We start from the raw sequence: 273,036 nt of genomic DNA, 5'->3' as shown, positions 1-273,036 counted from the left end.
GGGTGTAACTAGCCTTAGGCAATAACTGATCTAGGCCTGCCCTTAGGAATGTTAAGGGTATTACAAGGGTGGTCCCTCTTGCCTTGGGCAATGTGTAACCGCCTAATAGTTCTGGAGAGACTGACCTTTAGACCTAGTTTAGAGGGGAAACTTAAAGCCTGTCACGGCGTCTACCAGGTTCAGACTCGTGTTCTTACAATGTGAGATCATGATCTGAGCCGAAGTCGGACACTCAACCAACAGAGCCACCCAGGCGCCCCAAAATTGTTTTATCCTCTTTCTTTTTTACTTTTGTATTGTGGCCACTTGAAAAAAATTGCTCCTGGCTTTCATTTGTGGTTCATTATATTTCTATTGGATGGCGCTGCTCTAGACTCTGGCCAATTAGACTTCCTGCTGCCCCCTAATGTCACTGGCATTTCAATGGCCTCATGTCTCACCCCATGCTCATTTGTCAAAACCTACCTGTTACTGAAATCCATGTGAAAGAACTTTGCTTCAATTTATTATTTTCTGAAGTCTCTAACTATAAATGATATTCTGTCCTAAAGTTCTAGAGGAACTTATTTATCCTTATAATGTTTTTATCATAGCTCTCTATGTTTCTTTAAATTTATTTTACCAGAATATACATTCTTTGAAGACAACCAGATATATAACACATTTCTATGACCCACAGAGGGTAGTACAGTGCTTCTTAAGTTTTCTTTCTTCTGAATTTAAGGTAATTCAAGAACCCTATAATCTGTTATAGAGTCATGATGCTTGCGAATCCCAGAAATTCTGATATATAATGGGGAGACACTTATCCCTTTGCTTCTGCTTTTGTGATAGCTACTAATGTAGACTGTCAACAGCTTTGGACAGAGGGAAAAAGGATGGGAAAAAAAGAGGTCCTAAGAATAGGGAAGCTTAGACTCGGAACAGAGGCTATAAAAGAGAAGTTAATGAAACCTGTATCCATGTACAGGAAGACATGAGAGACAGAGACAAACAAAGGTTAAAAAATGCCAATTTGTTGTTCATTCTAAGGAATAGCACACAGTCCAATTGGTCATATTTCAGATGTATTACTCAAAGTAGGCCAATTCCTGTAACATGTAATCTTCAACTTTCAACGGCTTGATGAAATAAAAGCTTAACATGATTTATCCTATACAGTACAATCCAATGTAGAGAATAGGAAGTAGAACCAGGGATGCCTGGGTGATGCAGTAGGTTAAGTGCCTGATTTCAGATCAGGTCATGATCTCACGGTTCTTGAATTCAAGTCCTGCATCAGACTCTGTGCTGATAGCTCAGAGCTTGGAACCTGCTTTGAGTTCTGTGTCTCTCTTTCTCTGATCCTCCCCTGCTTGCACTCTGTCTTTCTCAAAAATAATAAACATTAAAAAAATTAAAAAAGTTGAAGGGATGTTCTGCTCTCCATAGTCATTCAAGATCCCAGACTCCCTTCATTTTGTGTTTTCTCCCTCTGTTAGGTCATAGGAGAGCTTTCCATCCAGCTAGTGCAAGAGGGAAAAGAGAGATTGGGAAGTTTATTAATGGGTCAGTTCTAGAAGTGTCATGTGTAACTGTCATTTACATCTTATTGAACCAAACCTAGGAATATGGCCACATCTGACTTTAAAGGAAGGTCGGAAACACAGCCTAGATGTGGGTTAAAGAAGAGGAGATCAAATATGTTTGGTCAACACTGGCATCTCTAGTACAATCCCTAGGCCATGTAGGATAAGGCCTTGATCAGATTCTTCAACCTTGACGCTCCTGGGCTGGACTATCCTTTGCTATACAGGGTTATTCTACGCCTTGGAGGAAGTTCACCACCATCTTGACCTTTACCTTAACATGCCAGTAGCACTGCCTCCCACCCCAGCCATGTCAATAAAAAATGTCTTCAAATTGTTTCCATTTGTCCTGGGGGTAGTGTTGGAGGGGATCACCCTTGGTTTGATGCCATATTCCTGTATTGAGTATTTTCTGGATATCATGAAATATCTCCTATTTGTTAGGGTGGTAGAATTATAAAATTCTTTATTTAATGACATCAAGAGGTTGGGCTACCCCCACCCCCACCCCCGATCCTTTATACACAGCAGTCTCTCAAGCATCACAGCAGGGAGAAACCAACAATTTTCAGCCCATTTATTTGCCTGCATGTAATATTTATCTCCACTTTCATCTCTCTGGTTCTCCTGTCTCATATTTAATGATTTGCCTCTAGATTATCTTTTATTTCTAAATCCCTTCAGTCATCTCATCCCAAAATATTGAGTTCACCTTCTCACAACTCTTAAATCTACATGCTTAGTCCAAGATAATCTTTCTCCTCTTTAACAGAGAATAGAACTAAAAACATCATACATACCCCCAGTATGTAAAAAAAGAAAAATGGCATTCATGTTGTCATTACTGCATCCTGCACCCTTGGTACTGCATTACTGCATCCTGCATCAGCCTTGATACTCTTTCCTCCTGAGCTTGGAGTCCATCTCCAAACCCAAGAAGTACTTGAAGCAGTCACTATTGATTGAACAGGGTTGTAACAGGAGATTAAAATGATTTGGTCTCCAAGTTCTGGTCCCACTCCTTCATTTCAGAGAAAAGGAAACTACAAACAAAATGACGAAATGGATTGTCCAGGCCACATAGAATTTTGGCTTTTTGGCCTTTTGTTCCTTCTCCTGTCCCTGTGGTATGAATGAACAACAAGGCTTGCCCAAGTTCTGTGGAAATGAAGCCTTGAAACAGGTTGCTAAAAGCAGGACAGTTGCTTAAGAGGATGTTAGGATGAACTTGAGCTCAACCAGATTCTTTTTTCTCTGCTTTTGTGAACAACAAAATACACTCTAGTATATTGAGCAGAGATTGGAGGGGTATAATTACCCCTGCCACGCTGGTTTTTTAAGAGATCAAAGAAAAAAGAAGATTCTGAATACTAACTAAATGCCTGAATTTAAATTCAAGAAAAATAAGAAGCAGTCACATGAAAATAGGGTTAACTGCAGTAGAATTTGCCAAGGGTGAATGTGGTATGTATATTTGAATGATAGGATTTGAGGATTTGAGATTCAATGTTAGGCAGAGCCTTTTTAGAAAAAAATAAATAAAAAAGCATCAGAGCCTGGTGGGAAATCAGAGGCTGTTTATGCTTTATCATTTGTATACAATAAAGTACATTGGGAAGAAAAATTGACCCTGGTTCATTTTCTCATCTGGGTTTTATTTCTCTACTCTCAGCTTTCCTGGCTGAGGCTCATACCATCCATGTTTATGTGAAATGGGCCAGTGCACCCATCTTGCCTTTCAATAATTATAGGTCTCCCCAGGAAAATGGCTTTACAGAAGGATTTTATACAGGTTTTAAAGATTTTATTATGAAGGATCTGGCTCTTCCACAATTATTAGTTTTAAAAGGTGCTTTGTAGCCACTGCTGGTAGAACAGATATTGATCCCTTTACAATGGGAAGCCTGACTCTCATACACCCACGTGAGCGCTGTACCTTGGCATCTTTAAAACTGATATAATAATGCAGTGAAGCAAAATGATCATTTTCCTTGTTGGAAGGCCTTGTATCCCCACTAATGGTGACAGAATAAACTTAGGCTTGTGGGCAATAGTAACCACAAATTTCACTTTGGTTTTAACAGTTACATCAAAGGCTATAATGAACTTCACCCAGTTGCATGGAGTTTGCTCAAGAGGCGATTGCTAAACTTGCTAAACAGACAACCTTCCAAGTATCTTTTCACTCAGTCATCTTCTCTCCTTCATCTCTGCCTTAGCCACCACCTCCTTTGGTGAATCAGCTTCCCAATGGTTATCTCTTTGGCTTGTTTGCTTCCCTGATGTAATTATTTAGTGCCAGTCTCTCTCTTGCTATAGGAGTGAATCCAGAATGTACCAGATGTATTCCAAGCCCCTGGCTCTCTGGTTCTATATACTTTGTCTCTTAACTTTCTGTCACTTGAATCTCATGAGCCAGCCTAACAAATTAACAAACATATCATATCCCATTTGGCAGAACAAAACAATTTACGCTGTGTATTTCAATGCAGTTCTATGGTCCAAAAAATGGCACGGAAGTTTTAGGGCCAGACAGATTATACCTATATCTATGTCTGTATGTATCTACATCTATATTTTTAATTTTTTTGTTTCTTCACTTAGTGAGTGAGCTTGAGAAAACCATTTAACTTATTAGATCATATGTCCTAAAATGAGCATAATGATGAGGAGAAACAGATGGAAGGGGCCAGACACAGTGGCTGGAGTATCACTGTTATGCCATTAAACTAAGGAACTATATATCCTGGACAGAGTTGAAGCCCAGGCAAAGGTAGGGGTGATGCCACAGGGCTGGAAGAGTATTGGCAGGAGGGAGGGGCTTAGTCTAGAGGTGATGGAGACCACTGAAGACTTTTGAACAGCAGAGCAACATGGTCCGATGACTGAATAAAAGGATAGGGGAGGCACAAGATGGAGATTTGAGGACCAGTTAGAGGCTGTTAATAATCCAGGTAAGAGTTAACAAGGGGACTGAGGTGTTTATCGTGGAAATAAAAAGAAAAGTCCAGATGTGAAAAAGACTGCAGCTCTTCTAAGGGAATGAACATTTAGTCAATTATTACTATGTGGGGAACACTGTACTTTTTGTTAATTATTGCTGTGCTCTGGCTTATAAGCCCAGTAATTATTTTGATGTTTAGACAAGAAAAGTTTCTCTCCTCCAAAGCAAATTTTGTTAGCAAATATGGTCAGGTGAATTTCCTATGGCCACACTACAGTATATATTGGAAACAAGATTAGAATGTAGATTGGTTCAAAAATAGAACTACCCTATGATCCAGCAATCAAATTACTTACTGAATAGTTACTCAAAACATACAAAAACACCAATTCAAAGGTATACATACACCCCTACATTTTTTGCAACATTATTTACAACAGCCAAACTATGGAAGCAGCCCAAGTGTCCATCAATCGATGAATGGATAAAGAATATGTCACACACACACACACAATGGAATATTACTCAGACATAAAAAAGAATGAAATATTACCATTTGCAATGATGCTATGGAAAGAGCTAGAAAGTATGCTGAGCAAAGTAAGTAAGAGAAAAACAAATACCATATGATTTCATTTATATATGGAATTTAAGAAACAAAACAAATGAGCAAAGGAAAAATAAAAGACAGAGAGAGAGAGAAAGAGAGAGAGAGAGACAAACCGAGAAACAGACTTTTAACTATAGAGAACAAACTGATGATCGCCAGAGGGGAGGTGGGTGTGGGGATGGGTGAAAATAGGGGATGAGGATTAAAGAGAACACTTGTCATGATAATAAAATAAAATACAATAAAATAAAATAAAATAAAAAATAATTGGAAAAATGTAGGTTGACCTGGATCCAAAGTTTATGTACTTTCCATGTGTGTGTTCTCTCACACTGCCTTCTGAAAAGGCATGTGCTAGGGTAGGTTGTTTTGCTAGGAAAGGTGTGATAAGAAAATAAAGTTCATGGAGGAAAGTGATGGGAGATGAAACCATACATATAAGACTAGGATTAGACCCCACGAAGCCTGGTATGCCAGATGGTGGAGTCAGACCCTGTGGGTAATGTGGAATGCTTAAAGAGTTTGTGAAGTTAAGAAAGAAGAACATAGGAAAGAATGAAGGCAGGAAGATAGGTTGGGGTTTTTTACAAAAATTCAGGCAAGAAAACTAAGAAAACTTGAACTCAGAGAAGGCAGTGGGGGTGGAAGTGTATTTATTGACAAAGAAGATACTGGCAATGTATTGCCAATGAGTAGAAACAAGTTTCTAAATAACGTGAATCCCACTTTGCATTCCAAAGATAAATAAATATGTCTGTATCTTTATATGGGTCTTGCTCTCTCTCTCCCCCTCTTTGTGTGTGTGTGTGTGTGTGTGTGTGTGTGTGTGTGTGTCTGTCTGTCTGTCTGTCTCTCTGTCTCTGTAATGTCTTCATAGATAATCCTGCAGTGAGTGGGTGACTGGCATTTTTTCCTGCTCTTTTTGGTTATAGCTAATACATGTTAAGTAACTCCTATATCAGGACTATGCTAAAAGCTTTATGGTCATTTGTTTATTTAATAACTATAATAGATGAGGTGGATATTAATATAATGATCACTGTTCCTATCAGTATTATTATTACTCTCCTCATCTTACTATGAAATGAAGTTTTATGGAAAGTAAGCAAGTTGCCTAGAACATAGCTGCTTTGTTGAATAAATGAATACAGATTGTGTGTATTTTAGAGGTAGGGGGAGAACCCCAAACAACACCAGCACACTTCTATGGATTAATCTTTTAACCACTATGTAATATTTTATAATTCATCTATTAGTTTCTTTGAACTACAGCTTGAACAACATGGGTCCACTTATATGTGAATTTTTTCCTAATAAATACGGTATAATACTCTAAATGCATTTTTTCTTCCTTGTGATTTTCTTAAAAACATTTTCTTTTCTGAGCTTACTCTATTGTTGTTTTTAAAGAATTTTCTTAAGGTTTGGAGCGTGTGAGTGGCTCAGTTGGTTAAGCATCCGACTTCAGCCCAGGTCATGATCCCACATTTTGTGAGTTTGAGCCCTGTGTCAGACTCTGTGCTGACAGCTCAGAGCCTGGAGCCTGCTTCGGATTCTATGTCTCTCTCTTGTCTCTGCCCCTCCCCTGCTTGCACTCTGTCTCTCTGTCTCCCAAAAATAAATAAACATTAAAAAATTTTTTAAAATGAATTTCCTTAAGGTTTATTTATTTATGAGAGAGAGACACACACACACAGAGCCCAAGTGGGAGAAGGGCAAAGAGACAGGGAGACACAGAATCTGAAGCAGGCTCCAGGCTCTGAACTGTCAGCACAGAGCCCAGTGTGGCACTTGAACTCACAGATGGTGAGATCATGACCTGAGCTGAAGCTGAACGCTTAACTGACTGAGCCACCCAGGCACCCCTTGATCTTACTCTATTGTAAGAGTGCAGTATATAATACAGATAACATGTGTGTTAATTGACTGTTGATGTTGTTAGTAAATCTTCTGGTCAACAGTCGTCTATTATAAAGTTTTGGGGGAGTCAAAATTATACGTGGATTTTCTATTGTGTAGGGTTTGAAGGTCCCACCCCAATATTGATCAGGAGTTAACTGTTCAATATATTGTACGTATATGAAAACTGATTCAGTAAGGTATAAAATATTTGTTACAAATAATATGGTTACCCAGCTCTCACTTGTTCATAGAAAAAATTACCCTTTTGTCTATTTTTAAACTTTTATTATAAAAGAAGTGTATGCATATGGTAAAAATATAAATCATTTAAATAATAAAATAATAAAAAAAGGGTCTCCCTGAAAAGTCAGCTTCACATTTACATACCAAAGAACTTCACTGTGGATTGCTTATATGTGTGTATGTGTGTATGAATCTTTCCATAAATGTTGAAAGCACAAGCAAACATATATCCTTTATTTAATTTGTTAAAAACAGATGAGGTCATACTATACACTGTTTTGAACATTGATCTTGTTTTTCTCTAAATGTGGATTAAAGATCCTTCTGTAATTGCACATAAGAAAATTCTCAATCTTTTCGTAGACTGTAAAAAACAAAACAAATTAATAAACAAAAAGCAGAAACAGACCTGTAAATACAGAGAACAAACTGATGGTTGCCAGAGGGATAGGGAGTGGAGGGGATGGGCAAAATAGGTAAGGAGGGGTTGGAGATACAGGCTTCCAGTTATGGAATGAATAAGTCAGTGAAGGTTTATTAGAGGATCTTGTCAATGGTATTGCAATAGTATCATATTGTGACTGATGGTAGCTACACTCGTGGTGATCTCAGCACAACCTGTAAACTTGTCCAATCGCTGTGTTCTACACCGGAAACTAATGCAACATTGTGTATCAACTGTTCTTCAATTAAAAAAAGAAAGTCTATTTTTTGAATGAAATAAAGAGTTGCATGAGTGTACCTTAATTAATTCGATTAGTCTCTTATGGTCATTAGAAAAATTCTTACATATACATGACCAACAGTATCTATAGGATAAATTATTAGAGATTAAATTGTTGGATAAAAGAATCTGTACCTATTTTAATTTAATTGAGGTGGCCAAATTGACTCTCTCTCTCTCCATTCCCACACACACACACACACACACACACACACACACACACACACACGGAGGTATATATATGCTGATATATATCAGCAAATATATACATCTATATCTGCAATTTCTATATATCAGCAATATATGGCTATATATAGAAATATATATATATATACTGATGATATAAGCATGTATATATCAGCAGTACATGATAATATCTTTTTCTCCTTATACTTACATGCTAACATTTTTTGGTCTTTGGCACAGTGATAAACAAAAGTGGTGTCTACTATTATTATTTTAATTTGTTTTCCTTTAATTATGAGAAATTTTGGCAATCTTTTATACATATTCACTATTTGTGTGTGTCTGTGCATGAATGAAATTTTCTATGAACTATCTTTTTATGCCCTTTCTAGTTTCTCATTGGGCAACAGTTATATTTTTTCCTACTGATTGGTAATAGTTCCTTAAATATTAAGGGGATAAACTATTTTCTCTGTGTTTCATATAAAATTCTCATAAATTACATTTTTATTTTGGCTATGGCTCTAAATGTTACACAAAATATTTATGTATGTATACTATAGTGCAGTAGTTTGTGGTTTTAGGCCAAGTAGAGGAAGGCCATCCCAACTCAAAACTTTCTTTGATATTTTTCTCGTTATGTTTTCCACTTCATTTTGGATCTTTGCTCCATCTAGAATTTATTTTGGTGTGAAAGAAAGATGGAGATTTAGTTTCTGCCGTGCTACTCACTCTAAATGGCTAGTCTGTTGTCCAAAAAAATCTAAGCAACAAACCATCTTTCCCTCACATTTGAAACTCTGTAATAATCCATTTGTTCAATGTGCATTTGGATCCATTTGGAATTTTTTTATGGTGTTGCATTAATTTGTTAATATTTTCATGCTACAGTGGCACATAGTTTTTACTACTATTTCCTAGTAATGCATTTTAATATCTGATGAGGCTTGGCCCCTCTCGTGTTCTCTTGTTCAAAATGGTTCTTGCCATTTCCTCGTGCTTATTTTCCAGATGGATTTTGGAATTACATGTTCAAGTTGTAAGGGGAAATAATTATGTTAATATATTTGTTGGTGTTACCATGAATATTTAGATTAATATAATTGACTTTCAGGCCATTTACACCTTCTTGTACAAGAATAAAGCATGTCTTTTTATTTATGATGGTATTTTTTTATGGTTATCAGTAGAGTTTCACAGTTTTGTTGTTTTATATATGCCTTATACATATCTTACATTTATTTATTTTTTTAAAATTTTTTAATGTTTTTTATTTATTTTTGAGAGACAGAGAGAGACAGTGTGAGCAGGGCAGGGTCAGAGAGAGAGGGAGACACAGAATCCAAAGACAGTCTCCAAGCTCTGAGCTAGCCGTCAGCACAGAGTCCGACGTGGGGCTCGAACCCATGAACCATGAGATCATGACCTGAGCCGAAGCCGGAAGCCGGACGCTTAACCGACTGAGCCACCCAAGCACCCCTCTTACGTTTATTTCTAGAAAATTAATCCTTATTATCATTTTATAAATGAGGTATGTTCACATGTTAAATGTATATTAATATAATATATAAGCATTATTGAATTTTTATTAACAATGATAACCAATTATCTTTAAAACATTAAAAACATTTTTTATGTTTATTTTAGAGATAGAGAGACACAGAGTGTGAGCAGGGGAGGGTCAGAGAGAGATGGAGACACAGAATCCAAAGCAGGCTCCAAGCTCTGAGCTGTCAGCACAGAGCCCGATGTGGGGCTTGAACCCAAGAACTGTGAGATCATGACCTGAGCTAACGTCGGCCACTTAACTGACTGAGCCACCCAGGCACCCCCCAATTATCTTATTATTATCTTAACTTCTAATAATTTGAGTCATTTCTCTGTTTTTAATGATATATAGTGATTATATGTGATGATTTTTTTTCTATTTTTCCTTTTATGTATCTTTTCTTCTTTTCTGAATACAATGGCTAATACATCCAGAGCAATATTAAATAATAGATGACATGGTATGTCCCTTTCTTGTTCTTTATTATGATGAAGATGCTTCCATTATTTCAAAATATCAACATTTTGTTTGACATAGGGGTAAGGAAGTATCTATTTCATACTTTGTTAACCAACAAAAATATCAAGTATACACAAGTCTGATCATTTTTCTCTTTTGGTGTTTATTGAGATAACCACATGCTGAGTGTTCCCCTTGATTTAGTAAAATATTGAATATTATTAATTCATACTTAATTATGAATAGTTCTTTCCTTCCTAGGTGAAAAAAAAAACTTACTTGGTGATATTGTATTAATGTGTTAATTCATGTGACGATAGACTCTAATTGCTAAGAATTTAGGGTTTTTAAATCAATATTCAGAGATGAGATATATCTGTCCTTTTCTGTTTTGTCCTAATGATCTGGTTTTGGAATCAATATTGTCTTTTTCCAGTCACTTCCCCCCTGCTCAACATGCACAAACACACATACACTCTTTAAAGTAGATAGTTAAAACGGGGGCACCTGGATGGCTCAGTCAGTTATGTGTCCGACTTTGGCTAAGGTCATGCTCTCATGGTCTGTGAGTTTGAGCCCTGAGTCAGGCTCTGTGCTGACAGTTCAGAGCCTGGAGCCTGCTTCAGATTCTGTGTCTTCCTCTCTCTCTCCGCCCTCTTCCACTTGTACCCTGTCTCTGTCTCTCTCTGTGTGTCTCTCAATAATAAATAAACATTAAAAAATTTTTAATAAAGTAGATAATGGATGCTCTAATTTTTTCTGCAAACAACTGACTTTCATTTTATTTACTTAACTGTGTTTATGTTTTCAAAGTCATTAATTTTGATTTTTACTTATTAATTCCCACCTTTCCCCTTCCTTTTATTTTACGTTGCATTTCCTAACCTTCTTAGTTGGATAATTAATTTGTTTATTTTCATGATTTTTAAATATAGCAATGTGTATACATCTATGAATAGTTCCCTGAGCATAATTGTAACTTTATTACATAAGGCCTTGTGTATGGTATTTTCATTATTGCTATTTTTCAGATATTCAGGACTTTCAGCGGTGCTTTTCTCTCTGTTCTAGGGGTCATTCAAGAGGAGAGTGGAATTGATGAGCTTTCTCATTTTGTCCCTTTCCTTACAAACCCATTATGATTTTATTGTGATCTGAAAATACGATCTTTTTAAATTGTTTAGATCTTCTTATACAAGAATAAGGGATGTCTTTTTTTTTTTTAACTATAGTCTTCTTTTATGGTTATGAGTAAAGTTTTACAGTTTTTGTTTTTTCATGTAGGCCTTGTATCTGTCTTCTTAAGTTTATTTCTAGGAAGTTAATCTTCCTCATTACTTTTATAGCACATATTTTCTTACATTAAATTTATATTAGTATAACAATTATAAGTAATATTGAATTTTACTAATGATTCAGACCAATTATACATTATCTTCTAATAATTTAAGCCATTTCTCTGAGGTTTTTTTTTTTCATTTCTCAGAGGTTTTAATGATAAAATGACTTTTCCAATTTCTACCTTTGATCAATCATTAAAGTTTTAATAGTAAAGAAATACAAGATTGAAATATATAAATGTTCAAAGGGCACTTGTAAACACTAGGTGTTTACAACACTAGATAAAGAATTAATATCTCCCTCAGCGGTGAAGTTATTTAGGTAATTCTTCATCTCTTTTCATCTACTTGAAGTGTCTTTCATAAGCTGAAAGTTCAGTTAAAAAGCTCTGTCAATGTTGTTTTATGTAATTTTGACATTTTCTACATTTCTTTCGTTAATATCAATGCTGTGGTATTAGAGACATAAAAAGTCATGATTTTGAGATCCTCTTTGACATATCATAAGAAATCCCCCTTCTTTGCCTTACTTTATTCTTTTTTCCCCCCTGGTTTTGATTTTATTTTATGTTCACAACTTAATCCCTGGTATGTTTTTGCTTGAATGATACGTCTTCATTCGGAACTGTGCTCTTTCAAAGCACTTGTCAAACTGCTTCTAACTTCATGTTGTTTTATGAATCAATACAGTGGTCTTCTTGAGTAATCCGGGGGTTTATCCCATTGTAATTAAATAGTATGTGTGGATTTTATTTCAGTTCTATCATTTTATCTGATATTAATTTCTTAGTTTTGCACCCATTAGATTTTCTACGTTTTGCTTTTGGACATGTGTTTTTTGATTCATCTTGTGTGTCTCGTTTCCTCTGAGAAGTTGGAAGATTCTTTGGAAATATTTTTTTAAACACCCTATTGGTTATATTTATAGTTAGTAATAATATGCCTAAATATGTTTTCCCCCACTTAACAAGTAGAAGTAATATTTTTAGAATAAGAAATAAGAAAAATTAGCTCCCGTGTACGCACACACAGACACACGTCTTTACACCTCCCATGTTCCCACTTCAATTTTTTGTGAGTTTCATGTTCATATATATTTTCATGGGTTAGAGCAGCTACATTTTGTACTGCAACCCAAATTCTCACAGTTCTTTAAACTTAGTTCTACATTAAAATAAAGTGAGTGCATAAGAACTCTGCTTCCGTAGTTCTCTCTTTCTATGCATTTTATTTTGCTTCATTTCTTGGTTGACTAGATTTTATAACCATGCCGTTTTTTCAGGAAAGGCTCATGGGTGACATTTCCTCTGAGTTCCACCATGTATAAAAATGGCTTCCGGGTGCGTTTAGGCTTGAACAGCAATTTGGCATGGGATAAAATTCTTGGGTCACATTTCCCTTCCTTTGGACCAGACTAGACATTGCTTGTATGCATTGCTTTGCTGTCTGCCAGCAGTGAATGCTGCCTAGACAGAAGACAGAAGCCGGGGTGTTCCTCATTCCCTTCTCTGTAGGGAATCCCGTCTGTGTGTTCAAGTGCCTTCAAGAGTCATTCTTTATCTTTGACATTTAACAACCTATATGGCCCTGCCTCAGATTTGACAACACTTTGCTTCTGTCTTTGTTAATCAACTTTCCCAAGACCAGTTGTACCCTTTCACTTGCTGTACACATAGGTGTTTCTTTAATTCAGTATGTTTTCTGTCACATTATAAGGATATTGGTGAGGTTTTTGGTCTAATTTGTTCTCTGTTTTGGGACGATTCATCATCCATATATTTTCTCTCCTCTAGAATGTGTAACTACGTATTTCTGGTCACTTTCATCTTTATTCTTTTTCATGTTATTTTATACTATTTTTCTAAACCTACACACTTTTGTGTTCAGTGAAGTCTTAACTCTCTCTTTTGTACTTCTCATGATAATTTAATTTCTACAATGAAGCTGTAATTATTTGTTTATTATTTTTATTTGTTATACCTAATTATTTCTTATATCCTCTTCCCTGGGGTCATTCCTCTCCTTAGGGATCAGTGTCTCTGTTTCTGCAAGAATAAGTCTCTTGTGTTTCCCTGGAATCCCTCAATGATGATGGTTCTCTAGGTGATGATTTGCATCTGTTTGTCTTTATGCAGCTAATTGTGCAACATGAAAGATTACAGAGATGATCTAGCAATCAACCTATGTTTCAAAGAGGTGGATGAGATGAGATGCAGGAGATGGGCTCAGACGAGACCTCTGCAAAGGCATGGTTACAGTGCCTTAGGAATGGAGTCTGGGCAGAGTTTTCCACCAGCTGATCTTTTAGGTTTCTAGTTGCTTCTTCTGAGCAACTGTGTAAATTGCTCATCCAGTCATCATGGGGAAAATCATCTCTCCCTACATCATCTCCTTACCAGCTACCACGGGCACCCCTGCCTAGAGCCAATACTGTGTGTTCCATGAGGATCTGCTGAACCATGGCAGGCTGAATAGTTGAAGCCATGGAAGGATGCCTACCCACTACACACCTTTTAGAATAACTGCTACAAAAAGTTGGCAATACCAGATGCTGGTAAGAATACACAGCAGCACGAACTTTCTTTTGTTGCTGCTAAGAATACCAATGGAAAAAGCCAATTTGGAAGACAGTTCTGCAGTTTCTGACAAACCAAATATAGTCTTACCATGCCATCAAACATTTGTACACCTAGGTTTTTTTCTCAAGTGGCTTGAAAACACATATTCATTTAAAATCTGCCTGTGAATGTTTACAGTAGTTGTATTATAATCACCAAAACATTTCAGATGTCCACAAATCAATACCTATTGTGACAGATCAATAGGGGAGTGCATAAACAAATTGTGGTATATCAATAAAATGGAGCACTTATCTTTAAAGTTTATTTATTTATTTTGAGAGAGAGAGAAAGAGAGAGTGAGTGGGGGAGGGACAGAGAGAGAGAGAGACAGACAGAGAGAGAGAGAGAGAGAGAGAGAGAGAGGATCCCAAGCAGGTTTCACACTACAAGTGTGGAGCCTGACATGAGGCTTGAATCCATAGACCATGAGATAATGACCTGAGCCCAAACCAAGAGCTGGATGCTTAACCAAGTGATCTACCCAGGCACCGCAACATGGAGCATTTAAAGGAAATAAGCTATATGGAAAGGGGGAGGATGGATGAAATAGGTGAAGAGGATTAAGAGGACACTGAATATGATGTGCACTGAGTCATGTATAGAATTGTCGAATCACTGTATTGTACACCTGGAACTAATAAAACACGGTATACTATTCTACAATTATTTTTCTGTTAAGAAACAAGCTGGGGCACCTGGGTGGCTCAGTCGGTTAAGCCTCCAGTTTCGGCTCAGGTCAGATCTCACGTTCGTGGGTTCGAGCCCCGCATCAGGCTCTGTGCTGACAGCTAGCTCGGAGCCTGGAGCCTGCTTCCGGTTCTGTGTCTCCTTCTCTCTCTGACCCTCCCCCTCTCATGCTCTGTCTCTCTCTGTATCAAAAATAAATAAAAAACATTAAAAAAATAAATAAAATAAAAAAGAAACAAGCTATTAAGCCATCAGAGAGACAGATTGCCCTTAAACAAATACTACTAAATGAAAAATCCAGTTTTGAAAGGTTACATACTATATGATTTCAAGTCTATGCCATTCTGGAAAAGGCAAAACTACAGAGTCAGCTAAGCAGAGACTAGAAGAGGGAGGGTTGAATCAGTAAAGCACTGGGGATTTTTAGAAAGTGGGTCGATTCTGTATTATATTGTAACGGTGGATACATGACATTTGCATTAGGAACACCCATGGAAATTTATAGCACAAAAAGCAAACTGTAATATTTGCAAATTAAAAAATAATTTAAGAGGTTGGGGGGGGTGTCCCTGCAAGGAACATACATTGTGGCAAGAGAATCTAACTATATGACAAATGTACGAAGCACCCTCAATGTTGGTGGTGGGGGAGAGGGAAATGCCGACCTAAGTCACTTTGAAATGAGTAGTGTCTGTAAGACAAAAGGCAAAGAAACTGCTCATAAACACTGTACTTTAGTTGATAAAGTTGGTTTCCATGGGTTAACAATTCTGATATTTCCATACAGTAAGGACAGATTCTGGGCATACTGAGGCCGCATTTCAGCTCTGCTACCAGAAAAGCCATAATATTTTCAGACTCCATTTCCTCTTCCTGGGCATACAATAAGACTTTCAGGAGGCTGACACCATGTGGCTCTTTCTGGGCAATGTAAGATGGGCTAAAGGGATACACAGCATAGCCAGGCTGGGCTCCTCAAATCTTTAGCCATATCCAGGTTCTCCCTTTCTTCTTCCACAGAGACCTGCAGAGGCCACATCTTTAGGATCCATACATTACAGGAAGAAAGGAGTCCAGATTTTCAAGTTACCACCTAGAGGGGAGTTTCCAAGAAGAACCACCCAATCCACATTGGAATATCATATGAGAGATAATTGGAATCATATTCTGTTATGATGCTGAGAATTTGGGATCATTATAGTTAGCATAATCTTCCTAAGTAGTTGTTCATCAAGGCATCATTCTATCAATATTAAATTCTGAGTCAGGTTTGGGCTTTGGAAAGTTAGGGCAGGAAAGAGAGAAAAAAAAATTACTAACACCTGCCTCTTTGGGGCCTGGAGTCAAGTAGGACTATGCCTTATTTAAAATGGCACCCTTCCAGAAAGGCCTACGGAATCCTGTATTAAATAAAAGCTCACGTGCACCACCTATCTGCATTGCATGCTTAGAACTGTGAGGATCACGGAAGGGAAGATGCTACTCATTAGAAATTATATTACTCAGCCATCAAAAAGAATGAAATGTTGCCATTTGCAATGACATGGATGGAGTTAGAATGCATTATGCTAAGTGAAATAAGTCAATCAGAGAAAGATGAGTACCATATGATTTCACTCATACATGGAATTTAAGAAACAAAATAGATGAGCATGTGGAAAGGGGGTGGAGAGAAGAGAGGGAAACAAACCACAAGAGACTCTCGAATACAGAGAACAAACAGAGGGTTGATGAAGGGAGTAGGTGAGGGGATGGGCTAAGTGGGTGATGGGTATTAAGAAAGGCACTTGTGAGGCACCTAAGTGGCTCAGTCAGTTAAGTATCTGACTTCAGCTCAGGTCACGATCTCTAGTTTGTGAGTTTGAGCCCCACATCAGACTCCGTGCTGACGGTTCAGAGCCTGGAACCTGCTTTAGATTCTCTGTCTCTCTCTCTCTCTGCCTCTCCCCGACTCATTCTCTCTCTCTCTCTCTCTCTCTCTCTCTCTCTCTCTCTCTTTTTCTCTCCTCTCAAAAATAAATAAACATTAAAAATTTTTTAAAGAAATTTTTTAAAAGGGCACTTGTGATGAGAACTGGGTGTCATTTGTAAGTGATGAATCACTGAATTCTTTTTTTTAATGTTTATTTATTTTTGAGAGAGAGACAGAGACAGAGTGAGTAGAGGAGGGCAGAGAGATATTTTTGAGGGAGAGAGACAGAGACAGAGACAGAGAGAGAGTGAGTAAGGGGAAGGCAGAGAAAGAGGGAAACACAGAATGCAAAGCAGGCTCCAGGCTGTGAGCTGTCAGCACAGAGCCTATATGAATCACTAAGTTCTATTCCTGAAACCAATATTGCACTGTATGGAAACTAACTAAAATTTAAGTTAAAAAATAATTTAAAAAGGAAATTATATTAATAAAAAGAAAAGTTTCTGAGATATTATAAAATGCTTTTTCTCATTTATTCTCCTCCTCAGCTATCCATGTTGATCATTTTACAGAAAACTGAGGTTTAGAAAGGTTAAGCACAAAGCCCAAGGTCATACATTTAATCAGTAGCAGAAGCTGGGCTCAAAATTCAAAATGTCTAACCACTAATCCAGTATTCATTCTATACAATGCACTTTCTCTGAGCCTGAAAATATGTCAGGCTCAAGGAGCATTATCTGGTCAATCCAAATCCGTGTTTATCTCAGGAATCAAAGATTGAACTTCAAGAATGACCAGCAAATGCTAAGGAACCCTTAGAGTCCCTCATCCCTGGGTAGACAGATATATGACACAGCCAGAACGCAGTCTGCCCACAGACTTGTGGCGGACAGTGCCACATGGGGCTCCAGGCAAGGGGCTTTGCACTGTCTATCTGGGTTTGAACATTACCTTCATCGTGTATCAGCTGTGGGGACCTGAGCACCTCTGATATCCCTGAGCATCCGTCTGTGATTATTTGTAGAAAAAAAAAAAGTAAATTCTACCTAGAAAATGCCTGGAACATTAATTACGACGCACAAACGAGATCTTCAGTACACCTGCAGTAACTTGTGCTGATACCCAGTAGCAGTTGATGGAGTGTTGTTGGAGACACTTAGGTTATGGCTTGTCCAGCATTGAGAAGTCACGTGGTCTACTGTGCTGCATATTAACTGCCTGTGTTTGACCCTGACACCTTTGAGCTCCTGGAGAACACACACAAAGGCAACCTTACCTTCTCCCCCTGCCACAATCCTGCCCACAGGATAATAGATGATTTTGATATAAAGCAAGAGGCAGACTTGGCTCACTTCATATTTTTAAACTGATTTCAGGACCAAGTCCCTTCTAACATGGGTGACATAAAGATAACTTTTGGCCTTATGTAAGCCAGCTTCTTGCTCTCCCCACCAAGTCTTTTTATTCAGGGATGCTGGATGTGATTTAGCTCTACTCCATATAAACTCTTTGGGGGGAAAGACCTGGTAAATACTAGAAAAGGTCGATTTACATTTTTTATGTTGATAAAAATAAGAGTTCATTACAGAAAATACTTCTGAATATGAAGTCGAAAATAAAAATCACCTTTAATCCTCCCAGCCATAAATATGCTCTTTCCTTTTAATATGCTTTCATTGTATTTTTATTGTGTACACACATATGTTTATGTGTAGGTACAATATGTTTGTAATATATTTAGCATTATGGGGGGATATTTGGTGAATATGTTAGAAAGATATATAAGCTTTAAATTTACAGATTAACAAACGAAAGAACATGTTCACCAAATAGGAAATTATTCTTTGAAGAAGAGTATTTAGCTTTAATGAGCAAACACAAAAGAAATGGTTTATTGTTGATGGCCCTTCTGGAATCCTTCAGAGGTATTTGGGAAGACTGCCTTTAAGCAGGTGAAACTTCTCACCCGGCAGTCTTATTTCCACTACTAATTTATTTAGAAAATCTTTTTACTTCTAGATAACACATTTATATTTTAGTCTGGCCTGAATTAGTGGAGTCTGAATTAATGCAATTTGCCCATATTTAATTCAGCTTCTTTAAGCATGTGTTCCTCCTGGTAAAATCACCTCGGGATGCAAGAACAAAATGGTAACAATTAAAATATGCAACAGCAGAACACCAGCTCTGAGCAGACCTTAAGAAATCGATGAGACACCATTAAGGTTTTAAATCTTGCCTCATAACCAGGAGGGGAGTGGATTGTGTTTCAGCATGGATAAGCAATTCCAGGGCACAGGCTTGCCATAGGAAGTGCCCCACAGGCTCTGGGTCTCTGGAGGTACAATTTGGGCTCTGTCAGCAAGAGCCTTGCAGCAAAAGATGCTAAGGCAGGCTGAACATGAATCAGAATGGCACTAGAATTTGGTACATATTGAGTCTCAGCCAGTGGTCAGTGGAACATCTGGTCCAAGATATCATTGTTGGTGAGGGATCAACAGTAGCCAAATCACAAGTGGGTGTTGGGAATAATTGGGGAGTGGAGCAAAAAGAGGCAAATGAAGGCCTGAGACAGGAAGAGGAGGCGACCGGAAGGCAGAAGAGCAAGTGTTTTTGCAGTGAATGTAGGAGGTGACTGAGCTGTTAATGGACCAGTTCCTCATCAGTGCCTTACTTTATCTTTGCTCTTGAGACACATATTTGCACTCTTTGTGAGTATGCCCCACTTCCTAAAACTGGCAGTAAATCCTCAGAGGCAAAGACTTAGTTGTTGTCATATCCTCAGAAAATAGAACAGCATCTAATACATAGCTAATGCCTAACAAATGTTCATTCCATGAACAGATGAAGGAATGAAACCACTTTATTAGTCCATCAAAAGAGGGAAAGGTAAATAAAACAGGCCCAAGAAGCAGAGACATAGCCAGGTCTGAATAACTGGCAGCATTCTGATATGATAGGAAGTAATTTGTACACAAAGGTTTATGCTTATCTTAAGTATCAGGTACAGGCCTTGGGGAACAGTCCTGGGTCTGAAGAGAGGGGAGTTGTTTTCCTTAAATAGATGATGTTAATTGAGTTCAATGAAGGTTACTTAAGACTTTTTGCATTTGAAATATCTTCAGAGCCTTACACTGTTGAGACCTTGAGAGTTGTAAGTCAACAATAAGAGGCACAGTGTTTGCCATGAAGTCAATGTAGAATGATGTCAGGGGATGTGTCCTGGGCTCTGTGACCACTGGGAATTCTCACCCTGAGAGCATCACTGACTTCTTGCAACATGCAAGTAGCAAGTAACTTTCTCCTGTCACGGATTCCAGGCACAAGGACCTCCATTAATTAGAGGCATGCTCCAGGCCCGTCTTTACCTCCTTACCTTTCCTTCACATGGAAGTAGAGAGTGTTGCAACAGTTGTTAGGAAGAGCAAGTGCCCTTACTTCTCTGAAATCTGTCTACTTGTAAAGGAGTTCACTGATCTTCTCCCCAATAGACCATATGCTTGGGATGGAAGCTTTATTTTCAAGGAGAGAGATTTCTGGTTTTCCAGTGCTCTCTGTGTTTGGGTGGGTATACTTGTAATTCTGGGGTGTGGTATCAGGGAGCGCCCTGTGGTGCACACCTGAGTCTCTCCTTCATCCATATGATGGTGATATTTAGATTTTTCAACTGCTTAACCACTCTGAATCTCTACTGGTTTAGAATGTAGATGACATTGGTCTCCCTAAAACATTGTCAAGGAAGGATCTTGTCCTTATGAAGCCTAGCATACCTCGATCATGCAATGGATATGCCAACACAGGTGTCCTCTGAAGTGTGATAAGGAATAAAGAAGATGATGGGTGGAGAAGTGGATGTTTGTTTCAGGGCTGCCCAAGACCACTCTGAGTCTCCATGATTCACTAGAAAAACACACAGGACTCAGAAATTGTTACACTCACTGTTAGAGCTTATTACAGGAAAAGGACACAGATTAAAATCAACAAAGGGCAAAAGTAAGTAGAATGAGGTCCAAGAGAAACCAAATGCAAGCTTCTAGTTGTCTGTTCCCTGCAGAGTTGCATGAATACATTTAATTCTCTCAGCAATGATGTGTGACAACACATGGGAAGTGTTGCCACCCAGGAAAGGTCACTCAAGCTTGGTGCCCAGGGTTTTGATTGGGGTCAGTTATGTGGTCATGCAGTGTCTGTGTGACTGACCTCAGCTACTCTGACTTTATGTCCTTAGAGCAAAAATGGGCATTCACAGTAAATCACATTTGTTAGCATTAACTATCTGGTTCAACTGGGACAACATGGCTCCAGGTCCCTAGCTCTATATAAACACTCTTACCAGGTAGAATTCCAAAATCTCAGAGCTCATCTCTTAGGAGTCTTAAAGAGAGCCTTTTTTTTTTAAAAGAATGTGAATGGTTTGATCAATTCAGGTCTCCTAAGTCAATCCTTGCTTACATAATGATCAATCCCACAGTACTGCACTCATGTATAAAGTTAGCTTTCTTAATATAATGGTAAAGTGCCCAAAAGAATGAGGTCTATCTTTCACATAGAAGACAGATACACTAAAGAATATTATGAGAGCTTTCTGACAGGGAGGATCCACCTTTTCCTTTTGAGGCAACAAGGCATTTAAGTACAGTACAAAGCACATAGTAGCAAGATTTGCTAGGCAAAAGAAGAAATGAATGATTTTAATAACATGAGCATGAGTATCAGACAGAATTGATGTGAATCCTGCTCTTCCAACTCCCCAAAGCCAAAGACATTTTCTGACACTCAGTTTCTTCTTCTGTAAAATGAAGATGACTATGCCTGATTTTCTTTCAAAGTCTTTTAGAGAATTAGAAATGTGACCTTCAGCTCAGTGCCAGGTATATAGGTCATAAAGTGGTCCTGCTTCATGAGGCACAGTCAGAAGTCAGTCGATTAAAGGGAGACCCACTGTTTACCTATGACTTTATCCCTCATGTGCTGAACTGGCATTAAAATGAACGAGGGATCAAGTGAGATTTACTCCAAGGATGTAAGGATGATTCAGTACCACAAATCAGCCATTGTAATATACTATAGTAACAAAATAAAGGATAAAAATAACATGATGATCTCAATAGATACAGAGAAGTCATTTAATAAAATTCAACATTTGTGTATGATAAAAGCTCTCAACAAAGTAGGTATAGAGAAAAAGTATTTCAACAAAATAAAGACCACTTATAACCACTTATAACAAGCCCACAGCTTGTTTTCAATAATGAAAAACTGAGAGCCTTTCCTCTAAGATCAGGAACAAGATGCATGCTTTTGCCACTTTTATTTAACATAGCACTGGAAGTCATAGCCAGAGTAGTTAGGCAAGAAAAAGAAATAAAAGCCATTCAAACTGTAAAAGAAGTAAAACTATGCCTATTTGTGAATAATAATATTATATAGAGAAAACCCTAAAGATCCCATCAAATTGCTATTGGAGTTAGTAAACAAATTGACTAGTTATAGGATGCAAAATTGATACGCAAAAAATCTGTTGTATTTCTATACACTAATATTAAACTATGAGAGAAATGAAGAAAATAGTTCTATTTACAATTGCATCAAAAATAATAAAATACCTAGGAATAGGGGCACCTGGATGGTTCAGTTGGTTAAGTGTCAGACTTTGGTTCAGGTCATGATCTCAGTTTGTGGGTTCAAGCTCCGCGTTGGGCTCTGTGCTGACAGTTAGCTCAGAGGCTGGAGCTTGTCTTCAGATTCTGTATCTCTGTCTCTCTCTGATCCTCCCCTGTTCACACTGTCTGTATATGTCTTTCAAAGATAAATAAAAAAAACATTAAAATATTTTTTAATACCTAGGAATAAATTTAACCAAGGAGGGAAAAGATCTGTATATAGAAAATTGTAAGACATGAATGAAAGAAATTAAAGAAGACACAAGTAAATAAATGTGCTCATGAATTAGAAGAATCAATATTTTTAAATTGTCCGTATTATCCAAAGCAAGCTACAGATTCAGTGTCATCCATATCATGGTATTTTTCAAAGAAATAGATCTTAAGTAATAATAATAATAAACAAATAATAAAAAATAATCTTAAAATTTGTATGGAAGCACAAATAAACCCTGAATAGTCAAAGCAATCCTGAGAAAGAACAAAGCTGGAGGTGTCACACTCCCTGACTTCAAACTATATTGCAAAGTTATAATAATTAAAATAATATGATATTGGCATAGTACCAAGCCCATAAATCGATGGAACAGAATAAAGAGCCCAGAAATGAATCCAGATTAATTTAGATTAAGTTTCAATAAAAGAGCCAAGAATATACAATGGGAAAAGAATACTCTCTTAAAAAATAGTGTTGGGAAAACTGGGTAATCACATGCAAAAGAATAAAGCCACCATCTTATACCACACACAAAAATTAACTCAAAATGGATTAAAGACTTGTAAGACCTGAAATCATCCGTAAAATTTCTAGAGAAAAACACAAGTAGTAAGCTCCTTGACATGGGTCTTAGAGAAGAATTTTTTAATGTGTCACTCACAGTTAAAGCAACAAAAATTTTTAAAAACTGGGAGTACATCATGTTAAAAAGCTTCCACACAGCAAAGGAAATAAATGATTGACAAAATGAAAGGGCAACCTCCTAAATCAGATAAAGTATCTGCAAAATAATATATCTGATAAAAGGCTTATATTCAACACATATAAAGAACTCAAAGAACTCAAAACCAAAAAGCAAATAATCTTGTTATAAAATGGATAGAAGATCCGAATAGGTATTTTTCCAAAGAAGCCATACAGATGGACATCAGGTTCATGAAAAGGTGTTCAACACCACTAATCATTAGGAAATGCAAACCAAAATCATAATGAAATAATCACTTCACACCTGTTAGAATGGCTAGTATCAAGAAGATAAGATTAATAGCAAGTGGTGGCAAGGCTGTGGAAAAAAGACTCTGTACACTGTCGGTGAGAATATAGATTGATTCAGCCACTACAGAAAACAGGACTGAAGTTCCTCAAAAAGTTAAAAATGGAACTATCATATGATTCATCGATTCCACTTCTGGGTATTTATCTAGAGAAAAAAACACTTACTCAAAAAGACATATGTACCCCATGTTTATTGAAGAATTATTCACCAAAGCCAAGATGTGGAAACAACCTAAGTGTCCATCAACAGATGAATAAATAAAGAAACTGTGACTCACACACACACACACACACACACACACACAGACGCACACAGACACACACACACACACACAGTGGGATATTTTTCAATCATAAAAATGAATGAAATCTTGCCATTTGTGACAATATGAATGGACCTTGAGAGCATTACACTAAGTGAAATAAGTCAGACAGAGAAAGACAGATAATGGACAATCTCCCTAATATGCAGAATCTTAAACAAACAACAACAACAACAACAACAGAAAAAAACCAGCAACCAAAAACCAAACTCAGACACAGAGAACAGATTGGTGGTTGCCAGAAGTAGGAAGTTGGTGATGGAAGAAATTTGTGACGTTTTTTATTGTTGTTGTCATCTTCCTAATTTCAACAAACTATTTCATTTTAAAAATAAAAAAGGAAAGAAACAAGGAAAGGTTTAAATGGGGGTATCATCAAGCCATGAGTAATGTGCCATGATTCAAGGATGAGAATCTTCTAATTCAACAGAATTCCTGCTTCCTACACTCAGCATGATGTTTCCATTCACTGTTTCTTATCAGATGTCTGAAAAGTGCACTTTAAGGCTTCAAAAATATTTTTAATCAGCTTATTAGAAACTTCTATGTACAATAAAGTCGTTTTATGGCAGCAAATCCTAGCTGCTGTGAAGGGTTCCTTGCAACATGACAGATTGAGGTCAGTGTCATTAACGAACATCCAAATTGATGTTGCCAGCTTGATGATCACAGAAGATGGCAAATTCCCTTCACAAGGGGACAGAGGGAAAGAGGATTTGTCACACTAGATCATTCTGCCCATCCATTGGCATGGCCCAGGCAGAATCCTGAACCAGATGCTTCTGGAGAAAGAATGTTAACTACGTAGGCTTTGAGCAGAACACTGGAATGGAAGTCGGATGTTTTTATTCTTTCCTTGTATTATGGACTGAATGTTTATGTGCTCCCCCCACTCCAATTCAGATCTTGAAATCCTGCATAATTCAATGTAGTGATGATATTTAAAGATGAGGCCTTTGAAAGGCATTAGGTTTACATGAGGTCATGAGGTGAAGTCTCCAAATGATTAGTGTCCTTACAAACACAGGAGGAGCCTAGACCTCTCACTTTCTTCCACATGAAGACACAACAAGACATCCTTTATAGGGGCACCTGGGTGGCTCAGTCTAACGTCTGACACTTGGTTTCAGCTTAGTTCATGATCTCATGGTTTGTGAGGATCCCTGAATAGAGCTGACAGCACGGAGCCTGCTTGGGATTCTCAATTTCTCCCTCTCTCTGACCTTCCTCCACTTGTGCACATGTGCATGCGTGCACACAAAATAAATAAATAAATAAATAAATAAATAAATAAATAAACATTAAAAAAAATAAAGCAAGAAAGCCTTCACCAGAGACTGAATGACATCTTGATCTTGGGCTTCTTGGCCTCTAGAACTATGAAAAATAAGTGCTATTTAAACCCCTGATTTTTTCTTTTTTTTTTTTAACGTTTTAATTTATTTTTGATACAGAGAGAGAAAGAGCATGAGAGGGGGAGGGTCAGAGAGAGAGGGAGACACAGAACTGGAAGCAGGCTCCAGGCTCTGAGCTAGCTGTCAGCACAGAGCCCGACGCGGGGCTGGAACCCATAAATGTGAGATCTGACCTGAGCCAAAGTCGGAGGCTTAACTGACTGAGCCACCTAGGCGCCCTGAAGCCCCTGATTTTAAGATTTGCTGGTTTAGAAGCCCAAACTGACTAAGACACCCTGTGTCCTCCAATGACGCACAATCATGTGTCCTCCAATGACGCACAATCAATATGTGATATTGGCTAGGTTGCTTTTACTGCTCTGTTTTTGTGCATCTCTGGAAGAAATTAAAGAGCACATGGGTAAAGTAAAAACACAGTGCTTTCATTCAATAAATACTTATGGAGCATATACCTGTGCCAGATGCTGTGCTAGTGCCAGGGATGTAAGAGAAATCAAGATAAAAATGCCCCTTATGCTAATACTGTGACTTCATAACTAATCTTCCTCCTCATATATATAATGGATATTAGTTTATTCCACAACACACAAATGCTAGAAATGTTTCTTTCTTCTTAAGTTACATATTTGAGCTGTTAGCATCCTGATTACCAGGATGACCACCACCACCCCCCTTAATGACATTCCCTCCAATCCTCTTTCAAATACTGCACTCATTCTGTAATTGTCCCAGGAAAATGAGGCAGAGGCCTGGTCTCTGGTTTCTACTGACCACGACCTTGAAGCTACCATTTGGAGATGCTCTGTGAGGAATTCTGTTTACTTGTTATACAGAGGGTCATACTGAGGTCACTCAGAAGAGTTCTGGGTCTTCACAAGGTGTCCTGGGTACTTCCTCAGGCCACACACTGTGTGTCCATTCTCCAGGTCATCTGTGTCAGCAATTGCATCAAAGATCCAGTGTCCCGTGGGGAAGCAAGGTGAAGCCTCATGGCTCAGGAAATCCAAGTTTACTGTGGTGTCTCTCATTGAACCGGTTCTGTCTTCTGATTCAAGTGCCTGTCTCTCTCTACCAGCCTCCACAGTCACATCAGCCTACTGATGGGCACTGCTTTAGCTTGCTAGGACTGCCACAGACAAGATAGCTTCAACAACAGAAATTCTCACAGTCTTGCACTCTAGAAGCTGAAGATCAAGGTGTTGGCAGATTTGGCTTCTTCTTAGGCCTCTTTCCTTGGTCTGCAGATGTCCAATTTCTTGCTGTGTCCTCACAAGGTCTTTCCTCTGTGTTGACATTTCACTGGTGTCTCTTTGGGTGTCCAAATGTCTTCTTACAAAGACACCAGTCAGAGTGGATTGGGGCCCACCCTACCTGTTTCATTTTAACTTACCTCTTTAAAGGTTCTGTTTCCAAATACAGACACATTCTGAGGTACCAGGGGCTTAGAAATTTGACATATGAATTTGGGGGGGACAGAACTCAGCACATTAGCACTTTCAACTACTGCACAAGATGTCATTCTTCTAGACTGAAATGAGAAGGGACCCGTGGAGTTAGGCAGTGCCACAATTCTGCTAACCTCCCTGGATGGAGTGGTTTGTAGGATGGCCTCTGAAGGCCAAAGAAAATGCTGGTGCTTCCCAAGGATTCAAAAAGCCCTTAAAGGACACATGCTGCCCCCTGAGGGTGGTATGTGTGAATACACAAAAAGGACAGTTAGGAGGTGGTTACTCCTTTTTCATTTATTATGAGCCTGTATTCCAGATAATAAGACACAGTTAATCTCTCATAGGTTATTCTGCTTCATTAATGATAATTAATAATAATAACTAATATTTATCTTGTGTTTATTATTTACCTGGTGCTTTATATGCATTATCTCTCTTAATCCTTCAATCTTAGGAAGTCATTGTAAGGATCAAAACCAGAAATGTAAGTAGATGATGCGCTTTCAGAGGAATAGTGAAGAAGAAGTATGAGGTGTTATTCTAGTTTAATTCTTCCTCTCCATGGTCTCTTTTAATCTTCATAAAAGCCCCATGAGGTGGGTGTGAATATCTCATGTAAGGGTGATGAAATCAGGCTCAAAGAAATGAACTAACTTGCCAAAGATCACATAGCTAAGTCTTGATATTGGCCAAGGGCAACCTGAAGGGAAATTGACTCCAGAGTGTGGGCCCTTAACTCCTATTTTAAAGAGGCTAGTGGCTTTGATGGATTTCTTGCATCATCACTAGATGACCAGAACTTGATATGAGACACTACTCTATGGAGTGGATCAGTTCCTGGAGGAATAGTTGGTTTGTTCAGACACAGTTGATGCAGGTTAATGGGAAGATGGCCACTTAGTGGATTTTACCTTGTGTTGGAAGAAGGAAGAAAACAATAGTCAGCGATAGAGAGATAGTCCAATCAACCAGCAGCTGAGCAATCATAATGGTATATGAGGAGGGGCAGGAGGGGCAAACCCTGTGACTGAGAGTCCTAAAATAGGCAAAATCAGAAGGAGAGGAGGCAAATAAGCTCAGGTTTAAGAGTAAGACTCCATACATTAGGGCAAGGGTGTCAATATGGACAAAAACATGCAGGATCTCTTCGTTTCAGAAAATTAAGCAGGAGATTACACCAGGAGTGCAAGAGACTAGACCAGGGACCCAAGCACTGTGATACAAGTATAGAATGGAGTAGCATGGAGTAGCAGAAGGGCCGACTATATGCCACTACATTTGATCACATGCTTGGAATTCTTCAATGGATGCCAGTTGCTCTTAGGATAAATTTCAGAATTGGCATGAGTTGTAAGATTCTTCATTATATAACTATGTAATACTCATATATTCTGCTCCTCCTCCTCCTCACCCCCAATTCATTCTCTCCTCTCTGTCTCTCTTGCTCTTTCTCTCTCTCACCATCCCCCCGTCTTTTTCCCTCACTCCCCCCATCTTTTCTCTCTGTCTCTCTCTCTCTCCTTTCCTCTCTCTCACTGGATCATTGCATGAACTGGTACTGCATATGGAAAACATTTCTCTTCCTCTTATTTTTCAACTCTGACTTATCATTTATGACTCTTATTAAATATCACATCGTCTGGTGCTTTTCCTGACCTTCACCCTTCTCTGTCCATTCTAGGTCAGGGGCCCATGCTGTATATTCCCACGGCATCTTATACTTTCCCTCCTTAACATGTATCATGCTTAAAAATTAATGCCTGTATTCCTCTCTAACCTTAGTGCTTCAAAAAATATCTGTTGAAGGAATGAATATAGAGTTGAACTCTAACACCTTCAATCTCTACTGAGTAAGGACAATATTTTCTCTGGATCTTACTTTGAGATTGAATTTGTAGGTGGTAATCAAGAGGCTGCAGCTGTTGGGAGAGGTGGCCTACATGAGCTAGGAACTGGGCATGTCCTGCTGGCCTCAATTGCCACATCAACATTCAGTGAAGCAGACTCACCAAGTCCTTGGCTTGGCAAATCTTTCTTAGCACATCGAATTTCTGCACCATTTGTAAGAAAGAAGAAAAGATCACTCTACATTTTCCCAGTAATTTAGACTGAGTATTTCCCCCTGTTTCTACCTTCTGCTCAACCTAACCTCTCAGAAAACTCTCTTCCCAAGTGCTTTCAATTTGCAGGTGTCGCTTGTGCTGTAGGTGGGGTTTGAAGTGAAAGTTTGGTCCTGTTCTGGGTGCAGTGCCAGCCCAGAGCTCACTCTACTGTTCCTGGTTGGGTTGCTAAGCAACATCCCTGCTTGCCTGGAAATGGGGTGAGGCTGTACCAGGCTTTGTCAGGGACAAGCTGGGAACAGTCAGTTGAAGCTTCTTGTCTTCATTACTTCGCTTACCAGTCCAGTCTTCTATTCTCCGTTTCCAAGCTTCCATTTTTATAATTTAGAAATGATTCTCCAACTGCATCCTGCCCCTATTTTGGGTTTTAAATATGTGTGTTTCTATAGTGCCTGTGAACTTTTGGAAGACAGGGATTCATCTCAGTCTTTCACTCACTCAGTTCCTGGGCAGTATACAATTCCAGAGGAGTGACATAAGCAACAGGGGGAAGTCAAAGGACATAAAGGGGCCCTAATTTCAAGCCCCAATCTTGAGCCATGCCTGGCCCAAAGGAATAGCAAAAGCTAACTTTTACTGAGTGCTTATGATGTACCAGGGAGTCCTGGGCAGTTCCGCACTAACTCAGGTAAGAGGTGGAAATTTGGCAGAAGAAAACATTCTCACAGCAACCTGATAAAATGGAAGTTAGTATTCTCCCCACATGACAGATGAAGGAATTGAGGCACATAGAGTTTAAAGTAACTTTCCAAGGTCATAGAGTCCGTAAAGGGAACCAATATCAACCTCTGCAGGCCTTAGATCTCATGCTGCTAACTACTCCATCTTACCACTTAGTCTGGTGCTAAAGGTGTAAACTGCAAAACTGAACTGAGTTCTGAGTTTCAGAACTGTGACTTTGGTGGTGCTCTATTTTCCTTACCTATATGATGTAAATAATAGCAACTGTCTCAGGGATGAGGAATGAATTAGATACATGGTAAATAGCTGGGACATCATAGAGGCTCAGTAAACATTATGTGCCTTCTTTTCCTTCTCACTAAATGTGTCCTGAATCCCATTTTCTCAGATCTGGCTGATCATACAAGATTAGAAGGTGAACTAGGCACGCATAGTCCCCTTTTCCATAAACTTGCTTGAGAAAATACTTGTAAAAGTGATTTTGTTTTTAAACATTTAAAATGCCTAATCACAGTATAGTTAATGTGGTTTATGCATTCTGCCTTTATGTCAATAAAGCCTTTGTGCCACTGCAAGAAAGTTGATTTGCATGTTATGGCCAAGGATGACAATACTGGGATGGGGAGATGCAAATATTTTGAGCAAGTAGCATGACCACCGGAAGCTCTACCCACTGTTTATAGAAGTCACCCTCATCCTCCCACTCATCCTGGAGCTCCCCTCCAGCTTTGTTGAGTCTACAGTGAATGGGCCTGGGATGGGTTTTCAGGAGCCTGGCATCTGACTGGTTCCATTTCCACCCGTTATGTTGGAATGTGGGAATTGGTCCAGTTGGAGATCAAAGGACCTCCTCTTCTTATGATAGCTGTGGGGAGCAGACTATGGTTTCCATCTCCTGCTCACCACCTCTTCATTTCAGTCCCTCACCACTGCACTTTTCCAGAGAAGAATAACACACAAATCAAAAGTGCTTTGCCCAAAGAGGTGGTGGCTATACCTGAAGTCAGTGAGCATCTCTAAGGCACCTAGGGCTCTGAGCCAGATCTTGCCCTTCCAGATAGAAGGTCTATCCTAGGCAGCCCATTCTCTTGGGAACCTGCTGAAGCTCTGTGATTCCAGGAGTCAGAACATTTAACACGACTGGGTGCATACCCTTGACTCTGGCTCACAAAGGAATTGAGTGTTTCTATATTAAAGGAGTGGCACCAGGTGTCTTTTAAGGTCTGGGTTTTTCTTTATTTTTCTTTTCAAGTTTTTATTTTTAATTTTTAGTTTTTTGATATTTATCTTTGAGAGAGAGACATAGCATGAACAGAGGAGGGGCAGAGAGAGAGAGGGAGACACAGAATCCAAAGCAGGCTCCAGGTTCTGAGCTGTCAACACAGAGCCTGATGTGGGGCTCAAACCCACAAATCATGAGATCATGACCTGAGCCAAAGTCAGATGTTCAACCGACTGAGCCTCCCAGCTGCTCCTCAAGTTTTTATTTGAAATTCTAGATAACATATATGGTATGGTAAAATTGGCTTAAGAAGTAGAATTCAGTGATTCATCATTTACATATGACACACAGTGCTCATCACAAGTGCCTTCCTTAATGTCCATCACCTATCTAGCCCATCCCCCCACCCATCTCCCTCCAGCAACCCTCAGTTTGTTCTCTATAGTTAAGAGCCATTAATGGGGGTGTCTAGGCAGACCAGTTGGTTGAGCATCTGACTTAGGCTTAGGCTTAGGTCATGATCTCATGGTTACTGAGTCCAAGCCCTGTGTTGAGCTCTCTGCTGTCAGCATGCAGCCGGCTTTGGATCCTCTATCTCCCTCTCTCACTTCCCCTCCCCTGTTTTCTCTCTCTCTTTCTCAAAAATAAATATATTTTTAAAAGTTTGTTTCCCTCTCTCTTTTTTCCCCCTTCTGCTATGTTCATCTGTTTTGTTTTTTAAATTCCACACTTAAGTGACATTATTTGGTATTTGTCTTTCTCTGACAGACTTATTTCACTTAGCATAATACTGTCTAGCTCCCACATTGTTGCAAATAGCAAGATTTCGTTCTTTTTGATGGCTGAGTAATATTCCATTATATATGTATATGTGTGTGAAATCTATACACCACATCTTCTTTATCCATTCATCAGTTGATGGACATTTGGGCTCTTTTCATGGTTTTCCTCTTGTTGATAATGCTGCTATAAACATTGGGGTGCACGTGTCCTTTCAAATCTGTATTTCTTCATCCTTTGGGTCAATATCTACCAGTACAATTGCTGTGTCATAGGGTATTTCTATTTTTAACTTTTTGAGGAACTTCCACACAAGGTCTGGGTATTTACAGATACTTTAGACCACTTATTTGCACTTATGGGACACACTAGGTGGAATAATTAGGAGGCCTATTTGTGGACACTGATAAATCATAATTCCATCACTAGCAGTGTGACCAGACACATTACCTCATCCATTGGAGACTCAGTTTCTTCATGTGTAAATTGAAGTGAAAACTAGATCTGCTTCACTGAGTTGCCATGAAGTTAAATGAGATGACTTGCATCAAATTTTACTACAGTGCTTGGCTGGTAAAATCAGCTCAATTGATTCTAGCTATTATAAAGATAATTCATTTGCATATATGTATATCTAAATTATATTTTTATTTATGTCACTTATTTAACAAATAGATGCCAATGATCCTGCTAGACTTTTTAAAGGTACTTAATTCTCAGTTCCTTATTAGAAAGGAACCCCATTTTTACAGAAGAAGTTGAAGCACAGACAGGTTAACTATCTGAGTCAGGTCACATAGGTAATAACTGGATGAATTCTAATCACTGCCTCCTTCCTCCTGTCTTCTAGGTCTGTATTCTCAGCCACAGCACCTGATGCCAGCGATTTTCTCAGGTCAGGAATAATGTTGAGTGTCATGGTTAATCAGTAGTCTGAGAATTGGGAAATTTGAGTTTTAATCTTCATTCTGTAGGTGCCTAATAGTTCAGGAAAACCCAGCTCCTAGGGTTTAAGCTCAACATCCTGTTGTACACTAATAAAAGATTAGGTGACATTATTATTAATTTATAATTATGTGTTGTACAATTAACACCATATAATTAACAATCCCTTGACAGTGTTTATAATCATCCTCTAATTTATAAGAACATTACAATTTCCTCACTTGCACAGGCCTGAGGCAAAGTCAGACCAATTGCTGCTGGTCTCTGGTTCAGGCTTGCAGGGGTCACTTGACAGAATACAACCATCTGAGTGACATCAACACTAAACTTTAGGCCTGCAGCTTGTGTGTCCATTCTTTCTCCTATCATCAGTTCTGAAGCTTTCATTACATTTCTTATCAAAGTCATTTCCTTTATGGAGTAAATGGCTCCATTTAGTTTTATCGACACTGTGAGACCTTGATAGTGGAGAGGCTCCTTGTTCATTCTTATGGAAATATTGGTTCCTGGGTGGAGCCAGTACAGTTTTGGGAACACCTACCAACCAAGGAAGTTCAAGAATGGAGGCCAGGGGTGCCTGAGTGGCTCAGTCGGTTAAGCGGCTGACTTCAGCTCAGGTCATGATCTCACAGTTTGTGGGTTCAAGCCCCGCATCGGGCTCTGTGCTGACAGCTCACTCAGAGCCTAGAGCCTGTTTTGGATTCTGTGTCTCCCTCTCTCTCACCCTCCCCTGCTCACGCTCACGTGCTCTCTCTCTCTCTCTCTCTCTCTGTCTCTCAAAAAAAAAATTTAAAAAAAGAATGGAGGTCAGATACTTAGAGAGCAACTCAACTATCAACTTGTGATTCATGAATCTCATTTATTTATTCAAGCTATTTAATGGAGGTTTTATTGTTGTTTTTTGCACCTTCCCCCCACCCTTTTACTGATTAAACTGTTACAGACTAAATTTTTGTGTCCCTGTCAAAAATTCCTATGTAAAATTCTGAGTTCCAAGGTGATGGTAATAGGAGGTAGGGAGGTGATAAGTCATGCGAGTGAAGGTCTCATAAATGAGACTAGTGCCCCTATAAAAGAGACTTCAGAGAGACCCTTGCCTCTTCTGTCATATTAAAGCACAGTGGGGTGACAGTCTTCTGTGTATCAGGAAGAAGATTCTCAGCAGACACCAAATCTATCAGTGCCTTTATCTTGGACTTCCAGATCTGTGGGAAGTGTTTGCTGTCTAAACCACCCAGCCTATGATATATTTTATTACAGCAGACAGAATTGACTAAGACAAGCACCCTCTCCTTCAAATTTCATATACAATTGTATTAGGTTCAGTGGACTAGATTCTCTATTCTCTGATGATGCAGTATGTATCAGAGCATCCCTGCACACCCTTTAACCATACTCATAAAAGAGTTTAGAGGCCTCTTTCTTTTATTTAGTATATAGTGAATATGCCTACTTAATACATTTGGGATTTAGTATATATTGGGTTTTATTAAAGTGACCATAACTGCCATTTTCATCAAGATGTTTATCTCTATGCCTTCCTGGAGGGCAGGATTCTGCTGTATGAGCTACATTAACTTGATTTGTGATCCAAACCAACATGCACTTGAAATAGTGAAAAAGGAACTAAAATCACACTAAAGTGTTCCAAACTTGTAGAATAACTTTAGCTATGACTACTCATCTCTGAAGGTTGAAGTTTACATTTTGTAAAATACAAACTTTAGCCTAAATCCAAGGTACTTACTGAAGGTTTGTAATCTTCCAGAAAGTCCAAAAAAGGTCATCAAAGGATCTATGAAACATTATTCAAAAGTGTATTTGATGGTACATTTTTATTGGGAAAGAGCCCAGAGCTTTCACATTTATCAGAGATCTTTAATTCCCCCTAAATTAACTATGTGACTTTTGAGGTGATTTTCTGTCCCTTAATTCAAATCTACACCATTCCACTTCTTGCACCCATCTTGAATTGTGAATTTGTTGAGTGGGAAGGAGGATTCTCAACTGCAGTAGACAGAAAATTTACCATATGCATTGACTCAGAATGCTTACAATTAGATCTGATATTGAAAAGCAGTAGAGGACCTTACATTTGTAACTGTAGGCTCTGATAATGTTTGGGAGAAAGAAGGGATATTGAGAAAGGAGAGCTCCTTCTAGGGTCTTAGGGTTGACAGGGATGGAGCCAATGATAATACTCTCTTTTCAGGAAGAGAATGATCTCTAATCAACCTGAGCCCATTACATAATCCAAGGATTTTAGTTGATCCTCACCTAGAAAAATGCTCATATATAAGATGGTAGTGACTTAAGAAAAATATATATTATTATAATGTAATATAATGCAATATAATATATAATACAGTATATATTACATGTGTGTGCATCTATCTATCAAGAGAGAACATAACTCTGAGTTTGTATATCATATTAGTTTAAATGTCACGGGCCTAATTCTTGATTCTTGTATTGGAAAGATTATGCTAGACAACCTTTCACTTAGTGATAGGAGAGAGGGAACTAAAATTATGGTCAGTATTGAAACACTTGTAAAATAACTTTAGGTATAATTCCTCATCTCTGAAGGTTGAAGTGTTACAGATCTTTAATGATCCCTTTAGTCATTTAGTGTTCAGAGTCTATGGTTCTATGAGTCCACTCGTCTCACTTTCTCTGCTAAATTTACCATCTTTAACATTAAGGATGTATTTTGCCTTAAAGTCTCAGCTTCCTTTTAGTTAATATGTGTCTAGTGTATCTTTATTCTTTTATTTTCAAACTTTCTTTCCCTTTATTATTTTAACATATAACATGTAGTCTGACCACCTCTGTCTTTTTACTTGTCAGTTTTGTCCAATTATATTTATTGTGATTATCTGTATAGTAAGTTTTGTTATTATGTCTATATGTATAACTATTTTAATGATTATTTTTTCTCATTTTCTGTCTTATTTTAAATTTTTTTAATTCATCCCTATTTATTTGAATATGATACAACCTATAGCTATTATTTTAGGGGTTAATCACTCCACACTTTTAACTTTATGGTCTCTTCCCCTGATCACTTATCACTATGTAGCAAATGTATGTTATTCTCACTTTCTTTCCACAGAACAGAGAACAGGAGAATATATTTGTCATTGAGAAAATTTTACCAGCATAGAAAACCCAGCAAGATACTTTACATTTAAAACTATATTCTTAGACTTGAATAATCCCAAAACCTCTTTTCTTTCATTGTGTCCATGTGTTTTACTTCCAGCCTCTCTTTCACTTTGTGATATGTAGTCTTTGTGCAAATATGATTTTAATCATTGAAGGGAGCCTTGCTGTTAGTATGACCTCTTCTTGCCCTCCTCTTTGAAGGGGGCAGATATGACAGGGTCCAGAATTTTCCAATGATTTTATTTGATAGCTAATTAATGGCTTTCTGTGGTTTCCATGGAAATGCCACGCTTTGCTGCCAGGCCTTATCCAAATGGGCATTCTATCCACTCTTTTGCCTTAGCATCAGCATATTAATCAGACGCCATAGGTCCTTGGTTGCTGCATCAAATTGGTAAGACACTAATTGAATTAAAATCTCACTTGAAGGCTTCAGGCTTCTCTTCCTCCCAGCTGGAGAGGCACCTTGTTAGCTCAAAGGGCCAAACCCATGCAGGAGACAGTGGGATATTCACAGAACTTTGTGTCCTTTTATAGCCAACTATTTTTCTTTTGTCTTTAAATAAATATTTTGATGTCTGCATCTTTCTCACTCCTTGAAAATTTCTCTATTTCCCTGATCTTTCCAATCATTGGATACTGCTGTATTCTCATTGTAATATGAAGTGATGCAGTTTGTGTTTTCAAGGTGAAGGAAAGAGGATTTTCTTGCACATACAAAGTGGTAAAGTCTGGTGAAGAGCTCAAGTGGAAAGCCCTAGCTGAATTGTGATAAGGATTTGGTAGCACAATGCCTATGAAGATTGCCTAGCAATCTGTAAAGTGGAAGTACAGGGGTTAGCATAGCATAAGGCTTTGAAGTACTTGGAAGGTAGAGATGAAAGGAAAAAGGAGGAGAGGCAACTGAGAGATGGTCAGTCTTAAATTCATTTTTCAGGTCATAAAGCTCATGGGTGATTATTCCAACTTCTCATACAGAGTTAAAACCCTCACTGCCTTTGTTAGGCTTACCATTTAAAATGACACCTTTCTAAAGCTGTTAACTGACCCTCAAATATACTATGCATATTTATACTATTTATACCTTTGCGGTTTTGCCTTCTCTGTTCCTTTGGCCCTTCTGCTCCTTGCTATTTGCCCAAGTCTGATTCACTTCAACACTCAGAATAAATATGCCTATATAAAGCCTTTGCCAACCCCATTAACAGAGAAAATAATTTCTTTAGGGCTTTTCTCTGTGTGTCTGGCCCCACAATAGCACTCACTCATCATGGTGTACTGTAATTATTGTTTATTTTTTAAATTTGGTTCATGTGTCTGTATTTTTCACTAATTTGTGAGTGACACAAAAGTATGGACCACATCTTTACAAATTTTTGTTTCTCTGACATGCCCCATTCATCTAATAGGCATTGGAGAGATATTTGACGATTTGCTGAACTTCTGCAAAATCTTGTGTTTGATGAATAGCTGCTATGGGATCTGTGGCATGAAAGAATTTCTAATCTAGATGAACCCTGAATCCTCAAAATCTAAGATCCAAAAAACCTCTTTTTATGTGAAGTGCATGTTAAAGTCAGTATCAGAATATATGCTAATTCATACGAAAAACTGGAACATTAAAGTTGGAGTTTGCCACTACAAAATAAAATAAAATAAAATAAAAAGACTTACTCCTCCTTTCTCCACCCCCACACCCCCAGTGCACACACATGTACACACACACACATACACACTAGGCAATTCTTCTTATGCACTAAAGCCCTCTTCTTCTTTCCTTTAAACTCTACTGGGGGTGATGTTCCCTTTGAGTCATATTATCACAGACTCTGGTGACCCCTGAGATAGGTTTTTCTATTTTATCTAGGATAGCATTTACTTGAGAGAAAAATGCACATTCCAGAACTAGAACCAGTGAATAGAAGGTATGTAAAAGCTGGCCAAGGGACAGAAGAACTATCTAATTATTAGATCTATTTCACAATACAAAATGGAATGAATACTAGTGTTCCCTTTCAGTAAAAGAGGAGTCCAATGAATGTGGAAGATAGAGCTCTAATTGGCGTCCTATCCTGGAAATGGTCCAGTCGGAACAGCAGTGATTTCCCTAAGATGGTAGAGAGGAGATTCACACTGTGCAAACGTTTACAAGAGAGGAATTCCATCTTCTCCTCTGACCCTGAAATTTGTGATCTTGTATCTCTGACAATACAGAAATGAAGATTCAGATGCTCAGAAGCCCCACTAGAAAGTGCTACCTCAGCAAAAAGATAAATGTAGAGATCCGGAAGACTAAGAAGTGTTATCTGTCCAAATCCTCTACAGGAGTGCTTTGAAATGAGTTTGCTTTCTTGAATTTCTCCTTTTGATTTCACTCCAAAGTCCTAAAATAAAGCTTCTCACCTTCATGAATGCCAGAGAACTGACCATGTTAGTTTGTGCATGTGTGTGTGTGTGTGTGTGTGTGTGTGTGTTTTCTGGGTGAATCAAAGACCATTTTTTAGAGACTTGGGGGAAGTGCTTGGCAGAGGACAGCAATGAGGAGTGCAATGTTAGAACCCATCCCATTGTAGTTTATTGTGGCTATTGATTTGTGTTTAAACAAAATTTTAATATGCAAAGCACTTCTAGGAAATCTGACACTAGGTCTTTTTTGGAGAAAGTAGGTGAAAGGGGTCTCTCCATTAAAAGAAAAAAAAAAAGCTATCCAAAAAACCTGAGTCTGAAAAACATTCCTTCCTGTGGCTGTAGCTGGAGGAGAAACCACAAAAGAGGCCAGAGTGATTTAAAAGAAGGAATGCTGCCAAGGGGCTCAGAAGGCAGAGTTCAAATCCTTCTCCAGGCAGTAACCGTGTGTAGCCATGGGCCTGTCATTTCTCCCCACGCCTAGTTCACAAAACAAATCAAGGGGCGTGCCAACTGATGTATAAGGTTCCTTATTGTTTCAACACCCTGTGATTAGGCTTATGGGTCTCCCCCTAAGCCCACCTGTTGTCCCACTTCAGTTAGCTTCGGTTCACTCCAAATGAAAGAAGCTCTATGCGTAAGATAGTACTGTGGCCCCTGTACAAGAAGGAGTCGAAAGAACCACAAGAAATTAGGCATAAAGAGGGAAGAAATCATAACCCAAGAAATATCTTTATGTATGTCCATTTCCTCCCACAAGGAAAAATGGCAGTGTCAGTTGTACATTACATATATCTCTCTTTCTTTTAAGTGTTTGATCTTAGCACCTGCACAGCAGAGATCTTTGCAATTCATTGCATATGCTCTCCCCCATCTCCCCCCACAATACAGCACCTGAGGCCTAAGAAGCAACCCCTCCAAGCTCCTCCAAAGGCTGAGACCCTTCTTCATGACAGAGTATAGAAATAACAAACATGCCCAACGGTTTTATACAGTTGCTAGAACGTTTTAGTTTCCAACGAATGAAGACTCTTCCTCCTTTTCTTTGAATTATTAATTACATTTTACAAATTTTTGTTTGTGTTGCTTTGCTTTGTTCTGTTATGTGTGTACAACAAAAGGGAAAGCCCATGGCAAGGAGTCCCCAGGTCAACAGAGTTTGGCCGTCATCTGGTCTGACTGTTTGAGGATCTCGGTGTTGTAGAGGTCCAAGGCGTGGTTCACCCTGATGATCTCGCTGTTGGTCAGTTTCAGGCGGTGCTTGAGCATACAGGAGAACAAGTCCAGCTGAGGTTTCCCCGGGGCCACGGGAGGGGCCAGGCGGTTAATTCGGTCCCGAATATCCAACAAGAGGAGCATCACGGACGAAGAAGAATAGAACTGGCCGCCTTGTGTGTAGGACTGGTTGACCTGCTGCACGGCACTGCGAAGGAGGTCAGCATTGAAGCGCAGGCTGTACCCGAACACCTGCACATCGGAGATCTTGATGTAGAACTGCCTCTTGGAGGGATCGGACAGGTCCACCGGGCCCTGGCCAGTCTCATTACGCAGTAGGGTAGGTAGCCGAGTCCGACTTCGTAGGTAGATGTGGACCGTCTCGAAAAACGTTTTCCACCGATTGCCCAGCAAGAGAGTCCAGTTGTAGCACTGGCTGTTTTGGAGACGAATCTTCTCCCAGCGTGGGTAGCCAAACTCCCCGAAGGGCATGTTCCAGCCCTCCGAGTGGCTCCCGCTGAAGGGGTTGACGTAGACAAAGAACATGGGGTCCAGGCTGCTGTTGCGCATCTGGCAGATGCGCATGGACATGCCGATCACCATGTGGATGAAGTCCATGCGGTTCTTGTTGCTCTTGAGCGTGAGGGACATGCGCTTGCGCCACCGGGGATCGAAGAAGGTGTCGAGGCGGATCTCGTTGCTGATGAAGGTGGTGTGCACGTAGAGGCGCGAGTCCATCTTCTGCAGCAAGTACTTCAGCTCCAGGTCCTGGAAATCCAGGTCGGTCTCGAAGCTGATGAACTGCTCGCTCCGCTCCGAGTCCACGTTCTGTGGCTCGCAGCGGCCCCGGTACAACTTGTAGCCCTTGTTGCAGGAGCCGCAGAGGGAGATGTTGGCCAGGCTGCACATGGCACAGCTGTTGTTCCCCCCTATGATGCAGGGGATGGGCCGCTGGCACAGTGTGGTGCTGCCGTGGCACACGCAGCTCCTCTGGCTCTCCAGGAAGGTGCCCCAAAACCCGTTCTCATTGCAGTAGAGGAGCGACTGGACCCTTGCAAGCCACTGCTGAATTGTCCTGGGGGGGACAAAAGGAAGATGGAGATCGTTAGTCACCAGGGGGCAGGCTGGTAATGGGGACCCAAGGGAGTATGCAAAGTGCAGGTCCGCCAAAGATGAAGGGACTGGGTAGACCAGTTATAATAAGAAGAGCACTGAATATACATCACAACGGGCTACATTATAGTCCCTTGTAATGCTACCGACCAGCTGAATGACACTGCACCCTTCTAATGTTCAGTGTTCTCATCTGTGAAGTGAAGGGGTTGGAGTCCGTGTTCTTTGGGGTCCTTCCAGCTCCAGGATTCCATTTACTACAGACCCAAAGAAGTCTGATCCAAGAAATTAGAATGTCTAAACTCCAATACCACTGCCAAAGGACTGCAGATTTTTAAAATGAGCAATAGGGAAGAACTTAGGGGTTAATACATTTCACCTGAATCTCATGTTTCAACCTTCTTTCCAGATTCCTCCCAGGAGGTTAGATAACAACTTCAAACAAAAACAAATTATATTTTATCTTGCTCTAGAGATCACCTGGTGTTTCCATGTAGGTGATCTTATATGATCCTCACATGTAAGGGAGATGTTATTCCCCATCCCCTTTTTTCCCCAAGCTCCCGAGCTCCAAATTCTCAATTCAGTGGGGCTCCCATTACTACATGTATCTCTAGGTCCCCCTCCGCATGGCCCCTCAACACTTTTAGAAATGCTATGGAAGCTTGCCCTTGGGGTTCCAGCCACTGAAACCCTCCGATGGAGACAGATACTAGATCAGATAAGAAGCAGCAGCAGAATAAGGAAAAATACGGAAGGCAGGCAGCTTAGTGGCCTCTCATGTTTCCTCATTTCTGTGCAAGTCATCTCTTGGCTGTCTTCCATGCTTCGAATAATCCCTTACATGTGTCTGGCACTTCTTACCCTGCACAGGGCACATTCACTCCCGTCTTCTCACTTGAGCCTCACAACAACACCCTGAGAATGGCCTGAGGTCAGTCAGAGATTGATTAAAATCCCAGATCCTCAACTTAGGAGCTGAGGCAATGCTGGGCAGTTTCCTCCTCCTTCCTAATTGTCACCACCACACAGGGCTGTGGTGAGGATTACCTGCATTTTTAGGTGAAGGCTTATCCACAAACCTGCTAGGTATTAAGGACTCGATAAAAGTTAGTTCTTATTGTTGCAAAGGGGCTCTCAGCTCCATTTTATAGACATGGCAAAGAGAAGCTTAGAGGTGGAAATGATGGACTCGGTGTCATACAGTGAATGAGTGGAGAAGTCTCCTGGCTCATAGCTCTTGATTTTTAAAATATCTGTCAAGCAAGAGTCAAGAAAGCCTTTCTTAAGGTTGCAGTGAGCTGGGGTCATGTTGATGGTGACAATGACGGTGGTGGCAGTGGCTCATGACCCCCATTTTAGGAAACCGGAAAGAGAAACCCTCTTGCATCAGATTGCCTGTGCAAGGAAATGTCAGCAATCCATCAACTGCCTCACTTCCACTGCAGAGCTGTGGTCACTGAGCCCAAGAATCGTGAGGGAGACAGTAGAACCTGATGCTGACAAAGCATGTGCGTTGGGCCCAGGAGGAACTGAGTTCCAAGCTCAGTTCTGTAACCAGGAACAAGTCATTTTGCAACTCAAGCCCCAGTATCTATATCTAAAATGAAAATAATAAAGCCCATCTTAGGCAACGGGTGAGAGGACTGAGTGAGATATTATAGTTAAAGCATTTGCATGGAGCCTGGCATAGATCAATTATTTAAACAGGTAATAACAGTAAGCATTCTTATCCCAGAGAATAAGCTATCCCTTTGAAGGTACTGAGACACTCTCAGGGATTTCACTATCTCTCTGGAGTCTGAGGGGAGCCATTTTGTTCTGTGGGACATTTGAAAATGGATAGTGTTGAAACAGCTTCCCAGAATGCTCTGCTTGAAGTGAGTTGCTTATCAGCTAAGAGAAAAAATGGAGGAAGAATTAGTGCATGCCTCAAAGCTGCTCTGCCTTTTACATCCACAGAACCACCCAGCCCTGGCAATAAGACCTCTCTTGTCACATTCCGAACACTGTATGGAGACTCCAGCTTTCCCTGACCCTGTCCCCTCCAAGCTGGAGGGCTGGAGAGGGGAGATCCGTCCTTCCCTGAGCACCTCACCCCCAGCTCGGCTCCCCAAATGTTTGCAGGATGAGTGACTGCTGAATGAATGAATGCACAGAATTAGTATGTTTCTCGTATTTTCCACTAAAAAGCAACAACAACAACAAAAAAAAGCAAAGCCCAACTTCTCTTCTCCCCTCTGGACTGCAGCACTAGCTTCCGATACCGTCCACCCACACAGCCCCAGGCCTCCCCAGTGTCTGCTTCACGAGACCAATCCTATTACAGCCTGGAGAACAGCAGCAGGCCCGGCCTTCAGGAAACGGCGCTGGAATCATAATGAGCTCTGCGGCTCCCACCTCCCAAACCAGAACATTGACTGAATATTGGCTATGAGTCATCTGATATTTTCGTGAGCTGCAGGGGCCCGCCACACGCCTCTGATTGCACGGTTCCGTCTGACGAGAGCGTCATTCCAAAATGCCTCTTTCACATGGCCCACACTTGCCCCTGTCACTCCCTCTCCAAGTGACAGGACAGTACCCCATTTAGAGCTCCTCTGTTCCCATCTGCGAGGCATTCTATAACCCCGCAGAGCGCCCCCTTTCTCGTGTCCCATCATTGGGACCCTTTGTCAGCCCCGCAGCCCTCACCCCTGGAATCAATGCCTCATTGTGGCCGAGCCCTCAGAATCCTCGGTGAGGGAAATAAAAAGATGAAAGTCCCCGGTGATGCTGCAAAGAGCGAAGGGGCTAGCGGCGAATTAGGATTCCAGGCCTGTCGAGCAGGAGGGACTGGGGACAGAGGCCCTCTCAGGCGCGTCAGTGAGCTGCCTGGCACCTGCGTCTCCTGACCTCAGAATAATCATGACGTTGTGGGCCGTATCAAAGAAGGCATTAATGATACAGCCAGAGGACTTAGAGCGGGGCTGCGTGCAGGGGGGAGGGGGGCAGGGAGCGCGAGGCCCAGGGCAGGAGGAAAGAGAACACGGAAGAGGGAGGTGGAACGCGGGGAAGGCTGGGTAAGAGAGGAGCCGGCCGTGTGGGGGAGACCAGGGAGCCTGACCTAGAGGAGAGCGGGTGGGACAATGCAGGGGACTGGAGAGGGGCACTGTGAGGCAATGACATCAGAGAGGGTGGGGCAGAAAGGAGGTCTCTCAGCCAGGCCTTCCCGGGTTGTAACCCAAAGGCTCGGGGAATGTGGACTCTGGGTGGGCCTTCCCAGGGCAGTTCGGCCCCATCTGAGAAGTGAAGGTTGGGAGTCGGAGCTGGGGAAGCAGCGCTACTGGTGAGAACCCTGATTCCCAAGCTCGCGGAACTTCTTTGCTTTCCAATACTTCCTTTCATGGAGAAGAGCAAATCCAGGAAAACAAGAGCTCATTCCAGTGTTTTGCGTGTTCGCTCTGGACCCAAGCAGCTTGGACACTGAGGACTCTACCTTGCTCGAGACCCATCTCCTGCACCTTCTCCACCTGCAGCTAGTGCTCTGGGCAGCGATCGCCCATATTCAGAAATTTGGCAATGCTCCACTGCGCCAGACACCCCAGACCAGCCACGCGGATGGGCGGCCTACAACTATTGAGCACTCACTGTGCTAGCGGCTCCCCGCACACCACCTGAGTGAGTCACAGATGGAGATACTGAGCCTTGAGGAGCGAGATGCCTCCTCCAAGATCTACAGTTAGGCTTCGCGGGCGCTCCACGCTCCCCAGCCCCAGAGTTGCCACACTCGGTGCTGCGGACTCTCTTGTAAAATTATGACGTGAGGCAGGAAGACGAAGGCAACAGGCCACGAGAAGAGAACCAGATTGAAATCATGGAAAAATAGGGAAAGTCTGAGTGTGTGAAGGGCCTATTATCACATTCCCTGCTTTCTCTGGACCTGCCAGGATGCCTCTCCACCCTTCACAGATAATTGGAGCTCACCGACAAGTGCTCGGGAGAGGCTGGGGACCGGGGTAGGAGGGACTGTGATCTATAAATACCATTTCCCAGGCTAGCTGGTGACAGCCTGCCTCAACCCTGGCAACAGAGGAGTGGCTTAATAGGCCAGTTCCAGAGGGGAGGGTCTCACAAAGGGCTGACACAGCCCCGCTGCAAGGCAGTCAGCGTGAGGCATTGAGGACCAAGTTTTAAAAGGTTTTTCTCTGTTCCTGGGGATCCAGAGTATCTTCCATTTGCAGCCAAAGATGACTCCCATATGTCCAAATCAGCATCTTTCTGTTGGATGGGATTTCAATTCATTCTGACCGGGAGAGGAGGGGTGCAGAGGGGAGGGAGGGAGGAGAGAAGGAAGGAGATGAGGGCAGAAGCCTGCATCTTTATATTTAAAGCTCAAAAGCCTTGGGGCCTGGTTGGTGGGCTCCCTCTGAGGGCCACATGCAGCAGCTTGGACCACAGAAGCAGAAGCCCAGCAAGAAGAAGCCTGGGAAGTATTCAGCTCATCCCGTCCCACTCACCTGTAGACCTGAATGCTGAGGCTCTGTGGCTCAGGGGAAGGGATCTGTGTTTTGTGAGTGCCTGTGATCCCTCTATCCTCACGTCAAACCCCCCAAGTTAGGACACCTCTGTCATTTTCCTTCTACTGAGAGGACCCTGAAGGCCAGAGAGGGACTGTGACTTTCCCATGGTCACACAGCATGGACGTAGCCGACCAGAGTTCAGGATTTCTGGAGCCAAACTCAGCATTCCCTCCAATCCCGGCTGTACTTTTCTTACCCTTGATAACCCAGAGCAGGAGGAGAAGCTAGGCTCCAGGCCCTGCTCCCCGGCAGGCCCCTGTCTTTGACTCAGCCAGAATTTTCTGGCGACCTGACAGGTGTCTCAGTGACACAGCTGGAGTTGCCCATCATGTGGAGGACAAGGGCTCTGCCACCCAGGGCTTCCCATCAGTGGCTTCAAAGACACACACCTCCCTTTCAGAACCACCCGGCTGGGGAGCCCAGGCTGGGTTTCCTAATTCAAGCAAACTCCCCGCTGATTTTAATTGGAGGTTTTGCCTAAGACAGGAATGCAGTGCCAGGCCAGTGGCATTTTAGGGAAGATCACACAAACTGAGTGCCAAGGAGAGAGGAGGGGAGAAACAGATCTGGGCTAAAATAGAAAACTATAATCCATAATTCCCATTTGCTTACCAGGAGTGTTTATTTAAAAGCAGAGAGGAAATGAAAAAAAATGAAATTGGAGCTCTGAATTATTGTTTTACTTATGCCCTGAGCTTCTTCCTTGGCATTTCTTTGACATTGTAATGGGTGTCTGAGTAATTCCATGATACGACACAAGATGTATACTCTGTGGACCATACACTAGACTGGGAAGACAAAACAGTTGTTTCTAGGCTTCTGACAATGCGCTGGTTTTGTTTCCTCGCCTTTATTTATTTATTTTTTGGTTGTGCCGCATATGACTGTGCATATGTGCACTTGCATGCGTGCGTGTGCCTGTTAAAGGCAATGTGCTGATAATGGTGAATATGTCAATGGTGTCAGAATGTTCAGGGCTCAAGTGAAGGGAGCCTTGGCTTCTGGATGTGCTAGTGTGAGTTATAGCTGGCCATGAGACCAACTCTGTGTTCCTCATTTTCCCCAGAAAAATATTTAGCTTTTAACCATTCATTCCCCCCTCTGACTATCATTGATTAATAACCTGCGTTTCCTGCTTGTCTCAGTGTTTGAAATGACGTCAGAGCCTCACTGAATGGCTCAGAGCAATAAGGAAGGAAAGACCAAAAGAAGAAACCTATAGCCCTTTGGGGCAGTGAAGATGCCTTCTAGTTCTGGCTTCGTGGAATAAGTAATCGGTTTTATGTGCAGAGGACAGAGGTGGAGGGAAGAAGGAGGAATGGGGAGCACAGCCATGTAGAAATCCAATGGAGTCTTTAAAATTAGGTTGTCAGGAGCTTAATTGGGGAGGATTATGAAACAATTTTTGCATATTACACAGATCTGTGTCTGGAAGGAGGTGACAGACAATATCATCTGCATATTCAAATTGGGCATTTTGCTATGGGGCATGGATGTGCTGGAGACAAGTGAAGGAAGGACCTGGAAGCCTCTCTGGGGGTGACAGAAAGGTTGAAGGCACAAGCGGTTCCCAGGGGGAGAGCTGCAAGAGTAGCTTGGGCAGAAGCCAGGCACAGGAATGAGTGACTAAGACCCAAGGGCTAGAAAGTACAACCTTTTGTCATAATTTGGTCTAATGGACTTCGGTACAGTGATGAAGCACAACACGGGTCGTCTACGTCCATGAGGGGTACAGTGAGATGGAATGATCACAGGTGAGGGAGCCAGTTGGTTAAAAAAAAAACCTGGACCCCGCTCCACCACTATTTGCCCTTGGATATTTAACCTTACTATGTGACCTTGGATAAGTCACCTTACCTCTTTGATTCTCCATTTCCTTATCTGTCAAATGGGGAAGGTGACAGGTACCATACACTTTGTTTTCAGAACTAGGATCAGATACACCAAGCTCCTGGGAGGTTTTCAGTGAAAGGAAGTGATGACTGACCATTCACCATTATTGTTACTCAGGGCAAAGAACAACCAACTGTGTTTGATAAATGCTCCAGGTAAAAATATCCCTCTCAGTTACTAGTTGGTTGTAGCTTAATACCCTAGCCTCTCTGTTTACTCACCCTCCACAGTCTTAATGAATGCTGTCACCATAATATTTGAAGAAAGGAGCAAGACATGGAGTCAGAAAAAGATTGGGTATTGAATCATAGTTCCGCTACTCATTATTTAACCTGCAGCTAATAGCTTGTTCTTCCCGAGCTTCCGTTTCCTCCGCTACAGAATGGAGTAATAATACAGTACGTCTGAGAATCAGGTAAGATACTATATATAAAATTTCCGACATATTGTAGGTGCTCACCATCTCTCATGAAAACAAACTATTGTGTTTTCTCTGGCTCACACAGAAAACGGTCCCTTTGAAATAAGTAATTATAGATTATAAATCCAGGGACAGAATTCAATAAATGTCACTGGGTCAGCTGAGAACTGATATAAAAACAGCAACAACAACAAAACATCTTCCTGACACTTAATCTCTTGTGTATCCACAAACATAAACAGATGAATTACAGATCTAAATGGGAAAAGTAAAATAATAATAACAATACTACCAACATCAACAGAATGGCTTTTAGAAGAGACGTAGGGGGGCATTATTATGATATTGGCGGAGACAGAGATTGCTCAAAACCGCTCACCATAAAGGGAAAGAATGATTAATAGGGCTATATTATGATAAAATATATCCATCAAAGATATCATTCGAAGAATAAAAAGACAACCCTTAGTTAGAGAGTACATTTGTAATACCTCTAGCCAATCAAAGATTGTATTTATAATATACAGATAACTCCTACACTGGCCAGATGCTGGGCTAGTCAAAGGCATTTTATACTGTCTAGGGTATGCCCTTCCTTCCTGGGTCTCTTTAAACCAGAGTAGATGCAATTATCACAATTTTTATTTTTCTGGACAATGTACTCACTAAACTGTATGATGAATGTGATTTGTCCCAGGACGAAAGAAAGACAGAAAGACAGAAAGAAAGAAGCAAAGAAGAAAGGAAGAAGAAAGGAAGGAAGGGGGAAAAAAAGAAACTACAAAGCAGTAAGAAGAAATCCGATAACCAAAAGGGAACATAGACAAGTGATAGGAAGAGGTATTTCATAATAAAGGATATTCGAAAGACCAATAAGTACATGAAATTCCATTTCATTAGTCATGAGGACAATGCCAATTAAAACTACAATGAGAGTGGCACTTGGGTGGCTCAAGGCGGTTAAGCGTCTGACTTGGGCTCAGGTCATGATCTCATGGTTTGTGAGTTGGAGCCCTACATTGGGCTCTCCACTCGAGGCACAGGGAAAAAAAAAGCTTCAATGAGATATATACTTCTGCAGCCGAATGGCTAAAATCATATAAAATCATATATAAAATAATATAAAATGCAAATAAGATGGGGGCCAAGAAGTATGAGTAAAAGGATGTGCAACAAGTAACATTCTCCTGTGCTAGTGGCAGGAGAGAAAATTGGTTCCGCAAATTTGAAGACCTGAAAGTACCTACAAAGGTAGATATTTGGTATGAAAAGGGGCAAAACGGAGCTGCAGTGAGTGCAACGATGAGAAGCAGCTCACCCAGAGAGCAGGCTGGCAGTGTCCAGAAGAGGATGCAGGTGGGTTCCACCATGTTGATGATGCCCTAATTTGTATCTGGTGCTGCTGGGTACATGTGTAAAATCATTTTGTGAAAACGCATCTTCTGTACACCTGTGATACCTTCACTTTCTCTGTGTCCATAATACTTCAATAACACATTTATTTTTTTAATTTCCTTTAAAACACCCATAATTATACTATTTTAAATTTTTTTATTTATTTTATCTTCTTATAATCTGCATCCAAGTTAGCTAGCATATAGTGCAACAACGCAGAATTATACCATCAAGGCAGTAGTGCTTTATATTTCACTTTTAAGCTTTCTTAAGCTATTCTGTTTGTAATTTCCTTTGAAGCTCATTTATTTATATTGAGAGAGAAAGAGAGAGAGCAGGTCTGGGGCAGAAAAAGCAGGAGAGAGAGAGAATCCTAATCAGGCTCCTCACTCAGGGCAGAGACACACATGGTCTTGATCTCACGAACCATGAGATCATGACCTGAGCTGAAATCAAGGTTCGGACACTTAACTGAATGAACCACCCAGCTCTTCTGTTTGGTTCTCTAATTTGATCTTCACAACGTTTCTGTGTTGTGGATTGGGTTAAGAGGATATCATGAATCTCATTTTAATAATATGAAAACCTAGGCTCTGGGAGGAGACGTGACTTATTTTGCACATCACCAGTGGGTTGTCACATTGCTGGGATTATAACTCACCCGTGGGTGAGCTTGCTGGCCAGCTTGGAGGGTGGAAGTGGAGAGGTGGATTGGAATTGGCCCTGGAGGATAAGAAAGAGCGATCCACGGATATCGTAAGAACTTCGTTCTATTTCTGATTCAGTCCTCTGAACCTCTAGATTCTATTCTGAACAGGAAGCCACTTCTGAGCCCCAGGGAAGAAAAAAAAAAAAACTAAACTAAAAACAACAGAAAGGGTCTGAAGATGCTGATTTGCTTGCCTTACGTCAGCTCAGTGAGTCAAACTGCCCTACTTGCTGCAAATTCAGAATGACAAACAGGGATGAGAATGGAGATACACCCAGCAGTGTTGGTTAGAAGGAACTCTGCACATCCTTCCCAGCGACACCCGGCTGCCGGGACGAATCTCCATGCCTCTCCCCCGGACGGAGCACCCTTGGGTTGCCACGGGGTTCTGCCTCACTGGCTGCCTGCTTTTTTACCCCCATAAATAGAAAAGCAATGCCAAAGATATTCTTAGTTAAAATTTTTGATGCCCCATAGTAGGAAGGGTACTTCGTAAGCTTCAATGACTGACCGTGAACTACCCTGAGCCAGCCTGGGGTTATTTGTGGGTTTGTACCTCTTCTTTAATAGGATAATTTAATACACTCAGAATAGGTCTTTGTCACCAAATTGCTACCCTCCCCTCCCCAAATACATAGACATACACACAAAAATGAGTAGGTCAGAGACTATCAACATAGCAATTTACTCCAGGGAGAGCTGTCTATGGGTTTGGAGTGACAGATTTTTCAGAATCCTGGAGCTGAATGATGTTCAGACAAATCCTGATCCACGGGAAGCAGAGCCCAGAGAGGTTATGTGACTTATTTGAAGTCACACGAGTAGTACCTAGAAGCTCAGAGCCAGAGTCATCCCCTCGAGGAAGAGCCCCAAACGCTGCCAGAAACATATCCTGTTCACCTTCCCAACCTCTCCCAAAGGCACCATTTTACCCGGGGTGGGGGTGGGGGGCTATGCATTGGGGAACAGGAAATATTTACACTTTTCAAGGATTACTGGACACTGGATCTGAACAGATACTAATTCCCAAAGACAAAAATCTCACTGTGGTCCACTAGTCAGAATAAGTGTTTATGGAGGTCGGGTAATCAATGGAGTTTTAGTGTGGTCTGTCTCACAGTGGGTCCAGTGGTGATTTCCTATAGTTCTTTCCCTGATTCTAGAACACATACTTGGAATTATTCTGTAACTGGGATACCCAGCACCTGGCAGAATCCTCTTCCCACCTCAAATATCCACACTACCTATTTACCCAGCAAATAATGAAATCATATTATAGAACATCCTCTCCCTTTAACCAGCCTCCACGAAAACACAAGAGAACAACAGCAAAATGTGCACCTAAGCTGAAACATGTAGCAAGGGGCGGAAACCTCAAGATAAACACACGAAACAACCATCTTGATTGACAAAGGTTCTAAAGGGCAATTCTGTATTACAAAATGTTTCTTCCCAAGGTCTCTGAGGAGTGCACTCTCTTCTATACTAAAATATATTATGCTGCAAGACTAAACAAAACCCACTATGGATGGCAGGTGGCTCACAGACCCACCTGTCTCAGAGACAAGAGATCTATGTTCCCTTCCCTTGATTCTAGACCAATTCTACCTCTCTTTTGACCAATACAAGAAGGTAGTTCACCTACTTTATGGACTCTAATCTCAAGAGACCTGCAGCTTTGGAAAACTCCCTCTTGGAGCTCTGAGCTCTGAGATCACCTACAATAGATCTGACCCCACACTGGAGTGGTCACATGGGGAAACCCTGGGCAGGGAGAGGTGTGCAGCTGAGCCCAGCCTCTGGCTGTCTCTTCCAGGCACCAGACACATGAGTGAAGCTTTTCTGGAACCTCCAGCCCACCCCAGCTTCCAGCTGAATTCCAATGAGTGATTTCAAGTCAACTCTACGTGGAAGAGAAGAATTGCTCTTCCAATTCCAGCACAAACACCTGACCCATAGATCCTGAGCCTAATATGATGGTTGGTGCTTTAAAGTTTGAGTCAACTTCTTTTTTTTTTTTTATTAAAATTTTTTTTAATGTTTTATTTTATTTTTGATACAGAGAGAGACAGAGCATGAGGAGGGGGGGCAGAGAGAGAAGGAGACACAGAACCGGAAGCAGGCTCCAGGCTCTGAGCTTGCTGTCAGCACAGAGCCTGATGCGGGACTAGAACCCACAAACGTGAGATCTAACCTGAGCCGAAGTCGGAGGCTTAACCGACTGAGCCACCCAGGCGCCCCGAGTCAACTTCTTATATAGCAATACATATTTAAACTCTCTATACTGTGAGCCCCAAAGAGAACTCAGGGTATCTCTTCCCCATTCCATTACTACCAGCCTATGTGACTGGACTAGGCAGAATCCTAAACATGTCCCCTCATCCCCCGAGATTTCAGTGCTAATCCCTAGGACCTGTGAAAATGATAAGATACCTCTCTTGTGATGGTGTTCTGTAACTTGGCACAGCTGACCTACAAATAGGCAGAATATCTAGGCGTGCCTAATCTAATCACACATGCCCCTTTACAAGCAGAACACTTGCTCTGGCTCTTGGTGGAAAGGCAGCCAAGCAGGATTCACTGCACCTTTGCTCCTTTGAAGATGGAGGCAGTTGACATACAGGGACTGGAGAGTGGACTCCAGGAGCTAAGAGCAAACCCTGGGCCAACAACCAATAAGGAAAAGGTGACCTCAGTCCTCCAATCACCATGATGTGAATTCAGCCAACAACCTGAATGAGCTTAGAAGTGGGTTCTGCCCCAGGAACTCCACGTCTCTATTTCTGCCTGTGAGGCACAGGCTGAAGAGACAGCTATCCCATGCCCAGACTCCAGATCCAGGGACACTGGGACACAATAAACATCTATTGCTTTAAGCCTCCAGGTTTGTAGTAATGTGCCACCCAACAGTACCAAACTAATACAGCTACTCTGGCCAAAACTTGGGTTTCATTTTACTCCTTTTTTTTTTAAACTTTTAATATTTATTTGTTATTGAGAGACAGAGAGGGATAGAGCATGAGCTGGAAAGGGGTAGAGAAGGGGGAGACACAGAATCCGAAGCAGGCTCCAGGCTTTGAGCTCAGGGCTCAAACTCACAAACCGCGAGATCATGACCTGAGCTGAAGTCAGACACTTAACCGACTGAGCCACCCAGGTGCCCCTCATTTTACTCTTTAATAAAATGACAGGAATAAATTAGCTGTTAGGTTCCCTGATGGCTATGCTATTTTATGATTTCATAATTATGTCATTCGACCTTCCTGAGCCTCCAATTTCTAAGGTAGAGCATGGGCGTGAGACTGGTTCTCTGCCAATTTTATTTTATGTGTTGGATTTCAAGCTTTCTGTGAGGTACCTCTTGTCTTGTCAACTGCTCCACTACTTCCCTTGGCATAGTTCCTGGCACTTAGTAGACACTCACTAAATGTTGAATGAAAGAACGAATGGATGAGTGCATGAAAATCCAGTGCAAATATTAATGTACATATTCTTCGGCAAGAATAAAGGACAATGCCTAAGTAGGACAGCAGCGGAAGGAGTACCATTTCATAATGCGGGGCCAGTCATTAATTTCTGTGAGCCTTAGTTTGTTTACCTGTAAGTGGGGAGACTAATCCTTGCTGTAGGGTCCCCGACAGGTTATTTATGGATAAGGATCAGATCAAATCATTGATGCGAGAGCCCTTTGCAAAGTACAATAACTTGCACAGAAGGTATTTGTCTTAGTTTACTTTTAAAGGTTAGGAATGTCCCTGAGCCTAATGGGATAAATTTATTCTCTAATTATACCAGAAGTTGAGTGTCTTCCTGCTGTTGCTTTGGCTGCTGCTGGTTAGAAGTCACACCACCTCTCAGCAGGACAGGCACCTGCTGGGATACAAAGCCATTAGCATCTGCTTAAGCAGAAGGTGTTTGAAACTCAACTCCAAGAAGAAGAGATGAAGGATAAAGATCTGTTGGAGGGGGAAATACCTGTGGCATCACACCAAATAATCTGGGTCCCTGCCTCTTAATCTGGTGTAAAGATTTTTTTCAAAGGCTGTGTACTAAGAGACCCAATCTCTTGAGAAAGTTCAAGAAAAAGGGGTTCGGTGGCCAAATAAGTTTGAAAAAATACACACATATGGCCCTATCTCTCTTTAGTTTTTTTTTTTTAATTGAACATTTTCTAAACTTTTTCAACTAAAGACATCACCTTCTTTCCCCTACATCACAATATCCTATAGGATTCTCTTAAGGGAATTCATTTTTGCTTAGTTTCTACCAAACGAGGTGATGTTATATTTACGGCAGTAAGAAGAGTATTCTAATCTAAGGTTAGTGCAGTCCCCAGACCAATAACATCAGTATCATCTGTGACCCAGAACCATCCAAAACCTGCTGAACCAGAAACCCTGGGGGGTGGGGCCCAGCAATCTGTGTTCAGAAAGCCCTCTAGGTGATCACTATGTCCACCCCAGTTTGAGAACCACCGTTGTGATCCAGAGATCAGCGGTAACAGGGAAGAAACACTGAATTTTTTTACACCCGGAAGAGAAATTCCATTGATTCTCTAGCTCATATTTTAAATGGCTAGCAGAGATTTAGTAAACCATAGCATTTCTCCCAATTTTTTCCTCTCTACTCATCACTTAAATGAGAATATACAAATTCCATAGTTAGGTATTCGATTTCTCCACAGTGTGATCTCAACATATGGGTTTAATCTTATTCTATAACAACTAAGACCAATACACGAGAGTTAATGTTAATTGATCACCTACTATATACTAAGAACACTGCATATATTATCTTGGGTACTCTTTACAATTTCTCGATAGGGAAAGAGCTGCTATTTCCCTCATTTTACAGATGATGGCACTTCAGGCAGAGCCACCAAACATAGCTCACCAGGATTTAACACCAGACTGTTGGGTTCAAAGCCTGTGCACTCATGTCGATTTCTACATTCTCTTTGTTTTCTGATTTCCCATTTCTGGCTGAAATTAATCTTACAACTAGCATGACATATGTTATTTTATATGTTGTTTTCCAGAACAGAAAACCATTCTCTACCCCGAGTATAAAGCATCATCATCCCGCCTTGCCCTGAAACTTCTATCTCAAAAGCTCCTTCCCTCACTTCAGTTCGGCAAGCGCAGACTACATCATTAGGTGCCAGGCACCTTTCCTGTCACTGTGAGGTGTAGGGATATACTGGTCACTACCCTCATGGAGTTTGTGGTCAAGAAGGGTGAGTCTGGGGTGAAACACACCAGTGCAAATGTGCCATGTGGGATGCAGTAAAGACCTCCTATAGGACAGTGCAAAGTCGTCTAGTGCATCAGGACATGCATTCCTAAGAAGCGTGGTTTTAATCTGACAAGTAAAGGATAACTAGAGTAATCCAGGCAGAGAGGTCAGGGGATTCTCCAGTCTTCTCCAATAGAAACGAATTTCTCTCCCTTCTTACCTCTACCACTACTCAACTTGTTTTCACAAAGGGAACCATGATAGACTCTATATTATAGGCTTGTTGTAAGGATTCAGTGAGTAAATATACATAAGGCACCTAAAACTGTGCCTGGTATATATGTTAACTATTATCATTTTTCCCCCCCTCACTATATGACCTTACACAAGTGGTCCCACGAACAGTGGCAAATTAGTCGGAATAAGAGCTTCTGTCTCAGGACAAACTCACGTAATTGACCTCTACGGGAGTGACTCACGTCACACTGACACTCTCCCTTTCCTCAGACAAATGTGTGATGCTCACGACACACTGAAAACTCACGACTGGTGGGTCTGTTCCCTCCAAGCCACACGCACACTTGTTCCCACATCTGCTTCTGCCAGTTGTATTTGCTATTATTATATCATGGAATTAAAAGTCAAATCAATTAAAATATGGGCTGTCTTTTTCTGTGGAAACTAATTTGAATTCGATGAACAAAATTCTAGAAAGACGTTTGCTGGCAAAAAAAAAATGTCATCGATTTAAATAAAGGGGAAGTACCTAAAAATGATTCAGAGGGGACATGAAAATCTACAAATGTTTAGATTGTCTCTTAAGAGTCTTCAAGCTATTCCTCCACTTTGAAGAAACCAGAATTGGAAATGTTATGCAATTATGGGTATGGTTTATGCAAGAAAGCCAGTAAAATGTCAAATCAAATATACCAACACCCTCAAAAAAGATTCTGGCCCTACTTCAAAAGGCTGGCCAAGGAATATGCATTTATATATTTTAAGTTAAAATAAAATGTGTTTATATATGTACAGCATGTATATACATTTTAGGATTCTCTATTTTTACTTAGCTGTTTCAATTAACTGACAAACTATTGGTCTCTAATTTTGTCTGAAAGGGAGCCTTGTGCTTTGACATCTTACTAAACGCAAAAAGTTACATACATGTTCTTTTCTTGATTTCCCAATATTAGGCATTTTATCTCCACCACACCCATTAGACAAATGAAGCTCAGAAACCTTACTACTGTGCCAAGTTTACATTTTTAGTAAGTGTACCTTCCTTTTGGCCTGTTAGACTCCAGAGTCTGAAGTCTTAAGTATCTTTTTTAAGCTTTTAAAAAATGTTTATTTATTTATTTTTGAGAGAGAAAGTGGCAGAGAGAGAGGGAGAGACTGAATCCAAAGCAGGCTCCACACTGTAGCGCAGAGCCCAACACGGGACTCGAACCCACAAACTGTGAAATCATGATCTGACCCGAAATCAAGATTCAAACGCTTAACCAACAGAACCACCAAGGCATCCCTGAAGTCTTAAGTATTTTAAAATCTCATTGCCTGTCTACTATATTGTTACATGTGGTTGGGCTTTGCTTTGTCCCTCCAATGGAAATATCCATTTCTTGGAGGCAGAAATAGTGTCTCCATCAAATATTTTGCCACCCCTGTGCTCTTGATTATATTAATACTGTATCTGTACCTTTTTTTGTAAGTTATTAAGATTTTTCACATATATTCTATAAATTGTCTGGGTCATCGACTCTATAGGGTAGCTATTCTTATCCTGACAGTACAGATGAGGAAACAGAGGGCTTGGGCAGGTTTAGAGATTTTTGGAGGTCACACATCTAACAAGTGGCAGAGCAGCGACTGTCAGTCTATTAAACTGAAACTGACTTCAGTTCAATAAAATATAAGAAGTCCTATCCCTGTGCCCCACTGCAGGATTCTACGGAGATTAAATCCAGAGGCAAGTATTTATAGGTTTCAGAGAAAAGAATCAAAACCAGCGTGGATACTGAGGGTCATCAGAGTAGGGATAACAATTATCTTAGTAGCCAGAATCTTTCCATAGACACCAATTAAACACTATGTGGAGCAAGAAATATGCTAAAAGCTGACATGGGGTCAGAGGCTATGGCCCCAGGATTGGAGTCTGAGGTGGACACCCCCAAGAGATTTTCATCTCAACAATGCATAATTACACTGTGCTTGGCGAAGACCCGGGCTGCTGGGTCAAGGCCGTGTGAATATGAGAAGTAAAAATAAACCAAAGACCAAGAGTCGTCGGAAAATTCCAATCATTTTACCGCCTGCCCTCGAGTTACGGTGCCATGGATCTGCTTTGCCTTACAACAGTCTAACCTCCACAGGTGACAGCATGTCGGAAAGAAACCCCAAATCACACTGACATGAAGGACCTTCTCAGTTCTACAGATTTTTCTTCATCTGGTTGAATTTCATAGACTCTGGGAAGTGCCTGTTTTTGTCCTCTTTGATTCTTTCTTCTGTTTTTCTTCAAGAGGGTATATTTCCCCTTTCCCAAAGTAACATATGTAACAAGAGATAATTCCAGGATTTGGATCCAAGTCAGTTGAAGACAATCTCCCATCTGCAGTTTCCATGTGACCATACTGTTTGGACTGAGGGCCTCAGTTCTAATCATGGTCTATTCAAAAATTCCCTGAGTGACCTCAGACAAGGCACTTAACCCCCTTCAGCCTCAGCTTTTTCCCTTAGGGCACAATTATAAAATACACATAGAAAAAACTTATTTGTCCATTCATCAGACACAGTTTTTTGAATAGCTGCTGTGTGCAGATCACCATGCTAGGAAGTTGTGATGTTTAAGTGGCCACGAACATGGGTACATGGCACAAAAACAGACACTCAGATCAGTGGAACAGAATAGAGAACCCAGAAATGGACCCACAAATGTATGACCAACTAATCTTTGACAAAGCAGAAAAGAATATCCAGTGGAATAAAGACAGTCTCTTCAGCAAGAGGTCCTGAAAAAACTGGACAGCAACATGCAGAAAAAATGAACCTGGAAAGCTTTCTTACACCATACATAAAAATAAACTCAAAATGGATCAAAGACCTAAACATAAGACAGGAAGCCTTCAAAATCCTCAAAGAGAAAGCAGGCAAAGCCTCTTTGACCTCAGCTGCAGCAACTTCTTACTCGACACCTCTCTGGAGGCAAGGGAAACAAAAGCAAAATTGAACTATTGGGACTTCATCAAAATAAAAAGCTTCTGCACAGCAAAGGAAACAATCAGCAAAACTGAAAGGCAACCAATGGAATGGGAGAAGATATTTGTAAATGACATATCACATAAAGGATTAGTATCCAAAATCTATAAAGAACTTATCAATCTCAATACCCAAAAAACAAACAGTCCAGTGAAGAAATGGGCAAAAGACATGAATAGACATTTCTCCAAAGAAGACATTCAGATGGCCAACTGACACATGAAAAAATGCTCAACATCACTCATCATCCACAATGAGATACCACCTGTCAGAATGGCTAAAATTAACTCAAGCAACAACAGATGTTGGTGAGAATGTAGAGAAAGAGGGTCTCTTTTGCACTGCTGGTGGGAAGGCAAACTGGTGCAGCTGCTGTGGCAAACAGTATAGAGGTTCCTCAAAAAACTAATAATAGAACTACCCTACGACCCAGAAATTGCACTACTAGGTATTTATCAAAGGGACACATTATGCTTTTCAAAGGGGCACATGCACCCCACTGTTTATAGCAGCACTATCAACAATAGCTAAAGTATGGAAAGAGCCCAAATGTCCATAGACATAAATGGATAAAGAAGATGTGGTACACACATGCGCGTGCACACACACACACACACACACACACACACACACACACACACTGGAGTACTACTCAGCAATCAAAAAGAATGAAATCTTGCCATTTGCAACGACATGGATGGAACTGGAGGGTATTATGCTAAGTGAAATTAGTCAGAGAAAGATACCATATGACTTCACTGACATGAGGACTTTAAGATACAAAACAGATGAACATAAGGGAAGGGAAGCAAAAATCATATAAAAACAGGGAAGGGGAAACTCTTAAATATGGAGAACAAACAGAGGGTTACTGGAGGGGTTATGGGAGGGGGATGGGCTAAAGGAATCAACTCCTGAAATCATTGTTGCACTATATGCTAACTAACTTGGATGTAAACTAAAAAAATAAGTTAAAAAAAAAAAGAACATGGGTACAGATGCATGCCTGGAACTGACAGTCTCACAAGACAGACAGACGTTAATGAATATATAAGCAACGGCATTATGGTACATTGAGGTTTGGAGTTTCATCTGGGCATTAAGGATGTTAGGAAAGCATAGCAAATGGGTCCCAACACCCTTTAAATGCCAGGAACACAGCTTTTGGGGCTGATTTCTGAAGGACACAGAGAAGCTACAGCAGGGGAGGAAAAAGGACATCACATTCCAGGTAGAAGGAACAGCCTGTGTGAAGCCCTGTGGAGGAGAAGGAAGCGCGTGCATCTAGTGAACTGAAACATTACTGGGGCTGTAGCTGCAAGAGCCAAGAAGAGGCATGAAACACAGACGTAGGATGTAGGCAGTGGCCAGATCATGGCAGAACTGTAGGTCAGCTTTAGATTTTGCTCTCCTAGGGCACCTTGTGTGGCTAAGTCAGTTGAGCCTTGGACTTTGATTCAGGTCATGATCTTATGGTTCCTGAGTTCGAGCCCCACATCGCACTCACTGCTGTCAGCACAGAGCCTGTTTGGGATTCTCTTTCCCTCTCCCCCTCCCCCACGTGAACTCTCTCTCAAAAATAAACATTTAAAATCAAATTAAGAGACACCGAAGTGGCTCCGTTGGTTAAGTGTCTGACTTCAGCTCAGGTCGGGAACTCAGGGTTTGTGAGTTTGAGCCCCACCTTGGGCTCACTGCTGTCAGTGCAGAGCCTGCTTTGGATATTCTGCAGCCCTCTTTCTGCCCCTCCCCTGCTTGCGCTCTTTCTCTCTCAAAAATAAACATTAAAAAATTAAAAAGACATTTTAAAAACAAATTACAAAAATGATTTTTTTCTTCCTCCTAAGAACAGTGATTTATCACCAAAGGCTTTAAGCAGGGATGCGACAAGCCCGAATTTGCTTAAGTAATAACTCTGACTGCCTCACGAAGCATAGATTGGAAAGTGGTTATGGTAGTCTGGGAGACATAGTTAAAAGGCCACTGTAATTTGGGGCAAAAGATCTTAGTCTGAAGTCCAGGCTACTCATTAAAATGGACTAAGATTCAATTACTGACCTTACACCAATATTTTGGAGTTGAACTATTATTCTCTCAATCTCTGTGAGTGATCTTTCTCCTACAGTCGGGCAAGACCTCAAGGTAACTGAGTCTGGCTGTTTTCAAATTGCTTAAGGAAGCAAAATCCCCTATTTTCCCAAGTGACCTTTAATTCAGAATTTAACTCAGAATTTCCACAAGGAACATAGCTGCTCTAGGGAAACGTGAGGTGCAGTTGTTCACTACACTTGCCCCTGTCCACGCAAGGCACGAGTTTAACATGCAGGGCTCTCTGGAACTTTCCATTATGGATCTAATCTGGCCCACACAGGGCAGAGCCATGAACTGAACTCAGGTCCTCTGGTTCAAACACTGTCCTTCTCAAAAGCATGCCCTGATGCTAAATAATGATGTTTTGAGGACAAAGGCCCTGTTGCTTACATATTTAAGTGCCTTTCAGGGTCTGGCATTGGGCTGGGGGGGGCGAGGTGGTCAGCCCACATTTATGGAATTGCATAGAAACCTGCTGAAATCAGTGCTGCCCAAGCTGATTTTCTGCTGCTTTCTTCCCTCCTCCCCTTTTCCTCCTTGCCTTCCTGTCTTCCTCTCCCCCACCCCTAGGCTCCCTCCCTTTATCCCTCCATCCTCCCTCCACTCCTTTGCAAGGAGCAGTGAGGTGATTTCCATCACCATGCAGTTTGTAGTCTAGGTAGGCTGATCTTAGCAGCCTGGACCGTCATGCCTTGGGGAGAGATGTAAGAGCCTACAGGTTCTAGGAAAGGACTGCCAGGGTTGGAATCCTGCCTCTTACCTGCAGTAAGTTAGTTAACATCTCTGTGCCTTAACTTCCCTCCTCATAAACTGGGATGAGTTAGTGCTACCAGATAAGGTCATCATGATGAATAAGGGGAGGTGAAAGTGTGTAGGACAGTGTCTGGTACGTGGTAAATAAGAAGTGTTAACTATTACAGGTGGGCTTGGACCTAAACTCGGCCTCATTCTCCTCCTGATGAATTTCATGTTTCAGGTTCACCTTGCTTGCAGAGTTGCTTTTTGCAGAACTCTCAGAATTTTCCAAAGTGCTTCCAAACACACCATTTCAGGTGAGCCAGACAGAGACCCTCTGAAGCAGGAGGAAGACACTGTCATACTTATTTTTCAAAGGAGAAAATCACAGTTCAGAAAGCATCAGTTTGTCTAATAACAGTAGTGACCCATCTCATTCCACCTCCCAGTCTTTGCCCCTTTTTAGCTGCACAACATGAGGATGTCCAGGGAGTAAAATCATCCTGAGCCCTTCCTTGTGGGTCTCTGCCTTCCCTTCACCTGTCCAAACTGCAGCTCTGTGGTGCCACTCCAGATCTAGCTCCATTCACCAGGTATCCCTGGGACCCCAAAAAGAACCTAACACAAGATGGGGACCCAAAAGATATGTGGTTGGGTATTGAATCCCTCATTGGCAAATGCAGTCTGGAGTTAGTTTCGCTGCCCACATCCCAACAAACAGAGCCTTGCGGTGAGTGGGTCTTACTCATGTTGGTGCTTTCTGAGCCCAGCACAGAGTAAGCTCTCAGGAAGTGCCTGCTGAGTTGAGCTATGCTGAACCTGACCTCCTCTCTCTATTCACAGGGGATGGGTCTGGTGTGTCTGCTTGGGCTTCTGTCTGGCCTCCAGAGGTGACAGTTCGGGGCTCCACAACTGGGGCCATTTCCTCGGCACACTATATTCCAGCCTATAAAATTCTAATCTCGATCCATCACCAACCCCATGACCTTGAAGAGCTAATCCTGCCTTTGGCATCATCATACACCCAAACCAGGGTGCCCGCAGCCAGGCACAGCTGCATCTCTTTGCTGCCGCACGCTGCTTAGAGCCTGCACATGGCTCTTGACCACGAAGCCCACTGATGGAGTCAGCAAGACAATTCCAATCCTGTCACGTATCTGCCCTGTGACCTTGGGCAAGTTAATTACATCTTGGCCTTATCAGTTCCCTCATCTATAAAACAAATCCAATGGCATCCACTCTGTAGAGATAGGATGAGAAGTACATGGATCATCATCATTAGCAACACTTAGACTTAGTGAGTATTACCCCGGGCTAAGTAACTTACATGCAAAGTATCAGTTCCAGGTAAAAATAACAATAAGAAAAATAGCTAACCTGTATTTCATGTTTTCTGTATGCCAGACACTGCTCTCGGCATTTGATGGGGTTAGAGCAGTTAATCCTCCAAGCAGGTTGGCACTATTATTAGCCCACGTTTTACGCAGCTTTGAGCCGTGCTGACTTCCCCAGGGTTACAGCATAAGCAGCCGACAAAGCTAGGATTTGAACCCAGGCAGTCTGACTGCAGAATCTTCATACTTAGCCAGCTCTCCTGCCTATTGTAACAGCTGCTCAGTAAGAGGTTGTTATGGTTTGGTAATTAATTTTATTGCCCTACATGTAAGATGGCCATGTCTAGCTCTATTTCTACCTAATCTGTCCTGTACTACCTATGTGCCAAAAAATGATTCCCTCTGCCTCCCAAGATGCACACCTCCCAATATTTACACCCTTGAGTCTGCGCTGGGCTTCAGCCAATAGAATGCGGTGGAAGCGACTCTGTCTGCCTTCCAGAGCTAAGATGTAAGAGATCCTACCGCCTCCTTCCTGTCTCAGGATGCTGTTGCGCTGCAAGAAGCCCAGGCCACCTGGAGAGGGCACGTGTAGGCAGTCTGCTTGGCAGCCTCGGCCGAGCTCCCAGCTGACAGCCAGCAGTGTGCCAGCCGTGGCCGTGAGTCATCCTAGACGCCTAGGCCAGTTAGCCCTCAGATGACCCCAGCCTCAGCCCACTTGATAGACCCCCCCGCCCCCCCCCCGCTGTGCCCAGTCCACCAGCAGAATCATAAGGGCTAATAAGAAAGTGTTCTGAGCTGCTAAGTCTTGGGGTGGGTGTGTTGGCAGAGCACTTGACAGCCAGAATGCCCATTTTGCCTTCTGGACGAGTGTTAAGTTTCCCGGATGTCTTAAAGCTAGCGCCAATTATGACTTACAACTTAATTTCATAGGCAAGCATCTCTTTGAGGTAACAATAAAATAATTAACATTTATGGACCTTGGGTATCTGACTAAACTCTCTGTGCCTCAATTCCTTTCCCTGTAAAGTAGACATAATAGGATAGTGAAAGTACCTAGCTCAGAGGGTTGCAGTGAAAAGGAAATGCACTAATTCCTATTGGTGCCTGGCCTTTAGATTATGCCTATAAAGTGATAGCATCCTCTTTCTTTCCATCTGCCTCCAATCTTTTTTTTTTATGTTTTTAATGTTTATTTATTTATTTTTGAGATAGAGACAGAACATGAGTGAGCAGGGGCAGAGAGAGAGAGAGAGAGAGAGAGAGAGAGAGAGAGAGAAACACAGAATCCGAAAGCAGGCTCCAGGCTCTGAGCTGTCAGTGCAGAGCCCAACATGGGGCTCGAAGCCATGAACCACGAGATCATGACCTGAGCCGAAGTCAGACACTTAACCAACTGAGCCACCCAGGCGCCCCAATCTGCCTCCAATCCTAACTGAGTTAGGCATTTGACCAGGTTTTTTTATATTTTAAAATCTTAGTTTTCATACTTAACCTGAAGGCAAGTGTGATTATCCCCTGTTGCCAGGGAGGTGCAGGGCCTTTCGGAGAGCCTCGTGGCTGGTATGCAATGCAGCCAGGATTTGGACCCAGTCCGAGCACAATTAAAGCCCCGCGCTTTCTCCTGCTCCCCACCTCCCTCGACATCACCTGCCCCCGACCCCCACTCACATCCCTCGGACACCTCCTGCGGGGAGAGCATCTGCCTGGTGGACGCCTCTTCCCTGGAGCCTGGCGCATGCAGACAAATGCAGCACAGCAAATGGCTCATTTGCAAACTCCAGCTCGCTCGGCTCAGGTGGCCCAGGGTCCCCTGTGTTAGCACCTTTGTCTGACACTGCTCCATGGCGGGGAGGTGCCCTGCCTGCTGGTGTGAGAAACACTCATTAAAAGCTCTGATTCGGATGTCAGGAAGCAGCTCCCAGCCAGAAAGGAGGTTCAGCTCTCCTGGGAAGGCTTCAGAGGAATCCACACAGCCGAGTTTCTGCGCCCTGCACCCCCCAGCACCCGCATTCAATCCTTGTTAAAGGAACATAATTGACTGACTTGCCGAGGTGGAATTCTAGACATCGTCTCCGGATGAGTTAGAGGAGGGATGTGATGATTAGGACAAGTTTTCTCCTCTCAGGAGGATAGAAGGCCACACTGGGAGCTGTTTTTTTGAAGGTCCTGGTGGAGGCAGGACATTTCTAGCCTGACAGTTTGCAAGGGGAGGGCAGCTCACGGACGGATGTGGGCATCTGCACTCCCCACAGGGAAGTGACTTACCAAAGGTCATGCAGCTTGCCAATGGTGGGGCAGGATCACAGTCCAGCCCCGTGATTCTGTTTGGTGTTCTTCCCGTCACCCATTTTTGTCCCTCCTTCCTTCCTTGTTTTGTTTTATTTTTGAGTGGGAGAGAGACAAAGCATGAGTGGGAGAGGGACAGAGAGAGAGGGAGACACAGAATCGGAAGCAGGCTCCGGGCTCCGAGCTGTAGGTACAGAGCCCAACGCGGGGCTCAAACTCATGAGCCGTGAGATCCTGATCTGAGCCGAAATCGGACGCTTAATCGACTGAGCCACCCAGGCAGCCCTTTTCTTCCCTCTTTGCCATGCCTGTCTGGCTACTCTCCTAGAGCCCTCCTGAGCCTTTCTAAGTCTGGCACGACTGATAGTGTCTGATCTGCACCCTGGAAATTCTTCTTGCCTTTAATAAACGTGTCCGTCCACATTGCTCATAGGGCCTTTGGACCCTCCGTTTCATTCCCTGAGAGGACACCCAGCAAAACTGGCGGATCGATCTGTTCAAAATCAGGTAATGGTTAAATGTTACCCTTCGCCACCAGATTTGCATCCAGTGTGGCGAACCCCGGGGGTGCAGGGTTTCTTCCTATGGATCAAAAGCCACTTTTTCTGGGCTCCTGGGTGAATTATATCTCCCCCACATCCCTATGTTCAAGTCCTCACCCTCAATACCTCAGAATGTGACTCTATTTGGAGAAAGGGGCTTCGGAGAGGTAATTAAGTTAAAATTAGATCATTGAGGTGGGGCCCTAACCCCAAAAGGACTAGTGTCCTTATAAGAAGATAGGAGGACACAGAGATGCACAGCGGAAACACCACTTGAGGATGCGGCGGGAGGCGGCCACGTATCACCGTGGAGAGAGGCCTGAAAGGGAACCCATCTTGCCGACGCCTTGATCTCAGATTCCCAGCCTCCAGAACCACGAGGAAATACATTTCTGTTGTCTGAACCACTCAGGCTGGGGCACTTTGCTATGGCACTGCTAGCAAGCTGATTTTATATATATATATATATATATATATATTATTATTTTATATTTATATAATTTTATTATAATATATATTATGTTATTTTATATATTATATATCATATAATATATATATAAAGTTTTTTGTAACTACTAACAGAACCCCTCCTCTGAAAAATATCATTCAGAGCACTGTGTTACTGTCCAATGCAGGTCATATGACCAAATCCTTATGGATCTAGATAGAATTCCTCGTGCTGGCAGTTTGGACACCTGCTGAGAATGACAAGGACACCATTTTGTGACTGGACCCCTTTCCTAGTTCCTGTAATCGCAGCACTGCAGCAAGGGAGCGACTGCCAGGGGAAATCCTATTCGGTCCACCACGTAATGACCATAAACTAGCTGCAAAGCAATGGGTTCAGAGGTGGAAGGAGTGTAAAAAACAGGGATCAGCACAGACAGAAATCAAAGGAGGAGATTTCATAGTGAGGGGAAGAAGGGAAGACGGGTGGAGGTTTTAGAATAATGTGGACTTAGAATAAAAAGCCTCTGTAGTGGCTGGTGCAATCAGGGGAGACTTCATGGAGGAGGGGGAGGCATTTGCTCTGACTCTGAAAAAAATGAGAGGAAAATGAGTAGGTACATGGCGGTAGTTGGCATGAGGTAAATGTTTAGGAGAGTGTCATGGATTTTTAATCGTTGATTGCCTGACCCACAGGGCGACGAAGAACACAGTACTGAGTGTCATAGCGCTGGGGGGTCCTGTCTCTTCCTCTTCTGTCAGGACTTCCAAACCTCGGCACCACTGACTTTTTGGAGAAGGATAACTCTTTGTTGTGGGGACTGTGCAATAGCACCCCCTACCCTATCCATTAGGATACTCAAAAATGTCTTCAGACATTTCTAAATGCTCCCTGGGAAGAAAATCACCTCCTTTTGGGAACCGCAGAAATTCATCTTAGTTCTGGACCAACTACTCGGCCTCTCTGAGCTGGTTCCTTGCTCTGTACAGTATGGGTAACACTCATTCCACCAATCTGTTAAGTGCATGTGACTTCACTCTTTTCAAGAGTGGATCTCTTTGAATAAAACTGAGTGAAAAACCCCCCAATATGAAACAAATAAAGGTGCAGCTGCCTTAGCTGAAGCAGGGTGCACAGGGATTTGAACCCTGGCTCCTTCCCTGTAAGTTCTAGACAGAGCAAAGAAACCCTAAGATCCATGAAGACCTTCTGTCTTACTCAGAAGGAGGCAAGTGAGGCATCCAGGTATTTAAGGTGGCTCTCACTCTCAGGTGAGAAGCCTGCACTCACAAGACCCACCCAGGGAGTGCCTCCTTAAATTTTTCCTGGCGTGTGCCTTGTTTGTGTCACTGACTCCAGGTCCTGATCAAAGGCCCTCAATATGTTGCTGACTGATCAGTTAGCCCAGTTTTTTCACCATTAAAATGGGGATGCTAAAATCTGCTTTGTTAAGTAATTTCTAGTTTTGTTTAATGTTTATTTTTTAGAGAAAGAGAAAGAGAGAGACAGAGTGTGAGCAGGGACGGGGCAGAGAGAGAGGGAGACACGGAATCCAAAGCAGCTCTAGGCTCTGAGCTGTCAGCACAGAGCCTGATGCTGTGCTTGAACTCACAAACCACAGCATCCTCCCTTGAGCCAAAGTAGGACACTGAACCGACTGAGCCACCCGGGGTGCCCCAATGTGTCAGCTAATTTTTAAATCAAATAGATACTACCTTTTAAGCAATAACGTCAGACAGAATAACATCACATAGCACTCAGGGCCATTGTGGGTTCCCCTCCGCAGACCGGCGGAACAGACAGAACACAGGCTGAAAGTTCAGGGCAGACTCAGGAAACAGTGAGAACATCCAGGACAGCCGGAACCAGCAGCAGAGAAGCCAGAGAGGATCCAGAAAACGGTTGGCCTGGACCACACAGGGCCCCATGGCCTGCCACCAGCAGGTGCATCGTCATCTGCATGGCATTTCTCTGGGCCACAAGGACGTGAAGCCAGCACCCGGTCTGGGCCTGCAGAGGCGGTGGGGGCGGGTGGGGGGCCGCACTTACCTCTCTCTAGGCAGCTGGTGGTTAGGATTGTGGCGACAGCGGACACTGAGGCCGAAGAGCTTGCGGGCGGTGCGCTGGATCTTCTGCCTCTGGGCCTCGGTGGCACTCTGCAGGAGCTTGTAGCGGTTCTGCAGGTCCCAGTCATTGCCCCAGTGCTGGTGGATGCTCCCGATGGTCAGGAAGTGGTTGCTGGGGAGACGCTTCATGAACGATTTAAACTCATCTAGCAAGAGACAGAGGCCAGGAGACAAGGGCTCAGCATGGCCGCCCCCGTGGGAGGCTGCCTCCAAGGCTCAGCTCACCTACCAATCGGGCAGGCTTGCAAATAAAACTAACCCCTTTGAGGCCCCAGGAGCACCTCGCCAGCCTCTGGGCTCTGAGGAGGCAGTGCAAGGGCCACTGTACCTTCGGTGAAGGTTATTTTACTTTGCTATCATAGGAGGGAATTTGCATCCGGCATCCTTATTAAAAACAAGGCTTGGGGGGGGAGCTGAGGAGGGGCGGGACTATGGGGGGTTGGGGGGGCACCTGGATGGCTCCACTGATTAAGCATCAGACTCTGTTAGAGAGGGAGGCACAGAATTTGAAGATAGGCTCCAGGCTCTGAGCTGTGAGCTAGCTATCAGCTAGCCAAAGCCAGAAGCTTAATCAACTGAGCCACCCAGGTGCCCCTAGCATCAGACTCTTGATTTTGGCTCAGATCATGATCAGACGGTTCATGGGTTCGAGCCCTGCATCAGGCTCCATGCTGGCAGTGTGCTTTGGATTCTCTCTTTGTGTCTCTGCCTCTCCCCACCTCATGCTCTTGCTCTCTCTCTCTCTCTCTCTCTCTCTCTCTTTCTCAAAATAAATAAACTTAAAAAAGAAAAAACAAGGCTTCCCAAACTTCCATCATCTGAATGCCAGCTTGATAACGATGCTCACATATCATTTGTACTTATATTTACTTACTATTTTCTTTGAATCAGTTCAATCAAATTTTTATCCAATGCTGCATTAGAATCTCCATCCCATACCTTCAGTAGAATGGGAGCTTTAAAAGTAAAGCTGTCAACGTAAACAATGATGAAAACAATGTTAACACATCCTGGGTAGAGGGTGTTGCTGGCTGAGTGATCAAATCCCGGGGCCTGCTCTCACCGCGAGGGACATAGGAAGGCATATCAGCACCAGCTGGAAAGTTCTCTTCGATGTGATCTGCAGGGTCGTAGGAGCAGTGAGATGGCGCAAGCTCCTTACTGGGAGTGCCTGGGTCATCTCCATCCCATTCTGGGGTGCTCCACCTTAAGAGAAGGGGGCAAATCCTGGGTCTCTGGGGCCCCAGTTTGTGGTTCTGTGTTACAGAGTTTCAGTGTTTTCCACATCTCGACACAGCCTTAGAGATAATCTAGGTCTGGTTTCTTTTTCTACACAGAGGGAAAATGAAGCCCAGAGTGGGTAAATGATTTTCTGAAGGTGGAACAACCCAGAAGTGACCAGAGGCAGGACTCAAATCTGAGCTATTCCTTTTTTAATATAATATTTACCCCTGTCATGCTTTCCTTTACCCCCCAACTATAGGGAAAATAAAAGCATTAAGAGTTGGTCATATTGCAGGGGGAAACCAAATGGCTGTGGATATATATATGTAACTATATATAACTATATATAACTATATATGTATATATAGTTGAAGCTTAGTACTTTCAGTTAGTGCTGTAAAAGCTATCAGGAAATTTCAGGTACATTAGGCATTCATTTTATTTTTAAAAATGCCTACATAGCTTTCAGTAAGCACCACACTCACTCTGAAACACCTCACCCATAAGTGATTTTGTAGCAAACCTATGAGGTGGGTACTTTAAGTGCCTTTTTTTATAGAAACTAGGACACAGAGAAGTTAGTTAACTTGCCAAGGTCACACAGCCAGTAAATGACAGAATTAGAACTCTAAACAGGCTCTGTCTGAATGTATGCTTTTACTCAGCATTAGACATTTACTCTCAACAAGGATAAAGAGGATCAGTATACTGGGGAAAGAAATTAACTAACTAACTAAATAAATAAAAGGTACTGAAAACAGGAATCTCTGACCCTTACAGAACTCGTAGTGCCTTGTTATTGCCAGTCAGACATTAACAGGAGATCAAATTGCATCTCCACCCCTTGGCAGCTGTATGATCATTATTCTTTCAACACCTCAGTTTTCCCATCTGTCAAATAGGTATCCTAGCATCTAACGCAAGTCGGGAAAGAGTGACACAGGACTGTACCTGCCTAAATAGTCCTCGATATACAGAAAGTACTCAGGGGATGGGTGGCTAGCAGAGGACTGTGCTGGCTGATTTATCCAGGGAGTTGGCTGGAGGCAGGGGGGTGGCTCTCATGACCCTGTGCTCTTTGGCGGCCCACACTGCCCCTATGGAGGATACGCTGCTCTCCTGTAGAAGACTCTGTTGACCTTGAAGGACTTAACAGTCATTTCAATGAACCTGAATCTGGGTCAGTTAGGAACATAGAATTTAAAAGTTGAAATGATTTAATTTTTTGGCCTGACAGCACAAGGGTTCCCTCTCAATAAAGGAGGTGTAGACCACCATTTATGTGTATTAACTAGGTTCTATTTGACCACCAGTGCTCCGATCAGGAATGGATCACTGGCTCTTCCCTTTTGGCTCGTCATGAATCTCTCCAAATCGCCTGGTGCTGAGTCATTAAGGCCATCACCTGAAATGAAGAAGCGGAAACTCCACACCACACACAAGCCACATAGACACGTGGGTCTGGGTGGATTTGTCTTAATGGGTAAGACCATTCCAGATGGGTAAGTACAGGATATCTAGAGTGAACATGTGCTCCAGTGGAGAGAAAGTGTGCCCCGTAAATCATTTCTGTGGCCTCTCCAGTGACTCAGCAGCATCTCAGTGTCTGTGTTTCCTTCCCTACCCACCTGCCCCCTGAAAGTGGTTTCTTCTTCCTCGGGGACAGGATTATGTGCTAAAGATCCCTCTGTCTCATGCACATAGCCTTCATGCCCTCTGTTTTTTAGCCATCTGCAGAATCTCCCTGCAGAAGCATTTTATCAAATGCTTCTTTTGTTTGAGGCTGAATAATTGTCCTAACACATTCCACCATGAACCTCTCTTCCATGAGTTCCTGGGATTTTGAATGGACTGGTGGGTCCAGGTCCGTAGGCCAGCCACAGCTCCATTTGAGCTGTGCAAGAGCAGAATCACACACGCCTCATGTACTCCCAAAGCTGGTGAAGGGGCTCAGAGTTCATGGAAACCAGTGGTTTCTCAAAAAGAGCTCAGTGGGGCTCAGCTTCTACCTGTGGTACACAGTGGCTCCGAGGTATGATTGTGTTGATCAAAGGGTTTCTTGGCTAAAGATTTAAATAAATTCAAATATTAAAACCACAAACATGTCTTCTCATTTATCAGATGAGGGAATTGAGGCCTGGGGGGTGGGCGGGGAAGGAGCATTAATACAGGACAGAAGCTGCCTCAAGCACTGGATTTGGAGTCAGAGATTCTGTTATGGACCCGTTGTTTACTAACTACATAACCCTGGGGGAGACACTGGGTGTCGGTGCCCTCCCCCGTCTCGGACACAGGAACATGACTACTCACTGTAATGCAGCTGCTGTCAGAAATTTAAGAAATATTAAGTTGTTTTAAAACACTGTGATGCTCTCTGCATAGGTCCATTTATTTAACAGATATCCGAGCATGCAGCAGATGCCAACTATCTACTTGACGTCTCTTCTTGAAAGTCTCAGGGATGCCCAAGCTTGTCCTGTCCGACACTGAGTTCACAGTCTCTTTTACCGAACCACCCAGGGTGTTCTAGCTCAGTGAATGGCACCAGCATCCATCAAATTGTCTAACAAACATCCCCCAAAAAGCTCTTGAATCTCAACACACTTCTCTTCAACATTGCATAGCCAGTGTAACATGAAGCCATGTGCCCTTCCTAACATCTCGGCATCTCCGCACCTTACCCACTTTTACCACCTGCACCACCATGCTAAGCACTTCACCATGCGCTCCCTCCAAGGCACCCTGTGACGGCCTCCTGCTGGCTGACATGCACTCACCCACGGACTTCTGCATCAAAATCTGACACTCTTCACAAAGGCGCCTCTCCAGACCTGCTGAGGCTCCTCACCTCATCAACCTCCCCCTGCATGGCTTTGCTCACAGTAGCCTCTCTTTCTTCACATGATTAAAATGTCCAAGTATTTGTATGGTCATACAATTCATGTCTGGCTTTCACATTAACTAGAAGCTCCAGAGGAGCACCTGAGTGGCTCAGTCAGTTGAGCATCCAACTTTGGCTCAGGTCATGAGTTCAGGGTTCCTGGGTTCAAGCCCTGTGTTGGGCTCTGTGCTGACAGCTCAGAGCCTGGAGCCTGCTTTGGATTTTGTGTCTCCCTCTCTCTCTGCTCAGCCCCTGCACATGCGCCCTCTCTCTCTCTCCAAAATAAAATAAACATTTAAAAAAACTTTAAAAACACCTAGAAACTCCAGAAAGGCAGAGTTCCAACTTTGTACCTCACCCACTTTAAGGCCCTGGGTGGCTGAATTTCCTCCCCTGAAATTCATGACCATGAGTCTTCCTAACCACGAAAAGCAGGAAACAGCCAAGTACTTGAAAAGTTACTTTAGCTTCAACAATCTGTGAATTGTTTGGAAATGTCTATCTGTATCAATATCTATATACACGTACATGTATAAAAATGCATATACACATACAGATTCACACTTACATATATGGTTGTTTCTATAGAAAGATGGTGTGCACACACCCACACCCCTCCCCCCCACACACACAGACTCAGGAATCAATACAAAGACCTTTAACTCTCCATTCTCCAGAGGCTTCTATGTGCTATATGGCATTACTTTCTCTGTCTTCTGGGTACAATACAGACAATAACGTCTTTGACCACAAACTCGATTATGCGATTCATTATTCCATTCAGTGGAGATTGACTGAGTACCTATCCATGACAGCTACCAGACTGGCTCTGGTCCCTCCAATGTGGAAGAACTGGAGTCACTGAGTATTCCCCCATAGTGGTCCTAATTCTGCTTAGTTTTGTTTTCTAGGCTTGGCTCAGGGCCACGGAGGCTGTGTGACCACGTTAGGCTCTCTACCTGAATTCTCCAGGTCCTTATAAGCTTCGGCCCAGGACTTGGCCATGTTGGCCAGCGTGTACTCCATGATCTGGATGTCGGTGATGGGGCAGTTACACTGTGGGAACTCGTCCGCACACTGACATTGACACTGGCTGTTCTGGCACACGTACTCTCCCTCGCCGTTACACATGATGTAGCTCAAGGCCGACTGGACAAACTTCTCTTGCAGATACTGAGGGAAGATTATCTGAAGACCTGTTCAAGAATAGCAAGAAGAGGGAAAAAAAACAAAGGTTAAAGAAGGTGTTTCATTAACAGTTTTGGAAGGTGAAGTATAAGAATCTGAAGCTGTTAGCTTTCTCCCTGCACACTGTAACCAAAATCTTTCTGGGCCTGCCTCGATCCACACAGGGCCCGGTTGGTGAGGGCCTCCAGTCACCCTGTGTCTACTTAAACTTCTCAAGTCATGACCTTGGCTACCTCTGAAAGGCACACTCTCTTCTGTTACCTTAGGACTGAGGCCGCAGCCATATGTGGTATACACCCTTTTCCTGTTTGGGAGGAAACCTGTATTGAAAGCACAGGATTATAGTTTATTTTTTCTTGTTTCCTTCGTTTCTTTTGTTTTCCTTTTTTAAATATTGATTACCTCTATTTATGAAGCACAAGTCCTGAGCTAGGCACTGGGTTATAGAGATAAAAAAGACAAGATCCTTGCCCTGGGGGAGTTTACAGTATAATCAGCAGGGATAGACAGGGACACACATCATCATAACACAGCTTTATGGACCCGGAGCAGAGATGGCCATACAAGGCAATTGGATGGAGGGGATTGCACATAACATTGCTTGGATGGCAGGGAAACCTTTATAGAGGAGCCAGCATTTGGGTTTCTTGAAAGGTAAATAAGAGATCACCATGTAAAAAAGAACAGGAAGCACATTGTAAAGAGAGGAACAGCAAGAATAAAGATGCAGATGTTTGGGAGGTGCTGGTGAAGAAACGGATTTGGACAGGTGGGGGTGCAGTGCTGACGGGGGACACGTTTCAGAGGGAAGTGGAGGCCAAAGTGTCCAGGATTTTCGTGTATGCTAAGGGGTCCAGACTTAATCCTGTGGATAATGGGGGTGCTTTGGTAAATTTCAAGGATAAGAGTGATAAAGAACAGTGGTATAATTTCATAAGACTAGTGCATCATAAAAATAACATCAGTGCAGAATGACATCAGAGAGGATTGGATTTTTTTTTCTTCTTTGCTCTGAACCCAAAGAAGCCAAGGCCCAGGGAGGGGCCATGAGTGGCCCAAGGCTATAGGATGAGTACTCTGGACCACACCTCATAATCTTGTCTCTATACTTGAGAAATCACAGTCTTAATCCTGACAGCCAAGGATGGAGAAGGCTCCATCTGGGTACATGCACTACTCATGTTCCCCTGGGACGTCATCATAGCAGGCCATTGTGTAGGGTGCCCAAAAGAAGGCTAAATTAATTATGAAAGACATTTCTCTCCACCTCGTCTGGTGCTGCTGACAGTTTCAGTCACCAATGCCTATGGGGGTAATGGCTTAATGACCCACTGTGTGAGAAATAACTGTGTTCTTTGTATTAAGTGTTTTTCTTATTCATGTTTTAGGGACACACCCTCGTCCTGCTCATCAGGGACTTGCTGAATAAGCTCAGCATGTCTCTCATTGTACTTCACGGCTGTGTTTCTAGATTTTTATCTTTCCCTCTCTCGCTCTCAAATTATTAAAAATGAAGCCCCATCATTTCAGCCTGTCTTCCTCTGGCAGCTAAATAAGGCTATGTTCAGAAAGGCATTGTGGGAGGCACCTGGATGTGCCACAGTCGGTTAAGCAGCGGACTTTGGCTCAGGTCACGATCTCACAGTTCAGGAGTTCAAGCCCCGTGTCAGTCTCCATGCTGACAGCTCAAAACCTGGGGTCTGCTTCAGATCCGGTGTCTCCCTCTCTCTCTCTCTCTCTGCCTCTCCTCCGGGCGTACTCTGTCTCTCTGCCTCTCTCTCTCTCTCTCAAAAATAAAGAAACATTAAACATATTTTTAAAAAGGCATTGTGGGAAAGAGGATGATGCCTTCAGCACACCTTACTGCAGGGACCCAGAAGATAGTTCAGAGCTGGGCATTGCTAGTCAGGCTTCTCTAACTTCCTAGACATATCATGCCAGTCATTCAACTTCTCTAAGCCTCTGCTTTTTCTTTTGTAAAATGAGGGTGCTTTTAGATTGCTGACAGGGCTAGGTGAAGGAATCCCTGCAAATCGTCACAAGTTTCTGGCACATGACAAGCACACAGTAAATGCTATTTGTTCCTATTTTTGATGATGATGATGATGATGATAGTGATCCTGTGATTGACATTTTTTAAAGTTTCAACAGAACCTTCAGGATAAATGAACACTAGCTGTGGGCCATCAGAAGAAGAAAATGGTCAGCAGGCAGTCTTGAACTCTTTGTAGAGGAGGGTTTAGAATTCTGTGCTTGGCGAAGTAGCATGGCGGTAGGGGGCAGGGGGCCGGCTATTCAAGAAGGTGGATCCACACCAGTACGTGTGGAAGGCATTCTGACAGGCAGATGGGGCTATGGGGCTTGGGCACTGGGCAGCTGTAAGACGGGGTGAGCAAGGGGTCCGCGTGATTTTGAGTGATTGCTGGGAGGGGCTCACAGCATAGGAGCATGAGACAAACACCAAACGATGGGGCAAATCGAATCAAGCACTAGAGTGAGCTCCTTCTCAACTAAGTGTACAATTCTTTCAGAGTATGCATTACTGAGTCATTTTATCTGTATCACTGTTTTTCGCTTCCAAAGCAAAATTTATTTTTAGCTGATCCCAATCCCCTATAGGCATCTGAGTCTACGGATTGGGGTTAAGTTTCTGTTGGAACTCTATAGACTATACTCTCAGCCCTATTTTTCTAGCTTGCTCATCATTTTCTTTCTCCCTTTTGTAGGGGATAAAATATTCTATTCTTGGTCCCAGCCCAAAAGGAATTTGGGGAGAGCATTTTTAGAAAATTGCGTCAAATCATTTCTCCGTTTGGCAAGGATACAAAAGGCAGTATTACCTACTCCATTTAATGCAACCGAAAACAGATGAAGTTTGGGGTTGGGGGGTTTCTGGGAGCAGCTGAAACACAAAAACTGATTGCTCTTTAAAAATGGGAACTCAGATCGTGCCGAGCTGTCTCTGAGGCAGAATCTCCTGGGCAATTTTGAAAGAGAATAATGAAGACATAGCAATTAAAAAGCACTTTTCTGCAAAATGTCATTACTGTTTAAAGTTACATAACCATTTCTACGGTAGCGGAGGTTCACAGAGCAGTCACTGCCACAGTGGTCGCACGATGACCTGTGTCCAACAAAGAGGCCCATTGCTGACCTCCGAGGCTGGCGCCTGAGTACTGCTGGCTTCAATGGGAGTCATAAATAACGTGGAGTGGGATTTGGCCTGTGGAACCACTGTTTGAAAGATATACAGCTGCCGGCTGGGGTGGAATATTCTGGCCCCACAGTTCCCAGAGACACAGAGAGAGACAGGGTGGGAGGGGGAGAGAGAGAGGCCACCATTATTGGCGTGCATGTAAATTTTGCCTCAAAACACCCAGGAAGGCAACGGCTGGGACTTTCACTTTCACACCAAGTCACTCGTGCTGAACATATGGGATGTCTCCCCCTAATCTCATTATACTTTTTTTTTCTTTAACAAAAAATCTTGTTATACTTTAAAATGGAATGTGTCACTGTTGTGCGAAGTGAGTGGGCAATGTAGATATGGGAACATCCACGTCATCTTCTTTCTCTTTTCCTAATTTTTGCTTTATCTCCCTTAGTCCTCCTCCCACTTCACCTTCAACGCAGACATCTCAGGATCTTCTTTGTATTTTACATACAGTCTTTGTGTGGAGGAAGGATTTCTCCTCTCTGTCACACAATAGGATATCTCTATTTCCTTGCTTCCTCTCTCCGTATTTCTTAATATTCTATTCTATTCCTTTTTTTTTTTTTAACACACCAGGCATCCTGCCATTTTCTGGTCCCTCCCTTGTGCTGGTCTTGTCCCCCCTAGAGTCTTTGCAAGTGTACCTCCCAGTGCCAAGAATATTCTTTTCCCAGATCTCTGCATGGCTCCCTTGTCCTGCAATCCAGGCCTTCCCAGATCACCCATATTAAAATGCCTCTTCTATTTTCCTCCTAGGACTAGTTACTGACAGAAATCACCTTTTTAAAAAATTTTAATGTTTTTAATTTTGTTTTTTTGAAAGACAGAGACACAGCACAAGCACGAGAGGGTCAGAGAGAGGGAGTCACAGAATTCAAAGACAGGCTCCAGGCTCTGAGCTAGCTGTCAGCGCAGAGCCCAACATAGGCTCACAAACCGTGAGATCATGACCTAAGACAAAGTCAGATGCTTAACCGACTGAACCACCCTGGTGCCCCAGAAATCATCTGATTCATGAGTTTTCATATTTGTTTTTACCTTCCCCAGTAGGGAGTGGGCTTCCAGGGGACGGGAGCTCTGTCTGTCCACTATAGACCCCCCCCCACTCCCCGTGCCAAGTATAAATTAAGGCCAAGGTCAGTATAGGCTCTAGGCACTCATCTTTTGAACTTTCATTCAATAATCATTCTCCTTTGCACTCCAACTGGAAATAAAATAAAGTTAGTCCCTAAAATCTTTGAGAATATTGGAATTGGCTCTAAGTTGGCCTAAAGCCCCAAAACCAAAGGAACAGACTCGAGTTTCAAATTCCAGAATTCTGACTGGGTTCCGAAACCCTCGAGGGCCTTTCACTCTCTCTGGCAGGAAAGAATAGGAACTAAGACACGCTCCTGCCTCAGTGCCCGCAAGGCAGCTCTGGTACAGAGTGGCCTCTGCAGGTGTCTTAGCCTCTCTCTGAAATTCAGGCTACCTGCCTGTGAAGCTCAAATCCCAGGGCTGTTGGGAAGAACAACTGAGCAGGAAAGGCACAAACAGAACCCAGCAGGAGCCTGGCTGCTATGGGCTGAATGTCTGTGCCCCCCACCTCTTCACACCCCCCATCCAGTTCATATGTCAAAGCTCCAACCCCGAGAGCTATGGTATCAAGAAGTGGGGCCTTCGCAGGTTATCAGGTTTACATTGGTCACAAAGCGGGGGTCTCCATGATACGATTAACAGACTTATAGGAGGAGGAAGAGATAGGAAAGCTGTCTCTCTCTCTCCCTCCGTGAGCACACACTAAGGAAAGGCCATGTGTGTGCACAGTGAGAGCACGGCTCTCCACAAGCCAGGAGCGTGCCTTTACCAAGCATTGAATTCGCCAGCATTGTGATCTTTGACTTCCAGCCTGTGGAACTGTAGAAATGAAGGTCTCTGGTTTAAAGGACCCAGTCTATGGTATTTTGTTATAGCAACCCAGGCAGATGGTTAGCATAAATAAGTGTTCAATAAATGCTAGGTCCCCCTGTTTATACCACATCAGAACATAAACCATTCTCTGAACCAAACTCGAGTCCTTCTTGGAAATCTCCTCCTGGGTAGCCCCGTTTGGACCAGTAAGAAACATGTCCAGAGAGCATCATCTCATAATACCATTAATGGAATTACAAGTCTCTGTTATTTGTCATTCCATTGGTTATACTTTCTTCCTCTCTTTCCCCTTTCCTTCTTTTCTTCTCTTCTGACTTCTTTGAGCGCAGGCCCTCCTGTGTGCCAGGCATGGTGCCATGGACACATGGGGTGAATGGGGCAGGCACTCCCTGCCCTCACGGACCTCACAGCTTAGTAGAAGAAGCAAACATGTCAACAAGCTGTTTGGAAGCAGGGAAATCAGGGCTCTACCCAAAGCACGAGGTTGCTCAGGGAACACAAAGGAAAAACACCTAACCCTGGCGGCACTAGGGGCAGTCACAGATCCTCTCCCGCAGGAAGGGCTTCTGGGCTGAGATCTAATGGATTCACTGGAATTAGGGGATGAGAGGTCTACAGGAAGAGCAGTTTAGAAAGTGAGAATAGCGGGCAGAGGGGAAGAAGAAAAAAAGAAGAAGAAGAAAGTGGGAATAGCATGTGCAAAGGACTCAACCAGCAGATCTCCTTCCAGCTAAGAAACTACTTGACCATCACCTTCCTTTCTGAATAAGGTTCACCTGTGTGTGTGTGTGTGTGTGTGTGTGTGTGTGTGTGCGCGCACGCGTGTTTGCTTCCAGGTTCCCTAGAGAAGAGAGGAAAGCATTCCCAGTGTCCCAGAGAAGATCAAGACTCCAAAGGGAAGACTGACAAGGGGCAGAGATCTGCCAGCTTATTAGAGGAATGGCATTGCTTACAGCAACAGTGGTCAATGATCCTAGTCCATTACAGACAAAGAGTTTGGCTGAGATTCAGAAAAAGAAATGAGGGCTCACTGCATTGTTGACTTTCAACCACTGGGGAACACTGAAGGAACATAAGAACTCTCTGGGGACCCCTACAGTGAATTCCTTGGTACCTTCAATGACATGGTCAGCACCACAATCTGAACCAGGCACTGGGTCCAGGCAACTGTGTTGAGTGAGCTAGAGAAAAGAGGACCCAATCAACAAAAGCTGAAGGTACCTCTAAGATTTGCCGAGTGTAGTTCAACCTTCATCTCTGACCCTGATCTTGCTTTCTTTTGCTATTAGGAACTCTTAGCCTCCTCCTCTTCTTTCAACAAGTAGTACACGGGGATGTGTTGAAGGAGATGCTTCCATTTTCTGAGGACACCAAGGGGCTACTTGGAGATTCAAAACTAAAGCATAAAATCCAAGTACAAGAGACAAAGGTCTGAACCAATGATTGAAACATAAAAAGCAGCATCATGTCTGGGACATAGTAGGTGTTTAATATTATGAAGATGAAAGAAAATGAACTTGGAGACAATCGTTAGGGAAGACATCGTGATGTGTGTGGGATGTGGGTAGATCTTGAAACAGGAGCACCGTTTTTAATAGACACAAAAGGGCAGCCACAGCATTCCCTGGAGGGGGCGTACCTTGAGCAAAGATGAGTCAGAGTGTAAATACCTTGGATCAGTCAAAGTCTTGTTCAAGGCAAGGACCATATTCCTTTCTGGTTTTGCTTGTTTGTTTGTTTGTCTTTTGGATGGGCTTTGTTTTATCTTATCTATACTGTAACGACCTAAAATAGTAGTAGTTTTGATACATGTTCTCTTTTCTGACCTATTTCTTTACATATAAAATGCAGGAATTTTTTTTTTTTTGGGTGCTAAGAGGAAGGGGGGGAAAACACACGATTCTATTTTGGTTTAGTAGCAATATTGTTCTCTCCTATTCTTGCATCAGAATGTGGCCCCCTGATGATATCTCTGAGCCCTACAGAAGTCTAGCTATTGCCTTGTACCCACTATGTTCTGCGTGTCAAATTCTGTCCATTTCCGAAAAGCACGGGCTAGGGAGAACAAGAAGTGTACCTTTTGCAGAAAGTCGGCCTGATCCCCTTCCTCGTGAAAGCCCTGGGATCTCAGACTGGCAGATAAAGGACTTTATGGCTCCAACAGCCATTCTGAACTCCAGTGTAATGAAGGCATGCAGGTCAATTACCCATCTGTTTGTGTTTCTATTGCTGTGAATTACAGTATCCATCGCTGACAGCTCATTGGAGTGGAATGAAAATAAGACGATAATTCACCGGGTGAAACCGTGCAGAAAGGGCGAAAAGGCTATGATCTCACTCAGAAGTTCAGCCCTGTCTCCGTGATGGGTCATTTGCACTCGGGGAAATGAAGAAAGGCAGCTACCTGGGGAGAAAGTGGGTGGGTTCTGGCGCCCCCTTCTGGACAGAGTAACCTTTTGTGTTCCCAGGGATCACCCTCTATTCTGTGGGATCGTGAGGAATAATAGACTTAGAACCCTTAGATAAAAGATTCGGGTAAACAAAGTTACCCGATGGTAAACTAAAACCTTGTTTTACCATCGGGAATTTTGAGGGATGAAACAGGTTGCCTTAGGAGCTAGAAGACTCCTCATCACCGGAAGCATACAAGCAGAATTTAAAGAACCCAGTGTCCAAATGGCATGTGGTTATCATTAACTCATATTTGGTGCTCCTCCCCTTGCAGTGTCCTCCCTTTGAAAAAATTACACACCCCCCCACCCTCTGCACGCAGATCGGTTCACATGACACATTTTAGCCAATGAAATGTGAGAGCAGGTGATGAGTACAACTTCCAAAGTTGAGCTGTAAGAATCCACATGCGGGTTTATGGGTTTCTCTATCCCACCACTACGAACACAGAAATATCCCACATGGAGGCCACCCGAGGAGCAGAATCACAACTGACTTGCGACCGTGATGTATCCTAAGCAAGAAATGAGCATTTACTTTTGCCAACCACTGAGATTCAGGGATTGGTCATTAGCACAACACAACCAAACCTATACAAGAGTTGGCAAACTGCAGCTCATGGGCCAGATTGACCCACAGCTTATTTTTGTAATTAATTTTATTGGAACGCAGCCACACAGATTGTTTCAGTACTGTCTATAGATGCCTTCACATTACAGTGGAAGAGCTGAGTGGTTACAACAGAGACCGTGTGTGGACCACAAAGTCTAAGACATTTACCGTCTGGCTCTTTGCAGAGAAAGTTTGCTAGCTCCTGCACTAGCTGACCATTAAGGTTCTTTCAATCTTGATTTTCTGTGCATGTACTCTGTGCTGTTCATTCACTTATTTTTATTTTTTTATTTTTTAATGTTTGTTTATTTTGAGAGAGTGAGAGAGAGACAGAGGCAGAAAAAAAAATCCCAAGTAGGCTTCAACTCTGCCGGCACCGAGTCCTTCTCGGGGCTTAGACCTACAAACCGCAAGATCATAACCTGAGCCAAAATCAAGAGTTGGACACTTCACTGACTGAACCACCAGGTGTCCCATTAAATGACAATTTGAACTATGAAAAAGCAAATATGGTTAAGCTAAACTATGAAATCACCAAGGATAAGGAGGCCAACATAAAAATTCAATTTCCTAAAATTTCAACATGAAGGTACCCTTACAGAGGGCGTTAAGAAGAGATTGATTCTATCTAATTTTCTTCTTCTTCACAAAATTCATGATAAATACCCAAACCTGACACCTATCAACCCTGTGCTACCTGATCCCCAGATCAGTTGATATGTCCAAATCTCCTCTATTTCCTTTTCCTTGCTACAGCCTGCCACACCACTGTCACTGGCCCTCAAATGTAGAAAGTTCTCTGTTCAGATCTTTGCCTCCAGCTCTTAGTAACCACAGGACCTTGGGAAGATCAACAGGCTTAACCTCTCTGATTCTCAATTTCTTCATTAGAGCTTCCATTGTGCATGTAAAAACTCAAATAAAGCATTTTGTATCTTGTGGTGGTATTTTGATTACATGATGGATATTTCAAATTCACAGAACACTTCACCTCAAAAGGGTGAACTTCTCTGTATGCAAATTATGCCTCAATGGACTGGACAACAAAATCGATTAGATTACACATGTGAATCTCTTAGTATAGGTTAGTTGTTTGACTGATGTCATTTCTTGTCCTCACCCCATTTTCTATTGCTTTCCCTGGCAATCTCAGACATCCCCTCTCTTGGTACCTGGAAACACTGTGCACACATCTCAAATTTTAACAGACTGCCTATCACACCACATTATGTGCTTGTGTTCATGTTCTTCCTGGTCTGTGATCTCCTTGAATACCAGAGGCAATGCCGCATTCATGTTCCCTCTCCCCGTCAGCAAGCACATTAGTAGATTCCTGGTCAGTGTGTTTGAAGGGAGCTGAATTTAGACAGAACATGTTTCAGAGAGGACTGTGTTTTTCTGCACTATGCTTGCCACGCTCCACCTCTCTACAAACATCCCTCCTGAGTAGGCCCTGTGTCATCTTCCCCAACATCATAGCTTGAAATCTAGAGCTATTTCAACTCTGATGCAGTAGGGAAAAGAACAGGTGTTCAAAAACATCCTAGTAAAAAAAACACAGAGACCAAAAAAAAAAAAAAATCTTAAGAGAACAATGATGTAGTAGTCTTGACTACTAATTTTAGCATATGTTTTGTTTTGGATCTATTGCTACAAATTATGAATCTTGAGAACTATAACAGTTTCTTATATTTCTTGGCATTCTTTCCAAGATATCAAGCACAGTGTTAGATCACAGTAGGTGTGCAAAAAATAAAACTGCTCAATCCAGCAACGATTAGTAAAGTCTGTCCACCCACCAACTTATTGAGCCAGGAGTTGTTCTAGATGCTAGAGATATGGAAAAGGAGTAAGACACAGTTTTCTGGTCTTAGGGAGCTCCAGTTGGGTGAGAACAAAATTCATAAGTATAAAATTATAATAACACACACACATAAATACACACGAGTTTCAGTAGAAGAAAAAAGAAGCAACTTCAACTTTTCTAAGAGTAAAGGAATCCAGAAGAGTTATTTTGGACAAGACTGAACCAAAATGGTATGAATAGTTGAGCATTTTCCAAGTTGTACTCTACAGAGCCCTTGATCTGCAAATGTAACCAAGATAAAATATATTCAGAAAACTCTATATTTAACCTACCTCTTGAGACTCATAATATATATTAGCATAGTTAAGGCACTGAGAAGTCCTGAAGTAAATAAGTGTGGTTTATGCTGTAATACTGGTGTTTCAGTATTACTGAGCTTTTGTTACATTACTGTGTGGTAACAACCTCAAAATCACAGTGGCTTATAACCACAAAGGTTTATTTCCTACTCATGTTTCATGTTGGCTGGGTTTGCTCTGCTTCAGATGTCTTCTTCATTTTGGATCTAGACTTGAAGGAGCAGCTTCGCTCCGGTGTATGCCATTATCAACACAGAAAGAAAAGAGCAAAAGCCAAGCCACATGATGTCTCCTCCTGCTAAGGTAGGGCATGAGTTATGTCCTCCCACATTCTATTGGCAAAAGCGAATCACATGGCCAAGTGCAATGCCAACTAGCTGGGAAGTATACATCTCCCACAGGACAGCACTGCCAGTCACATGGCTATGCAATGGTGTATGTAATCCTCTTAGGGAACGAACAATGGGCTCATACAATCTACCCCAAGATTAACTTATTTTTATGCCAAACCTTTTCTTAAAAAAAATTCAATTACTATATGATCCAGCGATTCCATTCTTAAAAACACAGTCAAAAGAATCACAGATATATATTCCTACAAAAACTTGTACACCGATGCTCATAGCAGTGCTATTCATGGTGGTCAAAAAGTGGAGAAAATCTCTATGTCCATCAACCCATGAATGAACAAACAAAATGTGATATATCAGTGCAATCAAATATTAATTCAGTCATAAAATAACAAAGTACTGATATGCTACAATATGGGTGAAGCTTGACAGCATTTTGCTAAATAAAACGGAGCCAGACACAAAAAAAGCCCTACATATTGTGCTATTCTATTTGTATGAAATATCCAGAAAAAGCAAATCCATGGAGACAGCAGCCTAGTTGCTCGGGGCTGGAGGGAAGCAGGATGGAGATTGAAAGCTTATTTGAGATGGTGAGAAAGTTCTAGAACCATAGAGAGTTGGTGATTGTCGTACAATAATTATAAATATACTTAGCGCCACTTAATGAATTGTGCATTTTTAAATGGTTATGATGCTGAACTTTAGGTAATACATATTGACCCTAATAAAAAGACTAAGATTCCAAATACTCTGATGTGACAGTTCAAATTACTTTCAATTGGTAAAAATTTATTGAGCACCTACTATGAGCTAAACACTGAACTAAAGAGAAGTGAATAGTGAACACATAAAGAAGGGTATGGTTTCTACTCTCAGGGATCTTAATTACAATGTAGTAGCACTATGTGCAGCTGTGCGCATAAGACAAGGTGGAATGTATCTAGACAAGAATGATAATAAAGCCACATGGAGAGTGCTATGTTTGCAGTGCCAAAGGGCAGCTTAGTTATGACTAAGATGAATTGTGACAGAAAAAATAGGGATTGACTTAATAATCATAAATATAAACAGGTGCCTTGTCTACAAGGAATCAATGAATTAATTGTCACGGGTGGCTTATTTAGGTTTGGGGCACTCTGGTGCCTGGTTTCTGCCCAAACAATGAGACCAACAAGCTGTTGAATGAGACACGGTTGTTAAACCTAATCACCACACTGACTATTTACCAGCCAGGATTCCCCTGCTTGCATGCCTGGCCATGAATTCATTTGGAAGGTACCGACCCCGCCTGACTTCAATGCCAGTAGATGAGGGGCGCCTGGGTGGCTCAGTCAGGTGAGCATCTGACTCTTGATTTCAGTTCAGGTCATGATCTCACGGTTGTGAGATCGAGCCCTGTGCTGGGCTCTGTGCTGAGCATGGATCCTCCTTGGGATTCTCTCTCTCCCTCTCTCTTTCTCTCCCTCTACCCCTTCCCTGATGATGCCCCTCCCCCTTCCCCTTCTTCTCTTTCAAAAAAAATACAAAACAGGGGTGATCCTGATGTCACGTTTCTCAACATCAGCTTAGTCACAATTTCTACTTTCTGTCCAAGTGTGAGTCTTGAGTCACCAAATGATTCCAGATGTCCCCAGGAAAGTGGCAGCCCATTCATTCTATAGCCATGTACACTGGGTATATTGCAAGGTCTTAGTAATCTGTGTTCTCAGGTATGTGATCCTTCCTGGTTCTGGGTCTTTTTGAGAGTGTGACAATAGCTATAGAAATGGCACATCTATAAACATACACAAATTAGCAAGTCATTTTAGGAAAATCGTAGACTTTCTAAAGTAAATAGCACATAGAAAGGGCTATGTAACTATTTGCTCTAATAAAAATCACGATTATGATTTATATACTCCAGGTTGAAAAAAAAATCCAATGTTTTAAAAACATTGATGTTGAATGAACCTGGGTTCAAATTCTATTCTTCCCCCTACAAGATAGTTACTTAACATCTGTGAGCCTCAGTTTTCAAATCTGGAAAATGGGTCATTGTTGGGGCTTACATGAGATATTGATATAAAGAAATGAGCTCTTTTCCTGGCACAGGAGAATTAGGCAGTAAATCATAATCATGAGTATTATTTTATGTCCGCCATATTGGTTTTTAGGTCAGGTGCTTTCTACATGTTTTCCAATGAAATGCAGAACAATGGCTCTGTCGCAGAGATGTTTTTATTCCTGTTTTGTAGATCAAAGACCTGGAGAAGCTCAGAGAATTAACTAGTCCAAAATCTCATCATGATCAAGTCTGCCCTCTGGATCCTCCTTATTCTATTTCTGTTCTCACTGAGTCTTTCATTGAGACTTCAATCCACTTCTTAAGAGGAACTCCTGTTCTCCTCCTTACAAGGCTGAGAACAGAATGCTCCCTGGTGCCTAAAGGAAAATTGGTATTTGGATGGAGCCAACTGGGTGGACATTACCAGCCTCCTTGGTCATAAGCATTTACTGCTCTTTTATTCAGCAGGCCTTACGGACAGAGCCACTGGAAGGGACAAACATGGATCCCCATTAGTGCCTCCCAGACCCTACTAGTCAGACAAGAAGGGCCTAGTCATCAGCCAATGCCCGCACTCTGGGCTCGTTCTGTGAAGGACTTACCCCAAAGCTGCTGACTTGCCATTGGCAATGATCACTCAGCATTCCACCCTGGGGGCCCAAGGCCACATGGGGTGAGAGGGGGTGAGAGAGGAGTGAGCTTTGTGAAAAGAAAGACCAAATCATGCCCTGTACCCCCTTCCTCTACTACTACTACAGTTGAGCCATGACTTATCCCTGTTTAGTCACATCTAGAAATGTGCTGTGCTGATTCAGAGATCCCCAGCAAAGTAAAGAAGGCTTGGGGCCCAGGCAACAAGGAACAAAAAACCAGGGGGACCTTGGGAAAGTTCCCTCTCTGAGCCTCAGTTTCTCCATCTATACAATGAGGAGCATGACCCTTATCTCTAGTTGGTGGGAGGGCTGGACTGGCTAATGGACATAAACACAATGCTTAAGAGGGCGTAGCAGCACAAAAAAGAATCATTTTTGACATTTCTACACTCTGTTCTTCTGTTTCTACTGCTTGTTGCAACAGGAGTTTGGGCACTTATGATGCCCAGATACTGAGGAAAGGATGGTTGACGCTACTTCTCTTCATCAGCCTTCTCCTCCTGCTCTACCCTGCTCTCCCTCCTTAACCCTCTTCTGCTCTTCCTCCTCCTCCCTCAAGTCCCTTCCCCACTTCTTCTCCCTGACCTCCATTCTTTCCTCCACCTCCCTTCCTCTTTCTCTCCTTCTCCCTTCCTCTAGACCCCCTCCTTCCATTGCTCCTTGAGCACCAGTCATAAGGAAACATTCAATTCAGCAAACACGTATCGAGTTCCTATGTCCCTGGCACTGTTGAATATAACGAAAAACAAAGTTGGCAAGGCAAAGGCAAAAATCCCGTTTCTAAAGAAGTCTATCATCCAATCTAATAGAACAGATACCCCCCCCCATATGTTGCAAGGTACAGAAAAACCAATCAATCATGCCAGAGAAGAGGTCTTAAAGTAGACTTTTCAGAGGTGGTGGCATTTGGGAGATTAAAGGACATGACTCTTGCCTTAAAGATGTAATGTCCAGTGCAGTAGAAAAGATGCCTGTGCTTTGGGAGAAAGATCCTTGTCAAGTTCACCAGTGCCCTCCATGTTGCTCACTCCACTACTCAGTCCTCAGTCTTCATCTTCATCCTCCCAACAGTAGCATTTACACATTTGACCACAATCTCCATTTTGGGGAGCATTCTTCTTGTCTTCTTTTTTTAAGCTTATTTATTTATTTTTGAGAGAGAGAATGCATGAATGGGGGGATTGGGAAGGAGCAGAGAGAGAGGAAAAGACAGAAAAGCCCAGGCAGGTTCCACACGGTCAATACAGAGCTCGATGTGGGGCCTGAACCCACAAATCATGAGATCACCACCTGAGCCAAAGTTGGACGCTTAACTGACTGAGCCACCAAGGCGCCCCAATAACATTCTTTATTTGGCTTCCAGGACACCATATTCTCACCACTCCCTTTACACCTTCCCCGACCACTGCTTGGCTTCCTTTTCTTGTTCCTCATTCTCATTCCATTACCCCAATCCATCAATATGATATTCTCCATGGCTCAATAACTGAATTCCTTCTTTTTGTTTCTATCTATCTACACTCTTTTCCAAGGTTATCTCACTCTCACATCATTAAGTATCATCTCTATGCTCATTTACATTTCTAGTTCTTCCCCACCTCGACTTTCCAGATGCCCACTCAGAACCCACATTTGTATCTAGAACCGACTTCTCAAACTTGGTTCACCAGTTCCTTATGTTGTAGCAAAAGTGATCCCTCCTACAGTCTTCACCATATCAGCAAAGTAATTCCATCACTACAGTGGCTCAGGCCGAACCTTGGGATCATCCTTTACTTCTATCTCTCACAAACATTTCTCAACCCATCACCAAATAATGTCAGTACCATTTTAAAATGTACCTGTAGTGTAATCCCTCCTCATAACCCACATCTCCAGCTCTCATGGTCCTGGCTGCCATTTTGTCTTACCTTGGTAAATGCAAAAGCCCCCAGACTGGCTTCCTTTTACGTGTTCTTGCCCTCTGTGTAGTCTTTTCCACACAGCACTCATAGTGATTCATTTAAAATGTAAGTCAGGTCAGGTTACACCACTGCCTGAATTTGCAATGGCTTCTCATTTCATCCAGAGTAAAAGTCTAAAGTCTTTTCCATGGTCTACAAATTTCTACATGACCTGTTCCCTCACCATCTCTCTGATTGTAAAGAAAATATATTTCTTTGTTTGCTTGTTTATTGTCTGCTCCCCTAACACCCACACACTAAATATAAACTCCAAAATGATGGAGACTTCGCTTATTCATGGCTATATATCCAGCTCTTAAAAACAATATCTGACATATAGTTGATATTCAATAAATATTGCTAAATGAATGAATGTATGAATGAATAAATTTATGGATCACCCTAGATTTCAGCAAAATATTCTCTCTGCATCCCTTTCCACATCAGTGAGCTACTAAGGCAGAGCTCTGCTCTCTGTATACCTCACCAGATGGATACTAGATTAAATTACATGACAATGTCGGCAAAACACTCAATGGGCTTCTTGGAGAGAGAAGTATAAAAATAAGAAGTTATCATTATGCCATTAGCATTATTACTACCAGTTTGGCTGTTGCTGCTTTGACTACTAACAGCCTGTGATCATCTCTATAATCCCGTCTTTCTCACTCTTAATGTCCTCCTCCAATTCTCTTCTTTCTTTTTCCTATTTCCTTCTACCTTTGCCCTGTTCTGCAAACAGTATATGAAACACCACAAGGTGCATATCATTAGGGTGTCATTCACATCGTCCCCAATCCACCAAAATAAATCTCTGCAGAATCTCCCCTCCCAGCCTCCTTCAGCAGAATTAGGAGAAGAAAGAGGAAGAGAGAACAAGAGCATTTTGAGAAGCAAAAGCTCCGATGTCAGACTGTCAGGGTTAAATGTCAAGCTCAATCACTTACTGAGTGACTTCCCCCACCCCAGTTTCCTCACCGACAAAGTAGTGATGTTATTTATGCCTTTCTCATAGGAATGGTGTGAGGATTTAAAAGGTAATAAATGCAATTATATAATAAAATTAATGGAAAGTTAAAATAAATAAAAACAAATAAAAATGAATATAATAAAAATAAATGAGCACAGTCCCTGGCACATTAGGAAGTGCTGGATAAATGCTATCTATTGTTATTTCGGACTCCTTTGCCCTCAGTCCATGCAGCTGTCTTCTAGCTGGGCTGGACCACCTTCTGCTCTTTTATGTCTCTGCCTTATTCATGTCTTCTCTTTGCAGAGGATGTCAAGATGGAGCACATTATTAAATAAATTTTTAATAGATGCACATTATATACACAGAAGTGTATATATATATATATATAAATCATGTGCGCACAGCATTATAAATTTTCGCAAAGTAAACACACCCATGTGCTGCCATCCAGATAAGAAACAAAACATTATAAGTACCTCCAGAAACGGTCCCCATCTCCTGTCAGTCCTTATTCTCCCTCCTCAAAGGATAATGCCCTTTGAGCTACTAAAACAGTTGTGGGATTCTTGATTATTTGTATGTTTGTTTTTATCATTTTTGACCTGAATAGAAATGGATCATACAGCGTGTACTCTTTGTGTCCAGCTTCTTTTACTCTATGTTATGTTCATGAGATTCTTCCATACTGTTGCAGAAAAGAATAATTTATTTTCTCCAATTTCTGTATTGCAGCCTGTCATGTGAATGCATTTATACATTTTCTTGTTGATGGGTAATTGGGGCTATTTCCATTTAGAGGCTATTTTGAATAAAGCTGCTATAAACAGTCATGTCCTGTGGTGAGCATAGATGGCATGTCTGTTAGGCATATTCCCAAGAATTCTAATTTCTGGGTCATAGGGCAAGGGCATATTGAATTTTTCATAGATACTGCCAAAAGAGTTTTCCAAAGTGGTTGTACTGATTTATTCTCCCACAAGCAATACATGCACGTTTCCATTGCTCCACATCACCGCTCCTTGATGTTACCAGTGTTTTCCATTTGAACCAGAGTGATCGTGGGGTTAGAATACTAAATTGTGGTTTTAGTTTACATTTTATGAGGACTAGAAAAGTTAATCACCTTTGCAAATGTTTATCTGCCATTTTGATAGTCTTGTTTGTGAAGTGCCTGTTCATGTCTTTTACCCATTTTCTTGTCTTACCGGACAGTCTGCCTCTTTCTTGTTGGTTTTAGGAGTTACTGATTTGCACAGGGGTTCTTTGTCAGATACATGTATCACAAATCTTTCCTTCTACTCTGCAGCTTGTATTTTCTTCCTATCAATAGCAGCATCTGATACACAGAAATTCTTTTTTTTATTAGAGAGAGAGAGATTGAGAGAGAATCCCAAGCAGGCTCCATGCTCAGCATGGAGCCCAATGTAGGCCGTGAACCCATGACCCTGGGATCGTGACCTGAGCTAAAATCAAAAGTTGAATGTTCAACTGACTGAGACACCAGGCGCCCCTGGAAATTCTTAATTTTAATGTGGTTCAATGTATCAATCTTTTTCTTTATACCTAGAGCTTTTTGTATCCTACTGAATAAATATCAGCCTATCCAAGAGTCAAGAGACAGTCTTCTGTCTTATATTTAATAAGTTTTTTGTTTTGTTTTGGGGTACCTGGGTGGCTTAGTCGGTTAAGTGTCTGACTTTGGCTCAGGTCATGATCTCACAGTTTTTGGGTTCGAACCCACAGTTTGTAGGTCCTGTGCTGACAGCTCAGATCCTGGAGCCTGCTTCAGATTCTGTGTCTCCTTCTCTCTCTGCTCCTCCCCCACTTGTGCTGGGTCTCTCTCTCTCCTCTCTCTCTCTCTCTCAAAACCAAACATTAAAAATTTTTTAAAAATAAGTTTTTTTGTTTTACCTTCCACCAAGAGAATATTATTCTTCCTTTGATATTTTTTTCTTATGACTTTTCTATTTAGACAAGCCAAATGAATTACTCCCTTTTCTGAATCCCCATAATGGTATGCACTACTTTTATTAGCTCTATTATATTACATATTGTCTTAAATCTTATGTATTTCCCTTCCCTTCTTCTCTATCTCATCCCCACACTCCATTCACCAGATTATCTAAATTCTTCATGGTCTTTTCACTAAATTCTGGTCATGATGCTGGCTAAGTAACTCTAAAAGTGGCCTATTTTTTTCAACCTCAATTGCTACCTTCATGGTCTGAATCTGTGACATCTCGTCTTCAGGGCTGCAGTAGCCCTAACAGGTCATCAACCATCAGTCTACCCCTGTCTAACTAATTGACCACAGGACAGCCAGAGTGATCTTCCAAAATATTAATCTCTTGATGCTGCTTCCTTTTGTAAAACCTTTCTATGGTGCCCATGACCCTCAAATTAATGTCATTAATGTGCTGCACAGGCCTTCCAGGATCTGAAGGATTATTTCATTTTTCTCACTACTGATGTCTTTGCTTTAATCTCTTAAGACATCTTCTTTTCCTCAAATGCTCCTTCAGAGATACTCATTGTCTGTCTCCATATCCATGACCCTGACCTCTTCATCTTCTAGGGCCTATCCTATCTGTCTTCTCCGATTTCCTGGGAGGTTAAGTCCCCATACCTTCTGGTACTATGAAGCCTTCATATTTTTTCTCCACTACAATTCCTTATGCCTCTTATTGTTCATTTAGCCCATCTTCTCTGATAGAGTATATATTTCCTTGGGACACAAACTGTGCCCCACTACATCCTTATGCCCGTTTCAATGCCAATACAGGTTCTTAAAATAAAGCTGGAATCCTTATCATTTCCTGCCACTAGATTGGGTCTGGCTCATTTTATCCACATTGATGAATTTGACTACCTTTTCTTCAGGACAGCCCTTTAGGGATCTGTACACAGTCCTTTTGCCTCAAGTCAACTCTCTTCAACTATTCATCATAAGACACCATTCTTTAGGATCACTGTAGTTTCTTGGCATCCCTCTTGAAGTGGGATGCCCAGACCTGGCCCCAACCTTCCAGTTGTGTTCTGACCAATCTAGAATATGACAAGGATGTCACCTCCTTTTTGGGGGATAACATACTTCTAATAATGTAACCAATGGCACACCTGAGTTTTGGAGGACTGAGGCTCATACCATAATTGTTTCCTGAGAAAAGGAATTCAACATGAGGTGTGAAAGTCAATATTTAGAATGCGAAAATTTGGGGATCTAGACAGTGAGGGAGCCCTGGACCTTAAGCTTCATTAGCTTCATGGTAAATCAGTCTCTAAGTGGCCCTAAGACCTTAATACCTTCCTGGTAACATCTTGTTAATCCCTTCTAAATTTACTCCAATTATAACTCTCAGGTCTCTCCACTGCCAACACGCACAGCAGGGTTATCAAATGCAAGCTGGAGCCAAGCTTTCTGGACACAAACACTGCTCTCCTTTACCAGGTTGCCAGTAGGTATCACAGGAACTAATACGTGGATAATCCAGGCACGCCCAAGCAGATCTGTCTTTCTTATGTACTTTCTTATCAGGTTATTATCACACCCACTCATCCACCGTTCCTTCTACTAAAGGGGGCAAGGTTATTCTTTCCGTGTCTGAGGTTTGGTTTCATTGTGTTTTTCTTTTAACACTAAACCACTTTCTTGGCCTGAATTTCCTGGAGGGGTTTCCATTTAGTGCTCCCAAGTGACTCGCCCCAGCCTTCCCTGTGCCATTTTCCAACGATCTTCTCTAACAGGAGCATGAATCAAAGGATTGCCAAGGAACTAGGAGATAAAAGTCATATTAGACTCTGCTTAGCTCCACCTGCCAATCTCAGCTCCACTTTCCTCCCACTGACATTCAGAATCACCTTTATCCGACACCTTTCTAGAAGGTCACATTTTTAGTCTGCTCAAAGTTAAAGCATGCCATTCCCCCCCACCCCCAACTATAAAGTTAATACATTATCATTGTAGAAAAGTTAGAAAAAGAACTGGAAGCCTAAAATAAATCATCGGCCACCTAACCATCCAGGGGTAACCTCTTTTAACATCTCAGCATATTCCCTTGCAATATTATTTTTCCTTAACCTTTCACATTGTTAAGATAATGTCACACATTCAGTCAGAAACTACTCATTTTTTAAATTAATGCTATATCAAATCGCTTTCATATATTCTTGGAAATCCTTATAAATAACATTTTAGTACCTGCCTAATATTATGTGGTGTGGATACTACATAATTTGCGTGGTCCCCTCATGTGAAAAATTGAGATTTTTTACATCTTTTTTCTTTGCTATTATAAATTATGATTTTAAAACAGCACTATCTGTACTTTAAGCCTTATAATTTTTCCCTATAATCTCCTCACTTCTCTGTGATGAATTAATAAGGGTAAAATTACTATTTTAAAGGGTGTATTTTCCTTAAGGTCATAGATCTGACATAATTTTATGTCCTTATGACATTAAACAAATACACATGTTTAAATGCATCAACAAAGTAATCCCATAATTGTTGCATTTTCACCAGCAGTGCCTGAGTGTCTGTCTCTGTGCATCCTGGCAGCCTTGAGTGTTCTCATTGGTAAGCTCTGCTAAAAGCACACACACACATACATAAACACATATGTATGTGTGTATAAATATATTAAAGACTACAGATGACGAACGAATAAGGAGAAAGAAGATTACATAGACCCAAAAATTCTATAAAATGCTCTGTAGTTCTCGAAATTCAAATAACACCTGCCAAAATACATTGAAAATCAAACACAATAATCCAGGAAATTCAGACAGTTGGATATGAAATTTTAATATATATTAGGTCTGGAACATCTATAAATAACACTGTTTAGACATTTTCATCGAAATAACCAGATAAAGCTCACATTTTCATACTTTATATCTGAAAACTAATTAATATCCATGAATTTAATGTCTTGTATATGTTAAAATTTTAAAACGGCGTCATGTCCTGTCTTAAGTTCCATATTTGTAGTTTTCCTGGGTTTCTCCGTCTTTCATCTTTGTCTTCATTCTGCCTCCTCCAAATTCCCGGGCTGTCCCCCTCCCCCGCTCTGGTCCCCAATTCCCACAGGCATCCTACCTTGAAGGTGCAGTTTGCTCTCCGTGCTTTGCAGAAGGACGGAACTCACAGAGTCCAGATTGTCATAGCTGTTACAGCCCAGAGGCCCAGTGCGTGTCTCTGTAACCTGGAGTGGACATCAAGGGTGACAGGCGTGAGACAAGTGCCCTTGTCAGAGACTTGTGAGACAGGGCCCCACAGAGTCAGCCCTCAGCAGAGCAAAGCCGGCAGAGAAAGTCTCCTGGCCTGAGCCAATGGCCACTTCCTGGGCACCTTGCCTGTACCAACGACCACACTTGGGCTATCATCAAGCAGGCAGAGCAATCATACACACAGACTGGAGCCATTCCTTGGCTCTCACTTCACAAGGTCACTCTAAGTGTTATATAAATTAATAAGTTGAAGCACAATAGTATATTTCAAAAGCATGTGCTTTGGAATCGGGAGGACCAGCATTAAATCCTAACCGGGCCATGAAGTTGCTGTATGACCTAAGGAAGTCACTTACCTTCTCTAAGTTGCTGTGACCTGAAACTAGTAAATCCTTTCCAGGAAGGGTGTGAGACAAGACATGGTGGGCTTAGTGCCTGACACATGACATATGTTCGAAAATGGGCGTCGTATTACCCAGATCTCTATCATCTGTGATGAGTACCTGTGTGCTATTAACCAAGAGCAATAAAATTATCCCCGTTTCCTAGAAGAGGTTTCATAACCTTAAAGTTGCCATGGTTTAGGATGAAAGGAGGCACTCACCCCTTTAGCTTTTACTTCCCAGGACTTCACACAATCATTTATTAGTAGGTTTTGAGGTTGGCATCCAATAAAACATAGCCTCAGTTGTCAGGAATGGTGACCTGTGACATGGCCACATGAATCTCCAAACGCCAGCCACACCTTCCCCCAGCTGCAAAACCTCCCCTTTCTCAGCCTCAATGTCCCATCTATAAAACGGTAGCAATATTTTACCCATCTCAACAGGTTAAGAGATCATATTTTTGAAGTGTTTAGCATTCAGGAAACAGTATATAAACAGAGGATTAGTGAGTTGTGCTTTTTAAACAATGTATCCCTTTTTCTTTTTTTATACCAAAGAGTAACATCATTGTTATTGCGTGAGACTCAAAACTACCAATCCATTCTGCTAAGGATGCCCTAGGAGAGAAAGCTGCCAGCAGAACTTCCTCACTTGGGTCAGCTGATGGTCTTAAATAAAGCTGGCAATTCTAGCCAGCCGGTCGTGAGATAGTATCGAGAAATGCGAGAGAAAACGCCAAGTCCAAGACCGAGTGTGGAAGACAGTGGTACTGGAAGAATGGTTCTTTGAGTGGCCGCAGGGCAACTTCTCTGAGAAATTCCTGGGAAGGAGGGAGGCTGCATTTCCAGGCTGCACAAAAGAAGATGATCTTCTAATAGGGCCTCCATATCTCAATTCTACTTCCCATCCAGCGGGGAGAGAACCATTCGGTGATCATGAAAACCAGGCTTGGCTTCGCTCCGACTCTGATGGCTTCATAAAGATCTGTCTCTCTGGGCCGAGTCCCCTAACGACATAATCCCCCTAGTAGAGGCGATTCTTCGGGGATAAGCTGGCTCTTTGTGTGCCGATCTGATTTATTTCTCTCTTTCCTACCTCCCTCCTCAGTACCTCCCTCCCACAGCTTTCTGTTCGCTTGATCAATTTCTAACTCCTCTGCCTGAGTCTCCCTCAGTGCCTCCCCGCCGCCCCCCCCCATACACACACTTTTTCCCTAGAGATATTTTTGAAAATCTTAATATAAGGCTAGGTCTGTGCTTAATTCAGAAGAAATTGGATCCAAGATTGAGATGTGGAATGCAGGTATAATCTGGTTTAAGAAACTGTGAGACGCAAAAAATCTGCCCTGAACCTGTGAGAGAAACTAATCCTTTATATCAAGATTTCTCCCTCATTCTCTTCATAAAGGTAATTCCTGAATTTATTGCATTTAAAATAGAACTTTTTTTTTTAAATCCCTGTGCTCTAAGGCACTGAATTGAAAGTCTAGATCCACTCTATTCAATGTGGCTATCTAAATTAAAACTAATTAAATGAAATAAACTTGCAAACTTAGTTCTTTGGTAGCCGCATTTCAAGTGCTCCATAACCCATGTGACTAATGGCTACTGTCTTGGCCACAGATACAGGGCACTTCTTCCATCTTGGAAGGGTATATATTGGATAGTACTGGAGCAGAAGAATACAGGTCAGCATGTAGCAAGTGTCCTTTGCTGTAAGTAACACTTCTATCAGAACACAGCCACGCTCATTTGCTTGCATATTGTCCATAACTAATTTTTGTTGTACAGTTGCACAGTTGAGTTGTAGCAACATTGACCATATGACTGACGTGCAAAGCATGGAATTTGTATTCCCTGGCATTTGCAGAAATAGCTGAGCCCTGGTCCAGAGACTAGAATTCCAGTCCCTGTTAGGGTATTCTCGCTGTATAACACTAAACAAAACATCTTTAGTGCTTAAACCTCAGTTTTCCCATCTGTAAAATGGGAAGGGGCGAGTAAAGAGATGGAAAACACAGATGTTTAAAGAATTACTGACCTAGGCATCAGGAAGCTGCCTCTCGCTGGCTCAACGAAAATTATTTAGCCACTGAAGCTTTCAGTTTTTTCACCTAGAAAGGGAGTCTAAAACTCATCTATACAGGAGAACTTTATGAGTAAATGACAGGACTGTTGATAATTGTGCCATGACCGTAGCCAGAGCTGCCCCAGTAAATCAGTACATGTGGTCACCCCAAGGACAGTGCTCATGATCTTACAGGGCTCTCAGCCAGCAGGGTTGGCAGGGGGCACTGTTGGTTCTACGGGCACAAAGCCAGAGGCTCTGAGCATACCTGCATTGCAGTACTGTTGTCTTAAGAACCTTCTGCCCACTCCACCGTCAAGCCTACCTTGATGGCTCCAGTTGATATCTGGATCTCATGGAGCCTCCTCATGGTGCCGTCACGGTCGACAAAGTAGGACGATGCAAGCTGGTGCAGAGCTTCAACACTTTGCGTGGCGTTCCCTGACTTCCTGTCGAGGCGGCTTTTGTCCATGTACATGGTCAAGGCCTCCTCCCCTGCATGGAAAGAGAAAGAAGTTCAGGGAGCGAGCCTATCAAGCTTTGGGGTGGGAGGAAAGGTCCCCCAGGGGCCCGGATGCTGAAAATAGCCTTGAACTTCCCACTGACTTTGCCCAAATTCCCTTCTGCCTCTGATAATCAAAAGCACAGGGAAAGAGAAACAGTGCAGAGGTGGCTGTAAGCACCATGCTCTGTTAGGACAAGGACCATGGAAAGACTCTTAGCTGTCAAGTCCAACCTCTACCAATCCACCACGTAGGTCTTACCAGTATTATCTCCTCTCTTTCTGGAGGCTCAGACTCTCCCTTTGTTAAATGATGGATTTCCCCTAGATGGTCCTTTCCTCCTCTTCACCCAGGCCCCCCACTATCATCTCCACTCCTTTCTTCCCTCCCTTTCTGTCTTTCTCCTGCTGCTGCCCCTTCCTGGACAGATGCATGGATGGACAGATGAATCCACAGATGGTTAAAGAGGTAAATAGATACAGAGAGAGAAGACATTGTTTGAAGGCAAGGAAAACTGCCTTAAAGAGGGAAAAAACTAGATTTGTGGGATCAGTCAAGTCACACACCATCTACATTAACCAGCACCCTATCCCTTGTACAAAAGTCCAGGTCTGGGATTATAGTAGATAGTAAAGAGTTAATGCATCAGTGTTTTTTAATTCAATCAATAAATATTCGCATTACCTCCATAAGCCAGGCACTGTGATTCTGCGAGTGCAATGGACAGGAGGTTACATCCGGTGGGGAGGGAAGGTGGCAAGAAATTCAGGCACAGAGAGGGGGTTCAAAAGAAAGGAAGAGAGAGCGGGGTGGAGAAATAGCAGGAGATGAACGCACAGACTCATGTATTTTAATCCATTAGGTTTCCCGTAGTAACTCGTGCATAGATGACTAACAGCACTGACTACTGGTGCCTTTTATTTTGGAGAGCAAGATGTTTCACCAGAACTTCAGAGAGAAGTGTCCAGAAATGCTTGCTAAACCAATCTGACCATTAGATGTCTGGTTTCACCATCCATGAACTGTGAACTTGGGGAGGTTTCTTAACCTCTCCACTCATCAGCTTATTCCTTAACACAATTAGGAGAAGAATGGCGCCTACCCCACAGAGTGATGCAGAACCAGTTAATTAATACTTGTGAGGTCCTTACAGCAGGGTCTGGCTCACTGTAGTAATCAAGGTCGCTTAGAGTCCTAGTGAAAAGCGGTCTCTGGGACGAGCCCTCCTGGACTGAACTAGCTGCGTGAGCAGCTACTTACCCTCATTATGCTTTAATTCCTCCAAGTGCAAAACAGTGGTTAGGGCTGTCATGGGATTAAATTCGCTACCTGCATAAAGTACCTGAACTCTGACCGGCACATAGGGAGTATCACGGGGGCCATTACTTGATGACCACAAAAGATCAACTGTATGAGGTTTATCCTACAATAAAACAGGATAGTCAAAGAACAACAGCCTCAAGTCTTTCTGAGGAAAAAAGTCTGATATCTAAGATAACTGTAATTTTTAAAGAATGCTGATTGCTTTTCAGATTAAAGAGAAAAAAACAAAGTTGCTTTCAGGAGGATCATGATTCTCCTAGAAAGGCTGCACGGTGCTCACCCACAGACTAATTCATGTGCCTCAGATCCCTCCATGACTGCTTCTAGTACTGAGTTCCATTGCTGTTCACGGTTCCTCACAGGCAGCCTCCAGTCTGTTCACAGCTGTCTCCCTCCGTGAGCACTGTCCAAACCATTCCTCCCGTCTCTGTGATTTATCGCTGCTGACTTTCCTCCCGGGCTCTTCTCAAATGCTTCTCTCTGCTTAGAATGCCATCCTGCTCTTCCCCTATCTGACTGTTAAAATCCTGTCCAGTTTTGTCACTTTCTCTTAGCCCTCCCTCCTGTTCTTGACCTGGCATACTCTTATACACTCCTCAGAACCCACGAGGGCATCACCTTGGGCATCTCCCACCACGCTCTCACCCCAAGGGAGATGTAATCACCTTCCTTCTTTCACTCTCTACCATGGCCATTCAGTTTAGCTCAGCACGCATGCACTGAGCAGTTTGGTAGCCACTCGGGGGACAAATAAATAAGACATTATCTTTGTTCTAGAGTTACCAGTGACTACCAGTATGCTGTCCAATATGAGAGCCACCACGCAGGGTGGCTTTTGGGCACTTGAGATGCGGCCAGTCCAATCTGAGATGCACTAGATGCAAAGGCCACAGTAGCTTTCCAAAATCTGAAAATGCAAAAAACTTATATAAAATACATCATTAATAGCTTACCCCATTGAGGGCACGTGGAAATGATAATATTTTCAATATATCATGTTAAATAAAATATATTGTTAACATGGATTCTCTTTTTTTTCTTTACTTTTAAAAAAGTGGTTGTGAGAAAATCTAAAATGGCTTATGTGGCTCACACTTCTTTCGTTTTAAAAATTTTTTAATGTTTAATATTGACAGAGAGAGACAGAGCACGAGTAGGGAAGGGGCAGAGAGGGAGGGAGACACAGAATCCGAAGCAGGTTCCAGGCCCTGAGCTGCCAGCACAGGGCCTGATGTGGGGTTCAAACCCATGAACTGGACTGTGAGATCATGACCTGAGCTGAAGTCAAACACTTGACCAACTGAGCCACCCAGGGGCCCCCTCACACTTCTATTTCTTTCTTTCTTTCTTTCTTTCTTTCTTTCTTTCTTTCTTTCTTTCTTTCTTTCTTTCTTTCTTTTTTTCTTTGATGAAGTGGAGGGAGGGGTCTGTTTTATTTATTTATTTTTTAAAATAGTTTATTGTCAAATTGGTTTCCATATAGCACGCAGTGCTCTTCCCCACAAGTGCCCTCCATGACCACCACCTCTTTTCCCCGTCTATTTCTAATTGGAGGATGCTGCAGCAGGGAGACAGAGACATAAGGGGGCCATTTCAATATACCAGATGAACTGCAAAAGTAGAGGGATACAGACAGTGGAATGTAGCCCAGAAGAAGGGTGCCTGCAACCCTGCGGGGAATGTGGAATGGTGCTCTGACCTCTCCAGCCACAACCCCGCCACTCTCCAGGTAGGCTCTATCCTGCACAAATGTGCCGTTCTATCATTGTGGACACTCTGCTTTTCTATTTTCTCCCCCTTCCTGGCTAACTTCTACTCATCCCTCAGATCTTACCTAAGGCAACACCTCCTCTGGGAAGCCTCCCCTCAACCCCCCACTCTTTACTTAAACTAGATCAAGAACTCTAACCATGTGCTTCCTGTCTCTTTTATTTCTCTTTTATTTTGTGTATATCACCTATCACGTTTCCTGGTGATTACTTGCTTAATAGCCTATCTCCTTCATTAGAGGAGAGTCACAGTGAGGTCAGGGAGTCCCTACGAGGCTTTCATCGTTTCCTTGTCATTGCCCAGCACAATACAGACCAGTATTATGTGCTTAGCAAATGACCAGAGTGCTCATGGATGAATGAATATATATGGAAGTGATCCGACTCTAGAGTATTTATTGCGTGATGCATCTGTTTCAACTATGAGACTGAAATCTCCCCATGAGAAGACTCATCATCATCAAAATTAATCTCTGGGTTCCACGTGCCTAGAGGTGAGTTCAGAGTAAGATGCTCACGCTTGCACTTGCCCACGAAGTCTCACAGGTAATGCAGAAGGACATGATTTTCCATCCTCTAGACTCCACAGTGACCTGAATAGATCTGACTTTTTATACAATGAGACAATGAATTCCAGGATGGTGGGGAGTGGCCTGGTGGAACAAGGACCTTATGGATTCTTTTGTAATGTTCTGGATGCTTCTCCTGGGTCAGATGAAGAACAGATGTTCAGGTATCATGGGATGGAGAAATGGATGGATGAATACATGGTGGATAGGTGACTGAATGGATAGATGAATAGACGGATGGGCGGAGAGGTAAATGGTTAAATACATGAGCATGCTGGAAGTTAGAGCATATTCAGAGGAATAGATATTCCAAGTGCGGCCTCTCCAAGGGGCTTGCAAACAAGAAGGTAGAACAGGCCCAGCTCCCTTTGGACTGAAAACTGGCAGAAGCAAGCCTTAGATCAAGAGGGGTTAATGGGCTTCTTGCTGCATTATTAAGACTTAATTTCTTGTTTATTAAGAGAATGCTCTGTTTAGAGTTGCTTTCCCATTTGGGCATTCCTGCAAATTGCCTCTTCACCCCACACAGGTCTTTCCTCCGTCTCTCTGTTCTCCAGGGAATTTGCCTCACTCTCTGTACCACACCCGAGGGGAACAAAGCGGGACTCAGATGTGCAGGGGATGGGGGAAGAGGCGGCAGCCGATCCTTTCACCTTCTGAGTGTATGGGGGATACTGTTCTTAAATGGGGGAGGAAGATGGCTGGACGTGGGACCCTCTGGGATATCCCTCATCCTTTCTTTTTGAGTTCCTGTGACTATATTCTCAGCCTTGCTCTCAGCCCAGGGGAGCTTCCCGAAAATGCACGGTGGGGAATAACAAATATCCACACAAACATACACACAAGTACAAAAACATAAGCCCTCCCGCCTAAACAGATATTCATGTAATTTACACACATTCACATGCATGTGCAATCTCACACACATATATGTGTACATTGCACCTAGAGACATGAGCCCAATGTATATGCACGTGTGTACTGCATATGCATGCATGTCTGCATGTAGATGAACTTGCATCCAGGTCTAGGTAGGGACTGATGCATATCTGTCGATGTAGGTAGGCATGCACCCCGATTCATGCCAACTCAACCGCACATATCACACAGGCTCCGAGGTGTTTCCTTTGGTCCAAACCATGATCTTCAGAGGGCGTAAGGGAAAATGCTATCTTATCCCTGTATCCCTGTGGGTCATTCCAGACCCCCTTTTCCCCCCTTTCCATGAGGAAATCGTTCACACCAAGTGTTTTATGAGATGAATCAAGTTCACTAACAACTTGAGGAACCCATGGAAATGCTGCATGTCAGCCTTCACATTGGCTGCTCTTCCTCGCTCTCACTGCCTTTCCTTCCTCTTCTCTCTCTCTCTCAGGAGCCAAATAAATGCATTTACTTGTCCTATACGTGACAGTTTAAGAATCATCTTTTGTTGTTTGAGTATGCCCTTAGGAGCTCACCTGACACCTCCAACAGCTTATCAGAGCATTTCTTCTAAATGAACACGGTGTTCTTAGGAAAAATTACAGAGAATAACATTTTCTGCACCTTCTTGTATTTAGGCAGGAAAAGTGATATCCAGACAGGAAAGCGAATTTCTCAATGTCTCCTATTCACCTAGTGAGTGATAGGAATGGGCTTGAATCCCAAATCCCCAAGCTCCTTAGCCCCACTAAATTACCATAATTATAGTAAGAATAATAAAACAACACCAGCAATAGCAACAATCTGTTTGGTGCCAAACACTGTGCTCAGCACTTTTAATGCATCGTTCTATTTCATTGTCACAATATGCATGAAGAAAATGCTCTGTTATTTCCCATTCGAAGAGAGGAAAGCACAAAAGTGCTGTGGACCAAGAGGCAAGACAGGAACCCAAGACACGCCAACTCCAGGGCCTGACCCTCCATTCACTACAACTCACCCCTTCCCTTTGTCTCCCATCGCTTGCAGAGACTCTCGTGAAACAATTTTCCACGAAAAGTAAATGAAATGATGATGTTATCAGGGGCCGCATGCAGTGTCTGCCACACTGTGTTTAATCAACAGTAAATCTTTTCCCCTTTCTGCTCCCTGCCCCTCCACGGTGAGGGCCAAGGGCACAGTTAGGGCCTGCTGTCCAACACTGGAACTCAATCCAAAGCTTTGCATATTTTAAAATGGTGTGCTGTAAAAACAGAAGAGGAACAAGGCTCTGTGAATAATTCACTACTCCGCCTTGGAGAAATTAAAAATATATTTCACAGCAAAGAAAGGTCTCTGTTATTTGGGATTTCCGAGGACTCGGACAGAACACAGCTTCTAATTAAAGAAGAGAATGGATTGAATTTATATATATACATATATATATATACATATATATATATTTCAAGGTGAAGAAATACGTATATATTTCAACATGGAAATTCAACGGTGGATAAATTCAAGGAAAAGGGGTGTAGGTTAATGAAACACTCAGTGTAGAAGTGATTTCGTTTTCATTTCACAATAAAATATAGTTTATGCTACATGATTTAACATTCAAGTCCTACTTAATATTTGACTAGCATCAGGAAACATTTACATGCTGGTTCACTGGTTTGGGCGTGGGTGGATCAGGGAGGTGAATGAGTTGGTTAAAGAAATAACTGATGTTGAGTAAAAAAAAACAAAACATATGCAGGCTTTGTGGACAGAAAGCCCAACTTTAGGGTAAACTGAACTGTGTCTGGTTTTGTTTTTAGTTTAAATAAATAGAAAACAAACAAACAACAACAACAACAACAAACCCTTAGCTTTGTCACTTACTAGCCACACCTCTTCTGCTTCTTGGCTTCCTTAGTTAGAGAATGGAGATGATTTGACTTCACTTGCAGATTTTGAGGACTAATGGCAATGTACAATGCCTACTATGGGCAAATAATACATATAGTCTCTTCTTACAGTAAGAATGAATGGATTTGCCCAACCTCCCCTCACACCCCCGTTTCCATCAAGTTCCTAATCTGGGCTTCCTCACAATGTAGACTACCAGCTCAGCCTAGGAAGCACCTCCCCTGTGCCTCTCCGACTCTGTCTAGTTATATCGCTGCTTCTCCCACAGAGTCTGTCCCAGCCACTCCAGCTCCTGGTGCTCCCCCTCTTCTGCAGGAGAAGATCGAATGTTATAATTATACCCCTGTCCACCCACCCTGCCTCCAGCAACACGCCATTCTTGTTTCGCGGGCAAGGGCCATATCTAAATGCAACCTCACAGCCCCCTGAGCAGGAAGCATGGTGCTCCCCCACCAAAGAGGCTCTCTCCGAATTTAGTGGCCCTCGTCACTGTGGCAGAAAACTGATGTTCAAGGAATTTTAGCTCCTAATATAAAATGCATGTCGGCAAGAACCATACGCATCAAAATACAGTAGTCTCTACCATATCCCTGTCTTCTGTTTTAAAAAAATTTTATACCATATCCCCCTCTTTCAAAAATTTATATCCTCCCTTTTATCCTCCTCTCTGAAGGGTTGGACTGGATGGGGAGGGATAGGTAAGGTAAAGCCATGTCGAGCAATTAGTCTGTTTTCCCATTAACTTCCTCCAAGTCCATATAAGATACAAATAACACCCTATTTGTAAAATGATAACCTCAAGTTATCAGTCCCTAAAGCAGACTTAAATAAACAAAGGCAACTCTCTAAACAACATCTGAAGCTTAATTATTTCCCCAGATTAGACCACATTCCAAAGGAACTAATACAATAATCAGATTAAGCATCCCTGATGAATTGAGCTAATTCCAAGGTGAAGCCACAAAAGTTAGAATTTCCACAAAAGTTAGTAAACTCAAGTTGGACTGTCCCAGGGAATGGAACCGAGTGCTCTGATATGACCACAGCAACCAAGTCAATTTGGCTTATCTGGCAACACGTGCTTTGGAGTGACATAGAGTGGCAGAGATGTTAGCTTGGCTTGGCTCCTAAAGCATCCCAACCCCTCCAACCCAGAACCCCAAGGCATGAACAAGGCTATGGCCCAGTGGCTGCCAACCTACCTCCCAAGGTGGCAGAGATGAGGAGGTGGGTGCCGTACTTTTTGATGATGGTATCGATGAACTGCTGAGTGGTGGGTCTCCTGCCAAGCAAGCGGATGCTTCTTTGAAACTCTGGCATGAGGGGCACTGGATGGCGGACCAGGTCTCTCCTCTCGATGGCTGTGTTCCTCACCTTCCAACGGGCAAACTCCCTGGGCAAGAGACAGGAGCAAGATGCCTCAACTTTCCACCTCTACCCCCAAGGCAAAGTCTTCCCAACCATCCCATCCAGGGCAATTCTTTTTTTTTTTTATGTTTTAATTATTTTTGATACAGAGAGAGACAGAGCATGAGAGGGAGAGGGGTAGAGAGAGAAGGAGACACAGAACCGGAAGCAGGCTCCAGGCTCTGAGCTGTCAGCACAGAGCCTGACGCGGGGCTCGAACCCACGAATGTGAGATCTGACCTGAGCCGAAGTCAAAGGCTTAACCGACTGAGCCAACCAGGTGCCCCCGGGCAATTATTATTAACATTTGTCAAATGATACTTAGATCTGGAGCTCTCAATTCTCTTCAGCCAGCAAATATTTACTGAACAGTACCCACTGGGATACTGTAGCGGGCCAGATAGACATGGTCATGTTCTCATGTTGCTTAGAGAGCATCAGGATACAAAAATCATTGTTGCCTAGCTGCTTATCCATGTTTCCCCCTAGACGGTGAACCATATCACAGAGCTGGAATCTTCTTAGGCACATGCTACTTGTTACGTGGTAGAATTCCTAAAAATTGCCAGCTGGGTGAATAAATAAACAAATGAGTAGATGGAGGAAAGGAAGGGAGAAAGAGAGGGAGGAGACAAAGGCTCTTCCACAATGGACAAGACCTAAAGCGCAAAGCAACTTGAGCCCTGCTCTAAGACGATTCCAGAATCAAATAATCAACCCAGAGCTCAGTGTGATTCACACTTTTAACATGTATTCGGTGAGCAGTCACTGTTATTACTGTAAGAAATAAAGCTATATTTGGAAGACCATGTGGGAGAATTTCCACTCTTCCCTTCACTAATGATGGAGGTGATCAAGACTGAAGAGCCTTAAACCCAGGGGTCTGCTCAGGATCTCACTCCGCTTCTTGCAAACTATGTGGTGTGATCCTAGGCAAATCATGCCACTTCTCTGTACTTATGTTTTTCTTATCTATAAAATCCAATTAATATTATCTACTTCTCATTGCTGGTGCATAGATTACGTGAAATGCAGGGTGTGAAAATACCTTTGGAAACTGCCAGGTACTAATCCAATGTGAAAGATAGTTTTATAACTATATTTTTTCACACATTCCCAGACATGAAAATCATTAAAGGTTCATGGATAGTGGATAAGAAGTATGCAAACGGAATACAAGTAAAAATTTGAAGGGCCTTAGTTCAGGTTCTTTGTGCTTTAAGGTCAGACACGATAAATGATGGGAACCAGAGTTTAATGAAAAGGTCCCTTTTTCCTGCCACAAGACGGGAAAGATGAATGAAGGAAGGAGAAGCTGAACCAGGGGTGGGGGGTGGTTGGGGTCACCCCAGAATACACCCCTGTAATTAATTCAGTGGTGGAGTCTGACCCCTGAAGCAGAGGAATGTGGGTCTGGGAAAAAAAATGCTTTCAAATTGGAATACATTTCCAAACCTCAGAGCTTACGGTCTGTGCCTGCTTATGGAATCTCTTTTCATAATTCACGGCACTGTTCAAATTCTAAATAAAGTCAGCTCAGAAGTACTTATCCAGTGAATCAAGTATACTCAATGAACCCTTGCAGGGCACCTACTAAGTGCAAAGTATGATATCTCCAGGAGGGGATAGACACTCCACAGTCACACGTCCTTAAGAGGCTCATGGTATGGCAGGGAAGATGAGCGTTTCCAGGTTGTTGTAAATCAAGGACTACAGGACATAGAAGAGCACAGACTTCTCAGGTCCCTGGGAGAAGCTTCAGAAAAGAGGCCATATCTGAACCATAGTTCCAAAGTCCACATGGGCTTTTTAGATAGGCAGAAATGTGGTTAAGAGCAACTATCTCCATGGAAGGAAGGGCAGGTGCAGATTGGGGGATGCACAGAGGTCTGGGAAAAGCTGATACAAGAGAGAGGGGCCTGAGGAAAGGATCAAGAAAGGAGGAGATGGAGAAAGTGGGAGAGAGGGTGGGACTTCCGAGCAGGCTGAGGAGAGTTTTTATAGGTGTGATGAGTAGGTTATGACATGACCCCCATGACCCCACACGGTGGTGTTCCCACCCCAGTGTACTCAATCCCCTTTGCTTGAGTGTGGGCAGGAAGGCACCCAGCCACTTGCTTCTAATGAACGGAATGTGGAAGCAATGGAATGTTACTTCCAGGAGTAGTTTACAGAAGATTTTGACTTCTGTTTTGCCTGCCCTGTGTGTGTGTGTGTGTGTGTGTGTGTGTGTGTGTGTGTGTGACTGTCTGTCTCTGCCATGGTGTGAGATCCACAGGGTCAGGACTCCAGGAAGCCTCTGGCTGGCAGCTTCTGAGGAATGGGGGCCTCAGGGGGACCTGAATCATAACAGCAACCACACGGGTGAACCAGGAAGCAGACCCTTTCCAGCTGAGCCTTGAACCCACTTAACACAGGTTGGAGACGGCAAGAGTGCCTAGCAAAGCCACACCCAGATGCCTAGCCCATAGAAACTGAGGTAATAAATACTATTGTATTCAGTCACTACATTATGGAGGGAATTTGCTACTCGGCAAGAGATGACTGATAAAAACCAATGAGAATCATCAGATATTTCTAAGGAAAAGAGTCTTTCCTCATTAGCTTTTCCCTGAAATTTATAAAATTACATACACATGTAATTATTAAGTTATATCTATATATAGAAACACTCATACTTCAGTAAACAAATATGTGTAGATACATATATGTACATATATATAATCACTTTCATTTATAACTTATGACCTTAGATGACTAACTTTTGTCGTGAATATGGCTACATTTCTCAAAATTAATGTGTATTTACTTACAAAGAGGTGAAGTAATATGTCAAAAGTCACACAGATAATTAGTGGTAGAGCTGGGAGTGGAAAATTGGTATTCCAATTCTTATATCAGTCTTTTAATATGGATACTGAGAAGTAAAATGTGAAAACCATAGATCAAATTATATCAAATTACAAGCCCATGACTCAATTCCTTCCCTCCCTCCTTCCCTTCCTTCCTTCCTACTTTCCTTCCTTCCTTCCTTCCTTCCTTTATTCCACAGCCTCTACAGTCAATCTGATACCCACCAGCTACCCATCCAGGGCCTGCCATCTTGGTTGCTTCCTTTAAAGAATTAGGGAGAATGCTGATGCTGAGTACCTAGCTCCTTCCTCACTGGGTGGTCCCAGGCCTAACTGGGGGTCTGGTAAGACACAGCCAGGAATGTGGGAAGAGCTCAGCAGCCGGGGGTATGATTACAAAGCACTGACTCTGTTCTAGACACCCCCTGTTTGGCATCACAGGGATCCTGACCCTGAGGAATTCCTCCATTTTCGTGGAAAAAACCCGCCTGTTTCAGGAAGCTATGTGACTATGCTGTGCTATTTGAAACAATAACTTTAGTCAGAGAAAGGGTCCCTGACCCAATCTGTACAAGGGGCAGAAGTGGGGGTGTCAACAAATTCTCCCATACAAGCTCAGTCTTGATGAGCACATATGGCCAAAGATAGGGAAGGGGGGTTTCCAGAAGAATGAACTCCATGTGTGAAAATGGAGGATGAGGTGATTGGCGAGGGAGAGGGGGTGTGTGTGAGAGAGATAGATGGTAAGAGGTAAAGACAGAAAGGTTGTCAGTGATCACACGATGAAGGGCTTTGTGGGGCAAACCATGTTATTAGGTTCCAGTCTAGAAACTCTGTTCTGATTGGCCAAGAATCAAGGGCAAAAATACTTGAAGAATGAATTCATGAGACTCTGTGGTCATCGTAGAAATGCTGGAGCAAAGACTATAATAGTTATAGGAATCTAAAATTTTATGCCTTTTACCAAAGCACACTGAAGTAAAAGGGCGTCACAGCACTTAGACTTATTCAGAAGTAGATTTAAATAGCATCAGAGCTGAAACAGTTGATTTCTGTTTTCAAAGTTTGGGCACCTACTGTTTTTCCAGATCTGAGGATATCGCAATAAACAAATTAGCTGATATCCAGGAGCTTAAGCTCCAGTGAGAGCGCACTGATCATACCAGCCAAATCTAAGGAGTCGAGAGGAAGAAGGGCTTTGAAGACGAATAAAGCAGAGGAAGGCAATCAGGATCCCCAGGGGTGGGGTGAGAACGCGGTTTTACATAGATAGCCTTCTTGATGTGTTGACAGTAAAGGAGAGCCCTGAAGGAAATGAAGAAGAGAGCATGGGGCCAACTTGTTGAAGAACGTCCAGGAAGAAGAAAGAGCAGATGTAAAGGTCCTGAGGTAGAAATGTTTGCCAGGTTTAGGGGACAACAAGGAGGCAAGCCTAGATGAGTAGATAAGTACCGGAGAGGAGATAAAAGGAAAGGTGAGAAGAGAAAAATAACATTAAAATGTAGGGTGGAGTAGGCATAGATCTCAAAAGGCTATGTTGGATTTGGTAAAGATGTCTTATTTTTAAATTCCAAGTAATGTACAGAGTCAAAAGAAGGTTTTCAGCAATGACACAATCTGAAATATGTTCTAAAAGAGGAGCCAGAGAGTAAATATTTTAGGCTTTGCAGCCGTAAGTTATCTGTCACAGCTACTCAGCTCTGTCCTTGAAGTGTGAGCAGCTACAGTCAGTACATAAACAAGTGACTTTTGCTGTGTTCCAATAAAACTTTATTCATAAAAGCAGGTGGTGGGTTGGATTTGGCCCACAGGGAGTATGGCCCCTGTTCTTTTTTATTTATTTATTTTTTACTTTTAATTTATTTCTTTTGAGAGAGAGTGTGCAGGAAAGGCAGAGAGAAAGAGGGAGAGAGAATCCCAAGCAGGCTCCGCACTGTCCGTGCTGAGCCCGATGCGGGGGCTCAAGCTCACGACCATGAGATCATGACCTGAGCAGAAACCAGAAGTCGGATGCTTAACTGGCTGAGCCACCCGGGCGTTCTGAGTCCTGCTCTGAGAGCATACTCCTTTCATAGAAGTTGTCAAACCCAACTCACTCAACTCATGGACAGGAAAACTGAATTTCAGAGACATTAAGTTTCTTGCCCCAAATCACAGAGCAAATGATTGGCAGGGCTGAAATTAGACCCTAGGGCTCCTGGCTCCACAGGCACTGACCTTTCCCTGCAACAAACCACCTTTTAAAAAAGAGACACAAAGAAAGAGAAAGAGATTGAAAATAAAGGAAAGTGAGAAAGTCTTGCTTGTCATGTTGTCTAACCGCTCTGCTGGCCCAGGAACCGTTTCATGTAAGTTCCCAGTGCATTGAGCACAACATAAAATACATCCTTCCCTCCGAGCCCACAGAGCAAGCAAATTCCCCTTGGAGGAGAAGGCAGGCCTCACAATGGTACAAGATCCGTGCAATATGCTTATGCCCAATTAAGCATCTCAGCAGGGCAGGCAAACCAATTAGACTGAGATTAAAAAAGGACCCTGGATGGAAGGCATGGGGTGGCTGCAGCGAGGCCCGCCCCACTGGGGGCAGCGGGGGCGGGAGGGCGGGTGACAGCAGCAGCAGGGGGTGCCTGGAAGACCCAGGCCAGGATTGCAGATTTAAGATGAGGCTGGAGAGAAAGCCCTTAGGCCCAAGCTTTCAGATCAGAGCTAAGCATTGCCTTTCTGGGGCTCCTTCCTCGTCCTCCGTCCTCCTTACTATATAGCCCTCTGCTCCCCTGCATGCGCGTGCGCACACACACGCACCCATGGGCACACAGATGCACACACCCTCAAGGACACATGGAGGAGAAAAGGCTGTGAGAAGGGCAGGGGAACTGGCTCTGTGCCCTTGGGAAGGTGTTTACTCTCCTGGGAAATCAGCTGATTGTATGAGAGGATCTTCAGTTCTGCGTCTCGCAGTCTGGGCGCTGGAGGTAGGAATCCTGAATTAAAACCCGGCTCTGCCACCAATTAGCTGTGAAATTGTGGACGGGTTTGCTCACCCTCTCTAAAGTGTAGATGTCATCCAGGAAGAGCCTGTCTACCACACAGGGGTGGGTTTAGCATCATATTAAAATCTTGAAGTTTTGCATCCCTCTCCCCAACTGAGGGTTGAAGGGGAAGGGGGAGGGGGGAAAAGAGGTGGTGGTGATGGAGGAGGGCACTTGTGGGGAAGAGCACTGGTTGTTATATGGAAACCAATTTGACAATAAACTATTTTAAAAAATAAATAAAAATAAACATGAAAAAGATGTATAATAAATAAAATAAAATGGAATGTAAAAAAAGATAAATAAATAAACTAAAAAAAATAAAATAAAATCATGTAGCACAGCACTTGGAAGGGGCCCTCAAACCATGAAAGCTGTTGTAGATATTGTCACTCTAGTTCTGGTCCTGGGAGAGGCTCCAGTAGGAAGGCGGGTGACAGTGGGTGGATGGCGAGTCAGGAGACGGGAAGAAGCAAGCAGGCTTTTTTTCAAGTTACTCGTGGGTGGAACTTCTGGAACTGATGGGATCTGATCCTTGTGAAGTCTAATAGAAAGAGTGAGTCTAGGGGCACCTCGGTGGCTCAGTCGGTTAAGCATCCAACTTCGGCTCAGGTCATGGCTCATGGGTTCGAGCCCTGTGTCAGGCTCTGTGCTGACAGCTCAGAGCCTGGAGCCTGCTTCAGAGTCTGTCTCTCTCTCTTTCTCTCTCTCTCTTCCCCTCGCTCTCGCTTTCACTCTCTGCCCCTCTCCCACTTGCACTATCTCCATCTCTCCAAGATAAACATTAAAAAAAAATTTTAAGGAAGGAAGAGTCTGAATTTAAGAAAGGGATCAGCGGCTTACAAATGGGGGTGTGGCAGGCAGGCAATTTCTTGAAACATGTGACTAAGACAGAGACCACCTGTCTCCTTGAATCGTGCTGAGAGATCAATGAAATGATGGTCAATTGCAACAGGGTTTGTACGATTGTAAGCTGCTGGTGGTATTTTTCTATTATGACTACTTGCAGAGACTCACTCATAATGATGTTTCAATTGTGTAAAATTTTCCTGTTTGTTTCCCATGTATAAAATGGATGGGTCACCATTTCAACTTCTAGGGGTTGGAAGGAGAGCACCACCTACAGCACTGGGGCCATAGATAAGTGCTGGATACATGTGAGTTTCCCCCAATGTCTTCTGGGTAATCGAGGCTACTAATAACTTTTGAAGACGGAAGGCTCGTTTTTCTCTTCTTTACAGAGTGTGCTTTGCAGCTCATGTGCCTTTTTTTAAAAACTTGAATCTGATTTCATAGCAGAAATAGTTGGAGGTGATTTTCAAAAACATATACCATATAAACTTAAAAATACAGAAAAATGGAAAAATAAAGGGAAGGGAATGTTTGCTTTCAAAGCTAGGGTTAAAATTAGCATGCAAACTTAAGTCTGTAATGTCCTGCACACTTGGTAGAAGGGGACTACAAATGTCTCTGAGCTTCCCTGTAGCCAAAGGAAAAAGGGAATCACAGCCCAAAGAGCCATACAGTCAAGAAGATAACAGAGAGGTTGTTCAAAGTTGAGGGAGAAACACACATTTCCCACATCTCCCAAAGGCTACAAGAAGACACAGACGCCCCCCCCCCCCCCGCCATGGTTTCTCATAAAGGGATGGAGGTAATCAATGCTGGTCAGTGATATACCAATACTTGATTGGCTCAAGGTAGCCAAGTGCATATTCCAGAAGCATCTTCTGGTACAGCAATTCCATGAGAGTCAACCATATTACAGTCTAAATATGTAGCTCTCTAGTGTTCTGACTTAATCCAGGGATACATTTTAGAATTCTTTATAGACACTGTATCCCCAATAAATGCTTGTTGATGGCATAACTGTTTATCTCTGGGTGGCGAATCCCATTGGTTGCATTAACTAATCATTTGGAAGTGGGATAAAAACAAACCCTCTGGGTGGATGGGGGGTGGGGGATGGGAGGGTCTGGGACCACTGCTAGCAGCAAATTGTCCCCAGAGATGAGCAAGGAGAATTGCAGAGGAGGAGAGTGAGAAGTCACTGAACCACAGAGAGAGAGATCATATTTCTCTTGTCTGCTCTTCCCAGTCTCTCCCCACATGATCTCTAGCTACCTCAGGGCAAGGTGAAACCAAGGGCACATGTGAAATGGAAATGATGCCTCTTAACAACCAGGGCGTCTGAGACAAATCCCCTGTTGTCTCTATGCCCCACAACATAGGGGAGAGGGCAGCTGTGGAATCGGGGCACCCACGTGGATCTCTGGGGCAATTTGGTGCCAGAAGGGTGGGAAGAGGAAGAGCAGGGGAAAAAAACTCAAAAGCCTCTCTGAAAATATGACTGTGAACAGTTTCATTTTAATTACAAGTAGAGACACTGACTTAACTGTGGAGAATAAAATAATCCTTACTTACGATGTGTATATAATCCTTTCTGTTTTCCAATGTGTGTTCATTTAAGTAACGGCATTTTTATTTTTATATCAACCCAGCAGCAGTTCTGCAGGCTCACATGGGAATAAAGTTCAGAGAAACCAGTAGAAGCATCTTGGAATGCAGCTACAGGCTTCTCACTGAATAGAAATTTGAAAGGGAAACATAGAAACACAACAGGCATCCTTGGAATGGCCCAACTTTTATATAAATGGACCATTTCCTGAAAAGCAAGTGGGGTTCCTGATGAAGCCCTGTGACTCAGGGTAGGGGGCGCAGTAAGGATGATGGGGATCCACTGTGGGCAAAAGCTGCTTAGAATGCACTTGCTTTATGTACTCCAAGTGGCTTATTTATTTCCTGAGATGCCCTCCATCTCCTGAGCGGTCTCTGTGCCAAAACATCCAAAATTCAGAACAGACAGGCTTTGAGAGCCACAAGCCAAGGACATTCCTGTCATTTCACAAATGAGGCAACTAAGAACAAGAGAGAAACGACTTGCCCAAAGCCACATGCCATTGGTGGCAAATCTGGGTCCCTGATCCCAGATTTGATGTCCTCTGTTCTGGTCCACCACCCCAATGTGTGGGGTCTGTCGGCACTCGGTCCTTTACAAAGCTCAGTCATCACACACATTATCCTTCCAACAACCTGAAAGAGGGCTAGAGTATTGCCATCACCATCACAAGTGGGGGAAACTGAGGCCCAGGCCAGTGATGGCCATGTGGCAAACCCACACAAAGTCGGGACAGAAAGTCCAATGGCCTGATCCTCTGCCTGGGTCCTCTCTGCTTCTCCCTGCCTGCCCCTCCTCTGCCCACTCTGGCATGACCACACCAGTGACATTCCCAAACCACCTTGGTACTGCTCTGCAGATCTCAGGGAAAAGCAAATGGCTCATTCCACTGAGCACCAGAAAATGGGCCACCAGATAGGTCCTTTGTGAAGTCATGGTGCCCCATAAGGGCACCATGTCAGATAGTCAGAAAGCCCCGGCTGTGAATGAGCATTTGGCCATTTGTCAGTTGAGTGATTTTTGCAGATTTTTCAGCCTCTCTGAGCTACTCTCAGTGCCACAGAACTTCTAGTACTTACCTTGTAGGGCTGCTGGAAGGATTAAGCATAATGAATACAATTAATCTAGCAGTAGTAGCTACTCAATAAATGTTAGCTATTTATCCTTTGGCGAGGCATTCTAAAAGGGGAGTTTGTCGCATAAAACGTAACTTTTAATGGATATTTTAAATGATCTTAATATGCTCATGGGCTCCAGGGATTATACAAACTGCATATAAATAAAATATTTAAAATTCTGTTTACTCAATTTGTCTCTCTGCTTATTTCGAAAGCATCTATTGTGAAAGCATGACTCATAACTAAATATAGATTAATAAAAGTTTGGAGCAGCAATTATTTTCCAATTATCATAAATCCCATTAAACATTGCAATTATATGAATTTTCTTTTTCAGCCCACAAAATTTGAGAGCTCCGAGGGACCACAGATAACATCTATGTACGGCCTTCAATCTTTAGATGGAAACGCGGAGAGTCTGAGAGGGAAGATGATTTTCCCAGGGACACACAGCTGTCAGTACAAGGGCTGGATTCAAATCCAGGTCTGGCACAGCGAGACCTCTGCTCATCTCCTTCTGTCTTGGTGCATATTTTTACAAGAAAAAAAAATGAACAACTTCCCCGACAAGTAATACTGCATTTATTGCCGATTGCTTCCTTGTTGAAATATTTCGGTATTAGCCAGCAGGATGCCATCTCTGGGCCTTCCCCAAACCCACATTCCCTGAGAGGCCTTGCTCTCATTTCCCGATAGAGTAGAAGGCTTCTCTGTCCTTACTTTAAACTAGTTAAGAAATAGCTTTTCCTTCAGCTCATGGAACACACATCCACTGAATTGTTGGTTCTATGTCAAGAACTGGGGGTTTAAAATCATCCTGTATTCAACACAGATGAACCAAAGTTCTCAAAAACAGATTTAACTCGGAGGCCAGTCAACTATGCCCACAGACCAAACGTGTCTCCCTGCCTGTTTGTAAATAAATTTTTATTGGGACACCATGATGTTCATTTGTTTATGAATTGTCTACAGCTGCTTTTGGACAAGGTGACAGAGTTTACTAGTTGCAATGGAGACCACAGGGCCCACAAAGTCTAAAATATTTACTATCTGGCCTTTACAGGAGAGTTTTGCTGACCCTGATCTAACCCATTGGCTTGGGCCAAATAATGCATGTTTAAGGAAATTATGAAGGAAGCCAGATCAAAGATTTATAGTTTGAGCTATACCAACAGATAGATGAATAAATACTGTGTGTGTGTGTGCATGTGTGTTTGACAACAAGATTCCCTTACCCTAAAAATGTTTTTAAACTACTGGGCCAAAGAAAATTAGAAAACAAGGATGTTTTCTCACACAGCCTGTTTGGAGCACCTTTTAAACCTAAATAACAAAGTCATTACTTCAATACAGATTAGAAGGAATTTTTTTTTAATGCCCAGATCACACCTGAGTTAAGAAAATAAACATTTTTTTTTCAAGTGGAATTTACAATTTGATGAATAAACAAGGTAATTAACTTAATGTATGCAATGATGAAAAAAAAAGGCCCATCATCGGGGAGGGTCTAAGGCATCCCCAGAGGTACCTGATTGCCCAAACATCACAAGAGGGAAGACCCCGCCAATTTCCTAGTTGTTGGAATCCTCTGAGTTGTAATGCCATGAAAACACAGCTCTGAGGGCTGTAACTGGATTGACGAGGAAGGATGGACAGAATGATAAAGCCCTGGCTCAATACAGCAAACTCCTTCTGACTGATAGCATGAATCAGATAGAGCAGGACACCCTGAGAAGTGATGAGGCCCCTGTCCGAAGCTTTCAAAGCAGAATCTGAATAACTGATTGACAGAGAGGCTTTCAGGAGGGACTCAGAACCCACAAGGTGTATGGAAAGTGTTGTCGTTGCTGTATTTACTGCCTAGGCGACCCAAGGAGTTTCAAGAAGACAAAGGTGTGTTTTGAACCTTAGGAACCGTCTTCTGGATGCCAAGCTAAACTGGAAATGTTTCCATCGGGAGCCAATACTGTAGCCCCTGACAGGTGTGTTAGGGTCACATGGACAGGTGATAGATATGGAAGAGGTTACCTACTTAGTTGTTTTTGTCTGTTGTTTGTTTTAGCTTTGAGTTGGATGGATGATATTCCAAGCCACACTGAGAGGTGCTGAGCCCCGGGTCTACCTCACAGGTCCCCCTACACTCAAAATTTTAGTTCTATTTTCCCCCCAAAGCACATAAAAATGGTTCCTCTTCATCAAATGGTACTTTGGTTCTTTTTTGGTGTCCCCATGAGGAACTAGCAAGTGTTCATTTTCTTGGTTAGGAAGGCGTTTCAATGGCCACCTCCTATGAAAGCCAGTTCCCAGAGACCATTCTTCTGCCAGCGCACATGGTGCTTTCCAAAAGAAACCCCCCCCCCCATGCAGACGCTTACCTCCCTACATCCCTACACTCAGCCATGAATCATGAATATACCTATGTTCCAACACTGGGCATGCTTGAGTCTTCAGATCTGTGTGCCTAAGCAAAAAGAACATCGGTGACCTAATATTTGTATTTACACACATTTTATCTTCTAATATATTTTTTAATGTTTTTTTAAAATCTATTTTTGAAAGAGAGAGAGAGCTGGGAAGGGGCAGAGAGAGAGGGAAACACAGAATCCGAAGTAGGTGCCAGGCGCCAGGTGCTCTGTCAGCACAGAGACTGACGCAGAACTCAAACTCCTGAACTGTGAGATCCTGACCTGGGTGGAAGTTGGACACTCAACCAACTGAACCATCCAGGCGCCTCTGACCATTTCCATCTTACAGAGAAAGAACACCAGGCTCAAAAACTTCAATCCAGGTTTAACATTATATGCAGATTTGACTTCTGCTTTGCAACCCCAAAATTCTGTCTAGCAAGCTGACTCCGCACTGGGAACCTCCAGTCTGTGAATTTATAGAAACTGTTCCCAGACTACCTTATATTTCTTACTTCCCTCTTGGTAAATGCTGCCAACATTCTGGCTTCCTTTAGGGCTGACCATGGGCTAGGGGAACAAGCACTGGGCTGCCAGCAAATGCTTTATACATCTACCTCTTCTACCACAATAAGCCAGACCAGCATAGGTAATAATGAATCCATTTTGGATTTCACTTTCCTTATCTGTAAAATGGACAGCTGGATGGGATTTATGGCCTCCCAATTTTTGTGTAGACATGAAATGTTTGCTTCATGAACTCATTCTTTCAAATAAGTTTTTATTGCTTTGCTTGTTTGGGGACATCTACCAGAATTCAGTCTTGATTTTAGGTGCTAGGACTCCGAAAATGAATGATGCAGACCGAGAGCTTGCATCTTTCTGGGGAAAACCCACATGACAATATTGCAGCACATCTCTTGGGAAATAGGCACGTCCGATATAAGTAGAACTTCCCTGGGGGTGGGGTGGGTGCCGAACCCTGCTTCTCCCCTCACCACCTTCCCCTTCACACCAAGGAGCCCGATGTGACAGCTCTCAGACTCCCATTCTATCAGTGCTTTGTGAAGTGAGGTCCATAGGCCACCTGCATCAGAATTTGGTGGGAATCTATGTTAAAAAAGAGCTCATTTGAACTTAGCAAAGCAGAGTCTCTGCCTTTGCCTCTTTTTAATATTTTATTTAAGTATTTATTTATTTTTGAGACAGAGACAGAGCACAAACAGGGAAGGGGCAAAGAGAGAAAGGGAGACATAGAATCCAAAGCAGGCTCCAGGCTGTGAGCTGTCAGCACAGAGCCTGATGCAGGGCTCGAACCCATGAAATGTGAGATCATGACCTGAGCCGACATCAGATGCTTAACTGACTGAGCCACCCAGGTGCTCCTCTGCTTTTGCCTTTTTAACAAACTCCTGGGTGACCCTTGTTGAGTAAAATAGAGAACCCCAGAGCTGAAGGGCCCTTGCAGTCCCCTTTACCTTGGATTTATGTTCTCTCCATTTTTTTTCTGGGAACCTGCTTTTCAATGTACTGGGCCTCAGCCATAAGGTCACTTCTATAACAGTCTTTCTCTGACTTCCCCAGCCAGCTCTGGTCTCCCGGACCCCGAACACAGCTGGCAGTGATGTGCTTGTGTGATGATTTTACCATCATCCCCTCCACTAGATGGCGACCTCCATGGGGCAGAAACTGCATCTATTTTCATTCAGCTCTTGTGCATTCCTGGAACCTATAAAGTGCCCAGTAAATAATTCTTAAATAAATCAACGCAGCATGAATGAGTTTATGAAGGGATCTCTCCTTCCAGCACTGAGAAACTCGGTTTTTAGGCACCCCTACGATCAGAATGTTTCACTGCCAATACTTCCCTCCTGGAGTCTGGCAAGTTGCCTTAGGACCCTGTTTCCAAACTTTCCAAGTCTTAGTGACTTCCTGTTTCTTTTTATGACTTCCTGTTTCTATTCATGCCTGCACCACGTTCCGAAGGTAGGCAGAGGTGGTGATTGAATCCTCAGAGGTGAAGAATTCTGGAATTAATCCTTAACACCTTTGTGCTTTCATTTTTCCATTGTCCAGTAAGTAGCATAATGAGTAAGTCCAGGGAAAGAGCTCTTGAGATTAAATAAAACAAGACTCGTAGCCAAGACACACAGAGGTGCAAATGCCACCCACCTGCTTTGTTCAACAATCCTACAATTCTTCCACATATTACAGCCAGAATGATTTTCTCCAACTGTGGTTTGGCTCGTGGCTCAGCTTGTTGGGAAGCTGTCAGTGAGTCCCCACTGTCTACAAAATGCATAGGAAATGCTCTGGATTCCTCCTCAAGATGCCTCAGGACCACAGTTACACTTCAGATGCCCTGCTCCTTCCCCTGTTACTCTGTCCCTACTCTAGACAAATGTAACAGCTCTGTGGACCCATTCATAATTAATATCACCCACCTTCACCTTTCCCTTACATTTTTATGAACATTGCGAGATGAATCACTCCCTAACATGTAGCCCAGACCTCTTAATTCTGAGTAGAATGCCCTCCCTGACCTGTCCTGCCTACCTATTTTGCCAGCTTCTTCTTGATTCCTAATCTCTTCCCAGCCTCTTATTTTTTATTAAGCACCATCCAGTACACCAACCCTCTGTGAACTCTAGGCATTCTTACTCATCAATAGCAGATTGTCCTTCCCCAAACAAAAACACATATTAAACCACCTGTTTACTCCTGTCTCTGTTACATGATTCATTCTGCATGAGAATTGGGGGGAGGGGGAAGGATGCTTGTTCAGAGTAGTCTAAACACATAGCTCCAGGCCGGGCAGTATAGTAAGTTTTGAAATTACTGAGAAAAGAATGACCATGTCTCTCTCATAATGATCGGTTGACTCCATGACTTCCAGTCTAGTTATTCATTCAACGAATATTTTTTTAAAGCATTTACTATGTTCAAGGTAGTCTACTAAATTCAGGATACAGCAGTGAAAAGGGCACACTGTGTCGACTTTATCAAGTTTGCGTTCTAATGGGGGAGCCAGTCAGTAAACAAATTGATGTTTATACCATGAAATGCCAGGCAACGATCAAGTCTCATGGGTAAAAAAAACAAAGTAAAGGGACATAAAGTGAGAGGGGGAGAGAGGGCTTCTTTATATAGGGGGGAAGTGGTAGCTTCTGTAATACAGAGAAACGTAAAGACCTAGCAGAGGGAAAGGAAGCATAGACCTGTCCCAGGCAGAAGGGCAATGCAACTGCAAAATGCCTTATGCTGTGAGAGTTGAGAGGACTTGAAAAATGACAGAAAGCCAGTTTGGAGAGAGCGAGTAGGGAGAGGTAGTGGGGCCACATGAAGGAGGTCCTGGTGGACTATCTTGGGACATTGGATGTTGTATTAACTGTCATGAAAACCCACCGAAGGAATCTGAGAAGCATGACAGATTAGGAGTCAGACTTCAGAAAGATGGCCCTGGCTGCTCTGTGAACAAGAGCTGGGGCGTGAGGGGGACATAGCTGGAAGCAGAAATGCCACCAGGTGGCCACTGCAGTAGCCCGGGTGAATACTGATGAGGCTGGCACTGGCCAGGTTGGCGATACTGCTGGAGATGACTTCTGTAAGTAAAATCTATCGAATCTGCTGGTGCAGGGTGTGAAAGGAAGATGAAGATCACAGATGCTTTGGGCTTGGGGTACAAATAACTGGGTCACTAGCAATGGCCTTAGACGAAAATGGGAATGTCGGTGGAAAAACGTATTTGAAAGGAGAAATCGAGAATTCAGACTTTGATAGGATACTTGAAAGGAGGTTATTAAGAAGCTGAGTATATACCTCTGAAACTCAAGGGAGGGGTCTAAGCTGGGGATATAAAAGCGAATCATCAGGAGAGATTCTGTAAAGCCACGTGAGAAAATGAGAACAGAAGAAATCATTGAAATGTGGGCATGGATAAAGAAGCAGCATAACAGAGACACCAGAATAGAGAAGGATCCAGCAAAGGCACTGAGAAGGTGATCCAGTTGAACAAAAATGGTCAATGAGAGAAAAGTTGAGTAAAGAAATTGTTTGAATTAGCAAAAAATCAATACTCTCTACTATAGCTTCTATGCACTGATTGCTTACCTCCCAACCATTCTTCTCCCATTAACTGTGCCTCACACACAGAGGTCTTGTTCAGCGCTCCCCTGGGCCTGGATGCGGCCGCCCTCCATGTCTCTGTAGCCTGCAGGGGGCGCACTTCCCTCCTATCTCTGCTCTGCGGTCCCTTCATTGTCCAAAGCTCAGTCACCAGCATGGAGAAGCAATCTCTGGCCACCAAAACTAAACCACGCCCCATTCCCTTACCCAATTTTCATTTATTTATGGCAACTCTGCCACTGTCTGCTAGTATCTCATCCGTGCGTTTACACTTCACCATCTTTCTCCACATAGTACTCTTCACCACCACCCAAACTCCAGAACAAGGACACTGTTGTACTCACTGGATGGTTCACTGCATGGGTCTGTGCACACAGTCGGTGCTCGAGCACACAGTAGGTGCTCAGCAAATATTTGTTGAAGACATGAAAGAATTCACCTGTCCCAATCCCATCCATCAATACCAAAATAAAATCCTATCCATTTGTGGAAACTTCTTTAACTCCTCCATCTTAAAGCAAAATATGACAGTCACTAAAATCTAGTAGAAAGGGGACAGGCCTGGAAATCAAGTCAGAATGGGGTCCAAGTACTGACTCTGCTTTTCATCACCTGGATGGCTTTGCACCAGTCACAAAAAGCCTCGGGGTTTGTTTCCTACACAATAAAGGTCCCTCCTCCATGAGTTTCCCTTTTGAGAAAATATATGTAGATGGCCGGTCACACAGATGTGCCCATAAAGGGTATCATTTTATCATCGTTACCCTTCCCACCACCACACTCTCAGAGCTGACTCTTGAACCTCTCACAACTCTAGATTACAGTTTCTTTCACCAGTGGGCTTGGTCCTCATTACACACTGAGAAATTATCAACACCAGTTCAACTCTGAACACAGGGACTTATAATTTCTAGATTCTTTGTAAACGCTTGTGGGATGATTCACCCTCCCCTTCCTCAGGGCATGACGTGCTTTTCGCCTGGGTCTCTTCCACTTCATTTTAACTGGTGTCTTATCTCCTCCAGGGTTTGCACTGGGATCGCAGGAGTTTGCACATGCCATTCCCTGCTGGTCACTCTTACTTCATGGTTTCTTTTTTTTTTTTCCTTCCCTTTTTCCTCCCTCCTCCTTTTAAGCTAACATTTATACAGTGCCTTTCAGTTTGCAAAGCACATTTCAAATACCGGAGTTTAATCCTCAAAGCTGCCCTATGTGTAGAGTTTTATTTACTCCATTTTTAAATGTAGAAAAAAAGCTGCATGAGTGATAGGACTCGTACAAGACCCACATAGTCAACAAGAGCCAGGTCAAGAGAGCCAGCTACATGTGAACTTGAACTCTGCTCTCTCCATTTTGCCATACCATTCATTCACGCATTCATTCTTTCAACGTGTCATTAATTCATCCATGTACACATTCAGCAAATATCTAATAAGCAGCAGACACTAGTCTAAGCACTTGAAATATATCTGTGAACAGATCAGCCACAGATCCATCCCTTAAGAATCTTCTTTTTGAGCAGGGGATGTTAAAAAATGTTTTCAGCAAGGAAAACAGGAAAGTGATAAATACTATGGGAACAAGGAAAGGCGGAGTGAGGTATTGGGGGTTGGAGGGGTGGCAGAAGGAGGTGCAATTTCAAATAGGGCAGTCAGCGTAGGCATCACCGGGAAAAGACCTGAAGCAGATGGAAAGCGAGCTCTGTCTCAGGACACCTGGCAGAAAAGCCATCCAGGCAGAAGGGACATCGGAAGAGCTGGTGACTACAGAGCGGTGGGGGAGGGGCAGAGAGCAGCTGGAGATAATGTCAGAGAGAAAACAGAGCTCTGACCATGTGAGACCTTCTTGGCCACTGGAAGGATGTTGGTTTTCGTTATGAAATGAATGAATGGGAGCTATTGCAAGGCACTGGGCTCACCATGTGATGTAAACTAACTTATGGTCTACAAAGCACACTCCTTGTTGAAAATAGGAGTGGAGGGGTCAAGGTGGCAGGGCTAGGCAGGAAGCTTCTACATAATCCAGAGAGAGCAGAGGGAGGAACAGGAGAGGAGATAAGACAGAGTCAGATTCTGGATCTGTATTTTCTTTTTTTTTTTAAGTCTTTATATATTTATTTATTCTGAGAGAGGGAAAGAGACATTACAAGTGGGGAAGGAGCAGAAAGAGAGAGAGGAGAGAGAATGCAAGCAGGGGAGGGGCAGAGAAAAAAAAGAGAAAGAGAGAATCCCAGGGCAGAGCCCAATGCAGGGCTCACACTCACAAACTGCGAAATGATGACCTGAGCCCGAAGTGGGACACCTAACCAACTGATCCACCCCAGTGTCCTGGACTTGCATTTCAAAGTAACAAAAGTACAGTTTGCTAGGGGATTAGATGAGGGGTGAGAAAGAACAGGGGAAATTAAGGAAGACAATAGGTTTGGCGTGAGCAATTGGAAATGTAGATCTTCCATTAAATGAGATGTGGAAGCAATGGGCAGGAGGGATGTGGCTGGTGACTGGAATCGGTGGTCAGAAGTACAGGTTTGGACATAACATATGGAAATGTCCACCCGGCATCCACGGGAGATGCCCAGTGCACCTGGGTATACAAATCTGGATTCGGGGAGAGAGATTTCGACGGGAAATACTATCAATAACCTTCTACTCACTTTCAAACGTGATCTGTGCAAAGATTTACTCAACCAACCAATACACATCTACTCTTCACTAGGAACTGTGTCAGAAACTGATGTTGATACAACTGGGAGAAAACAGACATGGTTCCTACCCTGCCGTGTCTACAGTCTATCCAGAAGGCAGAGTAAGTGTAAGAAACAATTATAATAATAAACTACACTACAATACGATAAGATCTTTGGTAGAGGGAGTACGATAGGTGAGGAGATTTACCTAGCAGTGGCATCTGACCTAATCTAGGGGTTTTCCTGAAGGTTTGTTTCCTAAAGGAAGTGAGATGTAAGCTGATGCCTGAAGAAATATTTGGCTACAGGCACACGAGGAAGAGGAGTGTCTCAGAAAGAAGGAATAGCCCAGAAGTGAGGGACAGCATCGTGTGTCTGAGGGGATAAGAAACATTTAGAAGCAATCAGATCGGTGGAGGGTGGAGGACCGGGTGGACCTGGTACAAGATGGTGCTAGAAGGATGGGCACGGGGGAGATCACAAAGAGAGTTGACAAACATATGTATAGGTTTCACCTTGGGGATGACAAAGAGGCAATGAAAGTCACAGACAGGAGCATCACATAATGTGCTAATCCATTTAGAAAAAGCTTTCTTTTGGGCGCCTGGGTGGCTCAGTCGGTTAAGCGTCTGACTTCGGCTCAGGTCATGATTTCATGGTTAGTGAGTTCGAGCTCTGCATTGGGCTCTGTGCTGACAGCTCGCAGCCTGGAGTCTGCTTCAGATTCTGTGTGTCCCTCTCTTTGCCCCTCCCCTGCTCATGCTCTGTCTGTCTGTCTGTCTCTCTCTCTCTCTCTCTCAAAAAATAAATAAACATTAAAAAAATTAAAAGAAAAAAGAAAAAGCTTTCTCTAGCTCAGACTCCCCAGCAAGGAAAAGTTAGCGAGAGGATTTTGCATGTCCCAGGTGATGGCATCGAGCCTGGGAAAGCTATGGAAGACTCCGTTTACCAGAAGAGAGAGAGGAAACAGATGCAGCAAAACATTAATGATCTCCAAATCTAAGTAAAGAGTACATAATAGTTGTTGATTTTCCTTTTCTTTCACTTTTAAAAGCTTCCGAAATTTTTACTTTTTAAAAAATGTTTCAAAACTATATATATATTTCAACATAAAAAGTCGGAAGAAGTTATTTTTCGAAGAGAATTGTATACACTGCACAGCAAAGCGATATCGTGTTGCAGCAGCTGATCTGGGAATCCATGGTGAAATGAGTGTGTGCGTGACCAATGCTGAGGGCATGAGAGCCGATAAAACTGTCACCTGAGCCGCCTCAGGACACCATCTGCAAGTCCCAACAGGCCGGCTCTAAGGAGAAAGAAAGCCAGGTCCCTAAGCCCAACGTGGGTCATGGAGCAGCCCAGAGGAGATGCAGGCTCTGTGTGTGTTGAACTTGATTTTTCCGTGTTTTTTTTTTCTCCTGCTCTAGCAACAAATGTGAAAGACCAGCTTCCCTAGTGGCCGCACTGGCCCCAGAGCCCACATTGCAGAAGCAGCCACATCTCCATGAAAGTGCCCCTGCTCTCTCGCTTTCTTCAACAACTCAGGGTAGTCCATCTTTACATTATGTTTATAGTAAAACATACAAGTGATTTGAGCTAAATCTTGTTGGGCAGGTGCTCTGTCCTTCGAAGTAGCTGCCAGGTCCGAGAATATGGGCCAGGGGGAAAACTGCACAAACCTGCCGGTTCCTTCCACAAGCAGGAGCTAAAATCACACCAGCATCAGGGACTTGAGGGCCCTACAGTTTTCTGAGCAGAATTCTAGCAGCTGTTAGTACCCACTGCCTGGGGAGTAGAAAATTTCACAGGCAGGCACTCCAGAAATTTATAATCCACATAGCGGGAGGGGAAAAAAACCCTCAAAATGTTAGAAAACAGAAGGAATCCAGGACCCCAGGTCTGGCTGCATCATCAAAGCATTTTGTAGTTTGGGCAAGCTGTTTCTTCTCTCTGGGACTTAGTTTCCCCATCTATAAAATCAAAGGTGTGAATGATATTTCCCTGTCACTATGTAACGATATTCCTTGGCCATGCATACTAGGATTCTGTGAAATAGGTAGAGAGCAAATAAGTACAAACTCTGGGTGATTCTTAATCTGAATACAGAATGAGGCCACAGAAGTCCAGATGGGTGCATGGAAGGGCAGGAGTTTGCTGGGTTTGGGGATGGCGAGGATTTGAGTGAGCAAAGAGGGATTCCAGGGAGGGGAAGTCATGTGAGCAAGGCCTGGGGGCCGGACTAAAACACATGGAAAGAGGTATGGGATGGGGTAAAAAGACAGGCAGCACTGGCCCACTCTGCAAGGCCCCTACGGCACTACTTCCTCCAGGAACATGTTCAGATCTCTGATATCCATACTGTCTCTCCAACCTGAAGCAGTCTTTCTGACGCCCACCTAAGCAACCATTACTATAGACCAATTATTGACCACCTACTTGAACCATGAGCTTTCCGTATTATCTCGTTCAGCTGTTCCAAGGCCAAAATGAAGATGCAAAAATATCAGGCTCAGAAAGGTTCTGTTACTTATCCAAGGTCACCCAGCTGGACCAAATCTCTTTGCAACTATTTCATCCTCTCTGTCCACGGCTTACATTCTTATTGGACGAAGAGTTTCCCAAGGACAGTCATCTCCATCTCCGTGCCTTCAGGGCCCAGCACAGAGTTGAAACTAACTATCAAAATGCAAAGTCAAATGGGCTGCTATGGGTGCCTAGGCCTCTGTCCAGATTGTAGCAGGTAGGAGGCTACAAGTGGGGAGTGAATGCAACCTGCAACCTTACCCCACTTAGTCAATCACATTCTGTTTATTCTGAGTCATTTCCCAGATTGCCCAGCCACGAAAACCTCTACCCTCCCCTCTCCTCCCACCCGCCGGCTGTGTTCTCCAAATGGCAGGTGTTTCCCGGCTCAGGGAAATAGAGAGCACATCACAAGGGATGAGGGAGGAGGGAGATGCCAGCTTCCCTCTTCTGACCTTAAGTGACGCAGCCCTGGAAAGCAGGGCACTGGGATGTGAGGGCACAGGAGGGAGAAGCAAATTCCAGGAGGAACAACAAAATGAAGAGCAAACAGAGTCAAGTGGTCCCACCACAGTGACTAAGAGATGGATTTGGTAGAGATTACAGAGGACCTTTGTGAGCCCATGTGCCTCTGCCAGTGGATATAGCTGGATGGGTCTGGATTCATTTCACTGGGAGAACCCATGTGCAGAGCAGAAGGGACTTCTATTCTGTCCCTGGGGAGCCCTGCGAGAAAGTCCCTCCGATTTCCTGGGCACCAGTGTGTCCTTCTCAGTGGAATGGGACAGGTGGTTCTAGGCCTGCCTACCTCACAGGGCAGCCCCAGGGTCCAAGCGAGAAAATGGGCACAGAATCTATTGCATACCTAATCTGCAAGCTAGGAAACTGGGGCTCTGAGAGGTATGTGATGTTGGCAGAATCCTAAAGCACTAATAAGAGGTGGCTCCAAGTCACAGAGACTAAATTTGGCAATTACCGTGGAAGATCTCCTAAGTTAAATATGCACATACCCCCAATATTAGCATACATGCTAATATATAAACATATGTGTGCATGTACATGTATAGTACATGTATATATAAAATACATATGTAGTGTACATATATACAAACAACATACATGGTTTCTATACTGTATGGAGTTACATAATTATACTATTTACTGTTTATGATAACTCAGTAGGTTAAAAACTATCTCCATTTATATAGAAGAAAATGGAGGCTTATACAAAAAAGTGACTTGCCCAAAGTCACTTGTAAATAAAACCAGAGCTGGGATTTGAACTCAGATCTGTCTGACTCCAGACCTTGAATGACTTCATTGCTTGATCTCTGATAATAGATGGTTGGAATTCATAATGCATATCTAAAAAGAAAATTATTTTTTTGGTTTAGTAAATATTTTAGGTTTATAAAAGCCCAACTTCAAATGAACAGGACCTCTTCCAGCCAGTAAGGACACACTAGGGTCTGTCTGGATCAAGCCACCCCTATGGTGCTCCTCTGTTTCTCCTTGGCATAGGTATATATTCCTGCCTCCCACCAGACTGTGAACTTGCACGTTTAGGGTTGGAACCTCATTCTGTTGATCTCTGTCCCTCTGTCCCTGTTCAGCATAGTGTCCCAAACACAGTTGTGGCTCATGAAATATGTGCTGAGCCCAGCAGGGCCACGTAGGCACTCTATCTGACAGATGAAATGATCCTAAGGTGCTAAGAAAAGAGGTGGGGAAGTCTCATACACAGTCTCAACATGATGGACCTTCCAAGACTAATCCTGAAATGGACACACTGTTGGGTAGGTCCAATGCAGCATACTGGGTGCCTGTGGCGAGGCCACCCCACACCATGAGATCTTCCACAGCCTCACAAGCACCAAGTCCCCAGCCACACCTGCAGTGCTATTTCCCTAGTTTTGGCTGGAACCATCAATCCTTTTTTTTTCTTTACATTTATTTATTTTTGAGGGACAGAGAGAGACAGAGTGTGAACAGGAGAGGGACAGAGAGAGAGGAAGACACAGAATCTGAAGACAGGCTTCACGCTCTGAGCTAGCTGTCAGCACAGAGCCCAATGCGGGCTCAAACCCACGAACTGAGAGATCATGACCTGAGCCGAAGTTGGAAGCTCAACTGACTGAGCCACCCAGGCGCCCATGGAACTATTCATCCTAACGCAAGAGTTGTGAGTGTCTGGGCACCTATTATTGATAGAGAACATGGACTTCAGCTTGTCCCTGCCCCTCTCCTTCAGTTTCTGTTTCCTTTCGCTTTTTCTTTATCCTTTCTCTCCTTTATTTCCTTATTAGTTATCTTGTCTCCCTCACTGACTACTTCTTTCGCTCTTTTTCATGGTTTCTCCTCATGGCAGTCGGACAAACCAACCTTACTTGAGGACTCATTTGCCTGTAATATCTATAACAGTGATCTTAATTGGGTACTTTCCTAAACAGATCCAAAACAAGGTCCATAAGTTTCCATCATAATATTTCCTAATGACAGTTCATTTATATTTAATTAGCCAAGCAATATGTGAATGCAGCTTCTTTGTTTTAAAAAAAAGGTTTTAATTATAGATAATAGCCATTATCATGCTAAAATCTTCCCAATTTTTCTTTTTACAGTTACGTGTGTATGAATATACTCTTACAGAATATACTGCTTTGTGTGTGAGCGTGCATGTGAGTTTAATACACCTGGGGAACACCGCCATGTGGAATGTTCTGTAACTTGTTTTATTGTCCCAAAAAACCCCCTATAGAATGGTTTACAGCAACAAAAATAGCTATGCTTTATTCTTTTTAATTACTTCTGAGCATTCTATGCTATCAATAAACCACAATGCATTTATGCATTAACCTGCTGGTGGATATCTAGACCACTTCTAATATTTTTACTATTCTTTTACAAGCATCTGGCAATGAACATCCTGGCCCATACCTCCCGGTGTGTAGATGCATGGTTTCTCTATGGAAGACACCAAGAGGGCATTGCTGATCAGAGGCCATGCCCATTTTAAATGATACAGATATTGCCCAACTGCATTCCAAACATATATTTCTCCCCTCTTAATTTTCTTTATAGTTATCTATATCTATAGTTATGCACCAGAGTTTGTTTATCCATTCACCTGTTAAAGGACCGGTGAATTATTTCCTCTCTTTACTTTTTCCTTCTTTTCATATCTTCTCTCCTTTGTTCCTTCTCCTGGTACATTGACTTTTGCAAAAGACTAGGTGTAGTGACATCTCCCTAAAGGAAGCAGAGCACGCAGTCTGGGGCACCGGTTGGCACAAGTCAGCTGCTACTGGACTACGCGGCTGTCTTCTTAGCCTGATGGTGGGGATATTTCCACCATGGAAATTGGTGGAGACTAATAATCAGAGAGCTTTTATAGGGGGACAGGGATGGGCATTGTTAACGGCTGTTAAACATCGGGAACAGTAGTTAAACATACACTAGCACACAGATCCCAAGAGGAAAGCCTTCATGCCAGAACTAGAAAGAAAGCCCAAGGCCATTGAAAAGGTCCTAACTGAGTGGCACAGATTAATGCAGGGGAACGATGAGGGTCTGATGGTCAGAATCAGATGCCTTGCATCTTGAACAAGGACAAAAAAGACTATAACTTTTCAGAAATAGAGGAAGGCTCCGGAAATTTCAGCATACCAAGAATCTCTCAAGGCAGTAAAGATGGCATCATGGCAAAGTTCTCGGAGATCATTGTGAGGACAGCCCACTCCACCTCCGGCTTCTCACTTACCGCCCTCCCCCAAATTCCCTTGGCTGACATATTTGAAAAGGAGGTCACCAACCCCTGCCTAAGAAACTGTCCTAGAGGCAGAGGGTAGAATGATGATCATCAGGGACTGGCTGTAGGGGAAACAGGAAAATGTTCGCCAAAGACTATAAAGTTTCACTTACGTAGGATGAATCAGTTCTGTAGAACAAATGTACAGCCCAGTGACTATAGTCACTAATGATGTGCTATATGTTTGAAATTTGCTAAAACAGCAAATACTAACTGTCCTCCCCCCAAAATGATACTTATATGTGGTGATATATACACAAACTAGCTTGATTATGTCATAATTCCATAATGGATATGTATATTGGCACATCAAGTTGTATACCTTACATATACACAACTTTGAGTGGTCAATTTTATCTCAATAAAGGTACGGGAAAGAACATTCCAGTAGCTGGCAACTCACAATCTCCTCAGGACTGAAGCTCATCTATAATGAATCAAGCTGCATCCCTGGGTCATTTGCATACCGTCCCTTATCCCAGGGCTTGGGCAAGGTGGACAGATCTTGTTCTTTGTCCCTCCCCTTCTCTGGAACTTCTGTATTTACAATTCAGGGTTTGGACTGAATGCCATCTCATGTGCTTGCAGGACTCCTGACTCCCCGGAACGCCTGAGCTGGTCCTCCATGGATGCCCCTCTGCCTCCCAGCATCCCTCCCACAGCCCACAGCACAGAGGCCAACCGGCTGTATTTAGAGCCTAATCTTCCTGAGCAGTGAACCATTCCCCACACGGCTAGAAGCAGCGCTGCCTCCCTGACTGATTGTTTGCTGATTTTGTTTGGCATTTTTTTTCCTGGCCTCATATAGAGCTTATTAGGAAACTATTTTCACATTCCATAGATTATATTTGTGACTCTGCTCCAACGGGGAGCTTCAAAAGAAGAGAGGGATGAGGTACTCCAGAAAAGCTAAGGGAGGCCCTGGAAAAACTGAGTAAATAAGACAAATTCATTTACCTTGCACCTTTTTTTAAAATGTAAAGCACTTTTTTGTCAATTTATTTTTTTTATTCTCATAATACCACCACCTGGAAAACAGATATAATACTTTATTTCCATTTTAGTTATGAGAAAACTGAGGTTCAGACACTTACATGTATTTGCTAGGGCTCAGAGCAAATCAAATACAGAGCCAAGCCTAGAACTCCGATTTTCTTTCTTTTTAAAAAAATTTTTAATGCTTTATTTATTTTTGAGAGAGAGACGGAGGCACAGAATGAGTGGGCCAAGGGCAGAGAGCAGGAGACACAGAATCTGGAGCAGGCTCCAGGCTCTGAGCCTGAGTGCGGGGCTTGAACCATGAACCATGAGATCATGACCTGAGCCGATGTCAGATGTTCAACCGACTGAGCCACCCAGGTGCCCCTAGAACTCTGATTTTCTTAAGTACTGCCTGTATTCTTTGCCAAGGAGAAACACAAAACAATGGAAACATGGGCTATTTGGGGGGATATTCAGTCCGAATTCATGAAAAGTCTGAGTCATTTAATATTTGAAAACAAACAAACATCTCTAGTGCATATAGTAACGGAAACACGTGTTCCCATTTAAAGTCTTTGATTGGCAAATTGCCACTCCTCTGCGGCTCAGCTCAGTTCTATGGCTAACCATGAGTTTTCTGCCCAGACCCCTGGCTGTGGGAGGCCCTCCTCCAAGAAGCTGCCAGACATCCACCATCCACCCATACATCTACCATTTCCCAGACCCACGGTGCCACCAGTCTCGCTTATCAGCCGTGAGCTCCTAGAAGGAAAGGAGATCATCTCTTATTCATCAGTGTCTTCAGCACCTACAATAGTTAGTAGCCAGCAGACAACACATGCTTCATACATATGTATCGAACAAAACCAATGGGGAACTCTTCAGAGTAGAGAAAGGTGGAAATCAGTTAAATGAGTGTTGGTCATGGAAAGCCCACACTAATGAACTGATGAGAATAAATGATAATGAACCTATGAATTCCATATGCAAGAAGAAGATAAGTGCAAAAATGCTTAAAGTACTTGTATAAAATGGTGTCAATAGCACCTTGGAAATTGTGTTTACATCAATTTATTATTTAGCAATTTTCCTTTCAAGGAGAGAGTAAAAGAAAGCTCACTACCTGCCCAAATCAGCACAAATTCTGAATTAGTGGGGTCAGAATTAATGAGGCTTATAAGAGTGTTCAAATGCTTTGCCCTAATCATCCTCCTCCTGGGAATCCATCCGAAAGAGATAATTCAAAAGAAGAAAAATGCTATGGGTACAGAGAGGATCATAACAGCCTCCGTTAAAATTTTGAAAAGATGGCAGTAAAATAAAATGTCCAACATAAGGAAAATGGTAGGTGATCTCGGGAGAGACATTTTGGGACCCAGGCAAGTGTTTGGAAAATTAACGATAGAGCTATAGACATATGATGACGTACAAAGGAAGAGATAGGATGTCATAGTTTTAGGTAATGAAAGCATGAATCTAGTACTTTTAATGATGTCGAGTTAAGCCCACTTGGGATTTAATGGTAATTACGTAGTGGGCCTAACTGAACCAGGAATCTTACAACTCAGTGTATGGTCTCATCGTTTTCCACCTCCCTCATCCTTTATTTCACTCACTGAGCACCTGCTATGTATGAAGCACTCAATACACACACACACACACACACAAGACATGGTTCCTGTGCTTAAGGGCAATTAGGTGTGAAGAACCAGGCCCAACTAAGGGTAGCACAATGCAATATCCAACAACTGTTCTAATAACAGAGCAGGTGAGGGTCTCCTGATTCTGTAAGAGCAGGGGAGTGTGAAAGGAAGAATCATGCAGCCAGACTCCGAAGGCTGCCTAGGATGTTAGCAAACGGAGGAGATGCACGAGCAAAGCGACACAGTGCTTCTGGGCGAGGAGGACATCCTCAGGGCCACCTGCACGACGGGGCAGGAAGGAACGACGATGGAGACAACTATGGCTTTGGGATGGATGGTGGAGCGACCTTGGGGGCCAGGCTGAGGAAGCCAGCCAGCGCAGCTCTGCACTGGCTCTGAGAGTGTAGAAATGAGACAGGCTACGGCTGGGTCAGGAATTACGCACAATTCTCATTGCTCACTGCCTTTCATGCCTGGCCTGGCAGAGATTCTTCTCCTCATATGGGATATTTTATTCTGTTTTTAAGAGCTCTTCATTTGTCATTTGGGACAGAAAGTTGGAGCTGGTTGCAATCTGCAATCAATCAGCCTGCCTTTGTGGAAGATCTACCAGGAACTACTCTTCTTCCTCTGTGGGTCTTTTAGCATCGATGTAAGCATTCAAAAATCACTTACACGATGTGTGTGAGGAGAAAGGGAGGGAAGGAAGCAGGAAAGAGGGGACAGAGAGACAGAGAGAACGAGCATGACAGAGAGAGAGAGAGAGCAAGAGAGCAAAAGAGAGAGATTAAGGTAGGATAAAAAATTTTTATGGGCAAATAGGAATAAATCAGCATTTTGCCAGAGAATATGAAGACTGGAAGAGGGGAGTTCTTTTTTTGAAAAATACTGAAAACCTACTAGTTTATTTTATATCTTTGTACTCATTTCTTTTACTATGTTTATGTAAACCTAGCATCTATACCTATAGACCCACACTTTTTAAAACTTTTATTTATTTATTTAGAGACAGACACAGAGCAAGCAGGGGAGGTGCAGAGAGAGAAGAAGACAGAGAATTCCAGGCAGAGCCTCACGCGGTGCTTGAACTCATGAAACTGTGAAATCATGACCTGAGATGAAATCAAGAGCTGGACACTTAACTGAGTCACACAGGTACCCCTTATCTCTCTCTCTTTTTTTTTTTTTTTTTTAGCAGAATCAGGTCATGTGTGTATGTGAAACCTTATTTTTCACTTCACAGTATATCATCTTTGGTTTTGCTGAGATCAGTACACATAGATTGCCTCTATTCTTTTTAGTGGTTTTGCAGGATTATAAGGATGTAATCCTTACTGCTAGATATTCAAGCTGCTTCCATTTTTAATTCTTTTTAAGCCAGTATCAACAAGGCTGCACTAAAGATCATTGTAAGTGCACCCCTGTACACATTGTGAATATTTCCTATGGTGAAATTACAGAGTCCTAGGGTGTAGACATCTTGAATTTTCAAAGCTACAAATTTATGCTTCTATCAGTTAAGATCTGAAAATACTGCCTTGTTCACATCCTCTAAGGGCTGGAACCATTTCGATGAGGCATTCTGCCACTCTGTTTCCCCCACAGCCCCACCCTATCCCTCGCCTGAGAATTACTCTGAGTGGAAGAGGCATCACCATTGAGGGCGGTACTAAGCTTGAGAATGGCACTGGGTGGAACATGGTAGAGAGCCAAGGTGGGAAGAGCCAAGACCCCTGGGTTCAGCCTTGGCCATGCAGGTGTACAGCACTAACATTCTGAGCACGTCTCTTCAATAAAGTCTAGCAATTCAGATGTGAGGCTTTCTAGACCCTCCTAGGTTTCCTACCTGGGAATCTAGGCAGTTGGACGTGGTGACTGAGGGTCTTTTTTAGCTCAGACATCCAGCGATGCCAGGAAAAGAGAAATGGAGAAGAGAAAGGATGGAGGGAAGGAAGGAAGAACATAAAAGAGCAATGGGGAGGAAGAAGAAACATGGGTAACAAAAGAAACAGGAACTGGGACTCCTGGGTGGCCCAGTTGGATAAGCATCTGGTTCTTGATTTCAGCTTGGGTCACGATCTCATGATTCATGAGAGTGGGTCCAGCATCGGGCTCTGCATTGACAATGCAGAGCCTGCTGGGGATTCTCTCTCCTTCTTTTCTCTGCCCCAGCCTGGCTTGCAGGTGTGTACTTGCTCTCTTGCTCACTCTGGCTCTCTCAAAATAAATAAACAAGTAAACATTAAAAAAAAAAAAGACACCAGAGAAAGGAAACAGCCCATCTCCTCTCATGGTTACAGAAAAGCCTTAGACTTTTTCAATATGCAGCAAAATACCAAGAGCTACAGCCTTTAGACAAAAGAGAAAGGGATTTTGGAAGGGTGACTGGGAACAAATGTTGTTCTCTTTTCTCTCAAAAACCCCAAGTTTAATTTTGTCGAGGAATAATATTTTTCATGGCAAGTGAGACCAAGGAGAGAGTAACATCTGGTTAGAGGCAGGAGAGAGTGGTCATAGATCACCTCTCACAAGTGCACCACACAAAAGTGCTCTGTCCCCAAGAGCAAGGTGGGTTGTTTTCTCTTCAATGTTATATTTGTCACAATTGGTCAAGTCACCATCCTCACCGACCACCGCTCCTTCGATTGCTCTGAATCCTTTTTCAGAAGTGCAGTTGGTGCTGGGCACCGACCACGATGCAGAGCTACGGAGACATACAGGGAGGACTGGACTAACTGGTCACGGAGAGAGAGAGGCTGGTCACAGAGTCTGACCCTAGATCTGTGCCTCGCTGGTCGTGCCACTCTACCTGAAACCATTTTCCCTCTTTGGGTCTCCTCTGATGTCTAAAATGAATGGGGTTAAAACAAAACAGTGGTCATTAAAGTTCTTGGATGGGCCAGCAGCATCAGCAATGGCCGCACCACGCGGAACATGATAGAAACGCACAGGCTTTCACTCTGTCCCTGACCTGCTGGCTCCAGGTCTGTGAGTGTGGGGCCTGGCAGTCTGTTCAGCAACCTTCCAGGTGATTCTAATATATGCCCAAATTCCAGAATCACTGAATCAAAAGATCACGAAAGGACTTGCTGCTTTCACAGGATACAAGCTAAGCCCTCACAATTAAGAAAAGGGAAGGGAAGTGAAATTATACAAACTTTTCCTAGGCTCAGATCTGCAGGCCCAGGGCTGCATTGACACCTGGTCCCATCATGCCCCCTGCTTTGTCCTTGGGCCTGTTCCTTTCCACCTTACTGCTTACATTGCAGGCTTTGGACCAGCAGCAACAGAGTTACCTGGGGGGAGGTAGAAATACAGAGTGCCAGGACCCACTAGGGACCCCCTGAATCCAAATCTGCATTTTCAATAAGATCCAGAGCTGATGTGAATACATGGTAATGATGGAGAAGCCTGCCACCAAATCTCTTCCTTTTCTCTCCTTTCTTCCCCTTTCTTGCTTCTTTTTCTCACTCATTTTGTCCCACTCTTCTTTTTCCTTTAGTTTTGCCCTTGGAAATGCCCAGGATTAAGAGAGGCCCAGCCCAGAGCTAGGCTGACCCTCCAGTTTAAGGAATTCATACTACCCAGTAACTTGAGTTATCAAATCTCAAGGTCAGAGCCAGCAGCCATGGATGCTGCACTTCTCCGTTCGCCCTGTGGGAGGCAGTATGGTCCACGCAAGAGTCCTGAATTTGGTCCTCTTTAGATCAGAGCTCCTTCCAGACCCAGCTAGGGCCCCATCTCTGCCTCTGACAGAAATGTTTAACCTCTGGAGCCTTGTTTCTAAAATGGAGGCAGTCAGATCTTTTTCTTGGTATGGTTGCGAGGATCAAGCAAGAGCATGTTAATAAACATAAAAGACCTACTTCAAGTGCTAAGAATTACAGTGACTGTTACCAGAGCAACTCTTCTCCCTGTCCCTTCTTTGGGGCTTTTCCAGGAGCAGATCCCAAACCCTTACCCCCTCACCACACGCTGCTGAAAATGGGCACCAATTTCCACATTCCTGAGCCTGTCCCCAGGGTTTTTATTAAGAAAGCAAGCACTGGATTGTTCCACTCCCTCCTTCTCGATTAAAGTGTTTATTGCCCTGTAAATTCCCACATATCAGTAGCTTGTTACAGAGAGAAAAGGTCACCGCCAAGAAAGATGTGTCATTCCACTGGAAATTTGGGTTTAATATGTACAAGGAAGCTTGCGCATGGAAATCTCTTTGGAAATGATAAAGTCCTATAATGAAAAATACCACTACAATACGGGGCTCATTTCAGCAGATAAATATTTAATATAGATCAGCCAAGATTAATTGCCTACTGAAACACGCCCGTCCTCTGGCTGGTGCGGAAAAAAGAGGATCTTTACGTTAATTTATGACAGAGTTTTTGAAACAAGCAAAGCTTAGCTTGTCCCGGGTTCATTTTGTCTGCCATTGAGAAATGCATCACAGGGTTCCCAAGGCTTTCTGCGCTGCTCTGGGCTCCTGTTGCAGTGTGGAGGGCACTGGCCACTCCTCCGCATACTAATCAAGTTCTTGTAGGCATGAAAAAAAAAGTTCTAGAGAATCACTGAAATCAGGGCATGGAACAAACCAGTAGGAAAGACTTCTTTGGTTCTCAAGGGGCTGGGATTGGATCTATCTGCACATTCAAAATAGAGCAGGGGTGACAGCAGAAATCAAGGAAACAAGGAAAGGGCATGCATGTGTCCAGCATGGAGGAATCAGACTCTTAGCATTTAGGTATATTCAACCTTCACCAGTGGAAAAGTAAATAAGAATGTCCTCAGTTTATAGATGGGGGGAGGCAGTTAACTGATTTGCCCAAGGTCTTCACAGCTCATAAGTGTTAGAGGCACCATTTCAATTTAGATATTTCCAACTCCAGAGACATCCTTCTAAAGCTTAATCTAATTACTTATCTGATTGCCATTGCCACTGCTTATTAATACCTCTGAGAGAATTTCAAGTTCAGGTCTCTTGGCCCCAAGGCTCTTTATGCCTCCCATTCTTTCATTTTCCCTCCTATGTATCCATTCTTTCTCTCTCTTTCTCTTTTTCTTCCTCACTCCTGACCATTCCTCAGGCTTTCTTGTATCCCCAGTAGATTTCTGATACCTCAGTTGTGCTATCTAGTATCACTGAGGAAGAAACATAGTCACCAGAGGCCTCAGCAGAATCCTTCTCCTGATTTTTAGTTGGACTATGCTGCTAACTCATTCTATTTTTAGGAGAACTGGGATCCACATTGTACTAGGAAGGAGAACCAAATGGGTCTGAACAGAATCATTTTTGTTTGTAAGCAAAAAAAGTGGAACAACCTAGAAATAGTAATAACTATTAACCCTCAATTAGCCACACCTTCAGAAATCATAGGTGTCACACAGAAGACATGAACAGACATTTCTTTAAAGAGGACATTCAGATGGCCAACAGACACACGAAAAGATGCCCAACGTCCACTCATCATTGGGGAAATGCAAATCAAAGCTATAATGAGCTATCATGTCACACCTGTCAGAATGGCTAACATCAAAAACACAAGAAACAAGGGTTGGTGAGGTTGTGGAGAAAAAGGAACACTCATGTACTGTTGGTGGGAATGAACTGGTGTAGCCACTGTGGAAAACAATATGGAGGTTCCTTAAAAAATTAAAAACAGAATCACCACATGATCCAGTAATTTCACTACTGGGCATTTACTCAAAGAATATAAAAACACTAATTTGAAAAGATATAGGCACTCCTATGTTTACTGCAGCATTATTTACACTAGCCAAAAATGGCAGCAACCCAAGGATCCATCAATAGATGAATGGATAAATATATGGATATATACATATGTGTGTCTATATATATGTATATCACACACACATACATACATGCACACATGGAATATGACTCAGCCATAAAAAAAATAAAATCTTGTCATTTGCAACAACACAGATGGATCCAAAGGATATAATGCTAAGTGAAATCAATCAGTCATAGAAAGACAAATACTGTATGATTTCATACATATATAAAATTTAAGAAACATAACAAATGAACAAAGAAAGGAGATGAACAAAAAACCTGTTAACTATAGAGAACAAATTGACAGTTACCAGAGGAGTGAGTGAGGGGATGGGTGAACTGATATTTGTGACTGCTAAGATCATTATCACCTGCAACTTTCCCCATCATACATAAATCATATATCCTCTGCATAGCTGAAGTCATCAAGGATGTCATTACCACAATCATTTTCAGCAAAGAATGACAAATTTAATGTATACCTGCTATGTACTGGGAATGTGAAGAATAAAGGGTTCCGTGGCGTATATGGAATTTTGATGTAGCCTGGGTAGACAGTATAACTGAAAAGCCAAGGCTCTGATTTTAAATGCCAACAGAGTGCTGTTTGGTATTTTGAAAGATCAGAGACAGACCTGCAAGAGGCCACACAGGAGAGGACTAGGGGAATTCACTGAGCAGGTGGGCAGGGAGTTCTAGCCTTGTGGCTGTCATTAAGTGCATGCACAATTGTGATGTCTTCTAACCACTCCCAACTCGGTTTACTGAAGAGAAAATGAGAAGTAAGTGCTAACCAGACTTTTTGCTTTTCCAGGCCTAAATATTCTTTGAACACTTGAATTGCACTAACATGTGGCTTGGCTGCATTTTCTCCTCCCAAATAGCCAAATAGAATGGTTGATGTCACTTTGAGGAAATCAAAGGTAAAGAGAAATTTGAGATAGGAGGGGGAAAAACCCACCTTATGGATCTCAGTTGATTGATCTCTCCTCTCTAGGGATCTACTCTTGGATAATTCCAAATATTCAGTTTACAGGGTATGGAGCACTTTAGTTTTAAATAATTCACATGGTGCTTTAAGTTCTCTCTTTTGAGAGTGTTCCATCATCAGAGAGACTTGGATCTAAGGAACCGTTCTTGAACAACACCCTTAAGTATATCATTGCAAGATGAAATTTCCTCATTACCCCTGCTCAGAACCTGTTCACATTTTATACTTTTATTCCACATACTCTTCTGGAAGTAGACAGCTCTAGATCTGAATCCTAGCTCTTCTCATCATTGTCTGGCTTACCTGGTACAAGTTTATTAACTTTTCTGAACCCCAAAAACTTCACCAGTAGAAATGGTCTAATCGCATCTCTGTGGTGGGGTGGTTATGATAATTCAACTGGTGGCATGTATCAGGTCAAAGAAATGGACATAAAATAAAGCAACATAAATGATCGATGGAATCCAAATCTCCAAGCCTTCTGGGGCCATGGAAGTAGTGTTCAAGTACATATGCATCTACTATCATGTCTCAGGGTCTGAGCAGTATCCACATCGGAAGGAGCAGCTGAATTACAGTGTCAGTCCATGGCTGATCTGCACAAATAATGGCAAAGGTTTACCAGATGCCTCAGTTGTTCAAGAAAAAAAGAGGTATTTAATTTTTATCTGAAATTTTCCTTCCCCCTCCCCCTCCTTTAAATCAGAGGCCCATCATTCCCTTTAAAAACTCATTCTGGGCCAAGCAAAAACATGTCTTGTCTTTTGGCCAAGGCTTATCTATTGCATTGCCGAGCCAGAACAGATGGGTGGGTAGTTGTTAAATGTCTGGTCTATTTGCATGCAAGGGCTTCTCCCCACCACCCTTCTTTTTTCTCACCTCACCTGAAGAGATTGATTGAAGGAGGACAAAGCACTTCAAGCTCCTAATACCTTTCTGTAAATAATTCACCGTGAATGATGTCGTCAGCACGTGACTCTTAGAGGCCAAATATATGTGGTGACGGTTACCACTCAGCACTTCTTCTTTTTTTTTTTTTTTTTTTTTTTTGCCTTATTGTTGTGTAGATATAAATTGGTGCCCTGATGCATGCAAGCTATAATGGGAAATGCTTTGGAGAAAGAATGAATGACTAGTATGTGAGTCTTGACCTTGTCAACCAATAGATTCCTTGTGATGGGAAGGCATAGAAAAAAGTAGCAAAAACACAATATGGAGAGCAACTGGTCTTTCAGCACTCATTTCGGTATTTCATTTCATTTTATTTCGTTAAGAAACAATCAATATGTGCCTCCTATGTGTTCTACCTCAGAGATAAAACAGAAGCTGGGAATAATGGGCTTTGGGGGAGAATGGCGGTAAATCTTAAACAGGATTTCACCATCTCTTGGTGATATCTTTAGTAAGGGGTGGGAAAAGGCTTTTACTCAACTGCATAGCCTTAAGATACAGTGCAGTGCCTGGCACAGAGTAGGTGCTCAATAAAAATATTTCATTCAAGTGAGAAGAGGTAAATGCACCAAAGAAAAGGGATCATTTAAACCAACTTTTGACATCTGAATATGGTTTCAAAAGGCAGAGGATGGAGAGGAAGGAGAAGGAGCAAAAGAACAGGATGAAGAAAGACAAAAAGGCAGGGCAGTGTAAATGAAGGTCAGGGAATGGTAAGCAATTGGGTGTAGCCTTGCCTTTGTAAAGAAATAGAACAGTAATGAAATAATCTGGAAGATGAAACTATTTATATCTGTAAGTACTGGGAGCCTTTGAAGATAACAGAAAAGAGGTAAAGTATGGTCTGATCTTTATTTTAGGAAATCAGTGAAGTCTGACTGTTCTGTGCAAAAGGGAGTTCTAATTAGGAGACTCGCAATTGTGGGGCAGAGAGAAGCTGATGGTGTGTATGAGGGCTAAGGAATGGAAATAAGAGGGTAGAAAGGAGAAATCGGAGACTAGTGTGTGATGGCTCGTTTGATTTGTGGAAAGTGAGATGAGAATAGTGCCTCTATTAATATGGCTGAGAATCCTCCCTAAAGAACTAACCTTATACAGAGGATCAACCACCACAGATAATGTCGTAAGAGCACCACCACGTGTCCCAAGAGCCTCTCATTCTACGTTCTCATCAGCCCTGAAATGTAGAACCAAGCACTGGCCAATAGCCCACTGATGTAAGTCAGAAGTCTGGTGTGTTCGGTCCTTAACTAACCATAAGGCTTCTCATAATCATTTCATCTTAAAACCCTTGAATTTGATGACTTTTCACAAACTCCCAATCACCTAGCGCACGCTATTACTGTCTCTTGCCTGGAGCATTCCAATAGCCCCTTTATTGGTCTGAGTTTCACACTCTAGTTTCCCCTACTGGTTGATAGACCCACAGTAATCCTTTAACAAGTAAATCAGCAACTTGTAAAGGCATCAGAGGGAAATTGTCAAGCAAAACCTCATACAGATAACAATTATAAAAACCCGATAAGTTAAAAAAAAAAAAACAATGACAATAACTACTTAAAGATAATGAAAAACACCCCAAAGCAGAAAGAAGCCACAGGAGAGAACTTTTTCTCGAAAAACTGCAACCTGAAAAGGCAAGAATTGCAAGTCTCTTGCTTCCTGGCCTGAGGTGCTCCCCGGCCCCAAGGCAATAAACAATGGTGGAAATCTGAAACCTCCCTGGCCCCCCAGCAGTGGACAGCAGAGGTCAGGAACAGAAGAGCAGGAGAAAATTATAAGGCAGAAGAATCTCACAGCAAAGGAACTGGAAAGGAGTGAGGACAAATATCCGCATCAAAAACCGCCCCAATCCCATGCTGATGGCTAAGTTACACAGGTGTAGGTGAGACCCCAGAGGGTCGAGTGAAGGAGGAGGCAGAGATCAGAAAGGAATCTGCCCATGAGTTCTAGAGCAGCACAGGAAAAGATGTCTGTTTGCTGCCTCTGAAAAACTGAACTCATATAGTAATTGTTCACTTTGGGTGGCAAAAGGTGAATGTTGAGGAGCTTCAAGTTTCAGAAGACAAAACCAAAAGTAGGATGAGCAGCTGAAAGCCAAAGGAGTTTTGGGAATTCTTAGAAACAAACAGAGAGAGAGAGAGAGAGAGAGAGAGAGAGAGAGAGAGAGATTCTCCAAATTGGAGTATAATCACTCCAAATGTTCAGCTGACCATAAAATTGCAGAGGAACAGGGAAGACCTGCAGAAGACCAAGTTGAAAATAAAGCAGGTACAAGTGATGAAGACAAAACAGGAATGTTAGTGTCTGCATCTTACTGCTGAGACCAATTTTGCCATACTGGGTCCAGGTAAGTTAAGTGCATACTACAACAACAACAAATATTCTTTTTTTTTTTTTTAACATTTATTTGTTTTTGAGAGACAGAGAGAGACAGATCATGAGCAGTGGAGAAGCAGAGAGAGGGACACACAGAATCAAAAACAGGCTCCAGGCTCTGAGCTGTTAGCACAGAGCCTGGTGCAGGGCTCAAACCCATGAACCATGAGATCATGACCTGAGCTGAAGTCAGACGTTCAACTGACTGAGCCACCCAGGCATCCCAGCAACAACAAATATTCAGAAAAAATAAAACATAATCCAAAGATACTATGTCATAGTATTTACGATGTTCAGTTTACAATCAAAATTAACTGTATTTGCAAAGAAAAGAGAAAATACAGTCCATAAAAAGGGGGAATAAGGCAGATAATAGAAACTAACTTCAAATAAGCCCTGATGTTGGATTTATCAGACAAAGACTTCAAAGCAGCTCTTATAAACATGTTCAAAATATTTTTATTTATTTTTCTTTTATTTTTTAAAACTTTTTTCAACATTTATTTATTTTTGAAAGACACAGAGAGACAGAGCACGAGTGGAGAAGAAACAGAGAGAAAGGGAGACACAGAATCTGAAGCAGGCTCCAGGCTCTGAGCTGTCAGTACAGAGCCCGATGCAGGGCTTGAACTCACGGACTACAAGATTATGTCCTGAGCTGAAGTCAGCCACTTGACCAGTTGAGCCACCCGGGTGCCCTCAAAATATTTTTAAAAGCTACATTTAGGGGCACCTGTGTGGCTCAGTCAGTTAAGTGCTTGACTCAATTTCAGCTCAGGTCATGATCTCACTAGATTCATGAGATCAAACACCATGTCAGGCTCTGTGTTGACAGTGGTTAGCCTGCTTGGGATTCTCTCTCCTTCCTCCTCTCTCTGCCCCTCTCCTGCTCATACGTGCACACACATGTGCTTTCTCTCTCTCAAAATAAATAAATAAACTTTTAAAAAGTACATTTAAGTGACTAAAAGAAATAAGGAAATAATAAACAGGCAAATGCAACAGATAAGTATAAACTATACACAAAAAATGGGAAATTCTAAAGATGAAAAGAATAACAACTGACATTTAAAAGTTCCTAACACAGGCTCAACAGCATAATTGAGATGACAGGGGAAAAAAAGTAAGTTTGAAGACAGATCATAAGAAGTTGTAAAACCAAATGAACAGAGAGGAAAACAAGATTGAAGAGAATGAACTGTACCTCAGAGACAAAAAGTAGTCAAAGACATGGTAATCAGTCCCAGAAGAAGAGAAGAAAGAGACTAGGAAAGAAAAATATCTAATAAAATAATAGCAGAAAATTCCCCAAATTTGGTTAAAAGCACAAGGCACACAAGGCAAATAAAGCTCAAACAAGATAAAAACAAAGAAATCAACAACAACAAAAAATTCTACAGCTAACATCACACTTAGTGAAGGAATGAATGCTTTCTTTTCTAAATCAGTAAAGATTTACACTTGCAACACTTCTATTCAACATTTACCAGAAGTTCTTGCCAATGAAATCGGGCAAGAGAAAGAAAGAAAAGGCATAAAGAGTGGAAAAGAAGATGTGAAACTCTTCATAGATAGTGTGATCATACATGTAGAAAATCCTAAGGAGTCTCCCCTCAAAAAGCTACCAAAAATAATTAGTGAAGATATCAAGGGTGGAGGATACAATATATAAAATTCAATTACATTTCTATTTACTAGCAAGGAAAATATTTAAAAATAAAATTAAGATTAGAATTCAAAATTATGAATACTTAAGAGGTATGTTACCAAAAAAAAGTATGTTACAACTCTTATACACCTGTAACTGCAAAATATTACCGAATACAATCAAATATCTAAATACATGAAGCAATAAACCATGTCCATATATCAGAAGACTTGATGTTGGTAAGATGCCAGTTTTCTTTAAATTTACATACGGAATTCTGGTCAGATTTCTAACCAGTATCAAGAAAGTGTAGGGGTGCCTGGGTGTCTCAGTCTGTTGAGCGTCCTACTTCGGCTCAGGTCATGATCTCACCATCAGTGAGTTTGAGCCCCGTGTCGGGCTCGGGGCTGACAGCTAGCTCAGAGCCTGGAGCCTGCTTCAGATTCTGTACCTCCCTCTCTTTGACCCTCCCCTGCTCTCGCTGTCTCTCTCTCTCTCTGTCTTTCAAGAAAAAAAAAAAAAAAGAAATCATAGTACTGGTGTAAGGAATATAACACAGTGTACACATATAAGTAGTCAATTGATATTCAAGAAAAATATCAATGCAATTTAATGGGAAAAGGAATGTCTTTTCAGCAAATAAAATTGGGGAAAAAAGGATATTCACGTGGGGAAAACAAAATAAACATCGACCCTTACTTGACACCAAACACAAATTTGACTTGAAATGAATCCTCCCAGATACCGCAGGTCCACATGTAACTATGACAGAGACAGCTCTTAGATATATGAGGGCTGGGAAGCACTGCTTTGGCTCACCTTTCTCTTTTCAGTTCATTACAACCTACTGTAGTTTACATGTGCATGGTCATGTGGGATTTTTGAATGTAAGCCAACCCTCCTAAAATGGACAAATAGTTTTGAGAGTTTCCTGCAAGGAAACTACTAGTTGAAAATAAGACCAATAATACAAGTTTAAAAAAAAAAGCAGAGCTGATATTTCTTCTTTCCCTGGGTTAAGCACTTCAGCAGTTATAGTATAGTCATGACTAAACAATCCTATCTGCCAATTAATTTAAAGTAATCAAAAAAAGGGTGTCTGGATGGCTCAGTCCATTAAGGATCCGACTCGACTTTGGCTCAGATCATGATTTCATGGTCATGAGATCAATCCCCACATCTGGCTCTGCACTGATCGTGGAGCCTGATTAAGATTTTCATTTTCTCTCTCTCTCGCTCTCACTCTCGCTCTCTCTTTCTCCCCCCCTTCTCCCCTTCTGCTGCTCTCTCACCTGCTCACTCTCTCTCTCTCAAAAATAAATTAATTAAAAATAAAAGTAAAATAATCAAAAAGACTTCTGATACAAGAATTTATATCTACCCACAATCGCTAATAAATGCATGGTTAATCAATAAACTAAAATAATGTTTTAAAAACTGTTAACAGGTCTTACTTATTCTTTCATACCTTTTAAAATGTCTATGTCTATGCTTACATACTAGTAAGCATCAAATATTAATATATGTTTATAATATGTAATGACTATGGTGGTATGATTTTTTTTAATGATAAGGATGAGTAATCATTAATGATCACTGGCTTAGGAAATAGGTATTGGGGAAATAAGAGAGAAAAGAGGAAGTTGGAATAGAGAAGAGTACATGGAAGACATATACAAATTAAGAGAGAGAGAGAGAGAATGGTGATGAATTGGATATGTGAGCAGCATATTGAGGAGAGGAAGAACACAGCATCTGTATGCTTGAATCCTAGTCCCTTCACCTATTAACTGTGTCATCTTGGGCAAGGTTTTTTATTTTCTCCATTTATGATACAGGGCAATAGTCAGAGGATGGTAGGAGGATTAAGCAATATAATCCGTGTAATGTTAACATAGAGCCAGAAACATGGTAAACGTTCAAATATTAGCTATTACAATAAAATTAATGTTGTTATTATTACTATGGTTGATTGTGTAAGGAAGAGGAATTACTTGAGAATACTGTCTAACCTTCCAGCTTGGACCTTTGACTGATGACAGCGCCATTATGTGAGACAGAGAAAGCAGGAAAAGGAGATTGGTAGAGAAGGGAGAATATGAGTGTTCTGAGATTTCATGAAAAAGTCCAGTGGAAATATCCAGTTGGTGGTTGGGTGAAAGGATCTTGGAGTTTGGAGGAGAGATGGAAGTTTGGGAGTTGCTGGAATGTAAGTGATAATGGAAGACAAAAGAGTGGGTATGATTACCCATGGAGCAGACAAAGGAGCACCATTTGACTGATACTCTGGTAGAGGAGAGGCCGATAGAGAAGACTTGGATATTTTTTTTAATGTTTTATTTATTTTTGATACAGACAGAGACAGAGCATGAGAGGGGGAGGGGCAGAGAGAGAAGGAGACACAGAACCAGAAGCAGGCTCCAGGCTCTGAGCTAGCTGTCAGAACAGAGCCTGATGCGGGGCTCGAACCCACAAACGTGAGATCTGACCTGAGCCGAAGTCGGAGGCTTAACCGACTGAGCCACCCAGGTGCCCGGAGAAGACTTAGATAAAACATCAAAAACATGGTAGGAGTGTCCCCTAAACTGTTAATCAGATACTCAGGGCCTCCACTCAAACAACATACTCCTTCTAAAAAGTTAGAAAAAGGTACTCTCTATAAGCATATAAATGACAGATTTTAGGCATGATTATGCAACGTTGGATTGTCAAGGGTATCCAAGGTCACTGAAGGCTTACATTCTCTTTTGGTCAGACTATGCTAATTGGAATCACGTTTGTGAAAGAAGAGTGACTGCCCTCCCCGATCTATTAAGGTGCCCCCCTCCCATTTTCTAGCAACTTTGACCATCAAAAACTCTTCACCTGGAAGACTGGTTACCAGTAAGCCACTACCAACCAGTTTCCTCTCTGGAACTAGACCACAAGGAGCTCTCTGATTCCCAGGACAGGCTCTGTATATATAAGTCCCCAAGCTTCCTGCATATAATAGCTATTGGTTCAGTGTCAGGAGCTACCTTCTCTGGTTCTCTCGGACACACAGGGCTCCAACTTACTACTGAAAATCCAGCACCCACTGACAAGTGTGTGAGGATGTTGAGAAATCTGAAGATGTCTTTCACCTGGCCTTGTCTCCCAGAAGTAGGTGGGTGGAACTCAGCAACAGAATAAGATCCAAAAAAAGGAAGAGAATTATATAGTAGACTGAAATAGAACAGCATAATACATACAGCTATGTGTCTTCTCTCTACCATCCTCCATCCATAAGAGACAAAATGATCTCTACCCTTAGGTGTGGTGAGTTAGTTGTTTTTATGATACCATCTCAATCTACTAATTTTGAGCAAATAATCTTAGAAAAGAAAATTCTTTGTTTCCAGGATCTGGAAGTGACACTTGAGGAGAGTTTATTTTCTGAGATTAAGGGAAAACGAGATAAAGCCAAAGGACCCGTGGAATCATACCATGTAAGAACTGCATATGCCTCCTTGTTCCTGCTTTCAAATAGCACCTCTGGAATCCTTACTCATGTACAGGGTTAGAATACTCCATGTTTAAAAAACTCTTCCATTCTCTCTTAAAAAGTATTGCAATCAGCATGAAGGATGCATCTAAACTGAGTACCCATGAAAGGAAGGGCTCATCAAACAAAAAGGGAGCTGTGGGGCAGTTAAAATGAGCATTGAATGATGTGTCAGAAGGCTTAGCTACAAGTCAACGTTAGACGCCTTACCAGACAGATCATACTGGACCAATCATTTAACTGCCCAAACCTCTGGCTACCTCATCTTCAAAATGAAGGGTAATGTTACCTACCTCAAACGGAGAAGTGTCTTGTGAACTTCAAAGCATCACGTATAGAAGATGTATTTGAATAGGAAGAAGAGGAGCAGGAAGAAAAAGAGTGGAAAGAAAGGAGGATGGGAAGTGAGAATTGTGGAGCATTAGCAAAGGAAAGTTTCCTAGGTCATAAGAGGACTCACTATCAAGGATGGGGGGCAGGGCCTAAGTTCCTTGGCTCCCATGGCTGCTCCCCCTCCCCCTCCCCAGCACTCTGCACCAACAGTAGTCACAAGCACAAAGTGTGGAACCAGACTGCCTGGGTCTGAATCACAGCCACGTTACCTCTCATTGTGTGACCTTGGGCAAAATACTTCTGTGAGCCTCTATTTCCTCACCTGTAAACTGAGGCTAAAGGTAAAAGCCATCGCATAGGAGCGTCGTGAGGATCAAATGATCATTTAACATTATTAAGTCATGTAGGTATTCATATATTCAGTGGCACATCAAACTAGTTTATTAGTTCCATTCTGTATGTGCTTTTAGTTTTCAATATTGTTCTTGGCTCTGGAATGAATTTCAGCTGGATTCTGCTGTGGAATTGCCCCATCATCCTATTCATTTTGGCCCAACCTGCAATATCAAGGGTGAAGAGGGTCTGCTTCCTGAACATTCTATTCTCCCTCGGGAAACCCTTCCTAACAGCCACTTCCCTTCTCCTTCTTAATAATAATAATGATGATGATGATGATGATGATGATGATGATGATGATATAAATGCAGGTTGAGCTAAAGCTGTTACAGAGTTAAAACTCCGTGTTGTCCACAGTGAGTACAATACTATCTGCATTTCCCTTTTGCTGACAAGCATCCCAGGCTTGGGTGCCCCAGCGCCTATTTGTAAATCAAAAGAATATTGAACTCATTATGTTGAAGTACAAGTTATCCTTCATCGGTCAATTTGTCTGGGTCAACTGTTCTCGCACATTTATTCTGGACATCTAAAAGATAGGACATCAACGGTCCATCTCCAATATTACAGCTGCCATTCATTTTGTTATCCTAAAATGATATTCTGAAATCAGGCCATTCAAACGCAATTATTAGGTACCAACGCACTATCTTCCATCAGGGCTGTGGAAGGAATCCAAAGCCAGTCCTCGGGTGCCAGTAAACGGGAACAATAGGGCCCATATCTACACAATGGTGCAGGGTTTACCAAGCGCATTTATTTCCACTTTCTCTCTCTCTCTCTTTTTTAATGTTTATTTATTTTTGAGAGAGAGAGAGAGACAGAGTGTGAGCAGGTGAGGGATAGAGAGAGAGAAGGGGACACAGAATGTGAAGCAGGCTCCAGGCTCGGAGCTGTCAGCACAGAGCAGGATGCGGGGCTGGAACTCACGAACTGCACGATCATGACCTGAGCTGAAGTCAGATGCTTAACCAACTGAGCGCCCCCAGGCACCCCAGTTCCACTTTCTTTTTTGAACATCACACTCTACAGCTCTGGGGGAGGAGGTACAGATTTTAAGTTCCTCTTTAAGGAGAAGGAAATGGAGGCTCAGAGAGGATAGATCATTGTTCAAAGATGTAATGGAGAAAGAAGACTCAAATGCACATCTTCTGTTGTAGATTAAATTATCTACCCCATTCTCTTCCTTCATTTTTTCCTTTTTCTGTTCAATAACCAGCCTCCAAAATAATTTTTCATGTTAAGTAAACACTTGAGCACCTGATTTTCACACAGTGTCTTCACCCCCAAGTTCTTCCTTCACCCCGTGTGACTAGAGTCCAACACCCTCAGCCTCTCAGCCCCTTGACCGACTCTACCCCAATGATTTTCATTTCCTCCCTCTTCCAGCCCCTCCTTCCTGCCATGGCTACTCCTAGAATGCATCATTTCCCAAAGCCCCTCTAACTCTGACATATCATATAAAACATTCCAGTCTCGGACTTGTCCATCACAACACCTACCATCTACCTCTTCAAGACCTCCAGGCCATGAGGATCTCCTTACCCTTTACCCACAATCTAATGTCTTCACTTCTTTCTGGATTGACTTAGATACAATGATCCATCCCTACGTTTAAGTCAATACTTTTTACCCCTACCCAATTACTCTTCCATTTGTCCACTTGGCAAACCCCTACCATGTTTGAATCTACATCCACCATGCATGTTCTTACCTCAAAAGTTCAGTTCTTTTGCAGAACAATAGAGCCGTTATCAGTTGATGGTTATCAACATTATCAGAGCCCTCAGTTCTTCCTGATGATCCTTGTATATTTCCTTAATCAAATCCTTCTACTTTTCTATAGACAATGACTTCAAAACACTCCAAACTCTTGTTTGGCACTCCCCAAGCCCCCCTCCCTCAGCAATTGGTTTCATATTGGATTTCTACTTCACAAAAAGAACAGAGGTCATCGGAAGTCCTTTCAAATCCTGAATAAAATCAATAGATTTGTACCCACACCCTCTCTTTCTTTTCTTTCTTCCTATTTCAGCTGGAAGCTGTCCCTCTTTTTACCTCCATCTATGCTTTAGCTCCCTCCCTGTCTCTTCAGGAAATACTTCATCACAAATAACTCCACTCAGAACCTCCCTTTCTCAATGGTCTCTTCCCTTAGAAACCAAGGAACAACACAAAAAGTCTTCTCTTTATTTCACATCTCTGCTCTCTTTCTTAGTTATGCTTCTTAAAAAAAGAAAAGTCTACTTCCTTCTTTCTCGCTTACTTCTCAACCACTGCAATCTGGCTCCTGTCCGCAACATTACATTTAAACATCTCTTGCCAAGGTCAAGATTTTAAGCACAAAAGGCTATTTTCAGTTCTCACTAGATGTTCTCTATCAGGAACCATGCCCCTGATTACCCACACCTTTTTTCTTAAAGCATTCATTTATTTTAGCTTCCATGGTACCAGATGTCCCTGACTTTCCTCCTATACCATGGGCCAGTCCTCAACCTCTCAGTTCTTTTCTCTGCACATGTTACACAAGCTTCTCTGAGTGAACACCTCCCTAAGGGACATCTGACAATTGCAATCGGTAACGTGATGACGTATTTTTTTTTAATCGAAGGGTCAGAACCATTTATACAACTGCTCACCAAGTCTCCATTTGGATGTCACAGCTAGTGTAACACTTGCAAAGCTGACTCCTCATCTTCAATCATACACAACCCCAAAGTCTCCTTGCCTTACAGGGCTGCTTATCTTGATGAAAAGCACCACCACCCACACAACTGACCGTATAAAAAATGCTCCTCTTCTCTTTTTCCTATTTAACCAAGATCCAGTGATTCATCACTTAAGGTATAATCTTGCCAAGTCCTTTGCAACCTTCAAATTCAAATACTGAGTCTTCCATCGCCTTAAAGTACCTCGAGTTATGATTTCATTTATATGACATTCTTGAAATAATGAAATCCTAGAGATGAAGAACAAATCGGTAGCTGTCAGGGGTTAGGGATGGTAGGGGAGAAGGAGGTGCACAAGAGATCTCTGTGGTGGGGGAACTGCTCTGTGTTTTAATTGTGGTGATGGTTACATGAATCCACACATGTCATCAAATGATGCAGAATTTTATCATGTGTACAGTGATACACATCTATTGTACCAATATCAATCTCTTGGTTTTGATAGTTAAATAAGCTGTAACCACGGGGGGAAACTGAGGAAAATGCACGAGATACCTTCCACTTTTGCTATCTTTGCAATTTCTTGCCTAGTTCAAAATAAAAATTAAAAAAATACATGTATCTCAAATCCCCAATGATGCTACTTCAGTCCAAGACACCTTCCTCTCTTACCTGGGTCACTGCCATAGCCTTCTAGTTCCCTGTCATACATTTTGCACCCTTTCTCAACTTTCTCCCATCAGTCTATTCTGTCCATTTTAGCAGGAGTCACCTTCCAATGGTGACAATGTGATATGCTCTCCATCTGGGTGAAATCCTCTAAAGAGCTCCCTATTGTCCTTAGGAGATGGTTCCTGAATTGCCTGCTGAGATGCTACAGAGCAAACTCACAGGGACACAGGGGATGTTATAAATGTTCAAGAGAAGTGAGGCATATTTGCCATTTATTGGGCATCCCCCAAATTACTAACCTGAAATAGCTTACAGTTTCAACATTAAAACATATGTTGTATAAACATACACAAACATTTCTTTCATAGGGCCTATCTTCGCTAAGGTAGATTTTCAGCAGTTGATACAACTATAAAGTACTGCAGAAAAATTACTGAGAAATAGGAAATGAGAGTAGCAGCATCCAGCTGCAAAGCATAAGTAGGAGAAGCTGTGGTTATTTAAGAATAAAATTAAAATATTGCTCGTTCTTTAGATTTGCATGCCTCATTTTTCAAATGGCCACTATACTTTCGGGGACATAAATATTTCATTAAGTTGGTTGAACCTAACTACTCAATAAACAGAATTAGTATTTCCCTGGGTCCTACAGGGACCATAACAAAATCACTGAGAACATCTGGAAATGAGAAAGTGTGGAAGGCACCATCTTAGGATAAAGTTCAATGTCTTTATATAACATACATGGGGCTCCATGACCTAAGCTCCAACTCACTTCTCGGGCATGCACACTAACAGTTTCTCTGCCTGCCACTCAGAGTAACTTAGGGCAGACCCCAGGACAAGTCTGTCCCTTTCTGGACATGACCTCAACACACACACACACACACACACACACACACACACACACACACAACCTTCTTATGCTTAACTCCTACTGTCCAGATTTCAACTTAAAAAGAAGAAGAAAAACCCTCTTTTTGAAATTCTTAATCTTGCAAGACATCCTCCAGTGCCCCTTCTTTGCAATATGACTCAGTATTCTTCTTCTTCCCCAGCATCCCTCATAGGAGGGAGCAATTTGACTCCTTAGTGTCTGTCTCTCGCCAGCTCCCCTACGGTGCTCCTCGAGGTGTAGATCAGTATTGCTTTGTTGGCATCAGAGGCTCGTACAGTTCCTGCATGAGACAGAGACTCAACCAATATAGGCTGAATTAGTGCACAGGTGAGCAATTCCTTCCCAAATAGGAGAATCCCAAACCATGTAGCAGTTCAGGGACTTCCCTATCATTTGTATTCAGTTCCTTCTTTCCCACACAAACCACACACTGCCACCCCCTATATATGTGATATAAAACTGGATGTCACACTAGAGTCACAGAGAGGATGTCACAAGCACTCAGGGATAGAAGCTGCACCTTGCTGACCTTCTCTGAATAACGCGCCTGCAACTGGAAACAAGCAGAGTTACACCCACCACACAAACATACCCCATTCTGAAATGCTGCTGATGGCTGGAAGGTGCGTGGGTGAAAAGCCATCCCTCGGGGACCAACGTCGCCTGAGCATGACACATCATAGACAACCTGGCGGGCACCGTGCACCAGGAACTGGAAGAGGAGATACTGCAGACTGTTCCCATCACCCACGCTGATTAATAAATTAGACGTTTGCAAATCACGGGACGTGCACTGTTTACGTGAATCACTGCGTGCTGATAGCTTAAGGATGCCTTGCCAGGATGCAGGACTCTGGATTCCTGCCGCATGAGCCTCAGGGCCTCAGAAGTCGTCCTCTTTCTGTTCGTTTTCGTCTTCCTCCTAACAAGTGTCCTCTGGATCTAAGAATGGAGCCAATGTGGCCATCCTAGGATACCTCTTCTACACAGTAACCATGTCACGTACCCCCCTGTTGTTGGAGGTCTCCTGCAAACCTTCTCAGAGTCCCTGTTGCTGAATTTCCAGGGAATGGTGCTTCAGATATTTATTTTAACCACCAGTCCTCAAGCGTTTGTTCTGGGCTAAATGTGATCATATGTTATCTTCTTAAATATTTGCAAAAATTATGGAATGGATCCCCATTTTACAGACAGAGAAGTTGAGGTCAAAAAGTTTAAGCAACATACCCAGGATCTCATAGGTAGGAGATGACAGAGCCAGGATTCTAACCAAGGTCAGCCTGAATCTAATGATTCCCTTCCCAACACTCAAGTACAGCGACTGGTTTAAGTTCACATGAGCTTAGATACTGACTTGGGGCTGGAAGTTTCCATCGAGGTTTGCAGAGAAAAGCCAGGTATAGATAAAGGCTCGGATGCAAAGCCTTCCTCCAAGCCAGTCTGGGAATCCACTGCTAATGAGACTCAGTAATTCTTATGCCCAGAAGGAAGGCCTTGAGAGATAAAGAAATTGCCTAGAGGCAGAAGACTGGGTCTTCTGATTCTTTTCATAAGGGATACAAAGGTATCCAGCAGCTGTCAAATTGTACATAAAAAATGCATCCTGCCACAGGGTGCCAAGAATGGAACTGGGGCAGGTACGCCTGGATGCAGCCCAGGAGGAGGGCTGCCTGCCGGGTAGGTCCGGAGGAGCTCCACTGGTGGCACTGAGTAGTACTTGGGAGTTAATGAACTCCATCTTTATTGCCTCCGTCTTGGCTCTGCACTCCCTCTCCCTTGAATTATTGCCACAGCTTCTGAGCCCTTCTCCCTTGCTCCCTTCCACACATTCGGCACGCTGCAAGCAGAGCTATATTTCTAAGTGCATTATCGGACCACGTCCATCCCAGGTCTCAAACACTTCATCATTCCCCTGTTCCCCTATTCAGGAAAGGCACGGGTTCTAACCTGAGCCCGTGGCAAACTTGGAGAATCAAATGTGGCACAACTGTCTCTGACCCCAGACTGAACACAATATGGACTCAACGTCAGTGTCTTTCAGACAGGAGGCCCACGCAACTAAGGTTGAAATCACCTTAGTTGGTAGGTAGCAACATTAAAAAATAATAATAAATGAGTCAGAAAGGAATAGAATGGAATGGAACAGTAAATATCAAAATATATCACATATAGTAAGGTTAAGTATTTTTTTCATGAATTGTGGGGCGCCTGGGTGGCTCAGTTGTTTAAGCGTCCGACTTCAGCTCAGGTCATGACCTCATGGTTCGTGAGTTTGAGACCCACATCAGGTTCTGTGCTGACCACTAGGTCAGAGCCTGGGGCCTGTCTTCAGATCCTGTGACTCCTTCTCTCTCTGACCCTCTCCTGCTCATGCTCCCTCTCTCTCTTTCTCTCTCTCTCAAAAATAAATAAAAACATGAAAAAAAATTTTTAATGAATTTTCACTTCAACGATACATCTGTATCTACATTCTGAGTGTCAATGTAAAAAAAATAATAAAAAAAGTAAAATGCATTAGGCTTAAGAAATGTAAAACCCAAAGAAAGAAAACACACTGCTCTAAATAGGAGTCTAGTAATATTCTGACAATTAGCTAGAGTTTGAGTTTGGTTGAAATCGATTTGCCATTCCAAATCTCTTTCACTGTTGCTGTTCAGCTTTATGCCCTATATGACTGCCCCCCCCCCCACACCTAAAGATCTAAGCTTTCTCCTACCTCTTGTCTTTGCAAGCACTCCTCCATCTGCCTGGGCTGCTTTTCTTTCCACTGCCTTCTCACAAATTCCTAATCATCCTTGAACACTGAGTTCAATACCCGTTCCTCTAGGATGTCTTCCTTGACTTGTCTTTTCATCCCACCTCTCCCCACCTTCACAACCCTAATGCTAGGGGAAGTTCCCCTCCGCACCCCCACCCCCCACTGCCTCACTGCAGAGCACCAAGGGCATTGCTCAGCCAGAGAACTTAGTGCCCTGGACAGTGCTCATTTGTCTTTCAATTTTCCCTGAGATATCATGAATGCCTTGAGGGCAAGGATCAAAGTTTTCCCTTCCAATCCCCAAAGGAACAGTGCAGAGAGGCTGGTAGTAGTTTGAAGGTCAGTAAACATTTTTCAAAGGAATGGCTAAAGCTGCTGGTGCTTCAGATCATGGATCCAGTTCCTGGCTTCCTTGGCCAAGGTTTGGAGCGTGGAGTCTGAAGCTAGAAGGGCTTGACTCTCTTCTCTTCCAAACTCCCCAGGTTGTAACAGTGGCCACGTTTGGTGTCCTAGCTCCACGTGAGGGAGGTGTGCTAGCCTGCCCATTTTCAGTCATCACTCTTCACTAAAGTTGGGCAATTGCTTGACCAAGATTGAAGCAAACTAACATTTGCAGCTCACAAAGTCGGCTCAGTAATGGCAGGGAAGCAAAGAGGTAAAGTACAGCAAAGGTACCAATTTGGTGGCAATAAAGCTATCATTCTTGGAAGTGGAAGATCAATTTTAAATAATCAACCCAAAAGATTATCTTTGAATCGACTCCAAGTGGCTCGAGAGATGTTTGCTGTGCATCCTTCCCAAACCCTCTCTATTCAGGGAGAATTTGATCAGAAATTTAGATTAAATGAGGGCTAATGTAGGGGGTGCGTATAGGGTGTTGGTTCCTTGCCACCCTCCAAGTGACTGAAGTTGATAACCATAAACATGGCACATTGTCCCATTCTCCTCTTCTTTCATACCTGCGGGGCCTGCTTTAAAAGCGATAAAAAGTATCCGTTAACCCATGGGGTCCAAACTAGTTTTTAATAACTCATGCTATGTATATCCGAACTAGCAACAGAGCCTAAACATCTTACTTCCTAAGGCATTTGGTAGTCAGAGGAGAAACCCACCACATCTCCCAGTTGTCCTGGAAGAATGCAGATTGCTTTCTGGAAGGGAGAACAAGTTTCCCTTCAACACTGCCTCTCTGCAGCAGGAAGCAAAAACTGATTCACCTTCCTAAATGCATTAACTTCCACTCTAGTCTGAGGCCATGTTTTGAAACATGCAAAATCACTTCCCCTTTGGTCCAGCAGCCAGACTCTTTGGGAACCTGGCCATGACACTGATGCCTATATTGCAACCATTCCAACTCAAACTCGTGAAGATCAAATTCTAAGACTATCTATTCTAATATCCTTCTCACCAGCCCTTTTCCTTTTGTTCCAAAAATACTTGCTCTAGAGCAGAATTTCTCAGCCTTGGCACTACTGACATTATGTGTCAGATAATTCTTTGCTGCAGAGGACTCTATGTACATTATAGGATGTTTAGCAGTGTCCCTGATCCCTGGCCTCTATCCATTAAATGCTGGTAGCACCCACTTCTACAACCAATTGTAGCAACAAAAAATGCCCCTGGACATTTCCAAATGCCCCTTTAGAGAGCAAAATCACCCCTGATTGGCAATCATTGTCCCAGGTCAGTGGTTCTGATGTCTACCTAGGCCAATTAAATCAAAAGAGCAGAGAGAGGACCCAGGCAGTGATACTGTTTAAAAGCTGTGCAGGTGACTTTACTGGGCAGCTGCTTCTTTGCATGTTGATTCAAAGTCTCATCTTACTCCTCGACTATGGCTCTGGCTTCTGTTGAAGACGCAATTCCTAAAACACATTGTGGAATGCCACATTCAGGAATGAGAAATCTTAGCACAGAAATTTAGGACATGCAAAGGGAAAGAGAGAAGAAAAAGATAAGGCAATTACCAGTAACAGGGAAGCAGGCTGCAGATTTCTTCCCTGAGATCTAGTAGACTTACAGTATTCAAAGCAAAAGCTCAATGAGTACGGAGGCTTCCTTGGCCACGTGCTAGCTCTCCAAACTAAAGAGGTGTCCCTTTAAGACCTTTGACACAGGCAGGGTGCCTGGGTGACTAAGCATCAGACTTTGGCTCAGGTCATGTTCTCCATGTTCTCGTTGTTTGATTTGTGAGTTTGAGCCCTTGGGCTCTCTGCTGTCAGTGCAGAGCCCCCTTCGGATCCTCAGTCTCTTTCTCTCTCTGCCCCACCCCAGCTCATGCGCGCTGTCTTTCTCTCTCTCTCTCTCTCTCTCTCTCTCTCTCTCTCTCTCTGTCTCTCTCAAACAAATAAATAAACATTAAAAAAAAAAAAGAGCTTTGACACAGAGTAGTGTCCAAAGCCAGGTAGAACCAGCAAGTCCTTAAACCTGCTCTCAGAATTCCAATACCTTTGAGAGTAAGAGGTTATACAGTCAAAGAGACTTGGTCAAATTTGGGAGGCAACAGTTCACAATGGTTAAACAGACAGGCTCTGGAATCTACTTGCCTGTAACTTAAATCCGACTCTCCCAGAAATTAGCTCTCTCTCCTTGTACAAGTCATATAAACAAATATGATGACAATAATGAGTGCACAGAATAATTGGAAGGATCAATCGGTTGGAATAATTTATACATAGTGTGTTCATACTGGACCCTTGGTAAGCTTTCAGTGTTAGCAGTGAACTTATCATCATTGTTATTATTTATTTGACTATGGGATCTTTTTTTTGTCATCATTCCAAATACCACCTTTTAACATCGGATCAAACTAGAGTTCTCTATCATCTACTTTAAGAAATGCTGATTTAGAGGGGCGCCTGGGTGGCTCAGTCAGTTAAGCGGCCTACTTCAGCTCAGGTCATGATCTCCCAGTCTGTGAGTTTGAGCCCCGCATTGAGTTCTGTGCTGGCAGCTCAGAGCCTGGAGTCTGCTTTGGATTCTGTGTCTCCCTCTCTCTCCACCCCTCCCCTGCTTGCACTCTGTCTCTGTCTCTAAAATAATGAACCGTAAAAAAACTTTTTTAATAAAAAAAAGAAATGCTGATTTAGACTCAATTTCCCTACACTAATAGAAAGATAACACTGGCATCATATGATATGAAGATTTCTATCTGGAATCCAGAGGCTGGCGGTTTCTAGTGCAGCCACAAGCATCCTGAGTGGTGCAGTGCTGGGCCTCTCTCTCACTACCACTTGTCTGTAAGCTCCTGGGGGGCAGGGACCACTCTACCTTGTACTTTATTGGTTCTCCAGTGGATCGCATCTGACCTACCTAGGTTTCCAACAGATACTCTTGAATGATTTCCGGATGAGAACCACATCTCATTCATCTCTAGGAGATGGTCTACCTTTCATTTAGCCAAGTAGCTTTACCGCAAAACCTACCATAGATATTTTTGTGTGAAATACATCAGAAAACCATTAGGATATCAGGTTAGAACAGAGATTCATACAAGTATGAAATAAATATGCAAGACCGTTAGGCAATCAGACTTGGTTTCCCAAGATTTGATTTACATTCAACTTTTAGGTACTTATTTCGGGCTCAAAGGAAGGTGCACCACGAGCCACAAACCACTTGTTCACCAACCTGCGGGGAAAACCACTCAACCTGAAATCACCTCTTGCGGCACAGTGACTGCCATTGTCAGTACCTGCTCCCGCCCCCCGCCCTGACTCTCCAGTACAAAGGGTACTGTAATTTTCCTATTAAGCCCGTTCCTGAAATAACTGCTACATTTTACCCTGACGGATGATTGCAAACTCAGGAAAAACTAAACAGAAAATAAAATACAAAAAGGCAGAAAACATCTTTGGACCACACGGTGCTTGGACCAAACTGACTTCTAAATTGTCTCAAGGACAAAGGAAATGATTTCTAGCAATGCAGTCGGCCCTCTGAGGTAAAGGGGTAAAGTGGAATTTACACAGGTCCTGCAAAATTTCAAGCACTACATGTTTGATATCAAAGTTATCTCTTACCACAAGCACACAAGGCATTTAAAATCACTTCCATTTTATGAATGAGAAAATTCAGCCTCAGAGAAGTTGCAATTTGCCCATTGGCAAAGGGAGTTTCTCAGTATTTGATGATGAATCAGGTAACTAAAAACTGGAGAGAGTCATGACAGCATAAGGTAAGGGCTCAGGTTGTGGGGCCTCAGAGACCTGCTTCTGATTCCCAGCTGGGCCACTGTCCAATGTGTGATGCTGGACAATTTGCTTAGCCTCTTGGTGCCTTCATATTCTCATTCATAATATGGACAATAATAGTGTTTCTCTCCCAGAAGGACTGTATTTAATGACTAATATATGTATGGTGCTTAGCAGAATATTAAAATCAATGATTTTTTTAGTATGATGATTGAGAGCCTTAATGAAAAAAAAAACATTTGCAGATAGAAGAACATTTCAATTTCAGAAAGCCTTCTCACACAACCTTTACCTCATTTGACCTACTATCATTATCCCTTTCTAGAGAGGAGAAAATTGAGGATTGAGCCCTCCCTTACCCATCCTATCCACAAAATGATAACAATAACGTGGATAGGAATGATTCTTACCCATGATAAGCAAACTCCCTTTGCTTATTGACTCTTAACTTTTCTTCTACCTTCCACCCTCAACGCCACGCTTGCTGGAGGAGGGGCCGGGCACTAAAGGTTGTGCATGTGTGTGTGTGTTTTCTGTTTTCTCGTGGTCATTTTTTAAAAAATTTTTTTAATGTTTTATTTATTTTTGAAAGAGAGAGAGACAGCATGAGGAGAGGAGGGTCAGAGAGAGAGGGAGACACAGAATCCGAAGACAGGCTCCAGGCTCTGAGCTAGCTGTCAGCACAGCGCCTGACGGAGGCTCAAACTCATGAACCATGAATTCATGACCTGAGCCAAAGTCGGACACTTCATCGACTGAGCCACCCAGGTGCCCCAATCATGGTCATTTCAGTATCACCAAATCATAGCACAGCTCATGGCATATGACTGGTGATCAATTTTATAGCAACCGATGTTATCAATGAGTAAATGATGCATGAGTGCATTGACCCAGGACGAGAAAGCTAAAAAGTGGCTCAACAATAAACAAAGCCTGACTCTCCAGACTTCAAGTCCAGCCTTCTCCACTAACCCTAGGCTAAATTCTCCGAGGAAAATATTTCATGGGATCATGGAATTTCAGAAGCAGCGAAGACCTTGAAGACCACCTTAGCTAACACTCTCACTTTACAAATGAGGAAACAAGCTCCAAAAGGTCCATTATTTGGCCAAAAGCACGCATGAAGGAGGCAGGGTAGGTGGGCCAGCACCCAGATTCCCTGATTTCAAGATCAACGACGCTGGCAGGTCCAGGCAGAAAATGGCCCATCCTCCCCTCCACGTGTCAGCTCAGCCCAATGCATGACAAAGCGTGTGCCTCACACACCCAAACCACTGCTCGTACACATGTTGTTGTTTGGCTGGTGAAGCAACATGAGAGAAGGCTTCTGCTTGGATTTAATAGGAAAGGTTCCCATTCTTGCCATTGGTAGAGATTCTCCACCATGATTCTGTGAGCTGAAATCAGCCTCTGTGCGCATATGCATAGGGAAAGAAATGGCCTTACCCCACTTAAGTGAAGAGAGCAGACCTCCTTTCAGACTTTTTTTTCCTGAAGCTCCCACATCATCCTGGGGCCCTCCATGGGTTCAGGGTGGGGAGAACTGGCCAAAGCTGAAGGCTAGGCCAATTCAGTAAGGCTGGGTGTCTAGCATAAGACAATATGGTGCATTCCTGGAGAAAAGCCTTTCTCTCATGATGCCAATGTCGATTGTCTAATGTGCTGTGTTCACATAGGCACGTAAGAAGACACACTGGAAATCACCGGTTTCATGGGTCAACAAAACAGCATTCCAAGAGGACAAAGTGTCAATTGACAATTATCCTAATGAATATGTCTTAGTTGGCTTTTGCTCTGGTCTGAACCTGGCCTGGATGGGCACACATGTCTCTGGGTAACTTCCTTGCACGTGTGTACATGTGCAGATTATGATAGGAGCTTCACCTAATCTTTGCATGTAATAAATTGGTTCCAAATCAATGTTGATGGTATTAATGATCTCCCAGTTATACCCACCCTGCCTTTTTTTCCCTTGTAGTACTTATTGTGTGTGTGTGTTTAATTAATGTCAGTCTCTCCTATGAGAGCAGGGACCATGTTTATTTTACTCATTGTGGTATCATCCGCCCCAAACACAGTGCTGGGCCTGTTGCTGGTGCTTAATAATTATTTGAGGATTAAATAAAGGAAGGAAGGAATAACTAGATGACCAGGGGCCTGACTTCTGGGTTGAACTCCATCATTTAATTAACCATGTGACCTTGGCTAAATCTCATACTTAATTGTAGAACTAGAAAGCATTTTAGAAATCAGCATGTTGGATGATGGCACATTTTGCCTTAGCAGTGGGGTCCAAAGCAAAGTATATGTAAAAACAGACCATGAAAATGGAAGAGTGAGACCCTCTCTTGTGTAAGTGCTGAGTAAAGCTGGGGGGGATCCTGTCTGATCACCCCCTACCCCACACCCCCACACACTTGCCTGCCTTCCCATACTACAGTGACTTTTTTGGATTCTGTAATTGATCCTCAAGATTTCAATGAATGTATGTTGAAAATCACAGATGTATTTCAAGGCTATCATTTGATCGATGCAGAAAGCAGGATCCAAGAGAGGAGGGAGTTTGCCTAATGTCACAAGACCAATGCCCAGAAAGCTAGAGTTAGTATCCAGATGTCCTGACCCCCAACCTCATTAGCAACTTTTCACTTCTTAGCATCTCAAAAACCAATCCCAAACATTTGCAAAATGGTTGTGAGGAAAAAGATTTGCAAGAGCCCTTTCAGAACTCTGATACACTCTATGTTGGGGCACCATGCTTGGGGGTAGGGGGAGCCATGCAGCACAGTCGCTGGAAGTAGGACTTTTGGGTCAGGCAAGTTTGTATTTGGACCCCAACTCCTATTCCCTACAACAAGGATGAGTTGGTGCAATGGACTCAGCATCCCCAAGTCCTGGCTTTCCTATCTATAAAATCCCAAGGCACTGCTCACGTTACAGAGGATTTTATGAGAACTGAATAGTCTCATTTCATGTCACATTATAAGTGCTCAATTAAAGGTTGCCACCATTGAGCATTTGTATCTGTGGTTCTCAGGGTCTCCATGGAGGTCTAGGTTATTTCAGTAACAATCGTAAACATATGTTAATCATCTAACATGCACCATAGCTCCCTTATAAAACTCAAGCACAGCCATCATGTTGTATCATTACTACTCATCTTCAGGCCAACATATCTCCAGTATCTAGCGCAGGGTCAGGCATACAGTAGTTGCTAAGAAACATTTGTAAATACTGAATGGAAGCCTTTAGTTCTACCATATTCATTGGCACAGTTATGGATTTATAATCAGACTTTGTTTCCACTCCAGGCTTTGTCTTATCTTGGCTACATCATTTTATTAAAGTCAGTCATATTCTGATCTTTAAGATGGAAGTTTGAACCCCAGTCATTCAACTCTAAGGTGTCTTCAGGAGGCTCAAGTGGAAGCAAAAGCCACATGGGAAACCAAGAAGTTATTGTCTGACAAAGCACAAATAGGATAACATTCCTAGATCTCCACTACTTGTTCTGTTCCCCTTAATCTTATCTCAAGCCTCCATCTTTCCCAGTACCAGGGATTTCAGACGCTGGGCACTCTGCTGAGTTATCAGGGAAGCACCCATGTTTGGTTTATGCATGTTCACAAATAGCAATGGCTGTATTCTTCTCGAAACTATGTTAAGGATCCAAGTTTGAAATTAGGTAGATAACTATTGTTCTTAGATGGTTTAGAAATAGTTTTCTCCATGAATGGTCTTTTGAATCAATAATTGTATTTCTATGTATTTAATTTATTTAACTTTTTATTCATTTTGGGGGGAGGGGAAAGAGAGTGAGACAGAGGATCCAAAGTAGGCTCTGCGCTGTCAGCAGAGGGCGCAATGTGGGGTCAAATTCATAAACTGTGAGATCATGACCTGAGCCGAAGTCAGCAGCTCAACTGACTAAGCCACCCAGGTGCTCCAATAATTATATTTTTAAATTTTTGGCATTCTTCCCTTTTTAAAGAAGAAAGGCCCCTTATATTTCCTCCTTGGGTTCCTTTCCCCTTTTCTCACACAGCCCATGTCCATGTTCCTGTGTGTCCTGCTTTCCATCAGGCTCAGAGCCCCTCTTCGCAGTAACTGTCTGACTGCTTAGCACTCTTCAAGGCTCATCTGTGAACTCTTTCATAGAAGCAACCACTGCAAAATCGCAGCCACTAGTGGGTCAATTTCCAACATAGGACTTGACTAGTCACCGTAAAATCACAGGCAGGTACAGCTGGTAGAGGTTTCAGGCATCACCCATCCCCAGTCCATTATGCCACAAAATGTGCAAGAGAGACATGTCTATTTTCATACCAAATACAAAGAAGACTTATGGCCTGGATGCACACCTTCCCAGATGGAGGTCAGGGTCCTTTCCTCCACCATGTTTCCCAGCTCTCCCATTTTAATTGGCCCAGAAGGGTTAGGGTGTGCCCCTTCTTCCTCGACCTTGAGACAAAGATTATACCTCTAGAGAGCTTTTTGTATTTTCCAACTCATTTACATACACAACATGTATCATGGGCTTTTGATACACGGTAGGAAAAAAATTCAGAAATGAATTGCATGGAAGTCTTGCCTTCCAAGGGTTTCTAGTTAGGTAAGAAAGAACCGCAAACATATCCTCTCTAATTTCAGATGGTTCGAAACTAAAGAGATATAAGTGTAGTGAGCTGTGGGAATATCAAAGAGAAAGTGAAAGACCAGAATGGGGAGGATCTAAGATGGTTTCGAAGAGAAAAAAACTTGGGGGTACATCGTTTTGGGATGAGTGGCATTCTAAAAAGCCAAGAGCCACTTTAGACCTGCTCAAGAAAACGTTGTTTACTGACAGTGCCTTCTTGTTTCCAGATGCGTGAACATGTTTGGGTAGGATATGGGTACATGAATAGCATTTGCAAGCAATACTACCTACACTTGATGCGGTTGATTAAAAATTCTGTGACCATGGATACTGACGAAATGGGGTTTGAACCACAATCCTATCACTTCTTGACTGTGCGACTTTAGGCAGATAATTTCATCTAGCTGAGGGTAACTTACTTCATGCATAAAGTGGAGAGAACAAATAGAATCTACCTCCAATGGTTATTACAAAGGTGTACGTGAGATAGTGTATACAGAATAAGGCACCACAATTGGCACACAATAAACAATAAATGTTAGCTATTTGCTCTTCTCCTTGTCATCATCAATCTTGCATGCAAAGTACAAAAACAAGATGAAAAAATGAATAACAATCTGCCGAAGGCTCATGATCCTTGGCCCAGATGGTCTTCCACATGGCAAGGCCCTACCAACACTGGACTCCAGAAAGCAATCTATGAATGAAAGGCACGGAAGGCAAGGACTGGCCTGACCCAGATCTTACCTGTATATTTTATATCTGGTTGTAAATCCTTGACGGTGTCTTTCCACAAAGGATAGGTAGCTCCTGGAGTGGTGGAAAGGCCCCCTGTCTGAAATAAGCCAATCAAATTCCTTGGAGACATGTTGGTCTGTCCCAGCTGGTTCCTGGTGGGAGGGCTGCACTGAGATACGGCCCCATACAAACAGGAAGTAGAGGAGCTCAACAAACCTCCAGTTCATGCTTTTCTGCCGGCCTTTCTCCTCTCATTCTTGCTCCATTCTGTGGCGCCCTGAGGAGAAAGAGCATAAAAAAAAAAAAAAAAAAGGGAGAGAGAGAAAGAGACAAAGAGAAAGAGAGAGGAAATAAAATAAAAGGAAGAGAAAGACACAGGAAAAGAAAAAAAAACTGGGGTTAAAACATCTTCATAATACTACAGCAGTAAAGTATGTCAAGGTTTACAGAAACCAGTATGTTTCTGGTTGAGAGCATGGCACCCGTGGAGATCTGGGCTCGTGCTCCTGCTTTCCTCTTCGCATATTGTGTGAACACATACAAATGCTTAGCTTCTTAGGGATGCAGCCACCTTGCGCCCCAAACAGAGGAAGGGCTTCGATGCCTATACCTTGACACTTGGCACGTCATAGGAATCAAGGCATAGGTGTGCAAAGAATGAATGAAATGGCTGAAGGCAGAACTGGAGACTCACACAGCCAGTAAGGGATGCGGAGGCAGAACTCAGGTGTCTTCCCCACCCAGTATCTCCGCAGACAACCTGCCTCTTGTGATGGAGATGCCACAAATGGGAATTCCTTTCTCTCCTCCTCTCAAGCAGACCCAGAGGTGTGGAGCACACACTTTGCTTCTGCACGATAGGAGGAATGTCCAATAGTCTGGGGATGGACTATGATCATGACCTTCTGGACTGAATACCTTGCAGGGGAAGAGCTCACGAGAGTCCGGTTCCACACTGCTCAGTGGGGTGTCTCCTTCACCCCAAGGACATGTGACCAGAGATTTCATTGTTGATGATTCTGAGCCTCAAAGTTCCCTGATGTTCAGACAGGAAAATAAAGGCCAAGGCATTAGGTGGGGTTTGGCCCACCTCTCTTTTGGGGGAGACAGGGGGGCAGATGGTGGTTGATATCAGCATACTGGTGCCTGTTGGAGAAAAGTTTAAGACTAAGGGAGATCTTAGGCAGAGGTTCTTCATGGGGGGAAGAGAAGAGAGACCAAAGGCCATGCTTAGCCTTTGGACACTTGTCTTTATCATCATTTTCTAATTATCAGCTTAGTGCATTCCTTGTGCCCCCCACCCAGATTCTAGAAGAGCTTATCTCACTCATTATTGAAAGGCAGATTTGAATCCAGGTTCCACCAGTTATACACAAACAGCACCGTTTCAGGCAAGCCATTGAGCATCTCTAGGTCTTCCTTCTTCTTTCTGCAAACTGGTTAACGGTAGCACCTGGTATGAGGATGGGCTGACATAATTTATGTAAAATGCCCCACTCAGTGCTTGTCTTTTAGTAAGTGCTCAATAAATGGCATCCATGATGAGAAGGATGGTGACAATGATGAATGCTGACACTGATCGTGTCCACATCTTCCGGGGGCTGGGGGTGTCTTTGTTCCACTGTCTCCACTGCCCGGCCCAGTCCTCAGTAGCCAGCTGAGGTCGGGCCCTCAGAGGTCATGTCCTGTTTCTATTTCTTTCTAAAAGTGTTAGTTGTTCCCTGCTCACAGTTCTCGTTGCTCACTCTGAAACTATACATCAGTTCTCAGTTGTCTTTTCTTATACCTATTTGTTTCTGGGTCTGCTTTGCTCTTTGTAACTGGCAAGAACCTTTTAAAGACAGTCTGTACCCATGGCGAGCCGTGGGACTCAGGACAATCACATCCCCTCCCCAGATCTCAGATTTTTATGACTACCATTTAAACACAAGACACAGGGGCTCCTGGGTGGTTCAGTCAGTTGAGTGTCTGACTCTTGATTTCGGCTCAGGTCATGATCTCACTGTTGTGACAGTGAGCCCCACACTGGGCTCTGTGCAGAGAATGGAGCCTTCTTGGGATTCTCTCTTTTCCCTCTCCCTCTGCCTCTCCCCACCCCTCAAAAAAATTGAAAATGGTGAAGACACAAACATTTGGTCACATACAACACCATGTATAAACCTAAAGAGAGGGGTACCTTAGTCGTCTACTCTTCCAACTGAAAATGGGAAGAAATTAAAGCTAAGAAAGAGAAAATAGAAAGATAGAAATGTGAATTTCCTACCCAGTCGGCTACGTCCCTCTGGTGCCCAGTTGCACCATGTTATTATGAGTAGCTGCAGAAATCTGCTTGGCACGCCAAGGCCCAGCTGTCAGGGGCAAAGGACAGGGGCACGGGAGCAGAGGCGTGGGCTGGCAGAAGCTGTGGCCCGAAGTTGTGCTCAGAGCCTAAAACAAAGCAGTGCACGTGGAGGGCTGGACTGCAGCATTTCCAGCTGCCAAAACTGCCTGCTGGAGCCCACCTGAGTGGCAAGCAGGGGGTGGAGGTGGTGGTTCAGAGATGCCAGCGGGGAGCTGCAACACGCTGAAACCGCATTCAGCCCTTCTCCAGGGCTTCCGCTGTGAGTGGGTGTGAGGCGGGAGCCCGTGGGAGAGGGCTTGGCTGCAGGGCCATTTGCAAGGAAAACAGGATGCAAAGAGCTGCAGCCTTCAAAAGAGGAAGAGCCTATCCATGCAACAGCAGAGCACCTCTGTGTGTGTGTGTGTGTGTGTGTGTGTGTGTGTGTGTGTGTGTGTGAGTGTAAGAGGGTGAGCTCTTAGCCCAAAGCCCTAGAATTAGCTGACAGTTGAACCATCTAATCCAGGGTTTCCCAAGTGGCAGCCGTGTTGTTCCCAAGGGACATCTTTTTTTTAACAAATATTTTTTTAAGTTGGTTTATTTTGAGAAAGAGAGAAAGCATGAGGGTGTAAAGGGGCAGAGAAAGAGAAAACCCCAAGCAGGTTCTGCACTGTCAGTCCAGAGCCCAATGCAGGGCTCGAACTCACAAACCATGACATCATGACCTGAGCTGAAGTCAAATGCTTAACCAACTGAGCCACCCAGGTGCCCTCCAAGGGACATCTGAGTGTCACGACAGAGGGGGTGCTGCAGACACCTAGTGTGCAGTGGTCAGGGACACCACTAAACATCCTTTGATGCACAGAACATCGTCACAACAAAGAACATTGGATCCAAATGTCAATCATGCAAACATTAACCCCTGGCTAACCCAACTCTTTTCACAAGATCATGACTGGGCAAGACTCCTGTCTTCCAGCTCCTGGGCATCATCCCGCCGTGCTGCCCGGGCAGGGCAGCAGGTGCATGTGGCTGTGTTTGAGACTTCTCTGTCATTGGGACATTTCCCTTTACTGTAAATTGTCACTGAGACAATTTACATTCCAGTAAGTGACGACGAGTGCCTTGCAGAAGAAGTCTGGACACATCTCTGTTGACTTGGAAAATCACAATAATCCACAGAACCATAAAACTGGAAATTAAAGTTTCTAATGTTGCATTTTAAGAGACATGGATGTTTTGCTGGGTGCGAGCAAGATCTAGTCGGTGTGTCACTGACGTGTCATCTAATGAAGACACTGGGATTCATGCGGACAGGCCCAAAATAGCACCACCTGTACTTGAAATCCAGGATAACAGAAGGGTCCATGACTAATATTTATTGAGTGTCTACTATATGCTTGTGTCTAAAACAGTCTGTTTCCTTGGAAGTAGTGAATGTATCCATTCATAAGCTGTACATAGCTACCCATTTAACAGATGAGCACCTTGGGGCTGGGAGACATTGGATGACTCCTAAGCTCACAACTTCTGAGTGTTAGATTCAAGATTTGAAGCCACGTATATCCTTTTATAAAGTCTGTATAGTTTCCACTACATCCCCCAGCCCTGCCCCACACCAGATGAAATTAGGTCCCACCCTCTAGAGATTCAACATATGGTGAGGGAGGGGTGGTATTCATACCCACGCACGAGGAATTTTAATATGAAATATGCTGTCATGAAAACTACAACAAATGAGGAACATCCGGTGGATGAAGAGATGCTACAGGCATTGTTTTCAACACCGCGATCTGGAAGGATCCTATAGAGAGGTGGAATTTGAGCAGGTCCTTAGATCGCACGTAAGGTTTTGGGGTCTTTTGTTTTATTTTTTTAAGTTTATTTATTTATTGAGAGAGAGGGAGGCAGAGAGAGAGGGGAGGACAGAGGAGCTAAAGCAAGCTCTGTGCAAACAGCAGAGAGCCCGATGCGGGGCTTGAACTCATGAACCAAGAGATCATGACATGAGCTGAAGTCCGAAGCTCAACTAACTGAGCCACCCAGGTGCCCCACACATATGGTTTTATTAAGTAGATATGGGGAAGAGGAGATTCTAGCACAGCAAGTAGTATCAAACAAGTCTTGGCGGTGGGCAGTATGAGAGGCATGTGCCCATGTTAGCATACAGGGCAGCAGGGGCTTTCGTGAGACTACGGCCTACGAGGCTCTCTCTCTCATCTGTGTGTGTGTGTGTGTGTGTGTGTGTGTGTGTGTGTGTGTGTCTCCCCTGCTCTCACCATGAAAGAACTGCATATTTCAATTCTGTGCTATATGCTAAAGAGCAAAGAACTATAGATGTTCAAAAATCCACTCATTCATTCATTAACATATTTAGCTGGAAATCAGATGAAATGAACAGAGCAGCTAGGGCCCCCAGGGGACTTACTCTCCGCAGGGCTGGGAGGAGGGAACACAGGAGCAGCACCTCCATGTGTGATGGTGAGAAGGACTCTAAAGAAAATCAAAGCAGAGAAATGGGACTGGGAGCAAGGCCATTCCCTTACACACACTGTGCTCGGGAAAAGCCTCCGGGAAAGCGGTGTTTGAGCGGACACCTGACGGAAGGGAAGGAGTGAGTGGTGCAGATGCCTCAGCGAAACAGACATGTCCATGCGAGGGAGGAACGAGGGAGGGGCGGCACCGCGCCACCTCTGGATGTAGTCAGAGGTCAACCTGTGGTTCAGTGTCCTGCAGTTTAGCTGCGGTGAGAGTGTGAGGAAGGAGCCTTGTATTAAGTGAGCATTTACTTCTTCCTAGAAACTGCAGAACCGCTTTCCACACATGACCTTGTGGCGATACAGTGACGGGTTATGGTCTCCACTTTCCGCGTGGGGGGAGGGGAACCTGAGGTTCGGAAAAGTTAGGGAGGTGGATCAGCACCACAAAGCGGGCAAACGGCTTGGCTGCGCTGTCCCACTGGGGAACCACTGACCACACGTGGCTGGGAAGCATTTTAAATCCAGATCGCTCGTGCTGTTAGTATAAAATACACAACAGTCGGATTTCAAGATTCCGTAGGAAGAAAAAAAATGCGGTAAGATAGCTCCCGAACATTTGTATTGGGTTACATGTTGAAATATTACTATTTTGGCCAGACTAGGTTATTAAAATATATTATTAAAATTTCTTGCACCTGTTTCTTTTTCATTGTTTGAGTGTGACTGCTAAATTTTTAACTTTTTTTTTTAACTTTTATTCATTTTTGAGAGACAGAGAGAGGCACAGAGTGAGCAAGGGAGGGACAGAGAGGAGACACAGAATTTGAAGCAGGCTCCAGAGTCTGAGCTGTAAGTACAAAGCCCGATGTGGGGCTCAGACTCGTGAATCACGAGATCGTGATCTGAGCCGAAGTCAGACGCCTAACCGACTGAGCCACCCAGGCGCGCCCTGGCCGCTGAAGCTTTAAAACGACACACCCGGATGGTGCTGTCCTTTTACTGGAAGATGCGGGGCTAACATGAGCCTGTTCGGCTCCATGACACTGCCCAGGAGGTTCACTCATCAGTCCCTGTGTTTTTATCAACATTTGGAGAATCCTCTTCACTCTATCCTATCAGTTGAGCTACTGTGCACTTGCCTCCCCTGCCAAAATCAATAAAGAAATAGACAATAAATACATAACAAACAAAAACTCCCATGATCAAGGATGAACCCTCCCAATCCTCACATGCTAGAGATAGCTCTGGATATCCACCACCACGCATTGGAGGACTGCTGTTTTTTTCAGTAGTCATAAAGGGAACTTCCTGTCACTGGGGTTTAGAGCCTGTGAGAGAGAACTGGTTCTATTCCAGGCGCTGCCCTTAACCTCCCGTGACCTTGTGTGAGTCACAGGCCCGCCCCCGAGGGGTGCCCTGGTGGATGTGGGGCTGCTGATGCGGGCTGTGGCCTGGAGAGCACGTGGGCCTTGGCTGAACTGTGCTATATATAAGCCTGCAGTGTTATTAAGGGAATTGGGTTCATCCCACACAGAGCACACTCTCTAATCGTTGCCAGTGTAAATTATTTACATCCGAGGAGCACATGCAGGACAAAGAGACAGAGAAGGGTCTTCCAGCAGACCACATTCTGGGCCAGAGAGGAGAGGAGAGCACCCCCTAAGCCCCCATCCTCAGGGCCTCTGAGAATCTGAGATCACCCACAGTGTCTGCCTCCTAACCCTAGGTCAACCTGATAACCTCATTCAGGCTTCAACTTCTTTTATTTATTTTTTAATTCTTTTAAATGTTTATTTATTTTTTGAGAGAGCGACAGAGACAGAGCGTGAGCAGGGGAGGGGCAGAGAGAGAGGGAGACACAGAATCAGAAGCCGGATACAGGCTCTGAGCTGTCAGCCCAACATGGGGCTCGAACCCACAGACTGTGAATCATGACGGGAGCTGAGGTTGGATGCTTAACTTATTGAGCATCCAGGGGCCCCCAGGCTTCAATTTTAAACCTGGATCTCTGGTGGAGACTTCTTGCCAGAGAGCTGCCTACAAGGCTGGGTGACCATGAACACACAATAGCCTCCTGCCCTGTGCCTCAGTGTTCCCATCTGTAAAATGTGGGCAACATCAGGAAAATCCCAAAATAGGGATCAGATAAGGACTGAACGGGATTTAAATGCATATATTTTGGTCTCAGTTTCAGGTGAAGCCAGACAATAGAGACTACATTCTAAAGAGAGGTATATGCCCACTACACAGGTCCTAAAAAAGGTAGCCAGAATACACTTCTGAAATTCTTAACCTCTCACCCACATGATGGCATGCTGGGATCATGAGTGGTGGTCGAGTGAGAAGTGGCAGTGTGTTGTGAGTCCTCCTGCCCACCCCCAAAAGGGGGAAGGGACAGGGTAGCAGCCCCTCACCTCCGCTCCAACAGGATCACTCAAAGAACATGATCAATGTTCCCAGGAACCTGGGGGATTCGGCTGATGGTGTCTAACTCACCCCCAGAGAAATCTAAAAAAAGAATCCAAAGGAAGGATGGGCTGAAACCTGGTGGCGGGGTAGGGGCTGCAGTTTGGAACGTGACAGCTTAACTCACATGTCAAAGGCACGTGTTCCCCTTGGAGCCGAGGTGAGCCGCATGCAAAGAAAGCCAGGAGAGGTTGCCCCAGATCCCACCCAGAGGGAAAAGGGATCCCGGGCAAAAGGAAACTGCAGTCTCACAGCCATTTACTGAGGGTCCCTTCCTGGTCAGTAAGTAGCTGAAAGGAGATTCATTTTCCTTCATCAAAAGAATCAGAGGAGATCCCAGAGAAGAAGGAAAGCTCTAGATATCCCCTCAAGATGCTGCATGTGAAAAACATTAGCACTCAAACTGCCAATCCCTGGAAGCACTATGCTTAGTCCTCAAAAAGGTACTAGTTGAGGAAGACGTGCTTTCTCTTTATCTGTCCATTCTTGACCCAACCCTGTATCCTGAAGCTGTCCTGATCAACGTTGCAAGATGGAGGAGAAATGGCACAGTCCTAAACTGGGGAAAGACAGGAGAGTCTGGGGGAAGAGCGATGTCTCTCCCTTAAATAAAATATAATTTATTTGTTGTAATATACTGACCTGGACACATTAAATACTCAACCAAAACCGCATAGGAGGAAAAGAGAGGTGAGCAGCAACAAGGTGGGACATAACTTAAAAAAGTCATGCCACAAAGGTTTTCAAAAATGTTAAGTGAAGGTTAATTTGTTTAGTTTTCTTTACATCTTATATTTTCTTTATTATTTGGTATTATATTACAGTATTGCAATTATTTTTATATGAGTATTTTGGGGTTGTGGGACAAATCATCTGGGTCTCCATGATTGCTTATGGGGAAATTTGCTTTGATAGACAAATGATTAGATTCCAAGCATGTTGCCAAAAAAAATTATGTTTGCACACAGCGGTTTTGCTATATTTTTATTTTGTATCCAATAAAATAGACTCTTCTAAAAAAATCCCGTTATTTTTCCAACGTCACATTATTTTAAAATGACAGAATTAAACTTTAACCCAAGCCAAATCTAACTAAATTCTATGACCCAGGCCTCTAACACACCAAACTAAGAAACTACATCTTCCTTAAGTTGCAGTTTTCTTGTTTTGACAATCATGCACAACCACAAATTCACTGTGAAGATGTTAACAAAAAGAATGGCTGATAAGTTAAACTTAGGTGTGAAACTTCTAGAAATGTTAAATCTAGGGAAGGCCATGGCAATCTGAAAGAAAACTGAAATATATGGACTAATTATTTGTGTCATTTTTGAAAAGATCCCAAATACTATTTTTTTGTTTGTAATTAACAATAGACGTATGTATAGTGTCCTTCCTTCATAAATATTTCATTTGGAGCCACATTTAGGAATATGAAATTCAAAATTCAGGGCAACTGCCTTTTAAGTGTTCCCTCAAAATTCTCAGCAGTCTCTGCAGGAGAGCGTTCAAAAAAGGAAAGTGAAATGAACATTTTTGGAAAGTCTTTTCTGGGCCAGTTTGGTAAAATTCAATAAATATTTGTTGGGAATCCCTACTATTGTAGTTAGTTCTCACAGTCCAGAGCAGGAGATGGAGAAAGAGACAGGCAATATTTTGAGTATCATGTCGTAAGACAAAGTCAGCATATATCCAACATTCTGTGGAGCCTGGAGCCCCAAGAAAGGGTCTCCAAGAAATGTTCCCTGTAGATGGACATCCAAGCTAGGCCTGAGGAGATCAAGAGACATTTGCGAGGTAACACATCTGAGCTCTACACTTCAGGCCAGGAGAGAAACATGCAAAAGGAATGAAGGCATGCAGTGTGGATATAAGACCTCAAGCATTTCAAAGCTACTGCAGTGGTAATCTTGAAGCAAAGAATGGCAGGAAATGAAGCAAAGGAGCTAAATGGGGTCACATGCTTTATAATCATAACTTTACACATGACTGGCAGTTTCTTAAAGACATAGATTCTTCCCCCATTGCCCCCATGTAGACCCAGGACCTGGAACCAATCATATGGGAGGCACTAACTCAGCATTTATTCAATGAATGAACTCAACAAATCAAGATCTAGGATTAGACCTGTGGGACCACAGGGAACCTCTGAAGGCTTTTAAACAGAAGCATTCTGTGTTAGAGTTTCATTTTAGATGGATTACTCCAAATGTAGGGGCAGTGAATAGATTTAAGAAGGGACATGGACAAAATTGAGGAGGCTAACACAGTAGCTTAGGCTAGATATGGTCTGAAAAAGATATCCTATATTTGACAGTTTAAAAAAATGAGGGACAAAATTAACAAAATTTGATGACTGTCTGGGCAGGTTGGGTGGGGAAGGAAAGATGCTCTAATGACTCCTAAGTCTGGTTTGATGATTAGACTGATGATGATATCATTCATAATGATAAAAAATAATGAAAAAGGAATGTCCATTAATGGGGGCCCATTCCCTCTTGAACCTGTTGAGTTTGAGGTGTACTTTGAACATTCAAGTCAGAATTTCCAGTAGGTTATAGAATCCTTGAGTCCAAATCATTAGAGAGGCCAGGGCTGGGAGTAGAAATTTGTAAGTCAGTATGAACTCATGGCGTTTAGAGCTCTGAAAGTGGATGAGAATTCCAAGTGAATACGTGTGAGACAAGACTGGTGGGAAACACACACAGAGCAATGCCCATATTTAGGAAGGATGAAGATGGAAAGATTTCCAGAAGAAGAAACGAGTCCCAGTAGATTATAGGAGGAGGTGAAGACCAAGAATCATCAGAGAATAATGTCAGCAAAGCGGAAGAAGCAGAAATATTTAAGAGAAGGGTCTCAAGTTTCAAAAAGCTACAGAACAAGCGGCCGAGCAAGATAATGACTCAAAACCCCTATTGGAATTAAGAATACAGAGGTGGTGACAGTTTTCAATGCTTCAATGGGAGCTGAATATTCATTGAAAGAGATTAAGGTGTGAATGCAACATGAACACATTGAGGTGTAGAGTGTAGAGGACTTGGCAAAGAAGGAAAGATCAAAAAGTCAGTAGCCAAGGCTCCTTTTCTCTCCACCAGAGGGAAGTGAATAGTCAAGGGAGGATTTTGTGTTTTCTTCATAGGATGAGGACATTTATAAACTCAGAGGACAGATATAGAATTAAAGAAAAAAAGAAAAACATGAGAAAGAAAAGAAATCAGTACTGATTGAAAGAATGGCATGCAGTTCTGATACTGAGATAGAATGGCAGACTTGGTACCAGTCACTGGGGCATCAAACAAGAGGAAAGTGTCCATGGCTTTAGGAGCCATAAACCTGGTAAGAGAGATAAATATGTACACTCCAAATTGCAAAACAATGGATTGAGTTTTATCAGAGACCCAAACAACATGTTGTTGGAACAAATAAAAAGTAACTCAAACACAGCCCATTCAATAAGACTTCTCAGGGGAGCTGAGATTTTCCTTGGGCTCTAATGGTTAAAGTAGTGATTGTCCAACTGAAGAGGGACAAAGGGACTGAATAGAAAGCATTTCAGGTAGTAGGACCAGTGTGAGCAAAAGGTGTGGGATCATGCAAAACCACTGATTGCATGTAAATTACTAAACTAGATGCTGTGTGAGAAACCGAGAGGAGTAAGCAAAGGTTGCCCTACAGAGACATATGGAAGATTCTGGCATTCAAAAGGAATACCAAAGATGGGAACTGGTACTACACAGATGCTCAAAATATAATTGTTCAATAAATAAACAGTGTTCTGCTGAGTTAATGGCTCTGAATTCTTCCCTGTGGCTCATCTATTCTTAATATTCAGTGGAGCAAATAAACAAAACACTTAAGTTTCCATCTGCACGTAAATTTCAACATTTACTCATCAAAAGCTCTGACCCTTGGCTTGATGTTTCCATCAGGTCACTAATGAAAACAGCTGAAAGTTTCCTGGTGGATCCATTTGGATAGATGCTCCTTGGGCTCTGCTAATTCTCATGCAAAGCCTTCATTCCTTCCTCTAGTGCTTTTAAAATGATGAAGCAAAAAGACCGTTATGGTTACAACTGCTGCTTGTCCACGACAATCATGATACTCCGGGAAGATGTTAAGGGGACACACATCTGAGTGTTTAGGTAAGTGCTGGGTGCGCAATCACTGATTTAAAAAACGTGGTCAGTTTGGAGACTGTATATGTTTTTCCTCCTGCCTCTTAAGGCACCAATCATTCCATCCTTGAATTCCAGCATAACTTTGTGCTGTAAAGGGACTGGATCTCACTTGATGTCAGAGCCACTTCTCATATATGCAGGGCAGAGATTTAACTTCTCATTCCAGAGATGAGAAAATTAACGTTCAGCAAGATAACACCATTGAAATATCATAACAAGACATACATAATTCACCCAGTCCTCAAAATATGCCTCTGAAGAAGGTCTGATTATTTTTATTCTCACTTAATGGGAGAGGAAACAGAGGCCAGAAAGGTTCAGTAATTTACCCATGGTCTCACAGCTAGTGGGTTATTTTGTTTTGCTTTTTTTTTTTTTTAACCTGAATCCAGTATATGTTTGGTTTTTCTATTGCTAGCAGCACATAAGGCCCTACCAGAGAACAGCAATTTCTCAACACACACATGCATTTTTAATAAATGTTCAAGGTTAATACTACATACATGGAAAATGCACTGTCCCAGCAGGGCAGGGAGATGGGTAGGGTAATTTAAGGCCATTGTTTTACTCCAGGAAATGCCTCATTGTTGCCAAAAAGTGAAGTAGTACCAGGGTTCTTCTTGCTGTCCATCAAATTTCAAATTAAAATCATCACACTGATTTTGAAGGGCTGCACTAGCTCCTTCTATCTGATTTCAAGAAAGCTTCACCACCTCTCTGAGCATGTCCTATCTCTGTTGCTAGGTTTGGGAACTCTGGATTTAATCATTCCAGCCACCATCTTTGAGTCCTGACTATACTAATGATTGCAATGAAAATAACTTATGAACATTCAGTGTACAAGAAGAGTTGTGTCAAGAACTTTACAAACATTATTTCAGTTGACCTCTACCATGACCACTAATGGGATAGATGTGACTGATGGCTGCCTCCAAATTGTCACCCCGCTCCATAACCAGGTTCTTTCTCCTGTAGTTTTCCAAATGTTCTCCTAAAGAGGTGGGATCTCTTCCCCATTCCTAAAATTCAGGCTCATCCTCGTAACTCACTTTGGTCATTAGCATGAGTCAGAAGTGATGGGGTGCCCGTTCTGAGCCTGTATCTCAAGAGACTGTGTGGATTTCTGTATATCCTCTTCTGTTTCTGCGATCATCACAAGACAGATGTGACTGTGTTTCAGAAAAATGATGAAGAATGTGTGGAACAGACTGTCCAGCTAGCAGTCCTCCACACATCGGGCTGAGAGAAGAGGCCCAGCTAAACTGCAGGAGCAAGGAGAGTCCAGTCTCGATTAGTGAGAGGAGCAGAGAACAGCCTGCCTGCAGATGAATGAGCTGTAATGATAAGTGCCCGTTGTTGAAAGCCACTGGACTGGCGGGGTGTGTGTTGGGGGGCGGAGGTGGTGGTAAACTAAGACAAGCTAGGTCATAACATTACCATTCCCATTTTGTAGATAAGGATACTGAGGGTCAGTGACGTTTAGTCTTTGGTTAAAAGTCACATCATGGATAGTCAAGGGTCACACTTGATATTTGATGCTGGGCATATCTAGGCTCTTCACCACACTGCCCTGTCAGCTACAGGGGTGATGGACATGGCCCCCATACCATGTGCCTTTAGGCTAGCAGGGGACTTCTGAGTCCTGAGCAGTCACTGCTTTTAAAATGAACTTTCCCGTCCAGACTTAATCAGAAATTCTGATAGTAAGTAAAGGGTGCCCAGGTAGCTCAGTTGGTTGAGTGCCCAATTTCAGCTCAGGTTCTATCTCACAGTTTATGGGTTCAAGGCTTGTTTTGGGTTCTGCGCTAACAGCATGAAGCCTGGAGGCTGCTTCAGATTCTGTTCTCCCTCTCTCTCTCTCTGCCCCTCCCATGCTCATGTTCTGTCCTTCTCTCAAAAATAAACATTAAAAATAGATACATAAAAAAAAATCTGATGGTGAAATCCCAGAATCTGTGGTCTTATTAAAACACTCCTAGATGATTTTACTGACTTTACTGCATTTAATGGATGATGAGCCCATGTGGGGAGGAGGAGAGGAAGGCTAGTCCTAAAAGAGGGGGCAGAAGGCACTCACTGAAGTTCTCTCCTTCTCATAGGCTCTGGATATGTAGTATAGCCTAATCCATCTATGCATAAGAAAGGAGGCTCACAGGTTTTAAGCCAGAAAGGAACAAGGTGTTTCACTGGGAGCTTGAGGAAAGAAATAAAAAATTGCATCTTTTGGATGAAAGGACCCTTAATCTTCAAAACATAAACCATTTTTCCATACCAAAGCTCCTTCGAAACCTAGGAAGTCTGCTGAGGCCTCAAGTCAGGCAAACAGCTTGTGTTTTGCAGATTAAGGAGCCTTTGACCCAAAGGATCCATTTTTGTGAAACTCTAAAGGAAACGCCTGGTCTATTTCTAGCAGATGCACTCCTGGACAGAGGCGGCTTCAAATGCAGTCAGAGAAGGTGGCTGTTTTCCTGCTGGGACTGGGCCCAGTACAAGGGAGCAGAAGATAAACGGGAGAGTTCCTACAGGAAAAATCTTGCCCCAAAATGTCATACCTGCTTTCTTGCCAGGATGCCCCAAATATCCACTATAGAATAAACACTGCTTTGAAATACTGAAAGCACCTGTCTAAGGAAGAGGGCAAATCATACCAAGCAGCAGGAATGGGGAAATACCCAGCACTCTAGAGTCTAAGGGCCACTTTGCTTCATCAGATCTTCACAGCACTGCACCACCTGCAGGGTGGGGAAACTGAGTCCTCACTTCACAGGTGAGGCAATGGACTCCCAGAGAGTGAAAGTAGTGAGCCTAAGATTCTCTCAACATAGTTTCATGTTCCATCCTAGATCTGACCCCAGCCTCAGGGTAATCAGCAAAGACCCAGCCTGAAGCAGGGTTACTTATGAAGGATAAGTTAGAAGGTGCCATGAGGTTTAACTGACACTGGACTAGGCTGAGTCCAGGGCAACTAAATTCTAGCCCCGTTCCCAATACCACTGCAGAGGCAAGACAAGGTAACAGATACCCCAGGTGTTGGCACCTATACAAGCAGGAAGTTGGGCTTAGGTGTTTTCCTAGATTTCTTTCAAATTTAATATTGTCCTGGGCTATGATTCCATACTCATGGAATAAAGAAGAAACACACAGAGAGAGAGAGAGAGAGAGAGAGAGAGAGAGAGAGAGAGAGAAGAAGGAAGGAGAGAGGAGGAAGAGGAAGAAGAGAAAGAAGACTAAGAATGAGGAAGGGAGGGAAAGAGAGGGGAAGACGAGGGAGGGAGGAAGAGAGAGAGAGAGAGAGACAGAAAAAGGGAGGGAAGGAGGAAGAGAGGAAGAGAGAGAGAGAGAGAGAGAACACACCAAGTTCAATTTTGGCTTGCCTTAGATGAGGGGAAATTATGCCAGACAAGAGGGATCGAGTCTAAGAAAGTGAATGGATTTGATTTGTTTAAGCCTTAGGAAAGCAAATATTACTGAAATGTTGGCTGACCGCCACTGACTTCCAAACAGAAAATGGCTTCCAGATATACTGTGGGTACTCGGCAGGGTCTGTTAAAGTGAGTGATGAGGTGGCCGTGTACTGCTGGAGAGAGGGGAGGAAATTATAATGCTCTCCTGACAGAGACCAACAGAAAGAGCCAGCCTAAGAGGAGGAGTGGAGGCCCAGCGGAGGTCCGAAAAAGGGTCAGATGATTTACGCTAAACCCAGAAGGGCTTCCAGAAATGGTTACCCCGATTGTTTGAGCCAAGTCACAATGTTGAAGGCAATGGGAGTTGGTCGGAGCACAAAGCCCTGGTCTGGGAGTCAGGAGGCCCAGACTCCAGGCCCAGCTCAGTCTCTAATTCGCCTTGTGATCTGGGTCAAGTCTCCTCTGGTCCCTGGGCCTCAGTTGGTCCATGTAGAAAACAGTTGGAGGTTTCAAACGATCTCTAGGGCCTTTCTTAGTCAGCCATTCTATGATATATGGTGATCAAGTATCAGTGACTTTCACTCATTCAATAGGTACTTACTGGACATCCAGTACCATAGGGGATCAGGTAACTGATATCCATAAATCCACGATTGGCTTTCTGTGAGATTATCAACACTCTCCTTAGGTGGGGAGTGACCCAACGGTGCCCTCTGATCTAACCTTCTATCTCCAAGAAGTACAGAATCTTAACATTACGTGGTTTGACATTCACCTTAAACTTGATCTATAGGGGAGGGAAAAGGCTTTCCTTAAGAATGTAAGATTTCCTGGGGTCAGGAAGTTCTGGTGATCTCACCTGAGCCATGCCAGGCCTCCAAGGGGATAGTTCTCATCAAGGCGAAAACACATGGGTAAAAGCCTTCTGACTTATACATCAGTATGTCTTAGTGGCCTTGTGAAAGTTGAAAAGAAAAACCATAGGAAATGTCTTGCTAATACTCTGAGCTATTTCAGATTGAATAAGCCTTAAAGAGAATCAAGTCCAGAGGCTTCCTTTCATGACAAAGGAAACCAAGGCTTGTCCAAGGTCCCACAGCTAGTTAATGGCAGAAACCAAGAGGCAAGAGCACATCTTCACACCTCCGTCTGCATACTATTTTTACAACTCTGTGCATCCTCTCCTGTTCCTACAAGCATTGATTTTTGTCGGGGGAGCGTGGGGAGTGGGGGAAGGTTTTATTTTGTTTTGTTTTGTTTTACCATAAGGATGCTTTCTAGGGAAGCGAAGTTCCCCAATTCAGCTTCTCAATACCATGAGAGCAATCTTAGTGTGTGTGATGCATGTGAGGGATGGAGAGACAGTTGGGCCTTTGGGGAACACGGTGGAGGTGATGAAGAGGGTGGGAGCCAGTGCAGGAATGTGCGCAGTGCAGGGGAGCAGAGGGAGCAGGAAGCTGCAGTCAAATGCAGGGGTGGAAACAAAGCAGTGGTATTGATTCACCAAAGCAGCTCGCTGAGGTTGATGCTGCTGGCCTGGCTCCTCCTGGTCCGCTCTCCTCTCCACTGCCCTCAGAGGTTCGGAACCAGCTACTCTGTATGCACGGGGTGCATCGCAGAGCATTGGGACCAGATGGGATGTGTTCACCTGACAAGATGAGGGAGAGAGGAGAGAAAGGGTGGGGAGAAAGAATCTGGGAATGGAAGTAAATGGATCCCTCTTCTCAGACGGATATAATAAAAGGAACTGGGCAAAAGAGTGAGCTCAGAAGTGGCTTTGATGTGGAGAAGGGTATATCTGGGTGCAAGTGTGACTGTCTGGGGCAGTCCTGCCCCTGCCTTGACAAACACCATCCATAGGGCTATGATTAGTTTCTGGCATTCAAATTGTGACTATGTTTTTGTCTCTGCGATTAGACCAAAAGATTTTGAACTCAGCTAAGCTTCACTGGTCATGTGTTATGTGCCAGGCTCTGTGCTAAGTGCTTTTCCTATTTTTATACCTCATCCCCTCTTAGCTCCTAACCACGATCTGTGCCCAAGGGGAAAGATGCAGGGAAAAAAGTGCCAACTGGGAAGTGGGTGTCCCTTCGTGGCCACTCTCTGGCCATGGTTCTCTTATCTTTCAGTCATTTCCAGTTTTGGGCTTTTGGTGTCCTCTTCATAAATGGGAAAGACTGAACTAGAAGGAATCTTTCAGGTCAAAATAGGAGGAGAGAGAGGAAGGAAGGGAGGGGAGTGAGGGCAGAAGGAAAAGGGACGGAAGGAAAGGAAGAAGAAATTAGGGAGGAAAGGAAAAATGAGGCACTAAATGAAGAGGGTGAAGCATAAAGAAAACTTCAGCTTTGGGGCCCCTGGGTTGCTTAGTCGCCTGAGTATCCTCAGGTCATGATTTCACGGTTCATGAGTTCGAGTCTCACATCATGCTCGCTGCTGTCCGTCTGTCAGTGCAGAGGCTGCTTCAGATCCTCCGTCCCCCTTCTCTGCATCTTCCTCACTTGCGCTTTCCCAAAAATGAATAAATGTTAAAAGAAAAGAAAAAACTTGAGCTTCTCTTTCTACCTGGACAGCAGAATCGACTAATCCTGTTTTCCTCTAGACCAGGAATAGAAAACATTTCTTTAAAGGGCCGGGTAGTAAATATTTTAGGTTTTATGCACCATACTCTCCATGTTTCAATTACTCAACCCAGCCATTACTGTACATGAAAGCAATCACAGACACCAAGAACTGGGCATGGCTGTGTTCCAATAAAACTTTATTGGCAAAACAGGTGGTGGACTAGATTTGGCCCCTCTTCGGGGCCCTCATGCTCCAGAATGGATTCCCTTCCCCAAGCCACCCTCTGAGGAACAACTTTAGCTTTTGCATCTGGAAGAACACCCATGAGCTGGCCTATCTCTCCAGAAATGACACTAAAATGATTTCATTTACTTATTTAGAATTCATACCCCCACCTACACCCAGACACAGCTAAAGTGATATTACAAAGTTAAATAAGATATAAATCAGGACAATTAAAAATAAAAATGGAACAAAGAATAGTTAAAAATGAGTGAAGGAAGAGATGCTACCAGGCACCTGGGAAGAGCTAATTGATCTGGATTTAGTTCTGAGGTTCCTGGCAGCTGAAGTAGAGTGAAGTTAATTGGTCCCCAAGGGGCTCAAATCCCTGAGTAGGGTCTCATTAGCATCAACCATTTACCAGTGAACAAAGAAAGGCTGAGCCCAGAGGTGTGACATTGTCCCCTGACCCCAGGGTGTAGGGACAGCCAGGAACTGCCCCCAGTCCAAGAACCCCTTTTCCCTAAGTCAGGCAGATCTTCAGCTCACCACAACAACAGAAAGGAAGCAAAGGATTTGGGACAGTTGGATTCCATAAGCCCCAAAGCGAGGACTTAATGGAGTTACCAATGCTCTCTGTCTGGCATTTTCTGACCTGTCAAATGATACACTAACCCTTGCTTACTCATTGAGTTGTTGGGGGACGTGAACTTACATATGCCAAATGCCCCATCATCGATGGAAGGGGACAGGGTAAACTCTTAGAACTGTTGTTAATTCCTCCCATAGAATTGTTAAAGGGCAAATCCTCCTAGAGCTTCTATGTTGAAATCTGCCTCTTCCTTTCAGTTCTCACAAACAAGGGAGAGACAAGTCAGCGAGAACAACTGACAAGCCACCAGGGAGTAGGAAGCCAGTAGGCACTGAGGCGAAATGATAAGAGGGTGGGAAGCAGATTTCCAGCATGAGGGGTTTTAGAAGCTCTGATCCCTGCCTCCCTTCTAAATGCCTCCGGGAGGTGTAGCATAACAGGACCTACTTTTCTGCTTCCTTCTTACATCCCTCAGCCTGGATGCCTATCTTCCACTCCATCACCCAATCAAGTCTGCTTCTCTCAAACTGCCTTTCTAAATATGTGAGAACCCCTAAAAGATTCACAGAAACAGAGAATGCAAGAGCTAGGAAGATGCTATAGACCCCCAGGTCAAGCACTTTACAAAACCAGGGCTGTCTACACTGGATGGAAAAGACTTGGCTTTAAGTGGAGACCCCATTTTCCATAAAGTCACTTTAAATCATAGAGTGAAATAGAAAAAAAAATCCCTTTCAGCTCTCTCCCAACCATGATTAAGTTAAAGCAAAAGACTCATTTAGTTTCTCCTATATTTTATCTTCTCTCTAACATTTTACAATATTCCTTTTGGCACTAAGTGGGCAGCTCTAAAAATTGGAGATGTGGTGGGGAAGAATATAGCTAGAATACAGAAGCCAGACCATAAATTAGAACGTCATCACACTGGTTTTGTTTTCATCGTATTATTTGTATAATTAATCATTTATTTAGTGCAAATAAAGCTTTGTGGAGCTTTGTGGAAAAGGGACTTTGTGGTAGTGATCTGGAATCTCCTTTATAAATGTATGCATTAATATAAGAAGTCAATACATTTAAGAAAAAAATATGAAATGGCAAAGATGGAAGGAAAGTAGGACAGAAATTGTTGAGGTGGTACCTGAAAGACTGACATTTGAAAAATATTGATCTAATCCAATTCCTTTGTTTTAGAGGCAAAGAAACACAGACAAAGAGAAGGAAAATCGCCTGCACAATGTCTTGTGTAAGAACGAGGACTCTGAAGCCAGATCAGTCTCACTTTTTTTTAAGTTTACTTATTTTGAGAGGGAGAGGGAGAGCACATGCTCATGAATGGAGGAGGGGCAGAGAGAGAGAGGGAGAGAGAGAGTCCCAAGCAGGTTCCACATATTCAGAGTGGAGCCTGATGTAGGGCTCGATCCCACAAACGGTGAGATCATGACCTGAGCCGAAATCAAGAGTTGGACGGTTAACCGACTGAGCCACCCAGGTGGTCCAGATCAGTCTCACTTTGAACCCCCAATCTGCTGACTACCACAGTTACCTGGGGAATGTTATCATATTTGCCTAAACCTCCATTGGTGTGTCCACAAAATGGAAGCCCTACTAGCATTTGCATTATATCATGGCCTGGAGCTGGACTCAGAGTTACTATGTTCAACACCCAAGAGACCTTTAAACATGAGACCAGTAAGATTCCACAGTGACACACGATACATGTGATTTGCAAGCAAAATTAATCAGGTGTATTTGTGATGGCCAGATATTCCTTTCCTTTCTATCCCTAAGACATAACTATGACCAAGCACTTCCCAAACCGTCTTCAGGCTTTTTCTGGAAAATCTATGCACGGCATCAAGCACTCAGTACGCTGGAAAGATGAGGCACAAGTTTCTGGAACTGAGGCTTCCTCTTATCAGATCCTAGGTTTTCCATTAACTACGTGACCCACCCCAAGTTGTTTTATTTCTCTTTGCCTTATTTTGCATATCTACACAATAAACATTAATACAATACATCAGGCTGTCGCCTGGATTAAACCACTCAAGGCACATCAGGCAGTGAGCAGAGTGCCTGGAACATAGGAAGCGTGCACTAAACACTCCCTCTTTTTATCAGCTCACAGCATCAAGCCGAGCTTCCCCCAGGTCATTTGGCACAATGGCACTTTGGCTGTTGTGCTGTGTTCAAGATGTGATCCACCAGGTGTGACAGGAGAAGGACCCACAGCTGTAGAAAGTGCAGATGCAAACAGATTGCTCCACACTGCCCCTGGGGAATGAGATATGGAGGCAGTGAAGGGTGAATTTTAGAAGAACATCCGATTAAAAACACATCAGTAAGAGAAAGCTGGCTATATGGGTCACGTTCTTCAAGTCATAAACCCTGAACTTAACAACTGCTCCATTCCCCGCCCAGCACCATGCAGTATTTCTCTCTGCTCCCATTTACCACGTGGGCTGCGTTTACATTGAACTTTATGGATCAGGTTTTTTCAAAATGTTTCCTCCTCCTGCACAGCACCTTGTGTGAAAACTACCCCTGCCCCTTAAACCCAGAAGCCCATCTTTCTACATCTAATACACGTCTCCATGTGATTCTTTCCCTCTGTCTCAGTAGGGGGGGGGGTCCTAATCAGGTCAGTGAATTCTTGCTCTTTTACTTAGTCCATGGGAAGTATCCTGGAAGGGATTGAAATCTGAGATGCTGTTACCGGCCCAAGGCTGAGTTGTGGAATATCCCTCTCACTCGCCCCAAATCCCTGGCTGCCCCCAGCCCATCTACGCAGCACTAATTATTCTTCCTCAACAGCCTGAGATGGTTCAGACCTCTAGGTGTTTGCACATATTGTTCCCATAGCTAGAAACGCTCTTCCAGGAGATGACCTCCTGATGAACTCTTACAAGACCTGCAGTACCCAGCTGAAAATGTCCTGCCTCCACCCCGTCTTATGTTCCAACAGTACTAGTGGTTCTTTCCATCAGTGCACCCATAGCATGCTTGGAAGATGGCATAGATGGACAGAAGCCAACAGGGAGGGTACTGGAATCAGAAGACTTCAGTTTGTTTCCCACTAACTGCCTGCTTTTCTCTTATTTCCTTGTGTGACCTTTTAAACATCTCTGAATCCATTTCCTTATTAGTAAAATTTGGATAATAACCGTATTCTCTATTTAGAGGGTGGCAGGAAGAATTCGTTGAGACAGTATATATGAAGTTTACTGTCCTTGGCAGTAAATGCTTAATAAGTATACATTATTATTATTTTGAATATATATATGTCTCATACTCTATTTGCTTAATATTAATTTTTATCCTACATTAAAAGTAAAGGCCATATTGTCTGTTAATTCTTATATCACTAGTACTTAGCACATAGTAGGTGCATAAAATGTTTATCAACCAATTAAACTCTCCAGAGCAGGACATGTCTACTTTATCACTGTAACCACAGACTCTGGCACAAAGAAGTGCCTTTCCATGCCTGCCCATTGAGTGAATAGATAAACACATCAATGGAGGAGTGGATTTCCTTCCAAATTCTCTAGTTACAAGGCTTACCTGATACCCAGCGCTGAGTTTTTGAGCCTACCACACCCTCCCAATTTCTGGTCACAACCACCATCCAATTGTGCAGATACCTTTGTTTTCCTAAGAGTGCCACTCATTCAGCATCCTCTGCTCACACCTAATGTTTTAAAAATGTTTATCCATTTACTTTTAAAGAGAGAGAGAATGTGTGTGTATGCACACATGTACATGTGCAGGGGAAGGGCAGAGAGACAGGGAGAGAGAAAATCCCAAGCAGGCTGAGCACTATCATGGCAGAGACTGATAAATCGTGAGATCATGACCTGAGCCCAAATCAAGAGTTGGCTGCTCAAATGACTGGGCCACCTAGGTGTCCCCACATCGGATCTTTTTAATTCACCCCTGGCTTACTAAGCTCCCCCCAGCACAAGAAGCAGAGCCTCAGACTTTGGTCTCACCCCACAGGTCCCGCCTTGTCCCATAACCTTAACATTCCAGCGTTTATTTCTTCTCTGCACAAAAATGAACAAAAGACACTGTTGACAAACTTCTGCATATCAGCAAGAATCCATGCAACATTTTGGATGCAGGTACATCCAGATGGCAGCCTAATCTCTGGCAACAAGCAAAACCCAGAGAGCTGGAAGAACCCATAACCTCTGTCTTGTTGAATATTCACACAGTGCGTGCACATGTGCACATCTGATTCTGCTCATATCAAGCAGAGACCCTTTCCAGAGTGAGCCCATCTTACGTATACTTGATAACAACCTCAGATGCTGAACAACAACCTTCCAACTTGATTTCCCTTCATTCCATTTACAACTTCAGCTTTCCTCTTTCATCATGGTGGTGAATTCCTGGGGAGAATGGAAATTTTGTTTCTGGGTGCCTCTAGGAATAACAATGTTCCATCGGTTGCAATAGTTTCAATACCCCCCACCCTAAAACAAAAGACTAATCTTACTGACTATTCAAAGAACTTTCCAGAAAGAGGAAACTAGGTAGTTCCAAATTTTTTCCATAGGCTACTTCACCTTTTCAGCCACCTGCCTCAGTCTTCCTCATAGCAATACCCTACTCAGCCTCATAGGGGCTTCTTCAACTTCTGCACCTTAGATACATTAGCTTTATTAGTTTTCTCTAAAGACACAGGGACTGTTAATCAGTTCTGAATTTGGCTTTATACAAGGAGGTTATTCTTTTAAGTTTACCCAACCAATAAGTGGAGGAGCAGGACCCTGCATCCTGGTCCTCTTACCCAAGTCAACCCAGGCTCCCTACACCCTCATTTCTGATATGTAAGCCTTAATGATGAGAGTTGACATCTACTGGCCCCTTCCTACATATCAGGCACTGCTTCAGAAACTTCACCTCGATAAACTCATGCAATCTTTACAACTCTCAGAGGCTTATATTACACCCACTTACAGATAGAATAAGTGAGGAAATACATTGTTAAGTAAACTGCCTTAGGTTATACAGTTACTTAGAGGAGAAACCTGGGCTCACACCCAGGCATTCTAGTTCCCAAACTTTGGCACTTAACCACCAAGCATCCTCAACTCTGAAGGCTTGATTCTAAGCTTCGTAATCAAATGACATTTATTTATACCATTGTGCATACTTCATTACAGCAAGCAGCTCTGAACACAGAAAAGGTACTCAATTCATTTCTGATTACCTGGAGATTCATTTACTTATTACACATTTAATGATGACCTACTATGGGCAAGACATTACTAAGGCATTACAGGAGATGACGAAATACACAAAAATATGATAATTGTATTTTGAAGTCAACTGCGGAATGAGAAAGAGATTTATTCTATGTGGCAGACTGTGTCAACATTAGCCTTTCAGACTTGGCTGCCAAATCAAGTTTTTAAAACCAATTTTTTTGACCAACATGAAGTGTTCTTATTCTAGGAAAGGGCATTTAACAATACAGAAATTGCAATTACCATTACTTGCATTTTGTAAGAGAAAGTACATTTTTGCCAGCAACATAAAATAGAAAGGACATAATCTTAAAATAAAAGATCGCCCTTTACATTTAGACATCAAATCTTAGACCTGAGTTTGAGAGCCATCAATCTACAAGACTTGGATAAGGGAGAATGGCATATAAAGGCTCACACATGAAAGAAGAGCCCAATGGGCAGATATTGCCACAGTGGAAAGAGGTGGAATGCGGGTATGTGGAGTTGGCATTCACAAACTGAGAATGGGGCCGAAAATCTCAGACACATTTCAGACCACAGACTTCTTGATTCTATGCTCCTTCAAGAATTTAAAAAATAGTCCTATAAAAAATGAAATTATTGAAGCACCTGCAAAAAGCTGGTGTGTTGTTTTATGGTCTTTCCACTTTGAGGTTCTCTCTGATGGATTGCCAAGGAAGCTGGCCTCCATGACATTATCCAGAAATGTTAGGTGTCTCCTAAGAATACACTGGGGTCCATGTGAAGGATGTTCATTCACAGAAGCCAGAGAGGCCCAACTTCCTCCCAAATTCCCATCTCCTCCCCTCAGGGCAACAGGAAGTTGCCTACATAAACCTTCTTCTTTGCCCCAAAATGTCTCCCCGAAAAGGCTGAAAATCATATGTAGCAGCCTTCCATCACCAGTGACCTGTTCTTTAGAGTTCCAAGGAATTTTCTTGCCCTCAGGAGTAACCATAATTTGTTACTTGCTCAGCCTCTCCCTCTTTCCCAGCTCTTTCCCAGAGCTGGCCAGATAATCCTAAAATGTTATTCTAGATAGTGAGGAGACTAAGAGCAGAGACTATAGGCAATGTGGCTGGGGCCTGGCTTTGGCTCCAGCCATGGGGCTCACCATCCATGTGGACAAGTCAGGTAAACTCTTAACCTCAGTTCCAACATCAGACAAATTGAACCTTCAGTACATTAACCATTAACACAGAATCTGGCACGAATACAGCAAATGTGGGGTAAAAGGTGGCTATCATTGTTATTGAATCTTTAGGTTTTCTGGGACCAATTTCAATGTGAGAGTTCCCATACCAACAATAGACAGCTCTCCAGACACTAGCTGGGTATCCTATACTTGAACTCAATTCTGATACCATCTACTAACAAGTTTAGGGTTTAGTCCTATAGGATGGCCCTTCCTCCAACACTTCAGATGCCAGTCACAAGTCCAGGTTGCTTACCTGTGCTTCTAAGTGACCAACTACAGACTGGACACACCAACAACCCACTCTAATTCAGGATGCCAATCCCAAACTCAGGTTGCTGTCTGTACATCTGACTGACTAGCTATAGTCAGACTGTGACCCTCCTCTAGGATTCAATTCATTTACTAGAATGTATTCCAGAACTCAGTAAATCCATTTACTCACCAGATCACGGGTTTATTATACAAGGATATAACCTAGAACCCACCAGATAGAAGAGAGGCACAGGCAAAAATAGGGAAAGGGCAGAGAGCCTCCATACCCTCTCAGGGTTTGCCACGCAGATACACCACTCTCCCAGAATCTCTGTGTTCACCAAACCAGAAGCTTTCCTGATTCTCTCCCATTGGGTTTTCATGGAGACTTCATCAGATAGGCATGACTGAGTTTATCATTAGCCTTTGGTGACTGATTCAAGCTCCAGCCCCTTTCCCCTCCTTGGAGGTTGAAGGGTAGAATTGAAAGTTTCAACCCAGAAATCAATCACATGGTAGGCTCCCCTGGCAACCAGCCCCCATCCTTACTGTGAAGTCCAAAAGCTACCTCACTGACCTAACAAAAGACACCTTCAATGCACTTACAGAAATGTCAAGAATGAAGACCAGAATTATATTTCTTAATTAAAAATCACAACATTACCTTGGACTACTTCCTTGATTACATCTATCAATGGCTCCCTCCTACCTCTACATGTCAACTATTAGCAATTGTCACTTTACCCCATTGTTCCTCATGTCTCACTCTCCCAGTCTCACCAGCACTCTGCCTCAGCTTTCTAGATTTCCTGCAGACATTTCCAACATTCCCGATCTCTGTGTTCCTTTTTCCCAAGCCAATCCCTCTGTGAAGAATGCTTCCTCTAAACTATCCCCACTTCAAACCTAATAATACCCCCTCTGCTCTTTAATGTTCAGTTCAAGGCCATCCCTGTTTTGAAAAATTCCCTGATCTCCCTGAGGAAAAGGAAACCACAGCCTGTCCATGATTTTATGCCAACACTTACCATGCTACCAAGTGTATGGGCTTTTGAAGGGAATATATGGAGTTTGCCTTTATTCATGTTAGTATCACCCACACCAAAGCTGGACCTGGTGCATTGCATCCATCCAGCAAATGTCCCATAAATAAATAAATGAAAGAATAAACAAACAAAATGAAATAACAAATGGAAAGCATGAGTGCAGCATTTCACTACTTCAGAGCATGTGAGTTTTAATTAAACCATTTGATCCTGGGGCTTTTCCAGCAAATCCAGGCTCAGAGAGTTCAAGTAATTGGGGAGGTTAAAACTTGGCAAAGTGAGGACTTGAACTCAAGTCTTCCAATGCCAAGCCCAATGTTTCTTCTACACCAAACACTGTCATCATTAAGAACTAATGATTTTTTAAAAAAGAACTAATGATGGTTTATTAGAAAAACCCCAATGTAGGATCCAGCTGAGAATGGGGCACAGAGAACGAGGAGAACAGAAGTGATGACTCCATTAAAAAGGAGAGTGGTAAAACCTACATGTGGGGTGTCCGGCATACTCCTTGATGCACACAGGGGAGTATGGTGGCACTGGCTAGGCTCTCAGTGTGGGGAAATGATCATCAGAAAGATACTAGAAACAGATTTTACCAAGTTCCTTATTTCACTGATGGCCAACCCCATTTCCTGCACTGCATTCCTTGCTACAACTGAAGTTTCAGCCCTTGGAGAGAAGCCGAGGGATTTCTGCAAATGTTTTCTCTTCAACAGATGGAGCAGAAACCGAGGAGCATTACAAGGAAGATGGATCGGTGCATCACATTTACAACAATAAAAATACAGCAATGGTTAAAAGCAGTCCCAGTTAAATGGAAGTGGAAACCCAGGGTTAGCCTAAATCTTTTTTTAATTAAAAGTGAAGGAGAATTCCAAAATTCTATTTCGGCCCCTTGGAGCATCAACACAGTGAATCTGGAATGTTTATGTGGTTTGGCTGGGTGTCAGACGGCCTGAGATTTATGTGGGTTCAGGTCATAGCCTGAGAAAAAAACCCTCAGCATAAGAAACCGTGAGGGCAAGTGCAGGCGAAGGAATTCACATGCACAGGAAAATGTGGGTTCAAATCCCGGCTCTGTTCCCGTGTTCCTATGAAAACCACGTAACCCTGAGTACCAATCACGTCATCTATAAAACGGAAAACAGGGTCTGTCCCTAAGCCTTCCTGCAGGCTCTGGGTGAGATAATGGGAGTGGGGCATGGGAAAAATCATCTCTGAAGGTTTTTACTCATCCCACACCTGCCAAAGCAGCCACACAGGAACTTTCTGTTAACCAGAAGTTTCTGTATCATGAATGCCTTTGGCATCTGTTTCCTTTTGCTCCCTCTTCTTTTGAAGCCTGCTTTACCGTCTAGATGAGCATTTCACAAACTCTGGTCTCGGGACACCTGACATGAACACACCTGGCTGCTTTTCAAAAGATTTTGAAAAAAAAGCCCTCCAGGGTTAATAACTTGTGCCGAGGAATCCCTGCAAACCACGTAGCCATGTCAGCACTGTGGATGAATTTATACTGAGCTGTCCATCCTCTGCCTCTTGGATGCTGTCCCTGACAGCTCACACAAACTACATCCCCTTGGCCCCCAAGACCAACCACACATATGTCCTTTACTGGAAGATGGTGGTTTTACCGGGTGCATATATATCTGCTCCATACATATTCATTCATTTACACATCCATGCATTTTAAGAAATGCATCTGAAAAAAAGGAATGTGTGCATCCCCACATGTCCATGAGCATACAGGTGTGTGTGCATGCACACACATACATATGCACGCATATCTGTACTCAGACACCAGTACACTCAGATCAAAGACATGCAAACAAAGTCTTTAATATAAAGACTCCATTTCAAATACCACCTCTGGTCCCTTCAATTCTAAGAGCCTTAGTTGACACATCTTCAAAATAGAAACTTTAATACCTACAAGAACTACTTAATAGTTGTAAAATCAAATACATTAGCATCCGTGGAAACACTGATTTCATTGTCAGAAACAGTAGATGCTCAATGAATGTATGTCAAGAGCCACATAATCATTTACATATCTAATCTATTCCACAAACATTCATTTCCACATAAAGTTTATTCACATATGAAGGCACATAGGAACCCATGAGTACATTCAAACGCAATTGGTACTCATGTGAAAAACATCCAACTCACATTTTATGTGAGGAGCCCATGTATGTACGTGTACACACACATATGTATGCATGCACGCACACACAATTTCCATGGTAGAAAGCAAAAAACTCTATGTGCTCTACACTTCTTTAAGCCAGGTTCTTCCTGTACTTGTCAAAATATAACACTGGATCTGAGGTCCTGGGAGAGAATGTGGAGGAAACAATTACTACACACAAAATGGATGCCAGGTTTCAAACAAAAAAAGTCTTGGCAATAGAAGCCAATACGTCAGAGAAAACATAAGCAAGGACACACATCAACAATAGTTTACCGTGTGTATACAAGAGTTATCTCTGAGAAAAGACAGTAAGACTGGATGCCTGAAAGGCCTAGCATGCCCAACACTTTTCTAGAAACCTTATAGAAGTCCTGTGGAATCACCAATTGTTCCTACCCACCCCCTCCCTGAAGTTTGCCATCCAAAACAGGACCAATATTTAGGGGACAATTTTCTAAAATGACACCAGGGATAAGTTTGGCCCACATGAAGGGGGGTGGACCAGGTAACCATAAAATACCATTCTCTTCTAAAAGACTCTAATTCTATGACTCTATGATTTTTAAGATGGGGTGGTACCAAGAGTTGATTTTTATATTCCAGGAATATTACTTTCTATGAGTCTAAGAGACTCTGACACTAGTTTTTATTATTCTAAGATTCTCTGATTCCAAGGTTTGATCGAGTCTAAAATTCTACAACCATGATTCTAAGATACCAATATTATAAGAATCTGACACTTGAGCCATCAAGTCCAAGCCACCATCACCTACGAATGTGATTCTCAGACTCTTCTCCATGAGCCAGGCAGCACCTAAGCCAAAGTCAAGATACCTTTACTTTAACGGGGAAGGCAGAAGGGTTGTGAATGGAAAGAAAAAGGCCCATCTGAGACAAAAGTTTTTAGGACACATCTCAAGGCTTTCCAAATACCTCCCTTAGCTCAGGCTCCCCTCGTGACTTCATGCTAGGACCTACTTAGAGATGAGAATATTTACTGCTAGAATATAGGTGCCATCGAGGCAAGACTCAGCCATTTCTTGACATTTCATCCACCAGCATCTATTGCAACGCCTTAACAAAGAGGCTGTCAATAAATACCATGTGCTTGAATGCATCCATTGGAGCCACTGTAATATCCTTCCTCTTCCTTCTTGTCTATTGCCTCTACCTCTCCTTACCCTTCATCCTGCTCATCTTTCTCTGTCGTCTTTTTACAATATGTCGGAACTTCATCACATAATCCTCGTAGGAACCCAGTGATGTACAGATTATTATCTCCTTTTACAGATGACAAGCCCGAGGCCAAGAACAACTTACCAAAGGTCACACAATTAAAGTGATAGAGAAATGACTCAACCCACATTGTCTGGTTCCAAGTTCAGTGCTCTCCCTCCTTTACTCCATGACTGCCTTATAATGAATGTTCCTAGACATAATAAAAATAACCACCTTACATGACATCCAGAAAACAATGACTAGACAGAAAGCCTCTACTTCCTGTTCCTGACTTAAAACTGAATTCATCTTCTCCATCAACACCAATTCTCATTTCAAGATTTCTAATCATTGAGGGCCTACCACACCCAACTGTTCATTTCATTTTCAAGCTTTCTTTCCTCCTCTTGAGAGTGCTGTACATGGTATGTGTTTATTTTTCAATTAAAGCAAATTAAACTTAATTTTGTTTTGAGACTTTTTTTTTTAAAGAATTTCACAGCCCACAGTGAGATAATTGAGACCCTGCTGTTTCTGGAAACACTATTTAGAGGGAGCAGGACTAGATCTGGCACAACCTTGGAGGAAGCCATGCTTAGCCCCTCCCTCCCCTTTGTCACACACCACAGTATTTCTCCAATCTGTCCACTTCCTTAGCACTGCCTTGTCCTAGAAGGTCATCGGTGTGTCATCTGATCTATAACCAGCCAAAGGGCCACTGAACCCCCTCTCCCCTCCTCTTACCCTCCTTCTTGTCTGAATCCCAGATCTGATCATGTCAATCCTTAAAAGTTATCAACAATTTTCTAAACACATATTACTTAATATGAGTTCTAAAGCTTTATATGTTCCAGCCCTAGACCATTTCTCCAGCTTCACCCCAAGCATATTCTCCAGTCACACTGAGCTACTTCCTGACCCATTGTCCACTAGGAATGCCTTTCCTCTGTCTATCCAACTGGCTATTCAACCTTCGGGGCTCATGCAGACAGACTTCCTCTCCATTACCTAACATGCTCTGCACGTTCTAATTTCAGCAGCAGCTACTCTGTATTATCTCAGTTTGCACATCTGTTTCCTTATCAGACTGGCAGAGCTTTAGATCAGGAAAATGTCCTATTCATCACAGATGGTCCAAAATCTGGAACATAGTAACTCCTCAAAAAGAAATGTGTTTTTGAGAAAAAAGAATAGTAAGAAAGCAGGAATAAACTTAAAAAGAGATAAAGGAAGAGAGTAAGGAGGGAAAGAGAAATAAAGCAAGAAAGTAAGATGACAAAGCTGAGGGAAGGAAGGAAGAAAGGGAGGGAGGCAGAGAGGCAGGGAAGGAGAGACAGAAGGAGGGAGTGGACTTGGAAGGTGAAACTTACATTAAATCTGGGAAACTTCCCTTCTTACTGTTCTTTATATTAATTTTCTTAATTTGACCATCACCCCTGAAATAATGCAGGCCATCATAATTGCTTATAAAACACTTTTTTCCATAGGCATTATCTGATTTTTCAATGGAAGACATATTTCTCTAGTGTAGAGTTTCCTAATGCAGGCTATATAGAATCATGAATAAGAATTAAATAAAAATATAGAAAGTTAAATTTTTGCAAATAATTTTGAGAAATCTTGAATTAGCTTGAACTAAAACTTCCCTCTATCAAAAAACTTTGTCCAAATCTCAAATTTGCTTATATCTAACCTAATTTCCAAGAAGGGGGTAGATCATAAAGCATCTCCAAAATTTATTTGACCACACAACACATTTTCCTGGGAGTTCTTGAAGAACTAGCACACCATGGAGAAGGATATGAAAATGTTCTAGCAGAATGACTGCTCTCTGGGAGTCAAGAATCTGGGGTTCTAAGCATAACATCCCTATTAACAAAGATTATGGTCTTTGCCATATGGTCTGCCATGATACCCCTCCAGCCAAAGCCTTAGTCCAGCCAAAACCTTAGCATTCTTATCTCAAAAGAGGAGGTAGGTTGGACACAATGGTTTCTTCTGGCCCACTTCTAACTTTGTATGTTTCTTTGATTAAAGAGAGAGAGAGAGATGCTTGGTGTCCTGTCTTTGTGCGTATCATTTGCTCTACCTGGAATGTCCCCTTTGCCACCTCCACAAGGACAGACCCTCTCTCCAATGCCACCACATGTCTCCAGCCTTTCCAGGTACCCTGAATTAGCATGCTTTTACTCCTAAGGTTTCCTATGGAAACATTTCATTTCCAGAAGGTTCTGCCTTGAATATAGCTCATATTTTCTTTAATTCATTTAATCCGTTGATGGCAATTATATATGTCATATGATGTGATTCCAAAGGCAGCCAAGGCACTGTCTCACACATTCCCACTAAGCCCTTGGGGATATGCCATAGTCATATACGGCCCTCCAAAGGGCTCAGTACAATGACTTAATCTAGGACAAAATGTGCCATGTGTAAGCCCACTTTAGAGACCGTGTGAAGTTTCAGTCAATGATGTCAAATCATTTTTTAGAGTCTTGGAACTCCTCATTCAACTCTCATACAAAAAAGACAGATAAAGTGCCGCTTTATTCATGGCAAGGTGGCCACCAACTTCACCTTCTCAATTCCTCCTACTCCCACGGTGGGCCTCCTTACCCAAAATTAAAAATGACTAGGGAGTCAGAACCAAAGTCTTCTGATTCCAAGGTGGAAGCCACTAAACCCATGCTTCCCATCCAAGTACTAACCAGGCCCAACCCTGCTTAGCTTCTGAGCTCAGACGAGGTCGGGTGTGTTCAGGGTGGTATGGCGTCAGACTAAATTCATGCTTTCTGAGTCGCGGTACCTAAAGTACCAGCAGCACATACAATGATTCTAGGTGACACAGAGGTGATAGAGCTTTTCTTTTAAGGATATGATAGCTAGTTTAATGTGCATTAGAGTGTATAAATCATTTACCTAATCTTTGGTTTTTACAAGGAGCACTGCACAGGCTAAGGCCAAATAAAACAAGGGGGGAAGAAACCTGAGTCCATTTAAATGTGATTTAGGACAAGTGATTAAGAAATTTAGCAAACTCTGCATTAAAGCATGTGCCTCTTCTTCCTACCAAAAACTCCTCCCTGATCCCTCACATCCGACTACTTAAAATGTTAATTGCCCAAGCAATGCACATGCATTAAAGAAATATTAGGCAATACAGGTAAGTATAAAAGAGGGACTGAAATTCACTCATAATCTAGCACCCAAAGATAACCACTCAAATATCAGGGCATACCTTACAATAGCATGCTATACATTAATATGTTTTACCTTATACATATTATTATTATTATTATTATTATTATTTACATTTTATTTACTTTTGAGAGACAGAGTGTGAACAGGGGAGGGGCAGAGAGAGAAAGAGGCAAAGATTCCGAAGCAGGCTCTAGGCTCTGAGCTGTCAGCACAGAGCCCGATGCAGGGCTCAAACCCATGAACCATAAGATCATGACCTGAGCTGAAGCCGGACACTCAACCGACTGAGCCACCCAGGCGCCCCAACCTTATGCATATTTTTAACATAACAGCTCACCACAAATATGTCCATGTCAATAAATACAATCATGAGTGCCATATGCTGAGTGCTTGAAGCATATTGCTGAATACATGTGTGATGTTTGAGTCTCACAGCAAAACTAGAGAGGAGGTCCTATAGTTAGCTCCATTTTACAGAACACATTCCCTGTCTTCATTCCACTTTCTAAATTCCACTTAAAAACGTGCTCCTCTGCCATCATCCTTCATGACTGTAGATATTCCATTACACAGTTTGGTCTGTTGTTTCTTTTTCCCTTTTATCCCAAACACTCCATAAACTTCCTTCCTCCCATGTCTGTGCACATATCATTAACTTTCTTCTCAGAATGGGCAATTTCTTAAAATGGAAGGATTTGCACCTTATTTTTAAAAAGAGGGGCAACTCCAGCGCAGGTCATTATCCCACAGTTCAAGTTCATAAGTTTGAGCCCTGCTTAGGGCTCTCAGCTATCTGCGCGGAGCCTGCTTCAGATCCTGTGTTTTCCTCTCTCTCTGCTCCTCCTCCATGTGCTCTCTCTCTCTCTCAAAAATAAATATTTTAAAACATACTAAAAATATTGTTAAAAAGTAAATACAAAATAACAGGAGGGACAGAGATGGCAATAATGGTGGCATTAGAGATGGAAATATGGATCTGCTCCCTCTCTGGCTCACTTCCTCTTCCCCCTCTCCTCCTCTTGATCACCTCACTGCAGCCAGTCCTTCAGCTCACCAGGCACAGTCCCACCTCAGCAACTGTATTCTTCTGCTCTCTTCTTGCTGGAACGTTCTTCCCCTAGATGTCCATCTGGCTGTCTCTCTTGCTTCCTACAGATCTCTGCTCTAATGTCCAAATTTCAAGAAGGGCTTCCCTTGTTCACCATATAAAACAGCACGTCCTCTTCTGCCCAGCCACCCTCCCATCTATATTATACCGTCTCCATCTGCCACACTATAGGTTCACTTGTTTATCTATTTATAAGCTCCAAGAAGGCAGAGGCAAGTCAGCTGTGTCCACTGCTGTATTAAGAACTCCTCGGACAGTGTTTGGCACAGAGTAAGTGCTCAGTGAATGGTGTCTGTCTGTTTGTTTAAATGAAAGAGTAAAGACCACATTTTATAAAGAATATATTCATATAGATTCCCACCAGTGTACAAGACAGTGTCTTGTTCCCTGCCTTCTTGCCAAGACTGGATGCTGTCCTTTAAAAAACATGGCCATTTGGGGGCACCTGGGTGGCTCAGTTGGTTAGCTGTATGACTCTTGATCTCAGCTCAACTCATCATCTTGGAGTTTGTCAGATGGAGCCCCATGTTGGGTTCTGCACTAACAGCATGGAGCCTGCTTGGCATTCTTTCCCTCCCTCTCTCTGCACCCCTCCCCGCAATTCTCTCAAGATAAATAAATTAGAATTTTAAAAAATAGCCATTTTGATGATGCTATCTGGTATCTTGTTACTATTTTCATTACTTGACTATTAGGGAATCTGAATATTTTGGCTTTGTATCTAGGTTTATTGGCCATGTGTGTTCCTTATTCCATTTTTAGTTATAAGTTCAACCCCCAGATCACACTCTGACAGTGGATGATCTTATGATGGCATCTGGGCCCATGTTCTATTTATAAGGAAGGAAAAGTCTGCCTTGGACATTTCCCACTGTATCTGTTGTTTTTCTCCTTAATATCAATATTCCTTTCTTTATATGTGTGTGTGTGTGTGTATGTGTGTCTGTGTAAAGAGAGAGAGCTCTCAGATTTTATACACACACACACACATACACACACACACACACACACACACACACACACACACACACCATTTCTCTTGTAGCATCTGGCTGTAACAATCCTTGCCACCTCCACCCTGCTATTTCCTGAAATGCTTTTAAAAGCACTACTGTTTCCAGAGGTGGCTTTGGTGATTCTATTCCCAAGAAAAGTTAACATCTTGGTTCTTGGCTCTGGCTCGAAGCTAGAAAGTAGCTTTTCTATGACTTCTGTTCCTGGTTTGAGCAGTATTTGAACTCTCACAACTTAAGGGTGCAAATAAACACACTAAGGTAAGGTTTCCTGCTGAGGCATTGTGAAGTTAAATTACTATTTTAAGAGGCTATGAAGTTGGCAGCCAGAAAGGACTGGAAGAGTGGAAGATATTCACAATGCTGACAGATAAAGAAGGAGAGAAAGCAAAACGCAGGTTATTAAGGAGATTTAAGAAGCCTCCCTCCAGTGACGCCATTTATAACATCTCCTGGAACTTGCAAGATAGATGCCTTTCTCATTTAGGAGTCTACAAGACTGGGATTGAGGGCAGGGCCTGCGTGACAGAATGGTTGAAGATTTGCAACAATAGACCTGGCCTAAGACAATAGAGACAAAGCAGCAATAATCAACCTTGATCTGGGGAGGCCACCAAGCTGCTAAGGGCTGGACAATGCCTCAGATGGGTAGATGGAGAGAGAATAGTTCAATGAAAGGATGTTAATGCTCAGTGTCTGCTGATGTAGGTTTGAGACATGCTGCTATCATTTATTATGTATCTTGGGGCAAGTCCTTTTGCTCTGAGCCACAAGGTCCTCATCTGGAAAATGGGGAGAATAAACACAACTTTAGAGTGAGACTGTAAAGGCTAGAGGACATAAAACATGTTAAGACATGCATCATGTGGTGAAATACATGATAAAAATGAGGAAGAAGGGAACCAAGAAGAGGGGCAGGATTAATATGTTCACACAAGAGCATGAAACACGCTGTCAATCACATTTTCCCATAGGCACCTGCTAAACATTTGGTCCTGTAGCTTAGAAAGCCAAATCAAGAGGTATGAGGACACAGGATGCAGGGGCAGGGCACTAGAACCAATTCAGATACAGTTTGCTATTAACAAGGAAAACGTTTATATGTAAAAAAGTGACAGAAAATTGATCTGGACTCTACTGAAGTTGATTTTCAGCTCTGATGACCAATGATTCTGTATCTACCTCTGATGTCTGAACCACAGTAATATAGAGAATAAAAAAAATCTGCCTCAGCCATTTTAATTTTATTATTATTGGTTTTATTTTTTGAGAGAGAGAGAGTGAGTGAGCTTGTGAGCAGAGGAGAGGGGCAGAGAGGGGTAGAAAGAGAGAACCTTAAGCAGGTTCCACACCCAGTGAGGAGCCCAATGTGGGGCTCCATCTCATGACTGTGACAGCATGACCTGAACCAAGATCAAGAGTTGGACAGTTAACTGAGCCACCCAAGCACCCCAGCCATTTTATTTTTATGTCCTTCCATGCCTTTTCCTACACTCTCAATCTCTCCCCTTCTGTTGGCAAGGGGAACATTTAATCTAATACAACAGGATACAGTAATAATAACAAGTAATAATAGCTAGTGTTTGTATCATGTGCATGATCTGTCAGCCACTGGTCAAAGCACTTGTCATATCGACTCATTAAAACCCACAGTATCTCTCTGAGGAGTCAGTATGATCATCTTCATTTTGTAGATGAGGAAACTGACACAGGAACATTAGGTAATTGGGCCAAGGTCATGGTGCTAGACAGTGGCAAAGTTGGCATTCAAACTCCAGCATCCAACCTTTCACCCACTACACTTTTAAATCAGACAGAAGTAGTCCAAATCCTCCACACATCGATTCCATATGTGGCCTTGGACAAGTGGCATCCCTGTGCTATGTCCCAGTTTCCTCATCCCAAAATAAGGATGATAGCATCTATGCATGAACTTGTTGAGATTATTCAACAAGACATCTATATCACGTACTCATTATAGCACAAAGGATATATGACACCCTTGGCACATACACTTTCCTTTCCAAGAATGGCTTTGTCATTGTGACATTTTGGCTAAATATTGTGGGTGAAGATCCTTCCAGAATCCCCTCAAGGCCCATCCTATGTTCTGCCTAAATGTATAATTCCCACCATCAAAAATAAGGGGAGAATGCAGGTAAATCTGTGGCGAAACTAGTAATATTTTCAGGAATCCTTTGTAAGGCTTCACTGGATGTTGAATGATACTGTCGTGTTGATATGCATTTGAAATAAAATTCTTTATGAACGCTCTCAGCCCCCCTTGCCATGGCCGTCTCTGGCAACAGCATTTGATGAGGACTGCTTCATCTCAGAGTCTTACCTCCAAAATCTGTCGCAGCAGAAAAACCATATTCCCACCCCCTGCCAGGTAATCTATTTTTTGATCTTTCCACTACATTCCTAAACATAGCAAAGCACTGATTTTTTTCTTTTCATTTATTTCTTTTGAGAGAGTGTATGAGTAGTAGAGGGGCAGAGAGAGAGAGAGAGAGAGAGAAAGAGAGAGTCCCAAGCAGGCTCCATGCCCAGTGCCAGACACAGGGCTTGATCTCGTGGGTAGTGAGACCTGAGCCAAAATCAAGAATCCAATGGTTAAACTACTGAGCCAATCAGGCACCCATGATTTTCTTTTTTTAATGGCCCTTCTGCCTTGTGCAGATGTTTTATTTTTTATTTTTATTTTTTGGTGTCTATTTATTTTTGAGACGGAGATAGATGGAGCATGAGCAGGCAAAGGGCAGAAAGAGAGAGAGAGAGGAAAACATAGAATCGGAAGCAGGCTCCAGGTTCTGAGCTGTCAGCACAGAGCCTGACATGGGGCTCGAACTCACAGACCGTGAGATCATGAACTGAGCGGAAGTCAGATGCTTAACCAACTGAGCCACCCAGGCGCCCCTGTGTGGATGTATTTTATGGCACCTGCCAGGACTCCTGATAGGTCCTCCTTCTGTCCTGTGCCTATAGACTCAAAGCCCATCACATCCTATGAGAAATTTAGCTTATCCACTACCATGCAAACTGAAACGTACTTACTTAGGGCAGATGTCTCTCTCACGGTTCTCAGAATGCCCTTCCAGGCTGACCTATGGGTTTCTAGAGTCTCTAGGAATTCCACAGCCCACCAGAATTTCATCTACTTCTGTGGATTGCTAATCTTAGAATGGAGATATGTGAACGGACCGCTTGGAAGCAATCATATAGCCTAGATGTCTGCCCTTCCTCCACCTGAATCAGCTGGGAATCCGTAACTCAGCTGCTCCGCATTACCCCCAGGAATGATTATTTCTCACAGAGTCTCCCACAGGCTCATTTGCAGGGCCTGTGAAAGGCTAGATGAATTATATCTCAGAGACCCCTCCAGGCCAGTGTTGGGTTAACCCTTACAAAGGGTTCTAGCTGTTTGGATGGGCATTTACTTGGAGCCCTGCTGCTTCAACCTTTGCAGTTTACACAAAAACAATTTTCATCTTGCCTTGGTTAATTGCCTTATGAATCTGCCTCCTCACCAGAGGGGGGGATACAGTCTCCTAGCTTCTCCCAAAGTGGCCTCGACATCGCCGTATGCATCCCTGCACCCTGTGAGAAAACCTCCCCACACTGAGAACAAGATTTGTTTAGAATGATATATTTTGTGTCTGCACTGGGTTTCTATTCCCATGTGTGTCTTTCACTTGGTAGCAGACATGCCCAGTAATTTACCCCTCTTATCTTTCTCAAACCCAGTCTTGTCCAATCTATTCTCCTTAAGCCCACCTGCAATCTCTGTAACACAGTTCCTTTGAGATATAAAGATCCCCTTCACCCTCATATGAAAAAAAAGAAATTAATTTCATGTTTCCTCAGCCTCATTATCTTCTTAATTGTCTTCTTGGCCCCCTCAGTAGCAAGGACTGTCTATGGATTTCTAGGCAGCCTTTTTAGGCTACTGCACTCCAGGAGGACCCTGGGTTTCATACTACCACTTAATCACTCTGATATTAAGAGTTATGATAGTGGTGCATCTATCACACTCAGCCACCAGGGCTTGAGTCACAGTCAATGCTCTGAGGTATGACCTCTTTTTGATTTGCTCAGTTTTGAGAAGATATCTAAACATTTATGATGAAGTATGACCATCGTGTGCATCTCTCCATGCTTTTCACAAGAACTTTGTCATTAATTATTTCATTGAGCTAGGGCCAATCCTGCAGCGAGACAGGCCACTGTTTGGTCCTTTCTGGTTTGCAGAAGGCAAGCCCAGAGAGGGGCAAATATGTCCTTTAGGTGGTCCAGAAATACAGCAATAGGAGCTGGGACTAGAATTGGGTGCGCTGAGCCCCTGTGCTCTTACTATATGAAATTTCAAATGAATGGAGATGTAGAATGAAAAGAGAAAGCCTCTCCTCTTCTGATCTTATAGTCACTGCCATCTATCTCCTCCTCCCCACCATCACTACCACCACATCACCTAGTCTTCACCTTCCCCAAACTCTCATAGAACATCTGAAATGATGGTTGTTGGTCTACCATGAACGATCATTATGGATTTGCAGACCTCCTCTGTTTGCTTGCTCCCACCTGGCAGGATTCATCACCGTATCTATCAGGCCATTTTGTTCAAGGTCTTTCCCAGACAAGATACTCAATATAAGTATTTGGTGATCCAAAATCATTCTGGCTTTCATTTTGTTTTACCAGACTTCATTTTCATTACCTTCTCTCTAGGTATTCATTCTCCTCCTTCTTTTGTATCCATTTCCCCCCTCCAGTTCTCCCCAACCCTTTAGAGCTGGGTATGTCCAGAGTGTGCAGCACCGAGGGCCAAACTAAAAATTAAGATGAGCAGAACTTACTGAAATGATTGATTAAAAATGGACAAGATGAGAGGCGCCTGGGTGGCTCACTTTAGTCACTTAAGCATTGTACTCTTGATTTTGGCTCAGGTCATAATTTCAGGGTAGTGAGGTGGAGCCCCCCTTTGGGCTCTGCACTAAGCATGGAGCCTGCTTAGGATTCTCTCTCTCTCTCTCTCTCTCTCTCTCTCTCTCTCTCTCTCTCTTCTCCCTCCTCCTCCTCTCCTCCTCTCCCTCTCCCTCTCCCCTATGCACACATATTTGCATGCTTTCTCTCTCTCTCTCAGAAAAAAAAAAAAGGACAAAATGGAAACAAGTCAAGGGTACTTGATGCTGAGTTTTTATCAGTCTCCACACTCTTCCCATTGTAGTTTCCCAGGCTGCCCACTCCCCAAGCAGGGACATTGTGGGGGCGGGGGGTAGATGTTTTATTCCTGCATCTTTTATAAGACCCTTTGATCTGGTCCCTGCCTACATTTCTTATCTCCATCTCATGACACTCTCCTTCTCATTGGAAAGCTCGGGCCACAGGATCACTTGGATCTCCTAAGCTTGCATGTGGTTAGTGACTTCATCTTTGTCTCTGCCATATGACTGGCTTCTCCTCACTTAAACCAGCTCTTATGCCATGTCCCCAGAGAAGTCTCTCCTGACCTCCCTGTCTAAAGCTACACCATCCACATTCCTTTCTAGCCTATTACCCCAAATTGTTTGCATGACATTTGCTATTATGTGAAATTATTTTGCTCATCACTTTGTCTACCATTTATTACCCATCTCTTCTCACTAGACTATGAGCTCCACACACACACAAAAGGACGATACTTGTACCACATTTCCAATGTCCATATCTGTGCTGTTCCATATATTCACTACTCACCACAAACAGCTATTGAAATTAAAATTAAAATTAGATTAAACCTAAAAATGATCCCGTCAGTAACACTAGCCACATTTCAAGTGCTTACCAGTCACACGTGCTTAGTGGCTTCCAAAATGCATAGCACAGAGAACATATCCATTACCTCAGAAAGTTCTCCTTGATAGCACTGGTCTAGAGCAATGCTTGAGAAGTAGTTATCATCTGATAAATATTTGTCGAATAAATGAGTGAATCAATGCCCCTTTTAATCCTCACTTCATTTTAGGTCACTCTCCCCTTTTTGGGGTTCTAAGCCCTGTAAGTGTGATCAACTATAGAATGCCCAGGGAACAATATCCAGCTTGGTGAGGGGCCCCAAAAATACTGCAGGAGCCAAGGCTGTGGAAATAGGCCCTTCTCATCTGAAGGAGAATATTTGTGGTGATATGATTGGGCTTCCACAATATGGGAAGAACTGACATTAGAAGTGAATTATACTTGTGTTGTATGATTTGAAAGACTTACAGATAAAAGCCAAATTAAGGATCACAGTGAGAACACATCCCAACAAAGGTCTCCCGATACAACATAGGTTGGTCTGTGCTAAAAGTGCTAAAAATGAGACTAAGTGGATATGGGTTATGAGTATTTCAAAAGGATTCTTGATTCTTTTTAAAGAAATTTATTTTTTTTATGTTTTTTATTTATTTTTGAGAGACAGAGACAGACAGCGCGAACAGGGGAGGGTCAGAGGGAGAGGGAAACAAAGAATCTGAAGCAGGCACCAGGCTCTGAGTTAGCTGTCAGCACAGAGCCCGACGCGGGGCTTGAACCCACGGACTGCGAGATCATGACCTGAGCTGAAGCTGGATGCTGAACCAACTGAGCCACCCAGGCACCCCCTCTTGATTCTTGAGTAAGGAGAATAATCTAGTTACTCGGAAACCTTAGAACATTGAGATTCTTTCATCAAATGACTCCATGACTCCTTCATAACCTCAAGTTCAAAGAGTCAATACTATGCTCTCAGCTACACTAGAATCTGCTGAACAACCCAGTCCTGTTGGCCATCCACAATGGTTACCATTAACTCAGTGGTTCCTCAGGAAGAGTAGAGATGCTGAAGCAAGAAGCAGTTAGGTTCCACTTCTAGCCATGCTAGTCATGTGACCTTGGGCAAGAGACCTAGCCAGCATGAGTTTCACTTTCTTCTTCTGTAAAAGGACTGTATCTATCTCACTGGATGGAAAGGAAGATTAAATAAGAAGAAAATGAAAAACCCTGAAACACAGTAGGGCAATGTTTATTCCAAGTAGGACATAATTTCACGCATCTGTATCATCAGTGATATGCCTATATTGATGGTATAGGTGGTAGGATTGGAAACCATGATTGTATTGCTTTGTGTGAACATGAAACAATCATCAGAAAGAGAAAGCGGAAGAGAGAGAGAGGGAGGGAGACATGACAGCTATTATTGAGCTTAGACTCAAATGCAATAGCAAACATTTACAGATCAACTGCTATGTGTCAGTCCTTGGAGATATTTAAAAAAAAATACTCCTACAAAGACCCTATTAAAGAGACATACATCCGCGGAGCTGCAAAACAGGCCAAACAGAGATACTAGCCAAAATAGAGTTTCAGGCAAAATTATATGAAAGAACCAGGGAGAAAGAGATTTATTCCAAAATAAGATTCGGGAAGACTTCTTGGCAGGGTCATTTGAGCTGGATGTTAAAATACTGGATGTTTAAAAAGTGGAGGCTGAAGCTGAGGGATGGAGGAGAGAAAGATAAAGGTACTCCTTGCAAATGGGGCTAGAATGAAAAGCTTGACGGGGGGATATTTGGAGAATGACATTTGAAAATTTGTCCTCTCCACATGACCCCCATCTTGTTTTTAATATGATGACTAGACGTTCAGTGGCCAATTTATTAATCTTGGGACTTCAGCAAGGGGAATGCAGGAAGAGAAAGAAGGGGTTATGTCTAACCTTAGTGGCCTGTTCAGGTGATATGTACTCGTGATCTCATCTGAGGAATTGGGAGGGGGCAAGCTTAAGGGTGTCAATCAGAAAATGTCTCCTCACACAACCAAAGGCCCCTTGGGCAAAGACCTTCCAGAGAAACGGAAGACTTTGTGGCCAACAGCATAAACTCTTGCAAGCACAAAGACATTTTATTTGGACTGACTAGGGGAGAGGCTTTTTAAAGTCCCCACCTGTACCATTTAAAATATATTCGTCACAGCCTGAGCTGGGCCATGGAAACTCAACGGGGGCCCAACAGCTGATTTTGGAATCTCTGAGCCAGTTCTCCTTGGTTGAAATGGAGTCACAGCTCCCCCTTCTGGGAGCTAATGTGCCATCCAGCCTCGGAAAAGCCTGTGTGGAAAGGCTCTATTGCAGATGAGCCTGAAACCCCCATGTTTTTCTCAGTGCCCGCCTGCACCCCAAAATGAGCATCTAGGAGTCTGGGAGCACCTTTGCGTGGGCCTGGCTCTGACTTCTCAAGGGCCCATCCTTCACAGGGATTTATATTTCCCCTTCTCTGGCAGGATGAGTCCCAGTCTTTGTGTGGGTGATGCCTTTATATAGGGGAACACAATTTGGTGCGGAGGTTGAAATTCCCTTTTGGGGCCTATAGCAAGGAGGAAAGCTTTCTAAATCTGTATGGGCACATGTGTGTATGAGTGCGTGTATACATGTGTGCTTGGACATGTTCCTGTGACTGAAGTATGCCTAACTGTATAGGGCAAGATTCTCATTAAAGAAAGAAACTAATTTGCCTGAAGTATTTGCATTGGTAGATGGTTGTACACCTGACTCTCTGGAAGGCAAAGAATTCTTTAATAAAGAACTCAGGTACAGTCCAATGCTCTGTTGGAGTCTGTATACCAGTCATAGTACTGGGTCCCTGTCCCTGCCTGTGTGTGATTCTCCAAAGGCACAGAAGAAGGAGTGTGTGTGTGTGTGTTTGTGTGTGTGTGTGAGTGTGAATGTGTATCTGTCTATCTGTCTGTCTGTCCAGCAGGGAGAGTGATTGAGGCGTTGGATCCTTTCACTCCAAGGCCATGTTTACAGATGGGGCACCTCTGAAATAGGAAGTCTGATGACGGAAGACAGTGCTTGTCTTGGGTGGGAGCATAGTGGCCGATGGGGAGTGGGGAACAATACATAGTCCCTGGGCAGTGTGCTGGGGTGGGGAGAACACTGATCTGGGTGTCAGGCATCAGACATTCTAGCCCTGGGCACAACATGAATTTGCTAGAGAACGTTGTGGAATTCTCATCTCCTCTCTGGGCCACAAAGTCCTGCCTGTCTGTTCTTTAATATTCCTTCCAGCTTTAATTGTCTATGAATTGAAAAAGAGATAAAACAAGAGCGGTTCCTAACACAGGGTGTCCTCCTCTGACTTTACATCCCCACACAAAACGAACCAGGGGGCCATGCTGTGGCAGGAGTTTCCTGAAGCAGATTCCTGGTGGCCCTGTGGGGGCGGCAGCCTGAGGTATCAGCCTCTGGCCAGAGACTCGTGTGTCTGCAAGTGGCTGCAGGTAGCACCGTCACCCACCAGCCAGGGCAGGTTCTTACAAACACATGTTTGCTTTTATCTCGCCTCAGAAGCTATACACGCGCGTGCGCGCACACACACACACACACACACACACACACACACCCATCATTTTTAAAATGCAATTATATTTCTACTTTTCTTTTCCCCAAAAGGTCTTTTCAGTGGCTCCTTGCCAGCAGGGGTAGATGAGAGGCTGTCCCGGCATCTCAGCCCTCGTCCTCCACTAGCCTCCATGCCTGGCGGCAGAACGCAGAACGGCTGCCTCTTACCTTGTGAAAGTAACAGCTGCCGAGTCTGGAAGCCATGCTAACAGCAGTAAAACTCAGCATTTTTGCTGAGTAGGGCAAGCCTTTAAGAGGCAGCCGGGAATCAAATCAATGGCTGGCCCCAGAGCCCAAACCCAGCAGGACCTAGCCAGGGTGGCCAAGGGACTTACCAAGAGAGCCTCCTGGGAGGTGAAGGAAAGAGGAAAGAGAGACTTGACCCAAACTGTCTTCCTTACTGACATTCTACCCCCCCTCGCCTTCCCCCCCCCCCCGTGCCCTTGGCAGTATTTTGGAGCCAAGCAAGAGATATGAGGTGCAAATTGATAGCAGTTTAAGTCAATTACCGCCACATTCTGCCATGAATTCCCCACCCACAACCCTTCCCAAATTGTAGCTCTCCCTCAGTACTGAAACACACACACATGCGCGCACACGCGCGCGCACACACATACACACACACACAATCTCTCTGCTCTCCCATCTTCCTCCTAACTCCAGTGAAGCCATGAGGAGGCACAGTTTAGGAAGATTTTCTCTTGGGGCTTCCCAAACCTCTCTCAATTGGGGAAGGGAAGGAGAAATCTCTTAGGGAAGTGCCCCATCCACCTCCTTCCATATTACCAGAGCTGTTCCCAGATGAAATTTTCCCTGCGATCCTATGTAGCTGTGATGGATGAGCAGGTCTCCGAGGGCTCTCCACCTTTCCCTTTAGGGAGATACATGCAAACTTGCCCAGATCATCCCCAAAAGCACCAGTACCAGGAGGTGCTGTCCTGCTGTTGTGATTACCAAAAGAGAGGTCAGGTAGACTCTCTCCCAGACTTGCCAAGCCCCAGATACAGAGCTCACCGCTGACTTCTGCCTCTCTCTGTCACCGACTATCCAGTGACTCCAAATTCCCATCAGAATCCTGGAGCCTGCCCAGTGTGGAATTTAAAGTGACAGCATGTCATTGCCTCAGGGTTTGGCCATTTCTCTTTCACATTAAACGATGAGTCCAAGTCTACCAGGTCTCCAACGTTTGGAGGAATTTCTCTCCAAGGGTACCAATATTGGGGTAAATAAGGTGCTATCCTTATCCCTGTAATGCTTCTCAAACCCCAAGCCCAGAACACCAAGAGGAAGTCCACAGCGGGTCTCCCGATGGCTATGTGATCCTATAGTAAGGATCCCATTCCATGTAAGCTGGAGAGACCTAATTAAAAAGACACACAAGTGTACACATACAAACATATACGTACAAACATGCGCACACACATCGCGCCTTAAGTAGGTTATAGGACCTCTTTTTACCTCCTCCCCTACACACACACACACACACACACACACACAGCACAGCACAAACACGCATCAAACGCAAACGACTGCTGCACACGCAAACACACACTAGCACCACATCAAGTTCCCACCATGGTACACACGTCGGGAACGCGCCGGGAGCACACACGCCACTTACTAAAACCCGCATTTAACCCTTGGCGCCCCAGAAAACTGAGCCCTCCCCCTCCAAGGAAGCTGCGAGGACTTGGAGGCGGCTGGGCTGCCGACAGAAGAGACGAAGGGTGCCGGGAGGGGGAGGGGCGGGGCGGGCGGAGGCGCCCCGAATGCGGTCCGGGGCCGTCTCCAAGGGCAGCGGGGCTGCCGGGCGCTGCGCCCGGCGCCGCCTTACCTGGAGTCAATGTCCGTCTTTGGCGGAGAGCTGCGGGAGGGCGCTTTTTATTCGGCTCGGTGGGAACTTGGGAGAGCCCTGCGTCCAGCTCGCATACCGGGAACGGCGCGGGGACTGCAGGCGTGGGGGTACCTGGCTCCTAGCAGCCTGGCTCATACTCAGCCGTAAAGTCCCCTTCGCTGGTCCCGAGGACAGGCATGAATCCCGGCTCCGGAAGGCGGTCACTACTCCCTCAGCCTCCCGGCTCTCTCGCTCTCGCTTTGCTCTCTGGCTCGCTCGCCCGCTCTCTCGCTCGCTCGCTCGCCTGCGCTTTCCTCCTCCCCCCACCCCCCGCACCAGATCAGTTCACAGCCGTGGGGACCCGGAGCGAGGCGGCCAGCGAATGGAGAGGGAAGTCCAAGTGCGCCGCGGTCTCCGGGCGGGGAGCAGAGGAGGCCGGGCTACGCGGGAGGAGGGACTTACCCGGCGACGGGCGAAAATGAATGGGGGAGCGACTGCCGGGGGCCGGGAGGGAGGAGCCTAGAGCCAGGGTTTATTCTGAGGAGTGTTTTGTACATCTTTAGGCGGAGGAGGAGCAGGGAAAGGAGGGGAGAAAAAAGGCCTTCTCCGAGGGAGGGGCGGCCTGGGTGGGCTGAGTGGGAGCCACCTGGGAGTCTGGTGGGTCTGAGGATAAGGTGCCCTGTCTCCGTGTATGAGTACCCGAGGGGACTCTGCGGTGTGTGTGTGTGTGTGTGTGTGTGTGTGTGTGTGTGTGTGTCTGTCTGTCTGTGCGCGCGCGCGCGCGCGCGCACAACCCTGCATCGTGGTGTTCTTAAGCGTGTCTGTAGCTGTGTGCGTCGCGAGTATCTGAGTTTTTCTGAGTATGCGGGTGCTAGTGCGTCTGTGTGTATCTATCCGAGTGTGGTTTTGTCTGCGGAGGTGACTGTGTGGGTCCGTGTGTATCCGTGTGCCTCTGTATGAGTGTTTAAGACTGTTTGTTTCTCTATGTGTAGGCATGAGCCCACGTAAGCTCCCAGAATTAAGCAAGCGCTTTTCTACGTGGGCAGGATGTAGGAGCAAGAGGCTGATGGGACGCAAAGTTCTCTGGATACCACCAGAGGCAGAGAAGGGGCGAAGGTATGGGGGTTAAGGCATTAATACAGAAGATACCAAATAATACCAAAGACTCTGAATTTAGCCTCAAGTGCAGGCTGGGGTTGCTGACGTGGGAACTTTCCCTGAAGCAGCAAAGAAGGCCAGTACACGATCTAAATTCTTACGCAGCGCATATTCTCTGTTTGCCTACTTTGCTTCCTTTTTTAATTAACAAAAATCAGCAATGAAGATTGCTAGTTCCTAGCTTAGGCAAGGATACATAGCATCAAGCTACCAGATGGAGGGGCAAAGAGCAGTAAGGAAAAGGTGATGAAAATTTTAAAGGAACCCAGATTTGGTAAAAGTGTCAGCTCTAGACAGGTTAGAATCCTGTCCATGATCTTGGCCAAATTAGTTACCTCTTAAACCTTAATTTCCCTGTGCAATCGAATAACATAACTACCTATCTAGCATGGTTGGTGTAAGATTTAAATGAGTTAATTTATATGAAAACACTTAGAATACTCCTTGACACCTAATGAGTGCCCAAAGCATGCTACCTGTAATTATTATTGTTATTGTTATTATGTTAGGATTATTCAAAGAGTGTTAGGTAAGAGACAAGGTAACTAGGGAGGCCTAGAACGGTCTAGGGACTCATGAATTAATTAGAAGTGTTGAAACAAAATGAAAAAGAAATTCTGGAGTGAGGAATTGAGAACTTGAGAAAAAATATTTAATTGCCAAAGGGGGAAAGAAAAAGGGGGAGGAGAGAGTACCCTAATCAGAATGAACCCTAATCTCAACAGTGCAGGACTGGAAAGGGGAGCAGAGAAGAGGGGAGCAGTAGCCTGTCGGAATCTCTCCGCATTGCCCCTTTCACTCTTAATTCAAAGGACAGTCAGTCAGCACCATGGACAGCTCTCCAGCCACTGACCAAGGGAGCGCGTTCTCTATATCTGGTGGAAACTTGTTCTTTTCTGCTTGAACAATTTTTTTTCTTTCCCTAGGCTTCTGGCCCAGGTTCAGATCCTGGGCAGTGGTTCCCAAGACAGTTCTGTCTTTGATTCGAACCACAAAGAAAAACACTCCCAACACACATTGCAGTTCCTGTCCATTTCAGTATGAAGCTTCAGGAGGCTTTTTCCTATCCCTTTCTCCTCTCTTCATTCTCTTCTCTTTTCTTCTTCTTCTTCTTCTTCTTCTTCTTCTTCTTCTTCTTCTTTCTCCTCCTCCTCCTCCTCCTCCTCCTCCTCCTCCTCCTCCTCCTCCTTCTCCTTCTCCCCTTTCTTCTTCTTCTCTCTCCCTATCCCTTCTTTTATTCTTCCCTCCCTTTCTCTCTGTTTTTCCATCATTCTTCAGCTCAGACATGCCTCCTTGAGTGAGAGTAGGCAACAGCAGCCCTGCTGGGAATGCAGTTCCAAAATCAGTCTGAACCAACCTTGTTATGCAGCTTCAGAGAACGACTGAAGAAAAGACTGATTCTTCGTAGCTCTTCTCTTTTAATCAATCTCCCAAGATGGATTGTGGTCCAGATGCCTGAGAAAGGGGGGACATAACACTCTGGAATATTTTCCTGTCTTCTTCTTCTCCTCCACCCCACATAGTTAATATTTCCCTCAGGGAGCATGAATCTCTCCCCAGATCCAACCACTGTTAGACAAGGAGAAAGAGGAATTTTTTTTCAACTTTTAGTGTGCACAAGACATTTCATTTGGGTCTTCCACGAATTACTTTTTATAATTCACAAAATGCTGTGAGGTATGGGATAGGTAATATGACCCCATTTTTACATCACAGAAAATTGGAGCTTGGAAAATGTGAGTAGCATGCCAAGTTATAGCTAGCTAGTGGGTGATAGTGTTAGGAAATCCACACCCAAATCTAAGTCCAAAATCTTTACTGTGTCCTCTGGAAATAATGGGGGAATCCTTGGGGTGATTGGAAGAGCTCAGAATTTAATGGGGTCACCACAATAAAGCCTACTTATCAACTTAAATGGCTGAGACCATTGCATCGTCTCTACCAATAGAGTATTTATCAATTCTTTTCCCTGGAGGAGGAGGTGAAGGCTTTGCATGGGCAGATTTAAGACTCACCCGAGCCTTATGATTTCTGAGTTTTGAATAAAACTCCAACCTTTCCAGGTCTTAGTTCATTTGCATTTGGCTATGTTTAGCTTCCCTGTTTCTATGAAGAAAGGCTAAGAGGGCCATTATAAAAAAGTCTCCAAAGACTCCTTGGTCATCAGGAAAGTTCTCAGTGCAAGGCATTCCTAATGACTTATGGAGAAAGCAATCGGAACCATATGGATAACATTTCTACAGAAATACACACGGGTGGGAAAAGGTTTAGAGGCCAAAAATATATTTCTTTTTTTTCTTCTTTGCCAAAGAAAGAACATTTAAGGCAGCTTGAGATATGTGAGAAATGTCTTGTTCTTTCTTTGGGGTGGGTGTTGGTGAGCAGCTGTTTGCTATTTCCACTAAATTTACCAAGGGCTTGCATGGGGAAGAGGTGCCAAAGGATTAGGGTAGACTTAAGAAGGAACTTCCTGTCTGTAGAACTTGGTTGCTACTAGAATCAAACCATTTCACAAAGATACTTAATGTGACAATGTGATGGTTCCTTTTTAGTCTTCCAGCATTGTGATCTGATAAGTATTGGATCATATTTTTAAAGTTACAGACCCTTTTTAGAACCTCACATTGCTGTGGGCCCTCTCCTTTATGAAAAGTATACTTACAAAAATGCCCCAAAATTTTTTCATTGAGTTTCCTAGAATCCCTTCTCACCATTTTCTTTCATAGATGTCTACACCTGCACCTCAGCTTTAGAACCTCTAAAGTGGATAACTTTTCAGGTCTCCTCCCTGACCTTAGGTTTCATAGGTTGTTCTATTTAGGTTTGAGCTTAAGAAATGGGAAAGGGGAAACCAGAAAGTAGGTAAACAGCATTTTTTCTAGAAATAGACAAGAAATATAGATAAAAGTTCAATGATGAAATGGAGGTTCCACTTCCCCCTCCTTAAATAAGGATAAAATTTAAACCTATTTGTGCAGGACTCCGAGCTACCTGCTGCTGCCTCAAAAGCTTAAGTTTACTACTTCTGTCAAATCTCAAAGGAGTTAAAATCCCTTAATCTGGGGTGCTCAACAACTACAGAAAGAAGCCCACATTTGTTAAGTGCTGACTGAAGGTGAGGTTGTGAAAAGGATTCAGAAATAAATATCTTTTCTGGTCTCTGTTTTCTAAGAGTCTGAAGTCCATTGCCAAGCCATACTTATCCTGAAATAATCACAATGCACCATAGAATGTTTCTGGCATATGCAGGGTCTATGGAAAATGTTGCAAGAGCTAAGAGGAGAGAAGGTTTGCCTCTGCATAAGGCGTAACATTTTGCCCCCATCAAGAGCTATTTTTATTTTCTTTTAAAAGCAGTTGTATTAATAAGAACTAATATTTATTGAGTGATTACTATGTATGAGCAACATTTAAGCCTTCCACGTCTCTCATCTAGGTTTTTATGAGCATCTCCTAATTGAATAAAAGTGCCATATGCCATTTAGTGCACTCCCTACTTCTCTCTCCCTCCCTCCTCCCCTTCTCTCTCTTTCCCTCACTATCTCCCTCTCTCTCTTTCTTTCAACTCTCTCTCTCTATCAACCCTTCACTTTGCATGACCAAATCTGACCCATTGTTAAATCTTTAGTTTACATGCCATATCCTCTACCAATTCAATTAAAGAAAAAGAAATTTTACAATGACTGCACAAGGTTATGCATGATCTTTCTCCTTAATATCATGACTACCCCTTCACTACAACCACACTGACCCCCTTCCAATTATGAGAGTTTACAACTTTTTGTAAACATACCTTGGACTTTGTGCTAGCTCATTCCTGTTAGAAGCCACTCTCCATTAATAGTCAAGCTCCGCTTGCTCTTTGAGTATTAGGGTCAATGTCACTTCCCAGACCATAGACTAAGGCACGTCCCCTGCTACCAGCTCTTTCACAACTCTTAAAGTGTCCTTCATGACATGTATCATCATTGTGATTAAAGTTTTGGGTGATATTTTAAAATATATGTTTCCTGAGCTGTAACTAAAACTTATAAACACAAAATATATCTTCATGATGAGATCTTGATACATAAAAACAGAATGAACATGTATTAACCATGCCCTATGTCCTAGGACCCAGTCTGTGTGCTTCACGAATAGCATTTCTTTTAAACTTTCAGCCAGTCTTCAATATCAGTATTTTCATTATGATCATAACACCCATTTCAAGAGGAAAACTGAGAAGGTTAAAAACAAGTTGCCCAATATCGCATAACAGAGCCAGGATTCAAACCCAACCTCCCCTGATACAGACACCAAGCCCATAGTCATTGTGCTACATAACTTTTTATATGGGAGGAGATCTTTATGCATTTATTGAGTAAATAGGAGTCCAGGAGTTCTTCGTAAGTCCTTCAATCTTTAGCTATATTGATACTCTTTACTTTCTGCCTTTGATGCTTATTTGCATATGTGAACCTTGATCTTAATGTTTCCAACTATTGACTGTGTTCTTTCAGCAAACACACGGATATTCTGAAGACTTGTCATTACCTACTAATACCTTGACCAGGAGATGCACACTTCCTGGTGTCCCAACAGGATCCCCCAGCCACTAGAATGCATGCTCCCAGACATGAACACATGCATTCTGGTTTCTCTTCTCTCTCTCTCTCTCTCTCTCTCTCTCTCTCTCTCTCTGTCTGTCTGTCTGTCTTCCCTTTCCCTTTCATGTTGCTGAAATCCCAGCTTCCTCAGGCCCGAGCTTGTCTAGGCCATTAACTTGGTGCCATATGATTTCTAAAAAGGACTTAGGAAAGGTGTCCAGAAAAATACTGTCCTATGGGCTTAGGCTCAAGGGATATCCCTATTGCAAATTCCAATATTCTATTTGAATTAATAATGCAGCATATGTAAGCCCCGTTGAAGTCTCAGTTTCTCCCTTGTTTTACTTTGTTTTTAGGAGTCTTATATTTTTGCAATGACTTAAAGATGAGGTAAGCACGGCAGGTAGCCCCACTTTAAGAAGAAGATAGCAGGCTCAAGGACTTAGTATGACTTACAGAAGAATAACACTTAGCAGTGATGAACCCACAACTTTAACCCGCGTATTCTAACTCACTGAGGTTGGTCACAGGTTCTCTTTATTTTCCTGTTAAACATGGTGTTGGTGGTTTTATAATCAATCTATTCCACTCTTCTTTTCTGGCACCTCCTTTTTTACAATTGGCTTGCTCTACCCCTGCTCTCACTCTCTTTCACAGTCCACTAGGAGGAGCCCTACATAGGATATTGGTAGCTTTTTGCTGGCCTCACATCCATTTCCTCTTCTGCTAACAGCACCTTTATTTTTCTTTGGGAAACTAGCCATCTAAGATTCTCAGTTCATTTTATTCTAGAAGTGCTGGTTCTACCCTCCCCAGCTCTAGGGCACATGATCAAAGCTGGCCAGTCAGGGTGTTCTATTCCAAGGGTCACTGTGATTGGTTTAGAGATGAGTGTTGACACAGATTGGTACAATGAGTCAGCCCCAGAATGTTTACTGGAACCATGATTAAAAAGTAATCTTAAAAGAAAAAAAATAATGCACGTACTTATCTTGTAGAATCAGATCCTGGAGTTCTGGAAACTATATTTGCCTTCACAGTGAGGAGAACTCACTGGGAAGAAGGCAACAAGAAAGAACACTTGTCTACAAAATAGATCAAGAGATGCCTGAAGTCACAGACAGATAGTTGACCCTATGAGCCAGTAACTTTTCTTGCTATTTAAGCCAGTTTGATTGGGGTTTTTGTCACTTGCTACCAAATGTATCCTGACTAATATAGCATTATAAATCAAGATGATTGAGTTTCAAATGCAGAACTTTGAAATATTTGATTTACAGAGACCTAAGTAGAGAGATGAACTTGGAGTCAGATGAATAGCCATCAATCCAGCTCTGTCTCTAGTAAGCCCTGTGTCCCAAACAGATTAAGTCTATGTGTCCTTTGGAGTCCTGTGTTCTCAGTGGAAGTGGCAGGGCAGAATTCTAGATTGACCCTCAGTGCTCCTTGTTTTGTATAATCCCCTCTCCTTTCAGTGTGTGTAGAACCTGTGAATATGATGATATGTCCTTTTTGTGATTATGTGATTATGATACTCTAGGAATGGTCTCTATCGGAGCCCTAAGTAGTCCCCACCTGACAGCCAACAAGAAAACAGAAACCTCAGTCCTACAACTAAAAGGAGATGGATTCTGCCTACAACCTGTTAGCTCAGAAGAGGATACCAAGCCTTAGGTAACAATCACAGCCCTGACACCTGGATTTCAAATTCATGAGACTCTGAATGAAGAATCCAGTCACTCCATGTCTGGAGTTCTGAACTACTGAAACTGAAAAAGTAAATGTGTGTTTTTTAAGCCATTAAATTTGTGGGAATTTGTTAATGCACAACAATAGAAAAAATATATATATTCTATCAAGTAGGTACTTAGATTAAATAATCTCTATGGCCTTCCCTTTCAGCTCTGACATTGCTCCATCAGGCAGCAATAACTGCTGATGCTAAATACCTGAGGATTCCTATGTTGTATCTCCACCTTTGATAGCCTACCTCATGTCCATTCATAAATACCTCCCAGGCTAAAGAATGAGAAATCCCTCCCACTCAGCCTACAAAGTTATCCCATTAAGTGGTTTCTTTTCAAAATAAAACCTTGCCCTATTGATGTATAATTTTGAAGTTAATTTCATCTGGATAACTAGGATTATTAGGGATGTGAAAATAAGTTCACATTTGCCCCACAGTTTGCTCTCAGTAAGATGGTGTTCTGATCTGGTGACATAATTTTTTTCTGAGGTGTGAATAGACACTAATCTTTGTCATGTCAGTGAGCATAATAGATAAGAGGCATAGACTTTGGAGTGAAAGAGACTTGGAGCCTGAACCTGACATCACCACATCTGGGCAAGACACATAGTAAGACGTACCAGCAAACTCACACACATAACATTAACCCCTTCAAGCCTTGATGTCCTCATCTGGTAAATGAGGATCCAGTAACTTATCCAGAACTTTAAAAAAAATTTTTTTTATGTTTGTTTTATTTTTGAGAGAGAGAGACAGACAGGCAGACAGAATTCAAGAAGGGAAGGGGGAAGAGAAGGAGACACAGGATCCAAAGCAGGCTCCAGGCTCTGAGCTGTCAGTACAGAGCCTTACATGGGGCTCGAACTCATGAGCAGTCAGATGATGACCTGAGCCGAAGTTGGCACTCAACCAACTGAGCCACCCAGGTGCCCCCAGAACTTTTTTTATTGAGCACCTTCTCTGAGCCAAACATCTGGTCTATAGCAGTGAGAAGACAATTCTCCTTGGGAACATATAATCTCATTAGGAAGTAACATTTCTCTCAATAAATTTGTTGTAATGATTAAATGAGATAAGTAGTTATGAAGATGGACGTGCAATAATCCTCAATCAATCAATGAGTGCCATGCTTAGAAGTATTATACCTACAGAGTTACATAATTATTAATAGTAGCCTTTATTAAATGCTTACTTTGGGCCAGGCATTTCTATAACTGTTTTCCATGCATTAACCTATATAATCTTCACAAGATCCCGGTAAGTAGATACTATGATCACCATCCTTAATGAGAAAAGAACTAGTAAGTATCAAACTAATATTTGAATTAATATAGTTGAACTCACAATTCAATGTACTTAACCATGATTTCCTACCACTTCTAAATAGATGCCTCTAAAGCAAAAGGCAGAGAATTTCTTTGTATATTTTGTTTTTAAAATGGTGAATCCCTCTCTCTCTACCCCTCTCCCACTTATTCTCTGTCCTTCAAAAATAAACATTAAAATGTATTTGTAATTAAAAACAATTTTTTTTAAAGGAGGAGGGCATCTGAGTGGCTCAGTCGGTAAGCATCTGACTTGGGTTCAGGTCATGATCTCGTGGTTCATGAGTTTGAGCCCTGCACTGGGCTCTGCACTGACAGCTCAGGACCTGAAATCCTTTAAGATTCTGTGTCTTTCTCTCTCTTTCTACCCCTCCCCCACTCACACTCTGTCTCTGTCTCCTTCAAAAATAAACACTTAAAAAAAGTTTTTTTAACTTTAAATGGTGAAACTTTTCCCAGACCCCAATTGCTTATGCAACCTCCACACCATGTATACCCCATACATGGCACATTCTGGCCAAATTCCATCACTCAGTCACCTGAATTGCTGTTTCTCTCTGTCTTATATTCTTGCCACTTGTTTTATATTTATGGTGCCCCAGACAATTTGCTAAGTACTTCACAAATACTTTTAACTTTAATAAAATAAATAACTTAAAATTAGCATCACAAAAAGCTGTGACTCAAGGTTGTCTTGCAGGTTATCTATGGCAACAGAATCCTGGCTGATAACCTTGCTTTGATGTTTTGTAGATGAAGAAAGTGAGGATCTGAGAGGTAAAATGATTTGCTTACAAATACACTGTGCCGAGAGCTGAAGTTTACCTTGAAACTCAGCCCTGTAGGGCTGTGTTCTTAACTGCTGTGCTCTTCTGTGCTCAGTCATGCTGGGTTATGGTTTTGCACCACTGTAACACAGAGCCTGTTTGAGTCCAAAGTGATATCAAAGTGGCATATAATAGCATTTTTGTCCAGTTTCAGGGTCACTGTTTTCGAGAAGGTATAGTCGGTTCTTTTATGACATAAATGTATCTTTTTATTACTGTTTAGAGTTTCTTTCTATTGCAGTTAGCTTGAGGTTAGCTGATTAATCTGTATTTTGTTTCAAACCACCAGATATTCTCAGATTGTCAATATCTCTTGGTGTCTCCTCCCTGTTACCTCTTGTTCATCTCTTGCCCAGGGCAGCCATTGCTAATTGCTCATGAAACCCTCTCCCACAATACCCCAGAACAGTTTGGAGCACAGCCCTCTAGGCAACAACTACCAATCAGTTAGATTGTCACGGGAGATGAAACCTAGTGTCAGCTCGGCATGTTCTCTTCCTGAGACAGGTGAAGGCTCTCTATAGATGTTAGAGATAAAAGCATGCCTCTCTGATAGCAAGATCAAATAGAAAGAATTATCTAAATTGTGAATTAAGGATACGTTTACCTTTTTACCTTGAAGGTCAAGCACTGCTTGACTTTTATCATTCTTTGTATTTTATTACAGATGTCAGCACACAAAATTGTTTACGGAGCCTGGGTCCCTGCTGCTGCTTGTGAGAAATATAATATTTATGGAATCTGGAAATTCAGAGATGTCCAACCCTCTTTCCTTGATATGTGGGAACTGAAGACTATCCTCAGGACAGGTATTCCAAAAAACAAGTTAATGTCTGTTTGATTAAACAATAAGAAGGCAAACAAAGCCATGGTTAATGAATGTAGTCATTGTTTTCCTCTGCTAGGACATTTGCCTGTATTAGATCTTGCTGATAATAACACTGTTAAATAATCAGACCATGATACAACCAAGCTCTATACTTTTCCATGCTAATCATCTTACTGAATCACTACACACTCCAGGGGGCTACAACATCTTCAGATGGGCTTTGAATGGGAGTAGTTAATCAAACTCACTGTATCAATTAGCACTCTCTTGCTTATAAATGACAAGAAACTCATACAAAACTGGTTGAACCGGAGAAAGATATTTGTTGCTTCATGGAACCGAAAATAAAACAGACATAGAACTTGCTTCAGGCTTGGCTCCATGTCTTCAGGGTCTATGCTGTTTCTCTCTTTTCTTTTGCCCTCCAGCTTGGCTAGAAGCTCGGGCAGACTTTCTCTACACATAGCTGGAAGATGAATGGTAACTCTTCGCAAAAGTCCCCGTCAAAGTTCTAAGATTGAGTCCACCTGGCTGGGATGAGGATGTGTTCCCATTGTTGAATCTCCATCACGATCTTCTGATGCCCCAAATCCAGGAAATGACTCCATATCACCTCAGCCAGATGGATTAAGGGGGGAAAGGTGGCTCTTTCCAAGAAAACTGAGGTGCTATTACTGGAAACATAGAGAAGACAATAAGCCAGCCCAACTGACCCTAGTCATATCTGGACATTAGCCTCTTCTTGGAAAACATACACACATGTTAACTTTGCATTTTAAGTAATTTTTAAAACTTTCACCCGGCAAGCGCTGGACACACTCAGGATACTCACTTTCACTATTGATTGTCTTGCCCCTAGCAACTTCTTAGAACCTGTTTTTTCACCTTCAACAGGGAGATAATATTTTCTTACGTTTTTTTTCAGGGTTGTTTCAGAATCTCAGAATACTTTATCAGAAAGATTGTTCAATACTGCTGAACCTTACACATTTTACAATTCAATGATCACAGTTAATTTTGAAATATTTTAATGATGTTATTAAACATCACCAAAGATAGTAAAAATTGATTTTATTTCTTTTTAACTTGACATGCCCAAACTCACAAGCATCGCAAAGAATAGGAGAAAGTGCATGTGCTTAGGAAGCAGAAGCTAGAATTTGTTTAATTGTCTCTTTTTTCCTATCTCAAGCAGACTACAGAGCATAATTCAAGTGTCTGCATATTGAAAACATCAATAAAACAGTTAACAATAACTTGCATGTCATTTTCCCACACTTTGATCTTTATCAGTTTCTTTGATATATTGGTTTCTTTGAAGTACATGGATGGCCATGTCTAATCAATATGTTGAAAGATCTATGAAATCAGCATGTAAAAGGAATGAACCTAAATTAAATTCAGAGGCCTGAGTTCTCCTTGTAGCTTTTCTACTCATTCAGTGATGTGACCCAATGATGGTTAATTTTATGTGTCATCTTGACTGAGCCACAGGGTGTCCAGATATTTGGTCAAACATTATTCTGGGTATTTCTGTGAGGGTGTTTTTGGATGAGATTAACATTTAAATTAGTGAACTGGGTAAAGCAGATTGCTCTCTTTAATGTGGGCGGGCCTTATCCAATCAGTTGAAGAACTGAATAGAACAAAAAGGCCAGTCCGACCCCCTTAGTAAGAGAATTCCAGCTGGGACACAGCTTTTTCCTACCTTCAGACTCCAAGTGTAGCATGAACACTCTTCTGGTTCTCAGCTCTCAGACGTGGACTGCAGCACCGTCAGATCCTCTGGGTCCCCAGTGGGTCAGCTCACCCTGCAGTCTTGGGACTGGTCAGCCCCCATAATTCCAGGAGCGAATTCATATGTATATACATTCTGTTACTATGGAGAATCGTGACTCATACAGACCCTAAGGAAATTGCTTGACCCCTGTGGGCCTTATTTTGAGAATATTTAACAAAAACATCTCAAACAAAGTACCTTTCATATCTGCCAGCCAGTGACTCCAAGAGCAGAGTCTGGTCCACATCTGGGACACATGGTTGCAATGTGACAGCCTGCTACATTACATCCAGGAGCTGCAGACCCAGAACCAGGTGCAGAACAAGCGCTGATGCCAAGGTCTCAGTTCCATGGCAACAGCTGAGACGTTCTTCTGATGACCTGGGTCCAAGGATGATAATAATCCACTTCCTACCCTACTGCATCCTCTTCAACCTTCTAAATGCTGGTTTTGGAAAAAGAAGTCACAAAGATTCTTAGATCCCAGAGAGATATTTAGGGTTAGTATATGAAATCAGCTGTATTATAAAGCATTACGGGAAAATGGTTCTGGGTAGTTATAAAGGATTTCACATTGTGATAAAGAGTATAATTTGGGGACCAAACAAACTTGGGTTCAGATCCCACCTCTGCCATTAGTTCAGTTGAGCCAGATTGCTTTGCCTCTCTGAATCTCACTTTCTTTTGTTGTAATTGGTCCAATAATATTTATTTTAGAGAACTTAGTGAAGATTATAAATATTATTTCTTGGCATCACGCCTGATGTGCTTAATTCTCAATCCAGGATACAATGAAATCAGATTGTGTTTTATATCACTGTCAAGGGAATTAAGGTTCAGAAAGTAACCTAGACTTTATGGTTTTTAATTTGTAGATTAAGGACTAAAACCCAGAACTGAGGGCATTATCTGGCAGAAAGGATGAATTAGTAAGTGTCTGTTGAGTGAATGAATGAATGAATGAATGAAAAAAAACCAACACACTTAGGTCCATCAACACTTCACCCTATCTTCTTTTTTCTCTTTTTTTCCAAATACAAAAATTAGAAAATCTAACCCATAATGAGCAACCAGAATATGTTTTCTGTTTGGTGCGTTAATGTGGGTTATGACCTAGTTGAACAATGGAAAATATTTCCCTAGTAGGTACAATGTTATGATTTTTTACCATATATAGTGGGGAAGGCAAAGCCAATAAGTGAGAGGACAAACATTTGTTTTTTTGTTTGTTTGTTTTAAAAGTCACTTTGATAAAAAAAAATTATCTGTAAACTGAAATGAACTTGGGTTCTAGAAAAGACCCAATAAGTGCTCTGACAATGGCTGTCTCCCAAATCACTGACAGCCTACCCAGGAGGGTCAAGATATGTTCTGCCTGCTTTGCCCATCTTCTTGGGAGGCAGCCAAGGGGTTCCCTGGACAAGGAACCCTTCATTCCCCATTGACATTTTAGAGACAAGATTAGCTGCAAGTTCCCTTGATCAATGAGCCAGAATCAGACTCAGTTCCTTGTTCCTCTTGCTGTTTTCACAAATGTAGCTTAGAAGCTTGGAAGAGGCAGGGAGGTGTTTTTCCAACCCATTTTTAGGGCTTGCAGCATACATTATTTTCAAGTTGGAATAACTACGTCTGTTCTTCATAAGCTCAAATTGGGTTGCGTATGCTCCTGGAGAGCTATGTTGATATTCCACTGCTCTCCGAGTCTCTCTTGGAATTTGAACTGCATTTTCCCTCTGTAAACAAATACTACCCTAAATTGTAATCCTATTTGACTGTGCCCAGAACTCATTGTGCGAACATCTGTCTCCTGGGAAATTGCCATCTACCTTAGAGAAGATCAGTGGGCTTCAACTACTTACTGAATTATCATAAGTCTGGACCCCACCCACAGGCCTCTCCAGAAACACAGGGGAATCCAGACCCTTTCCAGGGTTTCTGTGCTTTCAGAAACCCATGGGCACCTTTTCCACACATTAATCGCTATGAAATGTCAGGATTAAGAGATTCCGTTGAGACCATATGGTTCTAGATCTTTGGTCTAGTATGAAGACCTGAGATGGCATGTTATTTCACTGGTGGATGGGGGAGTCTCTGTTTTATTTTTATTTTTGATTTTTGTTGCTGCTGGTGATATTCTTTTCAACAACCATTACCATTCTCAAACAATTTAAACTGCATAATCCTCCATACCTTAGTAAGCCTGCCAAATTTAGGGCACGCTAGACTGAGCAAGGGTCTTATACACGTGGGTACATCTGCATTCATGCTGCACAAACAGAATCCTTTGGACTCCAACAGCATTCCAACTCTTGAACATTGCTATGTCAAAGAAGGGCAATAGGTTTCCACACTGGTCTGGTTCACTCTCTTCCCAGCTTTATTTATCTGAGGGATTGAGTATGCCTTTAAAAGTATCCATGAGGCACTGAATTAGAGCTACAAGAACCTTTAAAGATCAAGTCCTGCACTCACTTCCCTCCCATTTTCAAACTGACGTTTGAACCCCAGCTATCAAGAAACATAGTTGTAACGATTACAGCTCCAAAACTGAGCTGGTATTACTGTATTTTCCAGGCTGCTGAATGGTTATTGTCACTCAGGAGTACTGTTAGGAAAAGCATCCAGGCCACAGGAAGGAAGGAAGATGTCAGATGTCTTCTCTTGGACAAGTTCTTGGAAGTAGCAGTAGCTAGCCACACGTGGATGTTGAGAAATAGAAATATGGTTGGTGTATGTACTGTGAGTATAAAATACACACCATTTAGCAAAGCTAGAGTATGAAAAGGAAATGGAAAATGTCCATAATACTGTTCATATTAATCACATGTTGAAATGATGTCTTTTTTAACATAGTGACCTAAAATTTTATTATAATTAATTTTGTTCATATTATTTTACTCTTTGTCATGTGGTTGCTAGCTATTTTAAAGGATTTGGGGAGAGGGGATGGTCACTTTAGATGAAGGTAATACAATGATTGGATCCTGACAAAAGTGCTTTTGTCATGACCGTGAGGAGTGGTAGAGAGTAAATGATAAACACTAAAACCAAACATGTTCATGTTTATTCTCACAGATCCAGAGCAACTCTTTGGTGGAATGACTCACTGAATTCCCTTTTGGAGTGTCAAGGCACTGAGGCCAGGAAAGTTGAGGTGATACACCAAAAACCTAGCCACAGGAAATGGTAGAACTTGGGCCATAAACCCTAGTCTTTCCACTGTGGGAACCCAGGCTCTTTCTCCTACCTCAGACTGTGCCTTTCCAAAATGTATTTACTTTGTATAGCCAGTGGGCTAAAGATTTTCAGTTCTGATTCTTCGTCTTCTCTTCTTATCTCCTTCTACCCATCACTCACAGGACTGCGAACAGGATTTAATATTGTTATTTTATTTACTACAACCATTTCTGGCCCCTGCACTCTGCTTGATGCTGTTCAAAAATAGTTTGCCCTTTGGGAAGAGGGTGCGGGTCTGCCCACCTCCATGCCTGTATCTGTGTTTATGAACCAAGCAGGGAACAGGGAGATAGCAAGCTGGCTAAGTATGGCTCCAGGGGAGTGGATTTCTGGCTGAGTTGATAATGGAAAATAGAGAATTTCATCTCCAGGTCAGTGACTGAATCTGGTCCAGTCTTTCACTGTCTGCTCTTTATGATTACTTGGTGGATAGAAGCTGGGATCTGGGACTTCCCCCAAAGATTCTTCTATTCTCCAAATGCTCCCCCTCCCTCCTCCTAGAGCATTTCCATGGCATTTTTTGTAGGCCTACTTTCCCCCTCTAAACCTCTCCTCATTAATTGGGAGTCCAAAGTTAATTCCCACCGACTTCGCCTTTTCTCATACTTGAAATGAAAGAAGGAATTAAGAACAAATGGTATAGAGACACAGGATTAAGTGCCATCTCTGTATATTCTAATATGGTTATAATTATCATCATTAATTCATATTAATTTAATAAAATATTTTATGTGATTTGTTTTGGAAACCAAAGTTTTAATCATCTTATGAAGGATTTTGGAGTTAATGGTAGTTATTAGCCTCCTTAATAATGTTGTCCATATATATTTGGCATAGAGTACATTTCCAAAGGATGGGACACAGTGGTGCAAAGGAAAATTAATGAGATTCATAATGAATAGGCTTGCATTTATACTGGACTCTGTTTACTTTGTACTTGATGCGACCTATCTAAACATTAGTTTCCTTACGTATAAAATGTGAATAATAGCTCTGTGCTTTTTTGAGTTGTTATATGCCAACTCAACAAATAGGTTACCTTGCCGGTCCATGTTATATTTTCCAGTATTTTATATTTCAGAGTAGTGATCTCTACAGTGTGTAAATATGCATCATACAGATACAAAGATAATTCATTTTGAGATTTTAGAAGAACATATTAGAATCGTATTTCTATTTTCTCATCTTTTAGAGTTTATTTTCTTGTGTATGAAGGTGATGACAAATACCTTGTACACATGTAGCAATGTGAATAAATACATATATAGGAGCATATATTTATGATATTTTAACTGTTAGGGATGCATAATCCAAACTGCTATCAAGACCACTGTTTTAAAAAAGCCTTTTAGGGGCACCTGAGTGGCTCAATCAGTTAAGCATCTGACTTCAGCTCAGGTCATGATTTCATGGTCCATGGGTTTGAGTCCCCCATTGGGCTCTGTGCTGACAGCTCAGAGCCTGGAGCCTGTTTCAGATTTTGTGTCTCTCTCTCAGTCTGCTCCTTCTCCACTTGGGCTCTCTCTCTCTCACTCTCTCAAAAATAAATAAACACTTAATAAATGGCCCTTTAAAATTTTTTCTAAGTCGTGGAAGTTGAAGATGAAGAATGCAAAGGAAACTGAGCTATATTAATTATAGTGTAAGGTCATGCCTTAGAAGATAAATTTTAAAATTAATAAATCATATTATTTTTGTGTATCTTCCTCTTTTTCTTACAATTTTAAATAGTGTTAAGGGGGGACACTTAGGTGGCTCAGTCTATTGAGCAACCGACTTTGGCTCAGGTCATGATCTCACGATTCGTGGGTTTGAGCCCCGCATTAAGCTCTCTTCTGACAACTAGCTCGGAGCTTGGAGCCTGCTTAAGATTCTGTGTCTCCTTCTTTCTTTGCCCTTCCCTCACTCATGCTGTCTCTCTTTGTCTCTCAATAATAAATAAATGTAACAGAAATTTTTATTCTTAAATAGTGTTGAAGAATAATGTCTGCTTTAGAACAAGACACATTGGCGGTGTTTGTGGAGTTTCGAACATATGTACTAGGAAAAATGTATGAAAGCAATAGCACAAAAGCCAGGATAATGGAAATGGAAGTATGCTTGAGCAAAGTTTTTTAACTTTTAAAAATTTTTAATGTTTATTTTAGTTCTGAGGGAAAGAGAAAGAGACTGAACATGAATGAAGCAGAGAGAAAGGAGACACAGAATTGAAGCAGGCTCCAGGCTCTGAGCTATCAGCTCGAACTCACAAACTGTGAGTGAGAGCGTGACCTGAGCCCACATTGTATGCTTAAGTGACAGAGCCACCCAAGCGCCCTCTTCTTTTATTCAATTAAAAAAAATTTTTGCAAGGTTTTTATACAATATGGGAGTTGATATAATATTATTTGAAGATAGATTGTAATAAGTGAAAGAAAGGTGTATACCATAAACCCTAGAGCCACCAACCACAATGAAGAAGAAGAAGATTAACTGTAAACAAACAGTAGACCTGAAACAGAATCACAGAAAGTACTCAATTAATGAAAAAAAGTTATGAAAATAAAATTGAAAAAATGGGAACAAAGAACAGATGGTATAAATAGAAAGCAAATAGCATAACTATACCTATAAATCCATCTAATTAATAATTAAGTTGAATATAAAGAATCCAACTCCAAATAAAAGGTATAATGCTTTGGGGCACCTGAGTGGCTCAGCCAGTTAAGTGTCCAACTTTTGATTTCAGCTCTGGTTATGATCTCACCATCATAAGATCCAGCCCTGCATTGAGCTCTGTGCTGAAAGCATGGGGCCTGCTTGGGATTCTTTCTCTCTCTGCCCCTCCCTTGTTCATTCTCTTAATCTCTCTCTCTCTCTCTCTCAAACTAAATAAATAAACATTTTTTGAAAAGGCATAATGGTCATACTGTATGAAAAATAACAAGACTTGGGGCACCTGGGTGGTGGAGTCAGTTGAGCAGTTGATTTCGAATTAGGTCACGATCACAGAGTTGTGGGATCAAGCCCGGTGTCAGGCTCCATGTGTGGAGCCTGATTTAGATTCTCTCTCTCTCTCTCTCTCTCTCTCTCTCTCTCTCTCTCTCTCTCTCTCTCTCTCAAATAAAATAAAAAAAATAGCAAGACTTCACTGTATGATGCCTACAACTACTTAAATATAAAGCCAAAGATATGGTGAAAGTAAAAGAATGGAAAAGATATATACTGCACTCACACTGAACAAAAATATAAGGTGTCTATATTAATAACTAAATAAAGTTGACTTAAGAATTTATATTCTTTCAAGTAAAAAGGTAGTGCTACATAACATTGTAGGCACCCCCAAAATCTAAATAAACTTAAAATGATTAAATATTTATAGAGTACATTCCCTGACCAACATGAGATGAAATTAGATGTGAGAAAAAAAAAATGACTTGGAAAAAATCCTCAAATGTTTGAAATTACACAACACACATCTGAACAATCCATGAGTCTGAGAAGAAATCATGAAAGAATTTGGAGAACATTCTGAATTGGGTGAAGATAAAAATCACAACATGGCAAAACTGTGAGATACAGGCAAAGTGATGCTTAGATAGAAATTTATAGCATTACAGATTTATTTTAGCAAAGAATAAAGGTCTCAAGTCCAGGCTATAACTCCTGAATAAAAACAAACAAAAAAAAGAGTAAATGAAATGTAATGTAAGTGGGGAAAAGAAAAAAGAAACAGTGATGGTGAGAATGGAGAGCAAAGAAAAGAGAAAGCAAACAAATAATTGTGAAAATCAGTAAACAAAACTCTGAATTTTGAAAAGATCAAAAATTGCCAGAGTTCTAGCCAGATTTAATAGGGATAGAAGACACAAATTACCAATATCAAGAATAAAAAAGGGGACATTGTTGTAGACCCTATAGATGTTATTCATTACTAAATAAATAATAAGAATATCACATCACAACTTGGTGACAACAATTTTAACAACTAAGATGAAATGTATTAAGTACTTGAAAGGCACTGTCAAGGTCCTCTTGAAGAAGAAACAGGTAATTGGAACACCCTATCTATTAAAGTTATTATATTCATACTTAGAAACTTTCTCACAAATTTTAGGCCCAGGTGACTTCAACCAAATATTTAAGGAAGAAGAAATACCAATTCTACAAACACATCAGAAAAATATAGAGATAAATAACATTTCCCAATCTGTTTCATAAATAAAGCAGTGCATTGACATCAAAACATTATGAGATATAAAAGGAAAAGAGAAATATAGAACAGTATCTCTCATAAATGTGGATGAAAAATTCCTTAATAAAATATTCAAAAGCTGAAATCAGTGATATTTTAAAAGGATAAATTATATGAGTAGGTGGATTTTTTTTCAAGGATACAAAGTTTGTGTAACGTTTGCAATATTGCAAGGCAATGTTGACGTGAATTACCCAGAGTTAACACAGAACTCACAGGTTATGAGCATGGTCCCCAGCAAGACTGTGATGATTTCGTGCACTTGTCACTGATTACAGGGTTCCCAGCTCCCTCACACTTCTGACCTATTGGCTGTAAATTCAGGGGTTTTCACTATCCTCTTAGATTCAGCAATTCACTGGAATGACTCACAGAACTCAGAAAGAGTTTATTCTTATGATTAAATGAGGTCCAATCAAAAGAAGATTTCATAGGATGAAGCCTGGCATCCTCATAGGGACACCCTATGGTATGTCACCCCCTGGCAGATCGATGTGTTACTTAACCAGGAAGCTCAACTGTACTTAGGTGTCCAGAAAATTTATTGGGTTTCATGATGTAGGCCTGGTGAATTGAATCATTAGGCATGTGATTGAGCCCAGCATCCGGCCCCTGTCTCCTCCCCAGAAGTCAGACTGATATCATCTGGCTCAAAACCCCAAGCTTCTAGTTACATGGTTGGTCCTTCCTGGAAGGCCAACCGCCATCCTAAACTATTTAAAGACTCATTGCGAGTAAACCCATTAACAAAAACTCAGGCATATTCCCAGGAGCCTGTCATGAATAACAAGATACTCATACTAACCGGAAAATTACAAAGGTTTAGAAACTGCATCCCAGGAACTGGGGACAAAGATCTGACAGGTTATTATATAACAACATTCAAAAATCTATCAATATTATTATCTACCATACTGATAGACTAACAAGAAAGTCCACACAATTATCCCAATCAAGGCAGAATAAACATTTGAAAAACATTAAATATCTATTAACAACATAAAAACTTGCAGCAAACTAAGAAAAAAATTTCTTTTTCTCAATCTGATGAAGAACATTTGCAAAAATCCTTTGACTGTCAGCTTATTTAATGGTGAAAGATTGAATGTACTCACCATAAAGCCAGGCACAAAGCCAGAATGTTTATTCATGTTACTTCTAATAATTATTGTATTGGAAATCTTAGAGTGTGCAATAAGACAAGACAAAAAAAATAAAGATGTATAAATTAGAATATAATAAAGTTGTATCTATTCTCAGATAACATGATGATATATATGCAAAATCCCCAAAAAAACTATTAACAAAGTTAGTAAAAGTACTAAGTGATAAGATTGCATGATACCAGTAAGTGAACAAAAATAGTTTTTCTCTATACCAGAAATGAACAATTAGTGAGATTTTTAAAATATAATATTTATAATGACATCAAAAAGTATGAGCATGTAATAGAACATGGTAATGTCTGTACATTGAATATTAGAAAATATTGTTGAAAGATTTTTTAAAAAAGATGAATACATAGAGATGTATATCACACTCATGAATCTGAAGAGAATATTTTTAAGCTGTCAATTCTCCCCATTATAAATCTCAATCAATATCCCAATAAGCACTTTCTGTAAAAAATCAATAAGCTGATAATACAAGGTATATAAAAATGCAAATGACCTCACATAGCCAAAACAATTTTGGAAAAGAATAAATTTAGAGGATTTAAACTATCGAATTGAAGACATTAGAAAGCTATAGAATTAAGTTGGGTGTTGTTTTGGCATAAAGATAAATCAATGGAACAGAACAGAATATCAGAAATGGATTCAAACATAAATGATTAATTGATTTTTGACAAAGAAGCCAAGATAGTTCAATGGGGAAGGGTACCATCCTTTTGAACAAATGATGGTGACAAAATTGGATATGCACATGCTTAAAAAATGCATCTCAACCCTTACCTCATTCCAGGCACAAAAATGAACTCAAAATTGATTATGAAATTAAATGGTAGAGCTAAAAAATAATTCTAAAAGACAATATAGAAGGAAATTCTAGTGACCTTAGATTAAGGAAAGATTTCATCCACAAGAGAAACCATACAGAATTTTCTAGTAGGCCTTCACCAAAATTAAAATTATTTTCTCCTCAAAAGACACTGTAGTGAAAATGAAAAGGCAAATTACACAGAGGGAGAACTATGTGAGAAGTGTATATCTGAGAAAGGGCTTTTAATCAGCATATATAAATAACCCATTCAACTCCATAACAAAAAGATATAAACAGCTAGATTTTTTAAAAAAGGATCTGAACAAAACTTCACCAGAAAATAATAAACAGATGGCAAAATAAGCACAGGAAAAAGTCCTCAACATCATCAGTCTTTAGGTAAATACAAATTAAAAATACAATGAGATAGTTCTACACACCCATTTGGGATGCCTAAAATTAAGAAGGGCAATGGCAAGTTTTGCTGTCACACATTATGCTGGGAATGCAAAATGATACTATGGCTTTGGAAAACAGTCAGCGATTTCTTATAAAGTTAAAACTTAACTCTGCATTTCCATTCCTAGATATTTACCCAACAGAAAGGAAAACATATGTCCACATGGAGACGTGTATACAGGAATGTTAAAAGCTTTATAAAAATAGTCAACACTGGAAAGTTAAGTGTCCCATCAACTGGTGAATAGATAAACAAATTGTTGCATAACTATAAAAAAGAATCAGGAACAAACTAACGATGTACAATACCATGGACGAATCTCGAAGGCTTTGTGCTATGTGAAAGAAGCCAAACACACTGATTCCAAAGCAGTCTGGAATCAGATCAGTGGTTGTCGGGGGGCCCCGGTGGGGGAGACGAGATCGACAATGCAGTGTCACAGAGGATCCCCTGAGGGTGAAGAAAATGTTCTCGTCTTGATTATGGTACTTGATCTTGATTGCATGACTGTATACCTTTGTCAAAACTTGTTGACTGTATACTTAAAACTGACTGTTATTGTATGTAAATTATACCTCAATAAAGCTGATTTTTTAAAATGAATATGTATATGTTTCGTTTGCGTAAAGCCTGGGTGGAGGTACACTTCATGTTAAAGGTGGTTATCGCTGTAGCTCAGGATTAGGTGGGCTTTTTTTTTCAGCTTGCTGGCATTCATTTACTTATTCATATATTCAGAATCTATTTATTAATTAGTCCCAGACATTCTACAAATCATTGGAGATACAACGGTTGGCAAGATAGACATAGTTTCTGTGATTGGGGACTACACGCTCAAGCCAACTGTTCCTTCTCTGCATTTCCTAATCTTTCTATGATGAACATTGTTTTATTTTTGTCCTAGCAAGGAGAAAAATTCCTCATAACTTCAAGAATTACAGTGTTTTTCAATCCTCTTTTCCCATAAATTTGCTTCTCTGGTTCTATATTTTGCTTCTATCATGATCATCAACATATGCTCCGTGTACAGAATATATTGTGTGTGTCACCTACTGTCACCATGAAAACTAAGAAGAAATGAGAATCTAACTGCTTCCCAATATGTGTTAGAGAAAACACGTGACATACTTCAAACTTTACACAAAATGAGTCAATATTGGCATTTTAAATACATTGTTTGTTTAAGTAAATACCCTATTTAGGTAATCTGGAGAATTAAAAAGAGGGGGAAATGGACTGCTATAGTAGGATGGAATGTGCTCCTATATAGAATGTGCATGCTTTACTCATATCGTCATTATAAACTCCCTTTCAAATCATAGGCCATTTCAGCTGTATGAAACCTTATCAATCATTTACTATAATATTCAGATTTTACAGACTCATAGTGACCTTTGAGAAGGAAATGACCTTTTGAAGACCACAGTGCTCATTACAAAAAAAGTCTGAGATAGAATCCAGGTGTCTTGGTGACTCAACATCCAGATTACACAGATGGCTAGAACTTTGGAACTTGGAATTTACAAAGGTTTTTAACTCTATAGTACGTGTACTGCCTTTTTACCACCTCCACTGCCATGTCCCTGACAGACATTATTAATCAATCACCATACTTTCTGGCTAAATTCTGACACAGCCTTAGTCTTCTCCCTAATAGTGTTCTCCACAGTTATTAATTTAAGTAACATTTAAGAAACATTTAAGTTGAAACTTAAATGAAATACACATGTACACTCACACACAGGCAAGCACACATCTTTCCTGGTACATATAGCAACTTATCAGTGGTCACAAATAAATCTTTATATTCCTGTCTGTGCCCCACAGTCTCTATCTGGAAAATACAGATGATAACCTCTGTTTTACTCTTTTGAAGATTAGATGAGATAATATATGTGGAAAGACTTTGGAAGTTCTGAAAATTTTTCTCTATCTCCTGATTTCCATCTCCTTCTCTTTTTCCCCATGTTTGTGTGGCTATAGTGTAATGAAAGCTCATTTCCTCTGCCAAAAGTCAGCCTGCGTCTTGATTTAGGAATACGGGACAGTGAAGGGGATTTATGTCAATTCCTTCTTATTTTAGTATTCCCTTTCCATTATATACAGTGAAAAGAAATTAATTATAAAAATAGGAGCTGAATAAGAAGTTTCCAAGGAGAATACCAATGGAAAAAACAATGGTATGTATTTGGAGGTGGGAGTCAGTGATTCCGAATCCTCCCGCTATATTCCCGCAGCAATCTGACCAGTTGAGCAATGATTTTCTCAGCCATGAACTAGGGGAGATATGTATACAGTTGCTACTTTTTAAAGTGCGTTCCAGCATGGATGACAGATTTCAAAACTGATTTCCGACCCCAACCACCAATATTTGCAGTAACAAAAGACCACCGTAGGTAACCCCGAACTCTCTTTTGCAGGGGTGACGCATCTGAGCACAGCCTTGGGGGACTTCTACATTCAATGACTAAAATTGCACGGGGGGACTAACCACTAAACAAACAAACAGTAATTTAAAAAAGCACATACAGAAGTGTTGTAAGAGAAATTGTAAAACAAGAAAACATGATAAACATCAGCAAGCAGGGAGTGCCTGGGTGGCTCGGTGGGTTAATTGTCAGACTCTTGTTTTCAACTCAGGTCGTGATCTCACGGTTTGTGGGATTGAGCCCCTATTCAGTCTCTGCTCCGGTGGTGCCAACCTGCTTGGAAATCTTTCTTCCTCTATCTCTGCCCCTCCCCCTCCTCTCTCTCAGTCTTTTTCAAAATAAATAAATAAACTTTTTTTTTTTTTTTTTTAATTTGGCAAGTGGACGAAACAGGCACAGTTGAGAAGATGCCATTTGAGCCGGGTCTCAAGAAATTTGAAGGGGCCGGCAGAAGTACAGACAGAAGGGCATTACAAGGGGAAGAGGCATTACAAGGAGTCAGGAAAGAGCTGGACAAACATCTCAGTGTGGCTAAGAGTATAGCATAGACAGCGCGGCGGCGGCGGGGGGGGGAGCTTGAGTGGTGTGGGCGAAAGCGATCCGCAGTTTGGGATAAGGCAGGCAATTCTTTAAGCAGAACTTCACACAAGGTGGTAGGCTTCTGAGTTCTGTTCTAAATTGTCAGAGGCAGCCTTTGCACAGTTTGTAAAAGGAACATAGACTCTTCAGCCCTGGGGAGAAGAAACAGAAGAGAGCTCTAAAAACGCAACCACTTGGTATGTCTGCAAAACTGCAGTGCGAGTTACAAGCCCCTCTTCCAACATCGCTGGTTTGAACCCAGCAGATCTGTGTGGGCTCTCAATAATCACATGGAAATGTAGACACATAAATAAACATCATTCGCTTTCTCTTAACAAGGTCTGTGCTACCTTTAGCAAAAGGCTTGGCTTAGCGCAGAGTCAATTAATTGTAGCTGCTCAGAGCTGGGCATGTTGTGAGTGAATTAATGTGCTTCAAGGACCCTGTGTGTCTGACTTTTCATGTTGTCTAAATTTGTAACCTGTAAGGCTGCATTTCCATAAGTTTTGAAATGCAATGTGTTCCGTGGCACTCAGAACTCGATCAGGATGAAAAGAGCTTTAGAAAGTAAGATGTTATTATTGTATTTGCCTTCACAAGAGAAAATAGTCAAAGGAAGACAAACAGAGGGGGGAAAAGATCCTATATAGATTAGCACTCCCACACACCCTGCAACCTGGGGAAAAAAGAAAAGAGAAAGAAAACCAGAAAACCAGGTATAAGAATAAACCTTATCAAAGACTGAACACTACAATCAGGCCTCTGTGTGGGGAAAGTTCTGCCTTTTTGAACCCCAGAGAAGAAAATTACACTCACTAGAAGAAGAAAAAGTTATTAACAAATAAGTTATCTGATGTTTAAATAATGCACCTGCTAAGATGAGCCCTTCTAAGTAAACCTAAAGAGAGGTAATTAGTTCAGCATTTTGCCAATAACTTCAACCCTCTTCCCTTTGCTTAAAAAAAAAATGGGTGGGCTCAAATCATTAACACACAACACCAGCTATGCGATAAAACAGGTGATTCAAAGGACTTAACATGGTAGGCGGGTCCTCAAACCTCCCTGCTTTTCACTAGTACGTGGATAGTAGATGGGATTTTCATTAAGGATTCTGGGCAGAGCCCTGTTCAAGCAATTGGCAACCCTGAATTCTGGAACTCACTGCCAGAATTCTGGCTGTGTCATTTACTTCGCATGTGGCACTACTAGACTGGCCATTTCGCCCCTCTGAGCATTAGTTATTTGCAATGGGTATATTATTATCTATCCACCTTGTGTCTGCTGCGGTCACAAGAAGCAAATAAACCATCACACGTGTGCGTGCATACACACACACACATGCACGCACATTCTATTTTACAGAAAAATAAGTAAAAACATGGTAAAATACCAGATCTTTTCATCTAATATGGTAGTTACATGTGGTTATCGAAAGCTTGAAATATGGCCAGTAGGATGAGGAACTAGATTTACTTTGTTTTATTTTATTTTGTTTTGTTTTATTATTTTATTTTACATAATTTAAAGCTGATGCTCAATTCAGTTAATAGAACAATTTTAAGTAGGTTTGGAAAGCTCAGGTTTATGAGTCTACTTCTTCACTTGTGTAAAGTTTCTGAAATCATAATTCAGGCCAAGTTTTCTTGTGAAAATTTATAGTTTATATTGAGATATGCTCTAAGTATAAAATATACCTTGGATTTGGAAAATTTAATGTTATAAAAGTAAACTACTCTATTAATAATTTTATATTGATTACATGTTGAAATGAGAATATTTTGAATATAATGAGTTGAATAAAATATATTCCTCCTGTTTCTTTTTACTCCTTTTTAATGCAGCAACTATAAAAAGCCACCTACATGGCTTACTTTTATTTCTATCGGATAGATCCAGGCTAGTGGGTGAGGTGGGAGCCTCAGTGAGTGGGGTCCAAATGCAAATGTTTCCACAACCCAGGAGGTACATCCTCTCCATATCCTGAAAAGATTTAGACTGCGGAAGAGTAAGCACTTTGCATAAACTCACACAGCCACAAATGTGCAGCTGCTGCTTGAACCTGTGAATTGAAAGCCCCAGTGTCCTTATAACTTCAGACTCTGGCCAAGTCCACTGCTGGCTACTCCGGCTGAAAAATATATTTATAGAGTTTTGGTCCTAGAACCATTGAGTCTGAAGTCACCAAACTTCTTGGCCACCAAATTTCTGTAAGACCTGCCAGGGGACAGAATCTGCTTCAGTCTTCTCTCTGTCTATAATGAAGATGATGTCTTAGGAAAAAATGTTTTAAAAGGAAGACGTGTGTCACTGGTAGAGGTATAGTTGGTTTTGAGATACACAGAGACTATACACCTGTATGTAAATGTCAAATGTATTTTGATTATTCATGCATTGGGAGAGGCTTGGTTAAGCGTTCAACTCTTGATTTCAGCTCAGGTCATGATCTTATGGTTTGTGAGTTCGAGCCCTGCATCAGGCTGTGCTGACAGCTCAGAGCCTGTTTGGGATTCTGTCTCTCTCTCTCTCTCTCTCTCTCTCTCTCTCTCTCTCTGCCCCTCCATTGCTTGCTCTCCCTGTTTCTCTCTCAAAATAAATAAATAAACGATAGATAGATAGGTAGATAGATAGATAGATAGATAGATAATACATTACAGTACAATAGCTATGTATTTGTGTATGCAGAGTACATGTAATATCCATATCATCCACGTGTTTTCAAATGTATTGTTTTCCTTCAAAGATAAATTTATTTAACTTTAGAGAGTAAAGTGATTCAAAGAAAATGAATCGCTGAATGCAGATGAGCACTACAACAAAGACCCGAGATGATATGCAAACACCTGAAGTTTGGGAAACTGTTTTGAAGATTACAAGATCCCTTTGAACTCAGAGCTATCATAGTTATGAGTTATTTGATTCTGAGAGACAGCTTCTCCCTTCGAATGTAGACTCACTGTTGAGACTCAGCGGAAATTCACAAGCTGGAAAGATAGGAGAGCATCTTAGAGGAAGAGGGTGCTCCCAGCTACACAGGGCAGGGCTGGGAAGGGTTCATGGACTTAGCCCTTGGCTAGGCCTTGAAGGATGGGGAGAATGGAGTTATAAAATGAGGTAGGGGTGGAGAATTTCAGAGGTGTGTGCTCCCAACTCTGACACCCTCTCACTTAAGAGAGAATGTTTGGAGTCCAGTGAGCCCCTAGCACATGTTTGTTTGAAAGAAACCAGGGAGGGGCACCTGGGTGGCTCAGTCAGTTGTGTCTGACTTCAGCTCAGGTCATGAACTCACGGTTTGTGGGTTCAAGCCCTACGTCGGGTTCTGGGCTGACAGCTCAGAGCCTGGAATCTGTCTTCTGATTCTGTGTCTCCCTCTCCTTCTGTCCCTCTCCTGCTTGTGCTGTATCTCTCTCTCTCAAAAATAAATAAAACATTAAAAAACAATGAAAGGAATCAGAAGGCAGTCTCCTGTCTTCTACGTAAATGGCATCCAGCATCCCTACTGCAAGCGAATTCAGATCCCAGCACAATGAGGTCCAACCACCAGACACCTGCTCACAAAGACATTTAAACAGTAATCAGTACCTCAGCATCCACACCTCCCTAGCCTGTCCTTGACACGAATGTTATGCACTTTTCCAGGTCCTAAACATAAATCAATTTTCATGACAGCAGGGTAGAGGGGAAAGAGCCCTGGGCAGGAGGCTGGAGCCTCAGGTTTCCTGCTCTGCTCTCTTACCAATTAGTGAGGTGACCTTTCCCTCCACACACATTTACTAGACACGTGTCAGGGGTTGTGCTGAGCACTGGGGTAATTGTCGTCAAGGGTAGGCTGGGCCTGTTCCCTGGATGGGTGCTCTACTTACCTTCTAGTCCTGGAGGAAGACAGTTAAGTGAATTCCTACAGAGTTAGTCACTGCCTTTCTCTGGTCTTGTTTCCCCTTCTTCGATACTAGGGGGACTGCCTTAGGTGATCGACAAGGTGGGCCCTTCCAATCCATTCATTCATTCATAAATACATTTTTGAGTTCCTCTTGTGGTTTTGATGCTCTGAAATGAATCTAAACTGAATTGTCCTGGAAGTAAAAACTACACACTGGATTTCAAAAACTTAATATGAAAAAAATAATGTCGTTAAGGTTGTGTTGGTTTTTTTTATTCTGTTTTCTATTGATTACATGTTGAAATGGTAACATTTTGGATATATTTGTTCATATTAAATATATTATTAAAATCATATTCACCTGTTTCTTTTTGTTCTGTTTTATTTTTACTTTTTTTTTAATGTTTGTTTATTTTTGTGTGAGAAAGAGACAGAGCGAGCGCAAAGAGAGAGGAAGACACAGAGTCAGAAGCAGCCTCCAGGCTCCGAGCTGCCAGCATAGAGCCTGACGTGGGGCTCGAACTCATGAACCATGAGAACATGACCTGAACAGAAATCATATGCTTAACTGACTGAGTCATCCGGGCCCCCCACCCCGGTTTATTCACTTTTTAAAATGTGGTTACTAGAAAGTTTTCAGCTACAACTGTGGCCAGCATTTGTGGTTCACATTATCTTTTTATTGGACAATAGTGCTACCGAGATGTAGCAGTAAACAAAAGAGACAAAATCCTTCAATGATGAAAGCCCCTATAACCATCTGAGAAAAACAAAAGCACTAGGAATCACAGCCCCAAGGGGGCTTATAAATCCACACTGAATTGAAGCCAGATGAGAGCAAGAGTAGTGCTTTGCTCCTTTTGGTTTCTCTGTTCAGGTGAGAAGCACTGAGGTCACCTTTGGTTGGACTGTATGTCAATACCATTGCATCTGGGGGTCATGAAGACAGCTGAGGGTCTATAAATTGGGTTCTCTTTCCTTCTATGCCAGCAACTGCCTTTGTATTCTTGACTAAGTCACCCCATCTGTGGGCCAAGTTTCCCCCATACATACAATAAAAGAATAAACACAATGATTTCTAAAGCCTCTCCCAGGTCTAAACTTCTGTGAAGCCAGGATGATGGTGGCCAGGTGCAAACTGTCCCATCAAATGTCAGCCATTAGTAACTGCCTTCTGATTTATTAGGAATTATCAAGCAACATTTTTGCAACCCCTTCTCCTGCCCAGAAGGGTGTTTAGGGAAAATTAGAATTAATGAAGAATCTTCTAAATATAGCGTGTCAAACTTTAAAATATGAACCCACAGAGAAGGGGGAAGTGTAGGTCCTTCAAGTGAAGGCATGAGCTGCCAAGCTTCGACCAAAGCTGCCTGGAGATCTGCTGAAATTCCTTAGGAGATTATAACTGGGATGATCCCTCAGGGACCACAGGAGGAAGCCGAGGGGAATTCTTGCTCAAGCCACAAGAGGCCAGCTCTGGGCATGCACTGTAACAAAACTGGGTTTTAGCAAACCAGGTGGCAGCCTGCAAGGTGTGTTGCTGTGGTGTCCCACGGAGGGGCCTCTCCCTGGGGTTGAGTGGGCCATTCAACCAACAGCCTCTTGTTCATGAAGGGCCCCAGGTTTTTGACATAATCAGCAAATAAAGTTATATATAAAGTCATCTGTGTGTGTGTGTGTGTGTGTGTGTGTGTGTGTGTGTGGTGTGTGTATGCAAAGCTTTACCTTTGCCAGTGTTTACATGTACTAAAATAAGCCACCATTTCATTTTAGCATTGGGCATTTACTCAGTACATAGCTCAGCCCTGCACTGGTTCCCAGAGGTGGTGGTCTGAGAGTGGGGGGTCTTTTTCCATTTCTCCATGCCTCCCACACACTGTAGTTTCCTTGCAGGAATGATAAAGAGATTCAAATGTAAATGCCATTGGAGGAGGGACACAACGATGTGCCAATGTGAATGGGGTCCACACTAGACTATAAAGGAGGGACTGACTAGTAACAAGCATCAAGAACCTTGGGCTGCTGTGTGACCTTAACTAAGTATCTATCTCTGAGGCTTGGTTTAGTCGTTTGCAAAATGAGCATTGGATTAAGTCTAAATCTCCTTTTAGTGTCAATATTCTCAGAGTATTCAACCTTGAATACTAGAATCAGCTCAAATGAAGTATTTAAATCAGAACCGATTAAAGTTAGGTCATCAGTTCCTTTGGTGATTCCAATATTAGGAATTTCTAGAGGTGAAACACAACACTTTCTGTTTAACTAGTAAGCTAATATTAATAGCTAAGAAGTCTTTCTAAGAAGGGAGAACTGTGGACATAGTTCACAGAGTAGGAAGGTGTCCAACGCACAAAAGGAACCATAAACAAATTAACTACGGCAAAGGGACAGTCCAGGCTGTGCAGTCCAATAGAAATACAACATAAGCCAACCAATGTAATTAAAATTTCTTAGCACTGACATTTATAAAAATATAAAGAAAGAGATAGAAGTAATTTTAATTATCATTTTATTTAAACCAGTATATCCAAAATAGGTGACAATGTAATCAATATACATAATTAAAAATTTTTGTAGGTACATTCAAAGAGCAAAAATGAATGGACTTTATCTTGATGTCATGTTTTATTTGACCCAAAAATATTATCATCTCAACATGCAAACCATAAAAAATTACTAAGAAGTCATTTTAACATTCTTATTCTATCAGTCTTTGGTATCAATGTGTAATTTACATTTAGCCTACATCTCAATTTGAATCAGTCACATTTCAATTGCTCTGTGGTCACATGTGGTTAGTGGGCACCTACTTAGATGACATAGGTCTGGGCCTTCTTCCTCAAGTGTGGTCTGTGGGCCAACACCTTGGGCGTCACCTGAGAGCTTGTTAGAAAGGCAGCAGATGAGGGGAACCTGGGTGGCTCAGTTGGTTAAGCCTCCGACTTCGGCTCAGGTCATGATCTCACGTTCGTGGATTCGAGCCCCATGTTGGGCTCTGTGCTGACAGCTCAGAGCCTGGAGCCTGCTTCTAATTCTGGTCTCCCTCTTTCTCTGCCCCTCCCCACTCATGCTGTCTCTCTCTGTCTCAAAAACAAAAACAAACAAACAAAAAAAACACTTAAAAAAAAGGCAGCAGATGAGACTCCACTCTAGACTACCAAATTAAAATCTGCATTCCTCAGGTGATTCATTTACAGGTTTAGGCTTGAGAAAGTTCTCTCCACTCATATTAACAGCCTCTTAACCCCTGGAGACCTTGTCATTGCTCAGATTTAGACTTTGCTGGCCAACTTTACCACGAGGTTCCCTCCCAGGTGCAATGAGTTGCTCTCAAGGACACAAGCCAGCAAGACTTCTTACACCTCTGAGAATTTGTATGTGTTTTCTTCTAGGAAACACTTCATCTCCCCTGTTCCCTTTCTTATCACTGATTCCCGCTTGAATTTTAGCTTTGATGCCATCTTATTAGAAAGACATCCATAATCCACATCCCTCAAATTCTTCTAACTCCTTGTATTTCTCTGTTCCTCCATCTTCTGTTATGATTTGGGAACACCATTCTGTCCTTCCTCCTGGAGAGAAAGCTTCGTGATGACAGGGACAGCGTTGATCTTACCCCAAGGATCTGGCATGGAATTGGCACATAACACATGTTCAATAAATTTTAGCTGGGAGGGAGGGAGAAAAGAAAGAAGTCAGGAAGGCAAGAAAAGAGGGAGGAAGGTAGGCTCCCCCTAATGTGAAACCAAAATCACATATTCTGTTTAGAAAACCCTCGATATAACGCTGAAAGTTGGGGCAGAAAAGAGAACAGACATGGATTCAAGATGATTGTGGCTTTACCGACCACAGGCAACTTCAGTCAGGCTACCTAGGGTCTGGACAAGCCACTTCACCTCATCGAGCCTCAGTTCCCTCACTGTGAAGTAGGCATGATAATGCCTGCATCACATGTGAGAGTCAGTGAAAAGATGCATTTGTAAGGCTTCAGACAATGTCCGGTGCTTGGAACAAGAAGGCACTGTGGTCGGGCTCTCCGACATTGCAACCCCTTACCTGCTCCTCTCCAGGCACTGAGTTTCATTTTCCACTTGAGTTTAGAAGTCAAATATTTAGCTGTGCTAATGGGGTATTGGATCTTTTTATTATGCCCCACTACTCAGTGTGTGCGGCTTTGCCAAGATAATAAAAGATGTTAGACTTGGTCTTGCAGCTGCTTAATGCAGAAATGCTATGGGAACACACCTGGGGTGCAGCCTCCAATGGAATCAATGGTGAAGTCAGCCATGTCCCCAGCAGAGATAAAAGCATTAATATCCTATTTCACCTCAGCCCACACGGGCATGACATTGATTAAAATTATTTTCTCCAGTTTGACTTCTTCTTATTTTAAAAAGGAAATTTGTAAAGGGGTGTGTGTGTGTGTGTGTGTGTGTGTGTGTGTGTGTGTGTGAGAGAGAGAGAGTGAGAGAGAGAGAGAGAGAGAGAGAGAGAGAGAGAGAGAGAGTGAGAGAGAGGTTTTAATCGCAGTTGGATTTGATACCTCTGCTTGAAGTCTGGTTTCAGATCTAGTTTTAGTGACACACATTTCACAGTCCCATGGCTTGGATGGGACCACAGGGAGGTTTTGTTAAGTGCACTGGGCCTCTCTCACTCCCCCACTTTCCAGCCCTGTCTTTGGGTCTTTGGTACTCATATGTGTATTCATGTGGGTGTCTGTGCAGGTCTGTTGGTTGAGGTTGACTTTATGTGATGTAAAAGAGAAAGCCTCCGCTGCTGAGTTGACATGTCTCATGAGAAAAGGTGCAGGTGAGGGTGAACATGCCAGGTGTTTGCACAGGTGCACATATACACACATATATTCGTAGGTGTGGATATTGGATCAGTGCGCATAGAAGGCAAAGCTTCTAAGAGGCTTGTTTGATAAGAGGCAAACTGTATATTAATTAGGTGGAAGGAGGTGTGTACATATGTAGTATGTCTTTACATTAGAATCACAGTGTAAGGGCGTGGGATGCTGTATATGGAAGAATAGGATTGGCCATTGAGAAGGAGGCAGGTATAAGCATGGGTTTGTTCATAGGATTGATCCAAGGGTGTGTGTGTGTGTGTGTGTGTGTGTGTGTGTGTGCGTGTGCACGCATATGAGTCTACAGATATTTTTGAACATCAACTATAAATCAATCAATGTGCTTATAGCCCAAAGCAGGATTCACCCTTTTGAATATGACAGCCAAGTTCTCTACTCATATCAAGCTCCCAGTCTACAACAGGTTCTCAACCATGGCACTTTTGACATTTGGGGCCAGGTCATTCTTCTTTGGGAGGGAGGCTGTGCTGCACATGAGGCATGTGGCAGTACCTCAGGTCTCTACCTAGGTATAGGACCTACACATTGTCACAACCCATGATGTCTCCAGATGTTGCCAAATGTCCACTGGGAGCAAAATGATCATCTGCTGACAGCCACTGGTTTATGGGGAAATATAGATATTAAACAAAGGAAAAGAAAAAGTAGAGAATTGATTACAGAAGCAACCACAACTTGTGAGAAAGAGCGGGGGGGGTAGCTATGAGAGCTTACAAGTGTCAAGATGAAACATTAGAAAAGTCTCTGAGGGGCGCCTGGGTGGCTCAGTTGGTTAAGCGTCCAACTCCATCTCAGGTCATGATCTTGCAGTTCATGAGTTCAAGCCCCGCATTGGGCTCTGTGTTGACAGCTCAGAGGCCGGAGTCTTCTTCAGATTCTGTGTCTCCCTCTTTCTCTGCCCCTACCCTGCTCATTCTCTCTCTCTCTCTCTCATGTGTGCTTTCAAAAATAAATAAAAATGTTTTTTAAAGTTTAGAAAAGAGCTCTGGGAGGATAGGGTGGATAAATGGGGCAGGAAAGAGGAATAAGATTCTGCTGTGTTATGCAAACAAATGTCCCAGAGAGAGGACAGTGAGTGGAGAACGATCGTGATAGAAGAAGAAAGGAGTACATCTTTCAAAAGAAAACCAAGCAAAAGACCTAGAAGAGCCCTGTGGGTGTGCAGTGAGTAAGACAGGGAGGCGTGAGGCCTGAGGTCAGCTCTTGGCATGGGACTCCGGCCCCCTGGCCCCAGAATATGCACCAGAAAGTGGGTCAAAAGAGGTGGGCATCAGACAGTGGCACCCAAAGGTCATCCCCTTTCAGAGACGCCTGTGTCTCTGAGAGGACTTTGTGATTACAGGGATGCAAGTGTGGATACAGCCTGCCCACCCTGCTCACACCTGAGGAATCAGCTTCACGAAGAGAACTTGAGGCAGCGTGGAGTCAGCCACACTTGCCTATGAGATGCTTTCGTGAGAGTAGGTGATTTCAGCTTTATGCAGACTGAGAATCTGGCTTTTTTGTAGGGTTTCCACTTACCTTTGAGGGGCACCACTTACTTTCCCAGCTTTTCTCAGGCCCACCCACAAAAAGGACACAAAACCTGTTACATGTGCACACACACATACACATGCGAGCATGCGCACCCACACCCATACTGCACCTAGCTATGATTAAACAATACATAATAGGGTTGGAGCAGAGGAAGGAAGAATAAGTGGTGTGTGTGTGTACGTGTGCACGCATGCGTGTGTGCAGGCATGTGTGTAGGGGAAAGGTGTTCACCAATGGTCAACAGAGGCTTCTCAGGGAGGGACCCATTCATACATTTGAGTCCTTTGGTTTGGCCCTGCCCCCTAGATCCAGTCCACCAATTCTGGTTTCCCAGGAGAGTGAGGCACCTGAGCGAATTCAAATCCGGTGCTTTCTTTGGGACCCACAATGGGAAATCCAGGGACTGTTGGCTCTCCCAGCTTCAAGATGGCAGAAAATGCTGTAAAGCCGTCAACTTGACCTTCTGAATTCTGACTCAAGTGCTCCACTACTAACCTAATTAGTCTGTTTCTCTATCTGCTTCCAGCTAACAAATTCTTCTATCCTTCCAGTGTGGATTTTCAAAGAAATCTGACAAATTCAGCTCACTCTTGAGGACAAGCTATTTCATGCTCCACTACCAGCCAATAAATAAACTCTTCTTATGTCCAGTGACTATACCTGGTCCAGCTAGTATCTACCCCAAACAGTAGGGTGCTTTAAGAGGGGCAGTTTTGTCTAGAAGGGAAGGCTGGGCATAACAGGCACCATAACCCACCTATTCCCTGAAAGTCCATGCCAGGAGAAGGCAAGTTCAGTGGGCTGGATTCTGGAATAGTCTCCACTACTGGAGTAGAAGAGATCCAGAAGACTAAAGTCATATTAGGAAAGGCATTTCCTCTTCCTTCCTTCCTTCCTTCCTTCCTTCCTTCCTTCCTTCCTTCCTTCCTTCCTTCCTTCTTTCCTTCCTTTCTCTCTTCCTCCCTCCTTCCCTCTCTCCCTCCTTTTCTCTCTTTCTTTCTTTCTCTCTCTCTCTCACAATTATCTCCATATGTTTGTAGCATTTTACACATTGCAAGACACTCCTATTAACAAACAAGCCATTAAATTAGTCTCTTTGAGTTTGCTAGAAGTCCTACAAAGATGCAGATTCACAGATGTTGACCTCCAAGAGGAAGGACAAGTCTTTTAAAGAATAAAACAAAGTTGCCAGAGGCCAGGGTAATTTATAATGAGCTCAAAACATAGGGCTTTGGGTTCCTATTACAAGGAGGTCAGCTTTGAATGAACCTGTGACATTTAGTCTGATGACTGTGAAACTTACTGTGATCGTGATCGGATACTCTCTGAGCCTCTTGAAAGTCTAGATCATGTTCTACTAGTGCCTTCCCAGGGCTGGGCCCAGTATCTGATACACAGAACCAATAATAACAGGAGTTTTTTAAACAGAACTGAACGCTTTAACATTAACTTCAGTTGGCCACCCTCTGGCCAGCTCGTAAGTTCCTTGAAAGTAGACTCATGTCTTCCTATTCATTGCCGTCCCTTTATGAGTCAGACACCAGGCCTGACTTCCATATGCAAGTGTTGAATGTGTTTTTTAAGACTCACACCATGTCCACGTGCTCCTTAGTTATCCCTAATGTGCACAGACACTGTCTATAGACAATATAAGTTCTGGAGTGAGGACCAAATCCAGGCTCACCACATACCAGCCAATGGACTCTGAGCACGTTACTCTCGGTACCTGAGTCTCCTTTATAAAGGGGAATAATAATACCTCCCTTATATGGTTGCTGTGTGTTTTAAATGAGTGAATACATGTGAAATGTTCAGAATAGTGCCTGACAGGTAATACACACTAAATGATACAATTTTCCCCTTCCCCTACAGACATACTCAGTGAATTGTTCCAAATACATGTGCACTGACCCAATAATTATTTTTACCTCCTGCTTTGTTTACCTGGAATAGTTTCAAAGTTTTTCTTGGTCAAAGATAATCCCAATCAATCTGTAGTTTCTTAAACAGGACCAGAATGGCCCACGGTGTTGTTCTCACAGGTTGACACAGATCACTTGCCTGTAACTACCTATCCAGGTAAAAGGATTTTTTGTTTTCTTATTTTCTTTTCACAGCTTCTCCTGGATATTGATTTTCTGTGGCTGCTATGGACAGTCTTCCAGAGGCTTCTCCTGCAGTCTGCATTCATATGTGTTGTTTGGGCCCTAAAGCCAGCCCCATGGTGGCCTCTATCTCTGGCATGCCCTTCCCCCACCATGACCCTGATGAAATCCCAAATGTCACCTGCCCTGGAAATAGCGATAATGAAAAAGAAGAATAGAATGATAATGGAGAAGAAGAAAACATATCCTTCATTCTTATCATGTTCCAGGTCCTATGCCAACGGCTTCACAGGTGGAAGTCACAGAGCCTCCTATGCAGTTCACAACATAATGAGGGTTTTGACAAAAAAATACGTTGCACAAGGGGAACGGAACTTTCATTCTCCTGATAGGGTCAGAGAAGATGTCACGGGAGATGTGGCATTTGATTCAAGACTTGCAGGTGATGTGTGTGTGTGATCATCCATTCATGTTCTCATTCATTCATTTGGCCAGCACGTTCAAGTATCTACTCTGTGTTGGGCATTCGGTTAAGCACTGGGCATATAGAGATGGACGAACTTGATCCTTGCACCCACACACAGAGTGCAATGGGCAGAGGAAGAGATGCAGTGACTACAAAGTACACTGTTCAGTACAATAATTGTAGCAACTTGATGCATGTTGAAGATATCATTGGATCATTCATGGAGTAATGGAAACAGCACCTACATTTGCATGTGAGAACCAGAGATTCCTGTATGAACAGGAAGTAGTAGCTGAGCTAAATTAATAATGAAAGTAAGCCATTTACCAAGTACTTTCCACATGCCAGTACCGTGATCCATACGTCACATGCAGTCACCAACAGAATCCCAATAACAACCAGGAAACATAGGGGGAGCATTCTCTCTTCTGGCAAGGGCAGGTAACGGGAATCTGACAGACAAGGTGAGTGACCGGTCACAGTCATGCAGGTAGGGTGTGGTGGAAGCCAGGATTCAGTATATCAAGCAGCCCACATCAGATCTGGCTCATAGCTCTTCCCTGAATATCCTTGAAAGTAAATCCCCAAAACCTATGAAAGGTCCAAAGTAGAAGGGATGGTAGGGAGAAGGAACTTGCACCTACAAAGGTGGGGAGACAGCAGCTTTGGGAACCCATCAATCAGTGTTGCTGGTGGAGCCAGCATCAGGTGGGCGGGGAAGTACATGCTCAAGAGGAACAACGCTAAGGGCGTTTTGGGTTCCAGTTATAAGTTTGCATTTTGGCACACCTGGGTGGCTCAGCTGGTTAAACGTCCACTCTCGATTTCAGCCCAGGTCATGATCTCATGGTTCATGAGATCGAGCCTCTATCTGATGCTTGGGATTCTCTCTGTCTGCCCCTCCCCTGCTCTTTGTCTCTCTCTGAATAAATAAATAAACATTAAAAAAGAAGAAGTTTGTAATTTGTGCTGGAGTCTCTAAGGGGGCAAAAAAGATTCTGAGCAAGAGTGAAATCAGACCAGATCTGCCCATGGAAAGATGGATTGGGGCAGATGCCAGGGGGCTTCGAAGGAAGCCGAAGGAGTATTTGCCAGTAAGTGGGAATGTGTTGGCAAGAGTTAAAAGAAACTTCTTTTGCCTTCCTGTCTCTGCCTGTCAATCTAACCCATTGAGATGGAAGGCTGTGCGTTTATTTGATTTCAGGAAATGATATATTCTTTATGGTTTTTTTTTTTCTCTCACTATCTTCGTTTTCCCCCCGGACTGCGTATCATTGCATGCAGTGGCCTGCAGGTTCTCAGTTTTCGCCGAGAAATGTACTTTTGGGGTTGTTGGGCCTGTAAAACATGAAATTAACCAGTGTCATATCTTTCACGCCCTCCTCCCTGTTCACCCAGGAGCCCAAATTAAATTTCACACTGAACAATCCTAGCAGCTGACATGCTCCACAGACACCCAGCACACGACTTTGATGGCCGCAAGGTGGACGTCTCTGTCACCAGCTCAGTATCAACTCTGTCACCTCTGTCTTGATGGCAAAATTCAGCTGATTTTGGACTCAGTCTCAAGCTGCTGCAAAGTCCCCCGGGACCAAACAGGAGTCACCCCTGAGTGCATACGTGTTTGTGCAGCCGAGGTTTGGCAGAGCTGCATTCATGCAGCCCATAGAGCAGGGAATATCACACCCGCCTTGTGGGCTGCGAGGTCAAGGCGCTGAGAGGTATCTGAGGCCACACGGTGTGCTCAGCCCACCCTCCAACAGGAAAGCAGGCCCTTGGCCACATCACAACTCCCCACCATACCTTCAAATGAAGGGCTTTTAGGGGTAGCAAGGAAAACCCAGTAAGAGGTAGTCTTTGGGTAATTTCTTTTTAAAAATTTTTTTATAGAGAGAGAGAGGGAGAGAGAAAGAGTGCATAAGCAGGGAAGGGGCAGAGAGAGAGGGATACACAGAATCAGAAGCAGGCTCCAGACTCTGAACTGTCAGCACAGAGCCCGATGCGGGGCTCAAATTCATGAACTGGGAGAACATGACCTGACCTGAAATTGGATGCTTAACCTACTGAGCCGCCCAGGTGCCCTTTGGGTAATTTCTTGAGAGTGGAAATTGAGAAGAATCCAGGGGAGAAAAGGAGAGAAGGCAAGCTTTACAAGCAGGAAGAATAATCACAGGCATTTGTGAGTATATCTAGCCCAAATGTAATGCCTTCAACATGGTTCTCCCCCAAATAAATGTTCTTTCAATTGTCATTTGAATCCATCCTAGAGCAGGGAGGCCATTATCTTTTTTAAAATATGTTTTTAATGTTTATTTATTTTTGAGAGAGAGAGAGAGAGCACGAATGGAGGAGGGACAGAGAGAGAGAGGGAGACAGAATCTGAAGCAGGCTCCAGGCTCTGAGCTGTCAACACAGAGCCCAATTCAGGGCTTGAACTCACAAACTGTGAAATCATGACTTGAGATGAAGTTGGATGCTTAACCCACTGAGCCACCAGGTGCTCCCAGGGAGGTCATTGTCTTATAAGACACCCCTTCTTATGGGAAAATCTCTGGTGAGAGGAATTCTTTTATCATGCTTAAATTTGCATTTCTCCTTCCACATAATGGCCCTGGCCTTGCCTCTGGAACTCCATGGAAGGAAGCTGGGGGTTCCTTCCATGACCCATGCCTCCCCATAGCTATACACAACTCCTCTCTGCCTCCTTTACCATTTACTTTCTTTACTCCAACTATTTTGCAGAAGTTAACACTGAGCATCAGAGAGAGCAAAGGACTTGAGCAAGATAAGAGAAGTTTAGAGCTATAGCCACCCTCCTGGTCATTTTTCCATTCCACCATAAGGATTCGATCGTTGGTTTCATGCACCAACTTGGTTAAATTCAGTGCATAACCTAGTGCTAAGCTAGTATTCCGTTCTGCAATTAAACACCAAGGTAGGTGCTTCTAAGAAGGTATATACTAATTTTGTAATCAATATACTTCAAGGGGGATGATCTTCCATAATCTAGTTGTACCTCACTAATGAGCTGAAAAGCTTTGAGAGCAAGACTGAGGTTTTCCTGAGGAAGAAGAACTCCCACCGATGGACTGCAGCTCTTTCCCTAGAATTTCCAGATTCCTGGCCTGTTCTACATACAGATACACATATACGCGAGTGTGTGTGTGTGTGTGTGTGTGTGTGTGTGTGTGTGCGCGTGCGTGTGTGTATTGTATTGGCTCTGCATCTCATATGCTTCTGCTTTTACTTCTATGTTTGAACTCTGGTTAATATAAGGAGCCTTACCCTAAGACTTGATTATTTGAGGGAACATTTCAGAGCCTGAGACAAGATTGGAAGTGGAGACATTTGTTTAAGGGAGCTTCTGAACTCAGCTCCCTGGCTGTGGAAATTGAGGGCTGGCCATGGCCATACTGCTGGGCTGAATTCCTCCTTAGATCATCAGAGCACCCCGTGGGGCTGTGAGGGTGTGTGGGCGAGGGAGCCTGGCCCTTCCTGGGCTCTCAGGAGAGGAACTGACTCTGGCTCTGTCAGAAGCAAGCTTTTGGCTCTTCCTGCTGCTGCAGCGGGCTGCATGTGGGAGAAGGCAGACCAGACTGTGTGTCTCCCTGAGGCTAATGAGATATATCAGATGCAGGTGACACTTGGGTTAGGCAGGCACCTGCTCTTCTGAGGCCCGAGGCTTTCTTCTAACCTGAGAAGGAATTTGCCACTGCAGCGTACTCTGGAAAGGTTAGCTGAGAATTCTTTGCAGTGGTTAAGACCTGGAATGCTTTTCAAACTGCCCCAGGACACCGAGTGCAAAATTAATGGGGGATGGGGGTGGAGAATGGTAGGTTCAGCTCTTGGAGTCGGCTTCCGGATACCTGAGACACAGTGGAGTGGAATTTGGGGGCAGGCCACCTAACCTCATTTTGGATTTCTCACTTACCAGTCTATGACTTCTCCGAGACTCGGTGTCCTCATTTGTTAATCAGGGACCCAAACCTTACTCCCTTACAGGGTTTCTGCAAGGGTTAACTAGCACGTGTGACACATAGAACATGCACACACTTCCTGGCGCTGAAGCACTCAGTGAATGTCTGCTAATGTCATTGCTATGCTTTTTTTTCTTAAAACATTTGGCTAAAGTTTTATTTGTTCTCAGCCATGATTGGAAACTATTGCCCTTAGCAGACTGGATGGTGATGAAGTGTACAGGCCTTATCATTGTGCAAACCAGGGTCTCTCCCTCTTCTTCTCTGTGACTTTGAGCAAGTGATCTGACTCTCGTCTGAGTTAGCTGGTGAAATTGGACACAATAATACCCAGGATGGTGATATGCTATAATGGGTATCAGAATGGGCACCATGGTCAAACTGTGGGGTCTGAATCCCAGCTCTGTCACTGGATAGCAGCATGGCCTTAGACAAGTTCTTTAATCTCTGTTTGCTGCAGTTTGCTCATTTATAAACTGGAGACAACAATGGTACCTATCTCCCAGGGCTCTTATGGGGATTAAATGCATTAATATGTATAAAAGGCTTGGAGCACTGCCCAGCACTTGATAAATGGCAATGATTCTCATGCTCTGAGTCAGAATTAAATGAGATGATGCTTTGAAAGTATCTGGTAAACCTAGCAGGTGTACAGTAAAATAATAGTGATTTTAGTCATTGTTATTGCTTATAGTACTAATAATAATAACACCAAGAATAAAATCATAGTCTGACATCTGGAGACCTAATAATACACTTTCTATAAGGTCGGGTTTGTCTACTGGCCCTCTCTGTTTTAATCCCTTTTAATTTTCTAGAAGATTACTCTGGTTGAATCTCGGCTCTGTATGGCTTTTCTGTGGAAATACAACCTTCACAAGTGTCCATTTGCAGGATAAAATCCAGCGTCTGGACTTCTTTAACCACCATAAGCTCAACCTCAGGAGGTCTTCTGTCTTTAGGTCCTTGTCTCATACTATTTCCTGTCTCTTCCCTGCTTTCACTGCACAGACTGGGTGCCCCTCAACACCCAGTAAGGCTACGCTTCTTGATTATGATTAATATTGAGACAACGATTAACCTTGGGTCACACAGTCTGAAATATATCAGCGTGAACAATGTAAGGACCATATAAACCATGGTGCCAAAAAGACATTGGATGCTGCTGTGTACTGGGTGTTGTGCTAAGTACTTTATATGTGGTCTTCCTTTTCAATTGGATATTCACAGTGACCTTGAGAGGCAGGGCTCATTTATCCTGTTTTAGAAATGAGGCATTTGAACTAAAATGTCTTACCCAAAGTATTACCATTAGTTCCTGGCTGAGCCTCCCCTGAGCTTCACTGTCTTACACCAAGCTTCCTTATTCATCTTTAGAATTTTTTTTATAGAAGTATAACAGGCACAGAAAAGTAGAAACATTATAAATACATAACTTGATAAGTTTTTATAAACTGAATATAACCATGGACTAAATGCAAGAAAGAGAACATGAACAGCCTCCCTAAAACACCTCAGAGGCTTTCTTCTGGTCACTACTTCCCTGAGAGTAACCACTAGTGTGTTTAATGACGCATGCGTCATGTGTTCAATGAGACGGGTTAGTTTGCTATTTTTGCTCTTTATAAAAAGGGATTCATTTGTGCCTGTATTCTTTAGCTCAAGATATATGTGTGAATCATCCATAATGTTGCCTACAATTGTAGATCATTCATTTGGATTGCTGTAAGTATTTCATATAGAATGATCTAGAAATTCAGTATTAGATGGGCCTGGCCACATGCAAAGCTTCAGCAGAGGCAAGTCTATTAAACTGAATCAATATTGCAACATTTAACAACTAGGAAGATAGGCTTGGTACGAAGAATTTGAGCAGGCTATCCATGTGTTAAAAAGTAAAAGGGTGCAGGATAAGTTTACAGCCTTCAAGTTCAATGCCTGATCAAGTATTATTTTAAAAACTGTGTCTAATTAGGAGCACCACAGGCTTGCACACATAATTAAGAATTTGGAAACACCTCAGAGAATTTCTTTAGAAACATATGAACACAGAGTGAGTTGTTCGTGTCCAAGAGTCAAAAATCCCCAACCTTGTTGACCCTTCTTGTCTCACTAACTCTCTGACCTCCTTGATCTGGAAACTGCTTGTTTTCCTCTCTCTGAGCTGGTGTCCCTGGACACGAGAGTGTGGCCTGCCTAAACTTGTTGACCTTGCCTGGTGCATCCTGCTCAGTGACCCTACAACTTACCTATCCCTTCAACTCTTTAGGGTATTAGCATTGATTTCAATTTCCCAGGTAGTGAGCTGCGAACATCCTAGGACCCATGGACGCCTTTCTGGACTCCCACAGTTCCAGATCTCTGTATTAAGCCAGAGCAGTGTGTTGGACCTCTTCTGTGACCCAGCTGCATGTGCGTTTTCTTTCTAACAAACAGAAACATTGGCATACACATCCTTGCTGATATTACTGTTTTATTACCTCTGACAAGGAGCTGTATTTGGAAGAGTTTGAATCTGGTGGCTAGTTACTGTCACAGGGCTCCCCTCAGTGTCAATTACACTAGGCAGAAAGAGCCCATTTTGGCAGGCGCCCTCCAACATCTTAAAGAGAGTCATGAATTCTCTCCGTTCAGCAGGTTAATTTGGACAGCTCTTTTGGGGGACCCTTCACGATCAACTCACTCTGCAGGCCTATCAGGATGTAGTCCTATGCAATAATAACGGGGACAGCTCACGTTTGTACAGCATTATACAATTTAGGAAGTACTTTTTACACATATTTCTGAATGTCATGTGCACACCCTTGTATGTTTTTACCAATTCCTCTCCACTCTGTTTTACAGACAACAGAACAGGCTCAAAGGTACAGCTGTTACTCAGGTTACACAGCTGAATCGAGCCTCACATGTGGCTCTGTTGACTTTAAGTGTCCTTTTAAAGACTTCCTGACATTTTTTTCTACTTAAAACAAGATGTTTTTTGGATGCGTACAGAATCCTGTAGATAAGGAGGTTATATGGTGATTTATATATACCTTAAAGAAAAAAATATATGGGCTCAAGTCATTTTTCCCAAGCTACACAGAAATATGGGTCCTCCATCAGCTACTCAATTAACTCCCAACAGCTATTTGTATGCCAGAATGGCTCTAGAAATCCCTTTAATAGCAAGTTAAAGGGCAACTCCAAGCCTACAAACTGAAGTCCATCAGAGTAAGGCTGGACTGCTTGACCATCCATTCCTGATTCCCCTTATCTATTACTTCTGGTTTCTAGTTTTGAATCTTGGTAATGGATCCAGTTTCACCCTTGGTTGTGCTCATATCCCCCAAGGGCTTTATTACTTCTCCAGTATACATCCAGGTTTGAGTCTTCTGTTCTCTACTCTTCTTCCCGTCCAAAGGCTGGAGATGATGTGGGGCTCTTTTGTGTAAAGAAATATTAGTTCTGCTTACAGATACCCTTCCGACAGGTGGTGAAGTGGGCTGCCCTTCGGTTTGGATGAGAACAAAACTCTGATACCTAAAGTTTTCCAATGGATGATCAAAGATTTTCTCTTTGACCAACAGCTGAATTATCTGTATCAGGGATCAGCAAAGGGCCAGAGAGTGAATATATTAGGCTTTTGGGCCATTGGCGTCTCACAGTCTATGCCCTTGTAGCATAAAATCAACCATATGCAATGTGTACATAAATGAGTGAGGCTGTGTTCCAATAATAATTTACAAAAATAGGCAATGACCCTGATTCTATCTCTGGGGCATGCTTTGCTGACCCCTGATCTACCAGACCAATTCTGGTTAGAAGATCCTACCATTAATTTACTGCAATCTAGAATCTGGTAAAGATTAGTTTTGACACCCGATATTTGACAGCAGAGTGCAATGGCCATGTTCATTTCTCTTCATCTAACTCTCTCTTGGAATAAAGTAGCACTCTGGGTTGATAAAGACTTAAAATAATTTTTCCACATAGATTTTGAAGGGGAGAAATGCAAAAGGTCAAGACTGTGTAAGGAGAAAAGTAAAACATTTTAGTCTCCATTAAAGGATCTAACAATGACTTAACCATTGACTAACAAGGCTTAACCCAAAGAATATGTATTATTCATGCAGTTAGACCAGAGTTGTTAATCTCAGGATTGACTGAGTGGCTCCAGTTTATCTCCAAGAATAAGACCCTTTGCATTTTTCTACCCAACCACCTTTACTATGCTGGCTTTTCATCCTTGTGTTGCTCATCTTTTAACTGTAAGATAGGTATAGTACTTCCAAACATCACAGCCTTACAGGTCTGTGTCCAAATTAGGAAGGGAGGGGATTGAGCAAAGAACCTTCTCTTTATGTAGTTTTCTTTTGTGAGAAATGGAAATTCTTCCCAGGAATTCCCCCCTCCAAAGACGTAATTATATCACATTCTCATCCATAAACAATCCCCAGCAAAGAAGCATGGAGATGGCCCAATGGCTTAGATAAATTAGGATTCATCCACAAGGACTGCGGACATTCCCTCAATAAGCTGAGCACTGTGTGAAAGAAGCAGGTTATGGAGAGAGCAGGGCTCATGGAGATGACTGACGAGTAGATAAGCCAGAATTCAGATCCTAAAGAATGTGAAAAGATGCAAAAACCCTGTGTGAAGATGACAGCATGCAAGGTCTGCTGGGTAATGTGAAGGTGGTGTACTCTCTTGAATTCGGGCTCTGGCTGAAGCATGGTTTTCAGTCGTAGTGGTTCTCAAACATTAGTGCTCCCAGGAATCACCAGGAGCTCTTGTTGAAATGGCTGTGTCGTGGGTCTCTGCGCTAGGAATTCTCATTAAATACTGCCAGAAGGGGACCAGGAGTAGGTTTCTGAACAAGTCTTCCAGGAGATTTTGATGCAGGTAGTCTTCTGCTCACACCCTGAGCAGCAATTACTACGTAATTTTATAACATTGATGGGAGTGAGGTACAAGGTAGAAACTACCATTATTCCACACTTCTGGTTTGTCTTAAGCAAAGATGCAGATATGTAAATACTGAGAGCATAGCGCTTCCTTGTTCTTTTTTTAAATTTTTTAAATGTTTTTTATTTATTTTTGAGAGACAGAGAAAGACAGTGCGAGCAGGGGAGGGTCAGAGAGAGAGGGAGGTACAGAATCTGAAGCAGGCTCCAGGCTCTGAGCTAGCTGTCAGCACAGAGCCCGATGCGGGGCTCAAACCCACAAACTGTGAGATCATGACCTGAGCTGAATTCGGACGTTCAACCAACTGAGCCACCCAGGTGCCCCTAGCGCTTCCTTGTTCTGAGAAAAAAATCAAATTTGTGACATTTTAATTACATGACTACCAAGCCAAAGTGCCTATATCAAATGTACCTCTCCTAAACGTGAATAAGACCGCAAGGCTGAATATGAAATCAGGGGAATTTGTGTGAATGCGATTTGTAAGGTCTCTGTTATTTTATATAGAACAAGCACCTGGGTCCACAGAAATTTGGTGTTGATTCCCTAATGCTGTATACATGGACAATAGCCTAAACTTTTTAGCCTCCATGTCCACGTATATGAGATAGAAGGAAATAATTTCCCTATATTGTATGGTAGGGTAATTTTTAAAAAAATTATTAAGAAAAGAGTATCTGTATAAAGAAAGCATTGATCATGGTATTTAGCATCTCCAAATGCTCAATAGACATAGCATTCATCACCATCTTTGTCCTGATATTTGCAATAGTGACAATGGTTTTATCTATATTTATATATTTTTAAGTTATTAAAGTTGTCTTGCTAATTTCCTCATTTATAGATGTGAAATTGAGTCCCAGTTATGTGAAATAGCTTGCCAAGTTTACCAAATTAGTTGGCTGAGTTGGGTCTTGAACTCAACTTGACTCTTGATTCTCTAATCAAGTTCTCTAATAATCTACATATGAAACTCACAATGAACAAATGTGACCCAGTTTCCCGGCATAAGGAAGTACCCTGCTCAGGAGAAAGTGGTTTTATTTCAGCCTTGCTTTATCTGCCTCCCCTTCTCTCTCACCAACCTGGCCAATACCCAGAAGGCCTACTGGAGTAATTAAACAGGGGAGTCAAGGGGCTCATTGGTGGGACCAGGACACAAGTCGATGTGGCTCAATCTGCTGGGAATTGACTGCAATCAATTTCTCTGAGCGCTTGTCCAAGGCTGCAGCTGTAAAGCGCTCAGCGCGCTGATCAATGGTGGCCTTGAGTGCAGCAGAGAGAGAGACAAAGTGGTGGCGGCAGCCGCGGGGCAGTCTGCAGCCAGGAGGCGAGCCCAAGTCCAAGGTCAGCCTCCGGATCCTTTCTCCTCTCCCCTCTGCCCACAGCTCCTTGGCAGAAGTGTCAAAACAAGCTGGGGCAGATCGAAACACATGAGAAACATTCCTGGAAGCTCTGGGGGATGGGGGGGTAGAAAGAAAACTTATTTGCTTAAGATATTAAAAATAATAATAAGCTCATATTCATCAGCATAACCCTAATGATGGTGGTGGTAATAATGACAGGGAACCCGATTTTATCTGCTGCTCTCTGAACGTGAAAGCACATCTCTATATTCAAATGAAAGTCATTTGAGGGCCGTTGTTTTGTAGCAAATGGAATTCATCACATTTAATAAAGTGTTAATTGATGTGGAGGAAGGAAGCCTGTCTTTCTGGTTTTGTACATTTGTTCCTTCATTAAATAGTCAAGTGCTACATTGGTATGTCGTGTCGTGCGTCATACACATAGTAGGTGCTAACTTCAGTTTTCTTCTGTGCAAGGTGCTGTGTTGTACATTAGGAATAAAAACCTAATGCATAAAATATGCCTTTTGCTTTCAAGGAATTCACATTCTGATGTAGCACGTGCACAGAGTGCCTTAGTCCATTTGGGCTACAATAATGAAACACCAGAGATTGGGTGTCTTATCTACAATAGAAATGTATTTATTTCTCAAAGTTCTGGAAGCTCACATTCTGTGATTAGGGTACCATCAAGGCCAGGTGAAGCCCTACTCAGGTCATGGACTTCTTTTGTATCTTCACATGGTTGAAGGGGCAAGGGAGCCCTTTTAATACAATCCATAGCATACAATACAATACATAGCCCATTTAATACAATCATAAGAGAGATCTTTTGGGGCACCTGGAGGGCTCAGTCGGTTAAGCCTCCCACTCTCGATTTTGGCTCAAGCCATGACATCAATCCTGAGTTCCCAAAAAGAGAGAGAGAGAGTGAGAGCTCTTTTATAAGAAGACTAATTCCATTCATGAAGGCTGCACCCTCATTACCTAATAACCTCCCAAATGTCCACCTCCTAACACAACCACAGTATGTGTTAGGATTCCAACAGGTGAATTTGGGGGAGACACACATATTCAGACCATAGCACAGGGGATTATAACATTAGAGGTATGAACCAAGTGGTAGAGGAGTCAGAGGAAGGATGAATTAATTCTGATGGGATCAGGGAGTGAAAGGGATGGGAGTAATTTGAACTCTGATTTGAAAATTAGTTACAATTTCTTTGAGAAGAAACAGCCATTCGAGGCAGAAGGAACAGCATGGAGCTGAGAAAGTGTGCAGCAAATCTGGTGGAAGCAAGCCATCCAGTGTGGCCTGAAATACCGGGTGCTTGAAGGGAGGGTTACAAAAAAGTATAGAAAGGGGGTTTGGGACTTGGAGAAGGGTCCTTGTTTCATGCAAAGGAATTTATTCATTTTCTTTTCCATCCTATAGCCAATGGGAACCACAAAATATTGTTTTTGTTTTAAATGTTTATTTATTTATTTTGCGATGCAGGGTGAGCAGGCAAGGACAGACAGAGGGAGCGAGAGAGAATCCTAAGATCTGTTGATTGTCGACAAGAGCCTGATGTGAGGCTTGAACCCATGAACAGTGAAATCATGACCTGAGCTGAAACCAAGAGTCGGATACTTAACTGACTAAGCCACCCAGGCGCCCCAACCAACAAAATATTCTTGAGAGAGTGTTTGGTTCTCATCTGGACATTGGATCTTTATGAATAAAAAGGAAGGCACAGAAGTAAAAGAACAGATGAAACAACAAAGAGGTAAAGTCCATCATATAGGTCAGCGAGCGACAGTTCATCGTATATCCAAGTGTTTTGACTCAAAGGACAGGATGTTTTCGAATACTTCAGGCAGGGACCACAGGTATGAGCACTGATGTTGGAACTAGATAAACGTGGTGTAAATCCCGGCTCTGTCACTTTTGGAGTGGGTCAGTTAACCTCCCTGAGACACAAATTCTTTGTCTACCGAATGGGGGCAAAACTCCTGTCTATCGGGGTCACAGTGAGAATTGGATGTGATAATGTCTATTAGGATTTCAGCAGAGTTCTTGGCATATTGTAAGATTTTGATAAATGTTAGATGTCATTATAATTAATATTAACTTCAAATACCTTCCCCATGTTTCCTTTCTGAACCTTTCTTCCACTTCTTTTGACATATCTTTGAATACTTTAGTACCCTGGATTAATTTTAGGCATGATGATGGACTATCAAAAGAGCTATTTTGGTTTGGAGGGACTTTCCCTCAACTCTCTGAACACACGACCCAGTTGAATATCATATATCATATGAAGAATGGTTAAGGGAGATGAGAAGACTTCTTCATGTATCTTAGGAGCTGTCAGTTGTAAAATGGGTAAGACTTATTCTTATTTGACTTCAAAGGTAAAAGTTTGGCCAGAGAGGGGAAGCCACAGAGAAGTTTGTTTTATTCTAATAAGGAGAATTTTAATGGCTGGGGCTGTCTGCCAATCGAATTTGCTAAATCGCATGGTAGCGAGTCCCCCGTCACCGACAGGATTTGAGATTGATGGCTACAAAAGATATGTTCACTGGAAGCTGAGTTCAATGATCTTCAGAGCACTTTTATTAAAACCATAAAATAATCCGTTCATGTAAATTAAAGTAAGGCATGAACATACATGTTGGAGTTTCTAAGTAAGGTATTTGGTGTAGTAAGGTATGCGTACGCAGGGCTGGGAGCCGAATTCATTCTGTAGATGTGTGTATTTTCCAGATCATTTTCTATCTAGTTCGCCACAGTCCACAGCACTCACTATTGTATTACCCTAGTGAATGATACCCGTTTACTTTAACTACTTGGCCTTGCGGGGAAGGAGCCCTGGACCAAAATTTAGGAGACTCAGTTCTGCTCCTGGATCTGTCTGTAATTTGCTCTGCCACTTTTGGTCAACATTTCCCCCTGCCTCAGCCTCCATGTCTTATCTGTAAAATAAAGGTGTTGGACTGATTAGCTAAGGGCCTCCTCTACACTACCATTCTGAGATCTATGGTCATAAGCAGAAAAACTCACTCTAATAACCCTCTTTGGAAAAGCAGTGTCTTTCTCTAAAATCCCTGGAGAGGGGTATTTGTGCGAGTGTTGTACTCTACACACTGTTCTAAGAGACGTAATTTGTAGTCATTTATAAAAACCGGTGAATCTGCCATCAGTCACTTTAGCTTTTCCTGGATCCCCAAGTTATTCCAAATAATTAAAACGAAAGGAAAAGATTTGAATATTGCCAATGTGTTCTCTGTGAGGATAAACACTTAGTAAGGTTTGTACTAAAAATAGCCACCTCTCAGGAGGGAGTGCCTGGGTGACTTAGTTGGCGAGTGTCTGACTTTGTCTCAGGTCGTGAGCTCATGGTTCATGGATTCGAGCCCTGAGCAGGGCTCTGTGCTGACAGCTCAGAGCCTGGAGCCTTCTTCAGATTTTGTGTCTCCCCCTCTCTCTGCCCCTCCCCTTGTTGTGCTCTCTCTGTCTCTCCTTCAAAAATAAATAAGCATTTTAAAAAAAGCTACCTCTCCCCTCCATTTTTACAGTGAACTGGTTTGACTGGCCGAAGATCACTTTGTTGGTTGCCGTTGCTGTCCTTCCCCTATAGACTGAGAGTTAAAAATAGGAAGGAAATGTCAAGGAAAACAAAAAATCTCAGACTAACAAAATGCAAAATAAATAATAAAGTAAAAATCCAGTAACTTCCTGGAAATATGCAGAATGGCCATTCTGAAGTTTATGTGTGAAGCTTTTTTACTCCAAAGAACAACTCAGTCGTGTGACTAGAGTCCATTTACTAATTGTCTGACATTGGGTGCTCCCCCTGCTCCCATTACATAAAGTCCCTCTTATCTGTTGGGATCAGGATCTATAATTGTAGGTTAATGGAAAGTCAGTGAAAGCAGACAGTACTGGAGTAATAAAGAGCAGTCTTGCCGGCTGGGAGGGTCTAACTTGCAGTGGGCTGTAGTCATATCTTCCAAGAAGATGGAAAACATGGATGAATCCAGAGAATTGATTAGTTCAGAAGTCAAGGATGATTATATTACAACAATTGGAAAATACAGAAAAACAGAAAGATAATTCCCTGAATCCACTCAGAGACAGTTAGCATTTTGATACAAGCACTTCAAGAACTTTCTCTTCACAAATATTTTCAATATGTAACTTAGATGTATATGTAAATACATTTTATACTATGTGCAAATAATATAATATCTGTAAGCAGATCTTATAAGTCAGTTGATTTATAACCCATATTTCACTTAATGTGTCTTAAGTATCCATTAGGAGCAATAAATATATATCCATGTAATGATATTATCAGTAGTTTTATTTTGCCATAGTAAACCCCTGGTTATCTTGAATGCCATTTATGTCACATTTTTGTCTTTTAGGTTTTCTACAGTGAGCATGCATTCATTATTTACTTAAAGGTGTGAAAAACAGTAAAACAAACCCAAAAATGCAAATATGCTGGTTAAAGAGGACCATAATTAGACATTAATGGTGGTGATTTTGGAATCAAACATACCTCGCTTTCACATTTCAGATCTGCCCCTACAAACTGTGTGACTTTGGGCAAGTTGTTGACCCTCTCTGAGCTTCCATTACCCCATCTAAAAATAGGGAAAATTAAACAAATCATTGAGCGTTGTTACGAGGATTAAAGAAACCATTGTCTGTGCTGTGCCTTGTGTAGATTAGCACAGGATAAATAGTTGGCAAATGGTTCCTATGGTCATTGTCATCGCCAGGATACACAAGAATGCTCCTTCATTTTGGATTTCATGCGTAGGGATGTCCCATTTCATTGAGAGAATATTCTCTTTCCCAATTATTAATAGCTGTGGCATTTTCCAGTTATTAATAGCTGTGCAAGGTTGATTAAAAATCATTTAGGATGATTTGTAACAGTAATGCAAATTCAAATACCTGGTTACAGAATTTTGTGAATGGACTTATTAGGGAAATATCTTTGCCCTACATATATATTTTTTTTATTTTTATTTTTAATTTTATTTTTATTATTGCCCCTATATCTTAACAACCTTATTGAAATATTATTAACACACCAGACAATTCACCCAATTTAAGTACAAAATCCAGTGTTTTTAGGATATTCACTAAGTTGTGCAACCCTCACAATCAATTTTAGAGCATTTTCATCTTCTCCTCCAAAGAAACCCCATATCTATTAGCAGTCACTCTCCATCTGCTGCCCTCCATCACCCTCAACATTTTGAGGAACTGTCAGGCTGTTTTCCAAAGTGTTTGTATGATTTTATATTTCCAACAGTAAGTAGTGTATGAGGATTCCAATAATTCACATTCTTGCCAACATTTGTTACTGTCTGTCTTATTTATTATAACCATCCTAGGGTGTGAGAAGAGATATCTCAGTATGGTTTTGGTTTGCATTTATTTAAGGGCTAATGATGTTGAGCATCTTTTCTTATGTTTATTGGTCATTTGTACATCTTCTTTGAAGAGACATCTATTCAGATTCTTTACCCATTTTTAATTGGGTTGCTTTTTTATTATTGAGTTCTAAGAGTTCCTTATATATTTTGGATACAAATCTCCTAGCAAATATATTATCAGCAAATATTTTCACCACTCTGCATTTCTCTGCACATTCTCCATGGTATCCTTTGGAGCAGAAAAGTGTTTCTGTTTTTTGTTTGTTTTTTAATTCTAATGAAGTTCAGTGTATCTATTTGTTCTACAGTCACTTATGCTTTTGGTGTCATATCTAAGAAACCATTGACTAACCTAAGGTCACAAAGACTTGCTCCTATATTTTCTTCCAAAGTGTTCTATAGTTTTAGCTTTTACATTTAGGTCTATAATACACGTTGGATGAGTTTTACATATGGTATAAGGAAGGGCCCAACTTTATTCCTTTTAATGTAAATATTTATTTAGCTCTATTTGTTGGGGAAAAAAACCTATTTTTGCCCAGTGAATGAATTGTCTTGGCATCTTTGTTGAAAATATATTGACCATAAATATAAGGGTTCTGGGCTTTCAGTTTTAGTCTATTTATCTATATTTTTATCCTCCTACCAGTGCCATACTATGCTGATTACTGCTTTTTTTAATGTTAAGTTTTGAAACCAGAAATTGTGAATTCCCTAGAACTTCCCTGCCCCAAAATTGCTCTCGCTATGCAGGTCCTTTACATTTTCATATGAATTTTAGGATCAATTTGCCAATTTTGCAAAAAAGCCAGATGGATTTCGATAAGGATTGCTTTAAATGCATAGATAAATCTTAACAAGATTAAGTTTCCTGATCCATGAACATGATATGTCTTTTCATCTTTGTATTTTATTTAAATTTTGTTAAATTTATTCATGTTTTCTTTTCAATGTATTCATAAACGGTATGGTTTTCTTAATTTCATTTTAAGATTATTTATTGCCACTGTATAAAAATACAATTAATTCTTGCCTATTAATCTCATGTCCTAAAAACTTGGTGAAATCCATGAATGACTCTAATAGTCTTTTGTGCATTCCTTAGGATTTTCTATTTATGAAATCATGTCATCTGCAAACAGAGATAGTTTACTTCTTTCTCTCCAATTAGAACAACTTTTATATTGCTAAATGCCCCAGATAGACTTCCAGTACAATACTGAATAGAAATGCTGAGAGCAGAGGTTTTTGATATTAGAGAAAAAGCTTTCAGTCTTTCAACATTAAGTGTGCTTTGGCTGTGGGTTTTTTGTAGGTATCCTTTATCAGCCGGAGGAGTAATTTCTAGTTTGTTGAGTGCTTTTATCATAAAAGAATATTGAGTTTTTGTCAAATGCCTTTTCTATATCTATTGAAATTATCATGTACTTTCTGCCTTTTATTCTATTAATCTGATCCATTACATTAATCTGATACAAGTTGAGCCAATCCTGTGTTCCTGGGACAAATCCCACTTGCTCGTGGCACAAAATTACTTTTATATCTTGTTAACTCACTTTGCTTGTATTTTTAAACATTTATTTTTGAGAGAGCGAGAGGGAGAGGCAGAGAGAGAGAGAGGGAGACAGAGGATTTAAAGTGGGCTCTGGGGGTACCTGGGTGGCTCAGTCGGTTGAGCGTCCGACTTCAGCTCAGGTCATGATCTCGTGGTTCGTGGGTTTGGGCCCCATGTCAGGCTCTGTGCCGACAGCTAGCTCAGAGCCTGGAGCCTGTTTTTGGATTCTGTGTCTCCCTCTCTCTCTGACCCTCCTCCACTCAAACTGCCTCTCTCTCTCTCAAAAATAAATAAAACATTTAAAAAAGATTTTTTAAATGGGCTCTGTGCTGACAGCTGAGAGTTTGATGCTGGGTTCAAACTCATGAACCCTAAGACCATGACCCGAGGTGAAGTTGAAATTTAACAACTGAGCTTCCCAGATGCCCCAGTTTGGTAGTATTTTTTAAATGACTTCGGTGTCTATGTTCACAAGAGATATTGGTGTTTAGTTCTTTTTTTTGTTCTTGTGATGTCTTTGTATGATTTTGGTTTTAGAATAATATTGTATTATAGAATGAGTTGAGAAGTATTCCCTTTCCTTATATTTTTGGGGAAGATTTGGTAGAGGATGATGTCAATTCTTCTTTACAAGTTTGATGAAATTCAACAGGCTCTAGGCTTTTTCTTTGTGGGATTTAAAAATTACTATTATTAATTTGAACTCTTTACTTATTAATCAGATTTTCTATTTCTTCTTGATTCAGTTTTGGTAGCTTATGTCTTTTTAATCTTTGTTCATGTACTCTGGCATATGTAATTTGTGGAATATAGCTATCCATTGTATTAATTTTATTTTATATCTTTAAGGTTAGTGGTAATGAAAATTCTTCATCTGTGATTTTAGTAATTTGAATCTTCTCTTTCCTTGGCCTGTCTAACCAAAGGTTTGTTTATTTTGTTCATCTTTTCAAAGAACAAAGTTTTGGTTTTGTTTATTTGCTCTATTTTTTATTATTTATGTCATTTTTTCCTTCTCAAATCTTTATTTCCTTCCTTGTGTTCACACTGCTAACATAAGCTTTCCAGTGTCCTAAGGTATAAAGTTATGTCTTATCCCTTCAGTTTGATGGAGTAAAGGCTCAGAGATAAAAAATAGTCATAATAACAGTTGTTCCGATTTATTGGGAGTCTTCTGGTTAGACACTTGCATTCGTTATTGCCAGACCTCATAACGAATTTGCAAGTAAAGCATCCTGATCACCATTTTACAAATAGGGAAATTGGCCTTCAGAGGAGCAAATTGGGTTCTGCTCAAGACTACATAGCAGTGCCAGCAACTATATCTTGTTCTATATGGCTCAATGTTGGTGCTGTGTCCCACAGAGAATGAATAGAGAGAGCATGAACTTGGGACATATTACACCCGAATTCATTTACTCTAAATGCAACAATAGAAATCCTGTCTGAAACTGTTTCCCCAGTTCTTTGCAGTCAGTGCCTTCTTATCTTTGGGTTTTAGCTTCTGCATCACTTATTCTGAGAGTTTCTTTGACCACTCTTCTTTTTGTTTTAATTTTTTTAAGGTTTATTCATTTTTCAGAGACTGAGAGAGAAAGAGTGTGAGATGGGGAGGGGCAGAAAGAAAGGAGACACAGGATCTGAAGCAGGCTCCAGGCTCTGAGATGTCAGCACAGAACCCAAGGTGGGGCAGGAACTCACCGACTGTGAGAGCATGGCCTAAGCTGAAGTCAGACCCTCAACTGACTGAGCCATCAGGTGCCCCCACTGACCACTCTCCTTAAAAGAGGCCCATCTCATTTTCCTAAGTCTCAGAATTCTATTTGCTTTTTCTTTTTTTTCCCATTTAGTACATTTGTTAATGTGCTGTCCTTTCTGTGTTTATGTATGAGTTTTGTTTTCCTATCTTGGCTTTTGTTCTTTCTTTCTCTTAAAATGCAAGTGCCATGAGGTCACAGGATGTGCTTGTCTCATTTACTCTTTTTTCCTGGCTTCCATTACAGAGCCTGGTTAATAAAACATGTTCAATAAATATTTGTTAACTGAATGAATCAGCAAGAGGAGAGGCACCTAAAGTCTGCTTCCATACAAAGTTTCGGAATTCTCTTGGCAATTGTTTCCCAGTAGTAAAAATTCATTCAAAGAAACTCAGGGGGAAAAAAAAGTGAGAAACTTTCTTGGAAATCAATTTCCAGGTCTCACAGGAACTAGAACATAATCAGGTGTTTGCGCTCCCTCTCTCTCTCTGTCTCTCTGTCTCTCTGTCTCTCTCTCTCTCTCTCTCTCTCTCCCTCTCTCCCTCTTTCTCTGGGGCTACCTGGTCTTCCATCTCTGCTTCTGTCTACTACTCAAGTACTCTTCTAATCTCCTGTCTAAGGAACTGCTTCCTCAGATTAACTATAATCTATTGCTACTGCAAAATGGTGGTTTTAGCTTTGGAGATAATTGACTCTTACGGCTCCTTTGCCCACACTTAACTGCGTCCCTTTTTCAACCAGGGATTTCAAATCCCAGAGAGATGGAGTCAGACTGGCCCAGTGGGTCAGTGGTGCTCTCTGGGCCAATCAGCTGTGACCGACAGGTTTGAGGGATACAGTGTCTACTGAGGCTTTTTCTCTCCCCTTGGGCTATAAATGGCTGGGGGCAGAGGACATGATTGGCAGATCCGTTATAAATTTAAAATTTTATGTTTAAAATTTTAATTTAGTGTTTAAAGTTTCTATGGGAATACCGATTTCACATGGATAGTAAGTGAGACTGAAAACCAGGTCTTCTTGCTTCGAAATACATAGCTGTTTTGCACAAACAGATGGCCTTCAGGATACCCTGTCCTGGGCCCACAGAGTAGAATCCTTTCTGTAAAGTCCCTTTTGCTCCAAGGGCCGGGAATCTGGCTACCATCCATTTGTGGGGTGTTCAAGTTAGAGGAGGTCTTTTGCCTCCTGCTGCTGAGGAAATTGCAGTATTGGATTTTTAAATAAACCATTGGCCAGAATATCTAAAAGCCTTTCTTGCAGACCTTGACAGGTTTATTTTTTTTTAAATTAAAAATCCTGGCCTGGGGCAAAATGAAAATGTCTTCAGATTTGCAATCAGTGCTCGTGTTTCATATCTGAAACACATGCTAGAAACCAGAGTTTGGTGTGACCTCATCTTGAGACTCCATTCAGCAGACTGCTGACTTCTGTGAATTTAGGTGTTCTTGATGGAAACTGCCCTTGATCATTACAAGTGGGCAAGAAAGTCACCCACTCACCCCAGTGCTGGAAGGTTGGCTTCCTTCTTCTCTCCCACAGTCTGACAGCAAACAAGCAGTCAAATATGCTATGTGAGGGGGAAAACATATGGCACACAAAATAGCCATAACTGTGTAAAAAGCCTTCTTGTCACTAACTGACCTGAATCTGAAGACATTATGAATGTGCATGCACACACACTCTTATCGATATGAGCAAGAGCACTGAGAAATGTCAACACCAAGGCAGCATCTTAGAAAAATGCATGAATTAGGGGTCCTGTTGATAGTTTCAAATGCAATACATTATTAGAAAAAGGCTTTCAGTCCCATTAAAATGGCAGGCACATATGATGATGCTAGGTTGGGATTTTTCATAAGAATGTTTAGATTTCAGACATGTAGCTCATAAGCTATCAAGAAGGTAATTACCTGGGGCTTGAACCAACAAATGATGATCTTTCACCATAAGAAGGTAAATAAAACCTACTTCGTGTGTTTACTTTATTTACTTGTTTATTAGTAGCCCCTGCCCCAGTTCCATAAGGATTAACATAGGATTCTAAACAGTATATATATGTATTTCCTAATTTCACCAGTAGAAATTTGGTTTTTACATCTAAACTTAAGTCGGATGTTAAAGTAGGGTGAAGATTCTGGAAGATTCTATCCACACACACTCTCATCCCAAACTTCACTGTTGTACACATTTGAAAAATAAGACTCAGGGTAAAGCACCTGACCTGAATCCTCCCAATTAGTAAAAAACGAGTTAATACAAGAACTCTAGTCCTCTGACCCCATATCTAGCCCTCTTTTCATTATCTGTGTTACTTCTGATTCGAATCACCTCAAGTCAATACAAATCAAGGGTCTGCTCAGGGCCAGGCCTTGGACTGGAACTGGGCTCAAACAGATAAATAAAACATGGCTCTGGCTGTCCAGGAGGTCATGGTCCAGTAAAGAAACAAACAGAGAAATACTCATGACCTCAATGGAACAATAGCTATGGGAGAAATTGAAAGAGCTTTCAAAGAATTACTTCCCTGCAAGCTGCTGATCCCACAGTGTGTGTGTGTGTGTGTGTGTGTGTGTGTGTGTGTGTGTGTGTGTGTGTGTGTGCATGCGCACGCACGGGCACGCACGTGCATGCTCTTTCAACCCCCCACGTAATTTCTTTCAAACTTTCAAGCAATAGATAATTAATTCTCATACTTGATAAACTGCGTCAAGAGCAGAGAAGAAGTTGAACAGCTATTTTGTTCATGGTCTGAAACCAGCAAAACTTGCCAAAAAAACAGAACTCACGGAGAGGAGGAGAAACAGACTTCAGAGTCGTGTTTCTGCCACATGATCCCATCCCAGCCTGGGCCCTGCTGCGTGAACCAGGTGTAGACCCCTGAGCCAACATTGGCTAACCTGTTGACTCGCCCGCAGTCGGAACCTCTTTCTTTCTTGAGAAGATTACGGGTTCATGCTGGATGTTAGCACGAAGAGGACAGGTCTGCATTTCGCAGCAGGTGCCAGCAGAGAGTTTTCTAAGAGAAGACAGACCCAAGGAGAGATTAGAAAGTGAAGTGAAGAAGTGAAGAAGAAACAACATATCATATAGCTCCTAAGGGACAGAAAAAGAGGCTTTGGTTGCTAGTTAGCTCCCTAGCTCCAATTCCTATGAGACAAGGCTGTATCAGACTCCAGTTTCCATGGCATCGGGTTGTGTCCTTTCCATAACGGCTCTTTCGCCGCCCAACCCCCACCAGACGCAGTTCCGTCTCCCCGTGTGGCGTGGCAGAGGTTTCTATTTTCTGCAATAAAGATAGCTTTGCTTGAATAATAATGGCTTAAACGGAAGAGACAAAATTATCATTATTTGCAAAAGACATATTTTGATACCTAGAACACTCCAGAGAATCAAATGAAAAACCATTAAAATTAATGAGAAATCTCAGCAAAGAGACTGGTTACAGAGTAAATACATTAAAATAATAGTGTTCGTCTTTACTGGCAATGACTAGTTAGGCAATATGATTTTTAAAAATCATATAAACAGTGACCATAGAAAACATAAAATGCCTATGAGTAGCTTCAACAAGAACTATGTCAGATGTGTATGAGAAAAACCACAAAACTTTACTATGAGATGTCAAAAGTACTTGACTAAACAGGAAGATAAACAGTGTTCTAGGGCAGAAGGTTTAGTCATGTAAAGAGATCCGTTTTTCTGAAATTAACTTATAGATGTATCATATTTTCCAATCAAAATCTGGACAGCATTTTTGGCAACTTAACAAGATGATTCTAAAATTTTATCCACAATAATATTAGATAAAAGTAGCTATGTCAATTTTTGAAAAACAAGGCTTGTTGGAAATATTGGCCAAGAAAAATCATAAAACCATTATGTTTTGGGCATAATAATAGACATGTTGATGGACCAGATGAGTATTAGAAATAAGACTGGATTGGAGGGGCAGCTGGGTGGCTCAGTCAGTTAAGCATCTGACTTCAGCTCAGGTTATGATCTCAGGATTCGTGAGTTTGAGCCCTGCTTCGGCTCTGGGCTGACAGCTCAGAGCCTGCTTCGGATTGTGTGTCTCCCTTTCTCTCTCCCATTTCCCCACTCACACTCTGTCTCTGTCTCTCAAAAATGAATAAATCTTAAAAAACATTTAAATAAAGAAAAAGAAATAAGACTGGATCTATACCACCTATACAAAAGAATTTAATAGATCATTAAAATGGCATCACAAATTTGTAGGGGAAATACTATTTTTAATACTTGGTCATGAGCCCCTTTTACAAGTTAAAAGTTAACTTTTAAATGTCTTGGAGCCCAGGGAAGCACTCACCACACTTTCAAATTTAATGAATTACAAATTTACAAAAGAATTACATTAAATGCTTTTACATATTTTAAAAGCAAAAAGTAATATTGGAAAATGATGAGATGGAGGAGTAAGGGAAAGAGGTTACTTTTAAAAAGGAAGAAAAAATTGCCCATGAAAAGAAAAACTTGATGTTACTATATAAAAATACAAAATAATCTGTGCTTAAATATATAAGACAAAATTGAAATACTAAAAGGGAAAACTGAAAAAAGAAATTTAAACAAATGTAACAGAGTAAGAAT

At 42.4% G+C, this 273,036-nt stretch overlaps 1 protein-coding gene and 1 long non-coding RNA gene across 2 annotated transcripts; both read right to left on the bottom strand.

The window, feature by feature from the left end:
- Window positions 1-38,891: 38,891 nt before the first annotated feature.
- BRINP1 (BMP/retinoic acid inducible neural specific 1) lies at window positions 38,892-211,787 on the bottom strand. Its single transcript, XM_029920697.1, has 8 exons — window positions 211,383-211,787; window positions 165,449-165,716; window positions 105,031-105,221; window positions 97,176-97,345; window positions 94,267-94,372; window positions 72,620-72,856; window positions 67,479-67,701; window positions 38,892-40,479 (listed from the first exon to the last, which is right to left on the bottom strand). Exons 2-8 carry the CDS (start codon window positions 165,664-165,666, stop codon window positions 39,339-39,341), a joined length of 2,286 nt encoding a protein of 761 aa, XP_029776557.1. The 5' UTR covers window positions 165,667-165,716; window positions 211,383-211,787; the 3' UTR covers window positions 38,892-39,338.
- A 10,367-nt stretch (window positions 211,788-222,154) lies between these two features.
- On the bottom strand, window positions 222,155-223,641 carry LOC115275678. The gene is made up of 2 exons (XR_003901687.1): window positions 223,563-223,641; window positions 222,155-222,528 (listed from the first exon to the last, which is right to left on the bottom strand). It is a non-coding gene; the product is annotated as an uncharacterized LOC115275678 (long non-coding RNA).
- Window positions 223,642-273,036: the final 49,395 nt, after the last annotated feature.

Source organism: Suricata suricatta, chromosome 13, assembly GCF_006229205.1.
Source record: "Suricata suricatta isolate VVHF042 chromosome 13, meerkat_22Aug2017_6uvM2_HiC, whole genome shotgun sequence".
NCBI classification, from domain to species: Eukaryota; Metazoa; Chordata; class Mammalia; order Carnivora; family Herpestidae; genus Suricata; species Suricata suricatta.
This window is presented reverse-complemented; position numbering and strand designations above follow the sequence as displayed.

What these genes read in the sequence shown, in the direction of transcription:
- BRINP1 (XM_029920697.1), bottom strand. Translation starts at nt 165,666, where the DNA reads ATGAACTGGAGGTTTGTTGAGCTCCTCTACTTCCTGTTTGTATGGGGC. An exon ending in CATCTCTGCCACCTTGGGAG is followed by an intron (nt 97,346 to 105,030) that starts GTAGGTTGGCAG and finishes CTTTCCATGCAG; the next exon opens with GGGAGGAGGCCTTGACCATG. An exon ending in GAGCAAACTGCACCTTCAAG is followed by an intron (nt 72,857 to 94,266) that starts GTAGGATGCCTG and finishes ATTCTTGAACAG; the next exon opens with GTCTTCAGATAATCTTCCCT.